At 42.2% G+C, this 231,113-nt stretch overlaps 6 protein-coding genes across 18 annotated transcripts; 3 read left to right on the forward strand and 3 right to left on the reverse strand.

Moving 5' to 3' along the window:
* The first annotated feature begins 5,502 nt into the window (after positions 1-5,502).
* Positions 5,503-40,451, forward strand: KLHL24 (kelch like family member 24). Of its 6 annotated transcripts, none has more exons than XM_067538876.1 (8): positions 5,504-5,600; positions 11,507-11,571; positions 22,556-23,542; positions 27,854-28,038; positions 30,629-30,747; positions 31,999-32,187; positions 32,724-32,912; positions 34,136-40,451. In XM_067538876.1, exons 3-8 carry the CDS (start codon positions 22,623-22,625, stop codon positions 34,334-34,336), a joined length of 1,803 nt encoding a protein of 600 aa, XP_067394977.1. In that variant the 5' UTR covers positions 5,504-5,600; positions 11,507-11,571; positions 22,556-22,622; the 3' UTR covers positions 34,337-40,451. The 6 variants fall into 6 exon arrangements, with proteins under 6 accessions (XP_067394981.1, XP_067394977.1, XP_067394978.1 ...); XM_067538877.1 differs by having other exon boundaries at positions 5,514-5,623; XM_067538879.1 differs by lacking the exon at positions 5,504-5,600 and adding an exon at positions 5,637-7,348.
* A 6,705-nt stretch (positions 40,452-47,156) lies between these two features.
* YEATS2 (YEATS domain containing 2) lies at positions 47,157-136,370 on the forward strand. Of its 6 annotated transcripts, none has more exons than XM_067538882.1 (32): positions 47,157-47,240; positions 47,788-48,063; positions 49,530-49,647; positions 54,579-54,676; positions 54,782-54,874; positions 57,773-58,015; positions 60,736-60,851; positions 62,174-62,335; positions 64,612-64,723; positions 67,732-67,776; positions 69,355-69,541; positions 76,757-76,996; positions 78,936-79,094; positions 81,084-81,187; positions 83,711-83,818; positions 85,202-85,375; positions 88,089-88,347; positions 88,755-88,916; positions 91,017-91,147; positions 92,605-92,763; positions 93,163-93,336; positions 95,927-96,125; positions 106,393-106,524; positions 106,799-106,897; positions 107,893-108,004; positions 109,815-109,888; positions 110,959-111,038; positions 118,320-118,521; positions 122,473-122,699; positions 123,783-123,857; positions 124,702-124,775; positions 126,598-136,370. In XM_067538882.1, the coding sequence occupies exons 3-32, from the start codon at positions 49,548-49,550 to the stop codon at positions 126,704-126,706; spliced, it is 4,209 nt and encodes a 1,402-aa protein (XP_067394983.1). In that variant the 5' UTR covers positions 47,157-47,240; positions 47,788-48,063; positions 49,530-49,547; the 3' UTR covers positions 126,707-136,370. The 6 variants fall into 6 exon arrangements, 4 of the variants coding, with proteins under 4 accessions (XP_067394983.1, XP_067394984.1, XP_067394985.1 ...); XM_067538883.1 differs by having other exon boundaries at positions 76,820-76,996; XM_067538884.1 differs by lacking the exon at positions 76,757-76,996.
* A 6,430-nt stretch (positions 136,371-142,800) lies between these two features.
* On the reverse strand, positions 142,801-167,233 carry MAP6D1 (MAP6 domain containing 1). Its single transcript, XM_067538640.1, has 3 exons — positions 166,539-167,233; positions 148,611-148,728; positions 142,801-143,791 (listed from the first exon to the last, which is right to left on the reverse strand). The coding sequence occupies exons 1-3, from the start codon at positions 167,069-167,071 to the stop codon at positions 143,714-143,716; spliced, it is 729 nt and encodes a 242-aa protein (XP_067394741.1). The 5' UTR covers positions 167,072-167,233; the 3' UTR covers positions 142,801-143,713.
* A 648-nt stretch (positions 167,234-167,881) lies between these two features.
* On the reverse strand, positions 167,882-189,154 carry PARL (presenilin associated rhomboid like). The gene is made up of 10 exons (XM_067538886.1): positions 188,849-189,154; positions 187,418-187,610; positions 186,284-186,424; positions 183,690-183,738; positions 181,318-181,413; positions 179,914-180,063; positions 179,312-179,382; positions 177,812-177,913; positions 175,046-175,143; positions 167,882-172,879 (listed from the first exon to the last, which is right to left on the reverse strand). Exons 1-10 carry the CDS (start codon positions 188,920-188,922, stop codon positions 172,765-172,767), a joined length of 1,089 nt encoding a protein of 362 aa, XP_067394987.1. The 5' UTR covers positions 188,923-189,154; the 3' UTR covers positions 167,882-172,764.
* Positions 189,155-196,084: 6,930 nt separating this feature from the next.
* Positions 196,085-225,805, forward strand: LOC137147111 (claudin-15-like). Of its 3 annotated transcripts, XM_067538887.1 has the most exons (6): positions 196,085-196,164; positions 196,600-196,865; positions 212,715-212,879; positions 213,058-213,139; positions 219,292-219,402; positions 225,343-225,805. In XM_067538887.1, the coding sequence occupies exons 2-6, from the start codon at positions 196,646-196,648 to the stop codon at positions 225,440-225,442; spliced, it is 678 nt and encodes a 225-aa protein (XP_067394988.1). In that variant the 5' UTR covers positions 196,085-196,164; positions 196,600-196,645; the 3' UTR covers positions 225,443-225,805. The 3 variants fall into 3 exon arrangements, with proteins under 3 accessions (XP_067394988.1, XP_067394989.1, XP_067394990.1); XM_067538888.1 differs by lacking the exons at positions 196,085-196,164; positions 196,600-196,865 and adding an exon at positions 205,727-206,128; XM_067538889.1 differs by lacking the exons at positions 196,085-196,164; positions 196,600-196,865 and adding an exon at positions 210,181-210,271.
* A 1,555-nt stretch (positions 225,806-227,360) lies between these two features.
* DUSP28 (dual specificity phosphatase 28) lies at positions 227,361-229,353 on the reverse strand. The gene is made up of 2 exons (XM_067538890.1): positions 228,831-229,353; positions 227,361-227,703 (listed from the first exon to the last, which is right to left on the reverse strand). Exons 1-2 carry the CDS (start codon positions 229,176-229,178, stop codon positions 227,617-227,619), a joined length of 435 nt encoding a protein of 144 aa, XP_067394991.1. The 5' UTR covers positions 229,179-229,353; the 3' UTR covers positions 227,361-227,616.
* Positions 229,354-231,113: the final 1,760 nt, after the last annotated feature.

A 231,113-nucleotide genomic window follows, 5' to 3' on the forward strand; every position in this document is an offset into this window, starting at 1 on the left:
GAGCCATCCTCTAATTTGTACCAAGGAGATCATAGAGGGTGACACAATGCTGCACCCTGACACACATACCATAGAGCTGCTTCTTGGTCATAGCTACAAAAGGAACATATACCAGACTGTTCCAGGATAACAATCTGCCTGGATGCACAAGGATCTCATTTATGGATGGGGAGACAACCAGTGAGGGGAACAGAGGATTCCTCCCAAAAGGACAGTCTTTGCAAAAACTCTCTGCAAATACTGAGCAGCCCACTGAGGGAGCACCACCTGGAATTCAATGATAATCTTATCCGAAAAACGCACAGATCAGATTCTGGTCTGAGCCGCAAGAGCTGCTGCCGATTTCCAGAGTGACCAACATGGAACAATCAGGTGCAACAGCTTGGTCAATCCACCTTGAATAAAGGCAGAAAAGGCAGGTGCCTGGAGGAAAGAGCTTGCGAGGGGAAAAACTAGGTTAAAAGCAGTGTCTTTTCCAAGAGCCACAGGCTAAAAAAAGAATGGAGACAAATCTAAACTCTATACTTGACCAGATGCCAATAAAAACAAGTGAAGGTCAAAGCCCATCCCCCGCAGCACAGTGGAGGAGAAAGAGGGCAAGGGAGTCAGAGAACAGCAACTGCTGAACAGACTGTAGGCCACCACCTGGTCCCTGCTGACCTGGTCAACGAGTCCCTCATCTAGTGGCAGGAACAGCAAAGCAGGATGCAGCAAAAGGGATTTCTGTGCTTCTGAATCCAGTCCAGGAGACCTGGGGGAGGCCTCAAATTGTTAACAATCAAAACCTGGGGTGAGACAGCCTCCAAAATCTACTAGCCCAAAGGTCTGCAGGAGACAATACAATTCCCTGGCTGACCGGAGAGGGGAAGGCTCCTCTTGGTTCCTATCTAAAACATAACCTACAGCGCAACTGAAATCCCCTTCCAGGACAATAACAGCATCAGGGTCATAGCCAAGCATGGAATGGGCAATTGTCTGCAAAAAGGAGATACATTCTCACTCCAGATTTGGGACATACATAGTAAAAAGATTAAAAACAACAGTGCCAGTATGTGTCTCCACCTGGAGGAACTTGCCCTGCACAATCTTCTTCACAGACAGGATCTGCACCCCTGCACCCCAGGAAAAGAGAAACAGCTACTGCAGCAGTGACATTAGAGTCATGGTTCAAGAAAGCTTCCCCTTTCCATTCCTTCAACCAGTTCCCCTGATTATCACCGTCTGGGTGGGTCTCTTGCAAAAGGACCAGATCAGCCCATTTTTGTCTGAGAAATTCAAAGAGTTGTGCCCTTTTATGGCCATCTCAGCATCCATTAATATCTAGAGAGCCAAAGTTGATCAACACCATAGAGACAAGGAGAGAGCCAAGGAGCAGAGAGAAACAATGGAAAATAGAAGAGGTTGGGGGAAAATGAGCCATTAGGAGGCCTATAGATCTTGAACAATCCCACACACTTCCTCACCTTGCTCAACAACTTTTTGAGAAGGAAACATTTCCTACAATCAACTGAGGTATCTTTCAAGACAATGGCAGCTAAATGAACAAAGTGCTGTCAATCAGGGAAATAGGCCTCAATCTCAATTCCCCGTTTCCCTTTAGTGCTATCCAAACAGTCACTAATCTCCGGCATACTGTATCCATCCTCCCTCTATAGCTGACTGGTTGCGACTTCACGAACTAGTCAGGAGTCAGAGACATCATCACCAACCTCTTCATCTCCCTCAGACTTCACCAGCTCAGAAGAACATTGAGCTGCCACTGTAACATTCTCATTATTTGCAAAGAAGAGAGATTCAGCTGGCATATCTATTTCCCCAAGAGCGGTAGGCAGTGCAGCCCCAGGCTGGGACCCAGCGTCATCACTGCAGCAGGCAGGATTGGGGGCTTAAGCACTCACCATGCCGGGGAAGAAAGCACCCCACTGGGAGTTCTAGGTACAACGCTGTCCTCCTTCTCAGGGCACACAGCTCCATCCTCAGCCACTGTCAGAAGCTCAGGGGCCTCCCAAGGCTTAGCCCTTTTAGAAATAGTCCCACATAAATCCATCTCATAGGTGTGTTCTTCACCCCCATCGCTAGAACTTCTCTCTTCTTCCTCTGCAGGGAGGTGCTCCTCACCTCCATGACTCACATCTGTCCAGGCACAAGTGATGGAGTCACAGCAGAGTTTGTTTAATACTTTTAAGATATAAATGAAAACCATTTATTTTAAACACCACCACTGAGTAGTTATTTTTAGAATCTGCCTCCTCATTTCATGTTTTATTTTGCCTGAGCCTTAGGAAGAGGTGATGGTTGTTTGGCATATACAGTCTCAGGCTGGTACGTTTGACTCACATGTAGCCCATGGGAGTGCCCCTTAGTCCTGGGAAGTTGCTGCTCCTCCTAAAGGCACTACAAGAAACATTGATGCCTGGGAAGACTTACAGGTTAAAGAAACATTCTGGCACTAACTGAGCCCTCTCCCCCCCAGCCATGTAGTGGAAGAAAGGTGGGAATATTGCAAAGTTGGATGTGCCTCCCCATGAGAGTATGATGAGGCAGAGAAGGGGAACAAAGAGTCTAAGCAGGACATCAATTAAGCAAGTCAAGAGGTTCACTGAAAACTAAGAAGATATTATTTTTCTGCTATAAAAATTGTTATTGATATCTGCCATGTATGGCAGGGAGAATGTAGAGAAAACTGAGGGGAAATGAGAAGTCAGCTGAGGGAATACCCAGACCTTTCTAGTTCTGTGCAAGCAGCACGGTGTCCTGTGTTTTCTGAACTTAGGGAGAAGCATCACCAGATCTGCTGTGTGTGAGATTCAGGCTGAATTCAACCCCGTTTTACTCCTGGCTATTGAGAAGGAGAATCCACTTTGCTTCTGTCTCTCCCCAGGAGCAGGGGGCAAAAGAAAGATGTCAGCCTGCCTTCTTGTCACACTCTGGAAACCCTTCCCACTTCCTTGTCACTCTCCGTCTCCACATGTTATATAAAGCTTTCCTTGTTGTATTAATTTCGATGGAATAAGTGGGCAAAAGGTGTTTACGTAATCCAGTCACTGTCCACCATTAAACCGTTAAACAAAGTTTGGTATACAGAGACTTCAGCCTGCTTAGTACCATGGCAAACACACCATTAAAAATCCTCTTAACCATTTATTAAAGATATGGAGAAGAAGGAAAAAGAGTTAAAGCATTTGAAATGTAAGGTATTAAGTAAGGCTTTCATTTTCACAAAATTTCTTGATCCCTTGCCCTTTAGCTAGAGAAAGTTTTTAGAAGGAAAAACCTCCTTGTTTGACAGTATCTTGGATGATATCAAAGATGATAATAACTGTCCTTTTGGGGAAAAAGAGAAGAAGTTGAGAATAGCTGGAGCTGCTGCTGCTGTTAAAGTCCAATGCCATTTCACCTCAGGTGGTGGTTGGGATTCAGCTACAGCTGGTAGGGGTGTTGTTCTCTCGATACCTCTCTCTGGCCTGGTCTGGACATCCCTCAGGATTAAAATGAAGGTCCAGAGGCCAAGGAGACAATAAGGATAGAAGCCAGGATGGAGAAGCCTATTGCAGCAGCCTCCATCTGTTGTTCTTATATTTTCCCCCCAAGTCTCTTTGTTCAAGGACCCAAAAGGGAAGTGATCGGTGAATAGCCCATTCCGTCATTATTTTGTCTATCAATTAGGCTGGTTTCTGACATGCCAGTTTTGATTCACTGATTTCTGGTTCCACATCTTCTGCACCAAGCATGATTTTAACATAGTCTTTGAACCTATCAGTAGGCCTTTTAGTTTAGACCTTATTCAGTTTTCCCATCTGTTTTGTACCTTTTCCCATCAGCATTTGTGTTTATCGGTTATTGTGACATTTTGTGAACTTTTACATATTTTTACAGTTGAGCTCACAATTAGAGTAAATGTGTAGGCCCAGTTATTACAACACTCCCACCTATTACTGCTTTCTTCAACCTGCAGAGAAATGAGCTGTTTGCAAGTCCAAGTTTCCTTGTACTGCTGCATCCTTCACCTGTTACTAGTTTACCAGCACTGGTAAAAGTGAGAGGGCAGATTGTGAAGAGCTGGACATGCAGGCAGACTATTACCTAAATATGACCAGGGATTATATTACTCCCTCCTCTCTCCGTCTCTACACAGTGGGAAGGAAGTCTGAGTTACATCTTGGCCTTTGTTTTCCTCAGGCAGTGAACTAGCTATGCACTAAGGTGCCTTAGAAATCCAGCAGTGTCAGAGATTGGAGTCAACTTTGCCAAAATTGCAGCTTTTCCTGAAGTGAGCAGGGAGGGAAAATCCTGAAATTTGTGTTAAACACAATTAACTGGAGCCTACAGACAACTGTGTATATTGGATAACAGAGATTAATTGGGAGAGATGGTTGCTGGAGTAGGTGAAATAAGGATCCTCTCTGTTTTGTTGTTGGTTTTTTAACTATTTCCTATTTTGAGGCCTATTTATGAGATGTATATTGGCAAGGCCCCCAGAACTACATTTATAGATTTTGGGGGACACAGAAGCATCAGATGCAAAACGTAACAGCTGAGAAGAAAACCGTGCTTTAATTTGAAAGATATGGTACTGTCAGGCTGCAAAATTATATTCACTCAGGGTGAGGATCCGTTCTTATTTTTGTCCTGGGAGTAAAATATAAATTGTCTTTATTTGTTTTCCTTATAATCTTGATAAAGAGTGTTGAGTAGATTTTGGATTTAGGCTGCTAAAGTGATCATTTTGTAAGGCTGCTGTACTATATTTCATATCAGTGGCTGTTGAACGATATTTTTCACTGAGCTTCTCATTTTCTTTTTGCCTGTTCTGTTTCCAATTTACTCTTCACTAGTTTTTTCTTCTTCCAGCTAAATCAGTATTGAAACACTGACTATGGAACAAGAAATCTAGTTTAAAAACTTCACGTCAATCATTTTCCAATATATAATGTCCTACAGAGTCAGTGGCCTTTTAACGGACAGAAAGGGCCAAATTATCAAAGGCCTCCTCCATGTTAAAAATTTGAATAAATGAAAAAGGGCTCAAGGGCATAAATCAGAGATTTTGTGAGCACTGAGGGTTGCACTCACCAAGATTGTGGGCTCATTTTTGGACATGGCATTCTGAAAATGTTACCTTAAGTGACAGCTAAGGACTAAATTTTCACTGCAATAGACTATTCAGTTCTCATTCCACTCAGAAAATTCATGTATAAATTATACGTGCCAACAAATGGCTCTGTATCTATACTTTAGGTGGATGATGCAATTATTTTTTAAAAGTTGGCCCTTAACAGTTGCTAATGGTTTAAAATAGCAACTTCAACTCTGACCATGGACTAAAATGGGCCGGCAAACGTGACACGGATGTTTGCATCACTGTGGTCTCTTTGAACTACATCTCCCAACTCCTTCTGCCGCTGGGCTCCCACTGGCTGGCGTGTCACTGACATCATGTGTTTTGGCTTTGGCAGGTCACATGTTTCTCAGGGTCTCCTTTGTTTTGAGTTGAGCTGGAGCTAGAAAGAGCACAGACCTTAAAAAAAAAAAAGGCAGAGCAAGAACACAAGCAGCCCTTCTTCCCAGCACAGCAAATCTGCAGGAGTCAGGACTCAGAGGTAACAGGTCCCCATGTTTAGCTGTAAGTGAATCAAAGCGGCAGTCACCCTGTGTTGCGGGGCTCGGGCTGGGAGACGTGTCAAAGAATACCGGGTTGCTCGCTGCTGGTGGGGACGGGTGTAAAGCAGCTAAGAACAGGAATCGTAGACTTGGTCTGTGATCACAGGCTCTAGTCTGACCTCCTGCCCATCACAGGCCACAAAACCTCACTCACCCACTAGCAGACCCCTAACTAGGGGGACCAGATGTTCTGGTTTTATAGGGACAGTCATGATATTTGGGGCTTTGCCTTGTATAGGTGCCTATTGCTCCCACCCCATCCTGATTTTTCACACTTGCTGTCTGTTCCTCTACACCTAACCCAGCCGATCAGGGCAGAGGCAGCTGGAGGCCAAGCCTGCCTGCCACCTCTGGGCACCAGTAACGTCCCCCCACCCAGATGGGTATTAAGCGATCTGGGGTGTCTCTCCTTCCTCTCCCCCTCTCGCCCTGCCATGTCCCCTGCCCAGGCACCGAGCGATCCCCAGCCTGCAGCCGGAGGGATGGGGACCGGCCGGCCGCAGACACCGATGCCCTCTTGGCCGGGTGCGCACCCCTCCCCCGTGTGCGGGTTGTGTCAGTCGCGGCGGGACAGCGGCCGCGGCCGTTAACTGTAATCTCCCCGGAGGGAGCCTGTCACGGGGGTGACCCCTTCCCTGGGGGGGTATGCTGCCCCCCCATCCCATTAACCCTTCCGGGGCCGGCCAGGGCACTGCAGGCAGGGCCTAGCGGGGGCAGTAACGTCCTCCCTCACTTCCCCCGCGGTGGTGTTTGCGGACTGGGACGAACCACAACGGACTGGAGAAGGGGGGGGGTGGCGCACGCGGCTGAGCTGCTCCCGCCTCCCGGCTATTTCGTAATTTAGAGTCTTCCTCCTCCTCATCTTAATAACAACGGTGTTGGAGGGCGGAAGTCAAAGATAGTGGTGATTGGATCAAAAGGGAGCAGGAGGCGGGACTTCGTTGGCAGCTGCCTCAGTCTGATTGGGCAGAAATATTCTGGAGGGTGGGGGCTTGTCGCTACGGCCGCCTCGGGTGAAGGTGAGCTGGAGGGCGTGCGCATGCGCACGCGGCAGCCGTTGAGGAAGCCCGTTGTATTAACGCGCATGCGCACACCTTGCGGCTGTGGGTGGCCTGTGGAGGTCGGTCCCGGTTGGTCATTAATATTTCTCGGGCGTTCGTTCCTTCCTCCCTCCCTTCACCCACTTTGTTCGCCCCCGATCACTGAGTCAGTGCGTGCGGCCCGGCCGGTGCAGGCCACATCAGGAAGTGCCAGGCTCGGCTTGAGTGCGCGCCCGCCCTGCCGCTGGCCTCGGTCTGGCTGGCTCCGCCGGGGCGGGGCGGGATGGTCAGGGTCACGTCACGTCATGTCATGTCACGCTGTCGCTCGGACTGGAGTTTGGACGTGGCCGCAGGCAGCTCGTGTGGCCGGATCAGACTCGGACCCTAGACGCGTTGCACCGTCGGGCACGTCGCGGGTGCGCACGCCACGTACACGTACACTGACTGGGGCCCGGCTCAGGGAGCGCTGCTTCGATCACCAGGTCACAGGCCGCTTGCTGTGGGGTCTGGACATCATCTCAAACGGGCCCCTTTTGTGTCGTCCCCCCTCGTGGCCCCGGCCAGTGGCACTCACAGCGCGTGGGGCTGGCAGCGCCGTTGTGTAGTGATTGGAGTTCACAGATTGCTGGTTCATTAGCTCGATCGATGTAAATGCTTGTTTAGAAGCTCCACAGAGTTTTCTTTTAACCTGGAACAAATGTTTTGGAGCATCTAGGCTATCCTGTACAGTCGTTTGTCACTTAGGTGGGTTAATTGGCAATCAACTCCAGTTACAAGGTAACAAAATACATAGAAGCCGCCCAGCTCAGGGTGTCCCTGTCCAGCCACCACTGCAGGTGGTGAGAATCATCGCAGGTGGGATTGTGATCACTGTCTAAGGGGTATATCAGTACAGCGATGTCATTGTAAGAGCGCTTGTGTAGCAGCGTTATGTGGTCGGGAGAGAGCAGCAGGAGCTATGTGGGTGGGAGATGCTCTCCCGCCAACAAAGCGCTGTCCACACAATTGCTTATACTGGCAAAATTTATGTCACTAGAGAGAGATTTTTTTACACCCCTGAATGACAAAAATTATGCCAGGATAAGAAGTGCTACTGCAGTCAAGGCCTAAGTCTGAGGCCTTGTGTTCACTAGGGAGACTTTGTAACCAGTTTAAAAAAAAGTTCAATTAAAGTTGATTAAAGGGAGTACAAGTCTGACTCTCTTTTACAGAACAGAGTCTCCCCTGTGTAGACAGACCCTGAATTGCACGTTAAGCTGAAGTAGTTTTGAAATGCATTTGTTAGGTCTGAACTGCCATTTAAACCATTTTAAAAACATGCACCTGCACCTAAGGCTAAAAAAAGGTTGTTTAAAAAATGTGTAGTATAGACAAGTCCAAAGTAGGATTAAATTAGTGTTAGAGTGGGATAAAGTGGCACTGCTTCTCCAAGCACTTAAATACTTCCTGTCTCACACTGACAGTCCTAGATAATTCCAAATCAAAGAGATTAGAAATATAGCAGGAGGGATCACTTAGTTGACAGTGAGACAGCAACATAAATGTCTTTTTAATATATATTATTTCTATTGCAAATAATGTAGAGACTGGTAATTTATGCACTGGGAAAAGTAGTACCAAGCTTCTGTTTTTTATATTCATACTGAAAGTACATATAGTAAACAATTTAAGAGTATATTTGCCTGAGCCTGGGAATATTGCCATATGGGCTTAAAACCAGGACATGCTCCCATTGACCATAGTAGGCCTTTATGTTGCAACCTTTTGTAGCATCTTTTGACATTTCACTTTTTTGTGTGTGTGGGGAACAACAAACAGCCTTGGAATCTTTTTGGATTGTAACTGTGCTAATATGCAGTTAGCCCTCAGGACACAAAGTATAAATAGAATCCTTCTAACAATACCTGATGAAATAGCACACCTGTTTCAGGAAATACATTTATAACATATGCAGAATCTATATTTAAATAAAATTAGGGCTGTGATGCAATCAGACAAAAGCCAGTAACTCAAACTCCACCCTTGACTCAAGTGGCTGAAAACAGGAAAAAGTCAACAGTGTAAAATGAGGACAGTATCAGCCTTCAGTTTCCTGGCTTTTGTCCATTGTTTTTACAACCTTAATGTTTTTACCATGCATCTTTTTTGTATTTCTTTGTTTTTATGGGATCTTTTTAACAAAGAAATATTCAAGCATATAAACATATGTATAAAACCAATCTTGCCATTGTTACACACTCAAAACTCCCACTGATTTCAATTAAATCTGATATAAGGAAATCCCATTGAACTAAGACATTAGGAGTCGTCTTAGTGTACTGCGCGTCAGTTCTTCAGTTACAGATTTCAAGAACACGCAAGACCTGAATTTCTACTGTAAAATAATAAGCAGCAAAAAACTCTTTAAAAAACCGTGAAACTTTTTAGACCTTCTTATGTCACAAAAAAAACATTTTTCTGCCTGTTGTACATCATTTTTTTTTTAAATAGAGTGGACAAAAGTTAGGGAATATACTGTAGGGAGCAATCCTATTTTGGTCAGAAGGATAGACTAGGTGAATGGTCTTTTCTGTCTTTGATTTATGAAGTCCAACAACGTGGAATAAAGCACATCCACTGGATGTGTTTATTAAAATCATCATTAAAATAATTTGCCAGAATAAGAATTAAAATGCAGTTGTTAGGCTTCAGAGTAAACAATGGTGATTTTATTATTTATTTGTATTACAGTAGAGGCTCACCCAAGATCGTTGCACTAGATGCTATACAAACATAGAGGCTTTGTCTTGATTAGGATTAAAGATGTGTTGTTAGAAGAGGTTAGGTGACAGGTACTCCTACACACATTCCAAAACTCCTAAAGTGCATACAGATTAAGAAAATGGTGTGGTAGGGGGGTTGTTTGTTTTTACCATGTGTTAGCTAACATGGTAAAAAAACCTGTTTTCCTGGTGAAGACAAGGCCGCAGGCCAAGTTTACATTAGAAACTTTTGCCAATGTAGTGATGTTAATAGGGGTTTGATTTTTTTTCTTATGACATTTCTGTGCTGGCAAAAACCCTAGTGCAGATACAGTTATGCTGGCATAAAAGTACTTTTGCCCATATATCCTGTTTTGCTCAGGGAACCAAAATAAGCTATTCTGACAAAAGCAATTTTTGCCAGCACAAGCTGCATGTACACTAGATGGGTTTGCCAGTAGAGGTATGCTGACAAGAGCCTTTGATTAATTTGGGGTGCAGATTACAGAAATCACTAATAACAGATGGCTATTTACTCAGATGGCTATTTAAAATTATTATTAATTATGAGATTGATGGGCCACACATAGAAACTTGAATTATCCAAATAAATCCAAGTATAAGCATTAATGCACAGAAAACACACATAAAGAATAAAGCAGTCCCTGATGACATACTGACAACATCATAGAAACGGATGAAGATAGAAAAAATAGTCAGTGCAGAACATCAGAAGTGGGATGAAATGCTCCCGGCTTCCACCATCTGGTCGTCCCAATGTACACACCAGGGGCTGGGTATACACCTTATTTTATACTCCTTTTCCCTGAGCACCCACACATGTCCAGGGACCATATTTAGATTCTTTGTTTTCCATTCTACAATTCAGGTAGGGTTATCCAGAAAACCGTAAGTGGGGTTCTGAGTATTGACACAAGCTATGAGCCTCAGTATTTTTCCTAATGCATCAGTGCAGTTAACTTAATTATTATACATGCTAAAAGTCCGCTACAAATGTTATTCCAGACAGATTTTTGTTCTTTTGCTGTTTACTTATTTATTACAAGTTGCATATTGCAAAAGCCTCCTATAACCCAAACCAAACACTCAAGCTAACTTCTGTCAACTGCTTATGTTCGCAGCTAGGCCTCACTAGACCTAATGCTTATAGCAAAGCCTATTTCAAAGAATTCTTTATAGTGTGTTTTTCCTACTTGTATAATAGCTTTTATTAAGCATCCTAGTTTATTTTAATATGTGAATAATAATACAGAAACTCCTAAACAAGGGTTTCCAAGATCAGGTTGGGCTCAATAGTCAGCCTGGCAAACCTTTTATAATGTCGATTTGGCCTTAGCACCTGTCTACACATGGGCCAAGTCTACACTACAAAATTTTGCCTGCACAGTTTATGTCAGAATGTGAAAAAATCACCCCCCTAACTGACATAGCTATGCTGGTAAACAAAAAAACCCCCACAACACAACCATGTAGATGCAGTTTATCCTGCAAAAGAATCTTCAGTTGGTGTAGCTTATGTAATATGTGAGGGGGGCAGGGTATATATAGCCATAGACACTACAGCAACAAACAGGTTCTTCTATTGACCTAATCCTGTCTACTCTGGGGCTTAGGTTGGCTTGACTAGGGTGCGGATTTTTCATAACCCTGAGCAACTTAGGTCAACCTATATTTCTAGTGTAGACCAGCCCTAATACCACTTCCCTGAACAACATTAGCTGTGCTGACAGAAGTACTCTTCTGTCAGCATAATTCGGTTTACACTGGGCCGGGGGTTTTGCTAGCGTAGCTATATTGGCTAGGGGTTATGATTTTTTTACACTCCTATCCAACATAACTATGCTGGTGTACATTTGTAGGCCTAGCCCATGGAGTTATTCAGGACCAACTGTTAATGCCATGTATATCATACCCCTTAGACAGCACAGACTTTAACGTGTTAATGTGAAATCGAAGCTTATAGGGGAGCTGTATGAGATGATCACTGCCCCAAAGAGTTTAGATGAATGGGGAAATTCACATCTCTATAATCTATTGTTTCAGGTTGTCTGCAGACTCAGGAAGAGAGAAGCACAGTGGTTCACATGCAAAAAGTTTTCTTCACAACTGTAAGGCTAAACATTTACAGTATTTATTTTTATAGAAAATAATAGGGCCACCTGAAAAATGCCAGATACAACTATGATTGGTAGTATATGAATACCAAAGATGAATAGATAAAACAAGTTGGAACACCTTTTTGCTTTTTTCAGTTCATTTTTAGCTCAGTTTAATTAAAACGTTTTTATTATGAAGTAGCTGCTTTTTTTTCAAGGTTTTAGGTCCCCTTGTACAATACAAGTAATTAAAATGATGTTAGGGAGCAATTTTCTTGCTAAATTTAATTGCTTAAATTCAAACTTACTTAATTACAGAAGCACAAAAGGTATGTCACATCTGTCAACTTTTCCTTTCATAAAATTTTAAGCATATCCAAACTGGGTAAAAATTGGTTTAAAAAAATTAATTTACTACACAAATCATATACATCAAAGCAGTGTTTTACAGGTGAGTTATAGTGCACTTCACAGTAGGGGATTATAAAAGTGACATGAATGGCTGGAACAGAGAAAATGTATTACTCTGATTCTCCAGTGAACTCTGCATGGTTCAGAGGTCTGCCTACACATAGCTCATTGCAGGATCGGGGTCTAAATATTAAAGTAACTTCAGAACTTGCCAATGGAAAAATTTGATAGTTCTTTTTGATTCAATAAATGAACATACCTTTTTTGTGCTGATTTAGGTTGCCAAACCTTACTCATGCAAGTCATACTTATTCTCACTAGTCCAATTACTTCAGTGTGACTTTCCATGTAAATAAAGATTTACAGAAGGTCTGGCCGTTTTCTTCTATGTATTACGACATTTTGGAGATGTGGGGGCTGCTCAGAAACTTTACTCTTTGGGGAATTTTTAATTTATCTCTCTTTTGCTTTATTTAAATTTGTTGCAGAGAACCTGAAACTCAACACTTATGGCTTGCCTACATATGGAGCTATTCAGGAATAGCTTTAAGAGCTATTCAGGAATAGTCTGATCACTCATAAGCCATGTCTACACTACAGGCGCTACAACAATGGAAGGGCTTTTTTCTGTCACTGCAGTTAGTCCATTTCTCTGAGCAGCGATAGCTAGGTCTGTGGACCTCGCTGCATCTACACTGAGGGTTAGATCTGCTTAACTTCAGCACTCAGATGTGTGAATTTTTCACATCCCTCAATGCGTAGTTAGGTCAATCTAAATTTTAAATGTAGACGTAGGTTTATTCAGGAACAATAGTGCTTTGTTCTTGTTTAAATTAATCCACTCTGAATCCAGTAACATGGATTTAGTCAAGAACAGCTGTTGCACTTCACGTTCACACCCTAATTTACCCATGTTAGCTTCAAGTGTAGACAAGCCCTAGGGCTCCCCCCACACTAGTGTTAACACTGATGCAACTGAATGGGTGGTAGCAATGGGAGTATTTTTCTAATATTACCTAAACAAGGTAATAGAAGACACAGTAAGTATAAATTCTATAAACTAATTCCTGATCCCATTGCAGTTAATGGAAATCTAGCTTTTTAGTCAGCAGGACAAGATCTTTAAAAGCAGTGAATTCTACTATTTGTTTGTTGTACTTTTCTTTTCTCCCTAATTTCTTCTCCCCTTTGGTATCTTTTGTGGATATTCTTTGTTAGTCTTTGCTCACAAGAGCTACCAGTCTTCTTTCATTTCTTTAAAGTACCATGCACTTCTATGAAGCTGTATTTTATTATTTATCACATTTTTATTATTTTACTAATGATTACTGACTTTGTTCTCATCTCTGTACAAAATTTAGAAGAGACACATTCCCTTCCTCAAGGATCTTACAGTCTAGGTATATGGCTTGAAAACACAATGCCCCTTATAAAGTGATTAACAAGTATTGTGAATTGCACTATATATTGCATGCTAAAACTTAAATTTGTCAAATAATTTAATAAGTACCAAATCCTGTTTTCTTTACTTATGTGAATAATCCTATTGAAATCAATAAAATTGCTTACAGGAATAAGATTAACAGAATTTTGCCTGTTAGGCTATACACTAAGGACCTGATTTTGTTTAAATGCTGGTTTTATCAGGGTATAAATCCACTAACTTCATTGAAGTTACTTCTGATTTACATCAGTTATATCAAAATTAGGCCTTTGTGGTTTATATTCTCACAGTTGCACTTTCCTTTTTTACTGCTGATGTAAATCCCAATTCTGCCACACTTTCTCATTCTGAGTAACCTGAATTTTCTCTACAATCAATCCCAATGTGAGTAAAGGTGGCAAGGTTAGATCTTCAATATAAGAACAACCATACGGGGTTAGACAAATGGTCCATCTAGCACAGTATGCTGTCTTCCGACAGTGGCTGGTGCCAGATGCTTCAGAAAGAATGAACAGAACATGGCAGTTTATTAAGTGATCCATCCCCTGTCATCCAATCCCGGCTTCTGGCAATCAGAGATTTAGAGACACCCAGAGCACAGGGTTGGGTCCCTGACTATCTTGGCTAATAGCCATTGATGGACCTATCGTTCATGAACGTATCTTGAATCTAGTTATACTTTTAACCTTCACAACAGCCCCATAATATTCCACAATTGACTGTGCATTGTTTGAAGAAGTACCTCCTTTTTATTGAAACCTGTTGCCTATTAATTTCGTTGGGTAACCCCCGATTCTTGTGTTATGTGAAGAGGTAAATAAAACATACTTTCTCCACACCATTCGTAATTTTATAGACCTCTATCATATTTTCCCTTAGTCCTCTCTTTTCTGAGATGAACACTCCAATCTTTTTAATGGAACTGTTCCATATCCCTAATTATTTTTGTTGCCTTTCTCTGTAATTTTTACAGTTCTAATATATCTTTTTTGAGATGGGACAACCAGAACTGCATGCAGTATTCAAAATGTGGCCATACCGTGGATTTATATAGTGGCATTATTGTATTTTCTATCTTATTTTCTATCCCTTTTCTAATGATTCCTAATATTCTCTTAGCTTTTTTGACTGCTGCTGCACTTTGAGCAGATTCTTTTCAGAGAACTATCCACAGTGACTCCGAGATCTCTTTCTTGAGTGGTAACAGCTAATTTAAACCCCATCATTTTGTAAGTATAGTTGGGATTATGTTTTCCAATGCACATTACTTTTCATTTATCAACATTCAATTTCATCTGACATTTGGTTACCCAGGTATGCAGTGTAGTTGTAGCCATATCAGTCCCAGGGTGTTAGAGAGACAAGTGAGTGAGGTCATATATTTTATTGGACCAACTTCTGTTGTTGAGAGAGACAAGCTTTCAGGGCACACAGAATTCTTCTTCAGGTCTGGGAAAGGTACTCCAAGCTCACAATTAAGGGCTGGTCTACATTACAGAATCTTTTCGACAAAAGTCAGTTTTTGTCAAGAAAACTGTGGTGGTGTATACACTGAAATGCTCCTCTCACTGATGTAACTCCCTGCTATGCCAACATCATAAAACCACCTCAACAAGAGGTGTAGGGCTTATGTTGGTGTATTTAGGGTTCTTTACATTGGTTATTGGCTCTTATTCTTGTCAATTTTACAGCTCCATTGGAATCGTGAAATTGACAAGAAAGCCAGGGAGCTAGAGTCCAGCTGCCTCCCACTCTCAGCTGGGACTGGGGCGAAAAGCCATGGTGGCTAGAACCTGCAAGAAACCCCAGGTGGCTTCTTCCGGCTGGGAGCGGGGATGGGAGAAGCCCCGGGCAACTTCCCTTGGCTCTTGGCTGGGAACGAGGAGGGGAGAAGCCCTGGTCGGCTTCTTCCCCAGCTCCCGGCAAGGAACTGGGGTGGGCAGATGAGAGACTGGGCTCTCAGCTCTCCACATTTCACCTCTTAGGATGCACACCACCGACCCAAGGAGAGGAGTGTGGACATCACATCAGTCACTGCAGTAATAAATGTGGTGGCTGTAGGTTGACCTAACATAGGCTGACTTATCTTTGTAGTGTAGACAAGTCCTAAATGCAGGACAGATTATTTAGCTTAAGTATTTAGCACATATTGTAAGGGACCATTCACAGTAGAGTGGCCTGTTAACACCTCTGTAGTCATAGAACATAAAGAGAGGGTTAGTGGGTTACAGATTGTTGTAATAAACCATAAATCCTGTGTCCAGTTACCCAGTCACCCAGTTTTTTAGATCCCTTTGTAACTCTTCGCAGTCCGCTTTGGATTTAACTATCTAGAGTAATTTTGTATTGTCTGCAAACTTTGCCACTGCAAATGTTTACCCCCTTGTCCTGATCATTTATGAATATGTTGAAAAGCACTGGTCCCAGTACAGATCCCTGGGGGACCCCACAATTTCTCCCACTCCCCTGTGAAAACCGACCATTTATTCCAATGTTTTGTTTTCCATCTTTTAACCAGTTACTAATATATGAGAAAATCTTCCCTCTTATTCCATAACTGTTTACTTTGCTTAAGAGCCTTTGGTGAGTGACTTCGTCAAAGGCTTTCTGAAGTTTCAATACACTATACCAACTGGATCACCCTTATCTACATGTTTGTTGAACCCCTCAAAGAATTCTAATAGGTTGGTGAGGCATGATTTCTTTACAGAAGTCATGTTGACTCCTCCCCAACAAATCATGTTCATCTATTCGTCTGATAATTCTGTTTTTTTATCAGTTTGTCTGGTACTGAAGTTAGGCTTGTTGATTTAAGCAATATGTTACATACCACAGTTAGTAGTTATGCAGTTTCGTATTTGAGTTCCTTAAAAAGCAGTAGAACTGGTGAGTTTAAGGCCGTGCATACATTAGAAAGTGTTATCGATGCAGGTTACAGCGATGATCAAAAATGCTTGTGCCTGTCCACACAGCACTCGTGTTGCTGAACCGCGTCCATTAACAGTGTGAGTAGTGCACTGTGGGCAGCTATCCCACTGTGCAATTTGCCACCTTGTGCTGCTAGGAGTTGTGGGAAGGCGGAGAAGATTGCAGTGCACTATGGGTGTGAGCTCAACGTCCCATGATACAGTGATTTCCATCCCCTCATTCCATGGGTTTCTGAGTGCATTTCGCAGCATTGTTCAATGGCCCCAGTTGCCTGAGTGCCCACCATCTCTATCTGAAAGGACGGATCCTGCACTGCTCTCCACTGTTGTCAGTGTTCTGAACACATTATGGCTGTTTATGCAATATATCATGAGCTCCCAAATGGAACAGGAATCCGAGGCACCTGACCTGCTGTGTGCCATGCAAACAAACAACACCAGATTTCTGTTTGCATTCATGGAGCATCTGCACACAGTGCGTCGCCCCTTTAGAGCGCGTGAAATAAACACTAAGTGGTGGGATCGCATCACTGTGCAGGTCTGGGATGACGAGCAGTGGCTGCAGATCTTTCGAATGCACAAAGCCACCTTCATGAAACTCTGTGCAGAGCTCATCCCTGCCCTGTGGTGCAAGGACAGCAGAATGAGAGCTGCCCTCTTGGTGGAGAAGCGCATGGTAATTGCCCTGCGGAAGCTGGCAACTCCAGACTGCTACCGATCGGTTGTTAATCAGTTTGGAGTTAGGAATCCCATCGTTGGAACTCTGTTGTCACAAGTGTGCAGGGCCCTTAATCATATTCTGCTACGAAGGACGGTGAGTCTTGGAAATGAATGTAAAATAGTGGATAGCTTCGCAGCGATGGGATTCCTTAACTATGGTGGGGCGATTGATGGCACACATATCCCAATTTTGGCCCCAGACCATCTTACGATGGAGTACATCAATAGAAAGGGGTACTTCTCTGTTGTACTGCAGGTGCTTATGGATCACCATGGGCATTTCACTGACATCAATGCAGTTTGGTCAGGGAAGGTGCATGACACATGCATCTTCAGGAACACTGGCCTATACAGAAAGCTGCAAGCAGGGACTTTCTTTCCACACCAAAAGATTCCAATGGGGGATGTTGAAATGCCCATAGAGACCCAGCTTACCCATTACTGCCATAGTTCATGAAGCCTTATATGGGCAACCTGGATAGCAGCAAGGAGTGCGTCAATAATAGGTTTAGCAGGTGCCGAATGACCATTGAATGTGCGTTTGGTAGATTCAAAGATCAGTGACGATGACTTTATGGCAGACTAGACCTAAATGAGGAAAATATTCCCATGGTTATAGCTGCCTGCTGTGTGCTCCATAATATTTGTGACGCTAAGGGTGAAAAGTTTCCCCCTGTGTGGAGTGCAGAGGCGGATCCCCTTGCAGCTGACTATGAACAACCAGAGCTGAGGGCTATTAGAGGGCACAGTGAGGGGCCATTTGAATCAGGGAGGCCTTGAGGAGCCATTTTGACAATGAGCAACAATAAGGTGTCTGTAGCAGCTTCACGTAGGGTCCCCCCTGCTGCTTCACCTCTGCTCCCAAACACCACTCAAAGACGTCTGCTTTATTTTCACACCAGTGCTCTTTATTTTCAGCATGCTGCCCACCACCAGCTATTTACATCGGGTCCAGCTTCACAGCCTCCAGCACCTCACAGTTTCAGCCACAGACCCAAAGGAAGCTCATCCTCCTACTGTGGTTTCTCCCTCTCTAGCTGGGCTGCCTCCCCTTCAGTTCCTTCCTGATATCCTTTATAATGCCCAGCTAACAAGCTTTGCAGCTGCTCCCCATTAGCCCAGTTGCTGCAGGCTCCCTCAGCCAGATCCCATTCTCCCTTAATTAGGGTTCCAGGGGCAGAGGGATGACTCAGCCTGTTCTCACCCAGCATTGTGTCACAGTGTCTTTGTAAACCAGCACAGTGCCATGCTATGACTGCTATCCAGCTTGCACTGTGTATCGATGTGAGCATCAACCACTGTGTGAAAGAGACAAATAAAGATTGCTTATTCTTTACAGAGTATGTCTTTATTAAATAACAGTTATTCACAACACACACAAAAAGCTGGGTTGGAGGGGAGAAAGCAGTGAGGGGCAGTGTGAGATGTGACAGCTGGGTGTGTAAGTCCAACTATCATTCTGGAAGCTGTCTGAAGGGGTGGAGTGAATGGAGTACCGAGACGAGCTGGGAGTTTGGTAGGAACGTGTGGGTGGAGTTTGGAGAGGGCATGGATGGAAAGCAATTCTGTATTGGCTGCGCGGAGGGTGGGGGGGAGCATGCATTAATTCAGTCTACACAGAGTTATTAGTGACTTTAGTAGCTCCATTTGCATCTCCCATGGCTTTTATCATGCGCTCGTGACCTGCTATCACTTGCTCCTGGTTTTCCCTCCTCTCCTGCCCATCAGTTTTCTGATTTTCAGAAACTGTGTGTCTCCATGTCCTTTTCTTTTTTTTTTTTTTTCCCATCTCAGAGGACTGGAGGAGTTTTTGGAATATCTCCTCTTTGCTTGTCTGTGGTCGTTTTCTTATCAGCCACAGGCGCTCAGCAGATGTGGAGGGGTTTCCCCTCAAGGGCACATCTGTAGAAGCACAATAAACAATAAACAGAAGCATCATTGTAAGTGCAATAACAGCATTGATTCATTACTGTAAAATACACCTCTTTCTCACTGTCCACTGGCAAGCGCACAGCTTGATAATCAAATGGCATGGTGAGTTGTGCCTGGAGAGAGGGGGCACTCAAGCTGGGGAAAAGATTCTGGTTGGCTGTTTGGGAGTATTGATGCAGGTAGATAAAGACAAAATTTCAAATTGTGCCACCATTTTCCACAGGCGGGGGCCATAGAAGCCGATACCTCATTACTGAGAGTAGGCAGGGATGCAAGGGTACATCTCCTCCATGTGAGCAGCTTCAAACCAGGTCCCTGTGCTGCTCGCTTGTGTGCCGCTTTGGTCTCTGCACAAGTGATTGGTGATTGGCACAGGGAAATTTCCTACAATGGGGGAAGAAACAAAGCAGCTCTGCCAAAGTATCTCCAGAAAGTTTCCTCGAGATCTCTCTGGATTCCTGTGAAATCTCAACGTGTATAAACATACTTTTCCACCACACTGCCTCGCTGAACAGAGGAATGGGAAGCACATGCAAACACAGCTACTTCTTGTGCATTTCTATCCCTTCAACCAACGGTATAATGCAACAAAGCAAAGGACAACTATACCTCATGTAAGCATCAGCTCAAAAAAATCACTTACCCAAACTCCCCTTTCTTGCATCCTGCACGCCAGAGCTGGAGATCTGGGACTGGCTCAAAGCCTCCGGGGTTGAGAAGAGGTCCTGGTTCCCCATGTCAGCAAATGACCCAGTCCCCTACTCCACATCAGCCTTCAACTCGACCTCCTCATCCATGATGTCTACATTAGGGTTCAGTCTGGTGTCTGCTGCCTCCAGACCTGTGGAGGTATCCATGGGTCTCTTGGTGGTGTAGGTGTGGTCGCTACTGAGGATGGCTTCCAGCTCCTTATAGAAGTGACAGATCTTTGGCTCTGCACCAGAGCGACGGTTTGACTCCCTACCCTTTTGGTACCCCTGCCACAGTGCCTTGATTTTCGCATGGCACTGCAGTGTGTTCCATTCATAGCCCTTCTCTGCCATTAAATAAGAAATTAAACCATATGTATTGAAGTTTCTTTGGCTGGAGCAGAGCTGGGACTGTACAGACTCCTCTCCCCAAATGCTGATCAGATCCAGATGCTCTGGTGTGCTCCAAGCGGGAGAGCATTTGGTGTGTGGAGCAACCATGGTCACCTGGGAAGATGAGATGTGAGCTCTCCACACCAACCAAGCAGAAAGTGGAATTTCACAGATTCCTGTGACTTTAACATGGGAGGGGCGCATGGCTGCAGAGCAGCGGAGTTCAAATTGATGGCCAGAGCGGTCAGGATGGGCATAGTGGGACACTTCCTGGAGGCTATTTACCGTGACATAACTAAGTGTCGTGTCTACACTGACGCTTTGTTGCTTAAAAGTTTGGCACAAAAAACTCTATGCCTCTTGTCAAGGTGGTTTTATTTTGTTGCAAAATCAGGGGAGATGGGTCGGCGGGATGGGGGATTGCAGTGTGTATACCACCTCTGTTTTTGAATTTGTGTCTGAAGTAGAATTGAGCCCTATGTGAAAAACAACAGTATGATGTGATTGGTATATTTATAGTTTTCCTTTTTAAAGTTGTCTGAGTGAGGAAACTGTAGTACAGAATACAGTCATTTTGACTGTGGCTTTTGTCAAGATAGTGCCTTCTAAAGATGCTTTATAAAAAGCCTGTTTTAAAAAAGTATGGTTAATTTTGTTCTATATTAAGAGATGATGTAACCAGACTTTGGTTCAGTAATGTGCAGCTCTGAAGATACTGGCCAGTCAGGAAAAAAGAAATGGTGTTAGAAACAGCATTTACTAACTGTGGATGGGGAATGAGAGGAAATGAATGTAATCTCTTAGAATCTTTAAAAAAAAAATCCTTTGCACAAGTTTTAAAATAATTTGATGCACATCTTCCTGGAAGTTTAAAAATAATTCCATGCACTTAGAATGATGGAATGTAGTGCAGGAGTGCTTCCCAGTGTTTTTTCTAGTGCTTTAATCCAGTTGATTTTAAAATTCAGCAGTCAAAGGAGATGGGCTATGCTGATAGGGATGGTCATCATATATACCTTCACCAGGCTATGTCCAGGCAAATTAGTTGTATTTTATTCACAGGCAACCTTATTTCTGGCATTTCCTAATTTTTTCATGTTTAACTTCGCAACCCTAGTAACATTCTTTTAACACAGTTTGTTTGTTTGTGATTGGTAGCAGTATATATTGATAATGATACAATGCCTTTGGCTACAGTCTTTGTTTATAAATTTTAGATGTGTGTTTACTGTCAGAAAACAGAAGTTCTCCTTTAACGCAGTAGATAACTCCCACTCCTTACTTCCAGAAGCAAAGACTCCACATTCATTTGCTTGCATAATGGATTTCTCACAAATAAGCATAAAACTTTATTTGATGCTTATTCATTTGGTTGCCTGTTTCTGCAGTATCTACATTATACTTTGACATAATGTTTAAGTATTTTTTCCAAAATTCATATTAGCAATCTGTATTAATTTTTAATTTCACCATAGCATATTGATTAACTGATTGTATTGATGATAAGAAACAGCTCAGACATTTGCTTTTTGCCGGTTAGGTGTGGTCACTGGGATAAGCAAAATCATTGAACTCCGTAGAACAGGGGATCTCAACCTTTTTCTTTCTGAGATCCCCCCAACATTCTATAAAAATTCCAGGAGCCAGCAGGGGGCGAGAGGGCTCTGGGCTTCAGCTGCCGGATGTGGGGATCAGGGTCCAACCTTTAACCACTGGACAGTGGGGGCTCGGAGCTCCCAGCTTTAGCCCCGTGGGGTAGGGAGAGCTCGGGACTTCAGCCCCATAGGGTGGGGGGAGCTTGGGAGCCTGAAACGGCTTGCAGACCCCCAGTTGAGAACCGCTGCCATAGCTTATATAATTACATTGTGGTACTGATGTATACTGAAGATTGAGATGTGGTTTGTAGCCTACTTCTACAATTATTCTAGTTTTAAAATTTCAGTCTTCTTTAGTATTGCTTTTTTCCTTTTAATTAGTGATATTACTGGAGCACCTGGAGGCCCTAACTGAGATTGAAGTTACATTGTGCTGGGTGCTATGGAAACACCTAGTAAGAGGCAGTTTAAAAAACTGTATAGCAAAATCCTGAGGTCTTTACTCAGGCAAACACTTGCTGATATCAATTGAAAGATTCGCTTGAACAAGGATTTTAGGATTTAGCCCTGTGATAATTTTAAGCTTGATATAAGGTGATAGTTTAATTAAACAAAGGCTAGGGTATTCATAATTATGGTTCCCACAGCAACGCTAACTCTGTCCCTTGTATTACGGTAGGATGTGTTTCATTGCATTGCATGGTGTCATATATCATTTGCCAAACAATAATTTTTGACTTTTACTAGAGTAGTATAAGTTACACTGATTTTAGACTGATCAGGCTATTGTTTTGTATTATGTAAGTTTAATCAATTTCATAATTCTTTCATTTAATTAACTGTTAGAACTGATTTGTGGGTACTAAAATGTTTTAATTCTTCTAGCCATAGCACTGTAACGAAGCCACCCAGAAATCTTTTCTCAATGATTCTGTAGTCAACGGATGTAACAATGGTACTAATACTGGGACGCAGACTGAATAGAGAGGATAGCGGGGTCCGTGATTCCCCTGCAACCAAACGTAAAGTTTTTGAAATGGACCCAAAGTCCTTATCAGGGCATGAGTTTTTTGACTTCTCTTCAGGATCATCGCATGCTGAAAGCATACTCCAGATCTTCAATGAGTTTCGAGACAGCCGCTTGTTCACAGATGTAATTATCTGTGTGGAAGGAAGAGAGTTTCCCTGCCATCGAGCTGTTCTCTCAGCCTGCAGTAGCTACTTCAGAGCTATGTTTTGCAATGATCACAGAGAAAGCAGAGAAATGTTGGTGGAGATCAATGGCATTTTTGCTGAAGCTATGGATTGCTTTTTACAGTATGTATATACCGGGAAGGTGAAAATCACTACAGAGAATGTGCAATATCTGTTTGAAACATCAAGTCTCTTTCAGATTAGTGTTTTGCGTGATGCTTGTGCTAAATTCCTGGAAGAGCAGCTGGATCCTTGTAATTGCCTAGGAATCCAGCGTTTTGCTGATACACATTCACTTAAGACACTCTTCACCAAATGCAGGAATTTCGCACTGCAAACATTTGAGGATGTTTCTCAGCATGAAGAATTTCTAGAGCTTGGGAAAGATGAGCTCATTGATTATATTTGTAGCGATGAATTGGTGATCAGTAAAGAAGAGATGGTTTTTGAAGCAGTCATGCGCTGGGTTTACCGTGCAGTTGATCTGAGAAGGCCAGTGTTACAGGAACTTCTGACACATGTGAGACTCCCTTTATTACATCCTAACTACTTTGTTCAGACAGTTGAAGTGGACCACCTGATTCAAAATTCTCCTGAGTGTTATCAGCTGTTGCACGAAGCAAGAAGATACCATATACTTGGAAATGAAATGATGTCCCCAAGAACTAGACCGCGCAGGTGAGAGGATTTTTTTACTATTTTCATGGTATGCCCTAGAAAAACATGATTTTGGTATACAGACTTTTTACCTATTTTGTCTAGTGGAAATGAACTGTAACCAAGATGGCAGCATGGAGAAGAAAAATTTGAAAGTGTCTTTTATTTTGTGTTACTGAGTTCTGCATTTATGTTGCCTGACCCTCACACAAGCCCAGTCACCTCACATGCTTAACTTTTAGTAGGCCTTTGAGTAACCTTATTCAAACATGTGTGTAACTTTACTGACATGAGTAGTCCCCTTGAATTCATTAGGAAGGGCACTTATGTCAGTAAGTTACTCACAGCTGTAGATGTTATCAGGATGAGATCCTAAACCCTTTCCACTAGTTGCCCAGTTGAGCCACACACTTGCAGCAGCTTTAATCCTGGCTCATTACAATGCGGCCATTAATCCACTATATTTCATAATCTGACTAATTTTTACAATGTACAATAATGTATTGTACACTTATCAAGGAGTTGGGTCGCATTTTTCAGTTTGGACAACAGCGAGTGCTTTTGAAAATCCCACTGTTGCACCATAAGCACTTTATGGATTTAATAATACACTTGACAGGTTTAGTAATACAGTTCTAGAACTATATAACAGATCTAGAGATTAAATAAAATAAATATATATATTTACAGAATTACATAGTAGCTACAAAAATATTTTAAGCTTAAATTTGTAATGTTTTTTAAAATCCCAAAACATTACTTATTATTATCCCATAATATAACTGGCAATGGCTACTGGAAGCTACAGTAGGAAATGAGAAAAAATGTAAATGGTGGTATTTGTAGGTTATAGTAGATTTCTTTTGAATTCTGCCATATATTTGCTAAATTATTTTTAGCAATTGCTAAAATTGGTAATTGCTAAAAACATTTAAGTTCTTGAAAGAATGGTAAAGAAGGAAAACCCTGTTTAATCTTGCAAATTCTGTCAGACAAAAATAACATAGGTACTTGAGAAGATTAGTTACATTGCTATAATGCTGCACAGAAAAATTAGTTGAAAAAGGAGATGCCCCTCCCAAGTTTAACTGAGACATTTTCTGAGCAGGGTGTTTGTTATTAAACTTAAGAAGAAACTAACCTCTGAATCCAGGGATGCAGCAGCAAGAGGAGTAATTTATAAATAGAGGAGCTGGCTGGTTTCCCAGCAACGATTTTTCCCTGAATCTATTATTAAATTCAAGGAATAGTTCCTTGTCATTTGATTCTGTTACAAAAATGGGTGAAGTTTTTTAACAGTTACTAGATTCCTCCCTGCTTCCTCAATGTTTTTCCCTGTCATTTCTTCTAAAATGAGGTTTTGGTAGATCCTTTTCTTCTCTGTGTTCCACTGCCTCTTCTTTCTCCTGCTTCTCTTTTATGTAAACTTTGTTAGTGAGGGAAAATCACAGAACTGACTGAAAGTTTCTATACCAGAATCCATGTTTCTACTGAAACTTGGGAACAAATTGTGTGTGCATATGTATCAGTATGTTTCTGTATTTAAACTGGTTTTGACTAGCTGTTCAAAAAACGGTGGGATTCTAGTCTGGGTTCTTTTGAAGCCAGTGAAAAAACATCTTATGTCACTCCAGGTTTAAAACTTGGGTTGACAGGTGTTGATCATCCCTTCTTGTCACTTATGCCTAAGGTTAAGATTCTGTCATGGGCATTTTTAGTAGAAGTCAGGGACAGGTCACAGGCAATAAACAAAAATTCACAGAAGCCGGCAACCTGTCCCTGACTCTTACTAAAAATACCCCCAGCGGGGGGGGGGGGGGACAAACAGAGTGCTGTTGGGGCTTGCAGCTGCAGCAGGGGCTGACCCAACTCCAGCTGCTGCTGCACAGCCCAGGAGCTGGCCACTGGTCAACTGCTCTGCGGCCCTGGGGCTGCCCCAGAAGAAGTCCTGGCTGTCCTGGGAAGTTATGGAATCCATGACAGAATCGTATCCTTCCTCATGTCCCTACCTTCCATTGTAGAACGAAGTGGGGATGTCGGAGCCAGATAACTGAATATAGTTGCACTGACATCTTGAGGTCAACTTCCACATCTCCATTAAGCTTCTCAGTGGCATCTAGTGGTTATGTTGTTTTAGAGCATGGACTCCCATCTGTCCAAAACAAAATATGTATCTCATACCATAAGCTTTGAATATCTTTAGACTGTCTTACAGTTGTTGCTTATTTCAGTGCACCTACCCCCTGGACCTGTCTATTGAAAATATATCAAGATCTACTTTTAATCAGTTATTGTCATATTTATTCATTTCACCAGTTCTTCTCAACAATTTTTTTTTTTTAAATTAAGCATTCAATAATTTTTCCTCTTAAGTGAGTTATATTTTAACTACCGCACTACTGTCTATTATTATTTATGCAGCACCTCAAGTATAGTGATGTTTTTACAGACTAAATGACGGATTTTCAAAAGCCCTCAGAATTTCTGCCTATGGAAATTAAAAAAAAAAAATTAACAAATTTTCTTTGAACTGATGAAAAGGACTACTCAGTTAGCCACTTGTTAGTATATATTGTTTCATTCAGCTTCCTTAGATGATGGCATGAGAGCTGCATGGTTTCCTGTGTGAAGTACATCAGGTGAAGTACACCCTTTTTCTGAATAATGCTTCCTCAACTCATTAAGTTCCTTCCCTCTCTCCCTTGAGAGATACCTCTCCAAGATTAGTTTCTCAACAAAAGAAGACAGCTAAACATTACTGAATACATAAAACCAGGACCTGACATTAGGTTGGAGCATCTGAGGGGAAGATTTCTTTGGGTTTTTTGACTAGTTATGAGTGTAACTGAGAACATGTTACCAAATGATCCATGTTTGTAAACATAGTTTTTAAGACAAGTATTTGTATTGTGAGATTTCATAGTACATTCACATTTATCATTGACTTTGCCTTTTCTAAAATATTTAGAGTAAAAAGGACTAATTTGTTTATAGAGCTTAGCAACAAGAGAACAGGAATAGTCAGCTAGTTTTACTTGTGGTGCCCCACAATGTGAAAAAAGTATGATCTTAAATAAATGCCTACAGCAATTTTATCATTTATAAACAAAGCTGAGGACAGATCATGCAGTTGTTAGAGACATACGGCAATGTGATTTTTGCAGGATTGGATCATAGTAAATAAGAGACCTGCTCTTATGGGATTATTTGTAGTTAAAACAGCGTACGGTATATCAACATGCTCTTTGAAAGATAAAATGTATTTAATATCTGGTTTGATTTGGTTAGTTACACCAGTGCATTACATGGGTGCAAATTCCCTAACTTAGAAAAGCTCTAAATGGTTTTTATAGGTGGCTCATGAGCAAAGGTGAATTTGCGGAAGGGACTAATGATTGGGTAGGCTCATGTAGTAACTGATTGGTCCATTCAGTACATTCATATATTGAATGAGATATTATAGTGAAGTATGTGGCTTATGTTATAACCATAGAAGAAGGATAATATGCAGGTACCAAGTTTTCTAATGAAGATAATGGAGATAAGTTAAAGTCTTAGCTTCTTAAACTCTGCATTTCCATATTCAAATGTTTGGCTTTGATATTGGATTTTATTTTGCTTTTTGGATAAATGTAACATTAACTTTGAATTTGCTGGCTTTGGTACTTGGTTTTTTTTATTTCTACCCTCTGTAAAGTTTCCCTCCATCACTAGACCCTCTTTCAGATTACTGATACATATTTGCAACCATACATCCCAAAAAAAATTTTGACTGATCTGTAAGTCTTAAACTTTTTTTAAAAAAAAGTTTTCTGTAACACTTGGAAGATATTTAGTTCTAAATTTGTGAAATATTAATGTGGTGTAAACTGTTACCAGAGTCTTTTGTGAGATTTATAACTTTGCAGAAGACTATTTTCAACATGGTGGATTTCATATGAAACTTCCAAAACTGCATATATAAATTTCTCACACACAGCTTCAGCTTTACTTCTGCTTTTCCTTTATTTTCAGTGAGAGGAGAAAATCTTAAAGTTTAAGGGCTTCCTTTTTTAAAAATTGATTTTTACATGGAGCATTCATGCAATATGACTCCACCTTTACACAAAATGGTTACTTATTGGCATGATTACACAATGGGACATCTGGAGATATAGTGAAATCCCTTAATCATTTAGTAAAGAAATAATTATTGCTGTAGAAGTCAGTGTGGTATTAAATAATAGATTTTCAGATTTTAAAACTGTACAACCTTGGTTTTTCAAACTGATATCATTTGCTACATATGTTTTAACAAACGTCTGTTTTATCTGTTTGTTTTCATTCTTTTAGATCAACTGGTTATTCTGAGGTGATAGTCATTGTTGGAGGCTGTGAACGAGTTGGGGGGTTTAATCTGCCATACACTGAATGCTATGATCCTGTGACAGGAGAATGGAAATCACTGGCTAAGCTCCCAGAATTTACCAAGTCTGAATATGCTGTGTGTGCTCTTCGGAACGATATTCTTGTTTCAGGTAAATAATTCCAGGATGCTTAAGAACTTTATTTTCTTTTTAATTTTTCATGTAGTTCTTTAGGAGATTGTTGCTCTTTGAACTTACAGAAGCCACTGGAATAAAAATTTCACAAATTTCACCCCCTCTGGCCTACGTGTTGATTACCAAGTCACCTCCCTCAATATGTATTGAGCATAAACCCTATGCCTATATTTTGGCATCCACAAATATTTTTCTCTTATTGTTTTTGTTTTTAATCATTACAGTCATGGCTGAAGTTTCATCTCAGTTGAAGGAAGTTTGGGGATATAATATTGATATGGATGGAGCTTATATCTAAATGACTATATGAACTGAAGTACTGACCCACAATCCAGTTATGTCCTCCTCCACACCAATTAGATATGCAGCTTGTAAATATTAGTGCTCAGATCAAAGCTTTTTCACCATAGAAATACAGAGTAGAGGCAAATATCTCACCCTTCTTAAATTCTGACCTGGAGGTGCTAAGCGCCTGCATTGCCCACTGAAGTCAGTGGCAGTTGTAGTGCTCAGCACTTCTCAAGTTCAGACCCTTAGAAACAAAAACCAAAAAAAATAGTTATTTGGGTCCATGTTTGTCATCTGAACCAATGGTAACAGACTTACCTGGATAGTAGCTCCTGTCCTAGAACTACCTATCTCCCCCATTACACTTGTTTGTTTACCCAAAGTGATTATTTTCCCAAATGTAAAATATCTTTCTCGTTTCAGCAGACAGTCAGTGGAACTAAGAGGGGGACATATGCATGAACCATGTAAAGGAAAACAGCCAGTGTTAGGTACATGCCTCATAGCACTTAAATCTTTGAGATTTCCTTTTAGTGGTTCATTCATGAAGTGGTGCTCAAGGAAGTCTAAAGAGTGTGCAGAGAAAGTCAGAAATAATTCCCAACATTAAAAAAAAACTATTAGTGCATGTGACAGGTTCACTTACCAGAGTGGCGCCTCCTGCTGGTTGTCTTGGGGATTAACTCTTTCAACTGGCACACCCTCCCTCGCCTGGTAATGCCTTTCCCTCCACCTGCAGACCAGTCCCAGCCCAGGAACCGCAGCATCCTTTTCATGACTAGGCCCTCCCAGCGTGTCACCATCTGAATTCCCCCTTTTCTGGGGGGATTTAGGAACCTCCCAGGTCTGTAGTCCAGCCACTTCCCCAGTGGCAAGTGGGGGGAACCCAGGCCTGACCACTATTCTGGGTCCCAGCCCTGAGACTCTGTAACCCTGTAGATAGCAGTCTCTTGCTGCCACTCCTTAACTTCTCTGCCAATACTGCTTCAATTCCCTGGGCTGCTTCTTCGTAGCCCTAGTATCTTCTTTTGCCCTCTTCTCTGAACATCCAGCCTGTGAGTCAGGAGCTCTCTCTTGATCCCCCTGTCCTTGCCAACATCTTCTCTGTCCAAGGTGCTACCTTCCTGCAGCCCATTAGGAACACTGTCCTGTCTCCTTGGGTTCCCTGCAGCAACTTATCTCCAGTCCTGCAGCTCTCCGATCCTGCAGCTCCTGTTTATATGAGCCCCCTGGGCTTTGATTGGCTGCTCCATGCAGCCTATCTCCGATTGGCTGTACCCTGCACAGCCTCTTTGGGCTGCTTTTAACCCCTTCCTTTCTGGTGTGGGATGAACACTGCATCACAGTGCAGTATCTTATCACAAAAAAACTGCATGTATTTTGCTCAGCATATTATTCTGAAATATTTGCAAGATAGGAAATGTTTCTCAGGTATTTTCATGTTTGAAAATATTAATTAATATTAGCATTTCTGAGTCTACCTCTATCTACTTTTGAACAACTACCTTTTTGAAATGTGATGTTTTGTAACACAGCAGAATGAGATCCAGTGTTAGAAATACCTGATAATATCCTTCTCAATACTGACTTTAACAATTAAGAGAAAAGCATTACTGTTTAATATTAATGACCTTTGAGAGACTTATGATAATTCTTTCAGTCTAAGTTATAATTAACAAAGGATCTGTTGTCTTAAAATGGAGGAAAGTGATTATTTAGATTAAAATGCAAGCCTTACCTCTTTGATCAGACTTTTCTCCAGCAGTCACATCTTCTAAGGAAAAACCAACAACTAGCTAATAGAAGGCAAGAGCAAACAAAGATGCACACCAGGAACAAAGGAAGCTTTGAGAATTGTCATCTAGGAAACAGATCTCTCCAATTTTTGTACAGCATGAAGATACCACAATGATAGGTGCTTTATCTGAGATAGATCATGGAAGATTGTGCTTTGTAGAGGATGGGAGAAGAATGGCGTAGGTCATTATGGTAGATGGTATTTTGGAGGAAGGGGTAAAAGATGATTGTTTTAGGAGACTGCTTCATAAGAAATGCACTATTTATTACTACCTCCTCTATACAGTGACCAAGAATATCTGAAAACCTTTATCTACTGAAACTTACATAATTACAGATGAGTCTACATCAGATGTATAGGATGTGACATTTTCCGTGGTCTACTGCAGAGGAGTATGTCAGTATCCAACATCTCTTATTTAATAACTGTCTTAGTCAAAGATATATTGTTTATTTCTTTTTTTCCCCCATAATTTTAAAGGTGGAAGAATTAATAGCCGTGATGTGTGGATTTATAACTCGCAGCTTAACATTTGGATCAGAGTTGCTTCCCTAAACAAAGGCAGATGGCGTCATAAAATGGCTGTCCTTCTTGGTAAAGTAAGAGAAATATTTTATAACTTATTGTGGCTAATACATTTCTCAGATGTAAGCAAAACTTAAATGTAAAAACAAATCTAAATATTTAGAGTTCAGACGTATTTCCCATCAATTTCTATTGCTTTTAATAACCAATGAATTATGGGCGTAGTCAAATTGATAGTGTCCATAGAAGTTAAACTGATGTTACCCAACTTTGAGTTTGTTTCTTTGCAATGGAGTGCTGTTCTGGTACGTTTTGGAAGATCTAAAAGGAAACAAATGTTGTGGGTACAAACAGACAGCAAATTACATCTCTTCTTAAACACACTAAAAATAAATTTAGTACATAAAATAACATTGGGCCTTAGACACTTCTTGTTTGCAAGTCCTTCACTTTTGCGGCCACTAACTCAAATTGATAATGACCTTAGCAGCATATCTGGACCTTTTTATTTAATATTCTGCATATATATTGAACATTTCATCCAAAATGTAAATCAATAAAGAATCTCTTATTCTTGCTGCATTTCCAAAGGCCTATTTTATTATTCTACACAAATACAGTAAATGAGATCAGCGATCCCCACAGGTTTCATTCATTAGTGTGAGTGTAGATATATACTTTCATCAGTTAACTGTAGTATGTAGTTCTTAGACATAACAGCACTTGCTTCAAGTTGGGATTGACCTGAGGTGAACAAACTGAGCAAATATTGACATGTCAATATTCAAATAGCAATATATTTGTGAGTCTCTTTTCCTTAAACTGTAATTTATCTGATAGACAGCCAGGTAAGAAAATATGACCAAAAAGTAAATCAGAGGAAAGAATGTAATTTTAGACAGTAAGAAAGAGAAAAATAAAAAGTTGAGGAGAAAAGAGTTAAATTGAATGGAGTCTCTACTTATTTCTGAATATAGTTTGTAATAGTCAGTGAAGAGAATCGTACAGATTTCATATAGAGCATGTTCAAGGAAGAAGGAAATCCTATGTCCATATTTGTAAGGTATGCTCAGGTGTCCATTGGCTCCAGTATCCCCACATACCAAAGTATGGCTGCTCCCTTGAAATTCTTTAGCTCAATATTTTAAAAGACAATATTACTATTCTTCTGCATAGAAGCATTCTGGGGGGAAAAACTATGTGTTCAGAAATACAGCAGATCAGAACTGAGGCCCTGAAGCTTTGAATGAGTTTAATCCTATACTTGCTTAACTAAAACTGGAGATAAAGATAAAGTGATTATATTTTCTCTGTGTTTTGCATAGGTGTATGTGGTTGGAGGCTATGATGGACAAAGTCGACTCAGCAGCGTAGAATGTTATGATTCATTTTCCAATCGATGGACAGAGGTGGCTCCACTTAAAGAAGCAGTGAGTTCTCCAGCAGTAACCAGCTGTGTAGGCAAATTGTTTGTAATTGGTGGAGGTCCTGATGACAATACATGCTCTGACAAGGTCAGTTAACTATGATTGCTTCCTTTTTATGTATCTTAATAATACTGCTAAAAACATAAATTAAGTCATACAGAGAGTTTTTTCAACTGGACCACAAACCTCCTGACCCAATGTATTGCCTGCATGCAAAGTATATATCTCACAGTAGAAAAAACTAATTAATAAAACACAGGTATGCCATTAGTATAGCCTTTGTCATAGTCACATCATCTTTGGCTTTGTGCATTAAGAGCTATACAAGTTCTTAATGAATCAGCATATTTAAGTAAATGTAATATACTATATCATTTTTGTATGTCAGTTACTGCTGTTTAATATTTTTTGTTTTTAATGTTGCAGATGTACAATAGGAACAAGCTGCATGTTTTTTAAATAGCAATATCTTGAGTTACTTTGGTTTTTTTTGTGAGGCACTCCAAATAGATACTGTTATTTTTAATCTTTTTTAATCAAAACCTCTATATATACTTCAGGTAATAAGTTTGATTTTTGTTCAGTTGTGTTGTTAAACCTAAAATGTGTTTACTTGTTTTCAGGTTCAATCATACGATCCCGATACTAATTCCTGGTTGCTCCGTGCAACTATCCCCATTGCAAAGAGATGTATAACAGCTGTATCTCTAAACAATCTGATCTATGTTGCGGGAGGGCTTACCAAAACAATTTACTGCTATGATCCAGTTGAGGATTATTGGATGCATGTACAGAATACATTCAGCAGACAGGTAATAAACACTAAAAATACTTGGAAATGTCTAAAAAAGTATTTTATCTTCCTTGTATTAATAATTTGATATTAAATAAGTGCAGAGTTAACTCTGTTAAATTACATCTCTCAAATTCACTAGTTCTTGCTTTACTCATTATAGTCTAGACACTCAAAAACAGAGAACATATAAATGTAACACTTCAGGTGAGTGTCAGTATGTTAGCACAGGCAGTCTACTGATTGGAAACAATTACCACTATCCCAATGTAATACTTCCAAACATGGATTTATAATAAATTCCATTGGATCCTTTTGTTCAGTCAAAAATGTTGTTTCCTTGAAATCGATTGAAGTCTTTAGAACTACAAAAACTGTTGTAGGAAAATATTTTAAACAGAGCATGAAACTGGTCTGTGTAGAACTAAAAGAAGCAGAGCAGAGTCACAGCAATGTGTGTATGAGCCCTATGGACAAAACTTCAATATGTGTCATTCCACTTGATATATTATTTGTATGTCATTGTATAGCAATAAATTTCACCATATTTTTTTAAATCTAATGAAATACTATAAAATGGGGAGAAAATTGCTCCAAAAGAGATCTGCCCGTCCCCTTTCCCCTCCCTTCCATCTCTTCTCCTTAGCATTTTCCCCCTGCTTTCTACATAGGGTTTTCACATTGACTCCCTCCTCCTTCTGTTTCTTCTTTAGGAAAAAATAGCTCCTAGTCTCCATTTTTTCCTCTAGAACACAGCATCTCCTTTCTTTGTCTCTTATTTACTCTGTCCCTGGTTCTGTCTTCCTTTCTCTTTCTCTAACCACTTGTTGTTACCTGCGTCTGTTCTCTTAACCTCTCTCCCTGTTCCCATTGCACATTTGCTTCATATAGTCTTTCCACTTTTCTCTCTTCTTCCCTCCACCTCTTTTTTATCTTAGCTGCTTAATTGTATTATCCCCAAACACTGAATATCTCACCCACAGCATCTGAATCAGCCATACTTAGCTGCTTCAACCCCGAGTAGACGTGAAGCCTGAAATAGCCCAAGTTTTCAGGATTATCATGCTGTTGCTTTCCCCAGGGGTGACCTAGAAGAGCAGTATCCTTCTTTCTCCAGTAGGCAGTTCTAGAAGGAAATAATACGGCCCAAGCTATCTCCTTTTGCTATACCATCTCTCCAATCTTGAATAGGGTTTGAGTTTTGTAAATAGTCATGCATTTGTTTATGTATTTGATGAACAGGAAAACTGCGGCATGTCTGTGTGTAACGGCAAAATCTATATCCTTGGTGGAAGACGAGAAAATGGAGAAGCCACAGACACCATTCTTTGTTATGACCCTGCAACAGGCATCATCACGGGAGTAGCAGCCATGCCCAGGCCAATATCCTATCATGGCTGTGTGACTATTCACAGATACAATGAAAAAGGCTATAAACTGTAAAGAAAGGAAATCTTATGAAAGAATCCAGTGTCCTAGTACAAGACAGGATTTCAAAGGTTCCTAAAATAGGAAACTGACTTTTCCCTCAGTGTCACAAAATAAATATCCATGTGCCTTTTAAAACAAAATGTTTTCAGTTAATTAAAATGTAAAAAAAAAAATCTACAAATATATCCAATAATTACTGTTCAATCATTTCTGGTGTGATAGCAGTGAACTAATATTTACATTGTTTTCCCCCTTTCTGTGATCAGTAATTAAAATCTTGGATGTTGTTTAGGGAACATGCCTTCATAAGTATTTGTGCCTGTATCTTACGGACTGATATTTGTATTATTTTTTCAGTTATTTCAGAGTCTGTTAATTGAAAACATTTAACCAAGTTGATTTACAAAAAATACGTTGGTTTAAAAGAGTGCATATAATTCTGATTCACAGGTCACAGATGCAGTGTTGTTGTAGCCATGTTGGCCCCAGGATATTAGAGATGGGGTGGATGAGGTAATATCTTTTATTGGACCAACTTCTGTTGGTGAGAGAGACAAGCTTTTGAGTTTATACAGAGCTGAAGAAGAGCTTCACCCACCTTATTTCGCAGGTTCTTTTACTGGAAGATTACTTGGCTTACCAAATAGACTTTATTTCAGGATCACCCACCACTTTAGAAATTTTTTTTAAATGAAATCCTTCATAGGAAAAATATTAAAATCTTTGTGGAATATTTTTCCTTTTTAAGTGAATAGGGGGATACACTGGTGTCATGGTTGTTCACTGAGCTACTGCAAAAAGTTGCAGTAACTATTGCTTTCATAGCAATAGACTTTCTAACATTTCACTGTGGACTAGTGTTGCTAATAACTTATTAGAAGTCCTATAAATACTGGATTACATGCATATGGAAAAATAATGACCCTTGCAGCATAGGTACACTTCTGTGAAGCAGTTTTGTATCCCAGTTCTGACCTTGAATTGTAGAGCTGAAGTCCGCTAGTTCCTGGTATCATTCTTTGCTAACTGTAAAGTACCTTTCATGTACTCCATGTATAGAGACCATTAGTTAAAGGGATCATCTAATTCTATGAATTCCATAATGTAAACTGTTGATAGAAAGAGCTAGGGACTACCGGCATAACTCTGCTATTTATAAATTGATCTTTGATGTACCTCATTATGCAAAGTTCCAGGGTACCTGTCAACTCTGTTTCTACAGATGTCTTCAGACAATCACTTATTTCCGAGCTATTGAGCTCCTGTAAACCCTACAGGGGGCATATACGTACCTGATAATTCCCCCACATCGCCAGAATGCTACCTAGAGATCTGTCCATTTAGCCATTTGACTGCGTAAGGTAGCGTATTTTGACTGATTTAATTTTGAAAGTTTAGAAACTTTCAAAATATCCTCCCAAATGGTGGCCCATTGCTTTTCAATGAAACTGAAAATCTTTGCCGAAGATCTTCCTCCCATTCTTGCTTAGATCTCTGTAACAGGATATCTTGCTCTCAATATATGCTAGTATAATTGGGACACAAAGTCATAAAACTGTACATAGTGCTTTGGAGTTTGCATGTGGAAGGGATTCTCCAAGCACCAATTTCCCACTGACAACCAGAAAAAGTGACAAAATATCGTCCATTCCCATGAAGCCTCTCCTTACCTTAGAACTCCCTTTAAGAGGAATTCTGAGGATAGCTGCCAGCCAGGAAAGCAGTCAATACTGGAGTAGATGAACGCAAAGGGCCTCTTCGAGAACAACCCTGGTCTCTAGCAGACCCTTGAGATTTATGTGTTCTGAACCCCTTGTTCAGTCTATATGTGATGGGAGCAAGCCTCATGTCTGGAACATAATGTGTTTCCGTTGGAATTTTTTCTCCATCTCCTTCCCACAAGTTTTTATATGGCATGGGTTTTCTGGCTCTTGGTGTAGATATGAATCCTTTAGAGAGTCGTCATTTTCAGTACTGAGTAGTGGTGACATTATAAAGGAGCACTGAGCATTAACTGCACATTGTGGCAGTTCATTTGTAACCTCAGGAATGTACACAGATTTCAATTTCTAGCTAAATACCAAACACTGGTAGTGTATATTAGGCATATTGATGAAATAAAAATATATGGATATTACTGAGGTAACTAGTGAATCAGTCCCTGAGTGTATACACCCAGATGGTCCTAAATGGGAAGAAATTGAGTAGTGAAAGAAAAGTGAATCAGATAAATTAATCCTTTTCTGGATCTTGGGTCCCTGTTCACCAAGCCTGATTTTGAATATATAATTCCAGCATCTGGGAATAAGGTCCCTTGATAGCAATGGTAGTTGCACAGTAACTGTTTGTACTGACATGGTAAATAATTTGTGCTATCATTGTAAGTGAAAAGTTGTTATGGTAGGAGCACCTGATTAGAAATAGGGTATTAAGATAGATTTCCATTTCCTCCGACTTCCTTCCTTTTTTGTATTAAGATATTTAATGTTGATTCTTACAGTAAGCTGCTCTGAAATGTTTCTTATTTTGTAGGTATATAATAATGTTATTTGTGTGGTGATTACTTTTGATTTGTGTTCATAAAACTGTGCCTATCTGTAAATACAAACACATTGCTTTCTATAGGTCTGAAGATTCAGTTTATAGTCTAGAATGTTGTCTTTTCTATGTTAACGGTTTACATGTATCTTTTACCATTACATATTAATTTTTAAGTAGCTGTTTACTGTAGCAGTAAATGCAGACATTTAGATGTAGAAGAAATTTTTTGCATGCATCTCTTTAGACCCTGTACCAGTAATGGAACAGTTAATGTGTTGAGTATAGATAAAAATGTCAGAAGTTATTTATGCAGTAATTTCTTTTTTAAGTGAACAATCAATATTTTATGTTTTTGACTCAGTACATATAGTTGCAGTTATCACCCATTCTGTGAAAATAGTATTTTTTAAAATGTTGAAGAAAACTACTCGTTATTGAAAATCTAACATTTTCTAGAGGATCTGTTATTTATGGAGCCACATTCTTGGGTCACTTGTTCTCCAAGACATTTCATTTGGGGACAGAAGGATTCAAAGATTAAGATTTTCACCATGATGCAAACCCATTTGATTGGATTTTATGTGTCCTAACAGACAAAAAGTATCTATTTGCATTACTTGAAAGAAAATACTGTAGTGCCTTTCAATGTAATCAAAAGACATCCATGATGAAAAGTCACAAGTTTTGCTAGCTCCCAGGGAATGAGATCTGGTCAAGGATATAACTTCAAAATAGCAATGCTTGGGAAGCAGGGCAAAGTCTTTTCTAGCTTTTTCCACCCATTTAAGAACTCACTGTTGAGAGTTTATATCATATTTAGCTAACAAAGTCATTTCCTTTAATTACCTAGCTTTAAAAGAAGCTAGATTAAATGTTTTCCTTATGAGATTTTGCTGTTCATGAACTCTGTCACTCCACTCTTTGGAATCTGGGCATTGACTGAAAAGAACATTAATACTTAATTGCAAATTGATTGTCAAGAAAGTACCATCTAAATAATTTGAGTAATGCATCCTAGAGAGGTCTACAACCTTTTGCTTTTAAACACACCATGCATGACATCAGTTTTACAGTCATCCGTGCATTACATTTCCTAGAATCTAGTAGTTACTGATTTTCTGGTTGGCTCCCCCACATCTCATATGCCTTCAGAATAGGCTGAATTTGTGGGATCTCTTCCATTTGTTCCATTAAATAGTTCATCTTGCAGTGTATGCATGCTGTATGCTGCAAGGATTAAGCACTGTTTTCCCTCCTAATAGTGGGAGTTCTCAATGTATTAATGATTAAAATCCTGTTTAAATTGATAAGGAGCAAGGACACAAGACAAGAAATAATCAGTTTCTTACTATTTAAGACTCTTCTCCACAACATATTGATGGTACACTGTACCTTCATTGTTCACCACCACAAATGGGAGGTGATGGAGTTGTAAACTCGCTCTAATTCCAGTTCAGAAGAAAATGAATAGAAAGAACCTGAATAGATGCGTGGGAGAGGTAACAGATGAAATCCCAGTGCATTCATTTGGTGGTTGAGGTTGCTCTAACCAGGGTCTTCTAGATACTCTTACAGTTCATGATCTCAGATGCTGAGACTCATCTGACAAAACAGTGTCATGTTTGGCAACTTGTCTTCAGCTTCAGAGAAAAAGATGCATATGTTGATGTGCTTGTGGTCAAGTCCTTCTAGTGATGAAGCTCAGGAAAGACGGGTTCAGTTTTCTTACTTGCCCAATTTGGACAAGATTTTCTCTACTGTTAAAGATGGCAATAGCCAATTCAAGAGGCTTATGAAACTTGCTAGACTTTGTCACTCAGAAGCAAGGAAGATGTTTTCATCTGAACTTACTCTCTTTTGCCCATGAGAAGATACAAATTAAATTGATTGGTGTTCCTGATTAAAAAGCTGAGTCCTAAGTACTGAAATAGAGTCTGTTAGGCAAGAAGTAATTTCAAGTAGAAGTTTGCCATCTGACATGGAGCCAAATATTGATATTCACAGGTGTAGCATACAAATTTCTTTTAATGTTTGTTTGTTTTTAACATAGTTTAGACTTCAGGTAGCCTCAATAAAAGTCCACTGCAATTTTAGCTTTTTTTGAATGTGTAGATTAATTCAATACTATTGCAAAACAAGTAGGTAGCCTCCCATCTGGCCCTGCAGGTCAGATTTGTCAGTTGCAAGAGTTCTCAAGGCACTGACGACACATGGCAGCAGTTTTTCATAACTGATGTTATGTACAAGAGTCCAGGTAACTTAGGAGTGTGTATCCATAGATAACATTGCCTGAGTTTTATTTACAGGAAATGCTCTTTATCATACCATAATGCTTCAGTCAATATTTTTAATGATTGTGTGTGAGTATGTATGTATTATGTGTGTGTGATTAGATTTTCTGATAGTGCTTTTGATGATCTGTTACAAAAATTATAACTATGTAAAGCCACTGTATACAGCATGTAGCTGTACTTAAGTGATGGTGGCAAGTATGTAATTGCAGCTTCCTTTGTACCACTGGTTCCAAAGAAAAGAACATGTTTAATGTTGCAAAAATATTTGTGCCTTGAACTCAGTAATATTTCATCTACTGTCAGTAAGAGCTTGCATTGCTCCTCCTGGATGAGTATCTTTTGTGAAGGTCAGTTTTATTGCCCAGACAGTAATGTCCTTGTCAATAAAAACAATCTCTACATTCATTAACTTAAAGCACAATTAAATCAATTTATGCAGAATATGTAAACTTTGTTTTTTAAAAAGTGATGGCGGATTTAATTGAGGGGGGGAAGTAATCATGTGCATTTTCCATTCTCTGTTTTCTGTTTCCAGAACTCCCCCTGTGACAAAGGAGAGTAATGTAGCTGTTTTAGCCAACTGTCCTTAATGAGTACAGTGCAGCTCTTGTTTTTGTTAGTATCATAGTTCAGGACATTGGCTTGCCTATCAGAAATATCTTGTTTAGGACAATAGACGTTTTCCCCCTGAAATATGTAATATGAAGCAACTATATGCAGCACGGCAATAAGTGAGACCAAGAGACTTCAATATAATGTATTGGTATCCATTTCATTTGTGTGAGCACCTGACATAGAGGTCTGTTCTCATTTCAGTTCACACCCATATAGCAACTTTGAGTCACATTAATAGGAATTATCTCTCCAGTGAAAAAGAATACACCCACTAAATGACAGATGTACTTTCCTCACTGCGGGTTATGTTTTGTTTTTTTCCTTTTTGGAAGCAGTTTGTTGTTGTTGGTTTTGGTTTTGGTTTTTTGGCCAGTTTCCTTACGTACAGAACATTAAAACATTTTGTTCCTCCAAGAGCTAATGTCAATTTCAGGAACAAATTGGTACAGCACAAATCAGATCTGAAAAGTGTAGACCACTTAACATGTACCAGAGTCAGCTGAATATTACCTTGCACAAAGCCAATTTTAGAGATCTTCAATTTATGTTGGCAGTGGAAGAAGATGCCTTTTTTGTAATGTAGCACGGAATTTCAATAACATTTATTTACTTGTTATATTTAAATGTATTTCTTGCATAATTCTTTTTAAAAAAATTAAATTCAGTGTATCTAATAACACTTGTCTTTTGAATATTGCTTTGTGTGTTGTGTTTAGCCCATGGAAGAATCCACAGGTGGGACTTGGTTGGGGAGGGAAGAAACTATGTAGATCCCTCTTGCAGAGTTTTTCCCAGATTGTTTAGTCTGATGGTGAGTTCCCCTCACTTCTGAATCCCTCTTCCCCTCTATCTTCCTGGCAGAAGGCTTTCCCTGCAGTCCTCGCTCACACACCAGTAAGAGGGAGGGAGGGAGCACAGAAAAGTTAATGCAGCCTGACTCCGTCCCCTCAGAGTCCAGGATGCAAATGCAGCTGCCTTCCTGCATCTGTGTGGCTAAGAGTAGCTCTGTGGCCTAGCCCTTAATGCCTTATTTATTGCAAACTTTTTTTAAGTTTGGTTCAGCCTAAGGTGTCTCTAGTTTGGGCATCCACTAATGGGAGATGCTGCCTTAACTGCTGATTCCAGGATCAAGGAGTTAAGGGAGTTATATTACTGAAGTTGAACTAAAGTAGAAAAACTATGAAAAATAAAAACAACAAGAGTCCTGTAGCACTTTAAAGACTAACAAATTTAATGAGGTTGGTTGCAGCCCACGAAAGCTTATGCCTGTAGAAATTAAATTTGTTAGTCTTTAAAGTGCTACAGAACGCTCATTGTTTTTGCTGTATACAGACAAACACGGCTACCCCTCTGGAACTTAAAAACATGAGAGATGTTTGTCTGAACGCAATTTTTACAGATCACTGGACTCTGTTGAGACCCAAGCAGCCATCATTACCTTCCCTTCCTTTATTTAATATATTTCAAGAGGGGGGTATACTGTGCTTGTACTTCCAAAGTTACTATTCCATCACTGCCTGGGACCTAACATTCAGTATAGTCCAAGACATAGCTAAGCTAATCCAGTCAATTATTACAGAGTTGATAATAGACACCATTTATATTGCAGTGGGAGTATTTTAAATGGTGGTGCTGCTCTCACCCAAAAGCAGATGAAGGGGCTGATCCAAATTTATATCAAAGAAAGTCTTCCCATTTGTTTTTGTGGACCTGAATCATGCTTTCTAGCGATGTGTGAGACTAAGTGTTTTACCCCTCTGGTATATAGCATTTAAAAAAAATGTTTTGTAATGGGAACTATAAAGTTTTCCATGCCAGCAGTGTGTCTGTTGCACCAGTGTTTCACAATGGAGCCAGAATGTTTCCTGCATCACATGTGAGAGCCAAATTAACCTTACTCGGACACTGAAAATGAGTTAAACCTCACCGAAAATGAGTGAGCTGTGCATTGGCAGAAGTAATCTCACATGAAAGAGCAGACTTTTGACTATAAAGCAATGAAAATACATGTGAAGGCATCTGGGAACAGTTCTTAGGATACCTTAAATCTTGAAAACAGTAGGCTCACAATATTAATCATTTCAACAGCTCCCCTCCTTTTCCCCCTCCTTTTCCTTTTAAGCAGAGAATAGGAAGAAAATAAAACCAAACTAAAACATGTGCATAACATTAGTGATGAAAAGGGTATAAACTACAAAACTTGACCTGGGAATATTTGTTCACATCAGTTGCTCCAATGAACTTGGTTGACTTCATTGGGAGTACTCTTTGTAATTAAGAAAGAATCTTTTTAATGTATGTATATTTTGTATTTTCCAAACATTGATAAAAAAACAAATACCAAACAAAATTCCAAAACAAAAATGGAAATTTAAATGCAGTTAATTTAATATATTGTGATGCTGGTAAACCATGTGCCAATTCTTGCCAAGGCTATAGGTGTTAGCTGAACACTGACAGATTCACAGCTGGAAACCAGACCAGCTCCCCTGTATTACTATTGTTCAAGATAGATGTTAAACATGTAAAGATGTGTTTATACACTATAAATGCTTGTAAGTTGCTGCATGCATTAATCTTACTTGTAATGTCTGTATTCCATGCTATAAGGAATATGAAAATTTTGCTTTATAATTGTAAAAATGCCTCCTCTGTACTTGTGAAGCTAGACAGGAAGGGTGGTTCACCCGCCCATCAAGAAGGACTATCAATACTCAATAGGCCATTGTAGGACAAAAGCTTTGTTGATTGCCCCATCTACCCATTTCCTCCTGTTTCATTGGTTTGAACTCTGGGGGAAGGGCATATAAAGATGCTCACAAGAAGAAATGGTTATATCTGCTGTTTGGACTCTCACAAGAGTTGAAGCTAAGAAACAAAAGAAGAGATCCCCAGGATCAACCTGGGTTAGTTTTAAAAGACATTCAGAGGATAGATGACTACATTGCTGTCACTTTTTGGAACATAAGATTGTAACTCATCTGTGCTTATATATTTATTTGCTTTAACCTGTAAATAACTCATTTATTTTTCCTAGTTAATAAATCCTTAGTTTGTTTGGTATGAGATCTCAGGTACAAATTGATCTGGGGTAAGTTACTGGTCTCTTGGGACTTGAAGCAAGCTGAATATGTTGTGATTTTTGGTGTGACCATTTATCACTAAGTCTAGCTTGCCTGGATGGCAAGATAGACTGGAGTGCTCACAGGGACTGTCTCTAATTCCATGGTAAAACTGTTACAGTGACCCATGAGTTCACATTTGTTACTGGGTTGGTGAAATTATAGAACATACCACCAGTTTGGGATGTTTGACCTGCTTTTTGACAGTCTGCCCTAAGGTTGGCACTCATGATCTTGAACCACTCCAAACAGCGTGACATATCTTCTTCGGGCTATCCCTCGATACGAGGATGATGTCTGCACAAAATATTCATTGGAGAATTTTTAGGTGACTAAAGAGCCCAATTCATGCTCTGCAGATTTTCCCAGAGGTGACAGGTGTAATCTTGAAGAAGACATAGTTCTTGGCTAGAGTGTTGTGTCCTTTCTTTCCTTCTTTGTCACTTCTTTGCCTCACGAGCACATCTGTTCTCAAAATGGGCTGTAGCTTGGGGTATGGTATGGTGCCACTATGTTCTGTTCTGCGCCAAGGCCTCCCAGTTTGTTGGATTGATACCACCCTTTTTAAGGTGTACTTTCAGTATGTCTTTGAAGTGCTTCCGCTGTCCTCCACAAGCCCTTCCTCCCTGACTTAAGTGAGAGAAGAAGACTTCCTTCGGGAAGCAAGTGTCAGGCATTCACAGTGCCAGCCCAACAGAGTTGGTGTTTCATGACCTGCGCTTCTACACTGCTGATGTTGGCTGCAGAGAGAACGCTGATGTTATCTACAGGAGGGTGTAGATGACAACTGGCTTGTAGACCAAGATCTTGGTGCCTGTTTGCAGATCTCTGTCATTGAAGCCTTGTTTAAATAGTCTTCCAAAGGATGTTTTGGCATAGTGGATCCTGTATTTGATTTCTGTGTCAATGCTGGCTTTTTGGGAGAGGTGGTTGCCAAGGTATGGGAAATGGTCCACATTTTCCAGGGGTTCTCTGCCAATAGTGATTTGTGGAGTACGAAGAGTAATTTGTGCAGGTGAGGGCTGGTACAGTACCTTGGTTTTTCCGATGTTGAGAAAGCCCTAGGTTTTGATAGGCATCTGCAAAAAGATTTAGGGTACTTTGCAGATCAGCCTATGTGTGTGCAAGGAAGATGCAATCATCTGCATATCACAGATCAGTGAGGCCAATTCTCATGATCTTGGATTTTGCTTGGAGATGTCAGAGATTGAAGAGTTGGCCATCCATATGATATTCAATCCTGGTTCTGTCAGAAAGGCGGTCGTGAATGAGAATCAGGATCACAGCAAGGTAAATTGAAAAGAGTGTTGGAGCAATGACAATGGATGGTGAAAACTTTTGTGCTGCTTGGTGTCTCTACTAACCCTTCCTCTTGGCAAGAAAACCTAAATTACTATCCTTATCTCAAATGTATCATACATCTCCCCTACCCCCAGTAAATCTTTTCCATAAGAATCCAGTCTATGCTGCTCATCCTTTTAGAGAAAACACATCCCATGCTGTCAGTTCTAAACTCATTTAACCAATTTCTCAAAATGACTTCTCTTTATGCGTTCCCTTTTTGCAGTCAGACCCTGTCTCTCTCAAAACCTTAGTATGAACTCTTGAAATATTTACTGTACATAAGTGGATAACATATTGTACCCCCTGCATGCTCAAAGTGGTGCTCTATCCCTCGCTAGTGGCTACATCCCCTAGAGATTGATGAGCCTGCAACAGGCTTGGCTAACAGAAATGTATCTTTTAGCTCATGTAGTAGAAGATCATGTATTACGCTCTAGAGGTTCCCAGGTTTGATCCCCGCTGCTGACACGCATGTAAGGGTCAGTGTTACAAGTAGTGGCCCATATGGGGATTTCAGGCAATTCAACTAGGAAAGTCTTTGAAGCTTAGAGATGTACCTCCCTGCCCAGGGGAGAATGTAATTCCTGCTTGCTAGGAGTGGTGCTCTGTCCCCCTTTCCAGACTACTGTTTTCCTTTCAGGAGTCTGATTTATCTGGCGTACCCCAAGTTTCACCTCATTTAAAAACTACTTGCTTACAAAAGCCAACAAAAAATACAAAAGTGTTACAACACACTATTACTGAAAAATTGCTTACTTTCTCATTTTGTCTGTATGAAATTTTAGTTTATACTGACTTCGCTAATCCTTTTTATATAGCCTGTTGTAAAACTAGGCAAACATCTAGATGAGTTGATGTACCCTCTGGAAGACCTCATATGCCTACCCCCAGCGGTATGCCTAGCCCTGGTTGAGAACCAGTGTCCTACTGACTGATGAACCTGCTACAGCCTTGGCTAACAGAAATGTCTTTTACCTCATGAAGTAGAAGCTCATCTGTATTAAGCTCCACAGGTCCCAGGTTTGATCCCCGATGTGTGGGTTGGTGTTAAATTACAGCATATTGTAAGCAGAGTGTTACTTTATATGTGAACTCAACTAAAATATGCAACCGACTGTGGGGAGTAGCGGTACTGAGCAAAAGTCATGTGAGGTCAAGAAAACCTTTAGAGAAGACTGTGGAGGTCTGTAAGCTAGAGGTGTCACAGGCCAGTAGCAAAACCTGGGGAAAGTGTAGGACAAGACAAGAGGCAGAGTGAGAGCTCAGACCAGAAACTGAGGGCTGGTCTATTCTACAAAGATAGGTCAGATTAACTATATTGGATAGGGTATGAAATTTTTCACAGCCCTCAAAGATATAATTAAGTCAACCTAAGCACTGGAGTAGACACCACTTGGTCAATGGAAAAATTCTTCTGCTGACCTAGCTCTTGGAGAGGTGGATTTACCACAACGATGTAAGAACCCCTTCTATCACTGCAGTAAGTGCCTATACTACATCACTGTGGCATTTCTAGTGTTGACATAATTTGAGTGACAGACATACTTGCACAGATATGCTTGAGACAACTACTGGGCATATTTGGGAAAGTCAGGGTATGTCTATGCTAGAAACTCTACCGTGGCACAACTGCATCATTGCTGCTGTGGTGCTATAGTGCAGACATACTGTGGTGAAAGAACTCTTCCATTGTTGTAGTAAATCCACCCCTCCTAGAGGCAGAAGCTAGGTCGATGGATAATTCTACCATCAATTTAACACTCTCTACATTGGGGTTTAGGTTGTCTTAAGGACGTCTCTCGGGGGGTGAAAACCTGAGCAACTTAGTCAGATTGTCTCAACTTTTTCGTGTAGACGGGCTCTCAGTTTATATTTAAGTTTGTTTCAGAATTGCCATCCGTAAACATTAAAAAAAAAAAAAAAAAAAAAAAAGAGTCAGGCCTCAAAAAACAATGGATTACTTTGACTTGCCTTCTGGTCCAGCAAAGCTGCAGCCTGCATAGCGGGATTTATGGCTACCACTAAAATTGTCACTGCACACCATTGGTTCGATAAACTCAACACTACACAACTGGATTAGACACAGGATAGGTCAAAATCACGTTTGGCAAATTGGCAGCCCTGCTTACAAGCCAAAGGTCCCTTTTCTGAGCAAAATACTTATTAGCTCCCACTCCACCTTTTAGACAAATGAAAAATCCCCAAGTGTCCTAGTCCCCCCAGACTGTGCCAGCTGCGTTCCTCTTGTTCTCCCCAAATGCCGGGGCTGTATTTACAACTTTTAGAGGGAACAACTGGATGCGAGGTTGGAGCAGTTATTTTAAAAGGTTTAAAGGAGCATTTCAGGTGGTCATTGGTTTACAGCTCAGCCAGAGGGAACGAGGTAGAGCTCAAAAAGGGATAAGCCCCAGGCTGCAAAGATCGCTTAGTGATACACACAGGAAGATGTTTACTCCCCAGAAGGAGAAACTTTCCTGGGTCCCTTAAAAATCAGTCTCCTGGAGGTTCATGACGCTTTGCAACAAAGCTGCATCATCCCTTGCAGGACCCTGCCCCATAGAGACGGCGGCCCAGCCAACACCTACAGAGGCCACGGTCCGCCGGCGTCTCTCTGGGAGCTTCCTCCATTTTGCTCCCAGTTGAGCGGGCTTTTTCCTGCCCCGTGCAGCCCGGGGGTCTCCACTGGAGCTGCGGCCCAGCGAGGCAGGAGAGAGCCAGAGCCAGGGCCGGGCTCGGTGGCGGTCCCTCTGCCGCCGTGAGCGTGGGGCGGGGAGCGGTACACGCCCGGCCCAGGGAGGGAGGCCTCACATTTCGGAGCCCGCCGTCTGGCCCCTCCCCTCCGCCACTGTCCGCCTGCGCGGCTCCCGAGTCCCGCCCCTCGCGGTGACGGGCTCCGCGCAGCAGGGGCCGAGCCGAGCCGAGCAGGGCGCTGGACCGATGGCGGCTGCACGGGGTGGCCGGGGGCCGCGCTGAGCGCTCGGGGCCGAGCAGCGGAGCCCGGTAGGCGGCTGCGTGCGGCGGCGGGGCTGAGGCAGCAGGGCGAGGGGACGATGCGGGGGCCGCGGCATGGCTGAGGGGCAGTAGGTGCGGCCTGCCCGACCCCCGGTGCACGCCGGGCAGAGGCAATAGCCCCGGGGCCGCTGCGCGACACCAGGGGGCGCCCCACCTCCCGCCCGCCCTGGGCCTTGCGCTGCGCGGTGTGTGGCGCTGCCTGGGGGCCCCACCCGGACCCGGCTCCGGTTCCGGCTCCGTGGGGTGCGGGTGGGTCACTAACCGGGCAGGGAGGTTGCCGTGGGGGCAGCTTGGGGTTGTGCGAGCGCCGCCTCGGGACCCAATGTCCCCCGCCCGCCCAGCAGCCGGAGTGAATCGGGGCCAGACACAAAGGTGGCCCCGTTTGCCTCAGGAAGGGTGATGTGCGTGGCGGGGCCGCGGGAGGGTCGTGCTCTGTTTGCAAGCATCCAGGGGCACGGGGAGGGGAACCAAGTGGGCCATCGCGGTTTCTTGGCCTAATGATCAGCTAAGAATTTTTTTCCATTTCAAATGCAAGGTCTGGAAACTCGAAGGACACCAGGGCGACTTGGCTGGTGGCAGCGCAAATCCCACTTGAAAGCTGAGTCACTGAAAAAAGTCACTTTTATTCTGACTTGCTTTGAACTGTTTGTGTTAACGTCCGGTGAACTTCGGCCACAGAGTTCAGCTGTTCGAGATTCAGCACTCCATCCCTCAGAAAGGGCAGAGAGTTTAAAATCCACATTTGAGACCTCCCACACATTCCCTAGCAAAGGAAGGGGAAACCAGGCTCTGCCTTCCTGGTATTTCTGAGGTAAAAAAATAAAAGCACGTGCAAAATATTTATTGTAGCATGTGGCATAAATATGCAGCTAAGCTCAGCCATGTTTCTCAGCTGTAACTGATTATGATAAGGCATGCTTCCTTTTAGACCTAGTTACAATTGATGCAAGCATACATGTTGTCATTTCATTTTTTTTACTGTACATTATTGAAATGAGAAATGCAGAATCGTATGTTAAAGCAAATCCTTACGTAATTTCAGATCTCTAATAGCTTGTCTATGTGGGAGACTTCTCTAGTTATACTGGTATAACTCACACTAAACACTTATTCTGGAATAAGAATGGCTTTTTTTGGCTTAGTTTAAACCCCATCCGAAGCAACATAAGTGAAACTAGAAAAGGCCCTCTCATTCTGGAATAAAAGTATTAAATCCAAGAGTTATACTGTTATACCTAATGTGGTTTAAATTCACATCCTACCTCATACCTAAGGTTAAGATTTTGTCACAGATATTTTTAGTAAAAGTCAGGGACAGGCCATGAGCAATAAGCAAAAATTCACAGAAGCCATGACCTGTCCCTGAGTTTTAATAAAAATGCCCTGGGGGAGAGGAGAAAACAGATCTGCAGGGGCTTGCAAATGCTGCAGCCCCTCTGCTGCTCCTGTGGCAGGGGCTAATGGCTGCTGCTCCAGCCCTCCTGCTGGTCAGCTGTTCAGTGGGGGCCCTGTGGCTGACAGCTGCTCTAGAACTGCCTGTAAAACAGTTACATTTGCCCAGTTTGTTGATACCAAAGAATTAATCAACTTGCATTGAACAAATTACTAAATAATAGGTGATAAAGAAAGAGGATGACAATTGACATGCTGATGAGAATTCTAGTTTTACTAGAATTGGGTATTAATCAATTAATCCAGGCAAACTTGGATGTTCTCTAAACACTGAAGGAAGCACAGGCACTCCAGTGACAAAGGATTGGATGATTGAGAGGACTGGAAACAGGATTTGGAGTGTTCACTTCAATTAGTACCGAACATCCTTTTCTAGCTTGTGGGAGAAAAGCATGGAAAGTAAGCTCCGCTCTCCCTTGTAAAGATGTTCCCTCCAGGTAAGGGATGAGATAATCTTGCAGTGCTGTAGCTGTTCAGTGGCAAGATAGATAATTTCAGCTTGCTGGCCTGCCATCCCTGTATAATATTTACTTTAAAAATGTACCACTGCCTGTGTTTGTAGACAGAAACAAATCTGGAAGTGCACTCTTGGATTGTATATTAGTGCATAACAAAATCAGAATGGGAATGAAGTAGAGTTTTGAAACAACTGAGCAGTTTGATAAATCACAACTAGGAGCAATAAGGGAAACAGCCATTCAAAACATAGCCTTTCCTCTCTTACGAGTTGGAGGGCAGACTTCCCCTATTAAATCATGTGGCTGACCTGAAGTCAGTTTGAGTGTCAATATGGGTAATAACATGGATTCTTTTTTCTCCTCTCAGTGAAGCAGTCAAACTACCATGTCTGGAATCAAGAGAGTGATCGAGGAGAAGGATCCGGACTATGAAGAGATTTCAGTCACACATCCAAATAAACGTCACAAAGCAGTTGAACAGTCAGGTAGGAACTGTTTGTCATGGAATCTTATGGAAGATATAAACCATCTCCATGTACTGTGCCCTATGGAAAATTGCAGACAATGAGCTCTATTAGCTGAGCAGAAGAACTAGCATTACATTGGCATTTCAGTGACTACAGATGATAAGGAGGCAGATAATGAATGCACAGAATCTGGGAGAATTCTGTTGACCTAGTGCTGTCTATACGTCTCTCAAGGGTGTATATTTTTCACACCACTGAGTGATGTAGCTAGATTGACCTACATTATAGGTGTAGACGGGGCCTAAGTAAAGAAATTAGGCAGTGCTGACAGACGATGCATGGGCTCACAGGATGTAACTGGGTAGCAAACCAGAGCTGAGAAGAAAAGGCTGTTAGCCTGTGTTTAGAGGCCTGCCTCTTGCAGAAGGGGAGACAAATGGTCATAATTTTAGGTAGGTGAAGCAGATGAAGTGAAACTTGGAAAGGAGAAGCAGCATAGGAGAGAGAGGCTTGGGAGAAGGAGGAAGGCTGAGCTTCAGTTTGAATGTGCTGCTTGTCAGGTCTGGTCTACTTTGTTAAACTGGTGCAAACCTTTCTGTGGACAGCTGGAGTTAAGGGCACCCTTGAGATCACTGCAGCACAGTTTGCAGGCACAATATTTCCTCGATGGACTCAATCACCAATGTGGCTGAAGTCTCTTAACTTTCAGTTTCAGGGAGAGTAACTCTTACTATTTGAGGCTTTGCAAAAACTAGATAGTGCTATGTTGGGATTGCATTAATAGAAGACCATCCTGCCCTTTATATCCAAAGTTAAATTAACTTGACGTGTGGGTGCTTTACTGTGATATCAAGCACTTAGTGTCATGCTGGAAATTAAGGTGTTTGATTGGGTCTCTGGCTTCACAGTGAACTATTGTTCTATATTTGTACAGTGCCTAGCACACTGTGGTCCTGGGGTTCCTAGGCTCAATGGTAATGCAAATAATAATAGCAGAAGACCAGAACAGTAGAGCCCAGCCTTAGTCTCTTAAGAGATTATTTCAAGAGCAGTTTAAAGTTAAATGGGCACTAAATACTGGGGAGGCAAATTGCTCCTTTGTTACATAACCCTGTTTGTTACTTATCCCTATTTTGAAGCAACTTCAAAAAGATCTGAAGAGTTAGTTTGCTAACTGTTAGAGATTTGGCAAGATTACGGCCTCTAAAACAAACCTGTTGGTCATGATCTGCTTCTCTCCCAGACTCTGCTAATTCCTCATCTCCAGCAAGGTGTTAGAAGGGCTCCAAGCTATGGTATAACAATTCAGAGTATACATATTTTACCAAAACAATCTTAACCATGCCCTATAGTTGAGGCTAAGATTTAGTCATGGGTCTTTTTAGTAAAAGTCATGGACAGGTAATGGGCAATAAACAAAAATTTATGGCCTGTGACCTGTTCATGACTTCTACTATAAATACCCCTGACTAAACCTTAGCTGCTCCTGGGGGCACCATAGTTCTGGAGGGCCCCGGGGGCTAATGGCTGCCCCCTGTTCCAGTGGCATGGGCTGACTGCCCCTGGCTTCCTGCTGCTCCAAGGCTCATGGGGACCACTCTCCGAAAGCCGCAGGGGCAGTCTCTGGAGCCAACCATACCGGCCGCAGCAGCTGCAGAAGTCATGGAAGTTGCAGAAAGTCATAGAATCCGTGATTTCCATGACCTGCATGACAGACTCTCAGCCTTACCTATAGTTGACACCATGAGGGGAAAAATATGCCACAGATTTGGAAAAAGAGATGCTACTTTCTCTCTGTGGGTGTTAAAGAGAAATAACTAAAGGTGGTGTACCTCAGTGCTTCTTCATTCCCTCCTCCACCCAAATTAAGGAAAAAATATCAGTATAAATCTGTTGTGTATTAGAGAGTGGAGGAGGAGGAAGGGTGCAGAGAGGTCTCTTATGCCACATCTCAGGGAATTGTTTAAAGGTGACCAATTTTGGACAGGTATCCTGATTAGATCCAGACTGCCCTTGAACCTGCTAGTGACCCTTCTGGGTATTCCTGTGCAAAGGGATTATCCTTTGAAAAATTCTAAGGTTTTTTTTCCATCTCTTGATACCAGTGAGATGCTCTTCAGCTATGTGTTGTGGGGATGCCCTCTTGACAGTTTCTTTATTTAAAAGGGTCTGGGAACAGATTTCTCAGGGAAAAGCTTCTAGAGGGTACAAAATAGATCCTAGTGATTTCTCTACAGTTTAATTATCTTCAGGCCAGAATGGACCATTATGATTATCTAGCTCCCTCTAAGAATTTGAACAAAATAATTCTTCAAAAACTAAGGCCCCGTCTACATTAAGAAGGTTCATATTGGTGTTACTCTATCAATGCAGCCAACCCCAATATAGATGAGTTGCACCATTGCTAAGGCTGCAGTTCTGTCATGGAGGCCGCAGAAGTCACAGATTCTGCGATTTTCCACAACCTATGTGACTTCTGCAGCTGCGGGTGCAGCTGACCTCAGGGCTACTTGAGCAGCTGACCCTGCTGCTGGAGTAGTCCCAGGGACTGCCCTGGAGGCCGTCGGAAATTGATCCCCAGAGACCTTGGAGCAGGGGCCAACCATCGGCCCCCGGGGCATCCCAGAGCAGCAGCGCCCTGGAAGCAGCTAAGATTTAGTCAGGGGTTTTTATAATAAAAGTCATAAACAGGTCACGAGCCGTGAATTTTTGTTTACTGCCTGTGACCTGTCTGTGACTTTTACTAAAAATACCCCATCACTAAATCTTAGCCTTAACCATCACAAAGTAGGGCTTACACCAGTGCCTTTTTAAGTAACATACTGTAGCTAGCTGCCCCAAGGTAAGCCCCACTTTGGTTACATCTACACTAGGAGCTAGGAGTTCTCCTGCTTGTGTGCACAGTCTCATGTTGCTCTCATAGAGCTAGCGCAAGTATAAATAGCAGTTTAGCTGTTATAGCACAGGCAGTGCCAGTGGAAGCATGGCTCAGCTGTGCTGGGTACCCACCAGTTTCAGGTGAGTTTGTAATTGGTACGACTAAGCTACCCATACTACCGTGACTCTGGTGCTATTTATACTCTCACTTAGCTTGATGAAAGCTAGTGCAGGCATGTGCACATGAGCTGGGGAATCTCACTCCTAGCTCATAGTGTAGATGTAGCCTTTGTGCCAGTTTGCACACCTACATTAGGGGTTTGCATTACTGTCGCTTTATTGAAGTAGTGCAAATTTCCTTAAAGTAGACAGGTCCCAAGAGAACTGAAAAACTCAAATGCTTTCCTCCCTATCAGTGGTGCCCAACCTTATTACACAGGAGGGCAATATAAGCCTAAGCACAATCTTGTGTGGGCTAAAGGGATTCTACATGTTTTAATAAGATTTAAAGTCACCTGTATTAGTTTAAAATTTAAGTTCAGCTTGTTTCGTATGTATTTAGATAGGTTGTTTCTATGTACAATATTGTCTATTTAAAAACAAATATAGAAATCAGTGCATAAAACGTGTATCAGAATTATAGAAAACGGGGGAAAAACAGTAAAGAACACATAACCCTCTCCCTAATCTCAAATAAAGAATGCATTTTCTGAGTTATTGAGAAGTCTAGGGTTGTTTTTCAGCTAGCAGTTTATTGCAGTTTGGCTTAAAGTGAGAGATACTCATCTGAATTACAGCATGCAGATAGTCGTTTGTTAGGGGGTATCGCAGCTTTGCCTTATTCAGCTTCATAACTGAGAAAGTTTGTTCACAGATGTATGTGCTGCCAAAAATTGTTCACATTCACGCAGCAAATTTGCACAGATTTTGGAAATGATCATTGGGCAGCAGAGAGTAAAACTCTACCAGTTTCTTTTCATGAAATGTGTCCTTTAAATATGAGTTAAATTGAGGATCAGTCAGTTTCATTTGCAGAGAGGCAGGGACTTTATCCATTTTAGCCACAAAAGGGTTTTCAAACAGACTGATGTTGCTTGCATGTGACTTGAAGTTGGAAAATTTGGTCTCAAAAGTCTCATCGAAGAGATCTAGTAATTTTACCATTTGGTCAAATGGGACAGGAACGCTGACCTTTTTATCCTGACTGAGTCCTTCACAGGAAGGAAAATGAAATAGTGTTCCCCTCGCTGAGTGTTGTCACAGGAGTTTGTTTTGCTTGAAAGGCTTTCACATCTGAGTATAACAGGGAAGCAACCCTTTCTTTATCTTGCAATTTCAAATTGAGATAATTCAAATGACTTGTTAAATCTGTTAGGATTGCCAAATCTCATAACCACATTGGATCTAAGAGTAAATTTTTGGACTTTTCATTCATGAAAATACTGATTTCATTCTGCAGAGCAAAGAAATGTTGCGAGCACATTTCTGTGACTAAGCCAGCTTACTTCACCATACTATAGCACATCTTCCTATTCTGAATGAATTTCCTTAAGGAATGCGTGAAATGAGTGTTGATTCAACCCACATGCCGTAATCAAGTTTACTTCTCTTTCCCATCTGTAGATTTCCTTTTTGGTGTGGTGTTCTGCCCGCCTCATACTCTCTGTATTTCCATATTGTGTTTGTATATTGATGCATATATTTGTTGTATTCTAATGGCTATGTTGCAGTGTGTTTCATTTTTTTTCCCTTTGAATGTTTACTATTTTTCAGATATAGTAGTAAACTGTGTCTAGTGACGGGTCTCCCATTTCAGTGTTTACAAGGAAAAAAGCCAACTTTAAAAAGATAGTTTGTCTTTAAAAATATATATATGTTCTGGTGTAGACCAGAAATAAAAACAAATTGGCACTAAGTGCTGGAGATCCTTCCACTGTGTTGTGCTCAACTAGGTACCAAAACCATTTTTTCCCCTTCAACTTTTTTTTCCCCCATGTAGAAGCTTTAGGATTGAACTATAAATCCTTGCCTCTGAAGACTTCCCTTTTATTTTAATGTGCTTTTTTGAACAGCTCGAGATGCTGCTGTGCAGAAGATTGAGACAATTATTAAAGAGCAGTTTGCTGTTGAAATGAAGAATAAGGAACATGAGATTGAAGTCATAGATCAGGTATAAAGGTCTCTATCTTAAAAGGAGATAAGTTAGAGGATCAGGAAGTATTGAAAAGAGCTGCAGTTGCTGTACTTTATAACACAGTTTCTCTTCTTTTTATAGCGCCTGATTGAGGCAAGGAGGATGATGGATAAGCTTCGTGCCTGCATTGTGGCTAATTATTATGCTTCTGCTGGTCTCCTTAAAGTTGGAGAGGTAAAAATTTATTTTTGGAACAATAAGACTTGAGAATATTTGCACAATTAGGTTGCATAGTTCATTTGCAGTGTAGCTTTCCTGTTTTGCTTTTGCGGTACAATCATAAACGCTTGGAAGCTGAACTGCAAAACAAAAATGGAAACTGAGTTGCACACAATTTGTGCAGCCACTAAATAAGCTGCGGGGCATTCAGTGCAGGCAGATTTTAAATACACTGTTGAATTCTTTTGTGCCAAGAAATACTATTGCTCACCTCCCTGAAACATCGTCGCCACCCATGTTTTATTTTCGGAAACTTAGTGTCTTTTCTACAGTGCTCATCACCATTGTATCAATACACCTGACTTCACAAATATTAATGAATTTACCTGTGCAACACCCTCTGTAGTAGGACAGAATTATCCCATTTTACAGATGAGGAACTGAGGCAGCAGAAGGATTAAGTGATTTGTCCAAGGTCACACAGGGAGTTTGGCAGACTTGGGAACAGAAACCCAGGTCTCCTGAATCCCAGTCAATGCCTTAACCTCAAAACCATCCTTCTTTTCACACATGCAACCCACTGTATTTATGACTTCACAGAATGATACCTGCAGTGAACCAGGGAGTACCAAGGAGAAGTCACAGATGGGAGAAAATGAATTTAGAAACAGCTAGTTAAAACTTCCGTGCCATGTGCCCCTCTGATTTAGCAAGTGGGAGTATTCAGGACATGTGCCTGAGTTTAACTCAAGTTTTGTTTTTGACTTGCAGTTCACCTTTAAATTGCTAATGTTTGGATTGGGGGTAATGTTGTATCTGAGTTCTAATAAAGGATAGAACTGATGTGTCAAACTTCAGGAATGTGGATGGAAACCTTGGGTTTGCCTTACCTGCCTAGCGAATACCCTGATTCATGGATCTACCCAGCAGAGATTGCTTTTGTTACACTATTATCCTGTTAGCATTTCCAAAAGGCTTTTTAAAGTTTTATTTTAAAAATATTCCTTGCTTTTTGCCTCTTCGAACACATGTTGAACTGGTGTGGAGAGAGAATTTGGTGGTGAAAGAAGGAATGTTTTTTCTAGATTTCTGTGTTGGCTCTTCTGGAGGACTGAGCTATTTCTGATCTTCAAGTGCTCCCTCTAGCACCACATGGAAGCACGTGAAGTACTGCCAATCTGCTTTCTGTATCTGTTCTATCAGATGGAGAGTTTGTTTCCCCAATATTACCTGAGTCTGACATGCTTCATAAATGTTAAATTCACTTCAAAAAGTTGCTCTTACTCTTAAGAAGTCTTCACAAAAATACTGCTATTGCCCCAGTTTTTTTTCTATAGCTTCTGAGTTTGTGCTGGGTGCTGAAGATTATGCGTATTTCTGATTTAATTGGAGTTTCTCTCAAAGGGTTTAACTTGCGTGTTGGCTAGACCAAAGCTACTTTTATTTTATTTGTGAGTGTTATGAGGCTGATAGATTTTTGCCATCCATGCAGTGTTTTTAAAATGAGGATTAATACCAGTTTGTTTTTATAGGCAGCTGCCATAGTTTTGCTTTCACATCTAGTGAAGTGTGTCCATCTGTTGTAGTTTAATTTACTATTGTTCACTTTTTAAATAGCTATAAGCTTCCAGCAAATTGTGTTTACAACGCTCCTGATCTGCTATAATTTGAAAATAAAAATCAGATTTTCTGTGTGAAAAGTGTGAACTTACTGCAGTATTGCTGGGTTTTGAGGTTTATACTTAAATATGGTTTCAGTTATTTATAACTTTTTTCCTGAAAATTAGTAAGTAACCTGTTTGGTTAAAATGGGTTTTTGGTTTTTTGCTCCTTTGATGCACAGAGAAGGCCCAAAAGGTTTTTCATGGAATACTGTATGGATAACTGGAGAACTAGTAGGATTATTATGTCACAAGTACCAAGGAAGTCAAAGCCCAGGATTCAGGAGGGGAACAGATTGCCAATTAAAAAGTTTGTTTTAATTAACAAGTATTTAACTCAAATGCCTAACAAACAGTTGGGAGGAAAGAGCTTTATTAGCTATGGGATTTTGCAAAACCACTTAAGTGTTCCTTACTGCCCTTAAGCATTGTTGAAAATCCCATCCCCCAAAGATTCAAACCCCCATCCTCCTACGTCTTCTCAGTTCAGGGCTCAGAAGGCTCTTACTCCATTTCCCTGTCTCTGTCTCCTTGATGAGACCGATTTATATGCTTAAGGTTAAATGCAAGCAAGAAAAAACCTCTTTGGCCATCTTTATACATAATAATAAAAGCCAAAAGAGGGGTATAAATCCATTGTTATCCTTTGCAGGTTGCTTATAAAGGGACTCTGTTAAGGAGGGTAGATCTAAGATGAGATCTAGTATGCCTGGTTTGATTTGCAGGAATGAGCAAGCACGTGACTTTTGACCCTCTACTTACCTTATACAGGCAGGGCTGTGATGCATGCAGCCTGTCTCTTAGCCCTTTTGCAAAATGCCAGTTGTATCAAGAATAAGAATCTAATGCATTTAAATACCCTGCCTGCCCACAGGAATTGAGCAGCATATACAGTGTGACATTATCGCCTGTGTTATGAGAAAGTATGTGCCTGCAAGCCTATAGAAGCTAGTCTTGGTTTAATGTCATCCTGCAAAGTAGTCTGGGTATGTTGCAGTGCTCAGTTCAGGGACCAGATAGATTTCTGGGACCAACATAGCTGTATTGCTGGAGTAGGTAATTTTGGCCCTCTTTCCTTGAGCAGTCATAAGTTTTTCAATCTCTGTGGTGCTTGCTATACCTGCGAGCCTGCTGATAAACTATTGGTTCTTTGTTTCTGTATGCTGATACTCCGCTCTTCATTTTCTGGCAAAGCCCCAGTTTTATCTGAGCTGGAAAAAATAATGGATCTGCCTGGACTTTATTGTTGCAGGGAGCCAAGACATGTGACTCTATGGTTTTTAATCATCCTTCAATCAAGAAGTTCTTGGAATCGCCATCCAGATCATCATCTCCGGCTAACCATGGATCAGAAACTCCATCTGCTAACCATTCAGAAAGTGACTCATTATCTCAGCACAATGACTTCCTCCTGGACAAAGACAATGGCAATCTGGACATGGAAGAGCGATTGACAAACAGCCTGGATCAGAGACCAAGCCAAAATACCAGACGGGTAACATGAATCTTGAGAAGTGGTGTTGACATGTAAAGGGGGTGGGAGGAAGGACAGAAGGTGTGTGAGATTACAGAATGTTCTTCCCAATTACCTGGGAGGCTGGGCCAGCATCGGGGGTGGGGAGGAGGGAGGTTGAGATGATTGGGGGAATCCTCCGCCCTGCTCTCTGGGCATATGTCTACATTGCAATAAAAACCTGTGGCTGGCTTGGGTCAGCTGACTCTGATTGGCAGGCCTTGGGCTGCAGAGTTATAAAATTGCCCTGTAGATGCTTGTGCTGGAGGCCGGGCTCTGAGACCCCAGATCTCGGAATTCAACCTCCAACCTGAACTTCTACATTGCAATTGTATAAACCTGTAGCTTGAGCCTTGTGAGCCCATGTCAGCTGATCCAAGCTCTGAGACTCAGCACCAAAGGTTTTTCATCACGGTGTAGACATACCCTGAGAGTCCTCCTATGCCCCACCAGCAACTTGTTCTGCTGCCCTCAGCTGATCTTGGAGACTCACTGAAGATGTGTCTTCAGAATTAACTCAAGTTAACTTCTCTTGAGTTAGCCTAGCTGAAGTGAGAGTGGTCACGCTGTGAAATAACACTCAAGCTGCATAGATTGATCAGGTTGGCAACTAATCAGTTGTACTAACTGGAGCTGTGGCCTGTCCCCCTTAACAGACCAGCTAGTTTGATTTAAAAGCACCACCACACTCAAGCTAAGAGTTTTGTTTGTGAATGGAACTCAAGTTAGGGGCAACACTTGAATTAACCATGCAGTGAAGAGAAGCCTTGAGAGGGAGGTGGAAGTTTGTGGCTTCCAGATGTGTGGTATCCAAGTGAGCATCCAATTGTCTCTCCAGTTGGCTTTTTGCTGGCATGTTGCTGGGACTCTTATCCTTTGGGATGTGTCTGTCAGTGGTGCAGCTGCCTGGTTTCTAGTTGCTACGGGAATTGCATCACTTACAGCAATTGTGAAGACATCATCTACTGTATCTAGGTTTTGGCCTGCTCAACACGTCTTCAGATAATATGGTGCTGACTGACAGTGGGTCTTCATTGATTAAATCATCCTGAAGGTGTTAAAGCAAACAGTCTTCTCCCTCAAAAAGGGAAGGAGAGAGAAAAAACTCCCTTTCCTCATGGTTACAAGCACCAACTGTTCCCCTGTTTTCAACGTGATCAATTGTCAGCACCCTTGCTTCAGAGGTACAGAAACTAATTAATTCCCTTGCTCCTGGAGTTAACAAATTGGACCTCTTCTCTGAACAGAAGCAAACGGTCCCGTCTCCAGAGAAACAGATTCCTCAAAAGCAGTCCCAATTAACTCCCTTTCTCCTGTGTAGGGTTCTTGTCTGTACCCAGCTGCTTCGCTGGGAAATTTTAGTTATCCTAAGTTGCTATCCATTTGTAACTAGATTTCCCCCAGGAGTAATAGCTGGCAAAGAAACCTAGGAGTTTTGATTCCTGGTACCCCCTGGCCTAACCATTACACAGCATTGCCTCCTAGACCAGCGCACGATTGTTGAATAACATACAGACTAATAGAAATGATCCAGATCTGCCAAAGCATCCTGTAAAGAGTGTCTCCATTTCCAGCAGGAAAAAATCAGAACCTCTATTACAGCAGAACCTCTTTAATCCACACCAGTGATGGGCAGACACATTGAAGATAATTGAGTTCTGTAGTTTGGCGAGTATCCAACATGAAATAGAATAATGCCTACTGTAGGATGGACTAACATGCTGAGTGAGCGGGGAGGAAGACCAGCACCACTGATCAATTAGGAGGTCCCTGGCCCTGTTTTGGAGAGTTACTGGTTGCCAGAGAGTGGCCAGCTAACGACTGAGTGCCCCCAATTACCCTGCAGTAAGCCCATTACTTCCCACAAAAGGATCTCGCTGGTCTGTTCTCCAGTAAACTCAGCACAGAATCCCTTTTGATTGCAGACGTGGATTGTCAGGTTACTGAAGGCTCTACCATATTCTTAGTACAACAGTTTCAGCCAGTCAGAGTCTAGAAAAGTATCTCTAGTTCCCTTTCAAATGACACTGAAGCACATACTGGTCCTGTACCTGATTATAATCTTATCTTTCCATGTAGATTTGTCTTTCAGTTAATAAGAGATTGGTACAAGATCACATAGGTTGTTTGTATTATATTATATTATATTATTATTCTGTGGATTTACTGACTTTATCTAGAATGATGGTCATTAACAACATAGGACCAACATCTAACTGGGGTGGGGCCAAATTCTTCCACCAGATGCATGGCACTTCCATTGAAGTAATTGTAAGGGCCCTCTGAGTGTCAGAGGGCAGAATTGGTTCTCTAGAGATCAGGGCCAAGATTTTAAAAAGCAGCTAGTGATTTTTGGGTTCCCAACTTCAGACACCTGAAAGGGGCTTGCTTTTCAGTGTTTTCTGAAAATCAAGTATATTTAAGGTGTCTTGAGGTGGCCATCCAAATTAACTAATTGTTGTGGAAAATATTGTCCCACGCCAATTGTGTACGTCAGATAGCTGAAACTCAGTTTTGCCATGTGTTTATTTTCTGCATACATAAATTACTTGAAAATGGGCAGTGAGCGTGTCTGTTTCAGAATGATTTTTTATTGGTCTCTTGTTTTAATTGTGTGGGTGTCTTTTTAAACAGCAGCTCACTTTCTAGTACCAAAGAAATCAGTGTTTGCAAAGTTGATTTTTGTTCTTTTTGCCTGTCAGGACACTTCTGGCGTTACAAGTTCTCACAAAACAGGCCAGCGAAAGGCCAGTCTGTTAAATGATGAGACTTCACGGCTCTATGTGAAGAAAACAATCGTGGTCGGCAACGTCTCCAAGTTAGTATTATTAAATCAAGATTCCCACTGATACTTCTTCACATATTTCTTAAACAATGGTGCAAATCTGATCACTAAAACATGTTAATTTACAACTCAGTACTGCATTTTACAACATCTAGGAGGGCATACTTTGTGTAATTTTTTAGATAACTTGATTTTTATTAATTTAGGAAATATATATAATACTCATTACCTGTGTCAAGCTGCAGATGCAGCAGCAGTACATTAGGAATGGTAAGAACTAAATCACACACACAAACACGATAGCACTTATATTTTATTAAACTAAATCTTAAATGTTACATAAATGTTTTACATTTGCAATTGCAGCAGTCTCCTGAGTTGCCGGCTGACGCCTGTCCTTAAACTTTCTTTTTTAATTTTCAAATTTTATTAACTCTAACAGACAAGTCATCACAACACTAAACGTACGCTGTCCTTAAACTTCTACAACTAGCTCTTATCTTCCCACTCCCACTGTCATTTTTATTCAGAAACTGAAACAGAAACAGGTGGTGTTCTGTTTTTTCAACTCCCAGTCAATCTCTTAGCTTTGAGTGAATAATACCAAATGATGAAAATATTCTTCTATGCACAGAACAACAATCCTATTCAGCCTCTGTCTTTGCACATGTGACTTTAGTCTGCTGAGAAACAGAAACTGAAAGCCCAGAACTTTCATGAAGCAAGAGCTGGTAGTTAGGCTGGACAGACTAGAGCCATTAATTCATTTTATGAGACTGTAACTGTAGGTTTACCATGTTTGTGATGAGATTTATTTGTTACTTATTTTTTAAACGAAAGATAAATTTAGTATTTTATTGATGATTTAAAAAAAAAATCCAATTTAAATTAAAAAAAATCCAATTTTTATTTTTTTATTTAAAAAAAAAAAAAGTAATTGATTTTTATCCACCCTGTTATGAACGGGATTTGATAGATACATTTCTCTCACTGGTGAGGGGTTAAAATTATAGCCTCTTCATTAGGAAACAAGGATTAGATGGTGGAAATTTATGAAGAGCTAGTTCACACAAAGGCTAGCAAATATGTATTGATATACCAAGGAGTGCATTTAAAGCAAAGAGCATAAAAAGCCTTAAGAGCCATTCAGATTTGTTTCTGGAGGAGAGATAGGAAGGGTTTGGGGAAACGTTGGATGATGGGATTAAGATGATCCAAATGTACCCAGTAGGATAAACACAAATTAGCTTTTTACTGTTCCAAAATTATTGCCAAATTGTCCCAAAAAGAGGAGCAAAATCTTTTGCATATGTAAATTTTTGTTTGTTTGTTTTGTGTTTTACTTTTTCGTCCAGGTATATTCCTCCTGACAAGAGAGAGGAGAATGATCAGTCAACCCATAAATGGATGGTGTATGTACGAGGCTCTCGAAGAGAACCGAGCATAAATCATTTTGTCAAGAAAGTCTGGTTCTTCCTTCATCCCAGTTATAAACCTAACGATCTTGTGGAAGTCAGGTAATCAAGAATTACTTGGGTCTTTGAGCTTGTCAAGATTGAAGTACTGAAATTCTCAGAAAAAATAGCACCTTCTTTTTATGGCTCCATTGTTGGTATTTTAATTTAACTTCTTACTTGGCTTAACTGTAGCTAATTTTCTAGGTATTTGTCAGCACTTGCTAGTTATTATGCTGTAGTCTTGCAAAACACATACCAAGTTGTTTTAACAGTTTAAAGAGAGCCTTTGCTACGGGAGAGAAACTTGAAATGCTGTATTTCATGTTAGCAGTATGGATTTGTGTATCTGTTATTTTCATTACAAAATTTACATTGCAAGATTGGCTGCACGCCAGACATTTGTAGTTTAAACAGATGTTCTCTCCCACCCAGACAGTGTGAAAAGTCCATTTTTCTTTGCCAGAGTTGTTTTAGAAACCTCATTTGTTTAAAGATACTTGTATGTTTGAGGCATTTGAAGGCAAAAGCCCCTTACTTTCCATGCTCTCTCCTGTAGCAAGCTTATAGTCTGGGGTTTAACCTCCTGCTTTGAGGAATGACTACCATATCAGCATGGCTGTGTTGATACTGCAGAAACACATGGTGTCAAATGTAGCAACCTCACCATTCCCTCCCCAAAACCATTGTTGAAAACTATTGTCCCACTGAGGTCAACAGGGTAAACTATAGGACTTTTTCCCACAGTAGGTTTCCACTTCTCTTTCTGCTGCTAAGATATGGGCGTAAAACACTCAGACTGAGTAGGAAAGTAATTCCTTCGGGACCGATGGACATTGGCCTCAGTCCTTCTGCAGAACTTGTTCAAGCACATCTTAAAACACTGATGTGAAACAACTGTAGATGGCAGTTTTTTAAATGATCTATTCCTCCCTCTGCCCCTTCTGTCCATGTCTGGGAAAGAACTATCTGACACCTATTTTCCCTTTTTTCACACTCCCTTAGTGAGAATGGTGAGAAAATGAGGTTTGGGCAAATAATACATTCTGTTTGTTCCCTGCATTCCTTCCTTATTAATAAATTAACAACCTTCATTCCTATCCTTGATTTATGACTTGGAAATCTGCATACATGACCAGTATCCTTTAGATTGGATTGCTTCTGAGCAGTCAGAATTGAAGGATGTGGGGGCAGGGCTGGCTATCTGTCCCTAACTTCAATCCAGGCTGCTATAAACTCCTATAGTTTCTTCCTTTATCATAGTCTCTCTAACATCAATCCCTTCTCCTTTCCTACCTACAGAACCGTTGTCCGCACCTTGATAATCCCATGTCTAGATTAGAGCAGTTTGTCACTCTCTCTGCTTTATGTGGTTTTCCTTTCACAGGTCGCTAGGCTGATCTGGTAACATGAGAGCTCTCTCACGGAAAAGTGTCTGTGGAGGAAATAAAATGGTAGTCATTACGCGAACTGTGTCAGTGCCTTGTGCACATTTTGATTCCCTCACCTGTCGTAGCTGGCTGTCCTAAGCCCAAGCGCCTCTAGTACTGTTGTGGAGTCAGGTAGTTAGATCTAGTTCATCAAGGGAACAATCCCATTGGCTCTGTGGTGTTGGAGTGTGGGAGATCATATGTACGTTGAAAATATTGATTATTCATTAAAACTCCTTTCTGAATAACATCCTTTCCCAGAGTGTAAGAATGTGTCCTATCAGCCTTAAGAAAGGGAAAACATAAAGAGTACTTAGTTGCCTTCCAGAAGAAGGAAACCAAGAGGGAGACAGCATGTACCAGTCAGTTGCAAAATAGCCATTTTAGGAATTCAGCCCCAGAAAGGCATGCTGGGAAATACTTCCTATAAAAGGACAACCCTGCCCTGGCAAGACTAAGGGTCCAGAAGTATTTCAGGAAGGTGATGTTAAAAATGAGATTGCCTTGGTCTTGTCTACCACCACAATAATAATGTCTTTCATGACTAGATAGATTGTAGGAGGGAAAGACTGATAACTCTCCATTGGAAATTCAGCTTGCAACAGTGTCAGATTGTCACTAGTATAGACCCTCTGGCATCCTGCAGCCATTTATTAAGGAACTGACTCTACTACTTTCTCTTTTGGCACAATGTTCACCATTTTGTCATCATTTTCTTCTACCTTCCCCCATACACAATCAAGATATCTCTGCAACTGTCTGCACGGAACTCATGTTCTCTCTCTGGTGGAGAGTGGGGATTGAGGATAATTAGCAGTCAGTGAGGAAAACATTCTTTTATTTTAAGAAGAGATGAATATGGAAGTTGTAGTGCAAGTGTCTATAATGTGAATTTCTGTTTATTTCCAGAGAGCCCCCATTTCATCTGACCAGACGAGGCTGGGGAGAATTTCCTGTGAGGGTTCAGATTCACTTTAAGGACAGTCAGAACAAGAGGATCGATATCATACACAATCTGAAGGTACTTGAATAGAGTGGCTGGTACAGAGTGTAATATGTTCTCTTGCAGAATCTATGAAATATGCTGTGTTTGTGGCGTTCCTCTGTTGTTTTTGCCTATCACTGCCCTCTGACATCTGACTAGGAGATATATGAGATGGAGATGGAAAATGCAGCAAAGTAGGTGGCATCAGGCACATAAGAGGTAAAGTTCCATTGGAGGAATCTGATGTCTCAGCAGGTGGAATTGACTCTCTCCAGAGAAGCGAAGCATTTCATAGAATCATAGAATATTAGAGTTGGAAGGGACCTCAGGAGGTCATCTAGTCCAGCCCCCTGCTCAAAGCAGGACTAACCTCAGCTAAATCATCCCAGCCAGGGCTTTGTCAAGCTGCAGCTTAAAAACCTCTACAGATGGAGATTCCACCACCTCCCTAGGTAACCCATTCCAGTGCTTCACCACCCTCCCAGTGAAAAATTTTTTCCTAATATCCAACCTAGACCTCCCCCACTGTAACTTGAGACCATTGCTCCTTGTTCCGTCATCTGCCACCATTGAGAACAGCCTAGCTCCATCCTCTCTGGAACCCCCTTTCAGGTAGTTAAAGGCTGCTATCAAATCCCCCCATTCTTCTCTTTTGTAGACTAAACAAGCCTAGTTCCCTCAGCCTCCCCTCATAAGTCTTGTGCTCCAGCCCCCTAATCATTTTTGTTGCCCTCTGCTGGACTCTCTCCAACTTGTCCACATCCTTTTTGTAGTGGGGGGCCCAAACCTGGACACAATACTCCAAATGCAGCCTCACCAATGCTGAATAGAGGGGAATAATCACTTCCCTCAATCTGCTGGCAATGCTCCTACTAATGCTGCCCAATATGCTATTAGACTTCTTGGCAAGCATGGCACACTGCTGACTCATATCCAGCTTCTTATCCACTGAAACCCCCAAGTCCTTTTCTGCAGAACTGTTGCCTAGCTCGTCGGTCCTCAGTCTGTAGCTGTGCATGGGATTCTTCGGTCCTAAGTGGAGGACTCTGCACTGGTCCTTGTTGAACCTCATCAGATTTCTTTTGGCCCAATCCTCCAGTTTGTTTAGGTTCTTCTGTTTCATATCCCTACCTTCCAGGGTATCTACCACTCCCCCTAGCTGAGTGTCATCTGCAAACTTGCTGAGGGTGCTTTCTACCCTGTCCTCCAGATCATTAATGAAGATGTTGAACAAAACCGGCCCCAGCACTGACCCCTGGGGCACTCCACTTGTGACCGGCTGCCAGCTAGACATGGAGCCACTGATCACTACCCATTGAGCCAGATGATATAGCCAGCTCTCTATCCATTTTATAGTCCATTCATCCAACCTATCCTTCTTTAACTTTAACATTTAGCTGCTCTCTCCTTTGATTTTGGATTTTAATCATCTCATCAATTTTAACTTGACAGGCTTTTAGTGGTGGCATCTTTCTCTACATGAGGAGTGGTTGTTGTATTTATTATTCCCTTCCCAGGGTCTGACCTGCAGCTACTGGTGATCTGCAGCCTGACAACTAGATTTATCCTGTTACTGGAAGGGCAGGGAGAGGAAAGGCCCAGAACCCTTGTTCGTTTCTTATGGGCCTGGCTCTTTCAAAGGCTCTGAGTGTCCACTATTTCCCTTCATGAGTTCAGAGCATTTATAAGTGCACAGCATGTTTGACAATTACTTTTCTGTTCTTTTTAATTATTTGAGCCCGACCCCAGGAGAATTCACTTATTTGTCCTTCCTTTTTCACTATTCTGAGTTTTCCTCAGAACTTTGTCTCTGCACTATTATTAGTTTGGCTTGGGTCCTGTCTATGTTAAGGAAAGTATCACCGGTTTAACTACATTGGTCCAGACTCCTCAGTTAGACATTAGGGCTGGTTGAAAACTTTCAAAATTTGTTTTTTTGGCTGAAATCCTGGGATACTGAAATAATCCGATTCTGAATGGCCACTGCTATGCCACATGGCCCCTTCTCCTCTGTGAGCAGGCTCCCCAGCTGCACTTCATCTCTATGGTGGATCCTGGCCATGTAACTTCTCTGATGCACCGCCTCCCTTATTTGAGAAGAGACTATGGTGCATTCTGGGGGATGTCATCTGTCTGGTGAGCCTGGCCTATAGAAGTGAATGGGAGCATGACGCACCCAAACTACAACTCCCTTGAGGCACCACAGTGGAATTTCAGAATAGAAATATTTCTGGTTTGTCCAAAATATTCTTGTTTTGATTTTTTCAACAACATTTCTTTGTCCACCCAGCTCTAGTAGACTTGTTGCACTGCTGAAAAGTGGAGTTTACGGTGATGCAGCTTAATCTGCTAAATGAACCAGTTAATTTGCATCAGTGTAAACTTTGCTTTGTGCCAGGACAGCGTGTCTGTGTTAGGAATTTGCACACTGGTACGTATGCCTTTAATGTAGATAGGATCTTAATCTGTTAGCATGAGTTCTTACAAAGTTTGTATGGCTCAGGCACTCTCTGCTACTAGGTTCTTCTGTCAGCTGGTCTCACAGTTTTCATTAATATTTCCTGTTCTTATCTACTGATGGAACACTGGGTAAGGTGACCTCATTCATTTATATGGCTTTACAATAAAACTAGCCAAGCAGTAACAAAAATTCCATTTGATGATGATGCTGCAAATAATTCATACTTTCATATTTATTTATTTATTTAGGTTCATGCAAAGAATAAAAAAGTCACTTGTCTAAGGCTAGAGGCACTTTTACCTTAAATTACAAAAACAAATAAAATTAAACTGCCTGCAGAATGCCAATCTCCTCCCCCCCCCCCCCCCACACACACCCACACACACCCCCACCACCCACACACACCCCTCTAGCTTTGGAAAATTTGATACATTACCTCTCTGCTACAGAACCACAGTTTATTTTAGTTAAGAGCTTGCTGCTTTGTTACTATTTCAGAAAATATTATCTGTAAACTTTAGCTAAAATATTAATATATTAAAATATGTTGTTATATATTTACTCATCTAATTGTTTTCCACAGTTGGACAGAACCTATACTGGCTTGCAGACACTTGGTGCAGAAACGGTGAGTTACTGAGTTGTAGAATGGAAACGTTTGCTTTTATATAAAATTTTTGATAAAAATTATATCCCAGAACACTTTGCAAAGTAAGAAATTCAGAGCTGGAATTGTACTGACTGTAGCCAAGTAAAATTGTACCATTGTTTAACCTTTTTTAATAAAAGCATGGAAACTCTTTAAAAATGGCTGTGTGAGAAGTAAAAATATCATACTTGTAGTGAACCCACAAAATCTGTTCTACCTTGTTACTCTGAACACCTTTTCCAGACCTAAGAAAAGCTCTGTGTAGCTCAAAAACTTCTCTCTTTCACCAACAGAAGTTGGTCCAATAAAAGATATTCCATCACCCACCTTATCTTTCTAATACCCTGCTATCAACATGGCTACAACAACACTGCAAACTACCTCTTCTTGTAACAGTAGATTAGCTTTGTATTACAACATGAAATGATAAAGCAGTTCTGGAAATGACTTGGCTTGACGCAGTGCCTATTCTCTTAAGTTATGATGTTTCATCTTCATTATTTTCCTGAGAAATGCATTCAGATTTTCCTAAGAGAAGCAAACTTTCCACATATATAGTGTGTATATTTGTTAAAAGGTCAGTTGAATGAGCTTAACATGAGACCAGAACACACACACAATCTAGCACACAAGTATATAAACGAATTACAAAAAGGAACGAATGCAGAGGTATTAGTCAAAATAGAGAATAGTGAAGCCAGTGGCCAGCAAATGAACCATCCTCTTGATTCACAGTGATTTTATGACATATTGAGTAATTACATTTCATATAGTACTTTTAGCCATAGTTGAGTAAACTCCTTCCTGTTGTGCTTAGTTGACTGTTTTCTGCAGTATAGAAGGCAATGTGATCTAGTGGTTAGAGATCAGGATTGTCGGAGTAAAGACCAGATTCTATTTTAAATTTGGGATAAGTCACTTAACTTCATAAACAATAGTCTTTCTCTAGTTTTGATTTTTTTTTCTCTATTTTACTAAATTGAAAGATTTTCTGTGTAGTTTCATGATCTCAGCTTTTCATTCAGTGAAGTAAATTTTAATATGGGCTGTCTCAAGATAGTGAGGAACGTTTCTGAAGAGTAAGCAAATGCTGTAGTATATGCTTCAAGGGATTTCCAAAACAAACCTACAAGGTTAACCCTTAATCCTGCATTGAGATCTGATAAGCACATACCCCTGCACCCGTGCAGAATCCCACTAACCTTAACGGGACATCATGCAGACTAGTTGTTCAGGCTCTGGTCTTTAGTTAGTGGGAACTTTGCCTGATAACGTTCACTGTTTAGAATTCTTTGCCGAGGTAGGTGTGTGCCATTTTATTGTGGATATTTAATATCACAAATCATTGTATTTTTCTAGGTTTTGTTGTAGGCTTGATACTGCAAGACATCTGACCATGCAGCTTCTTTTGAAAGTTGCATGTGCGGAGGGCTTGTAGGCTGTGGCCAAGTAGTATTAAAGTTTTTTAGATTCATTGTGGTATAGTAACTCATGATGTTTGGGTTGCCAGTTGCCGAGTGCATAGCTTGTCATAATCCTTTCACCTCTTTCTGAAAGGTAGTGGATGTTGAGCTGCATCGGCATTCTCTTGGAGAGGATTATGTCTTTTCCCAGTCTTCTGAATCTGACCTTTCTGATGTCCCCACATCTTTACCATTACCACTGAGTATACCAGCGCCAGTTAAAGCTTCTTCACCAATTAAACAATTGCTTGAGTCCATTCCAGATGCTTCTGTGGAAAAAGGTAAAACAAACTGGTATTTGTGTTTTCTGATTTTGTTTAAAATATGTGGTTATTACTGCTGCCGTGGATGTTACTTTTACTGGTTTTTTACTTACAAATTACCACACCCCTGCTTCAAGCTATGTTGAAATAGACCATCTGGGTGATACCTGGGTGCCAGGTGCATTGAGGAAGGAACAGGCTTGTGACAGAAATTGAATTCAGAGAAGTACTATTATCAAGAGTTCATTGAGTAGGCTGTTCTGCCAAACTCGGGAACAAAAAAACTTTTATGCAGTACGGTTGGAAAAGGTGATTTGGTGAATAATGCTTTCAGTTATGCTCTGTGCATTTCAGGTAACTTAGGTGATCTTCCCAAACCTGTTTAAATATGTGAACATTTCAGGGGTTTTGTATAAATTTATGAATGCTGGGATTGTCTGGTGTCTGCAATTGTGTTGGCTGCAGAAAAGGACTGCCTGACTATTAAGGTGTTAGGGCAGTGAGAAGTCTGCAGTATTTATCTGTCTCCTGTTGTAGTATCTGAGCATCTCCCATCTTTAATGGCTTTTATCCTCACAACACCCCTGTGAAATAAGTAAGTGCTATCATCCATATTTTACAGATGGAAAACTGGGGCACAGAGAGACTAAGTGACTTTGCACAAGGCCCTGAGGAAGTCAGTGGTGGAATAGGGAATTGAAACCAGAACTCCTGATTCCCTGGCTAGCATCTAACCACTGGACCATCCTCTAGTGCAGTGGTTCCCAAACTCTTTCATGCCATGACCCCCTTTGGGGCTCACCTCTGTTAACATGACCCCAGCGGTTACAGCAAGGAGTGGAAATTGGAGGGGAGGGCAGGTTGAAGAATGAGCCCACTCCACACACTCTCCACAGCAGCAACTCCTCTGTAGATGGATACAGAGGGGCTGATGTCCCAAACAAAAGTGGCATTGTGACATGCTCTGTCACGGTGCCTATCAAATTTGGCCTTCCGCTTCTCCATCTCCGAATTTGATTGGCATTGCAACTTAGCATCTGCCCTTCTCTGTCTGTGAAGGGGCAGACGTGTCAACTTGAGTGGTGTTTTCTTTTTCTCCCCCTCCACCCTCGGCCGCCCCAATGTTCCACCACCACCTCACCTCGTTCTGCATCTTATGACCCATAGTTTGGGAAACACTGATCTAGGGCCTTCTATCCAGGGATGTTGAAACAGTTGACAAACATCAATTTTGCACTGTGATACCTCTGTGAGTCAGGGAATTATCCTTATTTACAGAGGTTAAGAGAGTTGTCCAAGGAAATATGTCACAGCTGGGAATATGACTCTGGTTTCCTGACTTCCAATCTGTGCCTTAACCACAAGATCCTCCTTCCTTGAAGCAAATGCCATCATTAGACTGAAATAGAACAGTTTTTGCCATACCCCTCCATGCCGTCTGCACCTACTGTATCAGTCATGATTCTGTTACTGTTGATGGGATTTCAAAATTGGGACCTAGACTTTTTTGTTACTGCTTGAGCAGAAACATAATTCTCACTTTCAGGGACTATTCCACTGGGATAATAGCTAACGTGGTCCTGAGCACTTTCAAAAACAGCTGCCACTTTTTCTTTGAGTTTCAAACATTTGAGCAATCTTTGTTTCTGTGTATCTTACAGGAAATTCATTTTGGCAGGGAAAAAAATGTTCATTGTCTGAAATTAAAACACTCTTTTTTTTAAGCATGGTTTAGGCTTATTTAAACACCAACTTTTTGCACCATTAAAGTAGAGTTATTTTCTGTTATAAAACAAAAGGTACCTTGATCCTGCCCTAGATTCAGACTCAGACTACAAGGCCAGAAGGAACCATCATGATCATCTAGTCTGACCCTCCTGTCCATTGCAGGCCACAGAACCTCAGCCAGCCACTCCTGTAATAAACAGATAATATCTGGTTGAGTTACTGAAGTCCTCAAATCTTTATTTAAAGACTTCAAAGTTACAGAGAATCCACCATTTACTCTAGTTCAAATCAGCAAGTGACCCATGCTCCATGCTGCAGAGGAAAGCAAAAGAACCTCAGTGTCTGCCAGTCTAAACTGGAGGGAAATTCCTTCCTGTCCCCAAATATGGCAATCCAGTTAGACCCCGAGCATGTGGGTGAGACCCACAGCCAGACACCTGGGAAAGAATTCTCAGAACCCTCCCCATCTAGTGTCCCATCTCTGGCCATTGGAGATATATGCTAAGAGCAGTGGTGGATGCGTCATATGCCATTGTAGGCAGTCTCATCATACCATCCCCTCCATAAACTTATCAAGCTTAGTCTTGCAGCAAGTTAGGTTTTTTGCTTCCACTGTTCTCCTTGGAAGGCTGTTCCATAATTTCTCTCCTCTGATGGTTAGAAACCTTGTCTAATTTCAAGCCTAAACTTTCTGATGGCCAGTTTATATCCATTTGTTCTTGTGTCAGCACTGGCCTTTAACATAAATAACTCCTCTCCTGCCCTGATGTTTATCCCTGTGATATATTTATAGAGAACAATCATATCTCCCGTAAGCTTTTGTTTGGTTAGGCTAAACAAACCAAGCCCCTTAAGTCTCATTTCATAAGATTCTGTTCCTCTGATCATCCTAGTAGCCTTTCTCTGCTGCTATTCCACATGGAATTGTTTTTTCTTAAACATAGGAGACCAGAATTTCACACAGTATTCCAGATGAGGTCTCAGTATTCCAGATGAGGTGCTTTGTACAATGGTAATAACCCTTCCCTTTCTCTACTGGAAATTCCTCACCTGATGCATCCTAGGATTGCATAACCTTTTTCACAGCTGCATCACATTAGTGTCTCAGAGTCATCCTGTGATCGACCAATACACCCAGGTCTTTCTCCTCCTCTGTCCCTTCCCACTCGTATGTCCCCAGTTTATAGCAAAAATTCTTGTTGTTAGTCCTTAAGTGCATGACCTTGCACTTTGTACTATTAAATGTCATGCCATTTCTATTACTCCAGTTTTTAAGGTAGGATATTGTAAGATATCATTTTGAAGGAGATTCCAGCCCTCCTCCGTATTGGCAATACCTCCTAACTTTGAGTCATCTACAAATTTTATTAGCACACTCCCACTTTCTGTGCCAAGTTCATGAATGAAATATTAAATAAGATTGGTTCCAAGACTGATCCTTGAGGAAGTCTGCTAGTAACTTCCATCCAGCCTGACAGTTCACCTTTCTGCATGACCTGGTGTTGTCTCCCCTTCAACCAGTTCCTTTACCCACCTTTCAATTCTCCTATTGTTCCCTATCTTCTCTAGTTTAACTAATAATTTCCCATACGGGATGTAGATAAGATCTCCTGCATTTTCTCTGTCAAAAAATCAGTTATATTTCTCAAAGAGATCAGATTGTGCTGACACGATCTACCTTTTGTAAAATCATAGTGTATTTTATCCCAATCACCATTAACCTTTCTGTCCTTATCTACTCTTTCTTTCAAAATTAATTTTAAGACCATGTATACAATTGAGTTAACTAACGGGCCTGTAGTTTCCCAGATCATGTTTTTTCCTTTCTTAAATATGGGTACTATATTTGCAATTCTCCAGTCATAGGTCATGACTCCTGAGTTTACAGATTCATTGAAAATCAGTGCTAATGATCTTGTAATTTCATGTGCCAGTTCCTTTAATATTTGTGGAAGGAGATTATCCAGGCCCCACTGATTTGGTCCCATTAATGTATTTTAGTTTGGCTTCCCTGCTGGATGTGGTAATTTCTACTTTCGTATCCTCATTCCCATTAGCCACCCTGCCGCTGCCCCCAACCTTCTCATTGCCCTTAGTAAAACTGAGGCAAAGTAGTCGGTTAGGTGTTGGGCCATATCTCGATTATTTTTAATCTCCACCCCATCCTCCGTGTTCAGCAGTCCCACTTCTTTTCTTTTCTTTTCTTTTCTTGTTTTGTTTTTATTTATATGGCTAAAGAACCTTTTACTGTTAGTTTTTAATTTCTTTTGCAAGTTCCATCTCTGCTTGGCTTTTGGCAGTTCTCACTTTTCCCCTACCTTTCCTGACCTCCAAAGATGTGTCTGAACTGTAGTTAAGACACCCACAGCTGTCCTGTCCCAGCTGAGTCGGGCTAAGGTGCTGTGCTAATTGTGCTAAGGTGCTGTGTTAATTGTGGTGCAGACACTCAGGCTCTAGGCCCTGTGAGGTAGGAGGGTCCCAGAGCTCGAGCTGCAGCCTGAGCCCCAACATCTGCCCTGCAATTACGCAGTCCCTTAACCTGAGCCCTGTAAACCTGAGTCAGCTGGCATTGTCCAGCCATGGATTTTTAATTGACATGTAGAAATACCCCAAGAGAGAGCCTACAAGGAATGGATCAGCAAGGAAAGCAGATTTCTCCTAATAACCTTTTTGAGATGCTTGTTCATACAGCGTGGTCTGCATCCCTTCCCTCTGAATTGTTCCCCCTTGCTTGGGATGTGGCTTCACATTGCTTCTGCAACTTCCAAGCCTTCTCCACATGCAGATCCTTGAGTTCTTCAGTCCAGTCCACTTCCCTAACTAATTCCCTTAATGTTTTAAAGTTTCCCCTCTTGAAATCAAGGACATTAGTTGCAGATATATTTTTGTTTATCCTTCCATTTAGTTTAAACTGAATTAGCTCATGATCACTCAAACCAAGACTGTCCAGTACAACCAGTTCTTCTGTGAGGACCTTGCTCCTTACCAGTAACAAATCTAAAATGGCATCACCTCTTGTTGATTTGGTGACTATTTGGTGAAGAAATCTGTCAACTATCGCATCCAGGAATATCTGGGCTCTACGTTATTAGTAGCACTTGTCTTCTCCAATCTATATCTGGAAAATTAAAGTCTCCCATGATCACACAATTCCAATAGTAATTACTTCATTAAAAATATTAGAGGTCACTATCCATATCCAAATTGAATCTTGGGGGGTCTGTGGCAGACCCTGAGCATTATCCCAGTGGAGCCTCTGTTACTTTTCTTCCCCAAAGTGCTTTTGACCCAAACAGATTCAGTTGCATCCATTCCATCACTTTAAATTTCTTTAGACTCTACCACATCATTAATACACAATGGTACTCCACCACTTCTACTTTTATTTCTGTCTTTTCTGAGCAGCACATACACTTCAATGCTTGTATTCCAGTCATGAATACTATTCCACCATGTTTTTGTTATCCCTGTAATACCTAGTTTCACTTTCTGCACCAGTAATTCTAGTTCCTCCATCTTGTTACCCAGTGTCCTTGCATTGGTGTACAGACATCTTAGTTGTTTCTGTGTGGCTTCTCCCAGTTTCTTCACTTGATTAGATATAGTCATTTTATGGCAGTATTGCCTACCTGACTGTTACTGTCAGTGGTATTGACACTATCTTTTCTTGTTATCCATTCACCTGCCCTCTGTTGTTCCTTTCTCCATTGCTGTGTCCTCTTTTACTTGATTTTCCTTCCACTCAGTATTAGAATCAGGCTGGGAGGTTTGATGAGCATCTCCCAACTGTCTCCCTTGAATTCCTAGTTTAAAGCTCTTTTAATCAGTGGTGTCAGCCTCTATCCCAGAAGTCTCTTTCCCTCCCTACTCAGGGGGAGTCCATCCCATGAGGACAGTCCTGTGTCCGTGAATCACTCCCAGGCCATGTGCACACTGATGGCAGCAAATTCGCTGCTGTCAGATCCATCTTTCTGGATCAGACGAGCTGTCAGTGAAGACCTGCTCAATCAATCTGGAAGTCGACACACTAAAACCACCCCCTCAAGTGGCGTAGCGCTGCATCAATAGGAAGGAATTTCCCATCAGCGCAGTACAGTGAAAACACCGCTCACAACATAAGTTAAGAAATTGACAGGAGTTAAGCAAGCTACTCTGTGTAGCTTGCGTAATTCCTGTCGACGGGTGCCGAATTTTCAGGTAAGTGTAGACCTGGCCCCAGTGGTCAAACATCCCAAAGCCCTTCTTATAGCACCACAGCACCACTGCCTGAGCCATCTGTTGATCATCATAATCTTGTTTCGCCTTTTCTGTCTTCCTCTAGGGACAGGTAGAATGCTATTGAAGATCACCTGAGCTTCCATTTCTTTTAGCATCTTCCTTTAACTGTCATATGTCCCCTTTGCAATGTTCCAAAAATTGAGATTTAAAAATCATTTGAATTTGGTGCAACAAGCCATTCTTAGACCATCTGAGCACAGCAGTCTGGTTTTCAGATTGCATGGAAAAACAAAGGCTGTTCCTGCTGTCATTTTGCTTTTTCCTGGATGTTGCAGTATCTGGTCTTGTGGGACAGTTCTTTTTATTAGCTGAGATGAAAAGAGAGAGAGAGAGAGATCCTTTGGTCTTCCTGCTTAGCATCTCTTTTCCAGTGTGCAGAAGAGTGTTGTGAGAGGGAGCAATTTATGCCCCACAAAATGCTAGAATATGGAGCACTGGCTTGGCTCTGGCAGCTACAGCTCTGAGGCCTTATTTACCCTGACATCTTTTGTAAAATCTTCTGATGCAGCTGCTCCAGTTTTGGGAGCTAATGCTTATGTGACTCAGCCATTCTTTCCATCATGTCATCTAATCTTGCAGTGCACCATGGCAGTGGTTCTGAGTTAGGGGCAGGGAAGGTGAAAGGGAGAAGGTTCAAGGTTTCAGTGAGTGCTTTTGATAGTATCACACCAAAGAAGGAAAATGCAGGCATTTGAACTATAAATACACAAGCATTTTTTAGACTCAAGCAAGGACACCAAACACATCTGGATGGACAGCTCATAAAACAAATCGTAAAGAGGACACCAGCTCTTCAGCCTCTGTGGCCTCTACAGTGGCTTCTCTGTGTGGTCCATGAGTAACTGAGCTCCTCAGTAATACAGCTCCTGCCACCCCAAGCCCATAGGTAATCACTTCTAAATATGCAGGGACAGGGATTTCCTTCAGGGGAAGGTTCCCCTCAGTTATGTGGATCTATCTGTCTATGGACACTTAAAAGCGAACGTGCATGACTGCATATTGGGTAAGACAGTATGTGGTTAGTCTGGTTCTTAATTTTTTATCCAGAATGTATCCAGCAAAATAACAAATGAAAATACATTTAAAAAAAACCCCAAACCCACTTTTTTTATGTTTTATATTTATGGACGTGTTTGTCATTTAATAAGTTTGTCTGTGTAGAGAAATGTAACAAGGAATTGGATGAGTCAGCCTGAGAAACATTTCTCTTTTCCATATTTTAATTAGGATTCCCTGTGAATGCTGAAACTGAAAGACATTCCACTTTTTATTCCCTACCATCTTCAATAGAACGGACTCCCACCAAATTGGCAACACAGAAAGTAACCTTTGGCTCTCATGGAAATTCAGCTTTTCAGCCAATTGCAGCTAGTTGCAAAATAGTGCCTCAGGGTCAGATCCCGAGTCCTGCAGAATCTCCAGGAAAATCCTTCCAGCCCATCACCATGAGCTGCAAGATTGTATCAGGTACATTTTAGTTTCAGTATCATACTTCATACTGAAATATCAGATTGAACTGGTTGGTCTTGCTTTGTGTCCTTTTCCATTTTTCATGCTAACATTAAAAGTTAGGTAATAGGGAGACCCCTGTTGTAGTGTAATGCACTAAACAAGATTCCATCCTTTTTGTATAGATTTTTTTTTAATGTTTAATTTGTGAATTCAAGATTAAAAGAGGGATGGGAACTGGTTTTAGTCTCTCACTGGGCACAAATACTACCAACGACCCACTTGAGATCACTCTTGAGTAAGACTACTACCAATGCTAATGGGCTCAGATGTGAAAATTGTTAGTTCAAAGCATAATTTGAAATGTTTCTTGCGTGCGTGTGTGTGTGTGTGTGTGTGCACGTGTGTGTGTGTGTGCGCGCGTGCGCACGCGAGAGCGAGAGAAAAGAAGGGCTTCTTTCCTTTGCAAATTTCCAAACTACTGGGCTGGGTAAAGTGGGCACAGGTTTTTTCCTTGTATGTTATCAGGCAAATAAGAGGTTAAAACTTGTATATAAATTGTACTTCTCATAGTACAAAAGTTCCCTCCTTAGAATCAAACAGCTTCCTCCCTTCCCCATTAACAGTAATTCTCTGTGTCTGGTTTAGATGATATAAGCAGCAGATTGCAGTTGGCAAAATGATTTCCTTTTAGTAACTTCTCAATCAGATGCAGTCATGCTACCTTTGCCTGTACTAATAACTCTTTTCACCTCTAATCCCTTGTCTGCCAAAAGTAACATGCATTTTCTTCACTGATTCGATGCCTTCCACTGGGCTGTATTATTGCATCAAGAATCTTTAATGTCCAACCCTACTGGGTTACTTGGAAAACTGGAAGCCTTGCTTGGAAAGCCCCACCATCATCTGGTGTTCGGTGTATAGAGAATGAAGAGCCTGGATACCAAGTCGGATGCTACTGATGATCTCTTCCCAACCAGATTTCTCCCATGTATGGTTGTATTGCCATATTAAAGCAGTACCCAGGGCACCAGCAACTTACGTTTGAATGTGTGCCAAATGCTTTTATTATCCTATCATACTGTCCCACTGCTCCTCTTTCCTTGGTCACGTGAGTGAGACTCTGTGACTTTCCAGTAGGTGACAGTTACAGAACCATCTTGCCTTCCTTGAAACCCTTTGGCTTTTCTTTATCAAGCTTTGCTGTTCAAGATGTTCCCCTGTTTAAACATTTCCTAGGCTGATTGCAGTGGAGAAACGTCACCAATTTTTCATGCTCAGACTCTCCTTTCAGATTGTGATAGTCACCAGCATCTTCCTAGGATGAGTTTCTGTTCCTTGTTAGCTGGCAGTCTTCCCACCCTACGTCCCACGAAAGCAGATTATTGGTGGGTTGCCTTCTACCACACAGTGTCCCCTTGCTCTGTGCCCTAATACAATTGCTGCCGTCCCTTTTCTGTCTATTTTCTCACTCTTCCATCCTTTTGTCTCTGCTCCCTTTTTAACTCGTCTGTTTTGTTGTTTTTTGTCCCTCCCCCACCCCCCCCCCTTGTTTAATCTCCTTTCCACTTACCGAGAGGCTACACAGTGGTACAGTTGAGCTGAGTGTGGGATAGAATAGAGGCTTGACTTAGTGGATGACTGCCTGAGCCTACAGCCCTTTATGCATGAGCTGTCCCTGTGGTTGGATGTAGAAAGGGGTGCTGTAGATGAAGGAAGGCGAATGGCTTCTAGGAGCTGCTCAGCACTTTACCCTCCTCTACAGGAGCATATTGACAGAGAGAGAGAGGAGGTCCGAGGTCATGCTGCTTTACCTGTCCGTACAGCCTTGGGACTCCACTCAGGCTGGGAATTGCACCTTCCGCAAAATGTACAAACTCCAAGTCATTTTTCTAATTACTGCTTTTTTATGTCCTTATGAAATATAAGATGGAAGTGTTGGACTCTTTTCCTTAAGGTTCTCCAATATCAACCCCAAGCCCATCTCCGCTACCTCGTACCCCAACCTCCACTCCGGTGCACATGAAGCTAGGCTCTGCTAGTTCAGTCATTAATAACCCATACATTATTGTGGACAAGCCTGGACAGATGGTCGGAGCAGCAGCCACAAGCACAGGTGCGTAATTTGATCTGTAGAAGGTAGCAGGTTAATTTTATCCATTCAAGCTTATCTTCCCTTTAAAAAAAAAAAAAAAAAGAATACTTCGATCTTTGAAGATCTGAAAGCCTTTTACAAAGGAAGGGCAGGCAGTGTCATTAGTTTGCATAGTTGTTAAAAAGATGTAGAAGGAGTTCGCTTTTGGCAGTGACAGAAAAAGCAAGGGCCAATAGAAATCACCAATTCCTTGGTGTGTGTACACATTTCAGAGATGAGGAGCAAGGAATGTGAAGCTGTGCTACACACTAATAAAAATCAAGGACACTTATAATGAAGCTGTATCTTGGACATGGCCAAAGTGCTGCTCTCACCTCCTCTCCCCCTTATCTTTAGCCTATCAGTGTGACCTGCATATGCTAGAGGTTCCAGCATGCATTTTTCCAGCTGTATCAAGATGGTCTGTAGAGGAGACATATCAGCCTTTATGCTACTGTGAGCCTTCATTCAGCTGCTTCTAGCTGGTTGGCCTCAGGCCCACCCCAGCTTCCCTTGACTGGATTCCCCCAGTGCTTCAGAGGTGATGCTAGAAGAACTGGTGCAGTGAATATCTCTGTCTGTCTCTCTGGGGAGTATGTATTGCAGGAGACAGGTGAAAGGCAATGGGAGCCAGCTGGAAACCCTTGTCTACTTATTGGAGGAAAAGTAACTGCATGTGAGTCCTTTATCATGAGACACAGACCAAGAACCTCCTGTCTAAATGCACGTATATGTAATTTCATATATGTGTGTATAGTAGCTTCTCAAAGTGACACTTGGAGCTGATAGTGTGTTCATCTTGGTTACCGTGATTCATGTAGTACCTGCCTTTCACTAGACATGGTTGAAAAAGGGGGAAGATCTTCATTAAAACATGTCCCCTTTTTTATCAGGAAACAATCACATTTTTTTCAACAAGCACCATCTAGAGCTGTATGGGAGGAGAACTGAGTGGTGGGAAACCACTGTATGTTTGCAGTGGCTGAATTTAATTTAATCTCTTCCTATGTTTTTAAGCTCTCTTGTTAGGTAAATCAAAAACAATTTGATAACGAGTGGAATTTTCAAAAGCGCCGAAGGGGTACAAGTTCCATTGGAAGTCAGTGAGTACTTTACATCAGAGTCACGTAGGTGGTTTTGAAAATCCCACCCAATACCTTTATTTTTTTAAAAGACAGGGTAAAATGAAAGGACACTACCAGGTCTGGTCAGGTCTGAAACTAAGATTTTTGTAGCAGCCAGCTTTCACAAGAAAATAAATAGTTTTGTTTTTAATATAATGCAAACAGTTTATAAATAAAGACTTCAGGGAGATATTTCTTGCAAGCCAAGTGTTGCGGAACCATTCTATTGATTGAGAATCAGAAAGTGAAACTACTGTAGTTCTGTTGAGTGGAGTACAAAATGTAAACGGCTCAAATGGGGAAGAAGCAGAATTTAAAAATGCATGTTTTAATATTCAAAAGTATTTGAAGAAATGAGTTTTTTAACGTGTTTAACGAGGTCATGTCCCTTTAAAGAAGGGATGCTTAATTTGTATTGATTTTGACTATAGGTTGACTCCTGTAACAGAATGCTAATATAACTTGTCCCCATCCTGATTCCCACTGATCACGTCATTTTTTGTTCCCATCAGAATATATAAGGTGTTAATTGAAGTGAAATGCCATGTCTTCCTTGTGTGATGAAAAGCTGTATTTATTTAATAGTACCAAGAACTGAACACATGCTGAAATCTGCCTTATCTTTCAGTAGAGAGACAAGATGGGTGAAATCACACCTTTTGTTGGACCAACTTCTTTTGGTGAGAGAGACAAATTTTTGAGTCTCTATGTAAGCTTGAAAGCTTCTCTCTCACTAACAGAAGTTGGTCCAATAAAAGATGTGATTTCACCCACCTTGTGTCTCTAATATCCTGGGAACAATGTGTCTACAACAATACTACATAAAATTTAATCTTCCAATACACAGGAAGCCCAGCAAGCAAACTAACAAGTGTTTCTCAAGTCTCTCATGGAGCCGGGTCTCCAGTCTCAAAGATCCATGGAAGCAGCTTTGTAACGTCAGCTATCAAGGTAACATTCTTGTTAGGCTGTCTATTTCCATAAAGAAATAGCTTCATATGGAGCAAACTTTTTCAGCATCATAAATGCTGATTCCAGAAAACTTCATGTTCTTCTTATTTCACTTCAGCATTTACTCTGGATAGCAGCCATAGCACTACTGTTTACATGATGTTTATGTGGTATAATAGTGTCATTTCATGAGTTGTGAGTACTTCTCTTAAAAGTGCCCGTCTTTTGCTGGTGTATAAGGAGGTCCTTGAAGGGCACAGATCTCTGTAATCTCAAAATATCTCATCTTTCAAAAAGCCTGTTCTGTAAAAGACTCTGATCTTTTTGGCTTGGTTGGTGATAGTATCAGATTTAACAAAGGTGAATATTTTTTAAATCTCAGTTCCAATTTTTCTGCATAACAGACATATTCATATCAGGCCAAGAGCTGACATTCATTGGTTTTATAGCTACCTCCAGCAAAAGAATGTTCATATAAACAAACTGAGAGATAAAAAGAATACTAATGCACTAGTGACATTTGGAAGCTCTATCTACAAAAAAGTATTTACCACCAGACAAACGCAGGGTAACTGACACTGTAAACTGAGATGAACAGGGTCTGTGCTTCTGAGCTGGAAAGCTCTTAAGGTATGGAGCTGGATTATTTCAGACAAAATCTTTCCCATCTTCTTTAGAGATGGTTATTTTTGGCAGACTACTGGCACAGTGACGCCCCCTTTTGAAAGTGGTTGGTGGAGCATGTGGTGTGCCGGAGCTTTCTCAGCATTAGTCTGTTCTGCGCATGCAAGAATAATTGATTTTTAAGCTGCCTTGATAATTGTCATTTAGTCTACAGAGAAGAGCCTCTTATTTTTTAATTTAGAATCAGAATGTTCCATTCATCCACGGCTGTCTCTGAGAATCTGTAGTATAGGAATTTTGGCTTGTGTGTACATGTGAAAGCATCTACTAAGCAAAATGAAGCACGTATTCTCATCTGGTATTTTTATCATAGTGAGAGATCCAATCCATAGACTTGTCCCATAGTGATCTTGAGTATCACTTCTATTAGGAAACAAATGTCAAAGTTTTTTTTACAAATCTGAGGCAGCAAATGGGGAGTAGCTTTTTTTAATTGTGAATTGTGCACGCCTTATTCTTAAAAATAAATAAATAAAAACCTGTTCAGACTGCCTGCAGTTAACAAAACTAATGCTGTTAACTCTTATTTCACTGGTTTGGAGCAGTTACTTATATGCAGTGTCAAACAAATCAGTAGATCCAGAGATGCATACCACCCATATTGAATTAATTACATATTTTCAAGGTGACACCGTTAGGAATCAGAAGTTATTTAGACAACTAAGTGGAAGTCTGTTCCCTGTAAATCTCAGTGCGTCTTCCACTGGGTCGGGAATTTTGTAAAGGTAGAAAAAAATTCTGTTGTATTAAAACTGTCAGATCCATGATCTATTCAACATTTTTCTTCATGGAACAAGTAATAATAAAAAAATAAATAAATAAAAAATAAAACAAAAACCACATTTGACTCATCTACCAACTTCCCAGGCTGGAATGAAAGAAACAAAATTTCACAGGTCTAGATGTTGGCATACATATTTTGCATCATATCGGTAGAAAATATTGCTACTTCTTCAAATCCACCAATTCTACTATGAAGCTTGCATGGCGTTAGGAATTTTTAGTTAAAGGAAAGAAAAATGTATCTGAAACAAAACTTAATTTTGTTTGCAACTTTAAATCAGCCAAATCGTTTTTCATATTTTCTTTATCTTTTAAAATGTGCTCCCAACTCTTAGATTGTGTGTGCCAATTTTTAGCTTAAATTAAATTTACAACATTTAAAGAATGGAAAAATCTAGGCTCATTATAAAACAGTTAGCATGCTTGTGACTGTAGATATCGGTCCACTTCTATCACCTAATTACCATACAATAAGAAATATTGTTTTAGTTGCTGGTGTTAAAACTCGCAACAAAAGAGGATTTGGTGTTTGTAGGTGCTACTGTTATTTGGCAGGATTCCATCGTGTTTATGTAGAACTACATATACAGATTTTCTTTCTGCAATTGGTCTAAGTAATTCAGAGAGAGAAGGTGTGTAAGGTAATATCTTTTACTGAAACAATTGTTATTGGTGGAAGGGACAAGCTTTTGAGTTTTGCAGAGCTCTTCCTGAGATCTGTAGAGGGTAACCGGGGTGTCCAAGCTAAATACGAGGTGAGACAGATAGTTAAGTAGAAGGGGGGCTCACACATGCTGTGGGAGACTGCTTAAAATGAAGTGGTTGGGTAAAGGGTTGGTAGATGGTAGGATGAAGTACAAATTGGTGTTGTAATGAGTCATAAAACTTTAATTACCTTGTCTCTTTCATATGCTGGGATCAATGTGGTTACAACAGCAGTGCAGATAACCCAGAATGCCCTGAATTCTTTATCAGTGATGTGAATACAGGCCGTCATCGCTTTCTTTTAATATTGCATGTTTCACCTAATTGTGTGCCATATGTATTCATTTGTAGCAAGAGGATTCTCTATTTGCAACCATGCCGCCCCTTTGTCCTATTGGGAGTCATTCTAAGGCGCAAAGCCCTAAATCTGTGACAGGTGGACTTGGAGCTTTTACAAAGGTATTTGGTGTGTGTTGTTGGCTTTGTACATGGATGCATACTCTGGTAGTATCATTTCACACTGGGTTCCATGATAAAACATGTAACTTTTCTACTGCGTGTAACATTACCATTGGGAGAGAGTGTACTTGGGGCCTGACAGCCAGTTCCCTTGTTACATGAGTAGGGAAATTAAAACTCTTGCAGCTGTCAGCAGATTAATCTTGATTTCCATTCTGTTCTCTTGGCTTTATTGTTATTGGCTTTTTCTGTCTCCCTTGTTTCATCTCATTCATCCTTTTCCTTGATGAACCACTGCCATATTCTAGTAAATCTGAAATAGCTGTGCTTTTATTGCATAATACATTAAAAATAAACTGCAGTCGTCTCAGACTCTAAACTATATTCCCTGCCTCCTCCTACTTTACCATGATTTCTGTGTGTCAAATATTGGAGTGTAAGTGCATTTCCTTAAGTGTTACTTGTCTGAATTTCTTTTTAACCAACTGTAGTATCAGATGTGTCCTCTGTTGTGAGCCAGTATTCTCCCCACCTCTTAAAAGGGAATAAATAGGATGATTTAATAGAAGAGGATTTCCATCTCTAACTACTTCCCCCAACATCCAAAATCAGGTGTTTGAGTGGCTTAATGCCTTTAAATTATGAGTTAATCTGAGTGAGAGAGGAAGGATGGTGCAGTGTTTACAGCGCTAGCATGGGACTCAGGAAACCCATCTGTGATTCCCTACTCCACCAGTCTTCCTGCGTGACTTGACCAAGTCACTCAGTCTCTGTGCCTCAGTTTGCCAGATGGAGATAATAGCAGTTCCCCTACTTTCTAGGCATACTGGGAGGGTAAATTACATTCAAGATGCCGAGATACTATGGTATATGGGGTCATAACTTGAATAAGACACACCTTTTACTTAATGTAGCAGAATAGAAAAGGATCTAACTAAGGTTCTCAGTTTTGTCTGGGAAACGGCCATATTTTGGGCAGGATCCTGGATGGGGAATTAAAAGCCCAGAGTGCTGCTCAGCCCTGGCAGACAAACGCACAGTTGCAGCTTCAAAGCAGAACAAACACATTGTTAATATTAATAGCAACACTTAGCGCTTGTGGCCTTCATATCATTTTCCAAACGCTAATCTTCATGATGCCCCTGGGAAGTTGGTAAGTGTTTACCCCATTTTACAAAACAGGAGGTGAAGGCAGAGCAATTCAGAGACTCTGGTGGGAGCTGGTGTCAGAGCCACGATCAGAGCGCAAGAGCTCTTGGCTGTCTGTGTCATGGTTAGCCCAGCAGCTCATGCCTCTCTCTCTCTCTGAAGACTGATGCTTTCAGATGATGATTTCTTCTGGAACTTAAAGCAGTTTGTTTACTCCAATTTTCCTTATGAAAGGTGATGATAAAGCAGGAACCTGGAGAGCTGCCCCAGCAACCACAGCTACCGGTGACGGGGACGACCTCGCAGGCCTCGGGGCAGCAATATGTCACGGTGAAGGGGAGTCACATGATAGCTTTGTCACCTCAGAAGCAGATCGTGAGCACAGGAGAGGGGACCACTCAATCGAAGGTATTGAATGCTTTGTTGTCATAAACTGCCTGTACTCACTGCGGTTTCCTTGTAGCGCCTCCACGCTGCTGCTAGCACGGAATTGTGCAGATAGCAGGCAGTGCTGCTTTTCTTGCAGCCGTTGAGCTTGGGGGAGGTCATAGGAAACGAGCTACCTCTGTGCTGCTACCTTAGAGTACTGGAGGGACTATGTGTAAGGGAGTGCTAGGAGGCAGGTTGAAATATAGCTCTATGGGTAGATTTTATTTTTTTTATTTTTCATAGGTAATTTTAGTTACATGGGGAATCTGAGGGTGGGAACCGTTACACATTGTTGCCTGCAAGGAACAACTTCCTGCTTCCTATTTACTCCTCTGTTGCAAGAGGTTAATAGAGAGAGAGAATCAGGAAAAACTAGCCCAGAATGGAAACAACTATATTTTGCATCAGTTGAATAAGAACTACAGTAGATTGGTCTGTGTGGTGTATCAGTAAGAGAGAAGCAAAGCAGCTGTGGCACACATGGAGCTTAGCACCTCTATATGTGATGGCTGAACAATCCAGATGTCAAAAGAGTCAGTTCCCTCCTTTCTGCCCACTCTTAAGATGTATACAGTGAAATCTACCTGCACACAGACCAATGTATGCAAAACATATTTGCATATGTAAATATACATTTATATTTGTAAATCAGTTAATTGTTCTTTAACCTACTTTTTTGCTTATTCAGGCAGGTGCATAAATGTGATATTTGCATGAACGTATTGTCTGCGTACAAGACGAAGACTATTTATGAATTCAACATTGGGGCCAGAGTTTCCAGAGCTTAAGTTTCAACTGAATCATGAAAATAATTTTCTGGGTTGTGACTCTTTCTAGGGAACCATAGGTCAGCACATTACCACCACCACCCCCACCCGCCCACCCCCCGCCTCAGCGAGAGAGACTTGCTGATGCTAAACTGTGTCAATTCAGGCACCCCAACAAACTCATTAGGACTCTGCCAGTCCTTATTTTGCCTTGCACATTAACACTTAGGGTAGATCTACACTGACGGTGGCAAAGTCGTCGCCGTCAGATCAACCTATCTGGATCAACTGAGCGGTCAGTGAAGACCTGCTCAATCGATCCAGAAGTCGACGCAGTAAAACCACCCCCTCAAGTGGTGTAGCACTGCGTCGACAGGAACACGATTCCCGTTGGTGCAGTGTAGTGAAGACGCCGCGCAGAAGGGAAGAACAGCAATCGACGGGAGTTATGCAAGCTACTCTGCGTAGCATGCGTAACTCCCATTGACTGCCGCCAAATCGCCAGGTAAGTGTAGACCAGGCCTTAGTATATCCCAGGCCCAGAACTCCCCAGAAGCATTCTCCTGTAGTGTCTAGCCCGTCACTGACACTCTCAGTAATTGCTAGGTATGCTGTCCCCAAAGAGACAGTGTACACACAGCTGGAAGGTTACAACTTAGGATCAGGTTCTTTGTAATAACATAGCGTTGTAATCTATTTGTGGTGAAAACAAATAGAAGTTGATTAACAAAGAGCAGAGTCATAGATTCAAGTGAGTACTGAGCAAGAATAAAGGAAACAAACAGTTACAAACAAAACAAAAGTATAACACACTTTCTAGAGATTTAAACTTAGGCTACAGTCGTTGTCTAATACCGTCTCTCACCTAAGCTTTTCTGCCGAGTTTGCTGGTTTTCAGTCATATCCACAATCCAGACCTTTGTGAATACCCCTATGCCCTCAAAGGGGTGTCCTCACTAACTGGGTAAAAAGAGTTATTTTCCCTTCCTCTTATGGTTCACTAAACCTTTGGAATGTATCCTTTTGAAGTGCACTCGCATATAAGATTCTTCTCCCCCGTTGATTTCTCTCCTGTGGGCTGTTGCCATGTTGAGTTCACATTCTCACCATCCCACCCCTTTCCATGAACCTGTTTTTTCCTGTTCACTCCACATGTGGATTGAGCTTCCATTGTGTCGGCATTACCATGCTTAATTTATATTTGACAGAGAAATAACTACCATCCCTCCTGATTCTACCTTAGCTTGGTTATAGACTTTAAGGCATAATATCAGCAAAGATACATAACTCCTCATGTAATGTTAATATATACATTTCACAATGATATCAGTGACCAGTGTGTCACTGGCTTTCATTTGATACCTCACAAGACACTTTTTGGATAAATACTATGAAAGCAGTGTGTTAGGTGTAGTGAATGTGTCAGGCCTGATGGGAGTTGCTGGCTGAATAGTGAACCCTTTTGCCAGTAAATATTGAGGAGTTCCTAGGCTCTCTGTGCTTCACTGAGGCAAACTTTAAGTTCCTTCTTATTGAAGCCATTTCCCCTATGTTGGGGAATATCAAGGGTGCTTTGGATAAGTTGATGACACTCAAATCTTCAATAGACATTTTGAAATCATGGTTGGTTTTTCAGTTATTTTCTCATCAATGGACTGAACGAGAACGGTTGAGAGTTTGTTTAGTTCTTTTAATAGTCTCTGAATGTGTTGGTCTTAGTTAACATTTAAACGTGTTTTGAGTCCCTCTTACTTTAAGTTTATTGTTTCAGAATGGGTAATCTGTTAGCTTGTTTAACCTCTGAAGTGCCAGGAAATTAGATACTAATTTCTAGGGCAGCCCACAAGGTGGAATATTAATTCTATCCAGATGCTGTACAGGGAAATCCTGCATGGAACATGTCATCAGATGCTTATTTATTACAGGTTGTTGGGGTTCCTGTCGGTTCTACTTTACAGTCAACAGTGAAACAAGCTGTGGCTATCAGTGGTGGTCAGATACTTGTGGCAAAATCCAGCTCTTCAGTAGCAAAAGCTGTTGGTCCAAAACAGGTTGTAACCCAAGGAGTAGCAAAAGCCATTGTGAGTGGAGGTGGTGGAACAATTGTTGCCCAACCTGTGCAAACTTTAACAAAGGCTCAGGTGACTTCAGCAGGGGTTCAGAAAAGTGGATCTCAAGGTTCAGGTAAAGTAACTTTACAACTTGGATTACATCATTCAGATTCTGATTCATTTTGGAACTTTGTCATGCTCCAGTATTACTTCAAATGCAGCTATATTTCAGAATGAGATGGGAACACCCAGTCAAAATAACATGCTTATAGACCTGTAGGGAAAACTTACTAGAATTAGGCTAGTGTAATAATAAATAACACTTAATTTATATTTATATAAAATTTATATATAATCTTCAACAGAACAGATACCTAGTGCTGTATGAAGTGCTGAAAGCAGAGCATTATCATTGTTATGTATGGTGTTCATTGGTTAGCCTACTCCAAATTTATTTTAATGGCCCAGATTTTATTATGAATCATACTCTGCAAAACTGAATTTTTTTGAATGGTTTTATATTTTTTATTCCATTTCCAGTGATGGCTACACTGCAGTTGCCAGCCACAAACCTGGCAAACTTGGCAAATTTACCACCTGGCACCAAACTATACCTTACCACCAATAGCAAGAACCCATCGGGGAAAGGAAAATTGCTTCTGATACCCCAAGGAGCCATACTGCGCGCCACAAACAATGCTGGTTAGTCTTGCCAGGGGGAATCTAATGAGTTAAATAATGGAATCGTTCTGTCACTCACCTGTTAAGCATTTTGCTTTTATTCTGGTACCTTGGAAGTTAGTAATAGAACAAATTTCTTTGCTAACAAAAAACTCAAAAAGCACGGCGCTGTTCCATATAGGGACCCATGAGACCTCTTTCATTAAGTCACTCCCCACCCCAGGTTTTTAAGGCAATAACGGCAAATAGTGATGAAGTATGAAGAAAATTACAGCCAGGCAGCATGCTTTTTAATCCTTGTTTAGTAATCTGGGAAAGAGAGTAAACAGCACATTCCTGAAACTTGCAGCTGACATTAAATTGAAAGCCATTGTGACAACTAGTGAGAAATATTAGAAAGGAACTCAGAGAAACTGGAAGCATGAGCAGAAAATAACAAAAAGGAGGTTCATCTTGGAAAAAGACAGGCTGTTCTGTCTGAGGGGGAAGTAATCTAAAACACAAATGCTCATGTAGGGTCTGATCCAAAGACCAATGAAGTTGATGGAAAGACTCCCATTGAGTTGAGTGGGCTTTGGATCAGAGCTATCGTGAAAAAGCTGGGAAGCAGTACTGCTCAGAGTATTGGGTTGATGAATAAACAGATATTAGTTCGCAGTGTGTCATGGCTGCTATAGAAAAGCCCATTGCTATCTTTGGCTGCTTATACAAAGGTGTTGCATTATGTATATGATTCTGGTACAGTTTTACCCAGAATATTCCCTAGTTTTGAACACAAAATTAATAGAGATAGACAAACTAGAGGGAAATGAGCAACCAGAATGACCAGGGAGCTCAAGGGACCACATTATACAGAAAGTTCAAAGGGATGACATAGGGGTATCTTAGCTATGCGACAATTAAGAAAGCCTGGTGTCGGGAGTGGGTGAGAGAACTTTACAAGTTCATGAAGGGTATTGACTAGAGCTGGTCAAAACTTCAATGGAAAACTGGGATTTTGACTCAGTGCAAATTTTTGCCAAAAAGTGCCTGTTTTCCTCAATAGTTGTCAAATTTTTATTGGAAAACCAAAAATGTCAACATTTTCTGTAGGGGTCTTCGCCCATTTTCTGATCAGGTTTGGTGTTGACCCAAAGAGGCAGAGGAGGGTTTTGAGTGCAATACGTGAGGCTATAATTAGGAACAGAGGGATGAAGTTTTTTTAAGTAATATAAATGTCAATGCTAAAATAAAGACCTTCCTAACTGAGGTATCTTGGGCTGGGATGTATTGGTGGGAGCCCCATTGCTTGTGACTTTCAGAGCAAGGCTGGGCACAATCCTGCACTGCCATTGAAATGGACTGTGTAACCTCATAGGCCTTATGTAAAGCAAACTTCTCTGATTCTCTGGAAAAACAGTAACCATTGTGCCCACTTCGTTGCTCAGTAAGAGACTGAAAATAAGATTGGTTCACACTGCTCTCAGTGTAGGCTTAGTAAGAGGATCCAAATGCAGCCTGAGATTTTCGCTCTTTGCAAAGTAATCATTGGTGAGTGCTCTGTAACTACTTTGAAATTATATTGGAACACCTGTTGAAGTGTATCTGATGTAAAAGCAAAATTGTAGCATTCAGTCATTGGTAGGATTTCACGTATTATTCTTAATCTAGAATAGGCTTTTGAAAGAGCAATTAAATTGCTGGTTTGCATCTGCTTGTTATTGTAGACTGCAGAGCAACACAAAAAAAAGACCTCTGTGCGCCCACGAGCAGCCGTGGTCCCTTTCAGCTTGTTCCCAGAGCGTGCTTAGAGGTGGGAGGAGCCCAATACTACCCTCAGAATCACACTGTGCGCGCTGTATTAGAAAATCGGTGGCCATGCTTATGCATAAGTGCTGTTCACATACGACGCACGTGTCAGCTTATAAAGTTAACGTGCACAGATACCTCAGCTGCTGCCTCTGCATCCCTGTAAAAGAGCGATCACAGAATCCACCCATCTAAGGACAGACATTCATGAGAGAGGGCCAGGGTGCAGTTGGAGAGAAGTGAATTTCTGCATAGTTTCACTATGGAAATGGTGTGGCTGCTCAGCCTCTGATGCTGAACTCTGCAGAGTCATTGCTTTGATTTTCGTTACAGGTCTCCAGTCAGGCTCTTCTACCAGTGGGGGGGGAGGAGGAGGAGGAGCAGGCGCAGCCCCCCAAAGCACAAGTAGTGGCTTATCCCAGCATCTCACCTACACGTCCTACATCCTCAAACAGACACCACAGGTCAGAGTCGTACAGCATTTTAATTGATCCAGGGATCTTGTGCTGGCATCTGTGGCTCTGTAATAGGTGAAAGAATTTCAAATGATGAGGGAGCCAGACCCCCTGGAGGGGGGAGAGGGGAAGGGGAGGCACGCCCACCTCTCTGCCCTGCTTGCCACTCACGCTCCTCTCACCTCCGCTGCAGCTGACAGCGTGTTCTGTGCCCCTCTCGCCCTGGAAGGTTGTGTGGTGCAACCTGCTGCTCCCTGCGGGCTGTTGCTTGATGCAGAGAGTACTGCTGTTGTAGCACAAGGGAGTGGGGGGAGGAGAGAGAATATGCACCAGTGAATGACTAGAGGATGCAAGCACAGTCCCCAAAAATGGGGGAGGGAGGGATAGAGCAACCTCGAAAACAGAGGTGGGGCAGAGGGCTGTACAGAGGCACACACCAGAAGAGCTAGACATCAGGGAGGCAGCCCCCAGGGGGAAGAGAGAGAGCTTGGGGATAAAGAACATTGTAGGCAGGGAGAGCACTGCAGAGGGGAAGACGGAGAAGAGAGGTATCGGGAAGAAAAAGCAAGAGTGAGCAATGGGAAGCTAAGCCAGTAGAAAAATAAGAGGACAGTGAAAAAAGCTACTAGAGAGAATGGGAAAACAAAACATGTGAGAGGTGACAATTAAGTCATGGTATGGCAAGAAGGGCTGTGGGGTCCACAGACTAGTCTGTTAAGTGGTGTCTCCAGCTGTTGTGGCTAGCATGGCTTCAACTCTGCTCTAGAGATGGCCTTTGAGGAATTAATTAGGCTTCAGAGCTGAAGGAAAACTTCCCTCCCCCCCTCCACTCCTTTTCTCTCAGTCCAGCTGTCTGAACATTCACAAGGTAAATTGTATTTGTCACAGTGTGTGTGTGTGTGTGTGTGTGTGTGTGTGTGTGTGTGTGTGTGTGTGTGTGTGTGTGTGTGTGTGAGAGAGAGAGAGAGAGAGAGAGAGAGAGAGAAAGAGAGAGAGAGAGAGAGACTTATTAAATTACAGTGGATGTCTCCAAGCAGATTGGAACCTGGTTTGAGTTCTCACACTTCCAATGTGTCACATAATATCATTTTACAGTGAGATGAAATAGCTGCCTTTACTTCCACTGTAATTAACGGTAATAAATAAATAAATCTTTGTGGTAGGAAGTGCTTCAAGTCCTGTGAATTCTCTGGCTGCTGGGTAGAGCAAAGGTTTCCTCTAAGACCCTTTGAGGTCAGTGAACAAGATATATGGGCTTTCATATTTCTGTTAATGCCAAACGACAGTATCAAATCTGATTAGTGTGTGTAATCTGAAGGACAAGAGATCTTTGTTTAAAATAAAATCTCAGATCACAGAGATCAGTTACAAATATCACTGTCATGTTTCTACTGCAGAATTCAATTTTTTCACACCGTTTGATTTCCACTCAGAGACTCTAACCTAGGTAACTATTTTTGGACCAGGGCACGTTTTTAGTTGGTCAGCCATCTCCCCAGAATTCTGGAAAGCAGTTGACACCAGCATCAGTTGTTCAGGGCAATGTAGGAGTCGGAGCATCTTCCACACAAGGACAGCAGACACTAAAAGTAATAACCGGACAGAAGACTGCTTTATTTGCCCAGGTAACTTTCAAATACCATGTTTGTCGTTATCATTCAAAATATATGTATTGTCTCACGATGGGTGGGAAATAATGTAACCACTTTTACAAAAAGTGCAACCTGTCTTTTGAATTTAGTTAGGCAAGCAACAGGTTTTGTGTTTATTTCATAGTTTCACTGCATACCCAGAAATTGAGAGATCCCAAGTTGTTGGTCACTTTTGAAAAAGTAGACTTGAATGTAGAAAATGAGCAGTTTCTAAACAATTGTCTCAAAGTGAAGCTTAGTGATCTGGCTTCAAAAGCACTTCTTCTTCCCTCAGAAATATTCTGATTTTTTGCAGCTCTAAGTACAAAAAGCAGCTGTTTTAAAAATGACTTTGTGGAATGCTTTCCCTTAAATTGAACTTTTTTTTCAAAGGCGGCTCCTAGTGGACAAACGTCATTGATGAAAATATCAGATGGTTCGTTAAAATCAGTGCCCGCTTCCTCTCAGCTCTCCAAACCTGGCACCACCGTGCTGAGAGTATCGGGAGGGGTAATCACTGCAGCCACAACCCCAGCCATGTCCGTCCCTGCAAACGGAGTTGCACAGGTGAGAAGAAGCATTGCTAGTAAATTGTAACAAGAACCTAGAAGTCAAAGCAAAATGTCCAGGAGACACACACATACAAGATGTGCACAGGAAAAGGGCATGTGTGATGCCTGGAGACACTTCTACTCTCAGCATCTTTGTCATGTGTGCATTGACATACGTGCCTAACCAACTTTGTATTGGTACAAAGATAAAAAACTTCACACTCAGGTCTCTGCTGATGCAGGTCTCTATAACTATATGTAATGTTTAGTTCCTCACCAGTATAATCTTAAAGAAATTACTTGCTATATTTTTACTGTCAGTAATCTTTTTTTTCTTCAACGTTAGCTCTGTTGTCTTTTCTGCCATCTTCTTATGTCCTGATACTTATGCTTGACAGGAACCTCAGCTAATTTCTATTGGATTTTTTGCCATTTGGGCATATTTTATCTGTGGAAAGCAAAAGAGGAAGCACAAAGAGGGACAGAAGTCATCTTACCTAATCTAGCATCTGTTAAAACTTGCACTCTCTCTTCTTTTTAATGTTCCAATACTAATCACCATCTATTATCTATCTTGAGGTTTTCTATAATACCCATCACTGTGGTACCTAAGCACCACACAAGTAAACTAGAGCTTCATAGTGAGATCCTCAAAGGACAGATATGGAGTGATTTATTTTCTTCCTTTTGCAGGTTCTAGGGGTATGTGGGTTATACTATTTTTGAAATATAGAATAAATCCAGTCATGGTGGAAAGGTTTTGTCAAAAAGAAGCATCTTGTACGTGCCCTGAAAGAGGTCAGACTTTCAGATACACATACTGTCTTTTGTTTAAATAAAGGCTATTGGTAAAATTCTCAGAACTACTTAAGTCCTATTTTTAAAAATGACTGAGGCATTTAGGAGCCTAGATCTCATTGCAAGTCTTTAGGACAAAGGTTTCTGAGTGTCTAAGTCATTTTTGAAAATTAGGTTTAGCCATCTAAAACACTTAAGTGCTTCTGAAAATTTTACTCTACCTCTTTTTTTATTCTTTTTTCAGTCCTGCTGAAATTGTAGTACTTGTTTTAAGAAGGACACTTAAAGCTGTCCTAATATGGTCCTGTCAGGAAAATAAACTTTAACCCCTCTGCTGACTCCTCCCTTATACTCCCATTCCCATTGTGTACTGCATGATCATAGAACACTATTGTTACAGCTGAGTGGTGGAACAGCAACATCAAATTTGAACCAAAAATTGGCAGTGAGAACTCTGACAGAGGAAATAATAGCAAGGTATCTGAAAAGCGTAGTTAAAGTGACACTGTCAACTTGCACTCAAGTCAAGTTTAAAAAAAAAAAAAAAGTTGAGTTGTTCTGATTCCTCACCTTCCCCTGAGCTGAGTCTCCTGCCATTTTTAGTTATTGGGGTTTTTTTTGTAGTTTGAATCTCATTTTCCTATTTTTTTTTTTTAAAGGATTTTTCTCTTCACTGTTGCTGTGTGAGAGAGCCTCACAAACAAGGCAAACTAACTGCACAAAGGAAGGAGTGAAACTTGTCATAGGCAAAGTGTTATTACATGCACAAAGAAAAACCTAAATGTTTTTCCTCTAATCTTTCAGTTATAATAATCTTAAGTGTCATTTTCTGCCATTACTAGAATGACATTCACAACACCAGCCACCCACACACAGTTTCTGTCTCCATAAGGGAGAAGAGCTGGAGACTCTATAAAGTCTGCTGTTGCCCATCTATTTGATGCTGAAGCTGCTCAGATACTATGGTGAATGGTGGCAGTACAAAACCTTAAGATCACAAAAGGAACAAATCACACTTCTGTCTGAATTTCTTTACATACCATTAAGTTGCCAGTGTCACTTTTTAAACAAGAGTCACCTGACTAAGCTGTGTACTGTAGCTAAGCCCTGGTCTACACTTACCGGGTGATTCGGCGGCAGTTGACGGCAGCTACGCAAGCTATGCAGAGTAGCTTGCGTAACTCCCGTCGACTGCTGTGCTTCCCTTCTGCATGGCATCTTCACTGCACGTCGACGCAACACTACGCCACTTGAGGAGTGGTTTTACTATGTCGACTTTTGGATCGGCTGAGCGGGTCTTCACTGACCGCTCAGTCGATCCAGGTAGGTCGATCTGATGGCAGCGACTTTGCTGCTGTCAGTGTAGACATACCCTAAGATTTGGATAAAGCATTAACAAAACTATTATCTGCCAGTGGAGGCAGCTGTAAGATGAAACCGACAAAATGTTCTCCCTTTCCCTATTGATGGCTCTAGAGTTCAGAGCAGCAGTGAAATATTCAAGATTCTTATAAACTTCTGTGCTAACTCATCTCAACAAGGAGGTAAGCCTCCTATGTGAATAAGGGACTTGTTTCCTGAGAACCAGGGCAACTGCAGGGAAACAGACCAGAATTGTATATGTTTTGGGAATATTTTTAAGAGCGTTGCTTTGCAGGACAATGTTACCGAAAGACAATAGGATTGTGGATAGATATATATGCAGTTGCTTTTACTTCTCTTAAATGTTCCTCCCTAGCAGTATTACAAATTATTTTAAATGCTCAGTAAAATAATTTGACGCTACCACATCTCTCTCTTTAATATAGCAAGTGGATGGTGCAGGTTCCAGTTCGTCTTCCACTGTGGGTCCTGTGGCAAAGGCAACTGGACAGCAACACCAAATTTGTATAAACCAGGGGCAACCTGGTTCATCAATAGCTAATAAAACTGCTACTTCTACTGTTGTAAGTGTTGCTTCCTTGATGACTACACCAACCCCTGTTTCTGGCAAAGCTGCTGTATCAGGTAATAAACTTTCTTTCTGCCTTTTGTTACTAAAATTTATACTTGGACTATAATACCTTCTGATACCTTGTACAGTAGAATTCAGAGCACTTGCATTTTTGAGCTCTTACGAGAAATTAACTCTAGATAGATTTAGCAATTTCCTTTAGTTTCTAAAACCTGACTTAGTAAAATGACTTCTCTCTTCGAGTGATTGCTCATATGCATTCCAATTTAGGTGTGTGCGTGCCCCGTGCACAAATTCCTGGAACCTTTTTCCCTAACAAGCCCCGCAGGGCCAGTTCAGGCGCCCCCTGGAGTGCCGCGCTCATGTCGCGGTATAAAGGGCGCTGCTGGCCCCACGGGTCCCCAGTTCCTTCTTTCCGCCTCTGACGGTTGCTGGAACTTCTGCCACTTGCCGTTGCAAGCAGCAGTCCCTAGCTATTTGCATCTATTAGAAGATTAGAGATCAGTTGTTAAGAAGAGACTATTGTTATTCAAAGACAGGACAGTTAGTTGAAGCCACTGACTTTGTGTTCAAGGGCCCTTAGGGGCTTTTGACTGGAGCCATGCCTGGCTCCGCGGGCTTCAAGAGCTGTTCCCTCTGTGCTAAGCAGTTTCCTATCAGTGATCCCCATGATCACTGCCTCCGTTGCCTTGGAGAGCAGCATCGAAAGGAGAAATGCAGGATCTGCAAGTCCTTCAAGCCCCGCACCCAGAAAGAACGGGACGCGAGGCCGAAGGCACTCCTCATGGAGGCTGCGCTCTGACCAGCGTCCGAGCCGTCCAGGTCTCCGGCACCTGGATCAAGACAGCCGGCAGATCAAGACAGCCGGCACCGCCTCCAGAGACTCCTCCCGTCCACAGAAGCAAGGAGAGGAGCAGGAGACACCCCAGCCACGTTCAGTGGAGGTCCCTCCAGCACTGGTGTCTCCTCGTAGAGAGCCTCCCCCGACTCTAAAAGGTGGGGGAGTGCCTCTACAAGGGCTGTTGACGCCGGAGGCGTTAGATGCGGCAAGGGCCCTCATGGCCTTGCCCACGCCTCCGTCCCCCCCTCGGCCGCGGGGCGTGGGACTGGCGTCTCGGGGCAAACCCGCGCTGGGTAGCCCCGGTGGGTGGAGGGACCAACGTTCTCAACCCTCACCCAGACGGTCACGGAGGGTGGAGAGTGCATCCCCTCCGAGCTCCGACTCTAGGTCGTCGAGCGCCTTGGCACGGGGGGGGGCGGTCCAGACACACGAAGAGCCGGCACACGGGTATTAGAGTGGATTCCAGCAGCACCCCGGGGTCGGACTCGAGCTCTCTCGAGCATGGAACATCGCGACGCCGTAGCGATGTTCGGGAGACCCCCCCCAAGACGGCACCGACCGCATCGGCACCGTCCATTACCGTGGGGGCACCGGAACCGGGACCGTCAATGCTGCCAGATCCAACGGGGCAGCAGACTCCCATGACGTGGTCGACGCCGTCCATGCCTCTGGCTCCTCTGGGGTCCCGACCAGCCACGACCCAGCTGTCGACGGCTCCAGGGCTTCCGGCACCGATGGCACCAGCTCCGAGCTTGGCGGCAGCGTCGTACGCGGCACCGAGCTTGGCGGCACCGAGGCACGCGCTTGTCCCGATGGCTTCGGCACCAAGCTTCGTGCTGGGAGCAGTGCAGTGTCCACGGTCGCGGTCCTTGATGCGTAGCCGCAGAAGCCGCCGCTCCCACTCCCGTGGCGGGAAACGTAGTCACAAGCAATCTGGCCGCAGACAAAGGAGATCCACTAGTTCGTCTAGTCGGTCGTTCTCCAGGAGGCATCGTAGGCATCGACGCTACTCTTCCTCCTCTTCCCGGAGCCGCTCCCCGCAAAGGCGTCGTAAGAGACGGTCTTGGGACTCAGGGCGCTGAGATCGCAAAGGGGACGCCCTGCAGTTGCCTGTGCCAGGGTGGCAGCAAGGACCTTGGCACTGGCTGTACTGGGGTCCATGGGCAGCTCAGCCGGCTCAGGGAGCTGATTCGCTCCACTCTGCGGTGGTGCAGCCTCCACTTCCCCCTTCTCAGCTGCCACCACACGTTCCCTCTGATGGGGAATCAGACCCGGAGGAAGGTCCCTCCACAGGGCCCCTCCCTCTGTCCTCCTCTTCATCCCCTGATGAAGGCACGTCCAGGGACCATAAGACGCCCCTTTTTGATTTTAGGGCACACCAAGAGCTCCTTAAGCGGGTGGCTAATAATTTAGGGCTACCGCTTAAGGGGATGTCTGAGGACGATCCGCTGTTTGGCCCTTCAAGGTCCTCAGGCCCTTCACGAGTGGCCCTCCCAGTCCCTGACAGGGTCGTGAGTATTGCCAAGGCCCTATGGCAAACTCCTTCCTCTGTTCCCGCGACATCCAAGGGAACAGAGAGAAAATATTATGTGCCTAAGGAGAATTTTGAATTCCTCTATAGCCACCCGGCTCCAGGAACCCTGGTAGTCGATGCGGCGAATCAGAGGGATCGCCAAGGTGGCCAGGGGAGTACCCCTAAGATAAGGAGGGGAGAAAGTTAGATTTGTTTGACTGCAAGGTTTATTCTACGGCGGCATTACAATTGAGGGTGACTAACCACCAGGCCCTCTTTGGTAAATATAACCAAAATTTATGGGCCTTCCTGCAGCGGCTGATTGCCGCCCTTCCCCCGGATCAGGCAGCGGACCTGGCCACGGTGGCACAGGAGGGAGAGGCCGTGGCCCAGGCAGCATTGCAGGCGGCCAGTGATGCAGCCGATACCGCCAGCAGGGCGATGGCTTCGGCCATCGTCTTGCACCGCTGTTCTTCGCTACAGGCGTCTGGGCTATCAGTGGAGGTCCAGCAAGCCATTCAGGACCTCCCCTTTGAGGGGTCCGCCCTCTTTTCGGAGAGGACGGATGAGAAACTGCATGACCTCGAAGATTCGAGGTCCACCTTAAGAACCTTAGGGCTGTACACCCCTCAGGCAGCAAGACGCCAGTCTCGCCCACAACATCAGCGCCAGCCACCTCCCCCGCCCAGGCCAGCCCCTAGACCCGCTCAGCAGAGGAGGGGGCGGGACCACTTTCGAGGGCCTAACCGCCGGGATCGGCAAGGCTCCTCAGCGCAGGCGCAGCAGGGTGGAAAAACCGGCGGCACGAATGGTAATAAACGCTTTTGACAGCGATTATGAGGGTGGTGCTTTTTTCTTTCCCCTGGGCCACAACCAACCCTTCGCGAATAGGCTTTGGCCATTCTGTCATGCTTGGGAAGCAATCACTATGGACCGTTGGGTCCTGGGAGTCGTCCTCAGGGGATATGCCCTACAGCTTACGACTTCTCTGCCGGAGTCACCTCCCACCCCGTCCCATATGGGGGACCCCGCACACCAACAGCTCCTAGTACAGGAGGTCTACTCACTCCTGGAGCTTGGAGCGGTAGAGGAGGTTCCGCAAACGGAAAGGGGAAAAGGGTTTTATTCTAGATACTTCCTGATCCCCAAGGCCGAGAGGGGACTGAGACCCATTATGGACCTCCGTCGTCTGAACAAATATATCAGACAGACTAGGTTCCGCATGGTTTCCCTTGCTTCCATAATTCCTGCCCTAGACCCAGGGGACTGGTACGCTGCCCTCGATTTAAAAGATGCCTATTTTCATATCTCCATTTTGCCCGGACATAGGAGGTTCTTGAGGTTCGGGATACAGGGAGGCCACTACCAATTTGCGGCGCTACCATTTGGCCTGTCCTCAGCCCCGAGAGTCTTCACTAAGTGTGTAGCGGTAGTGGCGGCCCACTTGCGCCGTACAGGGGTTTAAATCTTCCCTTATTTGGATGACTGGCTCATCAAAGGTAGATCATGGGAGCATGTGCAGAACAGCCTGGAGCTGGTTTGCACCACATGCACCAAACTGGGCCTGCTCATTAATGAGCAGAAGTCCACGCTCGCCCCGGTGCAGCGCATAGACTTTATAGGGGCCACCCTGGATGCCATACAGGCCAGAGCCTTCCTACCTCAGCCGCGTTTTGAGGCGATGGGATCCCTTATCGCAGACTTACAGACGTCCCCTATGACGACAGCCAGACACTGTCTGCAGCTGTTGGGGCATATGGCAGCCTCCACGTATGTGGTAAGGCTGGCCCGTCTTAAACTAAGGCCCTTACAAGCATGGCTAGCGTCGGTCTATGCACCCTCTAGACACTCACTGACTAAGGTGGTCACGGTTCCCCCACAGGTGCTGTCCTCCCTCAATTGGTGGAGGGATCCGAGAGAGGTGCTCAAGGGAGTTCCATTCAGAGACTTGACTCCATCCGTGACCCTTATCACGGACGCCTCGGATATGGGATGGGGAGCCCACATCAGCGGAGATCTGAGCACCCAAGGGTTATGGTCACAGGAGGAGAGAGCTCTACATATCAACGTTCGAGAGCTCAGAGCAGTCCGGTTGGCCTGCAAAACCTTCCTCAGATTCCTGAGGGGCAAGGGGGTTCGGGTCCTTACGGACAACACAGCAGCCATGTTCTACATGAACAGGCAGGGGGGAGCGTGCTCCTCGGCCCTGTGCCAGGAGGCTATGAGACTATGGGATTTTGCAGTGAGGCATGATTTTCATATATTTGCCTCTCACCTCCCAGGGATCAGGAACGACGAGGCGGACCGCCTCAGCAGGTCGTTCTCTCCCCGGCACGAATAGCGACTTCACCATGAGGTAGCGACTTCAATCTTCCATGCGTGGGGCACTCCCCTTCTGGACCTCTTTGCGTCCTCATGCAACAAGAAGTGCCCGAGATACTGCTTACTCAGAGGTCGCGAGCCGGGCTCCCTGTCCGACGCGTTCTTAATAGAATGGTCAGGGTCCCTGATGTACGCCTTTCCCCCCATCCCACTCCTCCCTCAAGTCCTCAAGATCAAGAGGGACAGGGCGGATGTCATCTTGATCGCCCCAGCGTGGCCGAGGCAGTTTTGGTACAGTACACTGCTCGACCTATCCATTGCCACGCCGGTAACACTTCCCAACCGGTATGACTTGCTCTCCCAGGACCAGGGGCGCCTCCTGCACCCGGACCTGGATTCCCTCCATCTGACAGCTTGGAGACTCTCTGGCTGACGGAGGGTGAAAGGGCCTGTTCCTTGCAGGTCCAACAGATTCTACTTGGCAGTAGAAAACCCTCCACGCAGGTTACATACCGGGCGAAGTGGAGGCGCTTTACAAGTTGGGCGGAGACCAGGGGTATTACACCTACCTGCTCTCCCATACAGGTGATCCTAGAATACCTTCTAAACCTTAAACTCCAAGGCCTGGCCTTGGCCTCTTTGAAGGTACACCTGGCGGCTATCTTGGCTTTTCACCAGCTGATGGAGGGACGGACGTTGTTTTCCCACCCCATGTCAGTTAGATTCCTGAAAGGGGTGGAGAGAGTGTTCCCACAGGTTCGAGAGCCTGTCCCTCCCTGGGATTTAAACCTGGTCCTCACCATGTTAACAGGACCCCCCTTTGAGCCCATGGCTACATGCTACCTGCTCCTCCTCTCTTGGAAGGTAGCATTCCTGGTGGCCATTACTTCGGCCAGGAGGGTCTCTGAGTTAAGAGCACTAACTTCGGAGCCTCCCTATACGGTTTTTTACAAGGATAAGGTCAGGATGAGGCCCCACCCAGCCTTCCTTCCTAAGGTGGTGTCCCAATTCCACTGTAACCAAGATATTTTCCTCCCTGTGTTTTTTCCAAAACCACATGGTTCGGTCGAGGAACAGAGATGGCATTCGCTGGATGTCAGGCGGGCCCTGGCACACTACGTGGAGAGAACCAGGCCCTTCCGGAAATCGACTCAGCTGTTCGTAGCAGTGGCTGACCGGATGAAGGGCTCTCCCGTCTCCACCCAGTGAATCTCCTCTTGGATCACATCATGTATTAAGCTCTGTTACGAACAAGCGAAAGTGCCACTACCAGGAACAGTAACGGCACATTCGACTAGGGCACAAGCCTCATCGGCGGCCTTCCTAGAGAACGTGCCACTGCAGGACATCTGCAGGGCAGCCACCTGGTCGTCAGTTCACACTTTCACGACCCACTATGCCATTGTTCAACAGGCGAGAGACAACGCAGCGGTTGGCAGGGCCGTGCTGAGTAGAGCCGCTCGTCAGTGACTCCTACCCGCCTCCAAGGGTATGGCTACTCAATCACCTACATTGGAATGCATATGAGCAATCACTCAAAGATAGAAAACAAGGTTACTTACCAGTAACTGTTGTTCTTCGAGATGTGTTGCTCATATCCATTCCACACCCACCCCCCGTCCCCACTGTTGGAGTCAGCAGAAAGAAGGGACTGGGGACCCGTGGGGCCAGCAGCGCCCTTTATACCGCGACATGAGCGCGGCACTCCAGGGGGCGCCTGAGCTGGCCCTGCGGGGCTTGCTAGGGAAAAAGGTTCCGGGAATCTGTGCACGGGGCGCGCACACACCTACATTGGAATGGACATGAGCAACACATCTCGAAGAACAACAGTTACTGGTAAGTAACCTTGTTTTCTTGCTTAACCAAATCTGGCAAAAATAACAGTGAAAAAAACAATTTGAAATTTGACTTCCTAGCCCAGTGGTTCCCAACCTGTGGCCCAGGGGCCAAAAGTGGCCCGCGGCTCCCCTCCTGGCAAGCAGAGTGTGTTGCTGTGGGGCTACAAAACTGGTGCAGGCTCCTTGCTGCAGCCAAGGGGATGGGAGATCAGCAGTTCCGTCCCCCTGGCTGTAGCAGGGAGCATGTCAAAGCGCTCCACCTTGGTCCATAGGTGCTGGGGTCCCTGCTGGAGCCAGAGGGAGGGAAGTACTGATTTCCTGTTCCTCAACTGCAGAAGGGAGCCACTGCCTAGGAACCCAGTTGGCGCGCACAGCACTACAGGACATGTGCGGTTTCCCTTTTGCAGCCAGAGGGATGGGAGATTAGCAAGGAGGCTGCCTCCTCACGTCGTCTGGCTGCAGTGAGTGGTTGGGTAGGGTGGCGCTGCTGTGGGACCTACCATGCTTGAGAAGGGGCAGGACTCTAAATCAGTGCCTTCCAGTTTGGCTTTCACTTGGCAGGCCACCCACCACCACTTAGCTGCCAAGCCAGGTGCTTCAGTGTGTAGTGACAGTCACTCATTTACCCTAGTGCTTTGTCTGTGAGTGTGTGACATACTGTGAGTAATTTGTAGGCGTAAAATAATGAATGTAAAAATGAGCACAGTAGCATCAAAATGTTTCCTTTAAATATGTAGTAATTTGTAGTCCTTAATGGTTGGACATCAATACATTTTTTATGAGTTGATAGACTGGTGGCCCTTCAGGGTTATAAAAATATTTATGGCCATCGAGCCAAAAAGGTTGGGAACCACTGTCCTAGGTCATTTGCATGTAGAGTAATGACCTAGCTTTCCATTAGCAGTTAGTGAGGAATCTCTGTTTCGCTGCCAAGTTTACTTCCTTTTTACAAAGAAGGATCCTACTTGTCCAAGTACATGGTTGTATCAAAAGGAAAACTGAAGAGATTTGGACACTGATACTGCAGACATAGGACATCTAGTGGAAAAATAATGGGACAAATTCCTTGGCTGGTGTAACATCAATGACTTCAATGGCGTTGCACCATCAGAGAATTTGGCCCAGTGGGTTTGCATCTGGTACACTTTGTTTGAAAAGTAATGAGAGAAGACTGAATGTGAAAAAAAAATAAAGTGAACTGAATTGAATCTGGAACATTTTAATTAAATAAGGCAATAAAATGAGGTGATCCTAGCAAGTAGTGTTTTTTGGTTTGGTCGTCGTTCATTGTCTTTTGTGTTCTTCTGCATAGTTAGCCTTCATTGTACATAAGTGAAGAAATCAAAAAAAGATTTACTGGATTTAACTCAAATAGTTTACAGAACTGGTAAAAAGTAGAAACCTGTGATTTTTTTAATATTCTTGCAGGCATGTTCTGTTAATTCCTCTCTACATGATGCCATCTAAGTTGAGAGTAGAGGTGGGAAATAGAGCACGTAAGTGACATTGAGGCCTGGACTACAGCTAAAACTTAGGTCAACCTAGAGAATTTGCTCAGGGATGTGAAAAATTCACAATCCTGGAGATGTAATTAAGCCAACCGAAGCCCTGATTTAGACATCACTTGAACGATGGAAGAATTCTTCCCCTGATCTAGCTACTGTCTTTCAAGGGGGTGCATTTAGTACAGGGACAGAAAAACCCCTTCTGTCACCATAGTAAGTATCTACTCTACAGCAGTGTAACTGCAGCTGTGCTGTTGTATCACTTGTAGTGTAGACACACACTGAGTCTATACAACTGTATCAATCTGGAATAAAGGGGAGGGAAAGGTCTGTAGAGAGGAATAGTGCTCTTTACTGTGTACATTATAGTCGTTTGATGTGTCCCAAACTACTTCCCATTGTTGTTTGCCTATGCTTCACAGTTCTTTTGAACAGGTGACTGGTTGTTGACTCACCACAATTCTGCAATGAGCAGATGTTTTCACACTTCTCTGCAGAAAAGAATCTGATCTCTTCAAACAAAGGAATATGTCCTTTGGTGGGAACTGAACTGGTGTAGAAGGCTAGTAGCAGAAATAGTTTATATCCATGGCCTAGAAGTGGGTGTTTTGTTTGAGATTTTCTTTTTAATCCTTAAGAAATTTGTCTTTTTTTTTTTGGCTGCAAGAATCTTAAAAGGAGCCATGTGATAAAAACGGCCTTTTTATCTGAGCAAAAACTCCATGCATCTTAATTGATATTTTAATTTTTAAAATTTTTTGCAATGGAATTTGCAAAACTTAGCCACCTTTAGGAATGTGGAGAATCTCCCACCCAACAGGCTAACAGGCATTTTGTAATTTCAAAACTCACCATCTTTGCCTCTTGTGTCCCATATTATGCACCATGACAATGATTTCAATGGGAGTTAGGCACCTAGCCTGCTTAGTAACTTTAGAAAATCTTGTTAGGCACCTCTCTGCATCTTTAGAGGCCTAAATACCTTTGAAAATCTGGCCACCCAAACTATCAATTCAATATCTAAGGCTCATATTTCCTTGGTTTAATAATTTAGTTAGTCCTAAATGCAGAACATTTCAAGAAACAGTTTTTATTTCTTGTGCATCCCAGCATATTTAAGGTATTTTCATTTAACTAAAAAAACAATTTAAAATGACAGTTTTGTGCATTCTTAATTGAACTCCAATTATCATCCAAATGCAGCTTGACACAAATCCTAATTAAAAAGAAAACTGTCGTCTAAGTAAATAAGAAAAGTCATTCATCATTTTTTAACATTATAAAATAATGTAAAAATTAAGAATCTGAATAAATGTATTCTAAGTTAGATAATTGCTTAAATAAACATGTATAGATATAGTGTGTTCTCCTGGTTAGCAGAAAGAAATATCAACTTTAGTGTAAAGGCTACATATAGTTGCAAATTAACATGTTTCAATGGTTATACCAACCAATGAGAATGGACTTGTCTTTAGGAAAGTTCAAATGAAAAACCAGATTAAATTTAATTATTTAATTCAAGGTTTCCTGCTCACTTATTTAAACCATGATTAAAAATGGTCATTTATATCAATCCACCTTTGAAATAGCATACTATACGCTCCCACTAGCTTTGCTTTTGAAGGCAGTCAGTACATATTGTCAAAGGACTTGGAAGACCCAAGTTCAAGTCTATTCACCACAAACTTCCCTGTGTGACCCCCCCAACAATTCACTTAGCAATTCAGTCTCTCTGTGTCTTAGTTCCCCATCTGTACAAATGGGCATAATAGCCCTGCCCTGCCACACAGCAGGGTTGTGAGGATAATTAAGTTAGACTTTGATGTCCTCAGATACTAAGGTAAAAGAAGCTGTATAAGTACCATAGATAGAATTTAGTTTACTTCTTTTATCAAATCCCTAAAGGATAAGTTCAGAAAAACTAAGTCAAACTTGAACCACTTTTGTTTTATTCTGACAAGAATCCTTTTTGCTGAGTATCTGGCCACGTTCTTTTAAAACTTGACAGGTATTAACACAATACATCAGTTTCTGTTTATGGTTACTGTATTATTTATAAATTTCACTTCACAAATATCAAAGCACTCTGCAATATAATAATATAATGTGTCTGAGAGTGCTGGCAGCCATCCCGCTATAAAAAAAAAAAAACTGTTTAACAATTAATAGTTAGCCGTGTCTTGCTAAAGGGATGGCAGAGCTTAGCTTATACCATCTTATTTCGTGCAGAAAGGAAGAGAAATAGTAAGGGATAGACTGAACTAACTATTGTCTAATGTGTCTCTTTCCCCCTTCTTTTAGGGTTGTTAAAGATCCATTCAAACCAGTCTAGTCCACAGCAGGCTGTGCTGACAGTACCTAGCCAGCTCAAACAGCTCAGTGTAAATACAACCTCTGGAGGTGTTCAGACTATACTGATGCCTATGAACAAAGGTAAAATGCAGAAGAGGACATTAGACAGTATTTGGGGTCCCTTTGACATAGCATAGAGCTCAGCCATTCTTGCCATACACCAATACAAGGGTTACAAATACCCATGAAGAAAACGTGTAGTGGGTTCACTTTTTCCCAGGCTTCATGTTGCAAATACAGTATAACTTGCTATGAAGGATTAATAAAACTATCCATCTAAAACAAGGGTGAAACACTAGCTGGGAAGAGTATCTAGAATTATGCAGCAAATCATTTTTTTTCTGTTGTCCTTCAGTGATACAGTCGCTTTCTACCAGCAAAGTGTCTGCTGTGACTGCTGTAACTGCAGCCAGTACGGTCGTACCCAGCCCTTCCACAGCATCTGTCACTAAAGGTAAAAAATGAATTTGGCACTTGTCAAGAGCATTTACAAAGAAACTGCATGAATGATTACATGGCTGCCATATGGATGTATTCTGACTCCGTTAGTAGATCCCATTGCCTTTCGTTCTGTTTTCCACTGTGTCCATCAATTAAGTCATAATAAGAATAGAATCTAGGAATTGGAAAAGTGAACAAAGACTCTGCCCACAGCGTAGTCCATGGGATAGATACGTACAGAAGAGCATTAAAAAAATTAAAGGAGAATATTCTGAAAGGAGTAATAAACCTTGCACGGTACAACCTCACCATTGTGGAAACATACACAACACTACGCTACACATAGCAGTGTCTGTTAATCAAAGTGTGAGCACTGCTCTAACAATGATAATTGGGTGGTGGAATCATTAGAGAGTGCTTCCCAGCAGCACTAAATGTAAATGACTCTGCCATCCAGGCCTCACAATTGACAGGTAGCCAAGGGACATTTGAAAGCAGTTGAGTTGAAATTGGAATGTTCTACACAAAACCAGCTGACTATTGAGGACTCTGTCATTTTCTTATAAGAAGACAGCTGAATGTTTTTGGGTCTGGAGTAAAGCTGTATTTCAGTGGTTCTTTCTCCGCTTGATAAAAGGATGAATTGCACGAACACAGCAGGTTTTGCTTGTGCTGAAATTGTAGGGGTGGTGTTGTATTACTAGACGTATGGGGAGAGGTTTTGCTTGTGCTGAAAATGTAGAGGTGGGGTTGTATTACTAGACATATGGGGAGAGGTCATCCACACACAAAGGTTGACATTATTCCCTGTTCAGTACCAGTTTTTGAAATGTAGATGTTGGCATTCCAGGCAGTTTTAATCATTCTTTCCCACCTGGTACAATAGAGCAGGTCAGTTTCACTGTGTACTTCTAGTTTTACTGCAGTCTACTGAGTTTTATCAGGGTTTGTCAGCTGACTATCAATGCCTCTGTCGTTTTTAAAAATTTGTTCTCTGTTTCTTTGAAGTTAAGATGGAGCCTGATTCAGCGGGACAGAATTGCAACTCCTTGGTCTCCCAAGATGATCAAGCAGCAGTAAAAACAGAAGAGAGCTCAGAACTTGGAAATTACGTTATCAAGTAATTGTTCTTTCTAAAGAGCTATATGGTTTAGTCTTTGGGCAGGTCCGAGGACAGTATATAACAGTATCAAAATGCTGGCTGAGGAATTGAGTGATTAAAATCTGACAACCACTCATACGTTCTGTTATATACTATAATCTAGATAGCCTGTTGGCTGGCATTCGTTTTCAGACATCAGTTACATCCGTATCTGCAGGATGTAGTATTAAAATAATTGAGTTTGTAAATTGGCTTGTACTCAAAGCAGCTAAAAATGAAGCTGTTTAATGGCCCTTGCTCATCTTTGGGATTTGCTAAAAATTCAGAATCTTATATAATCTATTCACTCAATTCTCTAGAACAGTGTTTCTCAACCTTTTAGGTAGCAAGTACCCCCTAACTTCTGAAAATTGTAATAAATACCCCAACACTCAATTTTCCACTCTGAGAAATACAATCTTTTTCCTCTTTACCGCTGGACGACTGTATTTCTCATAAAGCAGGAGAGTTCTGAGTTCTGCAGTGTTGTATGGCTGTGGCAGATCACAAAACCCCCTGCTGTATATTCCATAGGGATGCCTGTATGTACATCAATTGGAAGGCAATATGCTCTTTGAATTTCATCAGTTGGTCAGAAATAACTGCAAGAAAATATTAGTTGAACGGTCAATTTTTTTTTTTGTACTTAAAAAAAAAAAAAAAATTACTGATTGTTTGTACCTAAACATCAGTGTTCTGTTACCAAACATGCGGAGTGCTAGTGCTATCTTGTGCCTGACATTCCCTTGTCTTTTATTGTAATAAAGCACCTTAGGAGAGGGATATGAGGAGCAGCATCATCAAAGAGTTTTATAAAAGTATTAATCTTACAGTACTGTTAGCACATTCCTACTGTGAGAATTTACAAAAATAGCATCTTGCTGTCATACGTATTTGAAACAAAGGTGTCATACAGCTCCTCTATGGTGTTAGGTGATGTTCTTTAGGCGTTGCTGCAAGGCCTGTCCCTGAGATTCCATCCCAGCAGGATGCAAACCAAAAGGAGACAGTGATCCTTTTGGGTCCTAATTGTGCAATGTTATCCATGTTGGACCTTTATGCCCACATTGAGTCCCATTCATTGATCTCAGTGGGACTTTATCAGTGCTTCTCAAATTTATTTGATCACGACCCTCTTCTTTGTGTCTGGATTAGTTTACGCCCCCTCCCCTGCCACACAATTATATATTCCAATAAAGAAAAACCAACATGCAACTCTCAGTAAATATGAAAAGCAGCAAGGCATTGATTGAGACAGAGCCCATGATCCACTGTAATGGGAACAAAAGCAAAACTGCCCTGGTTATCGATGCTTGCAATTAAATGTGCACACTGCGTCGTAGCAAACAGATTAAAGTACAGATGGCAACGACTTTGTATAATGTTATGCAAGCTTAACAGAAATTCGTCCATATGCACACCTCCATCTAGAGTCCAGTGCATAGTGCCAGCTGAGGACCTGATCTGTCTGAAGAGATCAGCTTGGCTAGTTATTCATATTGGTGGGTTAAATGTGTACAGTAAGTTTTTTTCCCCCTAAAGCTTCTCATGTCCTCCTCAGAATACAATCTGCGCCCACCCCTTAGTTTGAGAACCTCTAAACTAAGGATCTGTCTTTGTGCATACCGTTGTAGAATCCGGGACTGGCATAGAAATATTTATTCAAACCAGTGCTGATGTTAGCACTTTTTTTTAGAATTTTTTTAATTGACAGTGATGTTAGAATACTATATCTGATTTATCTCTTCTAGAAAGTAATTACTCTTCACTGTGATTTTTATCTTTGCAGCATAGAACATTTGGAGAATGTCCAGCAACTTTTAACAGCGATAGTGAAGAAAGTTCCATTAATTGCTGAGAAAAGTAAGAGCTGTATGAAAACAATCAGTTTGTTGTTGTTATAGCACCAAAGATGTGCATGGCAGTTTGCAGCTAGGAAAATTACACAAAACAGAAACAAGATGAAGTGAAACAGCTGCACCAGAAAGCTTACTTTTAGGTTTTGTTGCCTGTAAAATACTTAGGAATCTAAATCAGCTAAGTCCTGCCAATAAAACAAGAGCTGCTGTTGGCAGTTACTAACATTCATTATCTTGCCTTTATGAGAAAGACAGTGTAGTTCACAATAGAATATTGGTACTTGTCTAACCATTGATTGCAGCTTTTAGGCAACCTTCAGTCCATTTCATGTGTCATTGATGAGGAAAAGGTCCTTTTTAACTGCACATCCACAAAGCACCCATATATATGGTTGGGGAAACATACTACTGATGATGTTTCCCTAGTAACTCATGTACTTTGATGAGAAGAAGCTGCTGGAGACTGGAAAGGACAGACTCTGAACAAAATCAGTAGCATGAGCAAATGGTGGTGGTGTGTGCTGCAGGAAAGCTTTCATTGCTGCTTATTTAGGAGTTTCATGTAACAGAGTTTCATGGATCTGCTGATTGAGAGTTAATACCCTCCTAAATTCGTGCCAGTAAAAACTTCTTGAGATGTCATTTGCTTTATTATTGAATTTTCTATTTCATGTTATGTTTCTAATTGTTAGCCAAAGAAGTGTTTTCAGCAGGAAATTACTTCGGACAATAGCAAAGCACCACTGAACTTCCTCAGTCAGGTTTTGTCTTTTGGGAGTTGAAAACATGGTTGGCCTCACGAGCGTCTGCCTAACTTGACAAAGAGAGAGAGAGATTGTACATCTAAAAACAGATGTGCTGTGTGCAGGGAAAGTACCCACTCTTTGTAAGAGCAAGGAATTCTTTGTGCTGTGGGGACTGCACTTGGAGAACCCATTTTTCCCATTTTCCCCACCAAACAAAGTGTATCTAATGAAAATCTGGTTTGAGTTTTCAAAAATTGCCAACACCAAAGTAGATGAGATTTCATCGTTAGCCAAAAAACTGAGTTAAATTTTAATATGTGCTCTTTAGGTGAAGATGCCAGTTCTTTCCGTGCCAGTTCGGTGGAACAGTATTACAGTTGGAATATTGGAAAACGAAGGGCAGCTGAGGTAGTCCTCTCTTTACATGTTTTATAAGCTCTTGTGGGAACTTCTGGAGGGGGAAACCTGGAGAACCAGAACTTCTGGATAGGAAAACCCAAAAACACTGGTGTATTGGAAATGGAGGCATTTTTCACAGTAATATGCACTGGCTTCTTTTCATGCAATGCCCCAGTTTAGTGTTATAGAGTTAATAAAATGCAAATAACCTTGAAGTTCAATTTTCAGTTGCTTCAACTTAAAATTCTTTTTGGAATATTTTTAAATATCTGTGCAATATAATGCAGTGTTTGCATAGCATCCTTCTTACACATTGTGTCCATATGCCATCATTTTATGGCATAATATTGTGTCTCTTAATTTTCCCCAGTATATTTTTCCACTATATTCTCCGTCCCTGCCTGTGCCTTTCTATTATAATTGGTCTGTATCATGTTTGCTCTTTGTAGGAGGACTGAATGAGATCGGGCTTCAGGCAGAGCCCTTATTGAACTAGATTCTTAATTCATTGTGGGAGAAGTGTTGTGTATAAATATTTTGGAGCTATTTTTATGGTGTTGCAGTTGCATTTTCCTATTGTTTACAGACTTCTTCTCCCTTGTTACTATGTGGAGGACCTGTATAGGAAACGATGAAGCTGACTAGATGTAGCACTGTTCTGGTGCACAAAACTAAACAAACTGCAAAACAATAGATACACATATTTCACTCTAATGGATTTTCGTTTGTAATCATAGATGTTGCTTGTAACAATAGAAGGCTGAAGTTCAGACAGAAGTGTGATTCTCTCTTCGAGTGATTGCTCATATGCATTCCAATGTAGGTGTGTGCGCGCCCCGTGCACAGATTCCCGGAACTTTTTTCCCTAGCCAGCCCCGCATGGGCAGCTCAGGCGCCCCCTGGAGTGCCGCGCTCATGTCGTGGTATAAAGGGCGCTGCTGGCTGCGCGGGTCCCCAGTTCCTTCTTTCCGCCTGTGACGGTTACTGGAACTATCGCCTCTTGCTGTGTGCAAGTAGCTCATTCCCTAGTTGTTTGACTGTTTTCAAAGTTTCTTGTTATAGTAGTAGTTATAGAGTTAGTTAGTTCATAGTTGTAGTGATAAGTTAGAACCCCGGACGGGGTCCTCTTCTGCTCGGAGTCATGCCGGGGTCCACAGGCTTTAAGAACTGTGTCTTGTGTACTAAAGCCTTTCCTATTAGTGACCCGCATGACCGCTGTCTCCGGTGCCTTGGAGAAGAACACCGTCGAGACAAATGTAAGATTTGTAAGTCCTTTAAGCCTCGGACCCAGAAAGAACGAGACGCGAGGCTAAAGGCGATTCTAATGGAGTCGGCGCTCCGTCCGGCTTCCGAGCCGTCCCGGTCTCCGTCGGCACCGAGTGTGTCGTCGGTGCGGAGCGCCCCCCCACCGGCACCGCTTTCGGCACCGCCGCGGGCCTCTAAAGTGGCCAAGAAGACGGCACGGCCTTCGACCGCACCCAAGATCTCCCTCCGGCCCGCGCAGGGTGGAGGGAGTACGGAGACGCCCCAGCCAAGCGCCGTTGAGATTACTCCGGCTCCGGGGTCTCCGCGCGGGCTGCCTCCCCCGACTCCTGGTAGTGGGGGAGTGCACCTGCAAGGGCCGTCGACGCCGGAGGCGTTTACTGCGGCACGAGCCCTCATGGCCTTGCCCACGCCTCCGTCCCCCCTCGGCCGAGGGACAAGGGACCCGCGTCTCGGGGCAAACCCGCGCTGGGTGGTCCCGGTGGTTGGAGACGTTCCCAATCTAAGTCTCCTGCCAGACGGTCACGGGGGGTGGAGAGCGTCGGCTCCCCTCCGAGCTCCGACTCCAGGTCGTCGAGCGACTCGGCACCGCGGCACCGTGGGCGGTCCCGAGTCCGTCGCCGCAGATCCAGCTCCGATTTGAGCGGGGACCGGGATTCGGGCTCACGATCTACGGTGCGGAGCCCGTCCCGGCACCGATCGAGGTCACTGTCGGTCGTTTCGAGAGGCAGCGACTCACATCTGGCGGCACCGCTGATCCCGGCACCGACGCCTGCTTCGGCACTGTTGCCGGCTCCGGCACCGTTGCAGCCGGCACCGATGATGGCACCGTTGCAACCGGCACCGGTGATGGCACCGGCACCGAACTCGGGACGGCGGGACTCCCCTCAGCGTCACCATCGTCGGCACCGCTCTCGGTCTCGAGGGGGCAAGCGGCATCGCAAGTCCTCTCGCCGCAGGGGCAGATCGGGTGCGTCGTCGTCGTCGTCCCCGTCCTCCTCTCATCGCCGGCACCGCAGACGTCGGCACCGGTCCACGTCGTCCTCATCGGACCGCTCCACGCGTCGGCGGCATAAGCGACGCACGGGGGGCTCTGGTGACTTGAAGGCGGTGCGGCTGCATCAGCCTTCCCTGCAGGCCGCGGGGTGGGCCCAGGGACCTTGGCAGTGGCCGTATTGGGGACCCTGGAATGCCTCTATGCCCCAGGGCTCGGTGTCACTCCACTCAGTGGTGGCCCCCCCAGTCCCCCCGGCCCCTAAGGTTCATGAGCAGGGTTCGGAAGACTCGGACCCTGGGGAGGGACCCTCTTCCGCACCCCTACCCTTCTCTTCCTCATCGTCACCGGATGAGGCAGCAGCAAGGGACCGTAAAGGGCCCCTGTTTGACTTCAGGGCCCACCAAGACCTCCTCAAGAGGGCTGCTGAGAACTTGGGCATGGAGTTTAAGCTCATGTCTGAGGAGGAGGACTCCCTCTTTGGGCCCTCGGGCTCCCTGGGACCCTCCCGGGCGACCTTGCCAGTGCATGACAATGTCATGAAGATAGCGAGGAAGCTTTGGCAGACCCCTTCCTCCCTGCCCTCCACCTCCAAGGGGGTGGAACGAAAGTATTATGTCCCCAAGGAACCTTTCGAATTTTTGTACAGCCACCCTGCGCCCAGTTCTCTGGTGGTCGATGCGGCCAACCAGAGGGACCGTCAGGGGGGTCAGGGTAGCACCCCTAAGGACAAGGAGGGCCGTAAGCTGGACTTGTTCGGGAGGAAGGTCTACTCTACTGCGGCGCTGCAGTTTAGAGTAGCGAACCACCAGGCCCTGTTTGGGAAGTACAATAAGAACCTGTGGGCCTCGATGCAGAGGTTTGCTTCCCAGCTGCCCCCTGACCAGGAGGCGGATTTTTCCACGGTTCTGCATGAGGGATCTGCGGTGGCTACCGCTGCGCTGCAGGCGGCTAGCGACGCGGCGGACACAGCCAGTAGGGCAATGGCCTCGGCGGTGGTGATGCGCCGCTGCTCGTGGCTTCAAGCCTCTGGCCTCACTCAAGAGGTTCAGCAGGCTATCCAGGACTTGCCGTTTGATGGCCTGGGTCTGTTCTCGGAAAAGACAGACGACAAGCTCCACGCCCTCAAGGACTCTCGGGCCACCCTGAAGTCTTTGGGGTTGTATACTCCTCAGGCCTCCAGGCAGCAGTCCAGACCGCAGGCCCAAGGGCAACCACCGCCCCCGCCCAGGCCGGCTCCTCGACCACCCCAGCAGAGGAGGGGTCGTGAGCGCTACCGCGGTCCCAGCAGGGGAGGCCGCCAGGGGTCCTCTGCGAGGGGCCAGCAGGGGCCTGCAAAAGGGGGTAATCAGACTAATAAACGTTTTTGACCCAGAGCAGGAGGGTAGTACTCTTCCTTCTCTCTGGGATCCTGGTCGGCCGTTTGGGGACAGGCTTCGCCCTTTCCTTTCAGAATGGGAAGCCATCACTACGGACCGCTGGGTCCTGGAGGTGATTGCTAAGGGGTACGCCCTCCAGCTTACAACCTCCCCTCCCAACACCCCCCCCAAGGCTGTCCCCCATTGGGGATCTGGCCTCGGTTCAACTCCTGGTGCAGGAGATTGGGTCGCTCCTCACGTTGGGGGCAGTGGAGGAAGTCCCACTGGCCGAGGAGGGCAGGGGCTTTTATTCTAAGTATTTCTTAATCCCCAAGGCGAAGGGAGGCCTTAGGCCCATTCTGGACCTCCGTGGCCTAAATAGGTATATTAGGCGAGTGAAGTTTCGTATGGTCTCTCTCGCCACAATCATTCCGGTCCTTGACCCAGGGGATTGGTATGCCGCCCTTGACTTGAAGGATGCATACTTCCACATCTCAATATTACCGGCCCATAGGCGGTTTTTGAGGTTTGTGGTAGCGGGACGCCATTATCAGTTTCGGTCCCTACCCTTTGGGCTCTCCTCAGCACCTAGGGTTTTTACTAAGTGCATGGCTGTGGTGGTAGCCCACCTGCGCCGTAAAGGTGTTCAAGTCTTCCCCTACCTGGATGACTGGTTAATCAGGGGGAGGTCGAGTGCCCATGTGAGACATAGTCTGTTCCTCACACGCGACTTGTGTGATAGACTGGGGCTGATTATCAATGAGCAAAAGTCCACACTCACTCCGGTACAATGTATTGAGTTTATTGGAGCCAGGCTAGATGCAGTACAAGCCAGAGCCTTCCTGCCTCAAGCAAGATTTGAGGCGATGGCAGCCATAATATCGGATCTCCACTTGTCCCCCATGACGACAGCCAGGCACTGCCTGCAGCTGTTGGGACATATGGCGGCTTCTACATATGTAGTGAGACTGGCCCGATTGAGGCTTAGACCCCTCCAGGCGTGGTTGACTTCGGTGTATGTACCACACAGGCATTCTCTAACTAGAGTGGTCCTGGTTCCCCCACAGGTGCTGTCGTCCCTCGATTGGTGGAGGGACCCCAGGGAAGTGATGATGGGCGTCCCCTTCAGAGAGTCCGCCCCATCTGTGACGCTCATCACAGACGCATCCGATCGGGGTTGGGGAGCCCACATTTCTCACGATCAGGGCACCCAAGGGCTTTGGTCTCTGGAGGAAAGAGCTCTGCACATCAATGTGCGCGAGCTCAGAGCGGTCCGGTTGGCCTGCAAGGCCTTCCTCCCCTTCCTCAGGGGCAGAGTGGTCCAAGTCCTTACGGACAATACGGCAGCCATGTTCTACATGAACAGGCAGGGGGGGCACGCTCCTCGGCACTTTGCCAGGAAGCCATTCACCTCTGGAACTTCGCGGTGAGACACGGGTTTCATTTATCTGCCTCTCACCTCCCGGGGGTACGAAACAGCGAGGCGGACCGCCTCAGCAGGATTTTTTCTCCCCGCCACGAATGGTCCTTACACCAGGACATAGTGGCTTCCCTTTTCCAACGGTGGGGTACTCCCCGTCTGGACCTGTTCGCTACAGCGGAGAACAGGAAATGCCCGAGGTTTTGCTCGCTCAGGGGTCGCGAGCCGGGCTCTCTGTCCGATGCCTTTTTGGTTCCCTGGACAGGGGAGTTAATGTATGCTTTTCCCCCTGTCCCGCTCCTGCCCCAAGTCCTCCTAAAAATCAAGAGGGACAGGGCGGACGTTATCCTGATTGCCCCAGCGTGGCCGAGGCAGCATTGGTACAGCATGCTGCTCGACCTCTCCATCACCGAACCGATTCCGCTACCCAGACGGTGCGACCTGATCTCCCAGGACCATGGGAGATTGTTGCACCCCGACCTGGCCTCCCTCCACCTCACCGCCTGGAGACTTTGTGGCTGACGGAGGGAGAGAGAGCCTGTTCCATGCAGGTTCAACAGGTCCTCCTGGGCAGCAGGAAGCCGTCCACGCAAGTAACATACAAAGCTAAGTGGCGGAGGTTTTCGGGGTGGGCAGAAGCGAGAGGGTTACACCCTAGCATCTCCCCTATTCAGGCCATCTTGGAGTACTTACTGCAGCTTAAACTGCAGGGCCTGGCTTTGGCCTCCCTCAAGGTCCACCTAGCAGCCATCTCGGCCTTCCACCAACCCATGGAGGGCCGCTCCCTGTTTTCTCACCCTATGTCGGTGAGGTTCCTTAAGGGGGTGGAGAGGACTTTCCCTCAGGTGCGGGACCCGGTGCCACCCTGGGACCTCAACTTGGTCCTTAACGGGCTGATGGGTCACCCATTCGAGCCCTTGGCTACATGCTCCCTTCTACTCTTGTCATGGAAGGTGGCCTTCCTAGTGGCTATCACCTCGGCCAGAAGGGTCTCCGAACTGAGGGCGTTAACCTCGGAGCCCCCCTACACGGTTTTTTATAAGGATAAGGTCCGGCTGAGGCCCCACCCGGCTTTTATGCCTAAGGTGGTGTCTCAGTTCCACTGTAACCAGGACATTTTCCTTCCTGTGTTCTTTCCAAAACCCCATGGGTCAGAGGAGGAAAGGAGGGGACATTCGCTGGACGTCAGGCGAGCCTTGGCCTTCTATCTCGAGAGGACCAAGCCTTTCCGGAAGTCGACACAGCTCTTCGTAGCTGTGGCGGATAGGATGAAGGGCTTGCCTGTCTCCACCCAGCGCATCTCCAAGTGGATTACTGCCTGCATTAAAGCATGCTATGAGCAGGCAGGAGTTCCCCTCCCAGGGCCGGTGAGAGCGCACTCCACTAGGGCCCAGGCCTCTTCCGCAGCCTTTCTAGAGAGGGTTCCCCTGCAGGACATCTGCAGGGCAGCGACCTGGTCGTCAGTCCATACGTTCACGTCGCATTACGCCATCGTGGAACAAGCGAGGGAAGACGCAGGGTTCGGCAGAGCCGTGCTGTCTAGAGCAGGTCACCGATAACTCCTACCCTCCTCCAAGGTACGGCTACGCAATCACCTACATTGGAATGCATATGAGCAATCACTCGAAGAGAGAAAACAAGGTTACTTACCAGTAACTGTTGTTCTTCGAGATGTGTTGCTCATATCCATTCCAAACCCACCCCCCGTCCCCACTGTCGGAGTTGGCAGAAAGAAGGGACTGGGGACCCGCGCAGCCAGCAGCGCCCTTTATACCGCGACATGAGCGCGGCACTCCAGGGGGCGCCTGAGCTGGCCATGCGGGGCTGGCTAGGGAAAAAAGTTCCGGGAATCTGTGCACGGGGCGCGCACACACCTACATTGGAATGGATATGAGCAACACATCTCGAAGAACAACAGTTACTGGTAAGTAACCTTGTTTTATGTTGCCTATGTCCCTCTAATGTAATCCTAACTTAGCCCCTGTAAGATAGGGATCTTTCAGTTTGACACAGATGGTGGGAACAGAAGCAGAGTTTGAGTTACCTGTCCAAGGCTACAGAGTGACTCAGGATCAGGAACACCAACCCATGCTCATTCTTCCAGGCCATCCTGCTTTCTGAGGAAGTATCTGGTGTAGTCGCAGTCTCCATGTTTCTAGGACTCTAAATTACTGTACTTGGCTGTATTCTGATCTCGTAGAACTCAAACGTAAAACACCTTGGCTAAACAAAGCTCTCACTTTGGTTTCTCACAGTGGCAACGAGCAATGACTGTGAGAAAAATCCTGCAAGAAATCATAGAGAAACACCCCAGATTTCACAGCATCAGTCCCCTGAAAACAAAGCATGTGGTGCATTGGTGTCGTTGCCATGGCTACACTCCGCCTGACCCTGAAGCCTTAAGGAATGAGGAAGATTCAATAGAAGATGTGCTGACTCAAATAGACAGCGAACCAGGTGAGCATTAAGGAAGGCCAGCTCCAGTGCCCTTTACCCCCAAAAGACATTGTCTGTTAAGCAACAACAGTCCCTCTCCCCCTTCATTCTCCAGTACATTCTCAATGCTATGTTCACTCTCTTGTTCCTCACTGTTGGTATTCAAGTGCTCTGTGCAGCCTAGGAGTTGACATTATGGTAGCATGGAGAGGCCCCACCCAGTGTCAGGGTTCCATTGGACTAGACCCTGTACCAACACAGGATGAAACAGTCCCTGCCTCAAGGAGTTTCCACCACTGCCCCATGGATAGTATTCCTCAGCTGAACAAATTTCACTGTCAGGAATCTTCTTACAACTGAGCAAAATTTACCCTTTCTGAATTTCATCCCACTCTTTCCAGTGATGCTCCTTTATATCAATTTCAAATAATCCCTCTCCAAACCTGGTCCCTCTTCTACAGCTGGATACCTCATAGACTGTAAGGTCAGAAGGGACTATTATGATCATCTAGTCTGACCTGCACAATGAAGGCCACAGAACTTCACCCACCCAAACCTGTAATAGATCTCTAACCTAAAACTTCTGAAGTCCTCAAATAATGATATAAAGATTTCAAGATACAGAGAATCCACCAGCAAGTGACCTGTGCCCCATGCTGCAAAGGAAGGTGAAAAACCCCCAGGACCTCTGCCAATCTGCCCGAGGGGAAAATTCCTTCCAGACACCAAATATGTCAATCAGTTAAACCCTGAGCAAGTGGGCAAGACACCAGCCAGACACCCAAGAAAGAATTATCTGCAGTAACTCAGAACCCACCCCATCAAACATCTCATCACAGGCCATTGGGCATATCTACCACCAGTAGTCAAATTAGGCTGTCCCATTATACCATCCCCTCCATAAATTTATCAAGCTCAGTCTTGAAGCCAGCTAGGTTTCTTGCTCCCACTGCTCCCCTTCGAAGGCTGTTCCACAACTTCACTCCTCTGATGGTTAGAAACCTACATCTAATTTCAAGTGTAAACTTTCTGAGGGCCAGTTTATATCCATTTGTTCTTGTGTCAACACTGGTGCTGAACTTAAATAACTCCTCTCCCTACCTTGTATTTATCCCTCTGATGTATTTTTAGAGACCAGTCATATCTCCCCTCAGCCTTCTTTTGGTTAGGCTAAACAAGCTTTTTGAATCTCCTGTCATAAGGTAGGTTTTCCATTCTTCGGATCATCTAGTAGCCCTTCTCTGCACCTGTTCCAGTTTGAATTCATCATTCTTAAACATGGGGGACCAGAACGCGCACAGTATTCCAGCTGAAGTCTCACCAGCGCCTTGTATAATGGTCATGATACTTCCCTACCTCTACTGTAAATACCTCACCTGATGCATCCTAGGACTGCATTAGCCTTTTTCATGGTCACATCACATTGGCAGCTCACAGTTATCCTGTGATCAACCAATACACCAAGGTCCTTCTCTTCCTCTATCACTTCCAATTGATGTGTCCCCAGCTTATAGCAAAAGTTCTTGTTGTTACCTCCCAATCCTGATCTTACAATGATTTTATTAATCTGTGAAAAGACTGCCCATGGCAGTGCATTGTGCTTGATGGATTGGATGAGCATGGCAAAGTGCAGCTGGGACCCCTGGCCTCCTGCATGATCAGGCACGTTACGGAAGTGATGTGCTTGTCGAATAAAGGGAGTGGATTCTGAAGGGTCTTCAGATTGATGTTTGCTTTCTGATCACTTCCTGCTGGCCAGCATGATTCTGGAACAGTAGTTTGAGGATGTTAGATCTTACTGGTTCTGCTTTCTTGAATGGAGCATGCTTTCCCAACTGGGAGCAAGTGAGTTGAAGTGGGACATGGAAGAAGAAGCTATCCAAAAGTCACTGAAACAGTAGTCAATTATTTGACATTAAGAGCAGCCAGTTCTGGCAAGACAAATAGTGAAATTAAGTATTATTAAACCTTTGTTTTCCCCTCCCCCAGCAGACTGCAAACACTTATATCAGGGCCAGCTCTCTTGGTTTAAACTCCATGGAGGGTTTTAATTTGCCTAATTAGACTGTGTGTTTGAAAGGAGAAAGAAGAGCACTGGAGGCTGTTCTGCTGCTGGGATTAAAAAACCAGCATGAGAACATGAAACTGGCATAACTCAGGGGAGTCCTGCGAGAGAGGCACTGCTTACAACGACACAGAAATTAGCCTTCCACCTCTCTGCCACCAGCCCATCCATAACCACAGGGGAATTTAGCTGCTTGGATTTTACACCACAAGTGCCACTTGTGAAGGTAAAATACCAACAGTTGTCATGGGCACGGCATGTCTGTCCTCTTCCTAGACTCTGAATGCAGCCCTCTCCGGTGTCAGACCACAGGCCTTTCCACCTCTTTAGGGTGGAATTTTGCAGTTCTGCCACTTTCAGCCAGGAGCTTTGGGGTACAGAACCCTATGTATCAGCTGTGCTTACCTGGCCGTTCCAACTGGGATCAGACACCATGGTTCTTCCCTTGGGGAGTCTGTGACCAGTGGTATACAGTGACCAGGACACCTTCTCAAAACCAATATATTGTTTATTTTAACAGTAGGACAAAGCATTAGAGAGAGGGTGTTCAGAGTCTACACACATCTGTCTTACCTAACAGCTGACTATCCCCTGATGGTTGCTTGGGCTGGCCTAACTTCTTCAGACACCCCAGCAGGTCTTGTGTGTCCGTCTGGTCCCCCTGAACAGATCCCCAGCAGCAGCTGCTTCTTTTGTGAATGAATCCCTTCTAATCCACTACCACTGCCCATCTTAGTCACGTAAACGCTTGCACTGTGACTCCTGTCTTTGCTTATCAGTAACGTTCATGGAGCTAATAAAAGCATGATTGTACAGTTCTGTAAAACTCCTTTGATTTTCTGTAGAGCTTCCTCACTCTGAAGTAGGTCAGAGTTGAGCTAGCTTTGGCATCTACAACTTAATGGTTTGTAAAATTTGCGATCATCGAAAGAAACCACTTGTGCTTGAGCTGGAAAATAAGGTTTTTCTTATCACAATCCTATGATGGGGCTTTTTTGTCAGTTCCCAATGTAGTTATGTATTGAGTTCAGTTTGAACATCTTATTGCTTACAGACAATGTGTATATTCTGCAGTTAACGTAATGACAAGTTTGTGATGTTTCTGAGTGTTTATTGAAAGTATTAGGCTTTTAAGAGGTAGAAGGGCAGTGGGACTAGAGAATGAAATGAAGAAATGGATTTTTACCAAAGAGAAAGAGGTAGCTACAGAACAGTGTGTGACTTCCAATCTCTCCAGACAAAAATTAAATCAGGAGTGAGCTCTGAGCAATATCAAGTAGGGCTGGAAAGCATCTAATGAGTAGAAAAGGAAAGATCAAAATTTGATACAGCCTTTTCAGTTACTAATGAGTGGCTGTGAGGGGGAATAATACATGTAGGAAGGGGACTGGATAGTTCAGAGGATTGGCAGTCATCTTCTGGCAGAGCTGTGGCTAGATTCTCATACAGAGAAAATAGAGTTATGCACATTTACACCAATTGAGAATCAGTCCCTCTGTTTAAATACCTTTTTTTTTTTAATTAGATTATTACATTTAGCATCGTGATTAGCATTCAGAGCTGAATTTTGGTGTTTTCATTTCTCAAAGTAGCTGATACTCAACTCCCTGCTTTATCCGACTTTTCTACAAAAGAACTGCTGGAAGTCGTCTAGTGAATCCATATTAGTCTGGAAATGTTTGAAGTGCAGCCTCTTTGTGGCATGATTGCCTGAGACTGAGTGAGAACATTTTGTACTGTAAACTTACACTACCGTTAAACTACAGTGTCATTAAATCTTGAGTAGTAGTGCCTTGTTCAGACTCATATTCTTAATTATCTGAATTTCTCACTAGACCTTGAGCATGTATCCATTTTAAGTGCTCTTCCCATCACATCTTATGTAAAATTGAATGCTTCTCTTTTAGAGTGCCCATCCTCTTATACCAATGGTGAAGAACTCTGTCGAAAACTGGAGGAGTTGCAGCAGTTTCTGAAACAGGAACCAGAGAATGATGAGGAAGTGGATATCCTCAGCTTTATTGAGCCACTGAAAATAAACATTAAAAAAGAACAGGAAGAGAAACAAGAGGAGATGAAATTCTACTTGGCATCCCTGCCTGCATCAGAGTTTGTGAGGGACATGGCACAGAAGGTAGTGAAAAGTGGTTCACAAAGCTAATGAACTGCTACTGAGCGAGTAATTATCTTATATTTATAATAGTGTATTTCATCCAGATGGATCCTGTGGTGTTTTACCAATGGATTTTATATGTGGCTCGAAAAATACATATGCTTTCTGGCCCAGGACAATCTTTAATCACTCTGAGTGGAATATACCAGACAAGTCAATTTCATTGTTGCTGAATTGGTAGGGTGCTGCACAACATCCATAAAAATGACCATCACTTTGTAAGTTAAAAGTGGTATGGAACACAGACTCTCAATCCCTGCTCCCCCACCACATGAAACTTTAAAAACTGGTAACTTATGCTACAGCTGCTTAGAAGCTCCTTACAAGTAGTTGTGGTGAGGCCTAATTAATGATAACCTGGTTAATCTCTACTTCATAGATTACCTGTGATTTGTCAAGAGGGGTAGAGAGAGGAGGATGGAGAGACCTCCCCTAATAGCAACAGCAGAAGGAAGGCCTGCTTGCTTAGCTGAGGAAGAGCAAGCAATGCATTTTTTCACTGTAGCAGAGTGGGGAGACATTAACATTTTTCCTTCTTTGCAGTATCTGAGCAGAACTCCATAGGCATACCACATGCAAGTCATGGCCAGCATAAAAAGCAGAATATTGGGGGCTGAAACAGAACTATTTAATACAGATTCAGTCTTCACAACCTTAGAGGGGGGGCAGAATGTGAAACTAGTCAAGTAAATATAGGTACAAATTTAACAAAGTACAAGGGGGTTTGCTCCCAAAAGTGCCCCCAAATCAAAATTGATTTAACTTTTTCTGCATTTTAGATATGTCCCCACAGTCATTTGTATGATCAGGTTTCACCTGCACTGGAAATTCTTTCAGATTTAAACTCTGAAATTATATTGTACTAAAACTTTGTAATGCTTGTTTGTTTTTTCTTTTTACCTGATTATTCCTGAAGCATATTATTCACTGTCATCTCATCCATAACAAAGCATTTATCCATTATTGGTTAATTTATTTGATGTAGTAATCTGTGAGATTAAAAATATGTTCTCTCTCTCTCTCTCTCTCTCTCTCACTTTATAGATAGGGATTTCTTTTCAGCCAGTTGAGCTGCACAAGAATGTTTATGCATCAGTAATAGAAGATATGGTTTTAAAGGTAAGCTATTATCTTACAGCAATTACATTTCTGTAATTGTATTAGACCCAATAATATAAAATAATGGTCAGATCACTGATCAGTTCAGAAGACTTACACAGCATCAAGCATTCAGCCTGTAATGGTGTGTGTGTCTGTGTGTGTGTAAAAAAACAAAACAAAAAAACTTCCTAGCAGAGGTCTGTTGTGCCGGAGACCATACTATGATCTAGAAACACCTAAACTCTAATCCAATCCTCTGATACTTATTTTGACACTGAATCACTCTGTAACCTTGAACAAGTCACTTTGTTTCCTCATCTGTTTAAAAAAAAACCAAACAGCCGCCTAGCCTATAGAGATGTTACGCATTAATTCATGTTTGAAAAGGGCTACATATTTTTCCCCAAGTATCACTGTCTCCTTTTTGGCTGTGTTGCCTCTACTGTTAGGCTACTGGATACCTGAAATGAGTGATAGTTCTCCCTTGTACAGGAGTATGATACCGATATCTGTCATTTGCAACTTCAGATAAAGCAAAGAATATACTATTTATCATCAAAGCCCTTTAACAACTTGAAATTGGAGAGCCCTAATAGTTTTGTATTCAAGGCTCATACATATCACTTTTAGCAGGGCTTTTGCTGGTCTTATGACAACAGAATCTTTTTCAGGTTGTTGGTACAGTTTATACTCTATTAGCCGATCAATTTTATAAAAGCTAACTGATTCCATAATTTAAAAAAAAAAAAAAAAAAAACTTTGACTGAGCTGCTGCCTATTTATGAAATGGAAGTAAGATAAAAAACAAAATCTATTGGTTAGTCTTTTTACATTTCAGCCCCTAACACTACCTTTCTCTTAGGCCACTGAACAACTTGTGAATGATATCTTAAGGCAAGCACTGGCTGTTGGGTACCAGACAGCTCCTCACAACAGGTACAGTGACTGACCGCCCTTTTATCATTTATTCCATTTACACAAAAGTTTTACCTACTTTAAGAAATTGTTAAACTTCACATGGTTCAAACTGTGTGAGCAATTAATCCTTGGTGTATAGAGTCACAGAAATGTAGAGCTGGAAGGGGTCTTCAGAAGTTATCAGGTCCAGACCCCTGCGTTGAGGCAGGACCAAGTAAACCTTGACCATCCCTGATAGGTGTTTGTCCATCCTGTTCTTAAAAACCTCCAATGATGGGGATTCCACAACCTCTCTTGGAAGTCTGTTCCAGAATTTAACTACCCTTACAGTTAGCAAGTTTTGCCTAATAGCTCATCTAAATCTCCCATGCTGCAAATTAAGCCCATTACTACTTGTTCTACCTTCAGTGGACATGGAGAACCATTGACCACAATCCTCTTTGTAACAGCCTTTAAGTATTTGAAAACTGTTATCAGGTCCCCCCTCAGTCCTCTTTTCTCAAGACTAACCATGGCCAGTTTTTTAACATTTTTCCCCACAGGTCAGGTTTCCTAAACTTTTTATCATTTTTGTTGCTCTCCTCTGGGATCTCCAATTAGTCCCCATCTTTCCTGAAGTGTGGCACCCAGAATCTGACACAGTACTCCATCTGAGGCCTCATCAGTGCCAAATACAGCAGGACTATTACCTCCTGTGATTTAAATACTACTCTCCTGTTAACGTACCCCAGAGCGATAGTAGCTTTTTTCACAACTGCATCACACAGTTGACTCATATTCAATTTGTGATCCACTATAACTTCCTGATCCTTTTCAGCGATTTTGTAGTTGTGCATTTGATTTTTCCATCCTAAGTGTAGTATTCTGTACTTACCTTTATTGAATTTCATCTTGTTGATTTCAGACCAATTCTCCAATATGTCAAGGTGGTTTTGCAACCCCTCCCAGCTTGGTATCATCCACACATTTTTTTAAGCATTATTCTCCACTTCATTATCCAATCACTAATGAAAATATTGGATAGTGCGAGACCCTTACTGATCCCTGAGGGTCCTCACTGGATATGTCCTCCCAATTTGAGAGCAAACCACTGATAAGTACTCTGAGTATGGTCTTTCAAGCAGTTTCGCACCCACCTTATAATAATTTCATCTTGACCACATTTCTCTACTTTCCTTATGAGATTGTCATGTCTGACTGTGTCAAAAGCCTTACTAAAATTCAGATATATTATGTCTGCTGCTTCCCCCATCCAGTAGGCCAATAACCCTGTCAAAGGAGATTAGGTTGGTTTGGTCTGATTTTTTCTTGATAAATCCATGTTGGCTATTTCTTATATGGTTTTTATAAATCGATGTTGGCTGATTTTTCGACCCTTATCAAAACAACTTGACATACAGATGGCCTGACAAGACCCCAGTAGCCTCGCTAGGAGCAAGGGAATCAAATAGTTCTTACAGTAATCCCAGATCCATAAACTTATTCTCCTTTTGATTAATTGAATTAGGGAGTACTTCACCCTGTCTTCATAATGTTCTAGCAGAACTTGACATTGAAAAAGTAAGACCTTAGTGTTTAATATGTACAAGAGAATGGTTGAATTAATATACTGCCTGTTCCACAATACTGGTACTTCAGTACTTCCCTTTAATTTTCATATACTAATGCCCAATTTTCTGGTAGCATCCATTTTGTGCTATGGCCTTTTAATACCTTTTCTCTGTAGCTGTATTATCCTTTTTTGCTGTTTTTCCCCCATTAGTAAATTTATTGGTTCAGCGCTTCAGAGACACTTGGCTTTTTGTGTATTATAATAGTTTCTTTGATTCATTCTCTGCAGGATTCCAAGAGAGATCACAGTGATGAATATTCACCAAGCTATCTGTAATATTCCCTTTCTTGATTTCCTCACAAACAAACATATGAGGATATTAAATGAGGAACAATGAAATAACCTGAAGATGCTGTAGCAATGATGGATTGAAGACTGAAGTATTTAATGGTAGTTCCACTGTTTCTGTAGGACGCTATTCTACACATTTTTATAATGTTGGGCTACTAGATTGTTACCTCCAATTAAAGATGCACCTTAATGCAACAAAATGATGCTTTGTTCCAAATCAAGTTGTTAGTTTGCAGTGTTGTTCATTTAGTAAGTGGATGAACAAACTGTCAGTTTGCATTCAGTTGCTAGCTAAAAAAGATTTGGCAGTGAAATAGGCCTCATTTAACTGATGACTGGATAGATTCCTGAGGTGATGCATTTTTAGGATGGAAGTGATAGTTTGTTACTTCAGCTCCTTATGATGCAATCCACAGACCAGTACAAGTTTTGCTGTGAACTGGGGGACCATTGGAGAGCATTTGCCCAAGGCATTGAGAATACATGCAAAGCCATAGGCAGCTTTTGAATTTGGTTTGTTTGGAGGCTGACACCGGTGGTGAGTGACTTGTGCAGATATGCTTGAACACTGTGAACATGGCTCATGTTACGCGGCGGGACCAACCATATGCAGCTAACTGTAATGAAACAAGTATTTCCTTCCCTTATGAGGGACTGAGTGAGCATCTCAGACATCTCACTGATGGTAGCTTGGGGGCACAGCCAAGATGAATAACTACTAAAGTCAAATTTAGAGAGACTGGCTGAGCATGTGATCTGTGTGAGGGGAAAAGTGAAGCAACTTGGATGCGTGGCTCGTTTCACCAAAGATTATGTCAAGATTTCTGGGCGTTAATTGGCTGAGATCCTTTGCTTGCATAGCAAGTATTGATCTTGGCTGCTGTAAGAATCCTTATTACAGAGCTGGAGAGCAAGCTGCTAACTCTGTAATGCTTGTTTAAATCTTTGAACAACATTAGTTTATAATAAACACAGATTGGGAGGAACTGACAGCAACAAAGCTTTGGTTTAAGCTCTGTATAGCAGAAAGATGCCCACTAGCAGTGGGGAAAACACAGGTACTTTGGGATGTGGGAGCATCTCATGCCTTGACTGTGGGTAGAGGCTTTACTTCCAGTCCCTCCACTTACCTGCCTTAGGTATTGTTGTGTTCTCCTTGTGAATGCCACATCTGAAGGGAATTATCTGCAGCCTTGCGAATGCTAATTGATGTAAGAATGTCTGACTGGGAACATAAAAATCTTCCCAGACTGTTTGTCAATATTGTAAACACGCTGTCGAGATTGAAAGGCCTAAAATTTGGCTGTTACTTTATCAAGCTTTCAAAGTCCTGATCTTTTTGAGGCAGGGCCATATAATAGGCTGCATGAGGCAGGGACTCCTGAGTTCTGGGTCACTGATTTGCTGCCTGGCCTTGACGTTGCTTCACTGCTCAGTGCCTCAGTTTCCCCATGTGTAAAATTGGGAATAAGAATACCTACCTCAAAGGAGTGGTTTGAGGTCTAACTAACTAATATTTGTGCCAAGCTTTCAAAATGTAAAACATTTCAGAAGTGCTAAACAAGATTTTGTTGGGAAACAGGATGTATTTCAAATCAAATACTTCAGTGTTTTCTCATTAGAAAATTAATAAACTGGATGCCAGGAGCTCTGCAGTTAAACAACTATGTGCATGTACCAGGCAGAGTGGCTCAGTTGAAAAAGGTTGTTTCAAGCTTTTAACGAGCAGTTACAAACCACAGTGAATAAACTTTCGTTTTTAAACTATAGGCACTTGATACTATCCTCCTCGGGCTAGATTCGGCCATTGATGCCCACCGCGAAGAGAACCTTAGTTTGCAGATACAGGAGTGGAGTACAGTCCTACTCAGCTTGGCCCTTACCATTGAAAATGGGATTGAGGAGAGGGAATTTGAATCGGGCTGTGCGATGAGGCACTTTGGCATTGGAGGGGGCGTTTTAAACACTCTGGGACCCAACAAGATCAGTTGCATGAGAGAGTGCTCTCTGGCTTGAAGAATGGCTGCGCAATCCAGCCCTTGCTGTAGCTTTTAAACTTCCGGTAGTCTGAAGTACTCTAGTTGTGGTGCCTCTTATGTAAGCACGGTGCCTGGGCCAATGCTGAGAGCAGAGAGAAATCAGTTTAATTTAGGAAAATCAGACCCTGTTTTAGCTTTCCAAAGTGGTTTTGGTTGGCAGGCTTTTATCATTGACGTTTTATTTGCAGGCTGTAGGGAAGTCAAGTCTCCTATACCTTTTAGATGCATTCGTATGCAATTTGTAAGTTAAGAAAGAAAGGTTCTTTTTCGAGTGCTTGCTCATGTCCACTCATCTGTAGGTGAGAGCAGACCACTGTGCACGGTTCCTGGAACTTTTTTCCCTTAGCGGATCCTGTAGGGCCGGCTCTGTTGCCCCCTGGAGTCCCACGTGCATGCCGCAGTATATGAGGCACTGCTGGCCCTAAGCCCCCTCAGTTCCTTCTTTCCGCCTGTGATGGTTGCTGGAACTAGCCTTGCTCTTCGCAAGTACCATTCCCCATTGTTTGAACTTCGTTACTTTTAATATTAGTTAAGTAGTTGTTAAGTAGTGTTAGTTTAGATAGATTAGAAGCTCTGAAGGGCTTAGGATGGCCAGGCCCAGGTCACCTGGCTTTAAGCCGTGCGCCTCCTGCAGAAAGGCTTTCCCGCTCAGTGACACCCCCCACCACCGCTGCCTTAAGTGCTTGGGGGAAGAGCACAGAAGAGAAGAATGTAAGTTCTGCAGGGCTTTTAAACCAAGGACCCAAAAGGACCAAGATATTCGGTTAAAAGCCATGCTAATGGAGGCAGCGCTCTGCCCGGCCTCCGAGCCACCCCAATCCACCTCGGCGCTGAGCATGTCCTCGGTACAGAGCGCATCCCTGGCACCGACATCGACTTGGCGCTGAGGAAGAAGAAGCGGCAGCACGGAGCGTGGACAGTCCCCTGTGCCACTGGTAAGGGCAGGGTTGAGTGCGGAGATGCACCAGCCACAGCCCGTCAAGTCCTCTCCAGTGCCTGCATCTCCGAGCAGGGAGCCTCCCCTGACTCCTGGGAGTGGGGAGTGTCCCTGTCAATGCCGTTGACACCGGAGGCTTTTCAGGAGGCAAGAGCCCTGCTGGCCTTGCCTGCGCCACCACCGCCCCCCCCCTTCGCCGAGGGAGAAGGGGCTGGTGTCCCGGGACAAACCCACATTGGGTCCCCCTGAAGGGCGGTGGAGACCCCTGGCAGGGGTGGAAAGGTCTCCTGCCAGACGGCCATCAGGGGTAGAGCGAGGACACTTCCCTAATAGTCACTCCGAGTATACCTCATCGAGCCGGTCCCCCCCTCGGCATCGAAGTCAGTCCCCGACACTGGAGGCAGTGCAGACAAGGCGGCACTGCTTGAGGCCCACCGCGCGGTGCAGGGACAGTTCCAGTTCTCAATCCCTGGTACCGAGGAGGTCGCCCGCACCAACGCAGCGCAGAACCTGGTTGCCCTCAAGGGAATGCAGAACCCAGTTACCAGAGTCTGGTTCGGTATCGCGAAGCTCTCAGCGGCACCACTCCTGTTCTAAGGGCAAACGGCACCGAAAGTCGTCGGTGCCAAGACAGCGTTTGATGACATCGAGCTCTTAGATGCACGTCTCCGCTTGCCGGCACCAATTGCAGAGACAGAGGCGGTCCTCGTCATCCTCCACATTGAAAACGTCGAGAGGACGGTCCCCGGCACGGAGCGGCACCAAGGGCTGGAGGCGGACTCGGCACCACCGCTCCAGTGGCTCGGGTCCCGAAAGGGGGGCAGCCGTGGGGACACTTGAAAGGCCAGCCGACGCCCCCATGAGACACCTCAGCCAGTGCCGCAGCCAGCCCCTGGTTGGCCACAGAGTCAGTGGCTGCAGCAATGGCCAGATGGGACCAGGGCCACAGTCCGTCCTATCATCAGGGGTTCAGTCTGTGCCTCCCGCACTGGATAAAGCCCATAAAGACCATTCCTCAGACAAGGAATCGGACCCGGGGGAGGGACCCTCCACGGGTGCACCCGGTCGTCGGGGGGAGAGGGGAACAGCCAAAGGTCGCACCTTGGCAGTCCTCCTTCTCCCCCCCAGACAAAGCAGCCTCCAGGGACCACATGGCGCCACTGAGAGATTTCAGGGCACACCAGGAGCTGCTTAAGAGGGTGCTTCTAACTTACGGCTGGACGTCAAAGAGTTAGTGGAGGATGAGGATACCCTCTTCAACATGCTGGGGGCAGAGGCCCCAGCAAGGGTGGCTCTACCCATCCATGACAGGGTCCTTAAAATTGCCAAGGCTCTGAGGCAAACCCCTCCTCAGTTGCCCCTACATCGAAGGGGGCCAAAAAAAAGTATTATGCCCCAGCTGAGGGGTTCGAGTTTCTGTTCACCCACCCTGCCCCGGGAACCCTGGTAGTAGACACAGCCAACCAGCAGGACAGACAAGGTCATCCAGGGTCCACTCCCAGAAACAAGGACAATAAGAAACTGGACTTGTTTGGGAGGAAGGTTTATTCAATGGCAGCCCTGCATTTCAGGATTGCCAACCATCAGGCCCTACCGGGCAGGTACAATTTTAACTTGTGGGACTCCCTCAGACGCTTCGCTGAGGCCTTGCCCCAAGACCAGGCTGCAGACTTCACCACTGTCCTGGATGAAGGAATCACAGTGGCTAGGGCAGCACTACAGACATCCAGTGATGCTGCAGACTCAGAGAGTAGGGCAATGGCCTCCGCCATCGCCATGAGGCGGTGCTTGTGGCTGCAGTCCTCAGGGCTGTCGTAGGAGGTGCAGCATTCCATTCAGGACCTCCCCTTTGATGCGTTGGGCCTGTTTTCGAATTGAACTGATGTGAAGCTGCACGGTCTTAAAGATTCCAGGGCCACACTTCGCTCCCTAGGCCTGTACATGCCCCAGCTTCCAGGTGGCAGTCGCGGCTCCAGGCGCAGCAGCAACCAAGGCCCCTACCTAGGCCCTTCCAGCCATACAGGGGCAGGGACAGAAATAGGGGGTTTAGAAGGCAAAGTCAGCCCCCTAGCTTGTCCTCAGCCTCCCAGCAGGGGCTCCCGAAGGGGCTGGGCAGTCGAAAAGGGCAATTTTGATGTTGCGCCTGAGGGTGGCGCCTCTACTGCCTGGATCTGCCCAACCCTTTGCTAGACAGATTAAGGCACTTCTACGCAGAATGGACAAGCATCATGTCGCACCATTGGGTCCTCGGGATAGTCCTTCAGGGCTACGCCCTACAATTTATATCCCCCCCACCACCCTCCCCCTGTCCCTCTTCAGGGACCCCTCTCATGAGCAACTCTTCTTGCAGGAGGTGGACACCCTCCTCAACCTAGGAGCAGTGGAAATGGTCCCTCAAGGCAGAAGGGGGCAGGGGTTCTATTCGAGGTACTTCCTCATCCTCAAAGCGAAGGGGGTCTGAGACCCATATTAGACCTGCGTCTAAACAAATACATCAAATGACTCAGGTTTCGCATGGTGTCCCTAACCTCCACTATCCCTTCCCTGGATCCAGGAGACTGGTATGCCTCTCCTCAAGGACGCGTAGTTCCATGTGTCTGTCCTCCCCATCCATAGGCGTTTCCTCCGTTTCACAGTGGCTGGTTCCCATTACCAGTTTGCAGCCCTACCCTTTGGCCTATTGTTGGCCCCCAGGGTGTTCATCAAATGCATGGTGGTAGTGGCTGCCCACCTGAGACAAAGAGGTGAGCAAATCTTCCCTTACCTGGACGACTGGTTGATCAGGTGCAGGTCCAGGTCCCATGTGCAGGACAGCATGACGTTCACTTGCTATACGTGCGGCAGGCTGGGACTGCTCATAAATGGGCAGAGGTCCACACTAACCCCAGTGCAGAACATAGAATTCATTGGGGCCACCCTGGATGCTTCCCGGGCCAGAGCCTTCCTCCCTCAAGCATGGTTTGAGGCGATGGCCTCTATCATCTCGCAGCTGCACCGGTGCCCCACAACAACAGCCAGGCACTGCCTACAGCTGTTGGGCCACATGGCCTGCACGTATGTAGTGAGGCTAACTCGCCTGAGTCTCAGGCCGCTTCTGGCGTGGTTGGCTTCGACATATGTGCCGAGCAGACACCCTTTGGATTGGGTGGTCACAGTTCCCCCGCCAGTCCTAGCCTCCCTAAACTGGTGGTGGACTCCGAGGGCGGTGATGAAGGGCGTCCTGTTCAGAGAACTGATCCCGTCGGTCACCCTAATCTCCGATGCCTCAGATGTGGGATGGGGAGCCCACATCAGCGCCAACCTTAGGCATTCAGGGGCTCTGGGCGGGGGAAGAGAGGCACCTGCACATCAATGTGAAGGAGCTCAGGGCCATTCACCTAGCGTGCAAGGTGTTCCTCCGATTCCTGACGGGCAGGGTGGTACAGGTGCTGATGGACAACACCGCAGCCGTGTTCTACATAAACAGGCAGGGGGGAGCGCGCTCCTCAGCCCTCTGCCAGGAAGCCATCCACCTGTGGGACTTCGCTGTGAGACACGACTTTCACCTGGCTGCCTCTCACCTCCCAGGAGTGAGGAATGATAAGGTGGATCGCCTCAGCAGGTAGTTTCTACCCCGCCACGACTGGTCGTTGCACCCAGAGGTTGTGACTTTGATCTTCCAGAACTGGGGTGTTCCCCAACTGGACCTGTTCGCATCGGCCTGCAACACGAAGTGCCCCAGGTTCTGCTCACTCCGGGGTTGCAAGGCCGGATCGATATCCGACGCATTCCTCATCGACTGGATGGGAGCCCTCATGTACGCGTTTCCACCCATTCCGCTCCTGCCCAAAGTTCTGCTGAAAATCAAGAGGGACAAGATCGATGTCATACTCATCGCCCCAGCCTGGCCGAGACAGCATTGGTTCAGCATGCTGTTGGAACTTTTGATCGCCCCACCTGTAGAGCTCCCGAGACAGCACAACCTTCTCTCCCAGGACCGTGGTCACCTGTTGCACCTGTACCTGGACTCCCTGCACCTCACGGCCTGGAGGCCCTGTGGCTGATGGAGGGAGAGAGAGCCTGCTCAGCGCAGGTCCAACGAGTTCTGCTGGGCAGCAGGAAACCTTCAACACTGGTCTTGTATTGGGCTAAGTGGAGGCAGTTTACCGGTTGGGCAGAGTCCCGGGGTATTCTGTCAAGCCTCCCTCCTATTCAGATGATCCTGGAGTACCTGTTCCAGCTAAAGCTCCAAGGTCTGGCGCTGGCCTCCCTGAGGGTTCACCTGGCGGCCATTTTGGCCTTCCACTAGTCGCTAAAGGGGAGGTCCCTGTTCTCCCATCCCATGTCGGTCAGGTTCCTCAAGGGTGGAGAGGCTTTATCTGCAGGTCCGTGACCCGGTGCCTCCCTGGAATCTCTCGAGACTCACAGGGCCCCCCTTTGAACCCATGGCTTCATGCCCTCTGCTCATGCTTTCATGGAAGGTAGCCTTCCGGGTGGCCATTACCTCAGCTAGGAGGGTCTCCGAGATTAGGTCCTTGACTTCGGAGCACCCTTATACGGTATTCTATAAGGATAAGGTGCAGTTGAGGCTGCATCCAGCCTTCCTGCCCAAGGTGGTTTCCCAATTTCACTGTAACCAAGATATTTTTCTCCCCATGTTCTTTCCCAAACCACACGGTTTGGAGGAGGAGAGGAGATGGCATTCGCTGGACGTGAGACGAGCCCTGGCCTACTACATTGAAAGGACAAAGCCGTTCTGGAAATCGACGCAGCTCTTCGTCGCAGTGGCGGACCAGTTGAAAGGATCAATGGTCTCCACCCAGCACATCGCTTCGAGGATCACATCTTGCATCAAGCTCTGCTATGAGCAGGCAAAGGTGCCGCTTCCAGGTACCATCACAATGCACTCAACCAGAGCTCAGTCTCGTCTACAGCCTTCCTGGAGAGAGCGCCCCTGTAGGACATCTGCAAAGCTGCCACCTGGACGTCGGTGCATACCTTCGCGGCCTGCTACCAGGGGTGTCAAACTCACTCAAAGTGACGGGCCGGAATTACAGAACCTCTACTTTCAAGGGGCCATACAATGCTCTCCGCCAAATATTTCAGGCCCTCTGCTCATTTTCGGCGGCGCAGCATCAGTAGCTTTCAGCGCTGCCCTTTCTCTGTGGGGACACTGACATTGCCACTTTAAGAGATTTCCAGGAGGAATACCCGCCGCTGAAAAACTTAGGACGAGTTCTCCTTTTCGGCGGCACAATTCTGGAGCGAAAGGTATTGCCGCTTTAAGACGCTGGCCCCACAAATCTCTTAAAGTGGCAATGCAGACTTTCGGCGGCTCCGCTACTTAATTTCGGCAGCCAGGATCAGAGAGGTTCGCGGGCCACATAACAAAGGTTCGCGGGCCAAATGCGGCCCGCGGGCCGTATGTTTGACACCCCTGTGCTACACCATCGTCCAGCAGGCAAGAGAGGATGCTGGATTGGGCAGAGCCTTATTGAGGGCAGCTAACCGGTAACTCTGGCCCACCACAAGAGGTATGGCTTGTTAATCACCTCTAGTGGAATGGACATGAGCAATCACTCGAAGAAGAAAACAAGGTTACTTACCAGTAACTGCTGTTCTTCAAGATGTGTTGCTCATGTCCATTCCACAACCCTCCCCCCGTCCCTGCTGCTGGAGTTGGCAGAAAGAAGGGACTGAGGGGGCGTAGGGCCGGCAGTGCCTCATATACCGGCATACGCACAGGACTCCAGAGCGCAACAAAGCCAGCCCTACGGGATCTGCTAATGGGAAAAAAGTTCCAGGAACTGTGCACGGTGGCGTGCACTCACCTATAGTGGAATGGACATGAGCAACACATCTCAAAGAACAGCAGTTACTGGTAAGTAACCTTGTTTTTCTACAGAAGATCGTATGCAGCCTGAAATGGGACTGCAGAGCCTATGTGGCAGTGGGATGTCCTCTTGGGCAGACAGCGTACTGGTATTCTGGAGTGACGTGTGCATTTCCATCCCTTACTACTAAATTATTCATTGGTTGCCTGGTTTTCAAAAGTGCTGAGCACCCAACAGCTGCCATGGACATAGGAGTCCATCTTTGGGGCACCTGTTATTGAAAATCTTGCCCCGGCTTTTTGAGCCACATGGTTTTTCTGTAGCCCTAGAGAATGAAGTATTCTGAATTTTGAGTTCTAAAATGGCCTGAAAACCAAGGCATCTAAAAGGGTGTTCCCCCATTCATTCTATAGTAGTTTGAAGGAGCTATAATGGTTAATTGAATCTTGATTCATTTCTAAGCAAGTCCAGATTAATGTAGTTACCCCAGGAGAATAATCCAACATGAAATTTGCTAAGAACAAACTATTCATTAAAACTAAAAGCAGCTACCAATAATATTTGCTTAGTCCTCCAAATGTAGGACACTTTTCTTTGAAATTTCAAGGTGGGAGAGACATTTCTTCAAGAGAGGATCATCTGTTCCATCAGAATTGAATAGAAGAAAGTTACTGTCACAGAGCAACAAAGGGGAGGTTGTAAAAACTGGTAAACCAAGTTCAGTGTGGAAGAAATTGGAATATTTATAAATATTCCATATATGCTCTGTGGCTTTTTATAACATCTTAATATGAATCAAAGATCTCCTTACAAATAATATCCATATTTGAAATGTTGTGTTTAAATTCTCCACATTCTGTATTATAATGTATAATTGTGTAATATACATAAGTTTACAATAAATTCTTTTATTAGTTGTGATGAGATGGTCTGACTTTCACCAGTCACCCAAATACAGTTTTTCTAGACTGTCCTTCTGCGACATACACCACTGCACTGAATGTGTTACAAAAAACAGCTGTGCAAAAAGAAACAACTCATTTGTGCCTGAAGCAAAACAGGATTTTTTTCTTTTGTTGGCTCTGCAGAAAACCTGGCAGTTCTTAAACTTGGCCAAAGCAAAAGGCAGTTTTTGCCTATGAGGTTTTTCTGTGGTTTATTGTGAAAGTTTCATTATTGTGAATGAGGGACCCAGGAACAGAGCAAAATAAAATTTAAGCTACCCTTGATATGCCTGTGCAAACAGCAGCAGATTTGCCCTTATAAATGAGTGGAAAGTTGAATGAGAAAGGAAGGAATCAAACTGGCTTTGAGCAGGTTATTTTTATCAATTTTCTTGACAGGAACAGTAAAAGTTCCCAGATCATGAAGTTCAGAAGATGAGATCCTTGTACTGTCTTTCAAAATACTGGAGACCTGATTCTCATTTACACTAGGTCCCTTTACAATAGGCTCCCTAGTATAAATGAGAATCAGGCTCTGGAAGACTTAACTGCAACAAATAGACAAAATGGTCAGGTTACCAATCTCAGTAACTAACACTGTAGGAATATTTTAACTAAAACTTTCCCACATGGGTGTTAGAACTTCATCCTGCTGATTGACGTATTTGTAAACATATTTACAGGAAATAAACCCTCAGTTGTAGAAAATTAAACCTTAAAATGACTGCAATGTTTGCAAAAGGTGCCAGATGGCGAGCCCTTGAGAAATAAGTCTTGTTTCTATACAGAACAGGTACAGCAAGACCTCAGCAGTCTATATATCGTAGGGTGCCTCCTTCCTGATGTGGAAGAATCACCTCCAAACAAGTAATTCAGTTCCCATGACCCTTCAGTCCTTGCCATCTATGCTGTGAAAGAAAACAAGGTTCCTGCAAACCTCTGTCTGCTATGAACTAGACTGATCCTATCAACTTATCTGACAATGGTGGCCTATATGGAGAAAATATGAACTGCTAAACCAGAGGTAATATGCCCCATATCCCAGTCCCAGGAGAAATTCTCATACAACACACAGAGGAAATGTAATTCACCTATAAGGAAACCTTTTTAGGTCAAAGATAATTAAAATGTTACTCAACTTTTTAGGAGATCTTATCAAGTCACCAGAGTTAAATCAAACAACTATACATGCAAGAAAGTCCATCCGAACATGCAGAAATGCAAATGTGTCCAGCTCCATGACGAACTGTGGAGACTGTTACAAAAGGGAAACACACCTCTCAACCTCCAGCCAGGTTGGGTGACAAGACAAGCCAGCAGCATGTGCAACACCTATGTTTTGTAGTGCATCATTCTATAGGACACAGATTACAATGGGCTGTAACTATAAAAACCTGTTTTTTTAAAGGATATTGTGCAAATCAAATAAACCACTCTTGCAATATGATTCATGAGAAAAATCCTTTGCAGGTTTTATAGTTAAAAGTCTAATCTGGATATTGTGACGTAATGTATACCACCACCACAGCAACCCCTTTCTCCTCTCCCCTGAATCACTTCTCACAAACAGTGCCCTTCATCCTCTCCTCTTTGCCACTCCTCTGCTTCCACCCTTTGCTCCTCAGTGTTGCCCCTTTGTCCCTCCATTCTCCCTCCTGCCCTCTTTGCTGCCTCCCTTCATCCACCCCCTCTTAAAGAGCCTCTTCCTCCTTTTCAGGCTTTCCCCAGCCTCGGTGGGCTTGCCTCAGGTTGGAAGGGAGCCTCATAGAGTCCCACTAGCTCTGCTGTTACTCCTGCATCAGGCTGTGGATAGGTGGCAGATGGCAACTTACAGCAGCTTGTTCCACAACACAAGGAGCAGCTGCCAGCATGCACCTGCACATGGGGTTTGTGAGCATCATGAAGTGTGCGGCTTTGTCTGTAGGGGTCTCTTTCTACCACCCTTCCCCTGCTTCTGTGAGAAATGAGCAGATCTGGCAGACCATAATGCCACAAATGGCTTTAGAGCACAATGTGTACCATTCAGTGTGGCAGGACTGAGGTAAAGCCCATGAAGAGCATTTAAGGACTGCACACCTGGAAGGAATTAAGGATCTTGGCACCTGCTAACACAAGTGGGGGAGGGGATACACAGCACAGAAGCAGCCCTTCCCCTCCCCTGCTAGTTCTCCATGTGAAAGTTTTTGCCCTCTTAGGGGCACTTTTCCCCAGCATGCCTTTCTGGGGCTGGCCCTTTAAAATGGGCAGAGGTCAGCCAACCTGCTCTAGCTAAGGCAGCCATTTTGTAAGGGACTGCTGCTGCCGCCTGCCTTTCCCCTTCTCCGGCCGCTGGTAAGTGCCTGTTAAGTTTTCCTCTGGTTTTCCTGACGTGGTGCCCCCTCCTAGCCGGGACGTGCGTGGGCAGTTGCAGCACGGCTGTACTCCGATAAACTGCAGCGTGCCACTGCTAGTGGTTTGTGGGGCTCGGGCAAGGCTCAGCCTTCAAAGGTGCAGTGTGAGCTGGACGTTGGCTGGCCTGGCAGATGGCTCACGCGCTGTGGCGGGGTCCGTGTGTCCTACATTAGAGTTCACTAACAAGGCTGGTGGAAGCCGTTGGAAAGCGATGGCCACTGTAAAATTCCTATCTGGTAGCAGGCTCTCACAAGGCCTCTGAGGTAAAACTAAGCAGCTTTTGTCTCACTTAGCGTGATGGTCTGTTATTAACCTGGAAAAGGCGCTCTCAGGAGCGCGTATGTGTGTGTAGCTAGAGGGCTAGAAATACATCTATATTACCACAGGGCCTAGGAGCCACAGGCCAGGCTCCCATGGTGCTAGATGCTGTACAAACAGAACAAAAGACAGTGCCTGCCCCAAAGAGCTGGCAAACTAAGTGACAACAGATGGATACAGACAGACAAGATAGTACAAAGATATAAGACAATGCTGTTAACTAGACCAGACAAACCCAGGGTGGGGGAAGGAGTCTCATGCACAAGCAGAGGGAACAATGCAGTGGTGGCAATCTTTTAGTTCCATGACTTTATGTATTTATAGTGGGGTAGAGGGAGGGGTGTTATTAGTAGGGAATCAGTTAATGGGACGGTGCAAGGAGAAGGGGCAGGTGGGGTGTGAAGCTGAGGTGAAGAGACAGTTGGGGGGGCGGGGGGAGCAATCCATACAGGGCAGAGACCTTTCTACAGTATGGAGTGGTCAGGGGTCCCAGCTGTCACTGTGTCTATTCCTACCAGCTGGAGGCTCTGACTGGCTCCTCTCTGTCCTGATCCACCAAAGCCACATGGTGGGAGGGGCACTGCCTGGATCCTAGTGCCCCCAGAGTGGGGGGTGTGTCTCCTTTGCACAATTCTAGGTTTAGGAAAGGGGGGGGAGAGGGGTGGCCCTGGCTGGGCCCCATTTTACCCTCTCTCAGCAGGAGTCTGGCTGTCAGAGCTGTAGTTGAGGCTGCAAACCAATTTCAAGGGTAATCCTTTGTTCACACATGTTGTTTTCTGAAAAGATCACTTTTAGGTTTGAGGGAAATCCCCGTGAGCTGGCACAAATTCTGCAGCTCAGAATTTTTCCTTGTTGAAAATGATGGTTGCCTGCTTCACCTAGCACACACATACTGCTTCTTTGGAACATGTACTGTAAATAGTTCTGCCACCTGCCTTGCATCTGCATGTAAGCTTGAGAAACAATTGGTTAGTTGTTGATGGTTATGAATGATTGAAAATCAGCTGGGAATGCACAGGGAAGAATTCCATTGATCCTGAGACTCTATGCTGGGATTTGCTGCTTCTGTGTGTGCTCTTTTAGCAGGAGAGGAGGAAACATTTGCCAATATCGGATTTAAACACACACCTTAGACATTGAGCCAGACAGAGCCCTCCTGCAGAAATAGCCCTAGGAGAGGAGAAGGGAGGAGAAAAGCTAGGAGGCTGTTCAGGGGTCTTCCCATAGTGGCATGAATCACATGCCTCTCTGCAGATCCTTAGTACTGTACTTCTCTGATTATGAAATCTGGTGCTCCTCCTCTGCTCTCTGGCTGAATTTCCCCCTGCCTCTGAGAAAGCACAGAGAAACAAATCTGGACCTTAAAATGGCTTAAATGAATGTGCTGCCTTACAGCAACTTGGTGGGACTTTCACCTCTATCATTATTCAAAAAAATGTGATACTCTAAGGTGTAAAGGTTGCATAGCTAAAATAAGTCAAGGAATGCAAAAGTGATGTTTCCTACAGCATGTGAATTTGGCTTCACTGTACATATGTATTTTTACAGTTGCGTATCTACAGTAAAATAGTATGCATGGACAATGTAGCCACATTAACAGACTTCAGGGGAGAACTCTGCATCTGCAACATTTGGATTAACAAAGCTAATTTTCAAGATAATCAGAACTCACTGGCAACAAAAATTAAATTTATTACTATTCCCATAGTGTTTGAACTGCCCTATGAGCATTCCTGCTGCTTATTCACCAGTAAATATTGTGGAGTATAAAATATCTAAAGCAACTGAACTTCAGGGGGACATGTTACCTGAATATATTTGTACTTGAGTCTGAACTAACCAGGGTGTTTAAAAAAAAAAAAAAAAAAAAAAAAAAAATTGCAGTCAACTGATCAAAATTTAGCTCAATGCAGTTACAAAAAGGGCAAAGAGTTAAATCTGAATATTGCTTAGTAGAAATTGTAACTTTTGTCCTTACATAGTGCTACTTCAGTGAGATTGCTCTTGGGTGACGTGTAAAGTGGTGGCTTTCATTCCCCCTGCCCATGTGAGCTGTTGCATGGTGGTTTGTTTTGGTTTGGTTTGTTTCCCCTTGAGGATTTCTGAGGGGTTCTGAACTTTGGTGCAGGGTTTTTTATTTTTTTTTAATCTTTCCCAGCATTCAAAGACAATGATGACATCAACTGAGTGATGTCTCTGAACCAGTCCAACTCAGTAGCCTTGTTCTAGGGAGCCCAGTTCTATTGTTTTGAACTTCTTTCTTTGCTATGAGTGATTTAGGAGACTGCCGAGTGACTGTCCTCTGGATTGACGTGTGTGTGTAAATATGTATCCTTGAAGAGATAGTTGCAACCCTTTTTGTTGAAGGTAGCTGTGAAATGTTATATTTTAAATCCAAATTAAGATTAGAAAAAGAACTAGTAGCCAAAATACATTTTATTAAATTAACTTTCAATCCATTTGATAAAATACAAGCTTCATGTATTACCAGTTTGTTTACAACTGGTTTTTTTAGAAATATAGTAAATTAAGAAAAGAAACGGAGTAGGCAGTATGTGTTGGGATTTTTTTGCTAACAGTAAAATCCAAGAGTAAAAGTAACTGAAACTGTTGAAACGGAACGGTTTAAAAACTTTATAAATAGATTAATCAAGCAGACTCCACAGTTTTTTGTTTTTTTCCTTAGAAACATTTAACATGCAAAATATTTAGTGCAGTTTAGAATATTTCAATCCATTTCCAGAAAAAATTATGACACCCCACCCCCCACACACCACCCCAAAAATAAATAAACCAATAACTTCTATATAAAATAAATATATAAATAAAGTACTGATGCTAGATACTTTAGGACTTTTTGCCAGATGAACCTAAAATAAAATCTGAAAAATGCAAGAAATTTATCCCCAAATCCCAGAGAAACCCACACTAATGGGCATATTATCTTTCCTCATACTTGAGTCTTAGTGGCTCAATTGTACTAGCTTTAATGGAAGCAGCTCCATTAAATCCCTACATAATGCAATGTATCCTCTAGATAAATTTCAAATATAGCCCACCAATTCAAGAACATCTCTTATGGAGATAACTGGCAACGTGAATGTGTTTATATAGTCCAAAGGATCATCAAACAGGCCTTTGCCTTGACCTGGGGAAAGGTTAAGAGAAAATTTCTTTAATTCCTCTTTTATCAGAGTCAGTTTCATTACAGATGCATGAATAACTGATTACTGTTCAAGTTTGAGGTTATAATTTCCTTTCATTCTAATGGACAAACTTCTAACATGCAAACTAATTTTTTCTATGACATTTTCCAAAGAAAATTAGGAAAAATGTTAAATTAGAAATAGATTAATTATATTGCATAAACCTTTTAGATAAAAACTCTAAACCTATCGCAATCTAGATGAACCATCACTAGAAAATGGGTTATTAAAACAGAATGAGTAAAAGTTAAATCCACATCAGCTGTCTAAAAAATAATATTTAGAATAATTAAATTTAAAATGGTCCATCTTTAAAAATGAAGGTATGAATTACATTCTACTTTAAAAAAAAAAAAAAAAAAAAATTCTATGTAACATTCATCTCTGGTTATTTTTAGCACAAGCATTACCAATATACAGGCAATAATTTAGGAGTTTCAAGGCAATATATTTTCCACCTTGCCTAAGCAAAGAGTTAACATTTAATAAAAGTCTAGGCATATCCTTTTATTAAAGGAGCAGATTCCATGATGTAAAATTCATGTACAGTATATACATGCACCTTAGGCATGACCATTACAAATTACATATATAAACATTTTAGATTCTGGCCCATACAATCAACAGTAGTTATTTGAGCTGACTAAATGAGTGCTGTCAACTCAGAGCCAAACTGAGGCATTGTTTACCAGGACTGTCCTGATTCTCTTTCCTGATGATGTTGTTTTGTTCTTTAGATATTCAAATGCCCCCCCCCCCCCCCCCCCGTGCCTTTCCAACTTTGAAATATTCTACTTTCAGCCATGAAGTCCAATGACTTTTTGTCTGATTTTAAAAAAAAAAAAAAAAAAAAAGTACGATCATGCCAAAAAACGTCTAAAACAACATTGAAATCAAGGTCAGTCAAGGTTGGTACTGTTTGGTGTGGTATTTCAATATATGTGTGAGATGCTTGCTTGTTCATTTCAAACTTTAAAAAAAAAAAGGTTCAAAAGTCAGTTTGGGTCTTTCACCATCTCGTTCACTGGCCTACTGTAGACGTGTCCATTAAATAGCACTGGTTTTGGTTTTAATTATAATTTCCATTTGTGATTTTTCCAACTGGCAGCTAAATGTAATACTGTCTTTGCTGCCCAAAGTCAATCTCCTAATGTGATACCAGCTGGCATAATAATGAGCCTGTTTCTACAAAAACTAGGTCATTCCTTGCAGTCTGTTTTGCTGTTTCCAAATCAAGTGCTTCCCAATTTGCGTGTTAGCAGAAATGATGTATATATCATTAATCACTAGCTGCTTTTGATAATATTGTCTCTTTGATCTTAACACCCTGCCTGAAAGTTGCATAGCAGTACATTTTTACAAACAACCCACATTTCAGCTGCCTGGATGTGAACCGGATCCAAGTTCACACGTTGAGAATACGAGAGGGAGCCTGGAAAACTGCAGAAGGATTGGGAGAAAACTTGGTCTGTGCTTCTGGGATCTAAAGGGGAAAATAATATGCATTAGCTCCACTTCTGCATACAGTAATGATGTGGATACCAGTTGTTGAACCAAATGTTTCTGGTCTCCTCTCCACTGTAAAATAAAACACTGTATCATACAGTAGTCTCTCAACACAGGTTGCTCTGGAATTGTAGATGAGACTGAACCATTTTTATAGCACAGTTTCCAGGGCACTGTGTTTTGTGTGTTTAAAATAAATAAATAAATAAATAATTCAGTCAGATCTACACTGAAAGACCAGACCTATTTGGGTGGGCTGCTCTGGTGTAATTGGGTCCTTCCAAACTGTTAAATGTTACAGTGTAGGTAGTATCTGAGGCTCTGTCTACAATAGCAAGACAAGCATATCTGAGCAATTCTTGCTGGCTTGCTAATGATTTCCTAGCCAATGTGCTCAGAGTGAACTGTTGCTGACCCTTTACAAATCCTTGCTGACATTTGTATCACATAGGCATAAAGGCAAATGCACCATTGGACTAGTGAGTGACAGAAGTAAGGGTTTAGAGGAGAGGTCTGCATGGTGCCGTCTGAACAGCGTGGAGGACACCAACAAGACAACTTTCTAAAGTGTCTTAGCACAGTGCTTTATGGAGCAGCAAATATATTGCAATCTGGGCACATACATGCAGTATTCAGGAAGAAAAGTTAATTATATTGAACATTATCCATGCTGGCTTGTAATACCTGAATAAATCTGGTAAAATTGTATGCTCTTCAGATAGGGACTGTGAGAAAGGACAGAGATGACTTCAGAGCAAAACTCCTATTGACTTCAATGGAGCCAGGATTTCACCCTAAAACTGTAGCCCTGTGGTGAACAGATGGTACCTAATGATGCAGGAGAGCTGAAGAGCCTGTATCTTAGCATAATAAGACTAACTGAATTTAAATTGAATTGTCTTTATTTGTGCTTCCTGCCCAGGACTCGGAACTTAGCTGGTCTCAAACAACTATGTAAGTTTTGCTTGGTCCCAATTATTCTAAAAGTGCTGCTGGAGGTGTGAGGAAGAGGAGCAGGGCTACAAAAACAGGACATGGGGGAGGGGGGAAAGGAAATTAGCTACTGATCTGTTCCCCCCTCACACTCTCTCTCACACACACACACAAACACACACACACTACCCCATTCCTCTGTGGATGAGAATGCTGGGGAACAGAATATAGTCACAAACAAAGCTACTGTGGAGATCAACAGCTGGAAAACACTTGCTAAATCCTACCTACAGTTATTGTAAAGCAACTTGTGGAATCATAGCCAGGGGATGTTGTGAAGGTCAAAAGAATAAATGGGTTCAAAAAAAAGCTAGACAAATTCATGGAGGATAGCTCCGTTACTGGCTGTTATCCAAGATGGTCAGAGACGCAACCCCATTTTCAGTGTGCCAGGGCTTGGGCAAAAGTAAAAGACTGGATGGTTTTTAAAGGTCTTCTGTGGCCTAGTAAACATTAGTTACTTCAGAAAGTCTCTTCACTGTGTTTGATCTAGCAGTTTCCAAGCCTCATCTTCATGCCAGGCGATCACTTTCCTTGCAGTCACACTGTTTGCTTTGCAGTGTGTGATAGAAAAACTTCTGTACTCTGCTTTTCTGGGAGGCAGGGCCATTACCTGCTCTATCTGGAGAGCTTCAATAACTTGTGCCCTTGGTGGTTTCTCACTATGCATATGTTTCGGATTTTACCTTTGTCACAGATCAAGAACTGGAGTAAGCACTGTAATGGGCCTGTAACTGGTCTCTTCCATGGCAGAGCACAAACAGACCTGTGGGATATTTGAGTATTCTAACCTATGCTTGCAGGCAGGGAGACTCTAACAGACCTTTTTCCCCCTTTATAATTCTGCTGTCTCTGTCCATCTCTTTCCTCATCTTCCAGCAGGCCCAGAATTCTCCTGTTCAGCAGCTTATGTCCCTCTATCTTTGCAGTCCATAAGAATGCCAACTCTTGTAGTATCGTCTGGTTGGGATCACACAAGCTGTGACCAAAGTTGAATATTCAAACACCCTGTGAGTTTAACTCTTGTCTATGAAAGACTCAAACAAAACAAACTATTTTGATCCTCATTTGGAGTGTCCTTTGTGGATTTCACATCCACTTGTTTTTTCTCTTCTTTCATCTATTTGAGTCCTGTTGCTGATGCCACATCCTAGACATGGCTTATTCCCACCCCAAAATTTGCTGAATTGAAATACTTGGCTGAGAACAGAAATGAAGCTGACGCAACTTTGACATTTTAGGCTGAGATTTTTTTCAAGCGCCTATGGGATTTGGATGTTCAGCTTCCCATTAAATGTACTGGGAGTTAATAAATTGTTTCAGCTTCAATTCTGTTCTCAGCAAAGCACCAGCTGGTTTAATTCAGCAAGAATTAGGATGCAGAATCAGTTAATTAATAGGAATTGAACCTCCAAATCCTCCATGAGGCTTTGAAAATCTTAGCCTTAATATCGTGCACCGTTCTCTTCTCCTCCCTTGCTAAGCTCTTGCTAGGTAAAATCAACAGTCTGTGGCGCTCAGCTGTAATACTCTCTTCGCTTTTTCCCCCCAAGTCACTGATAGCACAGCCCCTTGTGAGAACTTCCTGTAGTGCCCTTTGCCTGCTAGTCTGTCAGATTCTGTAGTCCAGGCTTCTTGTACTCCCATGCCCAATTTGACCTAAATTCTGCTGCAATGCCCATGTGCTCTGCAGCACCTCCGTGCAACAGACTGGAGATTCAGTAGCAGCTTCAAGTAAAAGTTTTTAAAGGCAGGAGGTTCTTCTTGAATTAAATATGAAAATGAATAATGCAAGCAGCACAGCATCCCTTGTGTGGATTTGATATTCAATTCAATTTTATGCTGTTCCTACATTTGTCATTTTCAATGGGATGCAGAATTTTGTACTGCAAACATATCGCTGCACTGCAGGAGTTTTGAGGGAAGCTGGAGGTTTAGGTGGCTGGGACAGAGTGGTGATGGGGGGAGGCAGTTTGTGATTACAGGATAAGCACATTAGCTGTATATTCCAGTTAGCCATTTCACTGCTGATTATTTTAAGTGTTGACACTGAAATTGCCCCCATTTGAATTCTAAGTTAACTTCCCATGCTTTCTTTGCAGCCACTAGGGCTCGAAACCTATGTATTTATTTACTTTTAATCAAAGCTGCAGAGCAATTTGGTGGCAAGGGCTGGATTCTGCAGCATTCCACCAGTGATTTCTTCACCTAGCTTCCCAAATAACCCAGATGGAAAGGGAGAGAAAACAATACAGAGATCTGCTTGTGTCCACTTTGTTCTTAAGATGATTTTAGGCCACCAGGACAGGGGACTCGGCAGAAGAGCAGACAGAGACATAAGCCCTGCGGCACTGTTTCTTGGCATCCCACCACCTCTGCCAGTTTTAGAGCTCTCTGCATGCTGTAGCTGTGTGGCCGATGCTGGTAGTATTTTAATGCTACAGCGATGGATGAAATGAAACAGAACCGATTTTTTTTTTTTTTTTTTTTTTTTTTTTTTTTTTAAAGTTTGGAATTGTTTTTTTTTGTAAAACTCCTTGGCTTTTAATTCTAGTTTTAGTTATTGGGGCTTCTCTCAGCTCAAGGCTTGAGGGAATGAGGGGAACTTTTTGGTGAAGAGGAAAAGTGTCACTTCATCTTCTGCCATCCATATGAGGGACTCCAGCCTTAAAATGCATCGTTTTCATCAGTCTGCATCATTAGTCCTTCCCATTTTGCTGCACCACAGAAACCAGGGGAAACCTTCCCACACCCTTCAGAGCAAAGGGGTGAGAGGGAAGCTGACTGAGTCAGTTTGCCTTGCAGCTGTGTTTAGGCTCTATCTTGCCTGCTAAGCCATGTCCACCTGTTTTTCAAGGTTGATAGGGCAGCTTATGGTCAGCTTTGGGGCTGCTTTCTTAAGTTCTGCAGCATTGCAGAAGGCTGCCGAGTGGGGTATTGTGCGCACATAAACCTTTCTCAGTTAGTGGGATGCTGTTTGCTGTACACATTTAATGATCGACTTGGGAAAGCCCTGAACAGAGAGAGAATGTTTGCCTGTAGGTTTTTCAGCATCCCTTGGTATTGCTTTGTCAGCAAGGAAACTTAAGCTTGGTATGTAGTGTAGGACAGTGTCCTTATAAGGAGGAAGAAAAAGCCCAGGGAAGCCTAACACATCTAGGATTCCAGCTTCTCTGCATCTCCAGTCCCTGCTTAAAACAGATATCTCTTGCTGGATATGGAAGTCTCTACCTCTGCCCACAGGTGCTCAGTTCTATTTTTTTGGGGGGAGGGAGACCCTTAAACCCATAAACCCAAGACTCTGTCCACAGACACCCCCATGCATACCTACAGATGTGAGTTTGTGCACGCATGCAGTGTTAATGTTAGGGTTGAGATTTTAAATGCACAAGTCAGCAGGTTCATAGTTAGATGTCTCCCACAGCAATCCCTAACAGTAGACAACACAGTTAATATGAACTTTAGTATAATTTGACTACACTGCACATGTACAGATGTTATTAAATTGATTGTACACAGTAACAGATTACTACAGACCAAGAAACATAATGGTGTCCAAGTCAAGATTCCTGCGGGAACCATAATTTTGAACTTCCTGACTTTTATGTAGTTTAAAATCTTGTCCTTAGCACTGAATTAAAAGTTATGAAGACCCTCTGCCATGTCTTTCTGAAATCAGGAGGTGGCTAATGTGCAATGAGGGAAGAGCAATTGCTCAATTCATGGCTTGGTTTCTAACCATAATGCATTTGTATTTGGGCTCTCTTCAAAAGGCCTCCAAGGTTTGTAAAAAGTATAATTACCTTAAAATCTGCCCTGTAGCTAGTCTCTTGCACAAAATGATCTTCTGGAATAACGAAGCCTTGCTTTGTCTTTATGGGCTTTGACGGTTTGGCTCCAGTCCATGGACGATACTCCTGCCTGAAACGAGTTGATAAAAACAAAAGGAGTCAGAATAATGAATTAATGCAGCGTACAGAGAACTGGCACCTCTGCTCAGTGTGAGAGCAAATAAATACAAAAGGCAAGTTTGGGAACTGCTTGCTTATAATGTCCAACACCGTTAAGCCAAACCAGTCTGCAAAGTCCATTTTTACTCCAGTGCCTAAGAAAAGCAGACTCAAGCCAGCTCTGCATGCTGTATTCCTTAGAAAGTTGATCTCACTTGGCATGGAACAGCCTAGACAGACAGCTCTGCCTGCACTAGTTACACCTGCACCGCCTTGCTGGAGCGTTCATGCTCCTTTTTAGAGTTGCTTGCCGGTTTCCTTCCAGACGAAAAGTTTGTTTTTCCTGTCTCATTAGCCATTACTGATCTCAAGCATCTTGATTCTAGACCTCAGCCCTGTGGCCTTGTACATGCTTGGTGTGACCGATTTTCTTCGTGTTTCTTTACCTGATTCTACCCCTCTTGGCTGCAGTCCCAGCGTGCGGGGTTCTGCATATTTGTGTGTCAGTGTTGCCCGCCCCCCCCTTGCACCATTATAAACTATCTCAGCTGCCATTTTCATTTGGATGTGAGACAGGTTGGAAAGCTAGGCTCATTAAGACTGAAGCAGGGGAAGGAAGACATGGTTTGAGCATTATTCCGTCCACCCTACCTCGCTTGCAGTGTTCAGCCATGTTTAGAAGTGCTTATTACAGTGTCTGGGGGCTTATCCAGTAACATGGTTCATTTCTGTACCCTTCACCAGGGTCCTCTACACCTTTGTTGAAGGGTTAACTAGTGCCCTCAATTAGGCAATTCTGGAGGCTGCAGAAGTAGCCAAATGTGGTTTGTTTGCTTATGTGGGACATGATTAAGGAAGTCAGCTGTGTCTGTCCTGCTGTAATAATGGCCTATCCCAATTGTGATCTAAGTGTGGAAAAGTAGATAAAGGTTGATAGGTAACTGGAACACTTCCTAACAATGAAGGTGATGGGAAAAGGTCTGAAAAAGGAGCCAGAGTGAATTAGCCACAACAAAAAGAGCTACTGATCTAACTCCTGGACAGCACTGAGATTATGCCTGGTAAACAAAGGAAACTGGAAATCAGGGAACCAAAAATTGGCGTGTCAGAAATTAAGCCTGATTGGTGAATAAAATAATGTGAGATGGACTATTCTGCTCATCATCCCTTGTCTTGTGCATACTGATCAATACATTTCCAAAGTTGGCATGGATTTTCTTGCGTCTTCGCCATGATACTAAGCAGGACAAGGTGTCTGTACTCAAAACCCTGAGCCTTGCTGAACTGTATAATGTTGTACAGTGACATGCTCATGTTAACACTTGTGACTCTCTGAGCCCGTTTATTCTGTCAAAGTCAATACAATAGTCTTCAGCAAAAGCTGCACTAACTACTACTGTGGCAAAGGCTACAGTTCAGAGTCTTAAGTCATGTCTGGTTTAGAGGTTGTATTTTAGCGGGAAGCCTAGGTTTGGTCACAACCAACCAACTTTTTTTTTTTTTTTTTTAAACATGACTGCTCTTTCGATATTAGGATTTTAAACAGCACTTTGCAACTAATAGTTAAAATGCATTGCTAAAGCTTTGTCTAGACTAGAATTTAAAGGTGTTTTTTAGAATGTGCAGATTTATCTCAATCAGCTTAGCATATGATTAAAGTATACACTGCCTGTTCTACACTAGACTTCTTAAAATCTAGACAGCCTTAAAACACTGCACGTTTTCCTAGTCTCAGCTTGCTGTAAAGCCCTAGGGCCCAGGGAACTTCAGTGCTTTGCTGTCCTGTGTTTCATTGCCAGGTGGCTATTCAGATGAGGTGATGTACAATGAATTCTTAAGTCTGTTCAGGACCAGAGGTGGATCTCATTTGATTGAGGATCCTGGGGTATGGAACTCCCTTGCAGGAAAGGCAAACTGGGGTCCCTTACCAGCCTCATAGGGTTATGTCCATACTGCATTGTAAACCTAGGTCTGTGGAATACAGGCTTAAGGAATTGCTGTTTTTGAGCCTGTGCTTGAGCGTCGACACTGCCTTGTGAACCTGGGCTTACAGTTGCTGGACCCAGGTCACTCAGCCATGCTAATGCATCCATGCTGCACTACACAGAGCTTCTGAGTTGGGTCTATGGCTTGAGCTATGTCCACACTGCAAAGTACAGAGGTTGAACCCAAGTCACAGTGGGACTCAAGCTCTGATCAACCCCCCTAGCAGGGTCCTAGGATCCGTGTCCTGCGTGCTTGCTGACCTGAGTCAGACTGATTTGTGTGTGGATGGAAGGGGGGCTTGGGTTCAAACCTGAGTCAGAGCCCGGGTCTAACGTGCACTGCATATGTCATCTATTTCAACTGGTCTGGTCTTAATGACCTGTTTTTGGGCTCCTGCCTTGTTTTAGCACCTATTACCCACAGCCTTAGCAACAGTTACCTCACAGGACTGCCTGGTGGCAGATATTTCGATGATGTCTGGCTGTGTATGTGAGCTGGCCAATTCTCCTGTTGTTGGTGTGTATCTGGTGCTTAGTTATCACTGGAGAAATGCCCTATAGAAGGCTTAAGTACATACCATAAGCAAATGCTATAAGCCAAGTACAATCACAACAAAACAACTTTCACTAGGGAATCTCAAGCATTTGTGAATGGCTAGCTGAATTGAAGCCCTGTAGAGCTTTGCAGCCAGAGGGAAGGGCATAAGACATACTGGGCAAAGTACCAACAAGATCTTACTTAACCATTAATTAGGTCACAGTAGTTTCCAAGTACTTGAATCTGTTGTCCCATATAAGGCTGACTGGCCTACTGATTGCATTGATTCTTAACCTATCCACCCTAATGATGGTCTTTTGCCATTATGCCATAGAAGAGAAAAAGGGGCCAGTGTATTCCCAGCTTTGAGTAAGCACCCGAGACTCCTCTTTCTAGGATTGAGTCTGTCTCATTACTTTATAATAAATCCTCTGCTGATTTGGCATCCCTGGAGGGCTTTGGATTGTGGTATCCTCAGTTTGGCTGGAAACCAAATAGCTTGCCTGTCAGCCTGTGCGCATGAGCGGAGCAAAAAATATGAAGGTGTCTGGGCAACATTCTGTCTTCCTCCATCAACTCAGAAAGTTGAGCAAAAATAGAATAATTATGCCATGCCTGATGCTTTTCTATTGCTCAGACACCTATCTGACTCCAGAGAGGTTTTCCTGTGTATTTAGAACCAGGATTTTCAAACTGTCCTTTCAGGAATTCAGGGTGCTCACATTGATGGGAAAGGTCTGCATGAGACATGGATGAATCACTCTCTTACAGGCCTAACTAGTTTTAAGATGTCCCAGTCCCAAAAACAATGGTTGATCCAAAAATTCCCTTCCTTCCCACCCTGGCTTCCTTTTAAAGTAAATTCTGTCTGCCTTTCAACTTCCAGGACACATGTTGGTTGATAGTCATGTTGCCTAGGAGTAAACATGATGAGAAACAAATGTGTGTGTGCTAGCAATTACAGTCCTGTTAGTCAATGCAGGTTAAAACACAGCTAAACATTCACTCTAATTAGTAGAACTGGGATATTGGGTACAAATATTGTTTGTCTATTCTCAGTTTGTTTATTTTGTGCAATTGATAAAACTGTGTGTGGTGTCTGTTTCCATGGTTGTACATACAGGTTTTTCCCAGAGGAACAGGGAAAATAAATACATTTTTTTAAAAATAGACAAATGTGGGTGTAAAAACACACCAACTAGCAGGGGCTTTTGGGTGAGCAGGTGTAGTGCTTTTGTAATTTATTTTTTGCATCTGCTTAGATTTCAAGATGGTGGTGTCCCATTTGAAACCAAGCTGAGTACAATGTAAGCACCTATTAAATACTCTAACAGCCCACCTACTGACAGGCCCAGCTGCACGAAACCTATGTGATCAGTCTGTTTTAGTGACTGGAAATGTTCCAATACAGTATAGCAAAGGACAAGGCAGTTGCAAAGAGAGCACCTTGTCTAGAAAATAAAATAAAAGATTTTTGCTTGCAGATGAGTGTGGAACAAATAGCAGGAGAATGGCAGAGGAGTTTTCATTTATGCCCTGCTCTTTAAATCTGAATCTTTTGCTTCCATGCTAAGTAAATAAAAACGAATTCACACTTCTTGCCTGTCGGTTCTTCCCCATCCATGTCTCTCCACTGTGCAGCCACCTGTTATACCAGACAACTAAATGGGAAATAGATGCTTGTGTAGTGACAATGATAAACTGGTTCCACTGTATTGCAAAATAATTGGTTTCACTGTACCGCAAAATGGTAGCTCTTGTCCAGACTTGGAAGGATTACATTTTATTGCTAAATGTCAGTAAATGTAGCTTTCACTGTATACACATAAGACAATGAAAAAATATTTCCATAGATGATGATAGAAATTTACAGATGGGATAAGTAAGAAAAATGCTGCTTGAGAACTTACAGCATTTGATTTGAGGGTATTTACCTTGTATATTTTGACATGATGTTGACAGTCTGTATTTTAATGGTTATAATGTTTTAACTTTTTGGCTCAGCATCTCCTGTTGTTAAATATTATTTTACTGAAACACTCACAATTTGCCCCAACTGTGAATTAAATCGGAAAAAAAATAGAAAAAATTTCTTAACCCTTAATGTTACATAATTGTGAAAATAGAAATCAATACAAATTTAAAAAATGCTTAAAAATAAACATGGCTATTATCCATCCAAATTATTATTTTTTTAAATCAAATTCTGCCAAGCCTATTCTTGTTACATTGGTACATTCAATTATCTGAGCTATCATGTGGCAGAACTAGCATGAATGAGAAAAAATCTAGACCCAGGCTTTCTCAGGCAAAGCTTGATTGACACACTCCAGAGAGCAGAAATCTACTGGCTAAGCCACTGCAATGTGACAGTTGACATACACTCTCTGCAGCCTCTATGAGGTATCTTTTTCTAAGTTAAATTGGAAACACTGACATCACGGTAGGTGATGTGATCTATAAGGATATTACTAACAGTCATGTTTATTACCGTTGCACCTAGGGCCCAGCAGAGATCAGGGACCGATTATTCTAGGCACTGCACAAACACGGACTAGTAGACAGTCCCTGCCCCAAGAGCTTACAATCAAAACAGACACACCAGACAAAAGGTAGGGGAATGGGGATAACATCCAGTGCACACCCAGCTCCCAGGAAGCAAACTGCCTCCTTGATGGTTAGGATTAGAGCTGGTTGGAAAAAAAAAAAAAAAAAAAGGAAATTTTGCAAATTTTTCAAGCACCCTCCCCTTCCATTTTTTTAAAATACATTTGAAAGTTGTTGACCTCCTTCAGTTAGGCTATAAAATGAGGATGGCCATTGACTGTAGTTACTGTAAAGGGCCCATCCAACATACCCATATCCATGGCAAGGAGTGGTGATCAGGCACTTCTCTCCATTGGGATCCTGTTCGTGACACCAAATGTTAGAAATAACCAAACAGGATGTCCCTGGGGCGGATTGGGGAGACAGAACTCTTTATTGCCTGCTCGTTTCACCTTGATGCCGTGAGTGAGCAATGAGGGGGTTACTTTACAATCCTTTTATCCATAACAGTATGTAAAGGTATACATTTCCAGCAACTCCCCATAGACCTTTATTTGGTTACACTGACACCTATAAAATGAATATTAACAACTACATGATGAATATAATTATACCTGCCCCTGTTTGTTGTTTACAGGATTACTTCACAGAGCGCAGGCACATCACCTTGAAACCTACTAACATTCTTTAAAGTACACAATATGCAAGGAAGGGAAAGAAAATAATGCTCTTTTCCCACCAAAGGCCTTGAGCAGGAGGGGGAATAGTTATTTTGTTAGCTTCATCCCCGGCACAAATGGTTAGGAAGGGAGGAAAAGGAGAGAGAGAACAGACTTTAGATAGAATTCACACCAATTAACAAAAGCAAGGTTTGCTAGTGCCATGACCCCGTTCCCTGTAGCTTAGGCCTGACCTTTTGTCCAGCTTTTAACTCTTTATTCTCTTACAAATTCCAATTTCAATCCTGAATACAAATATTTCAATGAACTGGCTAATGTGTGCCACTGCCACCTACTGGATGGAACAAGCAAAGCTTGAGTCATAGGACCCTATATTGCTAACAACCTAGTAGACCTATATAGCCCATAGAATCATGGACTGGAAGGCACCTTGAGAGGTCATCTATTCCAGTCCCCTACACTCAAGGCAGGGCTACGTAATAACTAAACCATTCCTGACAGGTGTTTGTCTAAACTGGTCTTAAAAACCTCCAATGACAGAGATTCCACAACCTCCGTCTGTAATTTGTTCCAGTGCTTAACTACCCTGACAATAAGGAAGTTTATCCTAACGTCCAACCTAACCCTTCCTTGCTGCAATTTAAGCCCATTGCCATGTGGGAGAATGGTTGCTTTTGGAGAAGGAGAGATCTGAGTTCTTTCCCTATTACTGCCATGAAAGTCTGATGTGAGGTGTTACGTAGCACAGGGATGAGTGAAATCATCTGGCAATGGTGTTTCAATATTTGGCTTAGTTGAGGCTCTCTTATTTATCCGGTCCCCAACCCTTCCACATCCAGTAGAACAACCTATTTTGTCAGAGTGGCTATGAATGCTGTTAGGAAGTAGACCCCTCTGTAGCCCACAAGGACACGGTATTATTAGCAGCTAGTTTCACTGTGTCCTTTACGGTTTTGGAAGTCAGCTGTTACCAAGGCTAAGCAGTTGTCTTTCTCACCTGGCAAACCCCATTTCACTTACTCCTTGTGCCAGGAGACCAGGTTATCAGGACTCTGCCAGGACATAATTCTAACTGGGATTTGGAGCAGTATCATACTGGAAATTCAGTGCTTTGTGTTGGAGTCAGAATGAGAAGAGAATAAGGAAGACACGACTGCTATAAAGCCAAATGAAAACGCCATCACCCATTCCAAAGAATGCCTTGTTTCATTTAGGTGTTCCTCAGGATTAGAACCTGCCAACTTCTATACCTGCTCCATAGCTCATTGTCCCTTCTCGGCAGACATGTCTTTGTGAGGAGAGTGTTTACTGACCATTCAAAGAATTTTTAACACTAGCTGACACAGCAAAGTCACCCTGGGAAGTGGCTGCATACCCATGCACTTTTAGTAAACAGTCTGCAAGATTTTACCATGTGCTTTTGAAATGTTAAACAAGCTTAATCAGTGAGATGTATAGGAAGGTTCTACCATTTGCTCAAAATGTAGGGCATCACAGAATTTCTTTATCAGCTATAATCATCCACTGAAATACTGTGTTAGATGCTTATAATTACACATCTGCTTTTAGATACACTGCCAATGTCTGCATTTTAATCCTCTACTGTATATGCTGCCTGAATGTTTACAAACTGATGCTGTGAAAAATACTTGTGAAATCTATTTTTGTCTTCACTCTTTTTGGGAATAGGGCATTTTTAATATTACTACTGGTAAATAAATGAATACAAAAACAGTAATAGAATGTGTATAAAATATTTCATTGTGATGTTGAGGTTGTCTTTTTTTTAAACTTTGTTTTTCTTTAGCATAGATTTGAAATCTTGTACTCCTATCACACCATTCAAAGTTTACATTTGTTTTCAGTGGTATGCCAGAGGTTTCATGGGTTACTTGGCATGAATAATTTACTGGTGTCATTCACAAATATTGCATTAAAATTAGTGTTGCTCAACTAAGGAATAAAGAGAAAAAGATCACACCACATAGGGAGAATGTGACACTCAAATAGTTACAATATGTCTGTTCTCTTCTGTATAGGATCTTGGACTGCCTCAATGTAATATCTGAATGCTTTCCAATAGGACATTAAGTGACATGATTAGATTCCGTCACATGTGGCTCTCTCTCTCTCCCCCCCCCCCAGAGGGAGAATTGTGTATGTAGCATAGGGTTTTGTTTTTAAACATACACACTGGTCTGTGTTTATACTAGTGCCAGCAGGTTACAAAAGTGTGCCTTGCACTTGGAGTGGAATAAGGGGAGGTCTGTGATGGTTCATAGTTCTTTGGTGGGGGGAATTCATTCCACAGTCTGACCGCTCTCTGAGAGAGCCCTGTCTTCTGCTCTGATGAGCTTTGCCCTTATGGTAGAAATAGGAAGTTCCATTGGGACTGAACAGCACACCTGCGACCATGGCCTTCACCCTGGATCTTAGGTGGTCTTTTGGATATGCTGGCTTCAGACCATGAGCACTGTGAAGATAAGGATTGAGATCTTCTGTTCTGTGGGAAGCCAGTGCAGAGAGCAGAGGATGGGACTGGTGTGCTCACAGTAGCCCGTGTTGCTGAGGAGATGAGCTGCAACATTCTATGCTAGTTGGTCTTTCCTAAAGGCTGAGGCTCATGCCCAGGTATACCGCATTTCTACAGCTCAGACGGAAGGTGGGCAAAGGCATGTATAACTGAGGCCCTGTTGCTGTCTGTCAAGATGGGGCAGTCTCCCAGCCCACTGGAGATGATAGAAAGTGTTATTTCTTGTTGCTGCTATTTGAGAGCTTATATGAGGAACCCAGGAACACTCTTAAACGATGGCCTTGCTAACATGCTCTCCCATCAGGGCTAATGCAGATACATGTAAAATTCTGAGGGCCTTGTCAAAATTGCTATTAATTGCCCACAAAAAAAAGATGTTAAAAGAGCATTATTAAGATGGTAAAGTTGACTGCTCACAAGTTTGAGTGTGATTGCATGCCACAGTTGCTTGTGATGGTGGGGGCAGTAGCCCTGGGCCCATTTCCAGTTTGTCTTATGTTCCTAAAAGCTCCTGCTTCAGAGTGGTACTGGCCTCCTGCAGGGGTCAGAAAAGGATGTTTTTCTCCCCCCTTCCCCAATATATCCTGGGACTGTTTTTAAACCTTCCTCTGAAGCAGCAGGGATAGCCATGGCTGGAGATGGGACACTGAATGGGGTGGGCCAGTGTTCCTAGGTGGTACCGACCATTCTCTCTCTCAGGTCTTTGATTGGCTGGTTCTATGCAGATGCTCAGGCTCTGACTGATTGTCCTACATGGGGTCAACAAGGAATATGCCCCCAGGTTAGATTGACACTGACCTTTAGGTGATTTGCCTTCTTCTATAGCATGGAGTACGAATCATTTGCCAGGATTACCTGGATATAGCTCACTTAATCACTTCCCTGCCTTTGCAGGGGGCCTCAGGCACTGATGCACCTGGGTTGCTCCTGTTCTCTCCCTGTGGCACATGATAGTCTAGTCTCCTGGGCGCCAGTGGTGCTAGAATTTGGGGTGCTGGGGTGCAACTGTGCCCCCTGGCTTGAAGTGGTTTCCATCATATACAGACAGGGTTTACAGCTTTGTTCAATGACACTCAGCAAGCACCCTCACTATAAAAACTGTTCCAATGCCCCTCCGGTGGGCTGTAACACTTGGTCTAATTTTGTTATTGGGTTTAATGTGCAGGTGCTACGGGAGGTGTGTGTGTATGATGAGGGTGGGGGGAGGATATATAGGAGCTCAGACTAGATGATCAGGGGCTCTCTTCTGGCCTTACTCTGACAGGAAATGCCAGAATTAAGGTTGTTTGTGCAACCCCTTGTGCATACACATCCTGATAGTCTTTAATTACAGAACCACAGGACCTTGCCTCATTCAATGCCCAGGATGGATGGCGCTCACTTGATTAACAGCTATTCAGTATTTTATTTGCCTCATTATTCAGTGTCTGGCCCCATGCCTTATTTATTACACACTATTCAAACCTTGCTCTGATAAGCATTTATTCCCTGTTGGACTTTTCTAAGGCCCTCATCACTATTGATTAGTGTGTGACACACTCAGTTACAATTTATTTTCACACCCTTCTGAGGTGCGGGAGTATTATCCCCATTTTACAGATGGTGAACTGAGGCACAGAGAGATTGTGTCCCCTAATTTTGGATGCCCAATTAGAGAAAATCTAGGGTGTGATTTTTCAGAGTATTATCACTCAATCTGTTCAAAGCAGAGTTCCCAGTTACTTCAGTTGCAGCTGTGAGTGTTCAGAACTTTTACAAACCAGCCCAGGGTCTCCAGTCAGGCATCCAGAAAATGAGGAACACACAATTAGTGACCACTTATGAAAAGTTTGGTTTAAGTGACTTGTCCAACATCACATAAGAATTCTGTGGCAGACGCAGGGAAAGAAGCCAGTTCTCCTGGTCATCATTCAACTGCCTTAACCATCAGACCCTCTTCTCTCTTCCTGATATCCCCTGCCCTCACTCATTAGTATACCTTCTAACTTCTGCAACAAATGAGGCAGGGGTCCTACAGACAAGAGTTTTCTTCACTACACAACCCTGATGCATCCCCAGAACAGGTTCTTCCAGTGCATTGAGAGATGCAGGGGTCCTGTGGAAAAAATAGTATATGATGATGCAGTTAGACTGTATATGAACACATACGCACATGGGGATCAAATTAATGTTACACAGGCTACCTTAATTCTGGAATTCCTAACTTTTGTGTGTTTGACTTTGCAACTTTAGAAATGTTCTTTTAACATACTTTTTTTGAGTGTAACTTGCTAGATTTTTTTTTTAAAAGGCAAACAGAAATTCTATCATGTGGCAGCATATTGCTCAGCAGCTGGATTGGAACCTTCATATCAGCTGCACATATCTCTGCCTCGGGAGCTAATGGAATAAGGACAGCAGTAGTAGGTTATCTTCTATGTGGACCAGCATTAGAGGGGGTCCAGACACTGCCAGTGAATTTCACAGATGTTGGCTTGAATTCCCTTCCCAAGCAATGCCTGGGACAAGAATGTCCCCTTGTGGGCACAGGTTCTTTTACCCATTTCCCCCCGAGATTGACCCCCTCTGCTCCTTCCAGTCCTGTCTCTATCCCACCACTGGCTCCTTGTCCCAATAAGCCATAGTCTCAACACTCCAGACTCTCCATCCTAGTCACTCCTCATCTCCTTGCCCAGTGATTCCCAGGCCACATCTGCCCACCCCATCTCATCCCCCATCTCTTTGCCAAGCCAGTCCCAGGTCTTTCCTCTACTCCCTGATCTGTCCCCCTTTCTCTTGCTGGCCTCCAATCACCTGTCTGCACCCATATTCCTCAACTCCACCCATTCCTGAGGCTCTCAACCAATCTGTGTCCACGCTTCTCAGTTTCCATCTGTAAAATGGGGATAATAGCACTTTCCTATCTATTCCATATAGGTTCTTATACCACACTCATAGCCATACTACCTGAGTGCCTTCCAGTAGCACATTAAGCAGAATGATTACGCATGTGATGTGTGTTCTCTCCTCCTCTCCACTGCACACACTTCTCCCCGAGGAGTGTCTTGTTTTGGGTGGTTGGTTTTAAATAGACCTGTTATGTATTTATGTCAGAGAAATATGTCCTGCACTTGCAGCAGTAGGGGGTGAGAGATGAAAGGATCAATAAACCTTCACAGGGGTATTGTGAAGCACTCAGACACTATGGTAATTGGAGCCACGTAAGTACCTTATCTAGCTAGCCCGAGACAAGCAACAGTGAAAGGGAAGGGGTTGGGAAGGGTTATCTTTATCACAACTGCCTGGTAACCTATGGGATGCCACTGTTTCCCTTAACTCTCTGCTGGATCCACAGAGGAGTGAGTCAGCATGTGAATTTAGCTGCTGGGGAGCTAGCTACACTACCTCTCTCAGTGGAGTATGTCATGTGAATGGAGCTATGTGGGTTGGTGATCCCTGCTTTTTGGTTTCTGTAATGGTTCTTTTATCCCCATGGCTAATACAGCCCATAGTTGCATATGTAGAGTGGGGAGAAGGGATCTGTTCCTCCCAACAGAGTGCAACAGGCTCCTATTCTTCATCCCTTCCATGCTGCAGACTACTTGATAAAAGAAAGATCCTCTGGTGACCACTTGCTCTCCCAACACCTTGCTGGGATCTGAAATCCTGTGCACCTCTGGGAAGGTCTTCCAGATCACTGTGCGAGAACCCTTCCAACAGAGCATCTGAAAGCTTGCATCTTTAATAGCACAAACATGAGGCACTTCAGTATTAATAGCTTTACTTGCTTAATTCCCCTGCTGAATGGATCCAACTTTAAACACTGATTATAAGGGTGACTATTCATATGCTTAACTATCTTGCTGAATCAGGCTGAAATTTCCCCCAGCTACCTAATGCTGCCTCTTGGGTATCTGTCTTGATCACACAATTTGCAGTGTGTGTGTTTTTCTACTTAAAAGAAAATGTTAGTTTTAACATGAAACAATTCACCTTATTTACACAGTCCTACTGCAGGAGCAGTATTCACATGCAGAGGAATGGCATAGTCGGTAAAACAATATGCTACCCATGTGCATCCATAGTTGGAGAAAAGTCCTTCCTCTTCATTCAATTTGCTGGAGAGCTTGTTACGTTGCTTTGTTCTGCAAACTCATACAGCAACACAATACTCTGAATGCATCCCCACAAGAAGGCAGGGGTTCAGATACCCAAGGGGCCTTTAACCCTGACATGCCTGATGTATGTGCGATTAATGCATCAGGCTTAACCTTTCATTACTCTACTACTTTGCCTATAATTTGTTTTCTCAGCAAATAAAAATGAAAAGGCAGTTCCTGCTCAATGCTAGTCTCTTTGCATAGGCAACAATTCCTGCTGATACTGGGATCCCACACACGAGTCTTCCCTGTGACTCTGGTGTGTGGACAAGTACCAATGCCGGCATGATGGAACATCTAGTTCTCATGACTTCTGTGAATTCTTATTGGTCTTGCAGTGTCACCAAGAGGCCCCATTGTGCTCGTTCCCATACCTACACAGAGACAATCCCTGCCCCAAGGAGCTTAAATCTAAATAGAGGAGATGGGAAGGAGACACACACAAAGCGATCGGCGGAGCTGGGACTAGTACTCTGGTCTCCTGATTCCCAGGCCAGCATCTTAGACATTGCAGCACAATGCCCCCTGAACTAGACCGTCTCTTCTGTTCCAAACTAAAAAGGTGAGGTGAATGCTGTACCTGACTAATGTAATAGGTACATTGGGTAGAATCCTGGTGCTCCCAATCATTCCTGCTGCTAATTTCTGTCATTGCAGGACACTGTGGAGCTAAACAATAAATTCACATGGCTTTAAATGCCTGTAAAATGCAATTAAAATGCCACATTACAAAATAACTAATGTGTGAAAAACTCCACTGTGTCACATGTGGATTTAATGCCACGGGGAGAACGAATTTTACCATGACAATAAGAGGGCCCTCTTTAAACTGGAAGCCACCTCTGGGGAACTGTGGAAAGAGTAGACCTCACCTTCCCTTTATCTCTGTCAAAACTAATAGGATGTTATCGACTGTATCCCTCTGCAGTAGCCACAAAGATCTTTTCTAACTTGGAGTATGTCCCACTCCTGCATTTTTATGTGCAGTTTGTATTGATCTGGCTTGAACTACATGCTTGAGTTACATGCTGGAACTTCCATTTGATTTTGAGTTCATCTGGGACCTAACCCAACTCCAACTGAAGTCAATACAAAGTGATGTGGGCCCTTGCGTTGATCATTGTTTCCATTTGTTGATTTCTTCTGCAAAAATGGTAGGTCAGGATGACTTGCTTCCTACTGTATGGGAAAGAATACAGCCTGTGTTGATATGGTGCTGAATTTCCTTCTGTACTCAATAAGAGTCTGCTCCTAAAAAATGTGGGGAGAGACATGGAAGCAGAATTTGCAGAATGAAGTTCCTCCGGAGATGAAATAGCAGCACCAGTGTTGTGCACACACACAACATACTGTAGAACCTTTCATATTTACTGAAGGTTTATTGTCATGCATTTGAAAAAATATGAAAAACTAACGGTGAAAATCCCACAAGATCCAATGAAATGTGCAGCCAGTTTCAGAATCTTCAAAAATAATTAAAATGTCGTTACAAAATTAAACCAACCAGAAAACGCAGGGCACACTGAGTACATGGAATAAACCATGCTGAATCTAAACTCTTCTACAGTATCTGTTCAAATCAACTTTTCTTTCCTTTGGAGGGCTGCTCTCTAAATACTGAGCAGGCCCAGCCAGCTGCCTTCAGCTTCTGAGAGCTGACAGCCACTCCCGATGGCAACATGGTTGCTGGTTACTGACTTGGTCTTGTTCACTTTACAGCAGCCAACTGTGCTAGTCTTATGAAGTCTGCTTCTATTTGACCTGGTTTGGTGCAGAGCTGTGCTAGATCATCTATGATGGGCATAATTCAAAACCGTTTTCATTGTGGGAGGGTGGAAGAGGAGGAAGAAGAGACCTATGCAAAGGGACCCTATTATCCGGGTGGGAGAGAAGTGGGACTATTCCTGTCCTGAGATTCCCAGCCCCTGGATATGAAAGAATAATGCTGCTCAGAGACCCCCATCCTCAAATCAGGGGAGGAGGAGAGAGGCCCTGGCCAGGAACCCATCCCTTCCAATGAGACAAGAGATCAACTCCACCCTGAGCCTGGGAAGAAAGTCCTCTTCTCCCTATTCCCCTGGGCAAGCAGGAAAGAGAATCACCTACCTCCCTATGATGTCTGGGGGCTCTCCTTTGATTCCTCCCACACCAGACCTGCACTCTCCCTTGGCTCTTCCCAACATGTTTTTTCTCTTCTGTGGGTGGCCTAGTGATCTTCAGTTTCCCCCTCACTCCCAGCATCTATGTTTTGGGCAGGAAGTACCCGGCTTTCCTGAATTCTTCAGGGCCAACTGGGGGACCAGCTCCAACATCTTATTTCTTTGAGGGAAGATAAGGTCCAGTGTCATCTAATCCACAAGGTCAGCCTTCAGGTGACCAGGTCACCTACCTGCTTCCCCAGTCAATGGAAACAAGGAGTTTGCTCTGACTCAGCCCACGATTGCTACCGCACAGCCCTTCATACTTTGCTAGGGAAACCCTGGTGTCATTGGGCTGGCTTCCCGTAGCCTAGAGGAAACCTCGTCCACTGGAATGATCTGCTGGGCAGGCTTCCCTGAGCAGAGGCTACAAAGGCAGTGAAGTAAGAGCAGCCAGCAGGAGGGTGAATCCACTCGAGCAGGATGGAGCAGTCGGTGAGGGTGTGTGCCTGCTGCCAGGAAAACTAATTCTGTGAAATGGGACCTCTTCGTCCTCCCTAAAAGAAGAAAATGCAGGCAGCCACCTGGCCATTTTAGAGAAGGTGAGGAGTGGGGAATGAGGTTTGCCAGCCATAGAGAGGAAGGGGGTAAAAGGCCACCATGCTGCCCTCAAACGGCTATAAACAGCACATAGTGTAGGAGGCTAGAGTGGGGGATGGTAGGGGTGAAAATACCCCAGCGTTGGAGGATGGGCAGTGCTGCAGAGGGGTTCCTCTATTCCCTGCCTCTCCTGACGGGGGAGGGGCCAGCCAGCTTGCTCTTTGTCTCGGGGCTGAACGTGCTGTGCCCCCAGTTTTACAATCGATCACTGACACACAGCACTGCCCCAGTCGGAATATAACCACCAGACTAGACCACCAGCCATTAACCCATCCCAGCTAATGCAGCCCAATCCTGTTTAGCAGTAAAAACCAGACAGTCACAAACTAGTACATTTTCTGTGGTCAAGCAATCATTCACTCTTGTCTACTATCCTTTACTGTGACTCCTAGAATGTGTCTTAGAATGCACTGAGCTATCGTTAATATTACCTGAATGTCTTATACCTAGTAACTTTAAAATGTGATAGATTGTTGTGCAGGTGACATCTGGAGGAGAGAGGGAAAGTTATTGTAGCAGGATGGAGGCTGAGCAGTGTTTGTCCTGAGTAAAACTGCTGTAGGACTATATTGGTAGACTAATGTACTGGCTAGTGTGCGGATAGGTCTGTTTATACCACTTCATCTCTAGCCAATAACCCTAAAACTGCTTAAACGTTTCACAGATCTGCTTCATACTGATGCAACTACTACAGTAAAAGGCTATGGCTTTGGGGCAGTGTGCTCTATCACTGCAGCTGTCATGAAGTTCCTAGACAGCCATGGATTTTATACTATTGCTGTTCTGGTTTGCAGGCTGGTCTATCCCCGTTGCTCACTGACTACCTACTTTGTCTTAAAACATACAAGTTTTTCTGCATTTGGAGGATGGTATTTAAGGGCCCTACAGAAAAATTAAACAGTCAGAGGGAAGGATGGCCTGAAAGGTACAAATTGCAAAATCTCTAATTGTATTTAATGCCTAATATGCCCACGGTTTTGGGGTCAGATAGAATGACTAGGAAGATATTTAAAAAAACAGAAATTGAAGACGGATGAGTTTGATTGGTCAACCTTGCCTGGGTCATTTTATACCCTTTGCTGTTTTAAAGGTGCACTTTGTTCTGTTTCAAATTTCAAAATGCCTTTGTCTATTGACAATTGTCATTTTGCAGGGCCTTATTCTATATTATGTGCTAGGCTTTTTGCTGTTTAACAAGCTATAAAAGATGTATAGTTAGGGTCAACAGCTGCAGTTATTGTTTTAAAAGACAATTTTTTTATATCCAGATCTGTATTGTGACAGCTCTCCATGCTATGGAGTGATAAGGTAACAGATATAAATGCACATGATGGACTTTAATCACGCCAAGGAATTCAAATATTTTTGTCTTCAGATAAATATGCCATTAAATGTTTTAATCAGTTGTAACAGAAAGCGATGTGTCTGGTAGGTAAATACATAGTTATTACCCAATTATAAGAAGATTAATTGCTCTACCAATATACTTAAAAGGCATGTTTAGAAACTGCCATGTGTGTGATTATTAGAGAGTATAAAACAGTTCCTCAGCAGCCATTCTAGTGAACCTGGTACATTATTTAATAACTACATTATTTTTAGGGGCTGGTTGCCTACCCCAGGGATAGACAGGGAGGGAGAACCCCAGAGTAGAACAGAACTCTGAAATAGCTAGTCTCATCTCTTGTTCCAATAAATAAATGTTTAAAATAATCCAGGAAAGACTAAAGGATAATAATCATTTAAAATTTAAATAAAGGAGGTTTGACATAATTTTTAAAAAATGGCACTGTGAACTTTCCTGGCTTTAACAGTTTAAATATCACCCTGTGTGACATTTTGGACATATGCCCCTTACATTCATGTTTCACAAACATTTCAGGAACACTATTATGTGGCTCCCAAATTCACAGTAAAGGCAGTGCCCCAGGCCTTAAACAATTCCAACAGTTGTCGCAGTCAGAATCCTAATGTAGTTTAGTGTAACCATTTTGTTGATGTGTACTTCTGGGTCCTGTTTATGCTCAGCTGTCTCTAGTACTGTATTTTACAGACCAGTACAGTATTTGCAACTGTAGTTGGCATGATGGGCTTCGTGTCTGTTTATGCTAGTGCTTTCTTTACTCCTGTTCTTTGGCAAAAGCCAAACCAAACACACACAGTGAGTTGACTTGCAGTTACGGATGATGGGGTACAGGTGCTGCACACAGTGCAGTGCCTGAGGACAACGCACATTAGCACTGCAATAAAGAGAAACAGGCTGTGCTAGCCCGGAAGAAGGTGATGGAAGATCACTTAAAAAAACCCAACCCCTGAGATTTTAAGGGCCACGTTTCCGTGGGCAGCTAGAGATGCCGAGCGCCCAGGGTGAGACCCCGGCCAGCGTGGCCTGATCCCCGGCACGTCCTGAACATCTTCCTTAAAGTGCTTCAAGTCGGGCTCCCCAAACCCCCAGCCCCAGGCTTTCCCCACCAGCCGGCCGGCCGGCAGGAGCTGTGCCCGGCGGCGAGCGGCGGATCTGACTCTCCCGGCCCCCAGTCCGCCCCGAGCGCCCCGCTTACCTGTACGAGGTGGTGCTGGCCTGGGCGCGGGGGCAGCTCTGCGGGAAGCCGGGCAGCCCGCTCGCCTCCGACCGCGGCTCTCTGCCGCCGGCGGGCAGGACGTAGACTGAGCGGGCCGGGCCGGGCTGGGCGGGGGCGGGGGCCCCGGCCCCAACCCTCCGGCAGTCGCTGGCCCAGGGGAAGGCGTCTCGCTTCTGCAGGGGCCAGGCTCGGAAGTCCTGCCGGTACTGGGTCTCTGCAGCGAAGGGGGGCGAAGCCGCCACCTGGCCCCGCTTGTGGCTCCCCCTCTTCCACGACCGCTTGATGGCCAGGCTGTCCTGCGAGGGGGGCGGCCCGGCCGGCAGCTGGCCACCTGCCCTGGGTCGGCCATCCGCCGCCGCCTCCCGCCGGGGGCCCCCCGCCGCCTCCTCCTCCTCGGGCTCCTCGATGTCGGAGTAGCTGTGGATGGTGAGCGGCACCGAGAGGTCGGACTTGTCCAGCTGGCTCCAGAAGCGGGCCAGGCAGCACACGCGGCTGATGCAGGGCCACGCCATGGAGATGGATGGATGGAGGCGGCCGGCAGGGACCGGGCGGCCCTGGCTCACCCCTCAGCTGAGCTGCCGCGCCGCACACGGTGAGCTGCGGAGTTGGGCTAGCCCGGCCCCTGGTTAATATCAGTCCCGCCCCTTCCAGCGCCGGGGACTGTCCTCTCCATACCCCCTCCCCGCCGGCCGCCCGTACACGTGATCCTCTGCCGGCCTAGAGCAGCTAACGCAGCTGCAAGAAACAACCGCGCTCGGCCGAGCCTCCCTATCCCCCCCCCGCAATGCCCCATCCCGCTGTGTCCAAGGGCAGGAGAACCTCCTGCACTCTCAAGCGCTGCCCTGAGCGTCTTCTCAGACTGACCGCCCCCACCCCCGCAAAAAGAATCCCTCAAGTTTTAACATCGATTTTAATCAATAGGATCCAGCCCCCCCCCGTCCCTCTCCCCTAACGCTCAATGTGCAGTAAAAGGCAAACAATCCCAGACCTCAGTTCAACGAGGAACAGTTCCTTCCGTCCTTCCTCATTAACTATCCCTGCGTCCTGCCACTTTCAGGTTGGATAGAATCATAGATGGTTACAATGTGATAGGATGTATCAATATGACATGCATGAAATATACAGAATAAACAGTAGCTGAGCATACAATGAAAGCCATTTCTTAATCCACTGTGAAAAGAACCACTTCCATCATACCGATCACTGGGATTATAAAATTAATAATATAGCCCTGAGCCGACCACTTTTTTCTTTCATCTTTGGAGGGCTTTCTATCCCTTTCGAATTTCCAGTGTGTTGCAGTAAAATATTTAATGAAGAAATACCGTAAGAATAGATTTTTTATTCATAGTATACATAGTTTGTGCGCCCTTTACTTTTTATACTTGCCTACCAACCAAATCCAACCCTTTAATGTATATTTCATACTTTGTAGGCAGCAATTTATATTTATGGCTTACTATAAATTACATATTTCTTTGAACATTTAGAGACAAAAACATTCCTGATGGAATTACAGGGATGTCATTTGGTCTTTAGAATTTAACATTTTATGTAGTAAGTGGCTATAGGCCAAAATGTCATGCTATAATTTATGATACAGACTCTTTTGTAATGATATATTTAATCATCGTAGCTCACCACACTATCAAATACAAGGCTGTAAACGTCTGACACCTGTAAGGCTAGGTTTTAGCATGTATGTACTGTAAAATCATATAGGACAGGAACCTCATTGTAGAAAGCAATAATCTAGTTCTAAATGGTATCCAAAGATGTCAAATCAGTGATGCATAGGTGTGCAGTGAAACTTTAGAAATATGAGATTTACTGTATCTGATGAAGATTGTAGTTCATCTATTTAATATTTATATCATAGTAGCACCTTAAGGCTGCAGTCAAAATTGAGGCTAGATTGTGCTAGGCACTATACAACCATAGAACTGGGCACCATCGAGTCTAGTATTGTGTCTCCCCCTCAAAATGCAAATATGCACAGAGGAATGCCTTCCTGAGGCCAGTGGTCCCCAGACAGTAGGGCATACCCCTCTAGGGGGGACACAGGAACATTCAGGGTGGCATAGCAGGGCCCAGGCCAGCCCCCTGGCGTGGGGGGGGAGGGATGGAGCACCACCCAGCCCCCCTCTGTCCTCAGCCCCACCCTGGCTGCAGCCCTCAGGGGGGTGCAGACTGGGTAAGGGCAGGGGCACAGACCACAAATGCTTAAGGACTACTGCCTGAAGCAATCTTCTCTTTTTTTAAAGCCCAGCTTGACAAAGCCCTGCCTGGGATGGTTTAGTTGGGGTTGGTCCTGATTTGAGCAGGGGCTGGACTAGACTCTCACCTTACAGAGTGAAATTTGGGCCAAGATTTCAGTGATTCTGACTGCCTCAATTTTTAGTCACCCAACTTAACAACACTTTAAAGAAGCCTGACAGAAGAAAGTGTTATGTACCCTCCCTCTGAAAAATCAGGTCTCTGTGAAGCAGTTCAAGTTAGGTACCCAAAAATGGAATCAACCAAAATCACTAGTCCTATCTACAAATCTGGTCCTGTTACCCCAGTGTATGTATAAATACAAATAGCATTGATCATAAAACACTTTATACACATGAATTGACTTATCAAAATATATACAATGCATATTAATAATGAACTTCCTGGTGCTAGGTCTAGAACTAGTACTTTTTATTTTGTGTGTAGTGACTTTAAGAATAAAGAGCATCTGGGTCAAATGCAGAGTACTTTATCCTGAGAAAGGGATTTTACAATAATGAGGATGAGGAAAACAGGACATCCATTTTCTCTCTTCTTTTCATTGGCGTACTACAAATGATACTCTGATTCCTATTTCTAGGCCTGACAGATTTATTCTCTCTCTCATTTTTCTAACATCTCTTCTGCCCTCACTGTGCCTGCCACTTCCTAGCACAGAGTTCAGCTTTGACATTGTGCATCTCAGAGAGCACCTATACCATCAGCCAATGCTTTGAGCTGCTGCTCAGTGCTGAGACTGTCAGATGGAATTGGCACAAAGGGCATCACACAGACCACAGGAGAAGCCAGAAGAGGTTAGATTAGATTTAAAAGATGACTGCATTTGGAAGCAATTCCACATCACTGAAAAATGCCAAACACTAACTGTAAAGCAAATCAGACGGTGAAGCATCAGTTGTTGGGGGGAACAATATTTAAAACCCAAGAAAAGTTTTATGATTTTAGTATTAATGACTTTTAAATTATTTTATTAAAGATACCAGCATGTTTTCAGGCATGATCTCTTCAAACCTGTCATAGCCATGACAGATTTTTTTTTAAAAGTGACAGTGTATACTTAAATTTTCTAAAAGCCCTTAACAAGGTTCAACATGCATTAGTTTATGCTCCTACATGATTAACCATGACTTTTTTATAGTTATTGCCAGGGTTTTCTTAAGCATAACCCTCTCTACCAAACATTCCCATAAATATTACATTTCATTTTTATTTGCACTAAGCCATTTTAGAAAGGAAATAAAATCTTTCCTTTTGGTGCTTGAACTCAAAAGTGTGTGTGTGAGAGAGAGAGAGATTTTCTTTGCCAGAATGGTAGTTTGTCATAACTTTGGACCACTTCTTCACTTGGCTTAAATTGGAGTACGAGTCAAAACTGAATTAAGTGTTTTTTGAAAACAGGACAATTCTGGTTTTGTATGACAGAACCTCTGACATTGAAGGGAGGCAGGAAGGGGCTGCTTGGCAAAGTGAACGTGACTGTGGACTTGGTCAGAGGAAATCACTTTCATGCCACCTTAAATTGAAGGATCTCACTAGGCTTTCACAAGCATTAATGATTGACTCTGGACAGCCCCAGAAAGTAGCTAAGTGTTATTTACCCCAATCTTACAGATGGTGAAACTTCACCACAGAAAGGCCCAAACATGGCCACAGTTTTTGGGTACCTAACTTGACACTATCACGTTGGTTTTCAGGAGAACTGAGCATCTGCAAATCGTTGCAGTCAATGGGAGCTGCACGTACTTCGCCCTTCTGCAAATCAGGCCCAAGGTGGCTCCGTGCTTGTTTGCCTCATTCTTATGAGTGAGGAGGGCATAGAAATAGAACGGAGGCAGCAAGGAAAGAGCACAGAAAGAGCAGGGTTCTATTCTCTGCTCTGCAAATGACTAAGGCCTGATTTTTTTTTAAGTGCTGGAACCCAAACCTCCACTTAGAGCTGTGGATGCTCAGTTCCTCTGAGCATTACCGTTAACCCCTGCCTAATTTATTTTCTGAGTCTATAAAACATAGTACAAGACTAGGTTTGCATGAGTGTATGTCTTCATTAGATTGTATACATACCACTGCTCTACAACTGGCTATAGTATGTGGCTGCAGCCTACAGGGGATACATAAAACCTCTATCTAAAAAACATAATAAAGACATGGGTGAGAGAATGGAGTAAAGATGAAGTAGGGAGGAAAAGAAAGGGAGGTGTTCAAGAGTGATGGAAAAGAATGAACAAAGAAATAAGAGGGTGAAAATCAAAGGAGCAGACGATTAAATGGGAGTGGGGGCCCATAAGGAAAACCACTGATGGTACAAGCCCACCAACTGAACTTCAGATACCAACTCATATAATAAAATAATAATAATAATAATCTTCAACTCAGAGCTTGCTGTATTTTTCATCACAGGGTAAACAAACTGTTTTGTAACAGTCAATTCCAATGCAACTGGGGGTTAACAGCAACATGCTGGTCAGGAACATCAGTTTTGTCTCCGCCTTTTATTAAATTTGATGCTACTTAGTATCATCATCTTTAGTTTACCAACAGGAAACGCAGATATTACATATATTTTATACCCTGCTTCATTATAAAGTAAACGTGAAAATTTTATATATGCTTATTATAGTTACAAAAGAGACACTTTCATTCCAGTGTAACCCATCTAGTTAAGATAGGTAACTGGCTTATTGGGGCCTCAATCCTGCAAGTTATTTCTCACAGGCAACCCTCTCTGCCCCATTGCAATCAATAGGGCTCCTGGCAGGGATGCACCTGGCATGGCTACCATTGCAGGATGGGGGCCTAGGTTAGTAATTTGCAAAACAAAAAACCCCCACAGAGACCAGTAGTTAAGTGCCTCAATTATTTACATAATAGGAGCCATTTTGATTGGGTCAAACCCCATATTAATCTCAAATTCTTTCAGCTACTTTGTCATCAAAAAGTACCTGTGAAGAGAAAAACAGTGCAGAAGTTTCTGCTGCAGTTTACATTCTCACCTTCTCCATGCATAAAGCTCTGAATCATAGACGACTATTTTAGAATCCTCAAAATAATGCTAAATGAAACTATCGAACAGGAAAGATTTTTTTTTTTTTTTAAATGAATGCATTTCCATTGGTGAGAGAAATGCCAAAGGTGCAATGTCTCCTGTGATAACTCATGGCAAAAATATCCAAACATTAAACAGGCCATTCTAATTACATGCAACAGGACAAAGAGAAAATTCTCCAATGACAAATTCTAAATCCTTGGTTTGGTGATGTCTTGGAGGTAGAAAGAACTGAAAGCTAGAATATGTTGAATAACAACCTGCCATCAGAGCATGAGCCACACTATTTTTACTAGGTGTGAATGCTACTGTACAACTAACATTTAAATGAAGGCCAATATTTTTCATAGATTCATAGAGTTTACAACCAGAAGGGACCATTAGATCATCGAGTCTGACCTCCTGTATATTATGGGCCATTACATTTTACCCACCTCATGCCTGTTCTGAGCCAAATAACTTATTGGGTTAAAAGCATAGCCTCCAGAATGCCATCCAGTCTTGCTCTGATGATATTAAGAGATGGTGGATCTACCTTTCCTTGGTGGTTTGAGGAAATGGTTAATCACTATCACTGTTGAAAATCTAATTTGAATGTGCCAGGCTTCAGCTTCCAGCCACTTAACTGAAAATGTTTCTTCTTGTCAAATTTTTTTTTTTAAATCTGATGCACACCTTTACTTCATAAACCAATCAGATATAAACTTTTATTTTTTTAACTCAGTTCATTCTCTACTGAACTGCATTTATTTGCAAATGTAGTTTACATTAGAAACTACACATTCTAAGAGGTTTTCTGTGAAGTTGCAAAAAAATTCCAGAACCAATTCACTTCCATGTCAAGTAGCACACCATGTTCTGCATAAACAGGCTCTAAAATTAGAATCAGTGAGATCCTCCACCTCCTTTTCCTCGACTCTTAAACCTCATTTCATGCCAAGCCTTCACCAGTGGCTCTCTGTTCTTCCATATGAGTTCATGGCCATAAGTTACATACCACCTGAAAACAAAAACAACACCTTAACTGAAATTAGATGATATGAAACTAAAGTTAAGAATGAGAGAACACTGAAGGACGATAACAGGAATATTTTTTGAACAGAATAATAGATGGGATAAGCCAGAAGAGGCAGTAACAGAAATGAATAGAGTAAATTTGGTAAGATTTTGGAAGAAAACACTGACAAATTTAAGTAAGCTTTCTGGTTCCATTTACTCCTAACAACTTACACGGTTCTATATTCCCACCAGCCCCCAAGCAGTTGAACAGTAGTTAGCACCTCAAATGTCCATCTCCTGTAGCCAAAAAAAATGCAACGAATACCACTCCACTTAAAAGAATATTAGAGCATATTGCTTATGCCAATGCATACTAAGTACGTTGTCTCAGAGGTATTTCCTGGTATGCAAATGAGCTAGAAAAAATCTTGCTCCATTTGAAGCAAACTGCCTCTTCTAGGTGGATGGGTACACAAGTAATTCATTGGAAATAACTTCACTGGCATAACACACAGACATTTAAATGAACATCAGTACTAGAGATTAGCAGAAGATTATGGTGATGTTAGGGACCATGAAAAGGACAGACTAACAGCGCTAGATGAAGCCAGGGATAACATTCTTCCCTCAGTTCTACTATTGCATTTCAGTTGTGATTTGCAATAGCACTTTTGTATCAGTCCTCAGCTTCTGCTAAACAGACTGCCTGTCACACCAAGCTATGTAATGGCTTGGAGGTGTGGACAATTTTATACAAGGGATTATGCACATAACACAATATTCATTTCACCTGTGACCTAATTGGAATACAAACCTAGGTCTTCAATGATGAAGTGATTGAACTGATTATTTACAAGTCTAATGAGTTGGTCTGTGTGGGGGAGGGACAGCAAAGGAAAAAGGGAGTGGATCAGTGCACATGTGCTTTTGAGAAAATTTACTCCAGTTGCCTTCATTATCTTTCTCCCGTGTGTAATATCAGATCTGTCAATGATGTGTGAAACTGTATTACAATGAACACAGTGATACAGATAAATCAAAATGACATGCTAATACTAAATGCTTTAGTGACTTAAGAGAAGAGGTGGTGAGGAGGATGCAGCTCAGAATTTGTCAGTATTAAGGAGTCCAGCAAATAGGAAAGAGAAAGCTAAACTAAATTTGGAGGGCAAGATGAAAGCATTCACTAATTCTTTTTGATCATTTGAATTTCTGACGAGCCATTTTCAGGTAAAAAGAACAATCATTCTAATTACAGTGCAGTCAGCTAAGAGGCATGTGGGAGTGGTTTCTACAGAACTTTTTAGATGTTTTGATGAGCATATATAACTTACTGGGCAAACCTGTGCGTATATATAATAGATATGTATGTTATATATACAAATTTGCTGGGCAAATTTGTATATATAACTTGCTGGGCAAATGCCATTTGCATTGAGTTCTTCATGCTTTATGTAAGTATCAAATAGTGTTTTATTTTAAGTGTAATAAGGCTGTAAGTTAAATAATACCATAGCTCAATCAGAGAAGAAAGAACTATTAGGTAACTAGTTTAATACCTCACAATGCAGAATTGTTTCCTACAATACATTTTTAGTGCTTCAACCCAATTAGCAATAACCTTTTGAAGGCTTCACACAGGAAGACAATGCAGCCAAAATAAAACAATATTAGTAGCCTTTCAAAGGAATTTGACATAACAGATCTCGCATTTGCTCACTAAGTCCCCAAACTGATACACTGTGACATGGGAAGTTTTGACTGAGCTGTGAAGTTGAAAAGATGATTTCACTGTCCAGTGTGTCCTCCATTAGACTACTTTAGGCATTAAGTCTCTGATGTGCAGGGAGTGACATGTATAGCTAGCCCAAGTTAGTGACAATGTTCTGCCAGACGTTCTTAGGGGACAGTTCAGATAGGCTCGCTGTCATTCTAAATAGCCATAAATAGACATTAATACACAATTATACAATGTCAGAAAAGCCAACTATGAATATTACATGAAGGACTGTCAGTGCTGCAAGTTAAACAAAGTTTTCTAGTTAAACACTTGAGTGGCAACATGAAGTCACGGGAAAGATACTGAAAGGCTTTAAATACTTTCTTTTTCTAATTAATAATTGTTTGTGTTCAATCAATAAAGTTAATAGATAATACAAAAACTTACATTCCAAAGAGAGCTCCCCCAAGATGTGCTGCATGGTCAAAAAATTTCCAACCCAGAACAAGCCCCGCTGTATCCATTGCAATAATGGCTTTTAACGCCTAAAAATGAATAAACCATGGTGTGAGCAGAATCTGCAGCAGTCTCAAATATCTAGCTGTAGGAAAACTTCAGATTTACCATTAAGCAAACATTTAAATTATATAACATTCCACATGATATGCAACTATTCTTACCATACTACTACATACTACATCCTTACTACTCAAGTAAATATTTCTCCTGAGACAAGCCCAGACTCTAGCCCTGCAGTTTTCTCACCAGATGATATACATGAAGTTTACTTCTACCAAAAACCACAGAATAAAGGAGGCTAAGAATGTGGTAGTAAATATAATTCATTCAAAATACTCTACAAACACCTAACATGCATTTATTACATTTTGAAAACATATCAGCTCTATTGTGACATCAAGCCAGAAAAGGAGGTAAACAGCTGGAAAAAAGGCACACTACATACACACCAACTAAAGAAGTATAGCAAGTATCTCTTCACAAGTCAGTTCTCTAAGCCATAATAATCATTCTATACAGTAACAGCCTAGATTTGTGTGTGCGCATGCGCGCACGCTCCCAAACACTGCCCGTCCCTGTCTTCCAACCATATGGGTATGCACCTCTGCCTCTACTAAATGGAAGGCATGGGACAGCATCCAAAACTTCCCACCCAGTGAATATCTACTACTAGTACTGAAGTAGCAGACCTATTAAAGAATAGGAGAGATCAGGGTAGGTAAGTACTACTATATAAGCAGAAGTACAGACAAGAGCATGTCGTCCTTTAGTGGATGCAGTTTACTAAGTATAAGCCCTTAGACTACAAGTGTGCATGTTCTTGGGTTATACACTAGCAGTAACATGGGGCAACAGTACACTGAATATTTACCACAGTATTAACTAGAATAAGTAGCACCTAATTATATTTACTCAACATTAAACTAATTGTCTTCAATTCTGAGAGACAGAATTACTTTTACATTTGGATTATAATGGTTAGAGGTTTGGGTGTTTTTTGGCCAAAGTGTAATTAGAAACACAATGGGTGACATCATATCTTATTGGATCAACTTCTGTTGGTGAAAGAGACAAGCTTTCAAGCTTACACAGAGGAGCTCTTCAACTCTGTGTAAACTCAAAAGCTTGTCTCTTTCACCAACAGAAGTTGGTCCAATAAAAAGATATTACCTCATCTACCTGGTCTTTCTAATATCCTGGGACCAATGTGGCTACAACACTGCAGACAGAGTAATTAAGTTTTATGAAGGAGCTACTACTTTCTATTTTAATAGGTTTGTTTTTTTTTTGTTTTTTTTTAACTTTAAAGCATGAAATAATTAGGGTTTAAGGGTACATTATTTGAAAATTAACTAAATGATAAACTTTTTGTTGGCGACAGTGTAAGAGATTAAACTAATGTGAGGTTTACAGTGAAATAACACAGATTCTGTTAAGTTGTTTTAGAGCCACAGTAGGATGGTAAAGTAGGAGGTTAGAAGAACTCATTAAAGAAACTGGAGGCATTAGTGCCTCAGGATGTAGCTAAATGTTTCCTAAAGTTAACTTGTTTCAGGGAAGAAATAAATGAGGGGTTGGTGCAAACACAATATAGACCTGCAGAAAAAACTATATAGTAAAAACAAAGTTCTAAGACTTAAGTTAAAAGAAAGACATGAAGGTTAGATTAACAAATGCTTTGAAATTTAAAACTGATAGTAATCTCAGTAAAATATTTGTTGTAAGGGAATGAGTTTAAACCCAGTTATCTTAAAATGAGTTAAAACAAAGCAATTAAGTTATACTAAAAATGTTCAAGAGCATAGAAAAAAAAGACTGCATATTAACTCGGGAGTCAAGATATGTGAAGAGTTTTTAAACAAAGCGATTTTGATTTTTTCTTGAAGCGGGGAAAGGAATCAAAGAATGAGGATATTAAAAATGTCCCACAACAGCCAGTGATTTATTCCTGTTTCTAGAAATTTGTTTTTGGAAGCAGCAACAGGAAGCATCCAAAGCAGGTGATTAGCATCTACAGCAATGGGCTTAGAAATGATTTTTTCTGGAAAATCAAATTCTCAAATCTGTCTATAGAGTTTACTTTGCAGATCTTTCTTCCTCACCCCCAAGGTATTTTTCACACAGTTCGTTTAAGTAGCATGAAATTGGTATCTAGGTCTTGCAGTTTATCCCTAACAAACCTAGCCATACACTATGTGGCACACTTTTGAATGACTATAGGTTTCCACTTTGCATATGCACAATTTGGTTGTACTTCCTCACAGATACTGGGTTCCCTTCCCCAAACCCCATTTCCTGCAGTTTTAAGAATATGGTTTGAAATATAGCTCCAGGAGGGAATCTAGAAGTTAAGCTCTACAATTAAAAAAAAACAGCCAACCAATTGAAAATAAGAGGCCCGATTCTTAATTGCTCTGCGCTTTTAGTCATTTATACTAGAATAGAGTCCATGCAAAACTCTACCAAATGAGAATAACATTTTATGCCCATTTTGCATTAGTGTAAATGACTATACAAAGTTCAGAGTAACACTGAATCAGGTTTTAAGATTTCAAGCCATGACCATGTATTTAAACAAAAATTAAATATAGCTTATATATTCATGTCAAAAGGAAACATTCAGATACTGCTGGGGTGTAGGGAAAGAAAAATATTTGAAGTATATGATTTCCTCTGGTGTTCAAAGGCACTTACATTTCCTGCTGTAAATGTGAACATTGGAAGAAATATGATGGCTAGCTTTGCTTCTGGCATCTTTGTACATACTCCTGCAAGGATAGTCATTATAGCTCCTGACTGAAAATACATGAAAATACATGAAAGTCAGCTGAGATATTACCCACAAGAAATTTATTTTCTGTATGTGAACCTATTTTCTTGCTGTCTGCCTTTTCCAATGCAGCCCTATAACAAATCCCAAAGCACACAGCAGTATGGTAAGTTTAGTATAAAAATAAATCAAGAAATCACTGCTTTATTTTGAGATCTGGATGTATAAAAGCTGAAAGAATTGCTTCCTATGCCTTCACTGTCTGACCTTCAGAAAGCAAGTGAACAAGTTATAACCCTTTTTTGAAAACCATGTAATTTGTAACAATCACAAATAAATAATGTTAATATAGTGCCTTTCATCCCAATGAACTTTAGAAATATACAGGTAGTACTCCTGAAATACAGTTGTAAGCAGGTGAAAGCAATCAGTTAGTTTAAAGCATGCTGGACAACAGCAGGAAATGATGAATTTTTATTGATATAAGAAATTGAAGCAAACCACTGCTCTAACACAAGTCCATAGGATCCAAGTCCATGCATGGACAGGATCTTAAACTGTATGGATGTTTGTGGGGTAATATCAACATCTGATCAGTGAGAAAGTTACTCAGTGAGAAAGCAAATACAATTGATTTGCAGGATAAGTGAACGGTACTTGGATGGCATTAACTGAAATTCAATTTATAATCAACTGCAGCTCTAGTTGCCCAACAAGTTCCTCCCTCCATTTGAAAAACAAAACATGTCTTTTAAAAGCCAAAACTTTACATGAATAAACCCACCAAAACCATATAACTTGATCCAGCAGCAAGTTCACTTTAACCATACTGTAAGCTGAGTATCTTAAAACATCCCAATGCTTGGATAGCAGGTATTTTTATTTAAAAAAATGAAAGCAGAACAAAAATAAGTATACCACTCCTGCCAACTTCAGACATTCAGATTGAGTGCGCTCAGGCAAAAGTTCTGGGAAGCAAGGAGATGGGAGACATTTCACCAGAATCACTTGTTATTTTCCACTGTCCCATATCATATGATCTCTTCATAAAGCATACAACTTCAATAATTAGAGCGTGCAATTATGCATTACAGCCTCATGTAACAACATTTATAAAATGGTGAGTTCAGTTCTACAACTTATCTGCTCAGTGACAAGAGGTCCTCCTGCTAAGCACTAATTTACAACTCATTAGCATTTAGCAGCATTAGTTCTGAGCTGCTGGTGCCAAGGGCTCGGAAGAATTGCCCACTTCTTGCACAGGAATGACTGTTTAATTACGCTCAGCGCTGGTAACCCCGGCCCGCCTTCAAGCCAATATATCCCTGACTTCTAAGCAAGCAGTGCAATACAGTACTTTGAAACTGGTTTTAGTCATGCAATGTGATATAATATTTTGGGATTTTAAAACGTATGCTACTCACAGCTCCAAGTGATGGTCCAAATCTTCCAGTAGTTACTTTACTGACATAACTGACAAAAGTGGAGATTACACCTAAAAAGGTGAAATTACTATTAGAAACCATGCCAGGAATGTATGTAATAGGCAGGAAGCACCAAAACGTTGTCTGAATGTTTCCATGTGGTATCTTGCACACTAACTTTTTAACTGAATTTTTTGAGGAGGCTGCCATGGAGACTAGAAACAGTTGTAGTTTTGCCTGTCGTCTCAGGGATGTCATAAGAAAATGTTAAAAACTATTGTATTTCAGTACGGAAGCATGATTTTTAAAGACAAGGCTTGCACTTTGATATCTTAAAAACAAACATTCCAAAGTGGTAAGTGTTCTGTTCTTTCTTCATTCAGTGCCTCACACAATGGCATCCTGGTCCATGATTAGGGCTTTAGATACTATGGTAATAGACACTAAGTAAAATAAGCACTATGGTTGGTGTATAACCGCCTAAAAGACTGAAGAATCAGCATCTCTGTAGCCATAAAAAGATACCTTAATCTGTCTCTCACTTTCTATCTGCATAAATATGGTTGACACTTCTTTAAAGTTTTTATATTTTTAAAAATTACCTGCAGAGAGGTACAGCGCCATAAACTGTTCACGTCCCAAAAGAGACACTATACTTGAAGAAAAACTCCACAACACATACATATTTGCAGCCATGTGGAAGAAAGAGAAATGACTAAATGTAGAGAGCAGCATGGGAGAGCAAAGGACTCCTACAAGAAGACGAAAACCAGTAGTTAAAAGAAGAACAAACACAGGCCATTTTATTTTCATTTGTGTGCATAAGAACTTACATACTGGAAGTTTAGCAAGAGAAAATGTAGGGTAGTTATCAGACTTCTTAAATATTTTAATAAGCTTTTATACATATAAAATGTGAAGTGTAATGAGCATCAGATGCAGCGTGGTAACTGCTGAAGCATGCAACATTTTCTAAGATTTGTAACCCATATGACAAAGTACCCTAAATATTTCCTTGTGGGAAGATTACATAGGTTTTTGGGTTTTTTTCCCCCAAAAGCTTCCACAACATTCTTTGGAGAGAGAGTGGGAAAGCCACTTTTCTTCATAAGGGTTTTGTCCAATTATTACTGCTTAGATTAAGGTATGAAGGAGAATCTTATCTTTCATTTAAAAAAGTTTCTACTCCTATTCATTGCAGTGGTAAAGGTAAATAGATTAAACCTAGAGATTGGTTTCTAAGTATCAAAATTTCAGATGACTCGAAATCAGCTGGGAGTCCAACTCCTAATGAAATTCAACAGTGAGTTGCCTAATTTCCTTAAGTTTTCAAAATCCCAGCCTAAAGGCACAAACATCTGGGTTTCACTTCTGCAGCAGGAGTGAAGGGATGGAAGGTACCTGAAGTGTCCTCCATACCCCCCTTTCTATTTTGTAAATGAACCCCAACTGCTTGTGCCGTTAGAACCTACTATTTGTTTCTATCTGTTAACATTTTCAAGGCTATTTTACCTTGAATGAAAACTGAGATTCTCCTTCATGTGGAGAAAAGGCCAGCTCTATGGTTAGGGACTTATATGAATACCCTCATGCTCATCGATAGTATATAATTAATGTTATAGTGATAAGTGAGAGCACACCATTTTGACTGTGTGGTGGTGACCATCTCCCCTGCACTCAGGCCACTAGTTCCTATCAGGAGGGAATATTAATGTTCAGAAATAAAGAACAATTTCAAAACAGATTTTTTAAGAACCACGGCACATTTAAAGATAGTGGACCTAAAAATCTTGACATTATGAGCTCTACAAAAAGCTATTTTTGGAAAAAATGTGTTTCTATAAATGTATTATTTATAACTTCTTTCTCCAAGGCCTGCCTGTTCAACTGGACAAATGTGTGTGGGATGGCTGGCATAAATTACTTGCAGCTTCATCTTAAAACCTTTACCATACCGGCATGTAGTTCGCACATGCACTTCACATACATAATTACTGTACACTTACTAGAGGCTGGATTAGATGTGAAGTAAGTAACCATTGTCCGCTGCATAGAAGGGATTCTCCATAAACAGAACACAAAGACATTTGCAGCTATGATACCTAATAAGAAAAAAATCCAATTTAGAAACAAAGTATGAATATAACATGCAGAATGAAACACACAGTAGCAACTGTTGGCCACTGTCAGAAGACAGGATACTGGGCTAGATGGACCATTAGTCTGACCCAGTATGGACATTCTTATGTTCAGAATTTCAGAACCACGTTTACAACAACATCCACGTTTTTCTTTGCTACACCCATACAACAAATGGCAATTTTCTAAAAAAAAATTTTCTAATGGATTAAGAAAAATTAACTGGAATTTGAAATCTTTACACAATGTTTTTAACTGAAGTCACATTTTGTGTCTAAACTAGCATTCCTTTAGTTGCACAAAATATGTATAAATATACTGTCCAGTGAGTCACTTCCAAAAAAATCTAAACTAACTACATATTTAAGCCTTTGTAATTTACAAATTGTTGTTTACTTACTAAATTTTAATGCTGATCATATTCTAATTTAGATAAGAATGTAAATGACAGAGCAGACTGATGGAAGTTTACATCCTGGCATGTTTCCAAGTGCTTTGTAGACTCCCAAGACCAAATTAAAATATAGCTGTGGCTCTAGAAATCATATAAAGCTGTTTTTAAAGATCTGAATGGTTTATATTATAAATCTGGCATTACTGGGGTGGGGGAGATAATTTCTTGCCTGGTAAAAAGTTAGATTCCTTATTTTCATGACTTATTTGAAAGACTCCTACTCAATTCAAAAAACAAATATTCTTGACAAAATAATTTTAATATCTGAAACCCTCAATTTAGACTATGTATAATCTACTTTCCCTGAGCTGCTTTTAACTTTGAGAGAGCCTATCCTCTATTCTATAGTGCTTTCTTATTAACCAAAGATTTCACTATGTGCTCAACAATACAAAGTTGTAGAAGACCTTGGCAAGGGATTTTTGCAAAATAATTCCAAATCTGTTCTGGTGCAATGTGGGAGATAAATATGTTTGAAGCGTTATAATGTATGCCAGTTAAATTTACATGTAATATAAATATTAACCATGGAGATGATGCATGATTAATTTTCCACCTGATTTTTCCAGATAAAATATTGGTTCCAATTTGTCTAGACACAAAAAAGCTTAGGTTGGATGTTAAAAGTAATCCAAAATATTGTATAAAACCAGTTGACTGGACCTTATATTTATTTAGCTGGAATTCTTTTAACGATTGATGAATTGCCGTAGATATTATACTTAAAAGCTATTTATTTTTACACTACCAAGCAATCCTTTAAAATGAGGCAGAAAGTAGTTGGAATACTTGTGGTTTAAATATTTTGACCTTAAAGATTAACTGTGTGTGTGTGATGGCAAATGGAAACACTGATTATTTAGGCTCCAATATGATTAATAGAAATCTGCTCAGGTATTCAGTAAATATTTTTACATGCAGCATACATAACACTGAGCATATGTTAGCCAATTTACGACATCTAATCTAATTCTCATTTATTTTTCTCTTTAAGCTGAATAGCTATGTGAGATGTCCATTAATGGGATTTAATGCATTAAGCCAACTCCATGTAGTCTCCATTTAAATATAAATGCTCCTTTATGATGCAACAAAATCTGATGCACAAGAAGATAGCTACCTCCTGTTTGCAATATAGTGTATGCAGTTCTGACACATTAACAGGAAGCAGTAAATTTATGCTCCAACACCCCATTGAGAGATTACAGTACATTTCCATTGTTTCTGGTTATGGTGCATAAAATTGCATGATATTTCTTGAATGGTAAAATAAAGAATATTTCCAGAAAAAGGAAAAAAGATAGACATATGGCCATTTTACACAGTAATATACAGTAAATCCACCCTTTCATGAGAGAGTTGTTAACTAGAAAGACAATTAATATCTGACATGCTTTATGCTGGTAGTAATAGTATTGCTTTTCAAGCTCTGGCAAGGTTGTAGAAATTCTTTAATAAATAGTAAGTTATGCTACTTCTGAAGGTCCCTCATGCCCAATTTTTACTGTACTTCTATACATGTAACAGAAAGAAGATTGACTAATATTGCACATTATTCCAAACAAGTGAGCGGAGATTTCAATTTAATATACAAGAAATATATTCTGTGAGAAGGAATGTGTAGCAGAGGCAGACATGGAATGAAAATAGCGTGTACGTACACAGATTTGCTTTGTTTCTAACAATCGATAAGCATGGTATGAAAGCCATCTATTGTGACATACTGTACCTGTTTGCCATAATTCTCTTCCTGTGAATGTCTAATACTTGTAAGCAAACACAAACCTGTCACAGTCCGCTGACCCTCACTCAAGCTATTCCACCACTTGTTAATCTGAAAGAGAATAAGTAGTATTTCACTGACCTCCCAAAATAGCCAGGATATCAGAAATATTTAAGTCACATAAGATTCCACTAAAAAAAAAAAGAAATCAAGTTCCTTTTAACAGAAGGATTGAGTGAATATAAGTTTCTAATATTTATTCGGTTAGACTTGAAAATAGCTTTTCTTTTATAGAAAGTTACATTTCCTGTTCATGTATTTTTTAAACTCTCTCCTTTCAGTCCAATATCTTATAACAATAAAAGGTCCAGTCCTCACATGGTATAAAATAGCATAGCTCCACTGAAATCCAAGGAACTATGTCAGTTTATACCAATGAGGATCTAGCCCACAATATTTATTTGTATCTCCTAGGCTGAGCCTCTTCCTGACAGCTATTTGTGGTCTCCCCCCACCCACCTTTGAGGGAATCCATCTTTGTGCCAAAGGTCACTTTTTGCAGAAGTTGCTCATAAGATGTGGTAGTCACTCCCCTTTGTATCCATCGCAGCCCATCCCTCCTCCACCTTTTAAAAAAACCCTACAAAAATATATTTTGATCAGTCAGCTCTTATTTAGGTATGCTCTTCCCCCTCCCAACCCCGTCCCCTTCTAATAGTCTGTTTTGTTTTCAGATTTTTTTTTTTAAATAGTTGGTTTGATTGTAGCTAGTAATAGATGCTACATAATTTATTTCTGTAGGTTGGACAAAAAGTAACCAAATACGGTTTCAGTAAATTGTTCATTTCAAAGTCATCACTCCATCTCTCTCCACTTCTTTAATTATCTGGCATAGGATCTAGCTAAATCCACATCAGTATTTGCTCCTCATCATGTCCTCCAGTATGGTCATTATGCAAACATTATTTTGTATAATACAAAAAGCCTACGTGCCTTTACTAACTAGCAGTGGATATTGAATTTAGAAAGATTCTTGTATTACAAGATGGGAGTTAGATTTTTAAAAACTGTATTAGCAATGACATGGTAGCTTTGTTTATAATATTTTAGATGGGAAATAGCTAATTAGAATCCAGCAGCCATCAGATTGTGAAGTAAACAAGTTTAGTTCTGAACTATTTCTAAATACTCTTAAGGGGCAGCTTTGATTTTACCTGTGATTCATAAGAACACAGATGACTAGGCATGCATTTGTACAGGAGTACTACAGTGTATTCAACTCACATCATGGACACAGAGGGTTCCTCTGCATCCTGCTCAGGGCACGGTGCCTCTGCAGCTGCACACTCATCCCTACTAATACTAGAAGAAACAGACTAGGAATCAAATCTGCTCTACTGCACGTCAGGGAACTAACTTCTCAATGGCCATAAAATGTACAGAACCCGTTTCTTATGTTTTAAATTAAAACATTATGTCAAAGTGCAAGTGACTGATACTTTCAGTGTTGCCAACTGATGATTTTATCATAAGTCCAGCAATATTTGGTCTTTCTTAGTCAAATTCTGGAGCCAGATGTTTACTTGATTATTATTTTTTTTTAAATGTTTGTTTACAAAAAAAGTTTCTAGCCCTTTCATTGCAAAGAAAAGCTTGAAAACATGAATCTTAAAAGCTCAAAAACCAAAAGACAAATAAGAACCTATTTATGAAACTATCTTAAAAATCATGAGGTTTTTTTTAAACACACTTAACATGTTGAAAAAAATGTGAGTGGCATTTGAAGATACATTAGACATACCAAGAACTATTGGGCTCTCTGATTTTTTATTTTTTTGAGGTGGGGGGGGGGGAAGGAAGGGAGCTGCTATTTCACCTTTTCAGTACCTATTTGGTAGCGTTGCCAAATGTTTAGTTTTCATCTGCGCTAATTGTGAATCAGCTTCCTTTTTAATTAACATATAGAACACTATAAGCTGCTAGCCATCTCCCCCAGCCCAGAAAGAACTAATGCCACCCCCAAAAGTCTATTCAGGCCTTTCTTTCAGGATCCAGTTTCATTCTTTAAATAGAAAACTCAAGAGTAACACACAGTTATTCCTCTGACTAAAGCAGTTTGCAGGGGACCAGAGGCCTTTCCACTTCATCCCTCCCCCCTGCTCCAGAGCCAGCCATTGGAGCCAACTTCCTTCCTGAAGCTCTCCTAGCCCTTTATAGGAATCAGCTGTCCCATTCCCATCTGTGTCTGATAATCAAACAGGGAAGGCGGCCCCAAGCTCCTTGACCTTAAAGGGACAGACCTCCTGTTATGCAGACCTGTCATTTTTGCCATACAGCACTAATTAAATTAACAACTTTTCTAAGTGCCAAAATCTGATACTATAAAATGAGACAAGTTTTATTACTATTTTTACTACTATTACTGTCACTCAACCAATACTAGAGACATTTATATACATGCCTGATTTGTAGTTTGCCATGTAGTCAATATTGTATAAAACAATCTTCTAAGGTTACATTAAGTGGTATGTTAAGTGTCATTCTGTAAAGCACTAAGTACACTGCTCATATGCAATAAATGTGTATTGGAGTCCTATAGCCCCTGTATTAACCAGTTAACACATTTTAATGCACACAATAGTTATGTTCCGTGTACCTGCTTTCTGAAGTCTCCATTTTTCTGAGGTTGTAACTTTTCCATCCAATCTGCTCGAGCTTCATCAAAATAGTTCTGGACCCGGGATTTTAGGTATTCATACTGCCAAATAGCAGCTGATCCAAATGCACAGCCTGTAAACTACGTAACATTAGATGCATTTAAAACCAAAGTCTAATATGGAAGACATCTTTATACAATTTTAGGTAAACATTTAGTGTGTGCTCCTACTGCACTTACATATTATATTAAAAACATTCAAAAAGTGAAGTTCTCACTGAATTACATAGCAATATTGATTAATAAATACTTAATAAGTCTTCATTTATGGCTGTTTTGCCAAACATTTCAGGTTACTGCCTAACTTCTAGTTTATGGCAGAATTAGACAATACTGTGACGCAAAAATCAGAATTCCTGTTGCAAAATTTAATGTCAGTGTGCTATACACTCTGCTCCTTTCTACTTGCTAGGAGAAGTATTCATTCCCTTTTCTTTTAGTCTGGAAGGAGAAGGGAAACAGGTACCAGAGGATGGGATACTGACTGGGATGCAATGGGGAAGGCACTCTGACCTTCAAGGGTGATTCAGAAAGGCTGTAGAGAATATGAAAGCAGCGTGTTTAGCTTCATGCTGATTTTTATTTTTAACCTTACTCAGGAGAGGGAGAAATACTGGCAACACTCAGGTCTCAGTAAAAAGCTAGGTGCCTCGTATATATATGAGAAATGTATTGAAGAGCATTCTCTCCCTGTGAAAGAGAAGACAGCTAACTTAGGACTGGCAAGGAAGACACTGTACGTATTATAAAAATACAGGACTATTTAAGCAGGCATTCCCTCGCTAATAGGGTAAGAATTTGGTAATACTCCTCCTCGAAGAAATCTACCAAACCATTGAAGATAGTGAGTTAAAATAGAAAAAAGCACATTCTGAGAAAATTGTTTTAAAAAAATTAAGAAAAGGTACCTTGATGGTGTACAGCCTCATGCAATAAGTGTTCGTGATTAAATAGCATTATTTTTAATGAAATACTCTTGCTTATCCTGCACAACTTGTGTTGCAGTCATCTGCCCAAGTAACTCCCCATCAATGCTACTTCTAATACATGTAACATGATAGCACAAACAATTACCCCAACTGTAAAAAAGAATGGCTTCACAAGATGTTTCAGCGAACGGGAAGAACTACAAAAGACTGTTTCCTGTACTGGAGGAGACAGACTGCTTCTGTATGGTTTGGAGCCAGTTTCTTGGTTTGTTTTTCGAGGTTCCATCTTTTGTGGCATTCTTTTGAATCCATTTCTTTGCAGTGTATATAAAGTAAATCTGGGGAAAAGGAGAAGAAATGTCTGCCACAGACAAAGTCAATGCTGAATCATTCTAAATATCTCTATTTACACTCAGAGCATCTTACTATCTAAATGTTATCAAAACTTTTGGGGGAGGAGGGAAAAGAGAGGGCAAGTCTCAGTAAGTGGAGAAAGACCAGCACCTTTCTTTACACCATTGTAAAGACGCATGCTCTCCTGTTGCATGCCACAGAATTTTCTTGCTTCAGGATTTACTTTGCCCTTCACAGAATGGGGGAAACTAGCTATTTTGTGTTTGTCTGTCTCATTTTCCATGCTAGCTCCCATAAGGATATGAAAATACTATAATCACAGCCTCAGCAGGACCCTAGCTAAAAGTGCTGGCACCAGGGTGCAACTCTGTTCTTTATAGTTCTTTATAGTGTTATCAAACCAACTCAGACAATCCATTTCACGAGAGAGGGAAGCTCCTGGGCAGCAGCTCACGTTTCAGGCCTTAGAAGGAGAGAGTTAGTTTTCTATTGCTTCAAATGCAATCCTTAGTGTATTATCTTCTTAACAAATATGGTTTTAAAAAATCCAGTGGTTGCGCACTGTGCTTGGTTCAATACTGAAGGAACTTCAATGGTGGGAATTTCCTAACTGTAATGCTGGGTCTTAGTACAGCACAGGCCCTAGGCAAGGACGTGGCGTTACAGACAAACAGCTCTCTCGCTCGGTTAAATGCCCGGAGTGTCTCGGCCGTCCCCAGCCAAGGGATCCCAGGGGCGGGCTAGGAGCCGGGCAGAGGTGCCAGGTATGTGCTGGGCGATCCATGGGCCCAACAGCGGCTCCACCTCGCTGGGCTTCACTGCCCGGCTTGACCTGCAAGGGATCCTCCCTGTTTCCTCTGAAACGCACCCTGGGGCGGGCCATGGAGCGGCCGGCTCGAAGGCAGGACCAGGAGAGCGGCAGGCCCCGCCAAGGCAGGCGAGGCCAGGCTGGGTCTCGGCGGTTGGGTGGAAGCCCTCAGCGCGCAGCCGGCACGTTCCTCACACGGCCCGCGTTACCAGCCCGGTCACTGCGCGGAGCCTGAGGGGTCAGTGACAGCTCGCAAGGGGCCGGGCCCTTTCCCAGCCCCACTAGCAGCCATCGGGGGCACGCCCCGCCCCCACTGCCTAGCACCCAGACCCCCTCTCGCCTCATCGCGCCGGCCTCAGCAGCGGGAGCGCGACCCCGGGCGGCCCCATCCCGGGCGGGTCGCTCCTCCAGTACCTGTGCCCCCGGGAGCGGCGGCCGCTCAACGCCTCTCGGCTGCAGCAGAGCCGGGCCCAGCAGCTCCACGCCATGTTCCCTGGCCCGCCCCGCCGCACTCAAGCGTTTCCGGAGCACCCAGTAGCCCTGGCCGCCATCTTGCGAGGGGCAGCGCTCGCTCACTGTCAGCAGCGCGTCACAAGGGGACAGGGAAGGACTGATCCGCTCGGGACAGGCCGGCCTTGACTGGGACTAGGTGGGGGCTTCCCAGCAGCTAGTGATTCCGGCGCAGAGGCTGCGCGCTAGCTCCCCGGGCGCCATGTTGAGAAGGGTATTTCCGGTATCCCTTGTCAACATCAGCCACCATGCTGAGAAGGATATATGCCGCATCCCACTTCGGTCGCCATGTCGAGAAGGTCATTACCTGTCTATGCTCGACCTCGGGCGCCATGCTGAGAAGGGCATTTCCGGTCTTCTCTGCTCAACCCGGGCTGCCATGTTGAGACGGGCAATTTCCACGTGAACGGAGAATTCCCCTTAGCCGCCATATTGAGAGGGGCATTTTGAAGACTGTTCACTTAAGTGAAGGCTGTTTCCCAGATGGCGGCTGCCAGGGTCCCTGGGCAGGGCTGGAGTTTAGAGCCTACTGGGTCTGGGTTTGATGCTGAGGGGAGCAGCTGCTGTAGGGTTGGGGGAAGCAGAGCCTGGGGGCTAAGCAGAAGCCTCAACCGCAGGAGGCCCTGGGAGTGGTGGACCCCCTGGCCACTCCTACCCCCACCCCTAGACCTTCCTGGCCATGCAGGGTTGTGGGACTTGCAATCTGATGGGGCTGGACTGTCAGCTGAGAAAGGGGAACTACACATAAATGAGGAAGGTAGTTAAACAGAAATTAAAAGGTACAGTGCCAAAAATGAAATCTCTGCAAACTGTGTGGAACCTTTTTAAAGACACCATAATAGAGGCTTAATTTAAATGTATAACCCAAATTAAAAAAAATAGAGGATAAAAAAGTGCCGTTATGGCTAAACAATAAAGTAAAAGAAGTTGTTAGAGGTAAAAAGGCATTCTTTAAAATGTGGAGTTAAATTCTATTGAGGAAAATAGAAAGGAGCATAAACTCTGGCAAATGAAGTGTGAAAATATAATTAGGAAGGCCAAAAAAGAATTTGACATTTGAATTTGAAAGCTAAAAACTTAAAAAGTAGCAATAAAAATTATTTTAAGTACATCAGAAGCAGGAAGCCTGCTAAACAACCAGTGGAGCCATTGAACAACAGAGATGCTAAAGGAGCACTCAAGGAAGGTAAGGCTATATGGAGAAACTAAATTCTTTGCATCAGTCTTCATGGCTGAGGATATGAGAGAAATTCCCAAATCTGAGCCATTCTTTTTAGGTGACAAATCTGAGGAACTGTACCAGATTGAGGTGTCACTAGAGGAGGTTTTGGAACAAATAGATACATTAAAAAGTAAGGAGTCACCAGGATCAGATGGTATCCACCCAAGAGTTCTGAAGGAACTTAAATGTAAAATTGCAGAACTACTAACTGTGGTATATAACCGATCATTTAAATCAGCTTCTGTACCAGATGAGTGGAGTATAACTAATGTGATGCCAATTTTTTTAAATGACTCCAGAGGCGATCCCGGCAATTACAGACCTGTAAGTTTAACTTTAGTACCAGGCAAATTGTTTGAAACTATAGTAAAGAACAGAATTATCAGACACATAGATGAATATGATTTGTTGGGGAAGAATCAACATGGCTTTTGTAAAGGTGCTTCACTAATCTGCTAGAATTCTTTAAGGGGGTCAACAAGCATGTGGACAAAGGTGATCCAGTGGATATAGTGTACTTAGATATTCAGAAAGCCTTTCACAAGATCTCTCACCAAAAGCTGTTAAGCAAAGTAAGCAGCTATGGAATTGGAGGGCAGGTCCTATCCTGGTTAAAAGATAGGAAACAAAAAGTAGGAATTAATGGTCGGTTTTCAGAATGGAGAGAGGTAGATAGTGATGTCCACCCAGGATCTGTAGTGGGACCAGTACTGTTCAACATATTCATAAATGATCTGGAAAAAGGGGTAAACAGTGAGGTGGCAAAATTTGCAGACGATACAAAACTACTCAAGATAGTTAAGTCCAAAGCAGACTGTGAAGAGTTACAAAGGGATCTCACAAAACTGGGTGAGAATGGCAGATGAAATTCAATTTTGATAAATGCAAAGTAATGCACATTGGAAAATATAATCCCAACTGTACATACATGAAACCTTATGCCTGCAGAAATTAAATTTGTTAGTCTTTAAAGTGCTACAGGATTCTCGTTTTTTCTAAATTAACTGTTGTCACTCAAGAAAGGGATCTTAGAGTCATTTTGGATAGTTCTCTGAAAACATCCACTCAGTGTGCAGTGGCAGTCAAAAAAGCTAACAGCATGTTGGGAATCATTAGGAAAGGGATAGATAATATGACAGTATCCATGGTCCGACCACATCTTGAATACTGCATGCAGATCTGGTTGCCCCATCTCAAAAAAGATATATTGGAATGGGAAAAGACACAGAAAAGAGCAATTAAAATGATTAAGGGTATGGAAAATCTTCCATATGAGGAAAGATTAGAAGACTGGGACTTTTCAGGAGGATATCATAGAGGTCTATAAAATCATGACTGGTGTGGAGAAGGTAAATAAGGAAGTGTTATTTCTCCTTGTCATAACACAAAAACTAGGGGTCACCAAATGAAATTAATAGGCAGCAGGTTTAAAACGAACAAAAGGAAGTATTTCTTCACAAACACATAGTCAACCTGTGGAACTCCTTGCCAGAGCATGTTGTGAGGCCAAGACTATAATAAATAACTAGATTAATTCATGAAGTATAGGTTCATCAATGGCTATTTGCCAGATAGGCAGGAATTGCCAGAAGCTGAGAATGGCTGATGGGATGGATCACTTGATGATTATCTGTTCTATTCATTTCCTCTGAAGCATCTGGCATTGGCCGCTATCAGAAGACAGGATACTGGGCTAGATAGACCATTGGCCTGACCCACTATGACTGTTCTTATGTTCTTATATCCTGCAGCGAGGCCAGCAGCATGAGAACCTGATTGGAATAGCTAGGCTGGGAGGGAATAGATTTATATTGGAAAACATTGATTCCACTGAGCACGTGCAAACCTGGGGGAAAATATTTCCATTGGTAACAATCAAAATGTACAGCTCAGACAGGGTAGGAAAAATGGTGCTTGAGAACATATTAGAGGTTGAGGTAAGGATTTTTACTTTGTGTATGTTGACACGTGATGGTGACAATTTGTATTGTAAAATTTTAAATTTTTGACTCCCGACTGCTGCCATTAATTATTGTCTAAGTCCCCCATAATTTCCTGCACTGTGAAAATGTAAATGGATAAAAAGTTTGGGGGAAGAAAATTAAAAATAAACATTGATATCCATCAAAATTATAAATAAATAAAAATCTTCTGCTAAGCATAGAGAAGGGGGCTTGTTACACTCTCGCAGTTTTATCCTAGGGCTCACAGTAGTTGTTATATATATAAACCCAGCTCCTGATATCCTGTGACTATGTGACAATCTCATCTTTCATTAGTAAAACAAAAAGTAGCTTCTGAGAGCTCTGTTGTGGAGAAAAGCTTGAAAACATAACTCAAGTGAAAGAACATACACTATAATCAAATACATATACCTTATTTTAAATCTCATGGTTTTTTAAACTGATCTCATAGTTTTTAGACCTGACTTGATTGCTTGGTGTCAGCAATATTGAGGGAGAGACTCAGCAATGGCATCAAGTTTGGGGGGGAAGAGGACGGAACTGAGCTGCAATGGGAAGTGGCAGGATTTGAGATGGCTTCTATAGTGCCTAGAGGTCCAAATCAGGATCCAAGGCTGTCTATAGGCCAGTAAAACAGTCCCAGAGAGCTCACAATGTAGGACTGGCAAAATGCAACAGATGGATAATCAGAAAAATGAGTGTAGGGTGCTAGGCAAAGTAACAGTAAAAATGATTGTTGTTTGCATATTTTAGTAGTTTGATCATAGGAATCACAGGTGGTTACTGACCAAATAAAAGTATTATCGATATCCTCAGCAAATGTAGGGATGGGGGCAGGAAAACAGTTTGCTTGGGGATTGTGGGGAATGAATTAAGATTTGTTTCCTTTTTTGAATTTGCTTCTTGTATAACTGGATAGGGATTTTGTCTGCTAAGACAAATGCTAGCCAATGACCTGAAGCAACCTCCTTAAGCTTGCTGTGGGGTTCTGCTTTGTGTGTTCATATATTGCATTTTGTTTTAAATCTGTATTTTATCTCTTCCTGATCTGCCCTGGTGGTCATGGGTCATCCTCAGAATTTGCTTGAATTAAGCAAGGAGCAAGTTCCAGGCCACATATCTCTGTTGTAAAAGCATTTATTGTAATACATTAAGAAGTAAAAGTAATATTGTAGTCAGTACTGTTCATTTATATATTTCCTCTCCCCGTCATTGAACAATACAGCTAATTGGGTAAAAAGAATAAAAAAGAATTGCGTTTCATATTGTGAAAAGTCTTGCATAACTCCTATTTCATTCAGTTTCATAATGTGCTTCGCGCCCCCCCAACCTCAAAATAATATTTGGAAATCTTTCCAGAGTCTTACCAGAATTCACTTATTTGTTTTCCAGGCTTAATATTTTTCTTTTATAACCTTCACTGTCATGTCTGAAATCCACTTAAATTTCTGGTTAGGAAGTTTCTTTCTAATCTCAAGAATGTTTTTTGCCCTCCTATAAGGTTTGAAAAACCTTTTCATAAAGTTGTAGTTCTTAATTTGATATTGTCAGCAGAGCAATTTTTGGTAGAGGATAGGATTCTTCTCTTGATTTTATTGTCAGAACATTATGCCAAAGTCTTGTTTGGACAGTTCCAGAACATGTTTAATTATTAGAGAGACAAAGCGGGTGAGGTAATAACTTTTATTGGACCAACTTCTGTTGTTGGAAGGGCCAAGCTTTTGAGTTTTATCCAGTAAAATATATTAGCTCACACACCTTGACTCATATGCTGGGACCAACAAAGCTACAACAACACTGCAAACAGTGCTTAATTATTTAATTATTGGCATTTGTAAATGTCTCCATTGCAAATTGTCTTCATAGTTAATTCTAGGGCTGTCAAACCAGCACTTTTCAAAAACATTTTCATATAATTAAAAAGTGCAGCAGCAACAACAAATCAGACATCAAATCTGGCAGTCTTGTTGGCACTGAAAAGCTATAGAGACTACAGTGTCACTTCTGGAGATTGTTTTCATAGCAACATGGCCTCATATTAGCAAGGCAGGGAAGGCGTGATGTGAAGATGACTCTTCAAGAAGCGTTAGAACAAGAGTAATAAGAGTCAAAAATACTCCTTTGATTTCAAATGTAATTGACTGGAGTGGCATCTGTCAAAGTTGCAGACATTTGAGTTTCTGCAGCCTTTCCCTGATGAATGATTGAGAATATTTAATACTTATCATGGATTAAATTTTATCTACTATATCTTAAACAAAACCTCATTAGAATGCTGCAGAGGAAAAATTAAATATTTGAAAGATAGGAAATTGAGTTTAGGTTTCACAGAATCTAAACTCTAACTTTGTTTCCCCACCTATTGCCTCTATATTTCCAACAAGGGCTATAGGTCTTCGCTATCTCCTTTCATATTACATATTAATCTGTGAACAACCATCTGACTCCTACACGTTGCTTTGAGACAAGACACTCCCCTTACTAACTCATTCTTTAAGGGTTACAAATAGCATCCCATCCTTGCCCTCTATAGAGCTAACCTTCACACCACTACCTGTTTCTCTGCAATAGTTCAAGGAGCTAAAAATATTTAATCTGGTACCTCTCATACCCTGCCACTCAGAGAACCCAATCTGTTCCATCCACCTTGTATCTATCCACCCTGCTAATATGATTGATACTCTATCCTCCAGATTCAAACCAGATATGCACTTTTACCCTACTCAGTCTACAGATATTGTTTGGAGCTGATGGTGTCACATTCATCCTGCATGGAATACTAATATTTGTAGTCATTGAGGTAAAAAGGTTCTTAAAATTGTACTTGCATCCCCATTAGGAGGAGGCTGGATGTGGATATGGGGTTAGAGTTCAGATTGTGGAACAACTGAGAATTTCTTGACTTTCAAACACCTAGTATTTTGAATGAGGGTAGATATATTTCAAACTTTGACTAGACTTAAAAATGTAAGGTAGGGCATTATATAAAGTTTTAATCTTAAGGTACTTACTATCAAGCATCAAAAGTGATTGCATGTATCCATAGCTAATTAGGCTACAAAAGCCACTAATCTGGGTTATTGGTCAGTTTGTTTGGTGTAAAGCCTGTTTGATCTCGTTGCATCAATTAATTTTATAATTTGTTGCATGTTTTCTTAATTGATTACTAAATTTATTTATTTTAATAGATTACAAAATTTAGAAGTGTTTGGAAGAAAAATGTTCCCCTCTGCAGTGTAGGGCTGAGTCTTTTTAGTGGGATATAAACATTTTACAAACAGAATGAGCCTGATCCTGTTTTCCTTGTGCACCAAACTCCCAATGAGTGCATGGAATTTGGGTACATAATTATGGAGCAGAGTCTGACTTTTTTATCTATACAAGTCAGGGTGTGAATTTACAGTGCACTGGCTTGCTGTACAGTAACATCCCATGTGGACAGTGCTATAGCATGCCCTTCATTCTTAATTTAACGAAGGAGTTCTCAAATGTTTCAATGGTGTGGACTGCATACAGAGAATGTCTTAGACCGCTTCCTCTCCCATCCATGACTATGAACCACCGCTCTTCTCATTCATGATCATATAACATCCGTATGACAACTACAGCAATTCTTCCCTGGAAAATTATTATTAGAGAAGTATTAAACATATTGTTTTGTCTTTTAATGCAATTTAATAGCAAGAAACAAAAGGAAGCTGACATCATGTAACCAGTCAGCTCTTATCAGGCCACCAGCAAGTGATCCTCAGACAAGTTTGAAAACCTCTGGTGATTAGCTTCTCTAATATTATGATTAATTTTAATTTGTGTAATTTAATTCGTTCATGTTCCTGAAGCTACACTGTCGTGTGATACTATGAACTCTTATCCAACAGTCAATGATCTGACAGTGAGACCTTGATTTTTAGTACAAGGGGAAAGGTCCTAATACAGTACAAACTTTGTATTTGACCAAACTGAGCCTCACAAAGTGCTGACATTTCTGTCTAGCCGAAAGGCAATTGAAATAAGCAGAAAACATAACTGTAAACGTAAGTATCAACATTATTTTGTTTGAAATTTGGATCTATGTAATGTAATGTGATGAAATATAAATTGATTTAGTTAACTGAATTTTAGTCTTGTATTTGTTAATTTAAAAAACAAATTAACAAACTGAGTTTGTTAACTAGTGAAGTGGAAATGTAACAGGAGACACATTGCAGACTCAGATTATTGGAGCATCTGTTTTTTATGGTAAATATATAAAGATGTAGAAATCTAAAAATCTGGAACAAATGTCATGATATTGTTGCAATCGTTTAATTTGCTTTCCAAATAAATGATCAAACTTTAACTGTCAGGTATACTGTTAAATAATTTTGCAGATCTTTTCAATGTTAGCATGTAGTTTGCATATGGCATAGGCAATGTGACTAATGTAAATATAATCTGATCAACTGCATGTATTTAAACTATTTTAATAGGTTTCTAGTATCTGAATTTTTGGGGGGCTACTTTGAAAACCAGAAAATGGCATCATCATCTTTACAAATCTCTGCATTGCTTCTGGCTTTGGCGGGCCTCATCATTTTACTTGTTACCACTGTGTCCAACAAGTGGAAAATTTCCAGCACTGCAACAACACTTATTACTGCAAACTGGATTTACGAAGGCCTCTGGATGAACTGTGCAGCTACTGCATTGGGTTCGGTTCAATGCAAGACATTTTTCTCCTTGCTCAGTTTAGACAGTAAGTGTATGGTTTACATACATAAAATCCTAGGGTGCAATTTACCTTCCCCTTTGGGTAGGGAACTAGGCAGGAGTTAGGGGATAGAAAGGTTTCAACACAGCCCCTTTGTGGCCACTACTGTAGCCCTATGGTCTAGAATAGCAGCAGCCCTTCTTCTAGCCCCCGCTCCTCACTGCAGTGGGACCATACGATCTCATGGTTCCCCCCTTTCTCCAGCAGCATACATGAAATCCCTGTAGTTCCCAGAGCCTGGTGCTCCTGTGCATCCAGTCCACCTGCAGCATAAATATCCCAACCTTTTTCATAGATTCATAGACTTTAATGTCAGAAGGGACCATTATGATCATCTAGTCTGACGTCCTGCACATTCCAGTCCACAGAACTTCACCCACCCACTCCTGTAATAGAGGTGAATTTCATCCTTAATGTTTTGGAAAAACTATTCTCCAATTGTTTACTTAGTTTTTGTACTTAATTACAAATATATCACATCTCAATGGATTTGAGGTGTTTATTCATACATTGCCATGGGCTATAACTTTGCTGGTACTCCAGTGCCTTAAGTGTCATAATCACATCACCCAAATATTTTTTTAAATTGTCAGAATAAACATTATTTTCAGGAAAGAACACACATACTAATACCATAGTTTAGATTGAGCTAGGAACAAATCTTGACTTTAAATATCTAACTTCAGATTGATGGAATTGTTTACTTGAAACTATGGTTGGCTGGAAGTAATTTCATTTTTTGCTAGTGCCACATATCAAAGTGCTTGTACAATTTGTGATTACTCAAAGGTGACAGTTTAAATTTAAACAAATTTTAAAATGTTTCTGAGTATACAACTAGTACTTCTGCATTTTCTAGGACAAAACATGTTAGTGTAGTAATTTAGCACCAAATGTAGCAACAGAAGAATTGTTACATCTAGGCATTGAAAAATACTCTGGTTTGAATTATTCTGGCTTTTCGATAATCATTCCTGGAGCCAGTGCCAAGAAACCTTGCTAGACTGAAGGCACTATGAAAGAGTGGCATACTTTTATGTTCTTACCTCACAAACAATTAAGAACAGAAACAATTGCTCTGTTCTGTTGAAAAGTTGGCATTTTGCAGCTGTTCTGTGGGATGCCTCTGTTTTCTGCTGGTTAGCACAAGATGAGATATTGCCTTTTTAATACTATAACATTCTGATTACCATCCTTTCCCTACTTCTTGAATTCTTCAGACACTTTATTAGCTTGTTACTAGAAAGCTACAAGCCAATATTTTATTCCACCTGAAATCAATGCAAAAGTGCTTTATTGGTGGGACAGTACAAAGTTCTCAAGATCAGTAAAACTTTCTGAGCATTAATATGTTCACTGACTTCAGACCATAGATCTAGTCTGGCATACTACTTCCTGCAGTCCCCAGTGCCTTGTGCTTAGATGAAAGCAAAACCATCCTGTTCTGTAATGCATCTAGCCAACATAATCAATAGCACAGGAACTCTTCTTAACTAGCTCATCCCATCTTAAATAAAATGTTTAATTTTTATTAGGAATTGCATTTACTACAGATTTTTGCATTTATACTTGCATTTACTTGGGATTTCTTATATGGCTGTGAGATCACAGGAAATCTCAAATGCATTTGTAATATATTTTGGAGTACTTTTTAGTAATCATCTGCCTGCGTAGACAACCAAAGACATGTAACGGAAAATAGCTAGAGTAAGGAGTAAGAACTAATAGTCTAGCATATTCTTCCTCCACCTGTTTGATTTTCAGTTCCTCTCCCTTTTCATGTGAGGAAATGTACTTTAACAGGTAAGACCTATAAAGGTGTCTTCTTCTGATCTTCTTTGGATATCATGTTAGTAACCACCATGCAACTCTGTTGTTGCTCAGTAAATTGGATGTTTGTGTGGTTTAAAAGGAATTCAGTGTTAGTGACCTTTTAATAATCATCCTTGATCCCATCCCAATTCCTTTCCCATTTTTAAATGTTAAAATTCCTCAATATTTAGCTTAGTTTTGTTCATGATTTTACAGAGCTATTTATTTGATCTAAATATAGTGAACAGTATGCAGTATTTTGGTTCTTTGTTCTATTTGTTTAATTTGTAAAAATGTTAAAGGGTATCTTGAGTTGCTGTTAAATATCTGCTATTGTAAGACTTGTATAGACTGCTGTGTTTGCGGCCCAGATTTAGGATTAAAAATCCTTGATTTGTAATATAAATTTTTGAAGGTTCATTAAGCCTAATGCTTCAGGTTTTAAACCAATCTCTAGCTATTAGAGATTAGGATTGGACCTCATGTGGGGCAGGGGAAAACAGATTATCCAACATCTGTTTACTGTGGGATTTTTACACCTTCCTCTGTGTCACTGTTAGAGACTGTCTGGTTCGAAAACTTGCTCTGGAAGGAAGCTCCTCAGGCACGATCTCAGTATGGGAGTAAGCTTCTTTTGTTTTGTGAGTTTTAACTACTTTAATAAAAGAAGAGAAGGTTTCACTCCAGTTGACAAAGAGAAAACCACGGGACATGTAAAGAAACCCAGAGATTTCAAACTGTATTTATTAAATGTCTAAGATGTGCCTTGTCTACATGTATATGGGTACATTATACAATTTAATTAACATCTGTAATTGCCCTTTTACAAGAGGACATGCCCAATTACATCCCACTCTCACCTACACTGTAACAATATGAAAGTGCTGGCAGACATTTTCAGGCAGCATCCTTTCTGTTTCCTGGGGGAACTGTTTGGAACTGACGCCTGCAGAGAATCTGTCTGAGAAGCCATGAGGCTGAAGAAACCTGTGTTGTAAGCAGCCACAATAAAGCTGGAGTTTGTTAATTAACCGTGTATAAAAAAGAGACCTTATCTGGCAGATGATCCACACACAAGGAAGCATAAAACATGGTGCCAGTGGTAAGTCATAGACAGCAGCAGACACCATTGAGTGGGTGATGCTGGCAGACCAGGTGCCAGTTCATCACAAGGTCCAGGGTGTCACTGAACCCTGACATATGCATATTTGGAAATAAATATTAGCATTATAAGAATGTGTTTAGTGTTTAGACTTTAAGGAATGCTTGTAGGATGCTGCATGTATTAATCCTACTTATAATATCTGTATGGTATAAAGCTATATTGAGTGTTTGTATGTGTCTATAATGAGTGTGTCTATAATTATGTAACTCGCTAAACAGGAAAAGAACCATTAATTAAGGGTAAAATGCTTGACCTGCACATAAGATCGCCCACTGAAGGAAAATGAAGCATTGTGTAGCATCAAAGGACAGAGATCTTGTTGATTGTGTTCCTCACTCCCTCCAGGAAGGGGAGGTCTGCACATGAACTCATCCCATCAGTTTGGATTCTGGGTTGAAGGGTGATAAAAGTCCATGATAAGGAGAAACTGGGGCTCTTTATGCTGTATGGAAGGGGCAAAGATTCCTAAACATAAGCAAGAGATCCCCAGGCTGTTTGGCATGGGTCAGCCCTAAAGAACAAAGAGAGCTGCTTATTATAAAAGCTTATATTGCCTTTTAAATTGAAAATCGTAATTCATTTATGTGTGTGTTTCCTGTTTTAACTTTGTAAATAACTCTTATTTCTTTTCTTAGTTAATAAATCTTTAGCTAGCGTATTACAGCATTGGCTACAGATGTTTGAGATTGACTTTGGTTTGAGATCTGAGTACATCTGACCTGGGGTATGTGACTGGTCCATTGGGACTGGAAGTAACCTGAATACTGGTGTGATTTTGGGTGTAACGTGAACATCTATCACATAGTCTAGCTTGCCTGGGTGGCAAGATAGACTGGAATGCTCCCAGGGGACTATCGGTGACTCCCTGGTAAGACTGTTATAGTGCTGTAGGAGTTCATGCTTGTTACTGAGTAGGTGAAATATAATGTTAGAACATACAACCAGTTTGGGGTTTCTACTCTGCTTTTCAATCATTTTAGTATCAGAGGTATTCTAGAGCAGATTGACCCAACCATGACAGAAATCCAGACAATAGCAGACAATGTGCTATTAGTGGGAGAAGGTGACAATCCAGAATAAGGATAATGAGATCATGATTACAAATTACTGCAATTTTTACAGAAATGCTGAGAAAAGAATATTAAATTGAATTTAGACATGCTGAGATTGAGAGTAACTGAGGTGCCGTACATTGGACATTTTTTGACACCCAAAGGCTTAAAAGTAGACCTGGAGACAATGAGTGCAATTAGAGAAATGCCAAGACCCGGCAGTGTTAAAGGAGTCCAAAGATTCCTGGGAATGGTCAATTATTTAGCAAAGTTTTGCAACAGTCTGTCTGAGAGCTGGGAGATCCTGAGACAGCTGACATGGGATACCCTATGGGAGTGGCAGACCAACACAAGCAAGTGTTCTGGAAAGTAAAAGACGATTGGGAAGGCTCCCGTTTTGAAATATTACAATGCAGAGGAACACCTGATGCTGCAATGTGACACATCCAAGTCAGGTCTAAGGTTTACCAGGCTGCAAGAGGGACAACCTGTAGCATTCACAAGCAGAGCATTGTCCGTGACAGACAAGGCTGTGCTCAAATTGAAAAAGAGTTTGTAATATTCTTTGGAATGGAAAAATTTCATCAATACACATATGTGGACATATATTTTGACCACAAAACTCTCAAAAGCATTGGGAGAAAGCCATTACTGAGGACTTTCGGTATCATAGCAGCACAGCTGCACCACTGTAGAACTTAGTGAAGACACTACGTATGCCAATGGGAGAGCTTCTCCCATCAGTGTAGGTACTTCATCTGAGAGGCAATAGCTATGTTGATAGAAGAGCCCTTCCATCAACCTAGCACTGTCTAACCTGCGGGTTAGGTCAGTATAACTGTGTCATTCAAGGATGTGGATTTTGTAAGCAACATAGTTATACTAACATAAGTTGATAGTGTAGACCAAGCCTCAGTGCACTAAAAAGGTTACAGTGGATGATGATGCAACTGCAGAGCTACAACATAGAGATCACATATTGCCCAGGCAGGAACTTGGTGTTGATGGACACCATGAGCTGTGCATACCTGCCAGAACCTGGCAAGGACGGATCCGTAGAGGCTGAGGTGGAGACAATAAATATGGTATTTACTTATCTTGGAAGAAAGGCTGAGAAAGATACAGAGAGGTACAGAGCAAGACAGAACGTTGCAGACATTGAATCTCAAGATTTTACAAGGATGGCCAATGATAACAGACCAAGTACCTAAAGAGAGAACACCATTCTTTCAGATGAGTTGTGTGTACAGAATGGCATTGTATTTTGGGGAGAAAGAGCAGTTATTCCAGCAATTTTTTGAATGAGATTATGCACAACGTTCATGTCACATCTAGGTATTGAAGGTTGCTTAAGGTGAGCCAGAAAGACTATATACTGGCCAAGAATGAATGAGCAATTATGGACAATCATGGAAAAGGCTGATGTATGCAGATCCTGGGGAGACCGTCAACCAAAAGAGACACTCTGGCAACATGGAGTTCCAGAAAGACCGTGGGCAAAGGTGGGAGTGGATTTGTTTACCTTTGGAGACAAAGGATAGATGATCATTGTAGACTGTTTTTCCAGTTTCTGGGAGATAGACTGTTTATCAGACACTGGATCCAGACCATTCGTATGGAAGATAAAAGCACACTTTGCACCGTGCAGGATACTGGACATCGTGTGCCCGATAACACACCACACTTTTTTTCAGGAGAGTTCCAGAAGTTTATTAAGGTCTGGGATTTTGATCACAAAATGTCTTCACCAAGGTATCCTCAAGCAACGGCAAAGTAGAATCAGCAGGAAAAACTGCTAAGAAACTGTTGAAAAAAGTGAAAACTGCAGAGGCAGACCCATACATATTACTACTAAATCACAGGACTACTCTCTTGCAAGGCCTAAATTTTCATCCAGCATAAAGATTGATGAGCTGAAGAATGAAGACACTTTTACCAACAAGTGAAAAATTTCTAGAGTTTGGGTACTCAGGTGCTTCACTTGGTGGAAAAACCAACAGAAAAGACAATGCATTTTACTATAGCATATCCATGAGAGATCTGCCAGATTTGGAGCTGGGTGACAAAGTGCATATACAGCCAATAACAAAACAGGATAAGTTTGGCACAAAACTATAGTGTGCAACCAGGAAATTAAACATCAAATGGACAATGGATAGTTAGTTAGGTAACACTGTGGGCACCTCAAGAAAATAAAAGAAACCTCTAAGGACAGTATGGACAACACACATCTTAGGGTTCTACAGTAGGAGAATCTTGAGCCAGACTTTTTAGAAGAGGACAATGTCGGAGCATACCAGAGGAAAGACAGGAGGAAGAAGGTTTTTGATGGAGACTCCAGCAACAGAAAGCATAGAGACTATGGTTGACCAGATGGGAGGAAGACAGCAGCAAGGATGGATCAGGAACCATATCGTACTAGACGAGGGTCTTTAAATTGTTATTTAAGGACTTCAGAACTCAGTCATAGGTTACGGGACTATTACAGGAGTTGGTGGGTGAGGTTCTGTGGCCTGCGTTGTGCAGGATGTCAGACTAGGTGATCATAATGACCTGAAAGTCTATGAGTCTGTGAGTGTGGATTGTTAAAAGATATGGGAGTTTGTGTGATGGACATAGTAACCACAAGAATGGTCAGTCAGCTTTTGAAAGGAATATGTTAAATTATGTTATCTGTTATTGCAGGGCGTTTGATAATTGTCTTTAAAAGAGAAGGCATGTAACAATAGGAAAGTGCTAGCAGACACTTTCAGGCAGCATACTGTCTCCTGAGAGGAACTGTTTGGAAGTGACACCTCCTGAGGAATTGTCTGAGAAGCCAGCAAGCTGAAGAAATGATGTTGTAAGCAGCCACAATAAAGCTGAAGTTTAAGTAACCCTGTGTCATAGTAAGATCTTGTATGGCAGATGGTCCAGACCAAACAAGCATAAAACACAAACTACCTTCTGAAGCAAGTGCTTGAAGAGATAAATCTTTCACTGTGCGCTAAAGGTTAGAGTTCAGATCTCTGAGCATCAAGGAAAGCAAAATGATGAGTCAAGGCCCCTTCATTAAAAACAACGGGCCACTGCCGCTAATATAAGAAGTGCCTAACTGAACTCAGCTGTGCCAGAGATATGTGGGGCGAAATAGTCTGTCAGGTAGTGAGGATCAAAGCCAATATAGGGATAAATGAGCCTGAAGTTCTCCCTCTTCTTTTTATTAAAGACAGCAAATTTTTCAAAAGGGATATAAAGACTCCAGTACTGCTACAATATGTTGATCTGAAGTCCAATCACTTTAAAATTGCAGAGACCCTGCGGCAGAAGGGCAGGATTTGGTAGGATTCTCTTGAGAAGTGAAATTGTTACCACAGTTTTTGATCCATACCTTATGAGGAGCAAATCCTCATGACCATCTCAGAGCTTTAAAAGATTGCCTTTCAAATGCAAAGCCACAGATGAGCATAGCAAGTACTGCATGAAGGCATTTAGGGTATGTCTGCACAACAATTAAATACTTGCAGCTAGCCTGTGTCAGCTGACTCAGTCTACACTGCAGTTTTACACCCCCTTAGCCCAAGCCCCACAAGCCCAAGTCAGCTGAGATGGGCCAGCTGTGGGTGCTTAATTGCTGTGTAGACATACCTTTAGAATCCCAAGTCTGCTGTTGTCTAAGTCAATGGCAAAACTCCCATTGATTTCTGTGGTAGCAGAAGCAGGCGTATAGCTCTAATGTTACTTTACAACCAAAACTCCGTTTCTAAAGCCTAGCCACAAAATAGCCAGAGAGGTTTGACAGGCATATCTAAAAGAGCAGATGCATCTAGTATAGTAAGAATTCGTGGCATTTTTTTACATACAGACTCTTTTTGGGAGTCTGTATGTAAACTTTTCATAATGTCATCACTTTATAACTATTATATGTAGTAAGTTGCATATCTATATAATTCTAACACAACATAAGGATCTAGTTTGTAAAGAAATTTTGCTTTCTTTTCCAGATGAGGTAGAAGCAATTTTCCATCTGTAAAAGATGGTTAATCCTATTTATATTTGTAAGCAGTTTAAGTGATTAAAGTCATTAAGTGCCAGCACACATTTTTTCTGTGGAGCTAGCGTGGGGTATGATTACACTCTTAGTCACTAGAACTCTAAAAAAATAACAAACTAATACTTTTAATAAATTGATATTGCTTTCCATACAACTGTTTTCAAATTGTGATTTAATTCTTCTCGGACTGTCTTGTTTTGCTGTGATTCCATGAAACATGTTATATCTTCATTTTCTAGTGTGAGTGGGATGTGGCTTCATGAGGATACATCAGTTTATCTAGAAATCAATAGTCTGTAAAATATTAATGTTTATCTTTTTTCCACAAACTTAACATCCTTAGAAATACTCAGTATAGCAATACAGGAGCTGTCTATCTTCATTAAAATACATTTTATGATTATATGACTTATTTTTATCATAAGTTTCCAAAAGTATGTACAGTGCTCTATGTACAAAACAAAGTTCCTACTGTGGAATTTACAATCTAATTTTGTCTTAAAGCAAATAACATAAGAACATTAAACTTTCAAAGCAGCAATAAAATTCTAAGTAATAGTAGCCTTATGTGAACTGTGATTGATAAAAAGGAGAGATTCTGTGAACATCACAAATGTTTACTTGTCTCAAACACTTCATAAGAGGAGTGATAGTCAGAACACTGGTTAGACTTTCTGACTCTGGATGCATGATGGGCTCACTATGAATTTTAATCACAAAAAATGTTAAATAGAATTTGTAAGTTTGTCTAACCATTTCAATTAATATCTTTTCCATAAATTGCTCCCAGTTATTACTGTCATGCATGAAAAGCCTTATCACTTTGTGGGTCGAGCAAAGAGCAAAGGTAGCTTCATTTTGGAGTGAAACCAGAGACAGAACAGCACGTAGTCTTCTAGAGGGAGACATTTTTTAATACACTTCATTTTGATAAAAGATAGATATAGTTGAGTGCTAATATTCACAAACATGTCTGCTGCTTTGGAAATCACTGGCTTTCTGCTAAGCTTGTGTGGGTGGGTAATTCTTGGAACCACTTTATCGAATAGTTACTGGAAAATCTCCACGATACATGGGAGCGTGATCACAACTTCTAGCATATTTGAAAACCTGTGGAAAAGCTGTGCAGAAGATAGCACTGGAGTCTCCAACTGCAGAAAATTTGATTCTATGTTGGCACTGCCTGGTATGTCTCTATTTTTGTGCAATATTTTTTATATAGTAGAAGAACTTGTTGAAAAGAAATGTCAGTTAAAAAAAGTCTAACCCTATATCTTGTCTAGTAATAATAAAAAATAAAGGTGTGATGAACTGGGAATGTGTCTGCACAATCTATGAATTCTGTGAGATTATTAACCCTACATGTTTGTATCAGGCTGTGAACGCCATTCTAAATGTGCAGCCTTTGCCTCTTCTGTGATCTGTTTGTCTCCATGTTGGGTTGCAAATTCCAAAGGTGGGTGGCACAAGAAAAATAGTAGAGGGTAGCTGACTCTTAAGTACCCAATCATTGTAAATTTATTTCCTCTACACAAGACTGGTGGTTCCTGCCCAGAGTAACAGGTAGCAGGGGGAAAGTCACCTTGGCAACAGTCTCATCTGATGGGTTTGTGCTCATGGGGGTAAATTGGCAAGGATGTCCCCTGGCAAAGCGATCTGAAGGTTTTAAAAAGGCAGAGGCTGGTCTGCGTAGGGACCATTTTCTTCAGTTCATGAAGGAGAGACCATTCACTATGTAACAGCCTGCATGAGGCAGGGACACCCTGGGTGCATGCTGGGACCCAAAAGGTTCCCCAAGGACTAACAAGGGAAGGGTGAACTAGAAAATGAGGGACAAAGTAGTTTCAGTAGTTTATTGTTTTGTATGATCTATACTCTCCTGTGCTTTACATGATTTAAGTATAAAAGAGAATAAAGGTGTTAGACTGTGCTGTGTGTGTTTTAACTGCTGTACAGCTGCTGCATGCTCCTGAGAGTGTTAAACTGCTAACCAGAAGTGGTGTTCTGTGAGAGGGTGTGTTTAAGTAACTGGGGTATCTCAGGGGTCAGTGCTAGTCGTGGGGCCTAGGCCAGGTGGGCTGAGGACTCCCATTTCCAAGAAGGGGTACAGACTGAGTGTCTGTGCCTAGGAAATGCGCTAGAGATGCCACAGAAAGAACCAGTGCTGGCAGCCTACTGAGGATCTAGAAGCTTCACACCCGAGGAGATCCAGAGCACAGAGACTTGGATTCTCCTTACATCAGTCCTAGAGAGTGAGCAGGAGGGGGTGCTTGCTGGGAACTATGACAAAAAGTAAAATAGATTTTTTGGTCAATAAGGGCTTCTCGGACTATTGCAATAAAAATGTCTGTAAGGCAGCAGAATGTGTCAAACAGAGCACATTAGAAAAAGCTATAAAAATAATGTAAATTAACTCACTTCATCTGGCAGTGATTCTTTTAATAAGCATTTTAAACATAATGTAATGTGCTTTCTGACATCTTGTGGAACGATAGTTGGACATTGTACCATTTCTAGCCTTAATGATTGTTTTACAGTGTTTGTTTTACAGAGAGATTTTGTAGGCATAGTCTTAATATTTGACATCAGTATACTGATTTGGGAGCTTTTTAATATAGATATGTATGAAATAGCATTTATGGCAAACTGCATGTTCAGACTAATAAATTGTGTTGAATGAGAGAAATGAAAAAAGCTATTAAATATTTAAAATAAATTAATCTGTGTATTAGAAGTAGAGGATTCTTTTCTCATTGGATTTGGTTTTAAACTTCAGAAATCTCAGTTGCTGTATATTTGAGCTAAATATTTAAATCGTCAACAAAATCTTTCTTTGGGTTATTCTAAAGTTTTATTTATGTAGTGACAATATTCATTATATTGTAAATTGCAGCATAAAGCATGTAGATTTATGTTCTCTAAGCCTAAAGGCTTCTACACATGGATACACATGGATGTATGGATACTTGTATTCTGGAATAAGAGTGCCTTTTTCTGGTTTAGCTTCCAAAATGGATTAAGTTAATTTGGAAAAAGGCAGTCTTATTCTGGAATATAAGTGTCTGTACATGGAGTTATTCCAGAGTAGCTATTCCACTTTAAATTCACTCTCTACTTTAAACCAGAATACATTTAATGTATAGACAAGCCCTAAAACATACATTCTGATCTGGAAAAGATTTTAATGACATTTTAAGAACATGTTACTGTATACTAAAAGTAAAAGGTAACTGCTCCCTCTAGGGGAGAATTTATTTTTATAATTTTCTTAAACTATTTTTCTCTATCAAGCAGTTTTAAAATGGTGTGTATACTTTTCTTTGCATTACATTAGACTGAGAGGAACATAAAATATGCTTTGAATAAACTTCTTGCATTCTGCAGTAATAATTCGGATAATCTCCATCTCTTTTCTCTCGGCAGACTGCTTATTTGAGCATAGATTCTGTTAGCATATAAATCCACTAATGGACTGAGCCTTATAACTTAGAGTTTCTGGCTCCACATAACATCTTATTAGTAACTATTTATATGGTGCTATAAATTTACAAAGCAGTGTTACCAGTGAGAATTTTTTTAGAATTCCCTAGCCAGTAATATAAGACTGTATCACTGATAAGAAGGTAAGACAGATGGTTGGAAGAAGTGGCTGTGAAGACATTTGGAGAAGGCAGACAAGAACATCAGGAATGAGAATGCAATGGCAAAAGTTGGAAGATCTGGAGGATGATGAGAGCAGTAAGAAATGGGAGGTGGTTTGGGTAACGGAGAAATGAGAGCAGCCATATAGGAAATTTATAGTTTGGGCTTTAATGGTGAGGACTTGATTCTTAAATTTGATGCAGTAAGAGGAAGTGAATTAATATATTCAGAAGGTGGCTCTGTGGTTACAGCAGTGGAAAGGGAAGGTTTCTTAAGTAGCGGCATGTTGGATAGCCTGCAGTATTTGAGAGAAGAAAAGAGATTTTAGCAATTAAGATAGTTAGAAAAAAGTGGATTTTCTTATGACAGAGGGAAAAAGCAGCAGTACTTGGAGACACTGGATTTATGGAATAAGAGAAGAGTCAAAGATGAGAGTTGCAAGCCTGAGAGACAGGAAGGATAGTGGAATAGTTAGTGGTGACAGATCAGGAAGATGGAGAAAACAGGGTTGGAAGAAATAAGTAGCTCAGTTTTGAGATTAAGGGAGCCGCAGGACATCCAGAGAATTCCTAAGGGAGCTGGAAGCATGAGACCGGGCAGCTGGGGGTGAGGGTTCAGTTCCAATGTAGACATTATTTGGGAATCATCTGCACAGAAATGTAGCTGAAACAATGAGAATGGATGAGATCAGAGGTAGAAAGGAAGGGCATCTTTGGTGTTGGGCTATTAGAACTTGGTTTTAAATGGAAGCAGGAGGGGTCTTATGAAGGTCTCTCCACTGGCTGCCCTAGCTGTGTGTAGAGGGTCCTCTGATATCAGATTTAGCACAGTTTAAATCAGGTTTAAAACCTTTTTGAGATCAGTAGAACTTTATTTAGTATATGAATTTTGGTTTAACTTTTTCCTTTTACATTTTCATCTACTGTTTTAGATGCCTTGAGCATCTTTGGACACCTAATACAATTATTTCTAAAGTATGAAACTTGAGAATGAAAGGAGTGCTATACAGGGCTTGGGGTTCCATTCGTTCAAGAAACAAAACTGTTTGTGGAGATAAGGTATCAGCTAGTCAGGTGCCTAAAACTTATGATAGCCAAAGTTTGTACATGTACATTACATGGGCAACTCACAGCACAGTAGCTGAAATAGTATCGCGAACAAACTAAACTTAACGATCTGACCACAGCTGATGCATAGATAGAGGGCAGGATATAGCCCAGAATCTGTACTTGCACAATACAACTCCTTTTAGCTAAAGATTTCCAGATCCTTGAAACACAGGTAAGGGATTTGAATTGAGAATCTTATTTTATGCACTGCTAATTCAGACTGCGAGGCATAAGAGATAAACTATATTAAACTGCTTATGTATTTAGCACCTGTGTTACAGCTGGGAGATCAAGCATTTGTTACTAAGCAGTTAATCAGCTGCCAATTTCTATTTGTATTGGCACTTTAAACTCTAATTTTATTATCTTTGAGTCCTCTGTTTCAGATTAGTGAGGTTAATCAAGGCTCCACATAAGGAATATACTTATGGAATATATAATAGGTAGTTTGTATCCTGTCATAGCATCAAGGGAGGAGATTGAAAAAGGTAAAGAATGAACAATGTCCTGGAAAAAGAAAATTGAACAAGGAAAATGGAAAAATGAATTGAAGAGCAGATTGATGAAAAACAAGAAAGGTGAGGTGGTGGGTCCAAGAGATGAGCTACTGGACAAAATCATTATAGACAGAGAATCTAAGAAGAAATATCAAACAATATTGCATGGAAAGAGGATGATCTGATTAACAAAAGGCCTAAGGATGCAGAAACTTGTTTTGCAGTATCTAAAAGGAGAATCCCAGAACCTCAAAATGGGTTATAAAGCCCCAGAAGGTGAAACCGACTGGCTTGCTTTCTTCATTCACCTCAATTAATCTATTTTTGTGATTCAGATTCACATTCCTTTGGGATCTTGTATATGACCATTTCGGAGCAAAACATTTAATATGTCCTTGTCAATATAAAATGTGATTCAGCTATTGCCTTTGACCATTTCTTTACATGCTGATCATCAGGCATTAAAACAAGTCAGTACTTAAATTGCCCTTTGTGCTGTTAAAGTATAACACATACAATTGATACACAAAGTCTTTTACATTTTAAAAACAGGATTGACTTGAAGGTTCAAATATTTATCCAACAGGATTGACTGGAAAACAAAACAAATTCTAACCACTATTATGTGCTATATACACAACCTCAAAGTGGTTCATTCTAAATCAGTGGTGTCAAACTCATTTGCTATGGCGGGCCAGATTTCAATTAAATGTACTTCAAGTGGGCCATACATACCATAAATCAAAATACTAGGCACTTCTGGAGCGCTGAGTCTCGTGCACACACTGCTCCACGCGCTGCCACCAGAGTACACAGATCTCGTGGCAGCACGCAATACTGCGAGATCTCATGGCATCGTACTTTCTGGCGGCAGCGCGCGATTCCACGAGATCTCCCAGGGGCCGGACCAAAAAGGTTGGTTGGCCAGATGTTTGACACCCCTGAAATATTGGTGCACCATGTATATTATCTAATCTTAAACATCAGTAACATATTTTAATCAATAATCAGCATGGTGTAATGGTTAGAGTGGGAGACTGGGAATCAGATAATCACTGTATATCTGTGCTTAAGTTTCCCTATCTACAAAATGGGAATAAACTTAGCTTTCTCAAGGTCTTTGACAGATGATGTTTATGTGTAAATTGTTGCTGTTTTCTTCAAAGCTGGAAGTGGTAAAACTACGGCCAAGCAAATGTTAAGCAATAACTAGGATATTGAACGGATGTCAGAAGGTCAGAGACTAAATATAAACTTGAGTTGAAAAACAATGAAACGATTGTGCAAATAGAATATTGCGCCACCTCAATCTGTTTCATAACCAATTAACTCTGTGCCATCTTTGAATTAGAATCATGTGCTGCAATTACTATTGATTGGTAAATTAGCTTAATTTGTAACCTGACAAATAAATAACTTTTATAAAGAAGACAAAATTGAGAGTGACCCCTCCTGTTATGAAAGTAACTCTAGTTAAATTTGTTGAGATTATTATAATGTGGTAAGGTGTGTAGCATTAACTCTCTTTGTTAGAAAATAATGTAATCATTAAGCTTACATCAGTTACCCTAATGGTATGATTTAATACTCTGGCGAGTTACAGGTAATCCTGTTTAAAACTTTAGGAGTTTGAAGGAACTAAATCTTAACCTTTGAACATTGCCCATATAGATCTCTACCTTAGGTGATGCACATAACCGTGATGGCATGCATCAACAAACTTCGCAGAAAGCTGTGTCTGTTCATGCTGTGCACCCACCCTCCACAGGCAAGGTAGCTAAAATTAGGGCTAAAACTATTTATTTTATGGAAAACTATTGTTTGCCTATGATATTTTTGCCCAAGAAAGCTTGAAATAAATATTTTATAAAACATTTATTCCCTCAAACACTCTGAAGTTTTTAACTCAGTAGGTCAGACATTTATTATTTGTGGTTGGGGACTGGATTAAGGTAGGCAAAGTGCCTTCAAGTTGCAAGTTTTTTTAAAAAAGGAATTCAGTTTGCAAAAATCTTTGTTTCAGATGTCAAGTCCAAATACTTTGGACAATGGACAATGCATAAGAGAATTTAAATATGAAGGGCCAGATTTCCAAGGTCGCCTCTAAATTAGTACCTGCTATTTTTCATGCACCATTTTTAATGGGCACAAAAACTTGCACTTGGCCTGATAACAAGCAATGGTTCATACAGTTCTGGTGATCGGATACCTAACTCGCTACTTTGGGTGTAATTTTGCAGGATTTACAAAAACCCCTGTCAGGTATTATTGAACCCATTAACCCCATCACTACTAGTTAATCTAGTTCAGCATTAAAGTTTGCATCCTCATTAATTTCTATATTATATAAACATTCTGACTTTTAGATGCATCTGTAAACCAAATATCTAAATGTTGTAAGCTTCAGTCATCACTAATTCTGCTAATTATTTGATCTTTTTTATTGGATAAACATGTACTTTCAAAATGGAATTGAATTGAATTGTGCAGAACCTGATTTTTTTGTTCCTCTTTTCTAATGCAGCTTATATTCAAGCATGCCGTGCCCTAATGATCATTTCTATCATCTTGGGTCTCTTGGCTACTGTGCTGTCATTGTTTGGTTTAAAGTGCACACAAGTTGGGATGAGTAATGAAAACACAAAAGTAAAAATTGCTGTAACGGGTGGAGCAATCTTCATTTTAGCAGGTAAGATACCATAATTGTACATTGAGACTGAAATTAAACATGGTGCTTAATACTGGTGCTCAATACTGCTTTCACAATTAGCAAACTAAGTGAAATGTACACCTATGTTCATAATTTAAAGCTCTATGACTATTAAATAAACCATTAAAGTACGTGCATTTTAAATTTTTCTCCATAGGACTCTCTTCCATGGTGGCTATTTCTTGGTATGCTGCAAGGATTACTGCTCAGTTTTTTGACCCACTGTATGGTGGAACCAAGTAAGTTAATGGACCAGTTGGAATCAGTAATTTCAGTGGGCAGTTTCATGTAGTGTTTTCCAGGATTCCCTAATCTGTTCTGGTCCAATTATCCCATCCTGCTGAAAGAAAAGTTTATTAACAACTGAACCTTTGAAATTCTCCTCCCCCTAGGATGGAGGGGTTAGTGCTGGTTGGGAGGACTGGCACATGGCCTCACTTGCGAGGAGTCAAGGAACACTCAACCAGCCTCACATGCTCAATCACGGCACATTGACGCAGAGCATACGTCCCTCTCTTCTATTGCCATGATCTTCTGTCACTGATGACCCATTGCATCTGCTGTCTGTGACCCTTTGGGGGCTCTGGGAATGCAGAACCAAAGTTAATGTGACATAGAGCATTTACCAGCAAGAAGTCCTCCAGATCCACAGAAGCGCTTGCTCCAAAATGGTGTCTCTTCTGTTCCTTCTGTGTCTGACTCATCATGCTCCCTGAAATTCAGAGCCCCTTGTATGTGGTCACACAGAGATTTCTGAGGGAAGGTGGAACACACAGAAAAGGCAGTGCTGTGAGACGAGACAACAACTTTTCTCCATCTTTTTTTGTGGCAGCCTTTCCAAGTATTTGAAGACTGCTATCATGTCCTCACCTAATTGCCTCTTTTTCAAATTAAACATACCTTGTTCCTTCATCCTTTGCTCATATGGCTTGCCTTCTATCCCTTTGATCATCTTGGTTGCTTGCCTCTGGATCCTTTCCAGTTTCTCCACATCCTTTCTATACATTGGTGACCAAAATGGGACACAGTACTCCATTTGAGTCCTAACCGTGCTGAGTAGGGCAGTGCTAGTTCCCATGACTTCCATGCTATGCCTCTGTGTTAATGAAACGTAAAATTGCTTTGCTTTTTTTGCAACAGCATCGCATTGCTGACTCATGTTGAGGTTGTGATCCACCACAACTCCAAGATCTTTTTCAGCAATGCTGCTGCTAAGCCAGTTTTCCCCCGTTCTGCATTTGTGCTTTTAGTTTTTCTTCCCTAAGTGTAGCACTTTATATTTGTCTTTGTTAAATTTCATTTTGTTGTCTATAGCCCACTTCTTCAATTTATCAAGATCCCTCAGAATTTTAGCTCTATCCTCCAAAGTGCTGGCAACCCACCCTACCAGCTTTGTGGCATCTGGAAATTTGATCAGTATGCACTCTATTCCTACATGCAGGTCATTAATAAACATGTTAAACAACCCGGGTCCCAGAACAGATCCCTGTGGAATCCCTCCTGAGACGTCCCTCCAATCTGACATCATTTCATTAATTGTTACTCTTTGTTTGCAGTTGTTTAACCAATTATGCCCCTTTTTCCATTTCCTGTATGTATCCCTTCTGGTTTTTAGATAGCTAAAAAGCTCCTTGTGCAACCACATTGGCCTCCTGTGGCTTCTCTTATGTAACCCTTCTGCCAGACAGAGTTGGCAGCAGGAAGGGCCGGGTTCTATATCTAGGGGTCCTTGTCAATGATACCACACCAAACTGGCTCGAGCTCCCACCCAGTCACCTGGGAAATCTCTCACTATCCCCTGGGTGCCCCAAAGGGCAATACTTCCTCTCTCGGAAGCACAAAGTCTGAATGTAGAAAGTAAATCTTTTAATAACAGAAGGGAAGTAACACAGCACTGGTTTGGGAAACAGTGCAAACAGAATTCATGAACTCAATGAGCCAAACCCATCCCAGAGTACTGGGGCGTATCCTTCACCTTTCCCTTCTTGCTTTCCCCTGTACTGACCATAGTACTTGCAATGTCCACCTCTCGGTTGGGGCTCAGCCAGTGCCCCTCTGCAGGCTTCTGCCGGACGCAGGCTTGACCAGGTCTCCTCCGCTGCTGCTTCCTGCCACCTCCAGACCTCACTGAGTCCCCGCTGCTGGCTCCCACGGTCTGCTGGCGCCAACTGCTCCTGGCTCCCGCCGTTTGTTGGCCCCCCTCTGTCTACAGATGCTAACTGATCCTGGCATCTGCAGGCATTGACCGCTGTTGCTCCTGTCATCTACTGCTGCTGACCTATCCCACCATCTGCAGGTGCTGCCAACTGCTGCCACATTTCTGGTGGTTGTCAGTCAAGGTTTCCCAGTCTCTCTAGTGATTCAGCTCTTAGTGAATTTCAGCTCATGGGAAAACCTTCTGCTGACACAGAAGCAATGTCTCTGCTTTTAACAAACAACAAAAGACTCCAAGATCATCAATCCATGCCTGAGGGTAGCCCTTTGCCAGGGCTAGTGCAATCTCAACAAGAGACTTCTCACCCCTCCCCTCCCCCTGGCAATGCTGAAACATCCATCCACCACCCTCTTTGGGCTCTGTTTGGCTGAGAGTGAATTTTTTATCAGAACAGGCTAAATACAGATCTGATGCCATTTGTTCATACAATCGAAAGACAACATTTCACTACCCCTGCAGTTAACACAAAAGTGACTTGTAACAAATACCAGACACATGGACCATTTCCCATCATGCTCAAAACCTAGTGTGCTTATGCAATATGCTGAGTAATTAATTGTATTCATGCAAATACAAAGCCCATACAAATAACGTGCCCCCCTTTCAGCTGCTGAGCAGGGAGAGTGCCACTCAGACGCTCAGACCTTGCTTACACTTATCTCTCCTCTGCATTGGAATAGCTTGATGTTGAGTCTTTAATATTGCATCTTTTAGGAACTGCCAGCCCTCTTCAATGCCTTTTCTTCCTAATTGGTCTTTCAATGGGACCTTGCCTACTATTTCTCTGAGTTGATTGAAATCCATCTTTCTGAAGTGTAGTGTCCTTGTTTTGCTGTTCTCATGTTCTCCTTTCCATAGGATCTTGAATTCTATCAGAACATGATCACTTCCTCCCAAGTTCCCAACCACCTTCACGTTCGCAGTTAATTCATCCCTGTTGGTCAAAACCAGATCCAAAATGGATGACCCCCTAGTTGTTTCCTCCACTTTCTGAATCAAAAAGTTGTCCACTATACATGCTAAGAATTTGCAGGTCATATTATGTTGTTGCTGTAATAGTCTTCCAACAGATATCAGGGAAATTAAAATCCCCCATTCATTCATGTGTGTTAGCTAATTTTGTTACCTGCTTCTAAAATGAGTCATCCACTTCCTCTTTCTGATATGATTATAGACCCCCATCATAACATCGCTACTGTTCTTTTCCATTTTTATCCTCACACAGAGGTTCTCAGGAGGTCTGTCACTCACTTCCTCTTGGACCTAATAAAGCTGTTAAGTAAAACAGATCCTAACAGATATTTGTGGGACAACCCCTGTCCCTTCTGAACACTTCATTTCCTCCCTCCCACCACATACTCAGTACGTTGTTTATCATTACCCTTTGTTTACAGTCCTTTTATCAGTTTTCAATACACATTTTTGGACAGGAGAATTTTTCCGTCGACCTTCTGGTATCTACATTGGGGTTAGGTTGGCTTACTATGTCTCTCAGAGGGTGTGAATATTTCACACTCTTAGGTCAACCCAGCTACGTCATTCAACTTAGACCAGCCCCAAGCCTGTCTTCTGTTCACCTGGCAGCTTTTCCAATACATATACATATTAGTTTGTAGTAACTCATAATGAAATTTTTCCTCAATTCCTTTATTGATCAGCCCTTTCTTCCTCGCTTAAATTTGTCTGTCATTTGTTCTTGAAATTGATAATAATGCCAATATTTTGTAGAACTTATCTCTGCTGTTCCTTTTTGAATAGTGTGGATCTTAATTATGCTTATTTTTTTTCCTAGAAAACAAATCTTCTCCTCCCGAGGTGTCTATGACTCTGCCTTCTCCAGGTTCTTTACTCTACTTCTCTAACTGATCCTTCAGTGTGTCATTCAGAGAATTCTCCTTCATCCCCTTCTAACTTTATGTGGGAGTTCCACCGGGCTCCATCCTTGGTCCCATTCTCTTCTCCCTCTACACCTTATCTCTGTGTAATCTCTCTCACAAACACAAATTCAATTACCATCTCTGCTGACTACTCACAGATCTATCTGTGCTCTGGATCTGTCTCCTTCTGTCTAAACTAAAATCTCAGCCTGTGTCTGACATCTCCTCATGGATGTCTAGCTGTCAGTTCAAACTCAACCTGGCTAAAATAGAACTAATCCTCCCCCGGAAGCCTTTCCCTCTGTCTCCTGTCCTGTACACTGTAGACAACACCACCATCCTGCCAGTCACGCAGACCTGTAACCTGGGCATCATCTTCAACTTGGATTTTTCTTTAGGTCCTCACATCCTGGCTGTCTAAATCTTGCAGATTCTTTCAGCATAACACCACTAGGATGCAGCCTTTCCTATCCATCCACACAGTTAAACTCTCATCCATGCTCTCATCATCTTGCATCTCAATTACTGCAACATTCTTCTCTCTGGACTTGACAAATGCAATCTTGCCCCACCCATTTCCATTCAAAATGCTGCTGCAGAGTTCATTCTCCTTACCCATCACTTTGACCATGTCATCCCACTCTTTGCATGGCTTTGACTCACTATTTTCAAGGTCCTTCCTGGCCTTTCCCCAACCTATCAATCACCTCTCATTCATTATTGAAAGGTCAGCTCCTGATTCCAATCTGCAGCCATAGCTTTCTTGTTAAATTTTCAAACAAGCATCTTCTTGCTTTCTCCCATGCTGTCCCTTGCCCTTGGGAGAACCTCCTCATAAACAGCCACAAAGCTACTTTTTTATCCTCCTTCAAATTCTTCCTTAAAATTCTTCTTTGCCTTGATGTCTACAAAAACCACAACAACAGTTAGGCTGCCGGTGTGCTGAGACCATAGCCTGTTATGCTGACCAATATTGTCTCATTGTTTCCTTGTACTCAACTATTTGTGTATAGTCATCTATTGTTTTATATTTTTATTGTAAGCTCTTTGGGGCAAGGATTGTCTTTTGTTCTGTGTTTGTACAGCATTTGGCACAATGGGGTCGTGATCCAGAACTGGGACTCCTAGGTATTGCAGTCATACAAATAGTAACATTAAGCTCTCCATTAAGAAATACAATAAAGGGTGGTGAGTTTGTTTCTGGTCTTGTGAAAGACCCACTAAACCAGTTATTCTGGACTATTTATTACTGACATTCAGGGTTATTCCTCCTTATAATTGCCACTTGGTAGTAATGTTAGGTTAGATATGAAAAAGCTGGATGTGAAGAGAACTCCAGTGTACTATATAGAACTAAGCACTTCAGGAAATCTATCAGCTGTTCATAGAATATAGGGAGAAGTCTAAGGGCGAAGCAATTTTAGTCCAATCTTGGAAAAGGAAAGACTGGACTGGATTAAAATTTGCATTCAGACATGGTATGAATAGGCAGATGTTCCTTTGCTAGAAGGAAACTAAGTTTTCTACATTAGAGCAAGGACTGTATCTACAATATGCATCTATAACATTGCTGTCTCTGAGATTTTTAAGGTTGCTACTTTCAGATCAGTTCACATTTTTAACTAAACGTTTTCCTGGCATGAGTGCTAGATCAGACACTAATTTCTAGAGTTCATCAGTTCTTTACTGCTCAGACCTATTGGAGGCTTAGCTGTTTACTAATCTCCTCAGTGGTGATATGTATTGGTAATTCTGTGCAGGAGAAAATTGTTACTCTGAAGAGGTAATACTGAGATCTCCAAATGTGAGTAGATAAGTGCAGTAACCTTTTTTCCCTTTTATCTTCAAGCTATTTTTCCATGGTATATGTGTTCTATTCTCAGACACTGTAAATATCTATCCTTTTTGACCAACTCTTCAATATTTCTAAGCAATTACCTATTCCCTTTTATCTCCGTGTTTTGTTTTCTAAAGCCCTGATTCAGCAAAGCACTTAAGCACGTGCTTAAGAGGTTTGGTAAGGTAAACATTTGTATCTCTAATCATTATCCACATAATCTATTATGTAATGTTTAATTAGGTACTAATTAGTTTAGAAACTAAACTGTTTGGTTTATAAATCTCTGCATTTTTTACCAGAATAATGCTAGCTTTTTATAGAATTAGCACATTTTATAGCGAGTGCAGTTTAAAATGTATTATTGCTTCATATTAAATGTATAATATAATGGAGAAGGCTTTAAATGTTCTATATGTGATCCTGTTGTATGATACTTCCATAAAATCCTTCATATTCCAGGTTTGAACTAGGAGATGCATTGTACTTAGGTTGGGCTGGATCGATTCTGTCTATGCTTGGTGGGATCTTCCTGACTTGTTCATGCAAAGGGGGAAAAAGAGGAAAATACAGGTAGTTTTTCACTTTAAAGGTCAAAATAAATTATATACCTCAATCAGTAGTGCCAATTTATGCATAGAAAGTGAGTTTGTCTCCAATTGTCCACTTCTGTAATTGTGTAGATGCAAACACTAGCGGCTAGGACTGTCAATTCAACACTGAGTCTTGCCATAAACTTGTGATATAAACATGTGAACACTCCTCATGCTATCCTTCTTCTTCAAGCAGTGTCCCTATGGGTGCGCCACTGTAGGTGTGTCTGCATTCCTGCACTGCTGATCCGAGAACTTCGATAGTAGTGTCTGTAGGCTCACACATGCACTGTCTCTCCTTGCACTGTGTCTCAAGGCTAGCTAGCATGCACGAGCTAACTGTCCCTCACTTCTTCTCAACCGCCCCAGCTAGAGATGGAGCCTTTAGCTGTCCGTTAGCAGATTGTTAACTCTCCTTTTCATTTGTTAATCTTTAGCTTTAGAAACCTTTCAGCTTTCTTATTATTTGGCCATACCTAAAAAAGATGAAAAGAAAAGATCAAATCAAAAAGAAGAAAGAAAAAAGTTTGTTCTTGTGTCGAACCCTGGTGAGGGGGGACCCTCCTGGACAAAGGTATGCCCGGTACTCTGTGCTTCAAGAAGTGTGGCACTTGCAGTGAGGTGATCTTGGATGCGGACAAGCACTCCCAGTGCATTCGCTGCTTCAGCGAGGGCCACATCCAACAAGTATTCCCTCTGCTAGCAGCTCCAGTTGAGATCCCGCAAGGACAGAGGGCTCCACCAGAAAATCATCTTTATGGAGGTGGCTCTCCGACCCCAACCTTTCAGTGGGCATGAGTCTTCCCCCAGCTTTCGACTTCAGAAGACAGATGGTTGAAGAAACAGTCCGGGGACTCCTCTCATAAGTCAAAAAAGAGAGTGGGAAGTCCCCTAAGCCAGTGGTTCTCAACTAGGGGTATGGCATGGCAAACCCCAGCTTTGTTGACTCCAATGTGCAAGAGGGTGGACAAAAAATATTATGTCCCCATGAAGGAATCAGAGATCCTGTTCACCTGCCCACCACCCAGTTCCATTGTGGTGGGCGTTGTGAGCTCTCTTGGCCGACAACACTGGAAGTGCCTTGATCTCTTTGGTAGGAAGGTGTCCTCCTCGGCCAGCTTACAGTTTCAAATTACCAACTACCAGGTGCTCACAGCAAAGTACCACTACATGAATTATAATAAATTACACAACTTTACTGATAAACTGCTGGAGAGCTCCCAGGACTCCATCAAGGCCATCATCCAGGAAGAGCAGCTGGTAGCAAAAACATCTTTGTAATCAGTCCTTGATGCTGCCAACAGGCTGCCAGGACCATCTCCATGGCTGTGGTGATGAGACTGGTGTGTGCCTGCACCTCTTGGGATTCCCGAAGGAGGTGCATACCACAGTGGAGGGCCTCCCCTTTGAGGGTGTCAAACTCTTTGCTGAGAAGACCAAGACCTCTTTCCACTCTTTGAAGGATTCCAGGGCCATTCCCAGGTCACTGGGAAACTACACACCAGGGCAAAAGAGTCATTTTAGCCCTCAATACCAACAGAGCCCTTATTTGTCCCAATTCCCATTGCAACAGCACTATGAGTCCCAAAGGAAGAAAGGGAAATTCCTAAAATGAAAGCCTTCGGGCTCCCAGTCCTTGACTCAACCTCCTGCCCCTAAGCACCACTTTTGATAGACAGGTCGAGGTAGCATGAGACCTCTCCCTACTACTACCTGTGCCCATGCATCCATTTGGCCACTGTTTGGCAGCATTCCACAGTGCCTGGGAGTGCATAACGTCAGATAGATGGATCCTAGAGATCGTCAGATCAAGTTATTCCATCCACTTCATCTCCTTACCCCTCCACAACACCCTTCCCCATCCGTCTTCAGGGACCCTTCTCAAAAAAGTCTACTGTGGCAAGAAATAGATTGCTCTTGCAGTTCGGAGCCATAGAATCATTACCTCAACATCTACGAGGCCAAGGGTTCTACTCTCATTATTTTCTAATACCCAAAAGGAAGGGAGGTTGGAGACCCATCCTGGACCTCAGAGCGCTCAACAAATTCAAGTTCAGGATGGTCATCTTATTGACAATCATCCCATCATTGGAACTGGGAAACTGGTTTTTGGCCCTCAACCTACAAGGCACCTACTTTCACATTTCAATACTGCCAGCTCACAGATGTTTTCTCAGGTTCACTCTGGGGCACTACCAATACAGAGTCCTCCCCTTCAGACTTTCATTGGCCCCAAGAATATTATCCAAAGTTCTCTCAGTGGTGGCTGTCCATTTATGATCAGATGGGACAATGATCTACCCTTACCTAGAGGATTGTCTCCTCAGAACCCGGTCACCTTCAGGAGGCTTGTCAAGCAACTGAGGACACAATATGCTTGTTCACAGAACTGGGCCTACAGATCAAGTCCCTGAAGGCAAACCTCACACCAGTACCATACTTAGAATTCATAGGGGCCAACCTAGATGCACTACAGGCCAAGGCCTTCCTACCTCAAGACAGATTTCTATCCCTGGTTTCTCATATAGACATAGCTCAAAACAGCCTGCAAGTGCCAGCCAGAATCTGCCTCCAGCTCCTGAGGCATATGGTGGCAAGCATGGCAGTGATTCCACACACCAGACTACACATGTGATGCCTGCAGCTGTGGTTCTGTTTGATTTACAGACCAAATTGAGACAGTCTAGACAAACGCCTGTCACTACCCACCAGGATCAAGAACTCCCTGGATTGGTGGAAGAATCCGGCCAATGCATGCAAAGAGACCCCTTTTTTTCAGGTGCCACTACTGTCACTCCTTGCCACTGACGCATCCCTCATTAGATGGGATGTACATTTAAATGGTCTTACAATGCAAGGCAAATGGTCACCTGTGGAGATATCCCTCCACATCAATCTCTTCAAATTGAGAGTATTCAGCTACTCTGAATGCCGGTGCCCATTTCCTCTAACTGATAACAGGATCACATAGTAAGATCCTAATCAACCACCATGGAGGAGCCAGATTGCCCTCCCTATGCTTGGAGGTGATGAAACTATGGAACTGATGCATCTCTTACGACATCATCTTGTTTGCAGCTTACCTCCCAGGGGCTCAAAACTTGACAAAGGACAAGTTCAGTCACAAATTCCCACATGACCACAAGTGGGAGATGCACCCATCAGTTCTTCATGACTTGTTCGCACAATGGGGAACACCATCCACTGGTCTGTTCATCACTCACCAGAACAAGTGTGTCCACAATACTGTTCCAGGGCAGGGATTAGTCAGCACTCTCTGGGCAATGCTCCTCCTCCCATGGGACAAGGACCTTCTGTATGCCTTCCATCTGTTTTCTCTTCTACTGAAAGTCCTGCTAAAGAAAGATAAAGAGAGATGGAGCTTACATGATTTTGATTCCTTCCATGTGGCAGTGACAGACCTGGTGCCCTTACCTGATTTACCTGATCCTCCACCTCAAAGCATAGCTCCTACGTGGTTCCAGCATCTAGAAAGCTCATGGTCAAAGGAAATGCAAGAAGTCCTACTATACAGTAGAAAGTCCTCCGCACAATGCACTTACCTGCAGAAATGGTCCAGGTTCCAGATTTGGTGCATGTCCCAACAAACCTCTCCAGTGTCAGCAACTCTTCCGCATATTGTGGAATTTGCCCTGACCCTTAAAAATTGGGGTTATCCCTGAGCTCTCTCAGGTCCACCTAGCATTTCACCAACCTATAGAATTTCACCAACCCATAGAAGGATACTCAGTACTATCATACCCGACCACTAAAAGGTTCCTTAAGGGAATAACAAACCTCTTCTCTCAACCTCAACTTTCTACCCCCTCGTGGATCTAAACCTAGGACTGAAAGGGCTGACTAGGCCCCCCTTTGAATCTATGGCTAACTGTTTGCTAGCATACCTATAGATGAAAATGGTCTTTCTGATTGTGATTTACCATGGATAGAAAAATAGGGGAAATAGCAGCTCTGATGGCACATCCCTCCATACACAGTGTTCTTTCCAGATAAGGTTATACTCAGGCTACATCTGAGGTTCATCCCTAAAATGACCTCCTCGTTTCACATGAATCAGTCTACACCTTCCCACTGAGACAAAATGAAGGCCATACTGCATACCTTAGACATCAGGAGAGTGCTGACATTTTATCTCAATAGGACAAAAACTTTCAGCAAGTCACCTAGACTATTCCTCTTCATGGCTGAAAGATCTAAGGGCTCAGCGATATTAGACTAAAGATGCTCCAAGTGGTTCTCAAATTGCATCAGACAGTGCTACCAAATTTGTAACATGACCCCTCTGGACTTGATCCATACACATTCCACAAGATCGATCTCCTCATCTGTCGCCTTCTTTAAGGATGTCTCTGTCTCAGAGATCTGCAGAGTGGTGACATGGGTATCAGCCCACATTTTCACAGATCATTATGCGATCACCTGGGACTCTCTGATGCCATCTTTGGCTCCACATTACTATCATCTGTGACTAACCTGACTCTGAAGTCCCAGCCCTCCAAGGGGGGTAATGCTCAGGAGTCACCTACAGTGGAGCACCCATATAGGGACATAATTCGAAAAAGAAGTTGCTCACCTTGTGTGGTAATGATGATTCTTTGAGACGTGTGTGTCTATGGGTGCTCCACTACTTGCCCTCCTCTCTACTTTGGAGTTCTTGCTCTGACTCTGTAGTAGAGAAGGAACTGAGGATGGCTAGCCCATGTATGCTGGCTAGCCTCGTGGTGCAGCACAAGGAGAGACAGCACATGTGCGGGCCCACCGAACTTCTCTAATCAGCAGCGCAGGGAAGCAGACACACCTATAGAGGAGGACACATAGGGACACACATCTCGAAGAACCATCAATGCTGCACAAGGTGAGTCACTTCTTCTGACCTCTGACACTGTCTTGTTAAAATTTGAAAGAATCAGTTTTATTTTTTAATAATTATGGGCAGTGTTGATGCTTCTAATGTCTGTTCAATGGAATTGTGCAGTCAAAGAGCAGAGCTTTCTTTGTATTGGTAAAACTGCAATACCAATCTTTATTTTTTTGTATTTTGACAATAGCACTATAATTTGTAATATTATATTTTCACTGCCATTAAAAGGATCTATTTCCATTTGTCTTGCAGAAAATGAAATCCTTTTTTCTCCAAAGCAACTGATACCACTTAAGAAATTCTAAGATATTTCTTTTACTGTTCTTGTAGAAAGGTTTGTTTGGCAATATGTCAGAAAAACCAAGATTTACGGCCTGACTACTTATCCTTTTTCATTGGAAAATATAATCTTTATTTGAAATAAGTCAGATGTGCAGCAAGTACAGGTTGTCTGGGAAATAGATTCAAGTGTCAGAAATTCCAGAAGTCTGTGCACCCTTGAAGTGGTCCAAAGAATACTAGGACCCAAGTACATTTAAACCACATCTATTTAAACCTTGAAAAAGAGAGGATATGCACAGAAGGAAGAACCATGTTGAATGATGCTTTACTTAAACGTTTAAAAAAAAACTGTGCGAAAACAACTAATAAGGGATAGTATTATTCTGAGCATGATATACTATTGCATATTGAGCCTAGTCCAAAGCCACTGAAGTTGATGGAAAAATTTCCATTGACTTCATAGGGCTCTGGCTCTGACCATAATGCACTCATTAATTTTCAACATGATTTTAGTAAGTCCTTCACTGAAACCTGGCGCAGAATGTAGTCTGCACTATGGATGAGAGACCAACCGTGTGGATCCAAGATAATTTTCCACTACATTCTTTTTATCTTGTTGATTTGTGTTAAAAATTACGACAAGCGTAAATAAAGACTCCAGAGGCATAACTGTTTAGATCAGTTAAACTGATTTTTTCAAACAGCATGTGGATGTATAGTACTTAATTATTTACAGGTTGTTTTTCTTAATTACAGTGACCGCAAGTATGATTATTCAGCTGGCCAGGCAACTCATCAGCCATGCATTTACACCAAAAATTCTGATACAGTCACGACAGCCAAAGATTATGTGTAAACTCTTCTTTTATTTTTTAATTGTTTGTACATTAACATCTTGTCAGCCCAAATAAAAAATATGAACTAATTTTTGAGTGTTCTAGTTCAGGTTGTAATCTTTATCTCAGTACTGAGGTTAGTATGCATTTTAGTACTTCCTACTAGAAATATTTTGAAAATGGAAACAGTTAAGTTTCTGGAAAGATACTGCCAAATGGAGATTTCCTGTTCACTGACAAACTGAACAAAATGAAGCCATAATGTATGGTGTACCCTGACAAACCAAGAATGATTGTTAAACTATTTTTGACTGGCTCAAAGAGTGAAACTGACATGATGGAACTAATCACAACCTAATAAAACCACCGTGTTGTAAAGCCTACTATAATTTTATTAATCCTTTGACTTCTTATTTTTTAAAATGTTTTAGGTTTTAACAGTAAATAAGCATTAATCCTTGAGTGATCTGGAGTTCTAAATGAAAGCTATTATGGACAGTATGAATGAAATGTTATTTTTATTATATTTGCACTTTAAGACATGTTTTATTGGTATTCACATCATGTCTAGTATGTGGGATTTGTAGAGGAACTTTGCTTAAAAAACCACACCACACAACACACTAAAATCTTTGTCCAGTGGATGGCAAATATACAAGGAATATACAAATATACAAGGAATACTGAACACAATCAGGAGTGGAGAAGCTATCTGATAAAGGGATGCTGTATCTATCTGAGATCTTATTCCCAAATCACTGTTTGGTTTTTTTTACTTAAAAAAATTCCATTTACACTAGAATTGATCTTGAAATGTGAAATCCAGTGTATTATAATTGTCTAATTCAAACTATTCCACAGTGGCTCCATTCTGCACTAATTTTATGGTCATAGCTTTCAGTCATTAGCACATTCATCTCAAGTTACTCTGCTGCTGAGAATACGCTTTGTATTGCATAAGCATTCAGTCATTGAAGATTAGTTGACCTTTGTAAAAATTACACTGGTTTGCTGAGCAACGCCAAATGAAATTTCACATTGACAGCTTTACAGCTTTCATAATTACTTTTTAAATGTTGCATGTATTAAAACAGTTCAACAAAATAACCCTCTATTTTTGTCTGATTTTGAGCCCCATGATTAAATTTAAATGTAGCCTTAGTTGTAAGTTCTATCTGTCTCCAATGAACCCAGATAGCATATTTTATATGAAATACCGTTTTGGGTCTTTTAATTATTTTAATGTTGTGATGGATATTTCAGTACTGCTGAAAGTAAGGGAAAACTCAGCTAATTCAGGCGGAGAATGAGCAGTTGCTGTGTAAGCTTCCCACCCAGAACTCTGCCAGTATTCAGACTGTGGCCTGTAATGGCCCTCTATTCTAATTCTAGACCTAATTATGAACAAGTAGGTGAGGATTGTCAAACTTATTTTGTGGAAAGGCAAATTCTACTCTTTATTGCCCAATGGATGGGGTACAAATTCGAACTATACTGTACTAGGCACAGTAATTCTCCCTCTGATGTCATTGGGAGCTTTGTACAAAGATCTAGAGTAGAATAGAGCCTGTATGTAGTAATGAAAAGTTATTTGTTCAGTACTCTGTCGTCATATTTAGCATCATTCAAAGGGAAAACATGCTCATCATTAGGACTGCACCACTATTTTTCCCTTTGTTTTTCTTCCTTCCCTATCCTTTCTGTTTGTCCCTCTTCCCTGTTCATTTCTCTTCCTTGCTTCCCTCTGCACCTTTTTCCGTGCAGCTATTTCTGTCACCTGTGAGCTGCTCTCCTACCCCATTCCATTCGCTAAAATGATCAGCAATTAAATACTTAGAGTCTTCATTAGGCTTTAAAGCTCCAGTGAGTTGAATGGAGAATGAGGAAATTCATACCTCATGTCATTGTCGTGGGTTGTTTACAGGCTTGGGGAGAACAATACTGCACTCTGTTCATGTTTGGAAGATTATGTTTGCAACCATAAAGGATAGAATTTAGTCTGCAGAACCTGAATGCCATGGAAATTTAAAAAATCATTGAGAAGGCTGGATGTTTTATGCTCTTGTAGTTGGTTTTGCAGCCTTGCTAGACATTTTAGAAGCAACTGTGTTTATAACTTTGAAAAAGAAAATTTTAATCAGAATTATATTTATTTGGAAGAAATAATTTTTTCAGAAGAATGACCCAACTGATCCTACATCTGTAAATGTTCTTCGTATCTCTGCAGCTGAGACCAGAATCCTGCATTGGGCTCTGCTCCTGGTCTGGCAGTCTTCACAGTCTAGAAAAAAAATGACAAACATTGCATGTGTGGTAGAAATTGTGCAGGAAATCAGGCAAGATAATTTTTTCCCTCCATGACCTCTGAGAAAGTTGATTTTGATATTTCCATGGGGAATCACTGTGAAATGTCCTTGTTTTGTATATTTTGCATATGCCAAAGAATACATGGCATTATTTTTGAGTAATCTGATCTGTTGCATCTGGGGGAGTGAGGGTTAGTCCATTTCATAATGAACTGGCATCCACATGACAATCAAGTTATTTAGTAACCTTTCTGATAAATGTAATAGAAAGGCGGGAGGGAGCTCCACTTGGTGGGTGCTCCAAATCAAGGTTGAGGCATTGTTAGTAGGGTTAGTCCCTACCTAAGGTATTGTTTATCAGAAACAATAAATATTGTATCTTTGCAATGTTTCACTATTACATAGATAACATATTTGTATGAAGGAAATCAGGATTAACACTGCCAAGTGGTATCTGCACAGATTTGCTTCATTTTTCCTCTGTCTGCACCATTTTATGTTCATTTGCTATGGATTTGCAAATGTGATCAGGAATGTTCATAGAAACAACCAACTTTCTATGAATATTCTGCAATGTTTTCTTATAGAACATTTAACTTTGTATTTGTATTTGTTCCAAAAACCTAATTTAAAAAGCTTCTCTTGTCTGGCCAGGGCCAGAAACTTAGCATGGGATTGTGTTGAATCATAACAGCTCAAATTTTGAATGCTGAATATTCTTAAACTGCTTACAAACCACAGTGGAATAATATTCACAGGATTTCAAGTAAATAAATGTTAAAATGTTCAGACAATTTATGAACAAAATTGAAAAAAAAATTATAAATGATTGGCCCTGCTTTAATATATAATAAAATGGGCTAAGAACACTAAAATGCAACTATAAAATGACATCAGATTTTGTCAATATTATCAATAATGGCATTCATAGGTTTCCAAGTTCAGTAAAGCTACTTAAATAGTTTTATCTCCAGGTGCTTTTTTTTTTCAGATAGGCATACTGTCTCCTATATTGTCTGTTATTATTCATAATATGCTTTGAAATGAATTTCTTTTCAAACATCAGAGGTATAAGTATAACTTTCAAGTATGAGTACGATACCTCGAAGGCATCCTTGAGAGTGAGATTTAGGTGTCTCATCAGATAGGCAATGCAGATTGCTGCAGATCTGCTGCGGCCATTTTTACAGTAAACTAAGCATTTTCCACCACTTCGTATAGTGTCCTCAATGGCATTGCTGCACTGTTCAAAATACTTATACAAGTCCTCCAAAGGGTCATCGAAGACAGGAACCCGCAGGCTTCGGACTTGGTGAAGGCCCGGGAATGGCTGCTGTCTGGAGACATTAATACAGAATGTAACTCCCTCTTGAGTGAGGAGCTCTTTGTTGCAGGCTGACCTAGAATTACTGATTAGCAAAGAGTCGGTTATCTTACAGAGCTGTAACATTGGCAAGAAAGGGTGCAATGTCACTACCGCCCTCTGATGCTCTCACAGGCTGCTTTTCTTGAAACGCATTAAGGACTGTGGCAGAACACAAAATGATACTTAAACCCTTGGTAATCGAAAGTGCAGTTTCTTTCCAGCAGCACTTTGGTTGTTTCTGCTGTCCTGTTCCTTAGCCATCTGTGCTGTGCTATATTTATTCTTAACTTACTGCCAGAATTAAAGGATTCCTTCAGGTCCTAGTGCCCTCTGTACTGTGATTGAAACATCTGGGAAATTAAAATATATTTCAGAGCCCACAGAGCAGTCGTAGAACAACTTAGAAATTTGAATAGCACTAATTTCTGCACCAATTTTGTAGCTTCTCACCACAAAAGTAAATTAATCTGCCCCAGGATTACTGTTTATTCAGAAAGCAATACTACTGTAACCACTGAAATATTGATCAAATAGGAATAAAATGAACTCAAAGCAAATAGAATATATTGTACCAACTCTGGAGCAGTGGATTGTTTTTAGGGGCATGGAGTATTTTCTAAAATGCTAATGTTAATAGAAAATGGCACACCCATTTTGCTCAGCACAGTATTCTGAAGTTTGCAGAATGTTTGGGGATGAAAGTTTTTGATAGTTATGCACTTTTTGTGGATAAGAAGTGAGCAAAGAAATGATATAATGAAAGACACTTTATTTTATTGTGAAAGGTGATGGACTGAAAGGTGCAAGGACTAGGAGACAACAATTTGAGTTCTAATCCTGCCCAGCCCACTTGTTTGCTGTGCAACTTTGGAAAATATTAGAGCTCTTTGTCTCGGTTTCATTTACCTATCTCCCATGAGTATTACAGTGATTAATTAATGTTGCTATGATTCTTTGTTAAAAACTAAGTGTTACTTTTTTTTTAATCTACAGTACAGGATCAGATCAGACAGCAGTAATTCAAGCTTCCAAGATATTGTCCCAACAATGTTCTTCAGCCTTTACTTAGGATTCACAACTTGTCTCCATAATTACTGGTTTTGGTCTTCTCCTCTGAGCGTCAACAAAGGTGACAGATAGAAATGGAAAATGATGTAAACACGTTTCCACTAGAAATTTCACTGAAATTAATTCAGTTCACAAAGTTCACTGAACAGCTGTCAGGTAGTGACTTTTGGTGACTGGAATTCAGGGCTAGGTTTGAGCTAGTCAACCAGAAGTGACAAACTTTGTGTTATTATGTTATCTAAAACGATTTTCCTGTGATGCTACTTTCTAGCATCATTCAAAAAGTGTTAAATATCATTTGGATAGGGTGGTGACTGCCATTTAAAAGCCTATATAAAATACTGCAGAGATCAATACCATGGCTCAACAAGGTATGCTAACATTTTTAACTTTCCACCTTTTATTTCTTTGCATCTTGGATTTAATCTTTTAAAACTATTACTTTTTGTATGTTGGCATGGAAGATGGAAAATGCTTTACTGTTGTTGTAAGTTTTCTGTGAATCTGATTTCAAGAATTCTCAATAACTACCATGGTCAGATATCTTTCTAGGCAACACAGGCCTCTGGTGTCTCCTAGACTTTGAGGTCTTATGCCTTTTTTGGTTTCAGTGATCCTAAGATCTAGAACTGTTTTATGTCTGAACCAAAAGGAAGCTATTCAAAGGATCTGAAATTTTTTTACACCATTTGTGAAAGTTCATATTTTTGTCAGATTTCTAAAAAGTAAATAGATTGGCATTTTTCACCCACATTTGCAAAGTAAAAGCAGTTTGTTTTTTCAGGGGAAAATGTACCTTTCTACCTGACACAAAACTACATAGGATCTCAGCCAACATCCCATCAAAGAAATACTTGATGGGTTCTTTTAGCATCTAGAGATAACCCGCACTAGAGTGAAATGCAACAATGCCATTTGGAGATAAAAGTTGCATGGATCACTGGTTAGAGA

Source organism: Emydura macquarii, unplaced genomic scaffold (assembly GCF_026122565.2).
Source record: "Emydura macquarii macquarii isolate MOO-44397 ecotype Brisbane River unplaced genomic scaffold, CSIRO-AGI_Emac_v2 contig_499, whole genome shotgun sequence".
Classification (NCBI taxonomy): domain Eukaryota; kingdom Metazoa; phylum Chordata; order Testudines; family Chelidae; genus Emydura; species Emydura macquarii.

Coding starts and splice junctions, on each gene's coding strand:
- KLHL24 (XM_067538880.1), top strand. CDS start 22,623: ATGGTACTAATACTGGGACGCAGACTGAATAGAGAGGATAGCGGGGTC. Junction 28,039..30,628: donor GAACGATATTCTTGTTTCAG/GTAAATAATTCC, acceptor ATAATTTTAAAG/GTGGAAGAATTAATAGCCGT. Junction 32,188..32,723: donor ACAATACATGCTCTGACAAG/GTCAGTTAACTA, acceptor ACTTGTTTTCAG/GTTCAATCATACGATCCCGA.
- YEATS2 (XM_067538882.1), top strand. CDS start 49,548: ATGTCTGGAATCAAGAGAGTGATCGAGGAGAAGGATCCGGACTATGAA. Junction 91,148..92,604: donor TCCTCAAACAGACACCACAG/GTCAGAGTCGTA, acceptor TTTTTGGACCAG/GGCACGTTTTTAGTTGGTCA. Junction 92,764..93,162: donor AGACTGCTTTATTTGCCCAG/GTAACTTTCAAA, acceptor TTTTTTTCAAAG/GCGGCTCCTAGTGGACAAAC.
- MAP6D1 (XM_067538640.1), bottom strand. CDS start 167,071: ATGGCGTGGCCCTGCATCAGCCGCGTGTGCTGCCTGGCCCGCTTCTGG. Junction 148,729..166,538: donor GCCAGCACCACCTCGTACAG/GTAAGCGGGGCG, acceptor AACTCGTTTCAG/GCAGGAGTATCGTCCATGGA. Junction 143,792..148,610: donor GCTACAGGGCAGATTTTAAG/GTAATTATACTT, acceptor TTTCCCCTTTAG/ATCCCAGAAGCACAGACCAA.
- PARL (XM_067538886.1), bottom strand. CDS start 188,922: ATGGCGTGGAGCTGCTGGGCCCGGCTCTGCTGCAGCCGAGAGGCGTTG. Junction 187,611..188,848: donor CGCCGCTCCCGGGGGCACAG/GTACTGGAGGAG, acceptor CCTTTTCCCCAG/ATTTACTTTATATACACTGC. Junction 179,383..179,913: donor GGCGCTGTACCTCTCTGCAG/GTAATTTTTAAA, acceptor TCACCTTTTTAG/GTGTAATCTCCACTTTTGTC.
- LOC137147111 (XM_067538887.1), top strand. CDS start 196,646: ATGGCATCATCATCTTTACAAATCTCTGCATTGCTTCTGGCTTTGGCG. Junction 212,880..213,057: donor AGCAATCTTCATTTTAGCAG/GTAAGATACCAT, acceptor TTTTCTCCATAG/GACTCTCTTCCATGGTGGCT. Junction 213,140..219,291: donor CCACTGTATGGTGGAACCAA/GTAAGTTAATGG, acceptor TTCATATTCCAG/GTTTGAACTAGGAGATGCAT.
- DUSP28 (XM_067538890.1), bottom strand. CDS start 229,178: ATGTTACAGCTCTGTAAGATAACCGACTCTTTGCTAATCAGTAATTCT. Junction 227,704..228,830: donor CTCTCAAGGATGCCTTCGAG/GTATCGTACTCA, acceptor TTTTTTTTCTAG/ACTGTGAAGACTGCCAGACC.